The sequence below is a fragment of the Aedes albopictus genome, chromosome 3 (genome assembly GCF_035046485.1).
Source record: "Aedes albopictus strain Foshan chromosome 3, AalbF5, whole genome shotgun sequence".
Classification (NCBI taxonomy): Eukaryota; Metazoa; Arthropoda; class Insecta; order Diptera; family Culicidae; genus Aedes; species Aedes albopictus.
The window spans coordinates 257728402-257967322 of record NC_085138.1 but is presented as its reverse complement, the minus strand read 5'-3'; the positions used below and the strand labels follow the sequence as shown (position 1 = coordinate 257967322).

Here is a 238921-nt window from a genome sequence, read left to right as displayed (position 1 = left end):
CACAGATTCCTCCAGTAGTTTCTCCAGGATTTTTTTCAGGAATTCTTTCAGGGATTCAATAATAAATTTCCTCTGAAATTCCTCCAGATATTCCTTTAGAAATTCCTCGAGGGGTTCCTAAAGAAATTTCTTTAGAAATTCCTCCAATATGCAACCAGTGATTTCCCTCCAAGGATTCCTGCAGAAAATCCTAAAGGAATTTCTTCCAAAACTCTTCCAGGAATACGTCCAAGCAATCCTCTTGGAATTTCTTTAGGATTTTTTTCCAAAAATTTCTTAAGGAATTTCTTCAGGGATTCATTACTGAATTTCTTCAGAAATTCCTCAGAAACTTCTTCTAGAAATTCCTCCAGGAATTCCTTCAGAAATTCCTCGAGGAGTTCTTTCAGACATTTCTCCAGGAAGCCTCATCATATATTTTTCCAGAAATTCTTCAAATAAATCCCTCAGGAATTCCTCCAGTAAATACTCCTAAAATTCCTCCAGAGATCCCTCCTGATATTTTTCTAGGAAAACTCCTGAATGTCTGTCTGTCAGAATTCCCCAATATTTCCTCCACGGATGCCTCAAAGGAATTTCTCACGGAATTCTTCCAGGAATTCCTCAAGAAATTTCTCCAAGGATTTTTCCATGGATTCCTTCAGGGAATTCTCAAACAATTTCATCAAAAATTCCTTCATGGATTTCTTCAGAAATTCCACAAAAAATCCTCCAGAAATTCCACCAGGAATTCTTTCAGAAATTTGTCGAGGAAGAACTCCTGAAATTCCTCCAGCAGTTCCTCCAGGCATTCCTCCATAAAATCCTCTAGGAATTTCTGCCTGAGTTCCCCAAGAATGTCTCCCGGAACCCTTCCAAGAATTCCTCGAGGAATTTCGCAAGGAAGTTGTCCAGGAAATCCTCCACGGATTCCTTCAGGAATTTCTTCAGGATTTTTTCCAGCAATTTATCCAAGAATTCCTACAGGAATTCATTCATAAATTTCTTCAAAAATTCATCAAAAAATTCTCCCCGAAATTCATCCATGGACTCCACCAGAAAATCCTAAAGTAATTTCACCCGAAACTCTTTCAGGAATTCCGGGAGTTCCTCGAATGATTCCGCGAGAAATTCCACCAGGGAATCCTCCACGGAATCCCCTAGGAATTTCTCCAGGATCCCGAGCAGAGGAGAATATCAAATTCATAACAACAGAATCACATAGCCTGTTTTATATCATAATTTGTTATTATGAGCTTATCAAAGTATTACTTTTTTATATCATGTCTTGCCTGGCAATCTTATTTTGTAATGATCAAATTATTGAGATTCATCCACTAAATAACATTTCAAATATATGCTTTGTTGTAAACCAAGTTTTGTTATTATTCTTTTATTGAAAATGTATAAATATGTGATGAACTCTAACACAATAATAACAAGTTCTCAAATTTATTGCAAGATTCAATGTTATTAAAATGTTTTTGATCTAATAAAACTTGTTATTGTATTGGTATTCTAGGAACATTTTTTGTTATGATTTTTGTTATTTTGCCGCTTATGACAGACAAGTTTATAACAAAATAAGATATGGTAATCTATATATATAAAAATGAGTTTGAATTGTCTTTGAGGCAACAAAATTCAGGAACGGGTGAACCGATCAACATCACTCTTGCACGGTTTGATTCGTATTTATGTTGGCTGTGTTTATATGTAGAAAAAGTGACGAAAATTGACTAAATAAGTAAGAAATTTTACAAAATGCTGATTTTTCATGACCTGGGTAGAAAATCAGCACGATCTAAATGAGACCAATCTAGAGTGCCATGCTTCAATGACCTTAACAATTGTCAAACCACCACAAGATTGGCAAGACGAAGTTTGCCGGGTCAGCTAGTAACATATAAATTTCCAATTCCATTATACAGTTGTTATGCCAAAATAACATATTTTATTATGGAGTGTAGAATTAGCATTTAAGTTAAAATACACGTTAGTAAAAATTAAAAAAAAAAAAAATTATTATGCTGTTGATATTTTCTTCTGCTCGAGATTTTTTTCCTGAAATTTCTTCAGGAATTCCTCCAGGGATGCAATAATTAATATCTTCAGAAATTCCTCCAGATATTCCTTCAGGCATTCCTCCATTAATTTTCCAGGAAGCCTCATATATTTCACCAGAAATTCCTCAAATCATTCCTCTGGTAAATACTCCAATAATTCCTCCAGAGATTCCTCCTGAAATTTTCTTTTAGGAATGACTGTCAGAATTCCTACAATATTTCATCAAGGGATTCCTCCAAGAATTGATCCTCGCATTCCTCCAGATAATCCTAAATGAAGCGGAACTCTTCCAGGAATTCCTCCTAGAATTCCTCGAAAAATTCCCCATGGATTCCTCCAGGAAATTCTCAAGGCATTTCGACAGGAATTCCTCCGAGGATTCATTCATGAATTTCTTCAGAAATTCCGCAAAAATTCCTCCGCAAAAATTCCTCCGCAAAAATTCTTTCAGAAATTTCTTAAGGAAGAGCGCCAGAAATTCTACCAGGAACTCCTCCAAGGATTCCTCTAAAAAATCCTCTGGGAATTTTCACCAGAACTACAGGGATTTCTCCTTGCATTCCTCAAAGAATTCCTCAAGAACTTTTTCTAGGAGTTTCTCAAGGAGTTCCTGCAGGGATTCGTTAAAAAATTTCTTCAGAAATTCTTTAAAAAAAACCTGCAGAAATCCCTCCAAAAATTCCTTCAGAAATTTCTCGAGGAGTTCCTTCAGAAATTTCTCCATGGAGCCTCATATATTTCTCCAGAATTTCCCCAAATAATTCCTCCAGTAAATACTCCAGAAATTTCTTCAAAATTATCTCCAGAAATTCCTCCAGAATTACCCCCAGGAGAGATTCCTCATGAAATTTCTTCTAGAAAAAATCCTTTAGGAATGTCTGCCAGAATTTGTTCAATATTTCCTCCCGGGATTCTTCAAGGAATTGCTCTACAAATTCCTCCAGAAAATCCTAAAGGAATTTCTCCCGGAACTCTTCCAGGAATTCCTCCTAAAATTTCTCGAGCAATTCTTCCATGGATTTCTCCAGGACATTCTACAGGAAATTCTCAAGGACTTCTTCAGGGATTTATTCATGAATTTCTTCAGAAATTCATCCAGAAATACCTCCTGGAAATAATCCAGAAAATCCTCTAGGTATTTCTGTCAGAATTTCTCCAGAGAATCTTAAAGGAATGTTTCCCGGAACCCTTCCAAGAATTCCTCCAGGGATATTTCCATGGATTCCTCCAGGATTTTTTTTTTTCAGGAATTCCTTCAGAAATCCCTCCCTCCATGGATTCCACCAGAAATTTCTCAAGGCATTCATCCAGGGAGTTTTCCAGGAAATCCTTCACGGAATCCTCCATATATTCCTAAATCAATTTCTCCTAGAACTCTTCTAGGAATTCTTCCAGGGAAACTTCCATGGAATCCTCATGAAATACCTCCAGGGATTCCTCCAATATTGTCTCCAGGGATTCTTCCAGAAATTCCTCGACTAATTCTTCCGGAAAATCCTAAAATATTTTTCCGGATCTTTTCCGGGAAAATCTCTAGGAATTCCTCCAGAGATTTCTCCATGGATCCCTCCGAAATTTCTTCGGGAATTCATCCATGAGTTTCTTCAAAAATTTCTCAAAAAAATCCTTCATTAATTCCTCGAGGACATTCCTCCAGGAAGCTTTAAATATTTGTCCAGAAATTCCTTAAAGCAGTCATCCAGGAATTTCTCTAGTTATTCCTCTAAGAACTCATAAATGAATGCCTCCAAAAAAATCTGGAGGAATTTATCCAGAAATACCTCCCGGAATGCAAACATGGATTCTCCCAGAAATTTCTCTAGAGATTCCTGAAGAAAATCATCCATGAATTTCTCCAGGAATTCCTCCAGGAATGTCTCGCAAAAAATACCTCAAAGAATTCATTCGGTAATTCTTCCAGAAATTCCTCCATTCATTCCTTCAAAAATTTCTTCAGTAATTCCATCTTGAATTTCTACAAGGATTCCTCCAGGAATTTCTGCAAGGATACCTTAAGGAATTCCTGCTCGGATTTCTCCAGAAAATCCTGAAGAAATTTGTCCCGGAACTCTTCCTGGAATTCCTCGTGAAATTTTTCCAGGGATTTCTACAGAAATTTTTTCAGAATTTTTTTTCTGGAATTTTTCCAGGAATCTCCTGGAACAACTATAAAAATTTCTCTAGTTTTTGCTCCAGAAAATTTTCTAAAAAAAATCTTCATGGATACCCCCAAGAATTCCTCTAGGTATTCCTCCAAGATTCCATCCACGGATTTCTCCAAAAAAAAACTTCTCCCGAAACTGTTCCAGAAATTTTTCAAAGAATTCCTTCAGGAAATCCGCCAGATTTTTTCGAGGAATTACTTCATTTTTTCAGGAATTTCTCTAGAAAAATTTTTAAGGATTGTTCCAGAATTTTTTCTAGGAATTCTCCAGGGATTCATCCTTGAATTCCTCCTAGGATTACTGCAGGGATTTTTTCCGGATCTTTTCTGGGAATTGCTCTAGGAATTCCTTTAAGGATCTCCATGGATTCCTCCAGGAATTTCGTCGGGAATTCATCGAGGAGTCCATCCATGAGTTTCTTCAGAAATTACTCAAAAAAAAACCTTCACAAATTCCTCGAGGAGTTCCTCTAGACATTCCTCAGGGAAGCCTTAAATATTTGTCCAGAAATTTCTTAAAGAATTTATCCAGAAATTTCTCTAGTTATTCCACCAAAAAAATCTTCAGGAATTTATCCTGAAATACCTCCCGGAATTCAATTATGGATTCCTCCAGGAATTTCTCCAGAAACTCCTCAAGAAAATCATCCAGGAATTTCTCCGGGGATGTTTCGCAAAAAATTCCTCAAAAAATTCTTTCGGAAATTCCTCCAGGAACTCCTCCATTATTACTGCAAAAATTCCTCCATTATCCCTGCAAAATATCCATCTTGAATACCTTCGGGAATTTCTACAGAGATTCCTCCAGGAATTTCTACAAGGACTCCTAAATGAATTCCTGCTCGGATTTCTCCAGAAAATCTTGAAGAAATTTTCTCCCGGAACTCTTCCAGGAATTCCTCGAGAAATTTCTCCAGGGATTTCTACAGACATTTTTTCAGGATTTTTTTCTGGAATTTTTCAAGGAATCTCTCCAGAAATATCTCCTGGGACAACTATAAATAAAATCATCTTAAAAATTCGTCATAGATTCCTCCAAGAATTCCTCTAGGTATTCCTACAAGAATTTATCCACGGTTTACTCCAGAAAAAAAAACTTCTTCTGGAACTGTTCCAGGCATTCTTCGAAAAATTACATCAGGTAATCCCCCATAGATTTCGCCAGGAATTTCTCCAGAGATTCATCAATGATTTTTTTAGATATTCCTCAAAAATCCCTCTAGGAATTCTTTTGCTCAAGGAGTTCCTTTAATCATTCCTTCAGGAAGCCGCAAATACTTTTCCAGAAATTTTTCAAAGAACTCTTTCAGGAAATCCTCCAGAAATTCTTTCAGGAATTCCTACATTTTTTTAGGAATTTCTCCAGAAAAACCTCTAGGGATTCTTATAGAAGTTTCTCTAATAATTCTCCGGGGATTCATCCTTGAATTGCTTTACAAATTCCTTCAGGAATTCCTCCTTGGATTACAGTAGGGATTTCTCTAGGAATTTTTCCAAAGCTTTCTCTAGGATTTTCTCTATGAATGTCTCCAGGGATTCCTCCAAGTATTCCTCCTGAAAATCCTCCAGAAATTTTTCCAATGATTCTTGAAAGCATGCCTCCAGAAATTCCTCCAAGAATTTTTTCGCGGATTCTTCCAAAAATTCGTTCAGGAATGACTCCACTGATTCCTCCAGAAATTGCTCCACAATTTCCTCTACAGATTTTTCCAGTTATTTCTGCAAGGATTCGTCATTGAATTCCTCGAGTAATTCTTCCACAAATTCATGCAGGAATTTTTCCAAAAAATCCTTCAGGAATTCCTCTAGCAATTCATCCTGGAATTCCTCCATGAATTATTTCATGGATTCCTTCTGTTACCCCTCCAGTGTTTCATCCTGTTATTCCTTCACGGATTCCTTCAGGAATTCCTCCAGGGATGACATCAGGGATTTCTCCAGGAATTTCTCATAGCTTCCTCCAGGAATTCTTCTAGAAACTCCTCCAAATGTCCCTCCAGAAATTTCCTCAGGGATTCCTTCAGAAATTCCTCCGGACATTCTTCCAGAAGTTCCTCCAGGAATTCTTTCAAGGAAACCTCCAGGCATTCTCCCAAGGATTCCTTCAGGAATGCCTTCAGGAATTTCTCCAGGGTTTCTTCCAGGAATGCCTCCAGAGTTTACTCCAGGGTTTCGTTAATGAGCCGCTGCTGGAACTCTTCCAGAAATTTGTCCAGGGGTTTTTCGAAATATTTCTACACAAATTCCTCAATGAATTCTTTCACGAATTCCTCTATGGATTTCCCCAGGAAATTCTTCAAGGCTTCCTTTAGAAATGCCTCCAGGGAATTCCTTCAATAATTTTTCCAGCAATTCCTTTAGTAGTTCCTCCTGCAAATTATACAGGAATTTCTCTAGACTCCTCTTCCAGTTTTTGAGAGCTACGTTCAAGAATTCTTTCAAGCACTTCTTCAGCATTACTAACCTTCAGGGATTCCTCCAGAAAGTCCTTCAAGGATTCCTCCTAAAATTTCTCCTAGGATTTCTCCTGGAATGCCTTCACGGTTTACTACAGATATACGCCACGATTACGCATTGAAAGCTTTAGTAATGCATAAAATTTAACAATGGTGTATTATTTCGCAATTAGCCACATATTTGATTCAAAGATGGTGCATGAGATGGTGCCTGGATGATTCTGTGAACATTATGGTGGTGCATGGAATGAATGATGTATGTATGGTGCATTAGCTATGATTCTGTTATACTCGTTGTAAATTTCCGCACTACAGTTTCGGCCGATTGCCGCAAAATTGCCTCCAGCCTGTTTTGGATGACACGTGCTTGCTGTCCGGTTGCTGCGATGCGAAAGAGGGTGATCGTCGGCGGCGCGGTCTCTCCTGACCGACCGGCTCGAGTCTTCGTGTCGCTGACGACCGACGACGTGCGCGTCGCGACGTCGCGCGAATATTGTTGTCGCGGTTGGGTCGCGGGATTCGATGATGCGCGAATGCTGACGATTCGCATCTCTGCGCATAGGGTGCTAAACTGGTATGCCACATCTTCCTTCTCCTCTCGACAAAAAACACACAAAAAAAGGTTACCATCTCCCAGCTACATATTGTATACGGCATAAGAAGGCGTCTGGAATATTATTTCGTCAACCTATTGATTTACTAAAACACAGGGTAATTTAATTGATACTAGGCAAACCAACTAAGCCAATATTAATAGAAACATTTCGTTGCCAGAATCTCAGACGATCTCATGATCGTAAGAGTCGTGTGCCAGTTATATTCAAAAATTTTACTTCTTAGCTTTTAAAATATGCTTCTTCGAGGTCCTGTACGTTTTTTGAATAAACCTGCACTTGTTTCTCACTTGCAGAACACCGGAAGGGCCCGTTCGCATGGTTGGAACCACATCTGTCATTTAGAGACGACTATGGTTTGACCAAATGCATTATACTCCTCCATCACTGCATTACCATGTAGATCGAATATAGACCCTTCCTTCACTCTATATTAACATTCAATCATAACGTTACTCAGGATGCTTCTTCCGCCTTCGCTTGTTCTCACGAACCATAGCTTTTGATTTAGCTTTGCGATCTCTCTTGTTGCTGTCATGGCTCTTCTTCTTCTTCTTTTTATTTGTGGCTCTACGTTCTCACTGGAACGACTGCTTCTCTCCAACTTTGTGTTCTTGGAGCACATTTACAGTTTTAAATTGAAAAGGAGTATTTATTAATGCGAACAAAGCATTTATTTGAGAATCCTTAAATATGTCATTATTCCATGCACGGTTTTGTTTGAAACATAATTTTTCTGACGATTGTCCATGTTTCAAAATGCCCGTGTTAAGTGATTCATACCTAACAGGAAATTCGATGACATAATCAGTTGATCGATTTTAATTCGCGAATTTATACAAGTTGTTTTCAACATTGCCTTTTATTAAAAAAATGTTACTGAACATGTTTTTGCAATCTAATTGCGGTGCATGTCTCAAAAGCTCCATATAATGGTACGTATGCCTTTGCGTGGCAGTAGTTTGACAGATTTCTCATTGAAAAACTTTCAAAAATGCAAACTTAGACGTAATAAATGATGTGTTAAAGTCTTTATATGTTGGTTCATATACTAGTTTTATGTCCGGTTGCTACCACATTTGGTATGTTACTTTTTCTTGATTTTTTTCAACGAAATGTACCTTTCATCGTGAAACAAAACTCGCCCTAGAATACTAAATTGACATAAAATCTTTTCTAAGCGAAATCGTTCTCATTCAGACGGTTGTCCAATCGGTCCGCAATAGCACCTCATAATTACAACCCTTAGAAACCACAACATGAAACATCTGGTGGACCAGTTGAGTATTTTTCGTTTAACAGAAATTTTCCTCCATCTGCAGCGCGAATCGAGTCGTCTGGGACACTCACAATTCGCCAAAATTACTAATGTCGCTACCTGCACGACGGTTTTTCAAATCTTTTGTTTTTATGCATGAATTTCAACATTATAGGACACGTTCTACTTGTGAAAGAAGCGTTCAATGCTGTTCAAACAACTCCGTGATTTTCGAATCTATAAAAATTGTACAGTAACTTTTATATTTTCCATGGTTTATCAATCCGAGATACTTCTTATTTCGGTGACTCTCCAAGCACATTCGAGGCTATCAGTACACCACAAAGGCTGACGCATAATCACGTCCACTGGGTTTCTTTCTAAGGCGTCACAACAAGCAGTATTTGCTGTCGTTGTCGCAAGTCGTACGAACATGAATACACGTGAGCATCCTGTAGCTTATCGTTAAAATCAAGAAAAGAATTCCCTCACAATATCGACGGTAGTCCAAACGCGTCTGAAATTGCGCACACAAGTCCATGTATGTGGATTTATGAACATTGAGCTGCCACTTCTCGAGCTTCGAACTGCATCTTCTGACGGTAATCCACATGCATAAGATACTCTTCAATACGAGCACTCAATCAAAAGCACAACCCCGTGCATAACGTCTGGATTTTTTTTTGTTTAATTTACCGACAATACTTTAATCTCGTACGGATCTTCACACTCCGATGTCGCTGTTCGTGTGTGGCTTTTTCCATTTTCCCCCGGCGGAACTCCAATCGCGCCGGATCCTCACACAAGTCCATGTGTGGTTCTTTTCACTTCCCCACGGCGGAAGTTCAATCGCGCCAGATCCTCACACAAGTCCATGTGTGGATTTTTTCATTTTCCTCCGGCGGAACTCCAATCGCGCCAGATCCTCACACAAGTCCATGTGTGGATGTTTCCATTTTCCCCCGGCGGAACTCCAATCGCGCCGGATCCTCACACAAATTCATGTGTGGATTTTTTCACTTCTACCCGGCGGAAGTCCAATCGCGCCGGATCCTCACACAAGTCCATGTGTGGATTTTTCCATTTTCCCTCGGCGGAACTCCATTCGCGCCGGATCCTCACACAAGTCCATGTGTGGTTCTTTTCACTTCCACCCGGCGGAAGTCCAATCGCGCCGGATCCTCACACAAGTCCATGTGTGGATTTTTTCATTTTCCTCCGGCGGAACTCCAATCACGCCAGATCCTCACACAAGCCCATGTGTGGTTCTTTTCACTTCTACCCGGCGGATGTCCAATCGCGCCGGATCCTCATACAAGTCCATGTGTGGATTTTTCCATTTTCCCTCGGCGGAACTCCAATCGCGCCGGATCCTCACACAAGTCCATGTGTGGTTCTTTTCACTTCCACCCGGCGGAAGTCCAATCGCGCCGGATCCTCACACAAGTCCATGTGTGGTTCTTTTCACTTCCCCACGGCGGAAGTTCAATCGCGCCAGATCCTCACACAAGTCCATGTGTGGATTTTTTCATTTTCCTCCGGCGGAACTCCAATTGCGCCAGATCCTCACACAAGTCCATGTGTGGATGTTTCCATTTTCCCCCGGCGGAACTCCAATCGCGCCGGATCCTCACACAAATTCATGTGTGGTTCTTTTCACTTCTACCCGGCGGATGTCCAATCGCGCCGGATCCTCATACAAGTCCATGTGTGGATTTTTCCATTTTCCCTCGGCGGAACTCCATTCGCGCCGGATCCTCACACAAGTCCATGTGTGGTTCTTTTCACTTCCACCCGGCGGAAGTCCAATCGCGCCGGATCCTCACACAAGTCCATGTGTGGTTCTTTTCACTTCCCCACGGCGGAAGTTCAATCGCGCTAGATCCTCACACAAGTCCATGTGTGGATTTTTTCATTTTCCTCCGGCGGAACTCCAATCGCGCCAGATCCTCACACAAGTCCATGTGTGGATGTTTCCATTTTCCCCCGGCGGAACTCCAATCGCGCCGGATCCTCACACAAATTCATGTGTGGATTTTTTCATTTTCCTCCGGCGGAACTCCAATCACGCCAGATCCTCACACAAGTCCATGTGTGGTTCTTTTCACTTCCACCCGGCGGAAGTCCAATCGCGCCGGATCCTCACACAAGTCCATGTGTGGTTCTTTTCCATTTTTTTTTCAATCAGCACTCATAACCTCCCTTGCTCTTCAGCGTCATTGCACAATCAAATAGCATTACTTTGCGAGTATGAAAAAAAATCACTTCCACCAAATATGCTTACCATTTAGCTTATATTGGAATATGTTTTCGGCCTTCACAATTTATTTGCTCTTAAAACATTAAGCAGCAAACCTGGCAGGATCACCAATGTAAATTTCCGCACTACAGTTTCGGCCGATTGCCGCAAAATTGCCTCCAGCCTGTTTTGGATGACACGTGCTTGCTGTCCGGTTGCTGCGATGCGAAAGAGGGTGATCGTCGGCGGCGCGGTCTCTCCTGACCGACCGGCTCGAGTCTTCGTGTCGCTGACGACCGACGACGTGCGCGTCGCGACGTCGCGCGAATATTGTTGTCGCGGTTGGGTCGCGGGATTCGATGATGCGCGAATGCTGACGATTCGCATCTCTGCGCATAGGGTGCTAAACTGGTATGCCACACTCGTCATGTTTCATATTAAGGTACACAACACATGCAATTTGTGCAAAGGTGCAGGAAACTCAATGTGGCACAGAAATCAACATGTTCCAGGTACGTGGAATACTATTTTGTATGCGAAATGCCAAACTGGTGCATCAAATTCAAATGTAAACTGCATCATAATGGTGCATAAGATACCTAGATGGTATAATGAATGCCAAAATGGTACATGAAAAGCTTTGAAGAAGGCGTATGATGCTAGTGTGCTGCATTAGTTGTCGCCGTTATTCAAAGATTATCAACATGTTGCATGGTTAGGTGCACGAATTGCAAAAATGGTGCATAGAATACAAAATAAAAGTATTTTATGTGATACTCACAACATAATGGTGCATCAGATGCCTAGATGATATAATAAACGCTGAAATGGTGATTGGAAAGCTTTGATGGTGCATGAAATTTAACGATGGCGCATATCAGTATGATGCATTTGATTTCTAGTTGATTAAAAGATAGTGCATGAGATCAGCATAATGCGTGGATACCTAGTTCATTCTGTGGACGCTTTGAAGAAGGTACATGATGTTAGTGTGCTGTATTAGTTGTCACCGTTATTCAGCGACACTCGACATTGTGTATGGCTAGGTGTACGAATGGCAAAAATGGTGCTTGGAATTCAATGTGGTGCCGAAGTCACCATGGTTCACGTACATGGATTACAGTTTTGGAATACGAAATGCCGAAATGGTGCATGTTATTCGGTGTGACATCACTGATTAGTTAAAAGATGGTGCGTGAGATTAGCCCAAAAATGTTTCTGAGAACATCATGGGTGTGCATGAGATACTAAGAAATTGTATGTATCAGGGGTGCATTTGTTGCCACCATGATTCAGTGATTCTCAACATTGGGTGATTAGATCCAAAATGCAAGAATTGCAAAAATGATGCACAGAATTTAATGTGGTGCGGAAGTCAACATGGATCAGGTACATGGAATACAATTTGGTGTACGATATGGCAAAATGGAGCTTATGAAATTCAAATGTGAATTAAATGCTTAGATGACGCGTGAGATGGTGCTTAGATATTTATGTGATCATCATGGTGGTGCATGGAATGCAAAGGAGCTACATGATGTTTGTATGGTGCATTAGTTTTACCATGATTCAGTTATACTCAACAAATTCCATATGTAGGTGCACGAATTGCAAAAATGGTGCAGGAAACTCAATACGGCACAGAAATCAACATAGACCAGGAACAAGGAATGCTATTTTGTATGCGAAATGTCAAAATGGTGCATCAAATTCACTTGTGAACCACATCATAATGGTGCATAAGATGCCTAGATGATATAGTGAATGTCAAAATGGTGGTTGGAAAGCTTTGAAGAATTTGCATGATGCTAGATGATGCATTAGTTGTCACCGTTTTTCAAAGCTTATCAATATGGTTAGGTGCACGAATTGCAAAAATGGTGCATATCATACAAAAAAAAAAGTATTTTATGTGATGCTCACGGCATTACGGTGCTTTAGATGCCTAGATGATATGATAAACGCTGAAATGGTGCTTGAAGAGCTGTGATGGTGCATGAAGTTTCATGATGGTGCATATCAGTATGAGGTATTAGATACTTAATTGATAAAAAGACATTTCATGCGATCATCATAATACGTGGATACCTAGATCATTCTGTGGACATCATGATGGTGTATTGAAAGCTTTGAAGAAGGTGCATGATGTTAGTGTGCTGTATTAGTCGTCACTGTTATTCAGTGATACTCGTTATTTTGTATGGCTAGGTGCACGAATTGCAAAAATGGTGCTTAGAATTCAATGTGGCGCCGAAGTCACCATGGTTCACGTACATGGAATACGAAATGCCAAAATGGTGCATGTTATTCGAATATGGTGCTGACATCACTGATTAGTTAGAAGATGGTGCGTGAGTTTAGCCTAGATGATTCTGAGAACATCATGGTTGTGCATGAGATACTAAGAAATGGTATGTTTCAATGGTGCACCATGGCTCAGTGATTCTCAACATTGCGTGGTAAGATGCAAGGTGCAAGAATTGCAAAAATGGTGCATATATTTTTTTATAGAAGGGGGGGCAAGTGCCCCCCCTTGCCCCCCCCTGTGCACGCTAGTGAAAATGTTGCAAAAGTGATCGGACAGCGGCACGCGTGTAAATCAAAGGGGTACCGCTGTCCGATCACTTTTGCAATATTTTCAACGCCTTGCCACGCCCAGACCTGTGAACGAAAACATTTTATACTTTGTATACACAAAATTCAGCATATTCGTAGTTCCGTGTCAAAAATTGAGTTCAATCCACCAAAGCAAACCATAGTTACAGCATCTCAAACTTGGCCATTTTGTATGAAAATCGGCGTTTGTCCGATCAATTGTGCACCACAGTGTATTTCTGCACTACAGCGATCATTGAGTCGAAGTCTTACTCTAAGGGGTACTTGATATAATGTTTTGACGTCCATATGTACAAAATAGAACACGTGCTCAATAAGTAAATTTAAACTACAAAGATTACATAGAATAACCCGACCATTTTTAGGGAATCGCCAAACTGTGGCCACAATTATTTTTTATCATCAATGTACAGTACAGACGGCCGCCACATAACAACCTAGAGTGACAGAAGAAACTGGATGTCACCATCGCATACGCATAGAGCCTCGGATGACGTTAGATACAGGCCTCATCTACGAGAAAGATGCTAGGTTGGAGTGTTTGACCTTCCGAGCGATCACAATTCCGAATGCCGCCTACAAACTGCAATCCCAGATCATCTTCCGTCAGGTTTCACCTAAAGTAAATGCGTTTTTTGGGAAGTTATCAAGCCGGGTTCGTTGATGGCTGCTCGACAATGGACCAGATATTCCGCAAATCCTCCAAAAATGCCGCGAATACCAGGCCCTAACGCATCATGGATTCATTTTTCATTTGTTTAGTTCAACATCAAATTCATACTGAATAAACAATTTGCCGCCATAATACTCGATTTGCAGCTGCAGCTCTCCATCGTCGGTCACGCTCAACGTTCGCTAGATCACGCTCCACTTGGTCCTTCCATCGTGCTCTCTGCACTGCACGCCTTCTTGTACCAACCAGATGAGCATGAGCATGAGATGACCGTACAATTCGTAGTTGCTACTCCGTTACTGACCACAACAGTCAACATTGCACAGGGAACCAAAAGGATGGGGCCTGGGTGAAGCTCGCCTTCTTGTACCAACCAGATGGTTAACAAACACCAATTTTGCTGTCCGGGATTCTTGCAACACACCCTGCCCACCGTCCCGAGTAAAAGTAAAAATCAGAACAATATCATCATTTGATGTTCCTCAGTGAAGTACTCAAGATCATAATTAGCTATTGGTTTGTTTGACATAAGAGATAAAAGATCAAAAATAAGATCAAAAATTAGTATGGGGAAGAGCATAATAATATCTCATTTTGATGTTATAAGATCAGACTAATATCTGGGGAGATCTGGGCTATAGCACATCTAACCAATATCATAAAATGATCTGACAGACGGATAAGAGTAAAAAAAAGAAAAATTGCCGCGACCAGAATCGAACTTATGACCTTGTGATTTATGAGCAGTGACATTACCACTGCACTACGACTCATATCTGAAAATAGGAGGTAACAAGAGCATCCATTTCTACGTTTTCCAAGGTGTTTGCGAGTCATGGTAGTTGTGTTAGTTCGGCCCCGCCATGTTGTAGATGAGTGAGTGAAAGAACTAATTATGATCTTGAATAGGGCACTGCACTGTTTTGATTTTGTATGGGATTTTGACGTTTCTTGGCCTTGTTGTTTACAAAATGTCTGTAAGAGTGAAAGAGAAGGTGAGAATTTCATGCATTGCCCTATAGTAGTTTTCAGATCTTACAATTTTCGGATGTTATAGATGAATGTGTCAAAGAACTGATTTTGATCTTGAGCAGTAATTTTCAGATCTTTCGATTTCTGGATATTGCAGATGGAAATGTGAAGAGCTAATTTTGATCTTGAGCAGTATTTTTCAGATTTCTCAATGATAAATGTTCTATTGCAGAATATTAATACAGTTTCTACCCAAAATTTGCTAACTGACGTGATGATATAGAAAATAAAAATGGATTAAGGCTCAATTAGGAATTGCATATTTTCCTAAACTAAGAGAGCACTTTTCTCTAGATGATTTCACATTTTATGCTTTTTCTCTGAATTTTTAACAAAGCTAGTGATCCAAACTTTAAAAACGACATGCGTAGAAACATGTTTGGTTTATTTTGCGCCTAAAACAGGACGAATTTTCACCAATAGGACGCAATCAGCGAAGTACTAGATTGTAGTAATGAGCTGAATTTTTGTATGGTGCGAAGGTAAATTCTCAATTTCTGCAACGAAATGACGCAAAAAGCCTGGCTATTATGATTCCTTGCCTAACCTAATGGTGTTTGAGCAAAACTTTAGGTAACGGTATTATTGTTTTCTCCATTTATTGCAACAAAGTTTTCCAAAGTTTTATTCCAACAGCACCAAATATGGCAAGGAATCATAATACACCCATGCCTCCTGCATAATTTCGTTGCAGAAACGGAGAATTTACCTTCTAGTCACTGTCGTCTGTTCGTATACCCGAGACAGAATCGCTACGCAATTCGTTGGTTGAAACTCAAAAAGCTTGTCGTCTGCAGCGGTATGTTTTGTTGAATCTAGTATCAAACGGTCAGTTTTTCGAAATAGACGTATTTTGCTTAGCGGGCCGATAAAGTTCCCAAATTGTCCGGTGATTCATTTATTGGATTCGTACCACAAATGTAAGCTCGACATCGAGGTCCAGCTCATGTTGTCATCGGACTCAATTGGCGATTAAAAGTAGAGGTTATGTCTGTAGTATCTGAAAAACATAGTATGTCATAGGTTTGGGGAGTCAGTCTATGAGTGAGTTAGATACGGGCGGACGACAAGTACGTGAATATACGATGTGCTCCAAAGTAATATAATCTTGTTATTCATCAGTATGAATCATCTGAATTATCCGAATATAATATAGAATATTATATTGGCGACGAGGAGAAAATGTAAGTACTTTTGTACTGGTTCTGAAGAGTTTGAAATTGCATTTCGTGAAATCGTCATCGCCACACTTTCTATAGAATTTTCGTTAACCGTTGAATCAGGGTGAAAATTCACCATGGAAACCACTGCGAAAAGTTTCATCGAAGCTTCAATGAATGAGCTTTTGAAATGTTTCATGGTTATCAAAATGGATAAAGCTATGAGAGTGGTAACGCATGTAACACAACTTGGGTAGAAGGAAAAGATGAACTGTCAAAACGGTGAATCAAAGAAAAATGGATCAAAACAAAAATATGATTGTGTTCCTTCTTTCATTGATACCTAAATAATTTTGGTTCGGATCAAATCAAGTGATTTAGTTGATCAATGGATTTGTTTGTTTTTGTTTATCAAGTGTGAAAGAATACTTTTGGTACAATAGATTGAATGGAAAGGAAATCGAGAAAATTGACAAAGCAGAGTGCAGTGATTTCAAATGAAGAACTGCGTGTAAACGAGTTACAAGTCAAGGTAAGCTTTATTATTCCTCCTCTCCTCTCTCCTCTTCTTGGCGTAACGTCCTCACTGGGACAAAGCCTGCTTCTCAGCTTAGTGTTCAATGAGCACTTCCACAGTTTTTAACTGAGAGCTTCCTCTGCCAATGACCATTTTGCATGTGTATATCGTGTGGCAGGCACGAAGATACTCTATGCCCAAGGAAGTCAAGGAAATTTCCTTTACGAAAAGATCCTGGACCGACCGGGAATCGAACCCGTCACCCTCAGCATGGTCATGCTGAATACCCGTGCGTTTACCGCCTCGGCTATATGGGCCCACAAGCTTTATTATTATATATTGTGAATAAAGAAAAATGAATGAAACATTTTTTTGGTGAAAACTCATACGTTAAATGTTTTTTTATTGGTTCGAGCTGAAAAGAACACAACAGTATAAATATGTGAGCATGATATTTTGAATGGAAAATGTTTGTTTTGAATGAGCGGCGGTATCGTCACAAAAATTGCAGTTTTGCGGTGATTGAATACCTGGCGGATTCGCCAAAAGTACACATAGGTATGTAGTTAAACGGATAAGCGGGTTCGCTAAAGATTTAAAGGACGGAATCGTCTAAGCGGGTTCGCTAGCAAATGAATGGCGGAATCGTCTGAGCGGGTTCGCTAAGGATATTGAAAGACGGAATCGTCTAAGCGGGTTCGCTAAACTTTTTGTTAATGACGGAATCGTCAGAGCGGTTTCGCTAAAGGTTTGAACGACAGAATCGTCTAAGCGGGTTCGCTAATTTTTTTTAAAGGCGGAATCGTCAGAGCGGTTTCGCTAAAGGTTTGAACGGCAGAATCGTGTAAGCGGGTTTGCTAGAATATCAATAACTGAATCGTCAGAGCGGGTTCGCTAGAGATTGAATGACGAAATTGTAACAGCAGGTTTGCAGGAGTGGTGGAATAGCTAAAAGTAAAACCGGTAAAACACATAAATGGCATATGTACTAAAAGAGATTTGGATTATATTTGTCATGCTTGTGTTTTTGTTAACAAATTGTTAATGATTAATGATTATGAAACTTACTATTATTATTCACGAAAAAAAAATAAATAAATAATTAGGTATGTATAAACAGATATGTACAGAAAAAATGTACATCTAACATGAAATAACGTGACGCGGTATTTTCATTGCCTGGTTTTTTTTTCTGAAATATGACTAGTGGCGAACTTCGTATCAAACTGTTTCAGACGAGCTTGAACTCGTCTCAGCTGCCGTTTTGGCATGATCAAAATAGATACGAGATTTGGAATGCTGTTTTGAGTCAGAAAAAAAATCTGTTCTCAATATGACAAGTGTTCAAAACTTTTGTACCTTGGTGGTTCAGACCTGCGGGATGTCTATGACAATCTGCCTGAAGTCGAAACCGTTTCACATGTTGTATCGAATCCTACTTCTGAGCGAGGTAGAAGATCTAGGTACTAATTTGGGAGAAAGTACACGTAAGTTGAAGGAATTTGGAAGTTCATTTCGTTAACCCCAGAGTGATCATATCAGTGATGTGACGGAGAAGCTTACCTGAAAGTACGACGCAGTGAAGATAGCTCGCCGAGATTGGCAAGCCAGTTTCAATCTGAGATAAAATGTTTTCAAAGAAGCATTTCGATACCTGCATGTTTTTCTGTGGTAAACGAGGTCACGTCAATGCAATGGTGTGGACATTTGCCCGGTAAAGGATAAATCGTGTTTTAAATGTAGTGGAACCGGTTATTTCACAAAACAGTGCAGGAAGAGAGCGAACAACGAAGATCGGACGTCGGTACCTCCCAAGCGTATTCGAGCCAAGTTTCGAGCGGTATTCGAAGATTTAGGCTGAGATGGAAGAGGACTACATTTGCTATGCCATGGGAAAGAACACGTTCCTGCTCAAAGTTAGATGTAGGAAAATACCGAAGATCATCGATTCCGGCGTGGCAGCAAACATCATATTAGTCAGATGGCTTGAGAGCAAACAAAGCAACTGAAGCTACAAATGTGGCAAATGTCAGCTGATTGACATTTCACTTCACTTATTATGCTTCTAACAAACCAATGGCGTTCACGAGCAGTTTTATTGCAGAAATAGAGGACGGAGGAAGAAAAGCTGATGCGAAATTCTATGTAGCTAATGAGGGGCAACAGTGTTTTGCTGGGTGATCAAACCGGGAAATTGCTCCACGTGCTGAATGGATTCGATATTGCGAATATTTCTCAAACCAGTATAGCAGAGTTTTCCAAATTCAAAGGAGTGACTGTTGGAATTCCTATCGACAATCAGGTACAACCCGTACAGCAGGCTTATCGACGTGTACCGTATGCACTGCAGGAGAAAGTTGGCGAGAAGATACAGTTGTTGTTGGATCAAGGGATCATCAAAAAAAAAAAAAAAGTTAATGAACCATCGCCGTGGGTATCACCGCTTGTACCGCACTGGTCCTAAAGGATTCTGGCGACGTGCGGCTATGTGTGGACATGCGTCAAGCAATTCGGGCAGTGATTCGGAAAACGCACCCGTTACCGTTGGTGGATGAAATTCTGTGTTCACTCGGCGGAGTAAAATATTTTTTTTCCAAAGTAGATGTCAAGGATGGATACCATCAGATGTAAATATCGGAACGATCTTGCTCGATAACAACTTAATTTGGTTCAATATGTCAAGGGAAATCAAATAAATTGATAGAATTTTTATCTTCATTTATTTATACTCATCAGTAATAGATACAAAAGACTAAGGTTTTGAGTAAGCTGTGTCCCAGAGATATTTCAGAAAACTATGGAACTAGTACTAGCAGGTCTTGAAGGTGTTATTGTCTATTTGGATGATGTGGTCGAGAAGAGCATGATAAAAAATTGTTTGGTCGTATGAGGAAGTATAGAATATTGTTCAATGACCGCAAATACGTTTTCGGAGGTGCTCAAGGTGCTCCTAAGGTGCTCGACCCAAGGAGAGTCGCATTGCAGCGGTCAAACACTCCAGAGAAAAAAAACGATTGTAGAGTTGAGGAGTTTCTTCGAGTCGATTCATTCCCAACCTTATAAGAAGGACAGAGCCGTTAAGAAGGTTACTTCAAGCCAGAGTAAGTTTTTAATGGAAGAAGGAAAAACAGGAAGTATTTTAAAACTATAAAGCTAGCCATTTGTGAGACCAAATTTTTATGATTTTTTGGAAGAAAGGACAAGACAAAACTGACGACGCTAGTCCAGAGGATTTGGAAACGTATTAGTTCAGGAGAACAAGGAGGGCCAGAACAAAATTATCTCTTTTGCGAGTAAGTCTCTTACAGACCTAGAGAAGCAGCATTCTCGAACGGAGCGAAAAGCCTTGGCGATAGTTTGGGGAGTACAGAATTTTAAGCAGTATCTTGTTGGGAGCAAATTTGAACTTATCATTGGCTGCAAAGCTTCAAAGTTCTTGTACACAGCACGATCTCGACCTTGCCTCAGAATCGAAAGATGGGTACTCTGGATCCAATGATACAACTATGACATCGTTTGGTAATTCCAGAATCTATCAACACCAGGTCTTTCAGTGTGCTCATGATGGTCATCCAGGGATGAGTTTGATGAAACGCAGAAGGTGTGGTGGCCCAAGATGGATAATACGGTGAAAAGGTTCGTTGTAGTTGTAGAGCGTGTACCTTAGTTTCAGCGGTGGGACCGCCGGAACCAATACTTCGCACAAAAATGCCTGAAAAAAAAAACCTTGGAAAGATGTGGCTATCAATTTCGTAGGACTTTTACCATCAGGACACTATTTGCTGGTGTTGGTCGATTATTTCAATAGGTTCACGGAAGTCAACGGCATGAAACAAATGACAGCAAAATTAACCGTTAATGGTTAATGCACTTTTCAAAACGTTCAGTCGGTTAGGAATTCCGGTAACAATGCGGTCCGATGATGGACCACAGTTCGTCAGTAAACTTTCAAAGTTTTCTTTTGTGAAGAATACGAAATAACTCATCAAAAGATAACTCCATATTGGCCACAGGCTAATGGCGAGGTAGAGCGAATAAACAGTGTAATACTGGAACGCCTTCGGAAACGTTAAGAGAAGTATAAACACCGGAAGTGGGACCTGAGAAGTTTCCTGCTGATGTACAACTCAATGCCTCATTATATCACTGGAACCGCGACATCAGCACTGATGTTCGGAATTGGGTAAAATTCGTTCCAAGGAATCAGGAAAGGTATATCGTCGAAATGTAGGTCACTTGAAGCGATTTGTAGAAGAATGCCAAGCGAAGAGAGACGACAACATCGAAGTAAATGTAAGAGTAAGGGCAACGACTGAAGCAGTTCGACGTAGTCAGCGTGTCATGAAGACTCCACAGTATTTTAAAAACTATATCACTAATGTAAATAAAAATAATTGTCTTGAGGATAAAGTAAAGGGGGAATGTAGTATCTGAAAAACATAGTATGTCATAGGTTTGGGGAGTCAGTCTATGAGTGAGTTAGATACGGGCGGACGACAAGTACGTGAATATACGATGTGCTCCAAAGTAATATAATCTTGTTATTCATCAGTATGAATCATCTGAATTATCCGAATATAATATAGAATATTATAATGTCGTGAAAATTTGGAAGTTTGAAAGGGAAATACCAGTTCCCCATCAGTTTAATCATCAATTTTTTTGGTAAATTAATCGATAAAATGAATTTTTCTACCCTTATCCCACATTAAATTTTATCTGGAACAACTCAATCACTAAAATACGAAATGGGATTTCACTAAACTTAACCGCACTTTAGGAGGCCAATTGGAAAGCCTCTGCTAGCTCTGCTAGTTGACTCACAGTTAAATATAATAATTATAAACTGGGATTAAGAAATATTAAATAATTCAGCATATACTTTTGTGCCTTTTTAAAGAAAAGCAAATATCGATTATATGCATTTTTTGTGCCGATTACTTTGTTTTTTTTTTTAATTCAATTGCCGCATCCATAAACCCGCTTATTGAAAATGAAGGCCACTTCTACTTCCTTTTTGTCCCTGTGCTCGTTTGTAAAATTTGTGGTGTACATAAGGGAACACCTATTTATTATGTAACGCTAAATTCGATATTTTTGAACTCGGTGGTTGGTTCATTAGGATCTGGCGGAATCCATTATGTGCTTTTGTATGATAACTGCAACTTTTTTGCATGTGTCGTAACGCTAAGGACTGTTCATTAAAGAAAGTGGACACCTGTTTTTCAATGGAAAATATTTATTTTCGAACAAATTCATTAGTTTATTTTTTATTTAATACAATCAACATACATGTAGCCGAATTCACGTGAGTTTGAACATTTTCTTCGCATTTCTGAAGAACGCTTGGACTTTCCTCTTGATACATTTCATTAGATTCTGCACAACTTTCTCCGTAACATTTCGTTGTGCCGCAGACCAAATTTTCTTGAAGCAATCAACAGAGCTTGCTTCTCTTCCATCTTTCTTGAGATGCCGCCTTATTATTGTCCAGTATCTTTTCACAGGACGCAGTTCAGGGAAGTTTTGTGGATTTTGCCATTTTTCGACAAAATCGACTTTTTCCGTCTTGAGCATCTCTAGTGTAGAAAAACGTAATGAGCGTATGCCAGATCCGGCCAAAACATTGGAGGATCCGTATGTTTTCGATATATAGGTAGAAGTCGTTTTTAATGCATTCCTTTATGTTATTTTCACCGTTGATTGTTCCTGTTGTGAAATAAGAAGTACTGTTTAAGCCGCATGAACAATTGGCTTGCCACACCTAAAACTTTTTCCAAATTTTTCGGTTCTGATGTACTCTACATCATCCAGCACATCTGTCCCCTGCTCAGCGTTGAAAAAATGCGGTACCGGAAGTGATACTAGTACACAATTCTCAAAACGACAACTTTTTGGAACACCATTTGTGTAGAATTTATCTGCTAGTCGCTAAGCTAATCCAACCCCAACATATCTAAATACCAAGGTAAGATATTCCCGCAAATGTCAATAACGAGACCCACTAACACATCTGCGTTAGTTATGAAAAGTTTGTGATTTTACTCTAGAATGTCATTATTTCTGCAAAATTTGTAGTTTTATTAGTTTGAACGTTTCTAAGTACTGTAAAACTATGTTTAGAACCAATTAAAAAAATGTTGTCATTGATTTTCAAATGGCGATATTTTCTGATTTATTGCATGGAAGTCACTTTTTATCTAGTGAGATGCCTTTTAATAATTGCCTCTATGTTGTGAGAGCCTAATTTCTCATAAAAGTTTGCTAAATAGTGATGCGCCCATACAAATCTGCACAAATTTCATAACTATTTTTTGCTTTTTTCCTTTTCTCACTAATACATGAATAATAGTTGGAGTATATTACCTTGGTATTTAGATACGTTGATCTAACCCATCGCTTAAAATTTCTCACTTTTTTCGTTTTCTTTGAATGTGTTGCCGAAGTGAAAAATGTTTTTACACACTGAGCAAAAATTCACAATTTTTTGTTTAGTTTTAACTCTAAACTATTGGTAAACAGATGTCCACTTTCTTTAATGAACAGTCCTTAGGCTGTATTCCCTATTCCCCTGGAGCGTTACAGAATTTATTAAACCCCTATCTCCTGAAGCGTTACGTTATTTGGGGATGGCGCATAATGAAAGTTGAAAACTTAAAATAGTTTTTATGCGCAATGTTGGGAAATTTCGACATTCATACAGCGGGTTGCACTAGGCTTTCCAAAGATCAAATTAAGTACTAATTTTGAAATCATATTACGATGAGATATTGAGCAGATATTTGGCAACTTTTTGAATATCTCATCAATATCATATTAAGATATGACATCAAAATTTGATCGTTTTAAGATATGATTATGATATTCACGTTTACCCGGGGTATCCGTCCAGCTTTAGCCACTTTCAGGATGTTGGGTTCACCTGCACGCCGCCAAATATCGTCTTTTAGCATGCGGTACATATCTCGTGTCCGTAGAGGACCGATATTATTAGCGTTTTGTACAGGGTGCATTTGGTGCGTGAGTGAATCTTTATAGACCGCAGCTTCTTCTGAAGTCCGTAGTAGGTACAGATACCAGAATGATATGACGTAACCATTTTATGCTATATGTATATTTTTTTGTCTAGATGCATTTTAATATTTTTATACAATCAGTCTAGTCAGCTTTCCAGGAAAGCCGTTTTCGCCCATGATTTTCATACCTCTGTGCGGTCGATACGGTCGTATGCCGCTTTGACGTCGATGAACAAGCGATGCGTTGGGACCTGGTATTCACGTTATTTTTAGAGGATTTTGTCGAACGGTGAACTTTTGGTCCATTATCGACCGGCGTTCAATGGAACCGGCTCGATAACTTCCCACAAACACATTAGTTTTAGGTGACAGACGGCGGAAGATGATCTTGGATAGTCCTTTTTGGGCCAATCGTGATGAGTTTAGCTGCGATACCATCCTTACAGGCTACTTTGTTGGTTTTGAGCTGGTGAATGGCATCCGTAACTTCCCTCAGCGTGGGAGCTGGCTCATTTCCGTCATTTACTCCATTTGAGTAGTTGTTCCCTCCGTTGTGCCGTGGTCTCCCGTGCCTACGATCTCCACGCCATTTAAGTGCTCATCGAGGTGCTGCTTCCACCTTTTGATCACCTCACGTCCCACACTGGAGTAACAGCATAGACTAATTTCAAGACCTCGATGTACCAAAGAAAACGATCAAATTTTCGGTGATCAGTCCGGTACCCAATAAATATTCATAACCGTGTATTTTTTTCCGTGTAAATTGCCTTTTGTGTGAATTTTATTCAGAGTGTTACACTGATCGGCCCACGTTTACAAATCAAAAAGACTCATGTCATACGGATATTTTCGGACCTGGCTGATTGAGTTGATGTAGAAATCCGATATCCTACACAGAAAAAATATGTAATTAAAATTCAGCGAGAAATCATGCACATAAAGGGAATGCTAGAGATAGTGCACTTTTACATGAGATATAATGTAAAATTACATGACCATCGTGTAAATTTCCGCCAACCATCGCGTGAACCATCATGGACACCAACCAGTTACGCAACTATTGGCGGAAATTTACACGAACGTCACGTAATTTTACATGATATCTCATGTAAATATGCACTAACTCTAGCATTCCCTTTATGTGTATGATTTTTCGCTGAATTTTACATGAATACTTTTTTCTGTGTAGGCCATTTTGTAATTAAATATGGCGCTTGGGGTTTGGGGAAAATATAGGGGTACTACTGGGGGTTTCCGAAATCCTCAAAAACGCCTTTGTAACGACTCTGAAATTAAATCCGCTGAAAATGCTCTGAAGCTTCTTGGAATGCCTCCGAAGCCTACCTTAAACCCCCAGAAACCCCATGTAACGCACCTCAGACCCTCAGAAACCCCCGAAAACGCTATGTAACGTCTCCGTAACGTCTCTGAAACCCTCCCCTCAAAATCCCCCTTAAACCTCCGGAAACCCCATGTTACTCACCTAAAACAATCTGAAACCCCCAAAAACGCCATGTAACGCCTCCGTAACGTTTCTGAAATCCGCCGAAAATGCTCTGAAGTTTTTTGGAATGCCTCCGAAATTCCCCTTAAACCCCCAAAGACCCCATGTAACGTACCTTAGACCCTCCGAAACCCCCAAAAAACGCCATGGAACGCCTCCGTAACGTTTCTGAACAGGGTTGACAATCGTCCTTCTCGTTACCACTGCGTGAAGATAACAATAAAACAATCTTTGTCCGAAAGAACAACGGTGACGACAAGCCTTTTCGTCGCCGACTGCGGGCTTCACGACGAAGCTCAATCATAAATAGTCGCCCACCAACTTTTTCGTCATCCTCTTTGTTCCATGGAAACGAGCGACGACGGGCCAAGCGAACGCCAACAGGGAATTTTATTGGAGTATCAGTGCTTACGTTGGCGTGATAGCTCAGTTAGTGGGAGTGCTGGATTGGCAATCTAGAGGTTCGTTGTTTGATTCCAGGTGCAATTATTTTTTCATTAAACACTTTTTTTGTGTGTGTTGCTGGTGGCAACATCAACTTTGTCGGCTAGGCGCACTTGGACGAAGAGCGAAACAAAACGAATAAAGATTTTGTTTTCGTCACGACGCAAGCCCTTCACGACGATTCGTTGGCTAAAATAAGTCATCCGATGTGGAACGAGCAACGATGACGGTCTATAGTTTTCGTTCTCGTCGTCATTTTTCCTGCTCGTACGGCGACGATTTTCAGCCCTGTTTCTGAAATCTACCGAAAATGCTTTGAAGCTTTTTGGAATGCCTCCGAAATCCCCCTTAAACCCCCAGAAACCCCATGTAACGCACCTTAGACTCTCCGAAACCCCCAAAAACGCCATGTAGCGCTTCCGTAACGTTTCTGAAATCCGCCGAAAATGCTCTGAAGCTTCTTGGAATGCCTCCTAAACCCCCTTAAAACTCCAGAAACCTCATATAAGGCACCTCGGACCCTCAGAAACCCCCGAAAACGCCATGTAACGCCTCCGTAACGTTTCTGAAATCCGCCGAAAATGCTCTGAAGCTTCTTGGAATGCCTCCGACATTCCCCTTAAACTCCCAGAAACCTCATGTAACGTACCTCATACCCTCTGAAACCCCCGAAAACGCCATGCAACGCCCCCGTAACGTCTCTGAAACCCGCTGAAAATGCTCTGAAGCTTCTTGGAATGCCTCTGAAATCCACATTAAACCCCGTCGGACCCCAAGAAACGCACATGCGAAACCCTCGGAAACGCCATGGAACGCCTTCGTAATGTCTTTAAAATAGCATAGCATAGCTTGAATACTTGCACACATCTTGGATGGAGTTGCAAAGTTGAATATATCCATTGACATTGCTGATGTCGCTACTATCTACAATGTCCTAGACCAACTCAGCTCCACACACCTGGCCAAGTCCTTGCAAGCATTTATAAATCCCTTCATCAACTTAGAAAGAACCCAGAACTGAAGCAGCTTCCAATAGATGAAAGGATGTTGAAAATAGCGAATTTTCAACTTATATGACAATGTAGAGTACAAAGAGAGTAATCAGAAAGACCTCACCTAGTTTCGCGTAGTCCACTGACTCTGAGCATTGCGTTGCACCTGTATTGATCTGCTTTGCATGAACCATTCTTTCTTGATATGCTGCAAACGGCTCACGGTGTCTATGGTAGAACAATATAATTACAGAAACATCAGTATCCCTAAGTCACCCACCAAACGAAAGCTAAAGGTCTATGCTTTCATTTGATGCTAAGAGCGAAATTACCGAAAATGGTCAAGCTTTCTCCTTCAACTGGCAGCTTCGCAGACATAATAACTCCAAAGGTTGTTCCAGCAGCATAAACTTCCGGCGGTTTGGTTGTCCAAATATTGAGGACGCTTTTTGGATTATAAATAGCCAAAATCACACGTTAACCTTCCGTAACTCGCGCGGTTGACTACTTGCGTCAGCACCACGCTAATGCTGAGTACAAAAAGCGAGATTTTTTCAACGTGTTGTACAAAATACAACAGCGCGATCGTTCGAGGGTTAAGCTCATAAATACACTCATTTTTATATGTCGAATTTTGTGAAAAATGCATGTTTTGGTATAAAAATTCAATCTGATATTTTCCACAAGGCTTCTCTCATCAAGATTTCAACCTGTGATTTTTTTTTATGATTTGATGTGTTTTACCGGGCACTATCAAAGTTACTCCAAAATAAAAATGTGATTCTTGCTCATATGAAAAATTAAAAGCCACCAAAAATGTTTGAAATTATCTATTTTATCAATTGCAATCAATAACTGATAGGCCAGTACTTGTTTTAAAAATATGAAACTAGGGAAATTTCTGTTAATGGAAAAATAGTAAGGAAAATGGCTGAAAAATTATCAAAGTTACCCCGTTTTACAGTACTGAGTGAAAAACAAACTCAATGAGTTTAGTTCTTGGTTTAGTTATTCTATATTATTATCTACAAGATTATCTATGTAAAAATATATTTTTAAAGGTGAATCAACGTATGGTTACATGCTAGGCATAGTGAGTTCCTTATTTGAGTTGTATTTGATTTTTTTTTATAAACAAATTTTGAACACAACAGTTCTAGTTACAATAAATTACTAGGGTATTGCATACATTCAGGCGTTTATCGGTGTATGGATATTTCTGCCCAAATTTACAAAGTTGATTCCAGTTCATAAAAAACACATTCTTTCAAGAGATTCAAGATCAGAGTTGTATTTTACTATGATCTGTCTACCGAGGATAAGTAGCCATTCATTGAAAAAATAGTCGAAATCAAGTTGTGCAACAGATTGTTTGAAAGCGAATGACACAAATCTCAACAATTTTTATGCTTTTCCCCAAAAGTTTCATAAAAACTCGGTTTTTAAAATTAAGTCTAAGATGAACTTTCATATGAATAGTTTGTAAGTTGTTTTTTTAAATAATCAATTTCACCATCAGTTTCTGCTACCAGCTGTATTTGAAGAACTAAATTTCAGAACAGTTTGGAACATCTATAGATATGAACAATTGTTTCATATTCTTAAAGAAGGATTTATGGACAAGTTATTTATAGTGCATAGCTCACATGGTCTAGAGTACCGTTTTTAAGAACTGTTAAACGGATATGGCTGAAAATGCATCATGATGGTTATTTTGTCATTGTCAACAACGGGATGTATTTTCAGCCAAATCCATTGACCGGTTCTTTAAAACGGTGCTCTAGAAAATGTGAGCTGTGCACTCCAAATACCTTGTTCTTATACTGTAACTGCGTTCTTCGATGGACCACGAGTGATCGGTCACAATGACGCTGCGGTGGGGATCCTCATCGTAACATTCCCCCGCGTATGAAACTGAATGAAGTCTTGGATCCTCTTTGGAGCCACCATGTTGAATACCTTCTGGTTCATAAGATCTAGCTTCACCGCAGGTCGACTGAACAATCACTGATGATGTGCGCACCAGAACTTGTCGTTCTAGTTCGTCTCTCTCAGTCGCATCTCCGCTTTCATGGATCCATTGATTACACACCATTTTTTAAGCATCAGTACTAGAACCCCTTCTTTACCTAGGGTATAACTTTTGTCACAGGTGTCAAATTACTTAAGGACAAACGTCGTGACATCCCGTTTCAACAGTGCATCAAAACATCAAACGCACAAATCTCAAGAAGCAAGCTTTACGCAACAAAGTATTTTATTATTCCGTTCTTGCTCACTTGTAATAAGCTTAAAATAAGAAGATCAGGTGCGCTGGTTTTGTTTACGAAGAGATTTGTGCCCTCGAAATCGTGAGTAGGTGCAAAAGTCGACCATTGTGGCGGCCATTTAGGGATTCTAACAAGTCTGTCCTTAACGGGTTTCAATAAAGTTGTTTGGCATTCAGTTGCCTACAAGAATACTGAAAACTGTATCGAATTACCATTTACAGCGCCACCAACAGGGTAAAATCGAAATCTAGCCGTTTCTGCATATATTTTGTCTGGGATCCCAAAATAATAGATTCTGGGGGTAAGACTTGGCATTTTTTGAGTTTTGTTTTTCGTACAAGTGTGTACCTTATTGTACAAATTTTGATGTGGTGTGAAGATTATCATCGCATGGTTACTTACCTTCTAGATTGTGAATGAAAATTAATCATCTCATCTGCTGCGCTATGGATAATGGATATACAAAGGTCGATGGAAAGAAAAGAACAAGGCTTTCATTCAAATCGATGAAAAATGCTGTTTTTTTAATTATTGGTAAATTTATTATTAAATTAATTCTTAATTTGGCTAAATATGCACTCAACGGGGACTTACCGACCGAAAAATCGACGGAAGATGCTGTATCGAAAGAATAAATAATAAAATAAGACAATAATCATAATTGGGCGAAATACTGTTGTGACATGTCTACGACAATATTTTGTTACGACTCAAAATATGCGTGTACATATATGTAAGGTAACTGTTGCAGAAGGTTATAATGCACGAAACTATAAAGGAACTTTGTATGGCGCCGTAGTGAATCTTGACTTGTTTCTTAAACGACGAAACGAGAAACATTCAACGGTTGTTGGATTTGGTAATCACGGATCATGCCTTACACGGAGAAACTGAAAAACTCAAAATTAGGTACTTTTAAACTCAATTTTGAGTTCTTTTTCATCTCCCTTTTCATGCGCTCTTTCTGTTGTTGTCAGAGAGTGAAGAGAGAAACAGCCCAACTTTTGCAGTTCCGTGCGTCAAGCCAAAATTGAGTTTCTAGCACAGTACTCAAATTTGAGTGAATACAACCTAGTCAAAATTTCGGTTGGGTGGAAAAAACTTAAAATTAGGTATTTTTTTTACATGGAAGCAAGCGGGAACAACCCAACAAAAACATCGATTCCATCAACTCAAAATTGGCTTGACGCACGCAACCCCGAAGTTGGGTGGAAAGAACTCACTTTTGGGTAGTTTCGTCTCTCCGTGTAGGTTTACAATATCACGCTTTGCTATCCTAGAATGGAATGATTTTGATGAGATATACGGGCGCAATCGCTTCTAGTGGCACACAAATTCAGGCTTAGTCAACACAAAAATTTTACTAAAATCATCGAGTTGTTTCTGTGGAAGAAAAAGGATAAAGTTTAAAGTAGTATGAAGTTGATTTTCTTGGAAAATTGCGGAAATTACCTGACCCGAATATTCCTACGACGAAAGCGACGATTGTCGCTATAATACCCGTGTTCACCGAATATGACACCAGTGCACCTCCTCCAGCGTTTTTGCTGTCATCTATTATTTGTTCCATGGCGAAGAAGGGAAAATCAGTTCGATCAGTTCATTGAAAAACATTATCAAGGTTGTGTAAGTTTACAGTTGAATTACAAGCTTCCGACACAGACAAAGTCAACGCGATTTGACAGACCACAGAGAACCCAAGCAAAATTTTGTCACGCATGCCTCCGGATGTTTCAAGCTGTAAGAAACTGATAATTTTTGGCACAATTTAGTGAAAACGTTCGAATTTCAAAGCGCAATCAATGAATGGGGAGAATGAGACCCGACACCAATACCATCATGGAATGAAAGAAAGAAAACACACACACAAATTCAATCGATTTTTGCTTTATTCAATGGGTTGCTGTTACCAATCCGCATAGGTTTATTGTTTCATGCATGACTTGATGTACCCCTTTTTCTTGTCTGTAGGTTTAAAACGCTTACAGTAGCTTATGACACTATCCTATCCGAGTCGAAGAAATTGGTTCCTAGAATACTTTTAAAACTCTCGTCTATCACATGCTGCTGGCCGATTCCTTCCGAGTAGGCACAATCGTTTCTATTGTATAGAGCTTTCTAAAGGTCTACTCTAAAACAAGTTTGAAAGACACTAAAATAAAATGCAAAATGCAAGAAAGACTGCCCTAATTCCACTTTGACATCTTGAAGCACTGAATAAAAGAGCCGTTATTAGCTTATTCTACTGCACTTAAAAGTCCTAAATAATAAGATCTCATCTTTGATAAAAGCTTTTTTAAAAACATTTGTCCATCACGTTTGCGCCAAGTTTGTGTGTATGTGTGCAAGATTCTACAGAAAATTGAATGATTTGAGCTCTACCTGAGTGATGTCTTATTTGTAGATTGTATGTTGTCTATTACTTTGAAATGGAATCACAATCTGTTAATGTAAACTGTTTTGGCGCGAAACGGACTGACACTTGGTTTAAAACATTCGATAATAATAAATACAAAGTTTGCTAAAATAGGAGTTTCGAACCCATCTCTTTCAATGAAAACCGACTTTTCAGACACTGAAAATGCACGTGCACCCTTCACTTTGTCATATGATTGTATGATAACTTAGTTGTATTTGTATTTGTGTGCTACTTTAAAACAGATGTATGTGTACCATGCAGTTTCCTTTAGGTAAATTGTACAATTTTTCGTTTATCTTCAAATGAACATCTCACAAACTGTCATGAGAAGGGAGCGCTCCAATGTTGGTAAATAAATAAACAGAATGAGTTGCTTAACATTCAACAGAACAAACACAAACACTTAGGTGGTGGGTGCGATGATTCACTGCAATATGGTTTCGATTTTTGCCGAAGAAATTTCCCAATTGATCGTGGCGATTTCGTCGAGTGTAGTGTGCCGCGTAACCAAAAATAGCCTCCGGTTTTGAAGCCAGATATTGCAGTGCTCAGAGTCGATGCAGAGGAAATACAATTGGAAAAGCCTAAAAGTGCTGAAAACGGTCTCGTTGAGAGCACACCCCCACACGCACACGCATATCCCTGGCCCCCGAATTCCAAATAGAAAAGAGATGATTTATTCGATCGAACCTGTCGTTAGCCGGTCGCCATATTTGTTCATCAGATCCATTACGGCACCGTTGGACCAGCCAAATCCGGTTTGGACCTCGTACTCGCCGCCGCCTCCATGGCCGCCCAACTCGACTGCGCTGTACTGTAATGGGAAATTGGTTGGTTAGTAATTTAGTAGGGCACATTTAGAACAGTGGTTGTCAACAAGCTTTTAGGAGTACCCAACTAACAACCTCTCATTTTACAAGCACCTTTACGACGAATTGATTCAGCCTTTACAGCATTGATTCAGCATTAACATTTGGATAATTTTCAGGCACAACCTTTGATCGGGTTTTGTTCACACAAATTTGGAGAAACTATAAAGCATAGTGTTTGTTGTGTGCCAACTGAACTGTTTGTTGTTAAATCGTTTTACAACTATATAGTAAAGCTGTTATTCAACATTAGCAAGAATGATTTAAAAAAATGGAAAATTTGTCTAATTTCCACGAGAGATTATGATTGGAACTTAATGCTGTGAACAAATATTATGAATAAATAACTACACATAAATTTACCTAAATCCAGACTCGAACTCGAGACCCGTCGATTGCCAGCCGCATGCCTTCCTATCTGCGCCATCCTAGAGATGATGGATTGCAGCACTCAATTCAAAACATAAACTTCCCGTGGTTTAATAATGATCAGACTTCGACTCCTATTCAGCAGTGGTGAATCAGCACAACGTTATGGTTAACGACAGAACAACAGATTAATTCAGCTGTTGTTCAGTAATCATCATGATCATCATGATTCATGATCATCAACCACGTGTTTTTCATCATGTACTCTAAGTCGAAGTATGATGAAACGAAAGCGCGTGTGCTAATTTTTACATGAACTGAACATGAAACAGAAAAAAGTCTTGTCAAACTATGTTGTAAAGGAATTACTGCGAGTCGAATAAAAATCTTATTGAACGTTTGAAAAGTGTTTTAAATTATCATTGTTAATACCAATACAGTTGACCATTGGCTACTTTTTCAATTGAAATAGCATTAATACACAGTAATGTGTACAGCATAATTTTTGTTCAGCTATAGTTACTATTATAAAGCAACAATTCAGCATGCATGCTTGTTTTCGGATGGCGATTGTTAGTTGGGTAATCAACGATTACATCAATATTTTGAGGCCAAAATTTCCCAAGCATTATTTTGTCTTACGTATTTCTATATGTTTAGTGCTCAAAAAGATAAAAATGTCGAATTTTTTTTCGGTTGTGTTAGGGCGTCCAAACTGTTTTTGAGTTTCCATCACAAAGTCTACGGATTAACAGTAACTTTTTACAATATAAAAAACTACAATATGGAATCTATTATGCCCAAAAAATCTTCCGAACTTTCAGTAAACTTTATAAGACTAGTTGAGATGTTCTAGGTCATCCAAACTATTATTAAGTTGAGAATATAGGATTAACAGCGACTAGAGTTACACGCTCAACTAGAATTTCTCACAGAATAACAACATAAAATACTTTCGAGATAGGTATTCAAGATTAGTACAATTGCCCTGAAATTCATAACAAGGGATCTACAGCCGTAACACTATCTGATTTTCTAATATTGCCAACCGTAAGGATTGCATCTCCCGAAAGCTTAAGAGACATCATACAATACTTGCAGATATGTACATATTACTGTAGTTGCTGCTAGATGTTAGGATGTTCACAACCATAATCAGTGTTGAAAATTTCATTTCATCATATCTAAATTCAATCGCCTACAGCTAATTTTAGAAGCTGAACCTGAGAATATGGTATATAAAAAACTTGTGCGGCTAGACCAGTTCTGCTAGAAAGTCACGGAAAAACCGATATTTTTCGAATATTTAAGGTAAATGTCACGGACCACCTTTGAAAAGTGCTAAATGATATTCACCGTGAATATCATTTGGCATTTTTCAAAGCAAGCCCGTGACATTTACGTTAAATATTCGAAAAATAGCGGTTTTTTCGTGACTTTCTAGCAGAACTGGTCTAGCTGCACAAGTCTTTCATATACCATATTCTCAGGTTCAGCCTCCAAAATGAGCTGTAGGTGATTGAATTTAGATATGTCGAAATGATTTTTTCAGCACTGACCATAATCACATTTGAGATGTTGAGGAAAAAGTAAGAGTAGCTGGAGGTTTGGGATGCTTATGCAAGGAGAGGTTGGAGGATAGCTGCCATTCGTGACAAGGGCGAGTCTAAGTACTCAAAGGTCTTTAAGGTGCGATGTCAAGTTCAAGGATCTTGGAGCTGATCAGTAGTGGAGGTGATGTACTCGTACCGGCGAAATGATTCTTTAGCTTAACCCTAGTAGCACACTTTTTCTATTTTGGCTTCTTAGACACTTATGTGACCAAATTTGGTCATATAGGAGTTATATAAGCTTTTGTAGAACATGTGCGCTACTAGGAAAGCATGACTGTCGAGGTGAGGGCTCTCACTGCGGAAGCGACCTGGACCTGGACGATATCATGGACGCGGAGAGCTTGTCACGGCATTGCGATAGTTGGCCTCCGTAGCCGTCTGGTTATGGCTATGGGCAGGGCATGCAGGGACACAGGTGACCTTGATTCAGGTACCTGTGGTGGTCGCTAATAAGTCCGTTAAAACAAGGGCCGGTGGGTATGTCCGCTAGGCATAGAAGAGCCGCCGGAGGCTTGCTTCAAATGTCTTAAACCGATTGCATATGCCCTGGCAGGAGCATGCTCAGTAGGTGATGTAGAGGTTAAGACCATAAGGGGCGAGTCTGCACATATCCTCCCAAGGGCTTGACCTGTTCCTGGAAATTCATGAACAGCAAGCCCACAACAACGGAGGCCCAAGGTGCCCAGCCTTCAAGTGAACCTCAGCTGATAAGGCACAGTGCAGGTTACGCAGCTAAACCTGAGTCGACTGTTCGCCGCTGAAAAAGCCGCGCTAAAGCCCGGCATAAGGGCAAACAAAAAGGCCTGCTCTGGTCTGAGGGTCTCTGTCAGAGTACCAATGCAAATCCGTGGGGTGATTCCAACAGGATCGTGATGGCCAAGACCAGAGGAGTAATGGCTCCTACAAAGCAGTTGCCAGAGATGTTGGAGGGCATCATCGAGGAGCTCTTTCCGCACCATGATCCTAGTCCCTGGTTTCTTTTCGTACGACCGCTGGGGACTGGGACTGATGATGAGGGGAAGGTCACCGATTAAAAAACTCGCGGGGAATGCAAAATCCCTTAGCGTAGGTAATGCCACAGGTCCGGACGGAGCCCCAAACCTGGCCTTTAAAGTGCTAAGTATTGTGGAGACTCCCGGGATGTTCAGGTCTGCTATGTAGAAATGCCTGGACGAGGGAGTTTTCCCGGAGGTTTGGAAGTGGTAGAGCCTGGTACTATTGCAAAAGGCGGGGAAACCACCCGGACACCCGCTGGCATATAGACCAATATGCTTGATCGGCAAGATCGAAGTGCAGTTAACTACTGTGCATTCGATCGAGGTTGTGGAGGTGTGGATGAGATCCAGGAAACTGGAGTTGTCTCACCACAAAACTGAGGTGGTGGTTGTGAACAACTGAAAGTTGGATCATCAGGCCGTGGTCAGTGTAGGCGATTGCACTATCACTTCAAAGCGCTTCGTCAAACACTTGGAGGTGATGATCACCCATAAGGTCACCTTCGGTAGCCGCGTTGATTGCGCCTGTAAAAGAGCCTTCACAGCTATAGTGGCACTGTCCCGGATGACGTCCAACAGCTCTGCGGTGTACGCCAGTAAGCACAAGTTTCTGGCTAGTGTTGCTATGTACGTGTATACTAAGGTATGACGGCTCGGCCTGGGGCACTGCGCTAAGTTCCGAAAGCTACCGTGGTAAGTATTTATAAGCTGATGTGCCTGAGTGTTACGAGAACGTACCGTACCGTGACACACAACGCGCTCTGCGTCATCACTGGCAGCTCGCCGGAGTCGTAGCGGAGAGGTCAAACCGCCCTACGGCTAAAGCTGCATGGTTGAAACCTACTGAGGAAACGTGGCCCAAGAAGCGTGCGACAGAGGTGGACGAAAAGCTAAAGAGGAAGAAAGAAACGACCAGCGCGAATGATTCGGCTGTCAAGTCGGTTGCGAAACGCATAAGGAGCAAGGAAACCAAGCCCCAAGAGGCCAACCCTAAAAGAAATGGTGGCCACTGTGAAGCCACACAACAATTGCTGTGGTTGTCAGCCTCGCAGTCAAGTACAGACATCATTCTACTATTGGCCCATACCGCATCCATGCCGAAACGGGAACTAGCCAACCGGTCGTTTTCCGGTAGCGTAGATCAGCGGGGTGTACTACTGCAGTTGTTATGCCCCCCACACATGGCCGATAGTCCAGTTCTCGCCTATGCTGGATTCGCTATCAAGCGTAATTAGCGGAATTGAGTCCCGTGGTCATCGATGGAGACTTCAACGCTTTGGCGATAGGGTGGGCTACCCGTTCGACTAACGCGAGAGGCTACGCTCTACTAGAAGCAGCGGGCATACTGACCTAGATATCTGTCTACTGGATACCACCGGTCTATACCGAGAAGTATGATGACTCTGGGCTCTCGGATAACCATGTCAGCTTCCGGAAGGGTCGATCGGCGATGGTGTACGGTATTAGGGTTGTAAGCAAAACGGCTTAAATAGCGCTCCAAAAGAAGATGTGAAGAATGCGTTCAGCAGCGTTAGCTAGGGCGTCATAGAGTGTGCCATACGCCACCTTGGAGTCCCAGATAGCCTATGCCAGATCAGTAGGTCGGCTCCAGAGGCACGTTCTCCTCCATTTGGAAAAATTGTGTCATATCATAAGCCTCGGCGGGATAGTGCACAGCTACTGACAGAACAGGGTGTTCCTCTATGACAACGAGGAAGGGGAGAGAAGCTATAACATCACCACGGGTATACCTCAGGAGTCGAACCTGAGCCCGATACTATGTAACGTGGCGTAATGGGGCTCTTACTACCACGGGGTGTCAAGCTAATTCACTTTGCCGATGACATTACCTCGTTGTTGAAAGGATGTGTACGGGGGCGACCATTACCCATAATACAGTGGCAAGCGCAAGGTTGGTTCGACGAGGACAAGCGAGAAGAATGCCGCCAGAAGTCGAATGCTAGTGGCTGGTACGCGGTTTAACAGAGAGCTGTACAGGGTGACCAGAGTTGATGTACACGTGCTGTAGTCCCATGTACGGGAGCCACATTGCAAGCAAGCTCCCAGGAGCACAGTACATTTTGAGACTGAAAGTTGTGCGCCTCATTTTTCTCAAGATGTGTCTCATGAGCTTCGTCTCATGCGCTGACTAAATTAGAAAATTTCACGACAAAAACTTCCTAAACGAAGGAGAATTGAAACCTCAACCTTTGCATTGAGAGTCCCTAGTCGTATCGCATAGACCAACCAGACACTTATGAAGTGTACGGAAAAAAATTGTTGAGATTCTTCGTTACCAAGAAGGTGTTTTTCACCTTAGATACCAACAGCTCACGCGGCGCATGAGACGAGCTCCTCGGGAGCTATGTGCCTAGGTCGCACCCACCAGATTTTCGTGAGCCTCCTAGCAGCGCAGCACACTGCGATTCTGAAGAGCTGAGAGACAATTTGGGGGAGGCTCGCTCTCACATTTTTGTACACATGAGCAATGGGAAACTCTGAGGGTGACAAGAGCAGAAGAAAAACGAATTCACCGCGGCAAGAAACAGCAGCACAAAGAGAGTGTGATTGCTGGGGCGCAGAGAAGCATGGATAGGAGCGATATGATGAGGTTCTACGCAACTGTCAATGGTGAGAGGCAGAAGACCGCACTAGTGTCTACGATGTGCAGTGGCCGGGAAGACAATTTGTTGACAAAATATTATGATGGCAACAACAACAGCTGTTCTGACTATGTTACATAAACAACCCACGACGGTCAGTAAGGCTCATGAACTGAGAAACGTATTTCCCAGTATCAAAAAGGTTGTTAGAAAGGTTGAAAACCACCGTAAAAATCTGTATTCTTAACAATTCTTACCTTCTCGAACATGGCGTGCGTCTCGTTGAACGCCAGGTAGTTTCCGCGCACCCACCGTTGGGCCCACTTGAACGCCAGATCCTTCGCTTCCTGGCTGTTCAGGCCGTCCAGGCCTACGATCAGCATGTGCTGCATCGGTGGCCACACGTTCGGGAAGTCCCACTGCTCGTTGGTGTCGGCCATCGTGTTCGGCACTCCTCCCGGGTATTTGTCCAGCTCGTTCCGCTCGATGTAGGCCAATATCTTCTTCGGTAGGCTAGTGTCATCCTTATTGTAACATCCCATCCAGAGCGGCGACAGATTGGTCGGGACGAAGTAGTGCCGGTGTTTCTTGTTGATCAGATCGTAGTCCAACCAGGCTCCTTCGTCCTCGTTCCACAGTACTGCGTCGATGGCTTTCTTGATCTGTTCGGCCTTCGCTTCGTACAGCTGCGCCTTCTGGGTGTCGTTTTTGAGTGCATAGAATTCCGAAATGATTTTCGCGTTCCAGTAAAGGATCGCGTTAAGTTCTACGGCAATGATCGATCGGCACTTCAGATCTGTTAGATTTCCCTGATTTGTTCCGTCCTTGATGAACCATCGGCTGGAAAAGTCCATTCCACTTTCAGCCGCTGCTTTCAATTCGCAATAGTAATCCTGCTTGTCTTCTTCCTTGTCGAACACTTGAGCACTGATTACATCCTCGCGGTAGGACTCGGGCCGCGGCCCGCTCGATTTGTATCCGTATGCAGCTAGTTGGTGTCCGTTCACCTCCACAACGTAGTTGTTCATGAAGAATTCGAATTCCCGCTCCAGTGTCTCCACGGCGTCCATGGCAAACTGGGTGTCCTTGGTGGTGTCCACGTAGGACTTGACCATTCCGCACAGTAGCGGTGGCTGCGATCGCATGCTGTAGTAGATGCGACCACCGTTCGGAATGAAGCCGTACCGCTGAACAATGGAAAGGAAGTTTTCCAACATTCCACGGGTCGTCTGAAATGGAGAAGGTCGTTATTTGTCCGAAGTCTTATAGATTGGAGACAGTAGACGTTACCTTGTACATCTCCGAGTGTAGCAGTCCCTGCACAATCCAGTACGAGTCCCAGTAATAGAATTCTCTAAATCTACCTCCTGGTACAATCACCGGATGGTCAACGTGAATGATGGAATACTGTTCTGGATTGATCTGTAAAGTGTAACACAAGCTATGTAACCCGTCCTTTAATCATCCCCATCCCAAAAAGTAACTTACGCCAACGTCCGCGATCATCTTGCGGCCCAGCTGGTGCCACACGCCGTTCAGCTTCTTGGCAAAGTCGCGCAGGTCGAGATCCTTGATGTTCTGCAGGAAACGGGGACTCTCGATCCAGTCGTCGGGGATCCATTCCTCGAATTCGGCTCCCGGTTTCTCGAACATCGTCTCGACCCACTCCTTGATTTCGGCCGTGGTCGGCGCTTCTTTCTTCTGCTCCATGAAATCGTTGAACGCGGCCAACGTCTCGTTGGGCGTCTTCTTCATCTTCATGTCGACGAAGGTCTTCGAGTCCGGATAGATGCTCGCCATCTGGACCGTCTCGAGCAGCTTGCCATGGCAGTAGATTTCGCTGTTGATGAAGGTGGAGAGAAAGTGTACGATCGATTATTGGAAATCGTTCAGTAAGAACTTAGAAATAAGGCGGATGATTGTGAAAGTTATGATAAAACATGAAGATTCGATTCAGATCACCTTCTAAGAATTAAAAGGCTTATTAGACACATTTTACACAGCAATTAATGAAAAGAGCTCGAATTGAGCAACTTTCACCCTGCTGCACTGCTTCAACTGAGGCGACACATGCTATTCACTCTGAATGCGATGTGCACATGTGTAATATTCTGACGAAGCGACATCCATGTACATAACGCTGTACTTCATGAATTAAATATCCAAGTTCTACGAACTGCACGCATCAGCTGGTTTGGTTACCTACCTACAGTGACCTGTCCACCACTGAAGGGGATAGTAAAACGGAGTATGTGTGGTTGATAGTTATCTACATTACATAGCTATATTCTTGTGATTCTTGGAGACGTACGTGAACGTGTACAATTAAGCTCGTGGTGATACATAGCTTTTGGTTCATTTTTTGCAAGTCAGCGGAGTAAATGGCGATTTGTCGTTCGTAAAAAGCTCATGTTTTAATTTTTGGAATGAAAAAGGGGTTTGTTGGCGAAGACGGTTTATTTATAGAACTAGAGACACGCGGGGGTGTGATGCATGTCTGATAGGTGAGTACGTATTGATACATCTCCAGAATTTCATGTTGTTATACACTTTAAGTTTCGTCTTTAGCTCATAATTTGTAAAATAAAACAATATATGAATTGATTGAATTATGATTTGCTTTTCTTCCATATTCTGATCAACAGTAATGTGATGACAGTTGGAGAACACCAACATTATTATTACATCTCTGTTCTAAATGCCTACGGTTTCTTTTACCTGATTGACACTACTAACAGTGACGGTACATAATAGCTTCATCAGCTTGTTATTTAAATTATTAGAGCTTAACATGCTTCATTTAGCCTAGTGGTTAAGGCTATGGATCGCCAATCTGGAGACGGCGGGTTCGATTCCCGTTCCGGTCGGGAAAATTTTCTCGACATCCTGGGCATAGTGTATGATTTTATTTGGCTCACAATATACAATTTTATGCTATGGCAGATAAAAAGAAAGCCCTTCAAAAATAACTGTGGAAATGCTCGAAGAACACTACGTTGAAGCGAGGCAGGCCAAGCCCCAGTGCGGACGTAGAGCCATAAGGAAGAAGAAGATGTTGAAAGTGAAAAAAAAGTTACTCACTATACAGTTTTTCCTATTTTTATCATGAAACAAATTGCTTTATGGCAACCACATAATTTCTATAAGTAATCTATATAAAGATAATTTGCACACATCTAAATCAACTAGCTTGATTGATTGCCTAAGAAGTGTTTATTCATTTTCTATTTTCTAACCTAGGGCCTTTCAATGTATCCCCTTCAACTGCAATACAGAATTTGTGTAATTTTGTAGACTTGGGATGTTTCACACTCCTGAAAAAAATATAATCGTAGTACTGCGAAGCATTATGAACAGAGATATTTTATTTTACCTTAAAGAAAAATGGAAACCATTGCGAGTGACCAACTTTATTGAACGAAAACACATTGTTCAAACATTAGTGCTATTGAAACGGCCTACTACACTTGGAACTGTAAATCTGTGGTAGAGTTGATCAACAGACTGGTTCAATGAACAGTCTAATCAAAAATGTTTCCATTGATGAATTGTTCGATTTATCAATATTTTTATCATTAGACTGGCTTGGTGATTTACCGTTTCTTATTCGTATGCAGAAGGTCCTGGTTCAATTCCTGACCCGTCCCTTTCCCCCTACTTTGTATCGTTCTATATTCTTTCTTTCTTTCTCCTCTCCACGTATACTACTCATGTTTTTCATATTTTTTTCATATGTTATTCAAAAGTACATACCCAGACAACCAGGAGTCGCATAAGAAACCACGTTGTACATCGTACAAGTCACTATCGCATATATGTACGTCTGACTGACAATATTCGTCGCATATGATGTTATTTTTTGAACTTATTACGACGTATCAGGTAAAGTCATATAAGAATACAAATCAACTTTAATAAGGTATGAGTACATCGTAATAGATGATATTCTGATGTTTTATTGCGATGAACTTTACTTAGTCGCAATAGCGTGCGAGCGAACTCGCAAAGTGTCAAATTAATTCGCATAATTGCGTACTGCGATGATTATACGACTTCGTTTGGTACTTTTCTTGTTGTGTTAGTTTACCTCGCATTGGTGTATGAATGAAATCGCATAAAAAAACAAATAAACTCGATGAAGTGTGCATACAAACTCGCATCAGCTAGAAGCGTTTATGTTGACATTATGCGATTTGATATGTGATAACAATGAAAGAGTTTCTGTTGCACTGTGGATGCAGTGCCAAAAAGCTACAAGAAAGTGATCAGCCTTAATTATGATTGCAAAGTCTTCATTATTAGTTTTGTTGGCTTGATCGAGGGCTTGATAATCTACATTGGGAGGCGCTAGCCAGAGAGGGGCAGTGAAAACTGTACGGGAAATGGTGCTTCGTCGTTTTTAGCCTGCCAAACACGCACAGCGCAAGAGAAAGCCAAATGCATTTCAACAAACACTGAGGTGAGTAAGAATATCATGATAATTAATAAGTTCGTTTCATAAGTAGCGTTTGGTATTATGTGTGAAGTGTGGCTTGACAATCCAGAGGTCATTAGTTCGATATTGAGCTGACAAGAATTGTTTTTTTTTTAATATTATTAAGTCGCATGCTGAATTACGTCGCAATAGTGCACACGGTGCATCGCATTAGATATCGCTTCAAGTCATATAGCGTTATTATTGTTCTGTCAATGCACGTATAGCGCCACCACTTTTGTACGCATAAGGCACTTTTGCTGCATCTTATGCGGTGTAACTTTAACGCATAAAAGTACGTATAACATGAAAATAAACTTCATTATACGTGCAAATTGGTTGTCTGGGTAGCCATCGCTAGAACAGAAATGGGATGAAAAAGCTGCTTCCCTTCCTTCCAACTTTCACAGCAGTGTCAATATATCATATAACGCCTTCAAGTTATACAATCAGTGTAATCTACACACAATCAATCATGTAAATATATCCTCCCTCTCCATGGATTGCATCACCGACCAAAGGTGATTCCCAGATCTCACATCCAGATACCCCATCCGTGCTTGTTGTGGGGACTCAGAGTGCTCTCGGTCTCTAGTAGCATCAACCATCACACTGTAGCATTCCTTTCCCTTCCGAACTGACTGTAACGACTTGATCGGCGCCGTATTGACCCAAATAATGTATGAGCTACTTAAATTGCACTTTGAGAATAAGTGGAGCGTTCCAGTCTCTTATTCAGTTGAAACTCAGTGCAATTCATAGCAGTTCAGATCAATCACGGAGGAACCGTTCGACTGATGTTTACTCCCATATTTTCTTTTTTTGTAATAGCGTAATAGCGTGTTAGCGTTTCAAGTGCAATCAGAGACACAAGTTATACTTGGAAACAGTGTTCCACTGGAAAGAGTCATTTTGTCTCCAAAATTAGTTGATTTGAAACCAGTCAAACACCTTTCATTTTCCTTCATAATAACGTTCTCGCTCAAAATTTTATCACATTTGTGACCTTTCAAATTTGGACAGGATGGAAGATAATGTACAGACCGCTGAATTAGTAGAACATCCTGCACGTTGCAACAAATAATAACGACCAACGATGCATACAGTTTGCAGCTTCTCGTGATATGGTAAGCTGTTTCCCCCGTAAAGATATCCATAAAGCTACATGGATATCACTGGACCATCAAACAGAAAACCAAATCGATTCACAGTGGTACAATTTTAGGGAAAGCTGGCAGAAACTCAATATTCGAACATGTACTCGCCGGATATACAGTCGACTCTCCATAACTCGATATCCAAGGGATCATCGAGTTATAAAATAAGTTATCGAGTTTAGAACATGTGAGGGAAAACAACACGATCAAAAATCTCGAAATAAAGTTTTATTAATGTTTCCATCGCTGTTTGGAGCTGGAAATGTTGTATTCAACGGTTTAACTTTTCAAATAAAAAAAAAGAAGCCTGCACAGAGCTGTATATTGCTGGACAAAATTTTTTAGGCTATATTCTGTCTTTGAGAAAGTTTCTTCATATTTTTTCGACATTTTTTGCATATTGTAAAATTAGGGTGGTCCAAATAAGTATAAACACACTTAAATTAAATCACCGACCTCAGCAAACGGATTGCCGAGAATCCAACAGCCGAGAATCCGGTAATAACATTTACTGAATCTCGGAAAAGTTTTACCGAGATGTCGTTAAAACTTTTCCGAGATCTCGGTAATCCAACTTTTTACCGAGATCTCGGCAAAGTTCACCGAGACTCGGTAATGGTTTACCGAAATCTCGGTAAAAATTTTACCGAGAATCAGTAAATATTTTACCGAGATATCAGCTGTTGGATTCTCGGTAAACCGTTTACCGAGATCAATTTTTGAATTTAATTGTGATGAACCACAAAATCAACCTTTTAGAGATAGAAAATCCAAGTGCAGTATTCTGAGATATGCAGCAGAATATCTATCCTCAATCAATTTTTGAAATGAAGATATAGAACTTTGGTATCTCTGGTTAAAATGTAAAATATTGACTGCTTTAAAAGTGCTCAACGAAAACCCGGTTTTTTGTCTTTTTCGGCATTTTTAAGGATATTTCGGTTTGGGAAAACTAGTGTCACCCCCCTGCCCCTAGGAATTTCGCCATGGGTTCTTCCAGGAAATCCTTCAGGGATTCCTTCAGAAATTCACTCAGGTATCATTCCAGGTATTGATCAAGAAGTTCTTCTTGAACTTCCTTCAGGAGTTCCTCCAGGCTTTCCTCCACGAATTCAACCAAGAATTCATCCAGGCATTACCCCCGTATTTCCATAGACAATCCTCCAGAAATCTTTCCAGGAATTCCATCGGAAATTGCTACAGGAAATCCAGGATTCCTTAAGCAATTCTTTCAGGGTTTCCTCCGGGAATTTATTTAGGAATATTAGCTCCAGGGATTCCTCCACGAATTCTAACTGGAATTTCTTCAAGGATTCTTCCAGAGTTTCCTCCAGAAATTCCTGCAATGATTCCTCTACAAATTCCTCTGTGAATTCATCTTCAGAAATTTTTCTGGGATTCCTCTAGGGATTTCTCTAGGAATTCCTTCTGAGATTCCGCCAGGAATTTGTCCAGAATTTCCTTCAGGCATTTATCCTGAGGTTCCTCCAAAAATTGCTGCAGAAAATCCTCCATAAATTCTTTCAGAGATTTTTCCAAGAATTCCCGCAGAGATTTTGCCAAGAATTTCTCCAGATTTTTTTTCCATGGATTCTTCCAGGAATTCCTCAACTGGTTTCTTCAGAAATTTCTTCAGGGATTCCTCACAGAATTTCTCCAGAGAATCCTTTAGAAATTCTTTCAAGGATTCCTTCAGGATTTTTTCCAGGGCTTGTTTCAGTAATTCATCCAGGTATTTCTCCAGGGAGTCCTCCAGGAATTGCTCCTGGAGTTCCTCCATGTTTTTTTTGTCAAGTATTCCTGCAGGAATTTCTTAAGGAATTCCTCCACGAATGCATCCGGAATTCCTTCAGGGATTTGTCTAGGAATTTATCTAAGGATTGCTCCGGGAATTCTTTCAGAGGTCCCTCCTAGAATTCCTCTAGAAATTTCACAAGGAATCCATCTAGGAATTCATCCAGGGATTGGTCCAGGAATTTTTCCAGGGATGCCTTAAGGAAATCCTCCAGTTATTTATTTAGAAATTCTTCCAGAGAATCCTCCAACGTTTCCTCTAGCGATTTGTTCAGAAATTCCTCCAGGTATACTTTCAGAAATTCTTCCAGGAATATCTCCAGGGATTCCGCAAGGAATTTGTCCTGAAATTCCTGCAGGATTTCCTCCAAATGTTCCTCTAGGAATTGCTCCAGGATTTTTTCGAGAAAATTCCCCAGAGATTTCTCCAAGAATTCCTCTAGGGATCCCAGCAGGAATCCGTCCAAAAATTTCTTCTAGGATTTCTCCAGAAATTTGTCAATCATCATATAAAAACGCCTTCAGTTATGCAACCAAGTGAACTGTGCCGCTTCACAGTAATCTTCACACAATCTATCACTGTACGCCTGGCACACATGGACCAATGCATGAACCTTGTGCCAAAAATAAAACATGTCCCACCAACACATCAACATCCGCATGACCTTGTGCAGGTGCAGAGAATGCAATGGCCTGTTGGCAACAAGCGATTGCAATCATCATTTCCCTCCCCTTTTCTATTGACCTGCAACCTGACACAGCAGGCGCCATTGTCGTCTAAAAATACAAGATCACCAACGCTCACACACTGAAGATGCCTGTCCCAATCAGCTATCTCATTGGTTCCTTGTGTGACTGTAGCTGCTCTGGCGATACTGGAGTTGCAACTGCGGGCGGTCAATCAAGTTCAAGTTTAAGTAAGGACGTCACCAGCAGTTACTCAACATTAGGTGATCGAAAGTTGGAAGCAGCACTCGAACAAACACCTGAATCATACAGAGAACTCAGGCACTGGGGATCAAGGCATCGCCATAGAAAGAAATGACTACGTTAGCACGGCGGATGATGGGAATTAACCAACTCCCGTGCTGAGTGAAGTTAAGGACGCCATTCAACAACTCAAGAAGAATGAGGCTGTTAGTTATCATGGTATTGCTGCTGAACTCCTCAAGATGGGGTCGGGCACGCTGGCCATTTGTTCGGAAACAGACTGGCCCGGCTGATTGCCATAGGATCTGGTGACCGACCGAACAGCAGCAGAACAGTGGGAGGAAGAGGTAATTTGTCCTATCTACAAGTACAATGACAAGTTAGAGTGTAGGTACTTCCGAGCGATCAGCTATCTGAATGCCACCCACTAAGTGCTATCCCAGATCATCTTCAGTCGTCTAACATCAATAACGAATGAGTTCGAGGGAAGTTATCAAGCCGACTTCATCAATGGCCGGTCGATAATAGACCAGATCATTACCGTATTGTCAATTCTCCCGAAAAATCCCGTGACCAAACCCCCATGTATCACCTTTTCATCGAATTCAAGAATAGGGCAGTATAAATAGACCGAAGCCGGGGCCCGTGGCGCAATTGGTCACACGTTTGCTTCATAAGTAGATGGTCATGGGTTCGATCCCAACCCCGGCTCTTTCGTCAGTTGCTCTTTCCCCCTGAGAGCAGCTGACACTGACCCTCTTCTGAGCCCATGGCTCAAACGGACCCGGATACATGGACCCGGTGAACGGCACCTCATAATGGACCTTCAATCGAACTGGAAAAAGGAACAACCAACAGCCACACATCAACATCCTCGTGCTCATCATTCTACCATGATAGCGTAGACAGCGAATGCAGCGCAACGGCAACCAGTTCGATATAGTAGAATTATAATAGAATGCATTTAGGCGCTGTACAAAGTGTAAGTACAGCTTGCAATTGGAATCACTCACGCAGTGCCCTAGTGGAGAAAAGAGCTGTAAATTAGGTTAAGTGATTGAAGAATAAAAAAAAGTAGACCGAAAATATGGACGAGACCGGCATTTCCAGTAGGCTTACTAGATTGATAAAAGCAACTATGGACAAAGCAAAAACAAAGTATACATGCACCGAGAAAAATTTCTACTCTATGACTGAGTTGACCGTACTCAGAAACCGAAAAATCCTTTGTTTCGGCTTAAAAAACTCAGTTTCGGCTAAAAGTGGAACAAGCCATTGGCAATGGGTTGTCCCACTTTAACGAAAACTGAGTAAGAATAGAAATGATTTTTCGACTTCTGAGTAAGACCAACTCAGCCACTGAGTAGAAATTTTTCTCTGTGTGCTGGAAGAAAGTGGAGCTGATCGAGGCAGGACAAACCTTGGCTACCCAAGTAACATTTTTCAGTAAAAAAAAACTAGAAGAGGTTTTTAGAGCCCTCATAAAACCAAAATAAAAGGTAAGCTGCTACAGAAAACAGGACGCCAATAAGACCGGTGGTGTTCTAAGGACATGAGACTTGGACCATGCTCGAGGAGGCATGGAATGTTTAAGCGACGAGTACTAAGGCCAATTTTTGGAGCATGAAGAAGAACGGTGTATAGCGTAGTAATGTAGATTATGTGTTATCTTAAATGTGATGTAGTGCAATTAAATGTATGTAATGTAAAAGTGCTTAAGGATAAACTAAGAACATTTTATACTTTCAACTTCTAACAACAACAATAACTGCCAAATATTACACTCTCGATCAAAAGTTTGGGGTCACCCCCTAAAAAACATGTCCTTTTTTTAGGCCCATATCTCCGCCAATTTGCGTCCGATTTCAAAACCCTTGGTTTCATTTATAAGATAATAAGTCAAAGAAACTTTGAACATGATTTGAAAGAAACTTTTTCAAAAAAAATTGTATGTAAACTTAACCCAAAGTTGCCACATTTTCTAAAAAATGAATATAAACTTACGGCAGTGTCGCTGGAAATTGGGTCGACCAAATTTTAAGATGAGAGCGGTAATATAACCCATTTGACAAAGATATCAACAAATCACTTTTCCATGTTTTACGATAGAGACCCCAAACTTTTGGCCGATACATCATTTTGAGGGGTGACCCCAAACTTTTGGTCGATGACATCAAGGATTAAATTACTAAATAACTTTTTTTCTAGATTTTTTAGCTAAGTTCTGTAAAAAGCAGTTGAAAGCTAATAGAAAATGGGTAACATTACCGCTTTCATCTTAAAATTTGGTCGACCCAATTTCCAGCGACACTGCCGTAAGTTTGATTCTTATTATTATTATTATTATTACATCAACAGGCATGGTATAGCCCCAATGATGGGTAAAAATTAATATAAAACGATGCAATACAAAAAAAAAAAAACAAATACTTATCGATAACACAAAAAAAGTCACAAATTAAATAGTCAAGAAATAACACTTAAAACTAAATCCGTCTGTTGTCTAGAGCTAATTGGTCCGTCCAGCGAAGAACAGGGAAAATCTCCGGCGAAGCGCCTCTCGTGTTGAGTGGAAGTCAAATAAGGCTGTGACTGTGTTAAACACTCGTTGCATACCGTTGAGTGCGCCGTAGAATGCATAATTGGTGCGAAATAGAGGCAGTCGCAGCATAACACTGTTCCGTAGTGCTCTAGGCCGAACATTCAAATTGATTTGCTCCAGGATGGATGAGCAATCAACTCGTCCCTGCAGCACATCTGCGATAAATAGAGCTCTATTGGTGTCCCTTCTGGTGCGAAGAAGTTCAAGGTCTATCAGTTGACATCGGCTTTCGTAGCTTGGCAGCCGAAATGGATCTCTCCAAGGTAATTTGCGAAGCGCAAAACGAAGAAAACGGCGTTGGACAGATTCTATCCTTTCTGCTCCATTATTGTATGCTGGGCTCCAAACTGCGGAACAATACTCCATCGTAGAACGAACTAAAGAGCAATAGAGCGATTTCAAACAGTGGATATCGGAGAAATTCTTTGCAACTCTGAAGATGAATCCTAAAGCCATGGATGCTTTGTTGATAGTGTACGAAACATGTTGCTTGAAATTTAACTGCGAATCGAGGATGACGCCCAGGTCCTTGATGTGACTAACACGTACAATTTCGGTATCGAGTAGACTGTAGATGAAGACGATCGGTTGTTTTTTCCTTGAAAACGTTATCATGGAACACTTGGCTGGATTAACTACCATCCTGTTTGCAGAACACCAGTTGGCGAAATTATCAAGTTGATGCTGCAGGTACATACAGTCGGCGATTGATTTGATTTAAAAAAAAAAAAAAGACGCGGACACCGTCTTCAGCCAGAGGCTGCACAGACTGAATGAAACCTAAACACTAGACAAGGGACAAACGGAGCATGTACCAGTGGATACGGAGAAGAAACTATTCTTACGAAAAGTTTCATCGCCCGGAGCGGGAATCGAACCCTCACCCCATAGCATGGTGCGATTAGATTTGCAGAAAAATTTTCAGATCGTCCGCAAAGGATAACCGCGGGCCTTCGATTACAAAATGGACATCGTTGAAATAGAGCAGAAAAATCAGCGGACCCAAATGACTCCCTTGAGGTATCCCGGATGTAGCTTGAAAGCTATTAGACCTACAGTCTCCAATCACTACCGTCAGATATCGGTCGGTGAGGTAAGAGCCGAACCAACGCAGGAGGTTACCACATACTCCCAACCTGTCGAGCTTCGCAATGGCGATGTCGTGATTCAATTTGTCAAAGGCTGCTGAAAAGTCAGTATAGATTGCGTCCGTCTGGTCATGAGCAGTCATACTGTCGGTAATGTACGATGTGAAGCACAGCAAATTGGTGTTGGTAGAGCGGCCGCTAGTAAAGCCGTGTTGGTCGTTGCTAATCAGATGCTTACAGTGTGACAGAAGCGGATCCATAACAACGATCTCAAAGAGCTTTGAAATTGCAGATAAAGCAGTTATGCCACGGTAATTGTTCGCGTCACGTTTTCTTCCTTTTTTATGCACAGGAAACATGTTAGCTACTTTCCAACAGGAAGGAAAAACACCAGAGGAAAGAGATAAACGGAACAAGCAATGGAGCGGATCAAGCAGACTGGCAATATGCTTTTTGATGAAGGCTGATGGTACACCGTCAGGTCCGGGATTGTTAGACGATTTAAGTTGCACGGCAGCCCTTGAAATAGCTGTAACATCGATATCGAAAACGTCCAGAGCTTGTCCGTTCTGAGGAACATTGTTGGCTGCACGAGAGATGAGTTCATCGCTGAACACGCTGGCAAATTTTGTGGCGAATAACTGGCAGATCTCTTGAGGGCAAGACGCGGTTTTGCCATTCAATTCCATCGAGGACGGAAGGCCCGATTCTTTACGCTGCTCGTTCACGTATTTCCAGAATGATTTCGGTTGGCGTTTGCATTTAAGCTCGATGCTGCGTTGATACTGCAAAAAACAGTGACGGCTAGCTCGTTGATACTCGTAGTTGATCCTCAAATAAATGCTACGCAGTGAAGGCGTCCGATACTTGGTGAACTTCCTCAAGGCTGCTCTCTTGACAGTTTTCATCTTCTGTAATTCACTGGTTTGCCACGGGGGTCGAGAGTTAGTATTAAGTGTTCTTTTCGGAACGTGCCTGTCAATAACGTATGACAAGACATGTGAGAAAGTCAGCGCAGCACGTTCGATGTCGTTGGAATCAAGAGTGTTGCCCCAATCGATAGTGGCCAGTACATCCGCAATGCTTCGATGATCAGCTTTGGAAAAATCGTGCACGACAGCGGGAAACTTGATGAAGTCACGAGCGAGTTTATTCTCCACGGCGATGACAAGAGGTGGATGATGTGGGACCACTTTGACAAGCTCACAGGGTGCCGTACCTATGAGCGGAAGATGGTCACGGCAGCTTACGAAACAAAGATCCAAACTGCGATTGTTCTCGTTGACTATGTGGTTGATTTGCACTAGAGTGGCAGCGCTGTAATTGTCTAAGAGACGAATTGCGGAAGCACTCAGTGTTGAGCGAGCAGGATCCGGGTAAAGGAAGCCGTTATGGGAAGGTTGCCATGAGATACCTGACAGATTGAAGTCCCCCAGGATGAACAGATCGTCAACAGGAGCAGCAGTCTCCATCACAGTAAAAACGGAGCCATAGTGCGTTTCTATGAGCCCGTTCTCACCAATCCGATCGGGTGGGATGTACAGCGCGCACAATAACAGAGTCCGATCGCCAAGCTCGATGGATACCCAAACTTGTTCAAGACATTTCCACGAATCGTTTTCAACAACTCTCGCCTTCAAGCCGAGACGAACTGCAACAAGCACACCACCTCCTGTAGATTTCTTACTGTTGTCAGGATTTCGATCACAGCGAAACACTTCATAGTGCGATCCGAACACCTGACTAGACAGCGTTCGAGAGTCGAGCCAGGTCTCGGACAAGACGATAATATCGAAGCAGGAGTCCGAAACAGCTAAGCGGTAGTCGTTAACAAATGAATTCATTCCACCAGCGTTCTGATAGTAGATTAAGATGTGCTTCGATGCGGAAACGTCGCGATCCCTGTTAAGTGTACGTATATCAGGCAATAACTGGTGACTTGCAGTTGGAATATACTCGCCGTAGCTGGGATTTTGGAAGACCCTCTCACCACATCCGACGACAGGACCGGAACGACTATGATGAGCGAAGGCAGCAGGAGGCAGGACTGCGTCGGAGGGTTTGAGGGCTTCCACGGGGCTTTCTACAGCGCGTTCCGGGTATCCAGGAATGATAGTTGCAGAAGAATTCGTTTGACTAGCTCCCACGGAGTCCGGCAGGGGGAGTGTGGAGTAATCACGCGACCCTATACGGCAATCGTTGTTAGTATCCACTAGAACACTATGTCGGGACTGAATTGAACTCGTGCGCGAAGGACCGGCAACCGACAACTGCGAGTATCCGTTCGAAGCCCTCCACTGGTCGTACAAGAACGCATCGGTGAGTGCGGCCTTCGGAATGCGTTCAACATTATTACGTTTGGTACACACTGATAGTCGATTTCGATGGATCCCTACTTCCAACTCGCTCGTCGTTGGATGGGTGGGCTCGATTGAGGTAACGGGAATAAAAGCTTCCTCGAGGCTGGCGAGAGGTCTGCATCCTGTTGTCAAGACTGATGTTGTCCAGCATGTTTTGACTGATGAGAGGAAACTAGAGGCAGCGGAGGGTACAACGGACGAAGATCTCATAATAGCAGGGTACTTGCCTGTTGCCGGAGTCTGGAAGACCCCGTTTCCCAGCTCACACGCAGGACCGGGACGACTGCTGGTCGATGGCTGGAGGGGCTCGACTGCGGTGAGAGGGAAAGGGGCTTCCTTGAGGCTGACGGCAAAGCTGCGTCCCGGTGTCCACACTGGCGAACACGTACATGGTCGGGTAGGTGATGTAGAACTGGAAGCAACGAGGAGTACAACGGACGAACTAGATAAAACAGCAGGGTACTTGCCTGTAGTCGGAGTACGAAAGACCCCATCTCCCAGGTCACGCGCAGGACCGGGACGACTGCTGGTCGATGGCTGGAGGCGACTGCGGTGAGAGGGATAGGGGCTTCCTTGAGGCTAGTGGCAAAGCTGCGTCCCGGTGTCCAAACTGGCGAAGACGTACATGGTCGGGATGGTGATGTAGAACTGGAAGCAACGAGGAGTACAACAGACGAACTTGACAAAATAGCGGGGTACTTGCCTGTAGTCGCAGTACGGAAGACCCCATCACCCAGCTCACACGCAGGACCGGGACGACTGCTGGTCGCTGGCTGGAGGGGCTCGACTGCGGTGAGAGGAATAGGGGCTTCCTTAAGGCTCGTGGCAAGTGTGCGTCCCGGGATGAAGGAGAAATTGAGTTTGCTGTAAGTTACTCCATTTCGACTACCTCGGGTGAAATGTTCATCGGATCGTCGGAAGGGGCCGCAGCAGTAGGGCGCCAAAAATTTTCCGCAGATCTGTTGTCACTGAACTCCCGGTAGACCAAACCTTTTGGCCACGTAGAGGTAGACAATGCCTTGGATTTCAACTCCATGTTTATGCCAATCTTAAACGAAATGAAGGACATTGTGCTAATGTCCCTTCCTTTGGCCACAAGTCGTACAACTTGGACATCCTCAGTTCCAAGGCGTTTCTTGGCTAAAGCGCAAACTTGGCCGACAGAAACATCTCTTGCTATACGCGACAGATACAACCAAAATTTCGGTTGACTCGGTGGTACCGTGGCGATTTCTAATGTTGGGGAGGGTGTACTACCTGTCCCAAGCAACAGAGGTTGCTGCTTATTCTGAGATGGATCAGCAGCCGTGCTAAACAACCTTCTACTTCTGGTGAACCTCGGGCCAACATTAACACGTTTGGAAGATTTCGGTGTGCATGTACTAGAATTGATTAGCTTCGCAAAGTTGGTCCTGATTTCGGCTTTCAATTCATCCATTATTTCAGTTTTCAAATTCTGCATAATGTCGCTATGGGAATTGAGGGCATGCTCTTGGCCCACCTCATAAGCGGCGTGTGTTGTATTCCTAAGACGCATGTCTTTTATAAGGGACGTGCACGAAGGACAAAACCAGTGCATTTGATTGTATCTCTTCGCCTCCTCAAGCGTATCGGCAGGCACTCCACAACAACGAGGATGAAAAATTGCCTTGCAAAAGCCTTGACACTCAAACTGAGTATCACCGATGTCACCGGCACAAGAACAACACACAAGAGACATATCGCGCTAAGAAATTTCTATTTTCTCAAGTTTCGAATAATGTGCTTTTGATTGCCAATTGAAGTTGTTCAGTTAGATCGCCAATGAGCCACTTTTCGTTATCGAGATATAGATGGCGCGTCGCGTAACACACACAGTGCAAATGTACACGGAGAGACGAAACTACCCAAAAGTGAGTTCTTTCCACCCAACTTCGGGGTTGCGTGCGTCAAGCCAATTTTGAGTTGATGGAATCGATGTTTTTGTTGGGTTGTTCCCGCTTGCTTCCATGTGAAAAAAATACCTAATTTTAAGTTTTTTCCACCCAACCGAAATTTTGACTAGGTTGTATTCACTCAAATTTGAGTACTGTGCTAGAAACTCAGCGTTGGCTTGACGCACGGAACTGCAAAAGTTGGGGTGTTTCTCTCTTCACTCTCTGACAACAATAGAAAGAGCGCATGAAAAGGGAGATGAAAAATTGAGTTTAAAAGTACCTAATTTTGAGTTTTTCAGTTTCTCCGTGTACGGATGCCACAAAAGTGAAGCAAGGGAACAACGGCTTGCAAAAACAGGCACACAAAAAAAGATCACGGTACGGAAGATTTTTCACAAGTTTTTCGCAATATTCACACCCGATATTCCGAAACGGCGATAACACAGGGAAGCACAGAATGGCAAATGCAAGAAAAATACTGAACACGAGTAAAATTCATCGGTTTTACACGGGTAAAAACGCAAGTAATTGCAGTTCGAGATGTAAACAAACCAACTTGAACACACGAAAGTTTATATTCATTTTTTAGAAAATGTGGTAACTTTGGGTTAAGTTTACATACAATTTTTTTTTTTGAAAATGTTTCTTTTAAATCATGTTTAAAGTTTCTTTGACTTATTATCTTTTGAATGAGACCTAGGGTTTTGAAATCGGACGCAAATTGGCGAAGATATGGGCCTAAAAAATGACATGTTTTTGAGGGGGTGACCCCAAACTTTTGATCGGGAGTGTATGTAAACTATATAAATGACTTAAGAATTCTAAAAAAAAAAATGTGATACAATGATGGTATGTTTGAAATTCAATTTAAATTGAAATAGGGTGACGAAGGGTATTATCGACAGGTTTGTTCTCTTCGTCATGAGGGGTTTTTGTCTGCCAAATTGCCTGAAATTTGAGCATATAACTCAGCTTGGTTGGGAAGGATTCGAGGCCAAATCTGCGATCAATGGGTTTCAAAAAAAACCCCATGACGAAGAGAACAAAACTGCCGAAAATACGTAAGTTTCCCTATATAATCCTGGAAATTACATGATGTTATTAAATGTATACCGTGATTGAAAAAGTGCCAGAATATCCAATATCCCAGCAGCTCTATCTCGACACAGTTATTATAAACCTTGTCATTACTTAACATTTATTTAACTAGAACAGGTAGGTACGGGAGAGTACCGCCATAAATCTAAGTAAATTACAAAGTGCATGACGCTCAATCCGAATCTAAATCGACAACTGCATCTCCCAGCTTTAGCAGTTCTATTTATGGCACAATAATTGACTCTTGCGGTCCCATAAATTTCAGCAAAACCACCACCTTCGAAGGCTTGGCCCCAGGTATTGCATTAGTACCCACGAATAAAAAACTACACCTGTAAATACCCATCGTTTGTCATTTGCAATTCTATCTCGCATTAGGAACTGGATCCATCTTGATCCGGGAACAACCGACTACTTGTGGTTTTACAGTAGGTAGAGTACACGAGAACTGATCTCGTGACAGCGTACCAGGAAATCTATACGAAGACGGTATTCACGAAGTCACGACACAAGTCGTTGAAACCGCTTGGTAACCATGTGAATGCAAAATTGAATGCAAATGATGCTGGTTGAAAGTCGTTCGTTGCCGGCTGTACGAAATTCCCCTACAGAGTAATAAACGTCATAATCCACACCTGATTCATCGCCCACCATCAATACACGCACGTGCAAACCCCACGCGTCTTCATCACCTCACTTCATATCACCAACTGAGAGCAGTTTTGGGGGCCTGTCACTAGCGTTCGATTCGAACTGGCGAATGGTACAACGCCTTCGATGCACTGCACCACACCGTTGGATGATGGCGCGGCGTACCTACAGAAGTGGTGGTGGTGATGGTGGTGCAAAAAACTCGCTTACCTTGGACAGCTCGGTGGAAGTTCAGACTGCAGCCGGTTGTCGGCGATGAGTGGATATTTTTCTATTATGACGGCGCCTTGCCCCACGTGCACCACGTGGAGGGCAAACAGCGCGAGCAGGGCGGTTCGGCAAAGCGCGCCTCCACCGTACCGCCACCGTGGTTCATTGGCATTGGCGGTGGACATCGTTTGATGGCTTCTGAATCTACTGCGCACTTTTTTTTTGGGGTTTCTTCTAGGTTTGAACTTTTCCGACACACTTCCACTTTTTTCTCTTATTCTTTATCAACTATTTTCACTGTAAGCTGTGTTATTCTAACTACTGACGGACTACCTATTACACGGAGCGAATAGCCTCTGTTACACAAACAAAAAAATAAGATCATAAATTTTCACTCACAAGATAAATGACTAGATCGCAATTTTGTACTGCAAAGTTGTAGCTTGACGATGAAATGAGTTAACCGTCTCTTGGCGTGAGAGAGAGTGTTGCTGACGAGGTAGGTATAATACAAGCTCCCACTACCGGACGTTGATTTCAGTCGTGGATTTCATCGGTGACTGTCGTGCCGAGTCGCACGGTAGAAGGTTTATATTTACAATTGCAAGCCCCTTTTCTGATCGCGCGCGGTGGCGGAGCAGCGCGATCTCCGATCTAAACAACTCCAGCACTGACTGGATGCGCGTATAAAATACCTACAGGGAAAATGTTTCCAAACAAAACTGCACTCTCCTCGGCTGTGTTGGGCAAACCATTTCGGGGTTTTCCCTCAAGACTTGATCTGATCTTTTCGAGCAGGGTGATTAGTGTTCGATGCGTTGTATACTAGTATGGGACACGCTTGTATGGAAAAAATAAATCCTCGCTCCAGTCGACTTTTTAGATCCCATTTAGGTCCCATATGAACTGTACAAAATTTCAGCGCAATCGGTGAAACTATAATTTAGCGCAAGCGGTTCAAAGTTTTCATAGGATTTACTATGGGAAAAGTTACACTTTCAATCAAAAAATCCCAGAGGTCGCCCTTTGCCTCCTTAATTCAAATCGATCAATGTTTCTTGTAGAAAAATCATTTGTGAAACTTTCCTTCGAAGACCGCAAAACGATTGGATGCTCGTGGAAAAAGTTATTAATTTATTACCGATTAGTGATCCAACGAACGGCTTTTTGTTTTGTTTTATCAGCAGCACTGCTGCTGCCGTTGTTGCATGGGGTGGCGGGAGGCATCACCACCCCCAGAAACAGCAGCAGCCAAGGCAGCAGCTACAGTGCTGCTAATAAAACAAAACAAAAAGCCGTTCGTTGGATCACTAATCGGTAAAAAATCAATAACTTTTTCCACAAGCATCCAATCGTTTTGTGGTCTTCGAAGGAAAGTTTCACAAATGATTTTTCTACAAGAAACGTTGATCGATTTGAATTAAGGAGACAAAGGGCGACCTCTGGGATTTTTTGATTGAAAGTACAACTTTTCTCATAGTAAATTTTATGAAAACTTTGAACCGCTTGCGCTAAATTATAGTTTCACCAATTGCGCTGAAATTTTGCACAGTTCATATGGGACCTAAATGGAATCAAAAAAGTCGACTGGAGCGAGAATTTGATGTTTGTCCCATACTATTGTATACAGTAGATGACATTTAACCCTAGTAGGATGTTGGGGTCTATATGACCCAGACAGGCTCGCTGAACACGCACTACGCTGTCGTGGTACGCGTAGCGTAACATCTTAGGAAGGTTAACCATGAGTTCCGAAATTCTATTTTGAGTCTCTCGTGGTGGTGCTAATGAAGTGTCGTTAAGTGGTATTTTGCAGGTAGCTACACATATTGGAAAACAAATTGGAGATTAAACGAATCAAAACTAATCAGAATCACATCATAGTCATGAATTGAACTTGGCAGTAGTGTCCGATTTTAAATGATTTGTCAATTAGAGGGAGGGTGTCAATTGCTTGGTTAATATTGTACTTTTGAAAAATATGTTTACACCTGGTTTGGTCAGAAGTATTTTCGGCTGTGACATAAACCCAACGAATTCAAACATTTTTAGAGCATAATCAACAGGGCCATTTAGAGCGAAAAACGCTCGGATATTCAGCAAGACCATGCTGAAAGAGCTGGGTTCGATTCCTGGTCGGTTCAGGATTCTTTCGTAATAGAAATATGTTTGATTTTCTTGGACAATAGAATATCACTCGATACACGAATGCAAAATGATCGTTTGGCAACGGAAATTTCTACTTAAATAATAAAAAAAAATACATATTTCGCCTTACGAGCCGATATATTGCTATTAAGGGACTGATATGCTTTATATTGGCTGTACAAAAGGCGATATATCGTGCTGTGGAAAGTCTCTATAGAACACAAAGCTGAGAAAAGGCTCTGTGCAAGTTGGGATACGTAACGCCAACAAAAAGAAAACCCCAACAATTAAAAACTTTGTAGACCACAATCAAGAAGTACAAAGCCAATCGGAAATACATGCCTCCTATTATGACACATGTTTACAAAGCAAGTATTCCTGCGTTTCCCTGCTGATGGGAAGTTAGTGGAGTGTGTGCTTTCGCGTAGATCACCAATCTGGAGATGCCGGGTTCGATTTCAGAACCAGTACAGGACCTTTTCATTTGAAATGGAAATCATCAGCTGTGAAAACTTACAAACAATAATAACTCATCGGCATGTCATGGTGTGAAGAAAGAAAGAAGACGTTTTTCTTAAGTGATGGGTTTACTTTGTTTTATTTTGATTTTTAGCGTTTACTCTTCTCTTGTCTATGCATTTAAACAAAAATCATATCAGCAAAACTAACAAATATATAAACATAGGGCAATCCACTCGATTACGATTATAAAAGTCAATAGTTAGGTTCCCAGAACTTTTCTGATGCAATGTCTAGTGGAATGGGATTTGCTGCAATAACAATCTTTGTGCGCTGAAAGATCCGTTGCGTTTCCTCAGAGCATTACAACAACTTTTGTTTAACACATTCCATTATGGGACATAAATCTGACAATATTCAGAAAATTGACTTTCACCATTCCATGCTTTGAAATTTTCTACCAATAATAAACATATAAACTAAGAGAAGTTTTAGCCGTCCCTAGTGACAATCCAAAGAAAAAAAAACTAAGAGAATTTCAGAATTTCAAGATCATTGCTGACGTAGTTCCAAAGATATTGAGTACTAAAGTAAAAAAAGCAGGAAAAATAAAGATTTTTGCCAAATTAACATATAATTTCAAATCGATATTATTATCCTATCCAATTATTATCATTATCTATGGGTTTTAATTGAACATTTGTAAGAAAAACGATAAACGAATAATTGAAAAATATTCCGAGGCTCAATATCACTGGATAGTCATATGATAAGTTCAAACTAAGGATTACTGTAGCGAAATGTAGCGATAAATTGCTGCCAAGATCAATTATCTTCGGACACTGAAAAAAATGTAAGTCCATCAGGGTGTTAGCCATTCCATAGAAAAATCAAAGTTTTTCAAAACTAAAAATTAAAAAAAAAACATAACTTTTAAACCAGTTGAACAATTTTAAACTTCTTTTTTTTTGTTTGAAAGACAATGAATTCAAGTTTTCAGGAAAAATACGGCGAAGAAGCAAAATTGAGTTAGAAAGCAAAATATATGCAAATAGAGGGGATGGCCAAAATGTTTGGGATAGGTAACTTTTTTTCACTCACTAAAAAGCTCAACATGCTATAACTTTTCATAGAGTGCATCAAAAAATCTCAAATTTTGACTGTTCGTCAACCTATTATATGTGCATCATTGATACAAATTTGGTCTCGATTGATTAATATTTCGCAAAGTTAGAACCGTTCGGGTAAAACACCTTTTTTAGACAACTCATTTTTGAGCTGTCATATCTCGGAACCCAGTGAACCGAATTGAATGAAATTTTGAACGTACACTAGCAATGTGTAAATGCTTCACAAACCATCAAAACATAGATACTTTTTAAACGTTGAAAAAAGTTATCATGCATTGACACTTTTTGAATTTTTCTCGAAAAAATGTATTTTTTTTTTACATCAATGTCAATAAATTTTAGTGTTGATATTCAAAGATTTTCCACTTCTGTTCTCAAATTATCTCTAATCAGATATATTAGAGCTTATTTAGATTGAAGAAAGAACATATTTAATAATTTTTGTGTGGTATTGTAAATTTTACTTATTTTCATTCAATTCGCTTCACTGGTTTCCGAGATATGACAGTTCAAAAAAAGTTGTCTAAAAATAGTGTTTTACCCGAACGGGTTCTAACTTCGCGAAAAATTAATAAATCGAGCCCAAATTTGTACCAATGATGTACATATAATAGGTTGACAAACAGTCAAAATTTGAGATTTTTTGATGCACTCTATGAAAAGTTACAGCATGTTGAATTTTTTTTGTGGGAGAAAAAAGTTGCCTATCCCAAACATTTTGGCCATCCCCTGTATATTAGTTTTTTTTCACGTTTTTATAGCCTCGGGACCATAGAGGTACCGTCAAATGGAGTAGCTTGCAACACATTTCGACTTTGAAGCAATATCATTGGAAATCTAAACATTTCAAACATACTGTAAAGTATCGTGTACACTAATTACCACGAGTAGAATACTATGCAGAACTTCATTTACCAAAATACGTTGCTACCTAAACTGGAGGTGTGAAATACATGCTTGCTGCAAGTTACCCCATCTGTGGGGTAACTTGCAACACATGACATGAATGACATGACACAAGTAATCTACCAGTAAAATGCACTAACATTCTAGTTCCTGGTCATGTTTTTGATGTAACGCATGAAAAATGCTTTGAAAAGATTTACACTAAAACTGAAATATTATTTTTCATTAAAGGGTTGGTAGTTATTATGAGCGAGAGTATATCTGTGAGCTCCTATGTCCCTCAAATATGAAACATTTATAGATCTCATGATTCAGTACTAGCCACAAAGTGTCAATAATGCTTAATGTAATTGAGTTGGAAAGGTAAAGGGAGTCATCTTTAGGTAATTTTCAGTATAAAGTGGTTTTTGGCTACTTCAGCCAAAATAACATGATTCAAACACCCATTCAACTATTGACAAAGTTAGTCATCAATTTGGGCATTCTTTTCAAATAATTTACTCCATCTAGGTGCAGAATAGATGTTGGTGATTGTTTTAGAACGTTCATAAACTGAATTAAACTGTCATTAAGGTGAAACATGAATGAAGTTTCAAAATATGTAAGTTTTTAACAATGTTTCAAAGTCACGTGCAAAAAATGGTAATATTGAGTAGACATTTGAAAATAAACACGTCACATAATTAATAAATGATTAATTCCGATTATTTATATCTGAAGTATCGTGAAATGAAAATAAATTATGGAAAGTTTTATTAATTTCAACTGCTGCAAGTTACCCCATTGTGGATGTCGAATATGATTATGATTTTTTACATTACTTAGTCGATAAGTTTATCAAACTTTAATAGTTTAGCTAAGCTTACTATTACACTCCCGTTCAAAAGTTTGGGGTCACCCCCTCAAAAACATGTCATTTTCTTAGGCCCATATCTCCGCCAATTTGCGTCCGATTTCAAAACCCTAGGTTTCATTCAAAAGACAATAAGTCAAAGAAACTTTGAACATGATTTAAAAGAAACTTTTACAAAAAATTTGTATGTAAACTTAACTCAAAGTTGCCAAATTTTCTAAAAAATAAATATAAACTTACGGCACTGTCGCTGGAAATTGGGTCGACTAAATTTTAAGATGAGAGAGGTAATATCACCCATTTTCTATTAGCTTTCAAATACTTTTTACAGAACTTAGCTAAAAAATCTAGAAAAAAAGTTATGGAGTAAATTATTCCTTGATGTCATCGACCCAAAAGTTTGGGGTCACCCCTCAAAATGCTGTATCGGCCAAAAGTTTGGGGTCACTTTCGTAAAATATGGAAAAGTGATTTGTTGATATCTCTGTCATCTTTCATTCAATTTTAATTCTTCTTGGCTTATTTGAAACAAAATGAATGATACTTACTGCATAGACATTGAACCACACATATTTGTTGAAATTTACATACTAAAACTTAACGTAAAGTTGCCTCATTTTTTGAATCGTGGTAAAACGTGCTAACTTTACATAACATTTTTATATACAAAAATCGTTAAATACGTTAAGTTGAAGACATCAAACGTAAATTTAGTTAACTATCTTTGAAATGAGCCAAAAATAATTAAAATTGAACTATAGATGACGAAGATATCACCAAATCACTTTTCCATGCTTTACGAAAGTGACCCCAAACTTTTGGCCGTTGACATCAAGGATTAATTTACTTAATAACTTTTTTTTCTAGATTTTTTAGCTAAGTTCTGTAAAAAGCAGTTGAAAGCTAATAGAAAATGGGTCATATTACCGCTCTCATCTTAAAATTTGGTCGACCCAACTTCCAGCGACACTGCCGTAAGTTTATATTCGTTTTTTTAGAAAATTTGGCAACTTTGGGTTAAGTTTACATACTAATTTTTTTGAAAAAGTTTCTTTTAAATCATGTTCAAAGTTTCTTTGACTTATTGTCTTTTGAATGAAACCTAGGGTTTTGAAATCGGACGCAAATTGGCGGAGATATGGGCCTAAAAAAATTACATGTTTTTGAGGGGGTGATCCCAAACTTTTGAACGGGAGTGTACATATACACTGAAACAAAAACGAGGGAAAACCCCTTCAAATGTCATTTTTTGCCTAGACATTCGTTTAGCCGAGGTAAATAAAAAATTGGTTTTCAATAGATTTTTTTGCAATTTCGTGAGTATATTTCGAGGATATACCCCAAGGCATTTGACGTGTTAGCAAGATAATTGACCTTAAAAGTTTATCTATTTGTGAAATTTAGAGAAATATTTTGAAAAAATGTCCCGATAAGGAAAAGCGATGATAAACAAATTTATTTAGGAAAAACGATTTCTGTAAAAACTCAAACGTAAGCTAGATTAGCAGTTAAGAAAATATGGCACAGAATTATTGCTAGAAATGTTCAAATTATTGCATAAAATGTCATGAAAAAATTTAGTATATTGGTTTTTGGTTGGTTAAACCGTAAAATGGGATTGATAAAAGCTAAAACAAATAGTTCTGCGTTGAAATAAAGACGTGCCGTAATGCCTGTGGAGTATACAGGGGTTACTCAAAATAACTGGGACAGGTAAAATTTTCACTTTTCAAAAAATGTTCAACTCGCTGTAACTTTTCTAAAAGTGCATCAAATATTCTCAATTTTTTACTGTAAGTTCATCAACTAGTTGTGTATCAGTAGTCCAATTTTGGAGAAGATCGGACCATTGTCCACGGAGTTATAAAGATTCTAGAAAAAGGTAAAATTATCCGATAGCCAACTTTGAGCTGTTATATCTCCGGATTCAATGAACCGAATGCAATGAAATTTTGACCATTCATGACTTGTATAATGAGCTATGAAAAACCTTTGACTTAACTTAAAATTCTTTACACGGAAGAAAATTATAACGATTGGATTATTTTTCTAATAAAACACCAAATTATCCAAAACTTCAACATCGTTTCAAAATTCAAGATGCAAATTATAGTTCAATTAATTTTCCTCTAAATGACTAATATATAAATGTGTTTTGAAGGAAAGTTACAACATAGCCGCTAATAAATTGAGAAAGTAATGGGATGCATATTAGAAATTGATTAATTTACTAAAAAATCGTGAAATGAATGAAATCGTTATAACTTTTTCTCTTGTTAAAAATTTAAAGTTAAGTTAAACGTTTTTAAGAGTTCATCATATAAGTCATGAATGGTCAAAATTTCATTGCAATCAGTTCATTGAATCCGGAGATATAAAAGCTCAAAGTTGGTTATCGAATAATTATACCTTTTTCAAGAATCTTTATATCTTCGTGAAGAATAGCCCGATCTTTTCCAAATTTGAACCACTGATACACAACTAGTTGATGAACTTACAGTAAAAAATTGAGAGTATTTGATGCCCTTTTCAAAAAGTTACAGCGAGTTGAACATTTTTTGAAAAGTGAAAATTTTACCTGTCCCAGTTATTTTGAGTATCCCCTGTACCTGTTTGATTCTAGCATTACTAAATGAGTTAGAAGACTGCTAAGTGAAAGAACTGCGGTACGTTTCATCTGTAAAAAAAATAAATATTTCGGAGCAGAACTTATCAAAATATCGCAAAACTCCTTTTTGAAGAAAATAAGCTAAATTTTGATTTTTTAATTATTTTGTAAACGTATTGTTTTAAGTAAACGGTTTGTTCAGAAAAGTTTCGTGTTTCGTTAGACTTATCACCTTGTCAGAAGAATATTTTTTTTTAAGTCGCCCTCAATCGATCATAAATTGGTGAATGTTTATTACACTCGAGTGGCCATATAATATCCGGAACCATTCCGGAGATATTCCGGATTGTACTAAAGGTGATTATTTCGTGCGGTATTGTGTTTGACAGGCCCCCGCGGAATCTGTTCTGGAACACCTGGAGCGGCCATTTCAGTTATTAAAAGCTTCAGTCATTTTTTCTGCCCCATTCTCTCTAAATCATGAAGATTGATACGTCGCACGGCATGTTTTGGTTGCACACCAGAAATGTCCCCGATGACACCCCCATGGAACATGTGCTAAATGTTTCGGGGTGGCCATATTAGTTGATACAGACTTCAGTCTATCGTATTTGCCTCAAAAAAAAAAAAATAAAATAAAAAAAATAAAAAAAATGAATGATGAAGATTGATATGTCGCATGACATGTTAAGGTTGAAAACTAGAAGTGTCCTAAATGCGGCCCGTGGAGCCTGTCACAGGGATCTGGTTGGGTCAAGTTATTCAAATCTGGTTATCGCAGCTGTGTTTCACTGTTCGCAACAAATTTCGCTGGAAATCTATGGTTCAAACATAATAACAAACGAAATATTCACTTTTAGCCAACCTCCTCACCCCAACACAATCCAGAATATCCCCTGAATGGTTCCAGATATTACATGACAACTTGTGTATATTAAACTAGCACCAATTTATGATCGATTGAGGGCGACTTCAACAAAATCGGATGAAAATTGACGAAAATGAGTTGTCGGGGGTCGGGTAAGTGAAGGGCAATAATTTTAACGTTTTTAAAAGCTCATTATATTAGTGATAAACGGTTAAAATTTTTTGCATTTGGTTCATTGAATCCGGAGATATAACAGCTCAATTTAGCTATAGGATGATTACACTTTTCTTTTGTTTTTATTTTTTTTTCTATAGTTTTTACTTTTTTTTAGAATCTTTCTAACTTTGTGAAAAATTCCAAAATTTCCAAATTTGGATTATTTATACACAACTAGTTGATCAACTTACAGTGAAAATTTGAGAAAATTTTATGCACTTTTCGCAATGCCATTCCATGTATTACATTTTTGAGTGATCTCCAGTGTTTTTAGTATCCATAGTTTCATAAGGATTCAAAATATAATCAAATCTAATAAAGTGTCTAATATGGGCGAATGACTTTTTAAACAAATCATATATCAAAAGCTAAAAAATTCTGAGTCATCGCCTCACCGCACGACATAATTACCGGTAGAAAAAAAAATCCATGAGGCTCATGACTTGCACAATAAATGGATACAAAGTAGGAGAGTGAATGTCACCCAGTTATCGGTTTTTGCCAAAACCTGTTGGGAATCCCCTTTCCCAGAAGGCCTAATATATTGAACAGAGTGAACACTTTGCATTTGGTTGGTTGCACAACGTCGACGACAATAAATTATGCAGACTTGGTCGTATATTTTTTTTACTTTTATTACCCTCATTATTGTGCACTTCTTTCCATGGAGAATTTTCGACAACGAAAATTCAGATTTTTTTTTTGGAATAACCTATGATATACGGGTAATCGCCGTAAGCGGGTAATTTTGACGAATAATGGTCTTACCGATTGGTGACTTGCCGTGGAGCATCGCTAGCTGAGCTGGGACAACTTTATGAATTATGAAGAGAGATAAAGATAATTTGGAATCAATTTGACGTTCATATAATTGTAAGAGTTAGTTTAATACCTACAAGCAAATTAGAGCGATAGTTGCCAGGCGTTCAAAATTACCTAAGTAGTTATGACTGATTGATGAAACATAGGTGCACGCGCAAATGAATTATCGATGAGATTATGAAGCAGGTTATCAATTTCTTGGCTAGACTTGGCTATTTTGCGGCCAACGGTCCAAAAACAATGATGAAGAGATATTCCAAAGAATATATTAAGCTCGGTTGTCAGCAATCAATTAGATAGTGTCAAGAGTATAACGTCATCGAGCAATTTAGATTAACTGCAAAGAGGTTCGTTTGCCCTATCGATGATGATAACTTCTCCTTCGTATGTATGTGATACTATTAGAAACTGGCGTACCGACGAGAATTTGGACTCACTCGCGAAGGAAAACTTTTCACAGAAAAGAGATTCTCGTCTGAACAGGAGTGAACCACCTGTTACGAATTAGCAGTTCGGAGTCGATTCTTCATAAGGCTAACAAGGGACTCACGACAGTGGCGAAGTAGCTTTGTGTTGCCAATTTAGCGGAAACTTTCCACACTTCACGGATCATTGGAGAGTACCGCAGCTGTCAAGACCAAGATATATTTAGTGCGACTCGTCGTGATCACCAATGTGAACCACCTGCTTCGAATTGGCAGTCCCAAGTCATTGCTAACCAGTCTAACTGGATATTCACGACCCACAATGACGCTTTACGATTCGCAATATTCTATCGGTCTAACGAATGACTGTCAAGGCTCGCTATCATTTAATATATTACACAAAGGGTATTGTATAGCTTGTCTCTTCAAGTGGGTCTTTCGATAGACATTTCCCTAGTTGAGCTTGAATTTAAGGAAAAACGTCTTGGAGTCCCAGTTTAACATTGCACCAGAATCCGAAATGCACAAATCTCCAGAGGTAAAAGTGTAAGTTTTATTTTGATCTTACTCACTTGCTATAAGCTCAAAATAAAAAGATCGGGCGCGCTGATTGATGTTTGTTCATTTATGTGAATAAAACCGTGAGTAGGTTCAAAAGTTGGCCATTTGTGACAACCATTTTGGGATTCTAACGACTATGCTTGATTGATTGCCGGCAGTTTTTACTCCAGTACCGCTAGATCAATTGCACAGATGTCTTCTGGTGATATACTTGTTCAGACAGCAATGAATCTGGTCAATATGGAGCAGAAAAGGAGTTGATGATGCATTCGCTCGCCCAAAACTGGCATACTATGAAATCCAATGACATCAACGAAGATTCTGGATACTTGGGGTATGGTTTCCCCGTAGCTAGAGATGCTTGATTATTTTTCCAAAATTCAATGATTTGAGTGACAATACAGATTTTATGTACACTGATAGGCAAAATAAAGTGCCCACCCCATCATTTTTTGAATTTCTCTTATTTTTTAGGTTGAAATTAAAGTAAGCACACTGCATTTTTTTTCTAGAACTTCTTTTTAATATTCTTTTCAAATTTTACTTACAGAACAATATTAAAAAAAGAGTACGACTCAAAGAATAAAATATCAATTGGTATTGAAGAAAAAAAACAGTGACAAAATAAAGTGCCCACTTCGAAAATCAATATGTTTTCGATAAGCTTTCATCGTTAAAAAAATGGAGAACATAGTGTTTTCGAAAGCATTTCCCTTATGTATCCGAAAATTGGTGGTTCGTGATGTGCAAAACTGGTAAAGAAAAACCGGAAAGTTACTGTCCGTGAGATCCACAAAGCCTCCACAAAGCCCGGACATCAACCTCATGGAGAATTTGTGGACGATTCTAGATGCCAGGGTTGACAAAACTGGCGTTACCAACAAGCTTTATTTTGCAACTATTTTGAAGCCCTCAAGCACGCCTGGGAAGAGCTTGATCCACAGCACTGAAGAAACCTGGTGGAGAGCATGCCAAAGCGCCTGCGACTGGTCCTGAAGGCCAAAGGAGGACATAAACTATTAAAACGCTTTTCTTTTACTTAAATTTATTTTCCCGAGAGCCACAATGAAGTGGGCACTTTTTTTGTCACTACTTTTTTTCTATAATACTGATTGATTTTTTTTCTTTGAGTCGAACTCTTTTTTTATCATTGTTCTGTAAGTAAAACTTAAAAAGAATATTAGAAAGAAGTTCTAGAAAAAAAAAACTGCAGTGTGTTTACTTTAATTTCAACCAAACAAATGGGAGAAATTCAAAAAATGATGGGATGGGCACTTTATTTTGCCTATCAGTGTATTGCTGTATAATCCAATCGGCGGTTGATCACAGGCAGTTCTCAAACAATTCAAGGTGAAACTGCATGCATTATCTATTTTTTTGTTTTTTTTTATTATTTTTTTTTCATTAAATAACGAAGTAGTATTTTCAAAATCGGTTTTCGTACGCATTCAAAAGAATGATCAGCTTATCTCCTGATTTTTTTTCCTAGTGGAAAATGTTTTTCGCTTTTACAAAAACTATTTTTGAATAAAATTTCTAAACAAAGAGGGTTTGGGAAAACGAAAAACATTTTCTATTCGAAAAAAATTCAGGAGATATTCTGATCCTTCCTTTCAAAATCTTTAAATCAATAAAAAAATTTATCTACATTTCCGACGTTTCGGGCAGGAAAATTTGCGTTTTTCAAGGGTCATAGTGTCTACCTCTATCGTTTTTGGGATTTTTGCGTATATAATGATCTCCTGGGTGGCCTTTTTTGTATGTATTATAGGCATTTTATTAGAAAATTTCCGAAAAAAAACCGTGGAAAATTCAACCTTTTGACCAGAATCATTTAACAAAGTTTAATAAACAAAGTTATAGCAACTGCAGTTATACCTTAATATAATTTGAATTTGACTGCAGTTAGATCTTAATATAATTTGATTCTAAGGATTCTTCTACAGCATAACAACAACCAAAGTAAAATCAAATCTATACTCTAGCAATAAAATACACAAAATTGGTTTATTTATTCAAGTAGATGTATTACAACATTCATTGGATATGACAGAGCAGGATTTTTAAATGCGGGAGCCCGGGCCACCACAGTATTGTGAGGGCATCCTTTCTAGAGCAGGGGTTCTCAAACTTTTCCAGCTTGCGACCCACTTTTGATTGTAATAGAATTTGGCGACCCACCAGCAGGAATTTCCATAATATGAGTCATTTTAGTATTTTTTTTATTGATTTAAACAAAAAAAACTGAATTTTATCGCTTTCATTGTAATATAAATTTATTTGTATTCAAAAAAAAAATAATTGAACGTGAACAAAATAAAATCAAATGTCCACTCCTCGAATGTTTGTTTTATACGACTTAAATCATTGTGGGTCCTATTTCTTTCCACAGAATTCCACTGATTGGGAAATTAGTTTTTTTTTTGGTAGCAAGTTTATGCTTCTGTAGAAATTTAGGACTTTCTTTTCAAATAGAGGCACACAGTTTTGTCCATGCATATAACTTTGTTTTAGTTTTTTTTCGTGGATATATTTTAGAATCCATTAAAACCAATCAATAACAAAATTTTCAGAATAAAGGCATTGTTGTATGATCAGATAAACTCTCATGAATATTTTAATCTGCATACTCATATGTTTTACCTATATATTGTTTAAAGCACATTCAGCCTGTCCTGATTATAAAGATAGAGATTCCAGAAATTCAGCATAATTTCACTGAATTTAATCTTTACCAAAATTGGGTTAAAAGTACAAATAATCCGGTGAAGATTACTGGACGTTCGATAATTTCTTACATTCAGCTTTTTCACTGGTTTAGGTATACTGGCATGAATTAGAACTTTTAACTACCGAGCATGTCACTAAAGATTGTTTCATGTGAATTTAATAAAAATGCAAACTCTCAGCAAAAACTTATACTCGGTTTTATTAGAACATGTAAAAATCCAATTTTTTAACAAAACCAGTTTTTTACATTTTTTATGAGTTTGGACATGATTGTTCAACATACTGTATATTAAATTTCCTGATAGATATCGTATCGATTTGAGAATACAAATAATATTCGACATACAAAGACACATTTTACACAAGTTTGTATAGAGTTATGAAGAAACATCACTTCTTGAAAATATTAAACAAAACCTTCACGACCCACCAAAAACTAGCCTGCGACCCACCAGTGGGTTTGAGAAACGCTGTTCTAGAGTATATATTATTGCTTATAAGAAAGAATTGAAACAAAAAAAGTATAAATGTCATTGGGGAAATATTTAAATCTTGGCCAGTTAGCGTAGCTAGAACATATTTTAGAATTCACACACGCGCGTGTGCTCCTGGCCTCAGATTCTATAAATTTAATCGGAATTCATAACAGAATCATGATATAACTTTTATGAAAAAAAAAAATAATTAAGGAGCCGATATCATAGTAATCATGGCTTTTATGAAACTTAAACATAAAAAAATTATCCCCCATAACATTTTTTTTGAACAAGAGCGTATTGGAGATATAGTGCTTAATTTAAAAGAAAGTCTAACAGAAATTTTAGAAGACATTAAAGCAAAATCCATGGTGAGCTCGTGATGTTTTTTTTTTACTAATTAACTAACAGAATTTCCTATGGAATTCATAAAAAATGTTCAAGGAAAGTCTCGGGCAAATTTTAACCGATTTTCATTCAAAGAATATTTGCAATACTTTTCAAATTATTTTAATACATAGGAGATAGACAAAATTATGGAGACAGAAAAAATTCTCACTTTTCAAAAATGTTCAACTAGCTGATACTTCTCGTTAGTCCATGAAAAGCATCAAATTTTCACTGATTGTTGATCAACTAGTTGTCTCTTGATAATCCAAATTTGGCCAAGATTGGGCCGGACTACATAAAGTTATAACGATTCTAGTAAATAACATTTTTATCTGGTGGCCATTTTTAAGCTGTTGTAACTCTGGATTTAATTAATCGAACAAAATGAAACTTTGAACAGATAGGGGAATTAGGGCAATAATGGACACCTTAAAAAAATGTGTACGTTTGACCTGTATAACAGAGAAAAATTTAACATATTATCAGTTGGCTTATACAGGGGGTGGCCAAAATGTTTAGGATAGGCAAAAATTTTTTTCTCTCAAAAAAATTCAACATGTTGTGACTTTTCATAGAGTGCATCAAAAATTCTCAAATTTTGACTGTTTGTCAACCTATTATATGTGCATAATTGGTACAAATTTGAGCCCGATTGGTTGATTTTTCGCAAAGCTAGGGCCGTTTATGTTAAACACTATTTTTCAGACAGCTTATTTTTGAATTGCTATATCTCAGAAACCAATGAACCGAATTGAATGAAATTTTGAACGTTTATCTACAATATATTAGTGTTTCACAAGCTATTTAATAATAGGTTCTTTTTAAACATTTAAAAAAGTTATCAAAGATTGACACTTTTTGGATTTTTATCGAAAACATGTAATTTTTTTTACAACAATGTCATTAAATTTTAGTGTTGATATCGAAAGAATATTTACTTCTGTTCTCAAGGTATCTCTAATTAGATATATTAGAGTCTATTTGGATTAAAGGAAGAACGCATTTAGTAATTTTTGTGTGATACTGTAAATTTGACATGTTTTCCTCTGTATGGTTGAAAATGTCAAACCGGTATAACTGTATTCGTCATGAGAAAATATTATATTTTAGAAAAGCGTATGAAGTATCAATATTTTGATGATAAACGTCATAGGTTGACAAACAGTCAAAATTTGAGAATTTTCGAAACACTATACGAAACGTTACAGCATGTTGATTTTTTTTGTTCACTACGTATTCTAATCATTTACAGCAGGTAGAATGTCTTTATTGTGAAGAAATAACGAATTGTAAACCGTATGTTTTTTAGGGCTGGCAGGAAAGGTACGGGGCGAAATGGAAACCCCTACATATTTTATGCTAATTCTTTGATTACATCGACCAGTTAAGTTATTTGCCTACGAAAATCAATACCACAGCTCCAGATTAGACGAGTTTACATAACATCAAAATTAATTAATTAAACTTTAGGCTAAAATAATTGGGGCCCATATAGCCGAAGCGGTAAACGTACGGGTACTCAGCATGACCATGCTGAGGGTGCGGGTTCGATTCCCGGTCGGTCCAGGATCTTTTCGTAAAGGAAATTTCCTTGACTTCCTTGGGCATAGAGTATCTTCGTGCCTGCCTCACGATATACGCATGCTAAATGGTCATTGGCAGAGGAAGCTCTCAGTTAATAACTGTGGAAGTGCTCATAGAACACTAAGCTGAGAAGCAGGCTTTGTCCCAATGAGGACGTTACGCCAAGAAGAGAGAGAGAGAGTGTGCACTGGTAACGACTGTTTTGAAAGAATGATGGGGATGGGTGGGTTCTTGTAGCTTTGATAGGAATCATTCTAGGATTTTTATAAGAAAATTTACGAAAAAAATCGTGGGAAATTAAACTTTTCGACCAGAACCACATAAAAAGGTTATTACAAAGTTACAACAACTAAAGTTAGAACAAAATCAGTAGTTAATATAATTTGGTTCAAAGGATTCTTCTATGGAATATTAATAATCATTTTATTGTCAAATCTATATTCTAGTAATAACATACACAAAATTGTTTTCTTTTTATTTAAATATTTGTTGAATCTTGGAGACGAACCTGCCTTGGGCTGAAAGTCTCGATAATAAAGACATAAAAAAAACAATTTGTTAAATCAGCTATATGACTAGGGAAGGATTTTTAATCGTGGGGGCCAGTCTTGCGAGGGCATCCTTTCTAAAGTAAATATTTTTGCAAATATAGTTTGGAAAAAAATATAAAAAAAGTATAAATTTCGTTCAATCTTGAACAATGAGCGTAAAGCAAACTTTGGAATCCACTATTATCATTCATAGCTGATCCAGATTTGAAATTCTAGTGAGAAAATTAAGATGAAAGACATTATACAAAGTAATTTGTAACAGATCGCACAAATAAATTTTAAATGTAAAAAATTCAAAAAATAATCAACAATAACCACAAAACATTAGATAATATGATGCCGTTTTAAAATATCCAACTTATTACGTATATTAGGGCACGCTATGTCTGAACCAGCAGATTATAAAAATTGAATGTACATCGGGTTTCTTTCCATAAAACATCAGTATTCAAGCTATATTTTCATTTGCAGAAGGTTTCAAAATATTCTATCGGGGAAATTTTGATTTTTCCATCTTTTTGACCGTTTTTCATACAAATTTGCTTGAAATCCTCATTTTCGGTCCTTTTCTCTCCCATACAAAATGTATGGAAAATTTTTCACCGATAGAATATGTTAAAACCTTCTGCAAATGAAAATATAGCTTGAATACTGATGTTTTATGGAAAGAAACCCAATGTACATTCAATTTTAATAATCTGCTGGTTCAGACATAGCGTGTAGGGTGTTCTATAATAAAATCTATAAAAAATAAGGGTTTTTTTTATTACAAATATGATAATAACATATGTTTACTTTTATTTTGTTGGCATACGTTATTGTTCGGAGAACTTGTAGCAAACAAGTATATCTTTCAATTGCTGAATCAATTAATTTTTGACAAGTTTTCGTATAGTTATGATTTTTTGAAGTTCGAAAATAGTTGAAAACACAAAATTGATTTGATGCACGCACCTGTTAATTTCAATGGGTTTAGCTGAAATTTTGACCAGTGCCTTCTTTTTTGATGCCAATCAAAATATGGGAGTGGACTTGAGTACCACAGAACCTTTAAAAAAAAGAACAGGCCTAATACAAATGTTCTGAACAGCAGTAACAAATCAGTCGGCTGTTAATTGAAGCAGTAATGGGGTGTATATGAAAAATAGACCAGTTTTCTGTTTTTTTTCCTTAAAATAATATCAGTCACTAAAACTTTCTTAAGAGTTTGCCATATTTACATGTTTAACTCAGGAAAAAAAATCATATTCTTCTAAGGTTTTTTTCAAAGAACTTTGGACCGATGCTCTTTAAAATAATACATCATTCACGTTGCAGTTCCTCCAAAAAAAAAATGTTTCAAATGTTCTGGAATTCGATTTTAATAGGTTATAAGTTTTTTAGGTGGAATCAACCCATAAGATTCAATTTTTTTTTGTCAATTTTCACAGAAATTCTCAAAGCACCTCTAAGAGCTCTGTGGAAAATTCATCAAAATATCTTCATAAATTTCCGGTATAAAAACAAAACAATTCCTGCAATGCTCTTAAGGACAAACGTCTTTGAATACCAGTTCAACAATGCACCAGAATTTCATCTGCACAAATCCCAAGATGTAAACAACAAACGATAGTGTAATTTATATTTTGTTCTTGTTTTTTTTTGTCATATGATTAAAATAAGTAGACCCGGTGCGCTGATAAACGTTTAAATGAGATTTGTGCGTTCCAAATCGCGAGTAGATTGAAAAGGCGGCCATTGTGGCGACCATTTTAAGATTATAATGAGCTTGTCCGTAACAATTCCGTGGGAACATCTTCAACATATCTTCAAGAGTTTACAGCAGAACCGTTTTGACTCTTCATTCTGCATTGTTTTGGGATGGCAGAGTATATGAAATCATATATTGGGAGGCGAATGTGCCACTGGAGAGCCGACCTACTGAAAACTGATACTTGCACTAACTTTCTTAAAAATGTTTTCAAACATTGTACAGAATTAAAACGCGCTTTCTATATTTTTAAGCACGTCTCTGGGAGAGTTTCATCATTGTCAAGATTCTTTTAAAAAAATTGTCTAGTAGCTTTGCCAAGCACTTCTTCGTGAAATCTGAAGGAATTTCCAGAACATTCTTTTATTTATTTCACTGGGTTTCTGTTTTGAGATTTGTATGGAGATTTCTCCGTAAAGGATTTATTTGAAAATTTCCTGCTAGAATCTTGTATTACAACATTAACTAAGACAGCATCATTTTAAAGTGGCGTAATCGCTTTTAAAACCAACGATTTTTTACTCTTACTCTTACCTCCTATGTAATCTATCCCCACTATCCAAAATAAGTGAATTAATTTTTTTTTCAAGGCCAAAGAATTGCCTCCGAAGGATGGAATATGGTTCATAGGTGTATAAAGAAAGTGGTATTTCCAAATCTAGCTACGTTTTCTTTTTTTAATGTTGACGCTGAATATTTTTCAAAAATTTCTCATAAAATAAAAAATAAATCGATTTTTTTTCGACAGTTTCTACATGAGTTGCTGTTTTTTTTTACTTTCCAAAAAACATCTCTTAAAATATTGTCTTCAGGAAACATGCTTCATTGAATTCATATTTACGCGAGAATCTGTTTCCCAGAAAGATAGTTTCCTGGAAACGAAGTTAGGTACTTGCACATATGAAAAGTAGCATATACACAAAATATTGGGTGACAGTAACTAATCAAATTTATCAGGCACTAAAGGGGAAACATTTTCAAAACTATGCGTTTTTCATAGAAGTTGACTTGAAAACGCATTTGGTAAGTATAGGCATAAATAACCAAGCGTCTCCATTTGTTTCTCAATACCTATACCTAATTAGAAATACATGATTGATACATGAATGACCTTAGTTGGGCAAACGCTTAAAAAAAGAGGGTTGTAGCATGCATTTTTTTTTAATTTATAAAATTAAAAATTATTTGGTGTTCTAATCCCTTAATTTGTAGGCTGCCCTATGATTCGATAATTGGGTTCAATGTGTTCAAATTCTTCAGCTGTAAACGTTGTCGGATTTCTTCAAAGTGATCCATCCAATATCTTTGAAAACAATCTCTCAATTCGATACCTCAAATTTCATCGCTGAAATCCACAACTCTATTAATATCCATCTCGTCACGCCACAACACAAAAACACTGTCATCCAGTAACTGGCACTTATCGCGAAATTCACCACCTCGCCGACAATTGCCTCAATTTAGTTCACAATGGTCCGCGGCAATTCGCTCACTCACGTAATGACACACAGAGTCCCTATAGAGCCAAGCTACATATTCATAACACCTCTGTACATGTACTTCACTTCATCACAAAAAAAAAACTTGAAAAATCCCCAATCACCAAACAGTAGCTTGTAGTCTGGATAACTACGCAGAACAAGAGGAAAAAAACACAATTCTAGCAGGATTGCGTAAACACACCAACAACTGTTGAAATAATTGCAGAACCGGAACGTCACGGCGATTGCTACCGGTAGGTACCTACGATAACAATTTGGGAACTCTCGCGAGGGGGAGGCGGGCGGAACAAAAAAGACCTTAGACCGACGCGGACGACAACGCGATCCTTCCTGCCATACGTTCGGCAGGTGAATGATTTGGGCAAAATTTATACTATCATCTTTTATAAAGAGCTATACTACTGGTGGCTGATTGACTGACTGACTGACTGAATGCCCCACAGCCACCGCCCTCATCCAAATGACCGCCAGAGATGCCTATAAATGGGTGATACCCTGATAAGAAAGGGCAATGGGTGTGCAATACGTTGTATGGTAATGGAACAATACAGTTTATTGGTGGTGCAACAGTAAAAACGATATAATTACTATGCACAGTATGGTGGTACTACAGGAGTCAGTTCATCTTATTTTATTTCTGGTATGAAATTACAACTGTGACAGAACTCAGCCGTGTGTGTAACAAGTACGGTTGTCAGGATGGTCTAATTGGGTAACTGCATGTTTACCGGCTAAGTATTATTGGCCCCTAAGTTGTCTCATATAAGGTTAATTTCCATTCTGTACAAATATTAAAGTATACCACTTTATAGTTTTGTATGGTATAGATTATAGTTTAATCAATGTACATTGTTGTAGAAATACGTCATGAAAATTCTGAAATTTATGGTAAATTCTGAGATGTACTGTAATTTTCTTAAACTTTACAATATTTTTTTAGTTTCTTTTTATTCGGGTAAGCGATCCGTACTTGTCTGATAGCGCATCGCGCGTTTGAATGATAACAGTGTAACTGTTTGAATAGCTCCCGCTCTCTGTCTCTCTCTACAATTGCGAATTAGAGATGTGGCGACAGATGGAACGTTTGTGTTTGTGGGAGATAAAATATTTCTACTTGTTGCCTATAGTTGATTTATAGCGCACCCCTATCATTTTCGTGTAAGGTTAATCACCTAAGGAGCAATGCGAATTTGTAAGGTCATAGGGACGACCCTTACGTAGTATGCAGAAGTTGTTGTGGAGAGTGAATTGAAAAACTTCGTAACCAGATCGGCTGTGTGCCTTCAACAGAGTAGGATAAGTTGAGTCGTAATTTACGAGCACACAGCTACCATTTTTGCTGAGTAAAAGTTTCGTGCACGAGTAGGCCTTCTTTTGCTCCACAAACTTCACGAACAATAAAAAGGCACCTGTTTTTAATCCAAATCCATCAAATATTCTCAAATTTCTACACGAATTAGGATACACAAGAAGGTGGTCTAAAATCAAAAATAGTGACCCAAAATCCAGGTTGTCGGCCCGAAATTCAATATGGCGATTGCTTATTGGTTACTTGGGTAATATTTCATAAAGTTGGAGAATTTTGGAGCGTAATTCTGAATTTTTCGATTACCATTATTGGATTTCGGAAATCTTCATCATATAAACCAAATTATGCAAGATCAAAAATCTTTAAAAGAAGGCTGGCAATTTAAATTTAAGACTGCGATATTTTATTTTTTTCACACTCAGTATTTTTGAACGACAGACAACATTCACATGTTATCCATATTGCTTGTTCGGGATCAAAAACTATATTATTTTCTGGTCACCATTCTCGGACTCCGGACATCTTCCCTATATCAAATATACCCATTAGACCTGTTCACTTTTTTGACCTACCCGTGTCACATCAAATTATCAATCCACATGCAAAAACAAGGCTTCAGTCCAAAAATGAGCCAAATTGATAAAGGTTTAGAGGTGTATCAAATCGATTTTGTGTTTTTTCGAGCATTTTCACGAAAATGTACTCAAATATCCAGAAAATTGCACCGAAAAGGTACCAAAAATAACGTTAAAATATAGTTAGAACAATACTCTACAACTTTGCCGAAGACACTACGGTGTTTGAATTGCGTATTTCAAAGTTATTCAACCATTTTCGTTAAAAATCACGAAAAAATACAATATTTTTACGATTTTTCATGTAAAAGTCATGTAATTTTACATTGTTTTACGTGGCTAATTTAATAAGCTATTGCTCCTATGTGTTACGAACATTTCGTCCATACATCATTTTAGTGTAGGAATTCGTTTTCATTGACTAATTATCAAAAGTTTGCCACGTTGATACTAAAAATTGTACAGAGTTGCCAGCACAAAATAAAACAAAGTTACTAATGATTAAAACGTCATTACACTTCTTTGTCTCATCTGCATTAGTTTCAAATTGGTGCAGATGGTTGAGCATGAGATTGTCGATTTCGAAGATTCAAGGTTCGAGTCCTGGAATAGGATTTTTTTTTGCGTCTCGATCCAGCTATAAGTTACTGAAACTACGCCCTGCATCTCATTGCAATTTGGCATCATAGCCTTGTTTCGAAACCGTAGAGTGCATAGTAAGAATGAAGTTTCCCTTCATCGTGTAGTTGTGTTGATTTGTGGGTAGATACAAATAAGCTCCACCCACAGCTGTATGAAAAATGTTGCATCCAGAGGCAGTTCCATCATCGTATTGAATTGTTTTAGCTAAATTGATCGTTACCAAACAGATGCTCAATATTTCGTCCAGCTGATCTCGTCGACACGATTAATTGTCAACAAGTACACTAAATATCTAGCTAGTCCTGGAATGGGCTTAATTGGCAGGTCCCGATCATTATTATTTGGGAGATTGCGTGTAAGTCATGGCAGATTCATCATCCTAACTGCTACAAAGAAAGAAAAACAAAGTTTATCATATATTTGAGCTTAAACCTGGGACCTCCTCATCCGCAGGCTCGAGCCTTATCATCTGCACCATTTCTGATACTTAAATCGAAAGACATTAGAATACGATGACATGACGTCTTAATCATGGGTAACTTTGTTTTAATTCGTGCTGGTCATTTTTAGTGTCAACGTGACATACTTTTGATAATTAGTCAATGAAAACGACTTCCTACACAAAAACGATGATGGACGAAATATTCGTTACACAAAGGAGTAATAGCTTGTTAAGTTAGTCACGTAAAATAATGTAAAATTACATGACTTTTATATGTAAAATCGTAAAAACATCGTGTTTTTTTTTCGTGATTTTTTAACTAAAATTGTTGAATAACTTCGAAATACGCAATTAAAACATCGTAGTGTCTTTGGCAAAGTTGTAGAGTTTTGTTTTAACTATATCCTAACGGTATTTCCGGCACCTTTTTCGGAGCAATTTTGTGAATTTCTAAGTAAATTTCTGTGAAAACGGCTAAAAAGCACAAAATTCGATTTGATACACCTTTAAATCTTTATCAATTTGGCTCAATTTTTGGACTGTGGATTGCATGTGGATTGATAATTTGATGTGTCACGGAGAATCGGAGAAAAAAAGATACAAAGTGAACAGGTCTAATACCCATATTGCATAAAGTAATAGTCTAAAACTTCATGAAACAGTCTTTGAGCTCCGGATATCTTCGCTATTCCAAATATAATAATATACCGGTTTTATCCTCCCCCGTTTCAAAAATATTATTAAAAATTTTACAAAATCTTCACGCATGTTACTGCGCTTTAAACATTCGTCTTGAAGAAGAGTATGGAGATTTATTCTCAAATTAATGTCTTCCACGCGAAGATAGTGAATAAATCGAAACATTAGCGAATACTCGTATAGCATGGTTTCAGCGTCAATATTACATGAAACTTCCACCATTTTGATTTTTCGGCCGCCAGCTTGGATATTCTGGTTGTCATGGTTTTTAGAGCCTGAAACTCCTTACAACAGTCGCCATATTGAATTTTGGGCCACCAACCTTAATTTCGGATCACTATTATGGATTTTAGGCGGCCATTTAGGTCATAAATGAGCCTATACTTCTTAAAACAGCCGCCTTATTGAATTGAAAGCATTTGAATTTCGCCCGCCATCTTCTTCTCCATACCAAAAATATCCATATTACATGGTTTTTAGAGCAGAAACCCATTTTAAACAGTAGCCATCTTGAGTTGTGGGCCACCATTTTGGATATTATGGTTGCTAATTTTGGACTCCAGTCATCTTCCCCATACTAATAAACCCGCATTGAATTCCGGACCGACATCGTGGATTTTCCGACCTTCATTGAGGAACTCCACCCAAAATTTGTGACCCATGTTAAATACTACAAAAATCGGCGCAATTTGATGTGTCGGTTGATGGGGTTTGGTTCAGTTTTATATATGACCAGTTGCACCGATGTTGGTCCTGATCAATAAAATGGTCATAGCTCCGGAATGCCTTGACCAAATTGGACCATTTTTAATAGCAAACAAAACGGTACTAATCCGGTTAGATGCGTGCAAAAAATCCGTAAAAATCGGTCAATGGGAAGTGTCTTATAAGTGAACGAACTTTTTTTTGTACACAGACATACATATATGTATACACACATACGGACATCATCACAATTCGTCCAACTAATTTTATTGTATGTAGACTTAATCCTCCGAGCTTTCTATCGAAAACTCTTTTTTTTGCCTTTCTCGAGCACTATGGTGTACCAGGGTCAAATTGATCTCTGGGTCGAAATTGATCAGACGTTTTTTCAGTTATATCAAGCACTCTTTACATAGTTTACTTCCAAGTATCGTGATGTAGGAGTAATATGCTTAATGAAAACTGTAGGGAAACTATTTAAAACATACTTTATTTAACGGAAAAAAGACTGATCGATTTCAACCCGGAGATCAATTTGATCCCGGTTTACGGTACCGAAAGGCTATATGTTCACTCCAAGAATGAAAATTTGATAGAGCCTCCTTGACCCCTCCGTCTCACCAATTGACTGAGCTCGACGAATTGAGATGATGTCTTTGTGTATGTATGAGTGTGTATGTGTACAAAATGGTCACCTTATTTGTAGATAGAAAATATAAACCGGTTTCAACGATCGATGGTTCATTCGACGGGGTATCTTGTCCCATTGTTTTCTATTGAAAATGGTTCAGATCGGTCCACCCGTTCCGAAGTTATGGCCATTTAGGTGGCCCGGACCGGCACCCCATGAAGGGGCTAGATATGAAAATGCATGCGACCCATCAAACCACGGCATTTTCGATTATCTGATGAACGGTAAGCAGGAAAATAATCTCAGGCCATATCTGAACCTGTAGTGATCCGTTATCGGTTCCGGGTGTCCCACTGGAAGCGGCCAAATATAAAAGTGAACCAAACTCATGCATGCGACACATCAAATCGCGGCTTTTTCTATAACCTGATGAACGGTTAGCAAGAAAATAGTATTAGCCAATATCTGAACCAGTATTATTTCGGAATTGGTTCCGGGTGTCCCGCTTAAACTGGCCAAAAATAAAAGCGAACATGACCCACACATGCGACACATAAAACCGCCTCTTTTTCGACCTGATGAAGTAAGCAAGAAGCACGTAAATAGTCTCAGACCATTTCTGAACCGGTAGTGTTCCGGAACTGGTTCCGGGTGTCCAACCGGAAGCGATTAAAAAAATTAACCAAACTCATGCATGCGACACGTCAAATCGTCGTCTTTCGGATAACTCAATGAACAATTAGCAAGAAAATAGGCTCAGACCCCATTAGAAACTACCAGTGGTGTGCCAGATTCGACGTCTCGCTGAAAGTGTCCGAATCAGCGCTGCTATTGGTCGTGAGCTTCCCATGACGATGAACAAGTAGGCCCTTTCATCGTCACAAGACAAAACGAGCATTCACGCACTTCGTCATGTCATTTTGCAATGATCAACCGTCATGACGGAAACTTTCATAATGTTTTGAAATTAAAATTTTCACCAAGTCCAAGCAAATTTAGGCTAGCCGTTGTATTTAACAGATAAAGAGGATATACATTCATGCTGTGAAGGATTTAAACAATGACAAAATCCATGAATGTTGTAGTATATGCCTTGTTTACAACCATGTCACGCTCCGTCATGACCGAAAAATGAGCGAATATTGTTAGCCTCTCTTGGGTATTGCCTCCCGATTCGATGACATTGAGAGAGGCACTTCTGTAAAATTCACGTGACGACCCGTGTTGACGCTGACGCTTTCCAAGCCTGGTCCGAATATAAAAGTAAACCAAAAATGCATGGGCGACACATCAAATCGCGGTTCTTTAGATGACCTGATAACGGTTGGTAATGAATAGATTCAGACCATATTTGGGACAACCGGTAGTGTTCTGGAACCGGTCCGGGTGTCTCGTTGAAAGTGGTACAAAGAGAACCAAACCAATATTCGCGACACATCAAATAGTTTGTTTTAGGTAATCTGAAGCACGGTTAAGAATAATAAGAAAAATAGTCTCTTTATATTTGGAAAAACTAGTAGTGTCCCGAAATTGGTTCCGGGTGTCCCTCCGAATGGTCAAATGTAGAAGAGAACCAAACCCATGCATGCGACACCTCAAATCGAGGCTTTCCAATAACCTGATGAATTCAAGAAAATAGCCTCAGATTACGTTAGAGACTACGGATTGTGTTTCAAAACCGGTTCCGGTCCCACCAGAGTTTGTCAAATGTAAAAGTGAACCATACCCATACATGCGATACATCAAATCACAGCTTTATAGGTAACCTGATGAATAGTTAGCATGGACTTAGGCTCAGACCACCCACTTTGAAATTTGAATGGGATTTAGTATATGCAATTTGAATTACTTGCATTTTGTTTTGGCAAATTTTACATGAATCTTGTAACCAATGATAATAAAATATATATAGCCTAAAGTATGCAGAAAAAACTTTGTAAAAATCCGAACTTGTAATGATTGTCGTCTTGATATTGATCGGCCTCCAGTGATAGTGAAGGTGGTCAAGCAGTCAAGTGAGAGGTTTGATATTTTCAGCCCTGCCTATACGTTGATCATAACGTCAGAATAAGTGCCATCAATAAGTTCCCCAATTCGATGGTAACTTTGATGAAATTTTTGCTTTCCAAATAAGGCTGGAACAAATCACATTTTCTTCTTTTGTCACTTTACTCGTTGATTCTTCAAAGGGGGGGACGATAAATAATAAACCTATTTGATTCAAAATTACCCAAACAATTAGGCAAAATCATCAAACTCATCGGATTTGTTAAGAAATTTTTTCGACGACTCCAATTCCACTATAAAAAGTTTGAATTTTTCGAATAATTTATTTGTGTTCCCTTTCAAAATGTTGGATTCCGACCAAAATTTTCCGAGGGGGTGGTGACATAAGAGAAAATCGAAATTTGTGTCAGCCTAAAGTATTCTCAGGATTCGGAAACTTTTCGACTTGTGTCGATGGAAAGATCATGAGTACATTCGACGAGAAAGGCACTTCCATCACTAGCTGGATTAATCTGTTTTTTAAACCGTTTTGCAGTTTTTATCATGAAAAGATCAATTATTTCTCAGATATGAAAATTTTTAGACCGTCTCGGATAACATTTTACATGGTTCAAATTCATTATTTTTTTTTTCAATGGATCATTGAAGTTCACTTTTCTATCAGTTACCGCATCAAAGCTGAGGATTGCGGACTGAAATTTGACAGCAGCCAGGCTGCTGCCAAACCTCCAAAATGATCAGAGTGTGCCTAGTTACAAGTTCGGTTTGCTCAGTCACGCTAAAACAAGTGAAACGATTAATGACACACAAACTTTTCCTGCGGATACAAAAATGCTTTTCTGAGTGAAAATCATGTGTAAAACTTGCCCAAAATTGGTTCAATATTCTTTCAAGCCCGTATAAGACTAAATGAGCGGAATGAATGTGTTTAAATTTTACTTTTCTTGTAATCGATCTATTTAAAATTTGTGTGAAGTAGTTTATGCGTGCGCTTTGAAATTGATCTCCATAGAGATAAGAAACTCAACCACGGGGAGCACTGGAGGAAACAATTCGCGCTCAAATTGAATGACCAAAAATGTTGACTCCGCACACCTCAGCATCAAAGCAATCGTATATGAGCTCTAGCATTGTGACAGTAGTCGAGTTATGCCAAACACACAAGGCTACGATGGCGCTATCTGTTTATATCATAGCGGCCGTCTTAGTTATTTTAGTGATCAATTCGCTGTAACTCAAGTATGGTTCAGTAAAGGGAAATAATCATGTAGGTATATGCCATTTGACCATCCTGGGCTACTGGCAAATTTTGAGGCTGAAAGTCAGCTTCATATGAAAAAAAAAAATAACAGATCCAAGGGTAAGGTTTATGAACAATTGACATGACACAACATCTGACATAGATCTGCGATGAATATTACTCTCAGTGTGTTTTTTTTTCGTAAATTCCTTCAAATTTATTCAAACCTGTTCGAAGACATCATTTCAATCCAACAAACCGTTTTGGAGTTATAATTTTTGAAAAAGAGAAAAAATAGGTTTTTTCACACGCCCTTTTCAAAAGTTATTGTGTATTAGAAATTCATACATGAGCAAAGTTTCACCAAGAAAGTTCATGTATTTAGAAAAGTTGAAAAGAAAGCTGATGACTATTATATTCAGCATTTTAGACGCTCCAAAATCATGGAGTACTTTCAGGGATTGCTTTTGGAGTTTTCAAAGTATTTATACTGTAGTTTTACTAAGGCTATTTCTCCAAGATTCCTAAAAGATATTTCTCACTGTTTTGATTATGAATTTCCCAGAGATTCCTTCAGTGATTTCTTCAGAAATTTTTGATGGGGCTTCAGGAAATTTCTGTAGGGGCTTGAAAAAGTCTTTTTATGGAATTTTTCAGCAAATCCCACAAGTATTTCTCCAGGAACGCCTTCAAGGATAAATATAGTTTTTTTTTCAGAAATTATTTCTTCAGGAATTTCTACAAGGATACGTCACGAATTACTGAATAAAAAATCTTTCAAGGATTTCTTCAAAAAATCCTTCTAAAATTCATTCAAAGATTCCTAAAGATTCCCGTAGAAACTTATTCTGTAACTCCTTCAAGAGTTCTTTCAATGATAATTTCAGGAATTCTTCAACGATTCCCTTAGGGCCATCCTCATTGACTCTTAAAAAAATCCAAAGTTCATTTTTAGGAATTTCTTCAAAGATTACTTCAGTAGTTCATCCAATAATTTCTTCAGGAACTCTCTTTAAAGAGCCGTCTAGTATTTTTTCTGAAATTATATATGCATTTTTCTGGAAATTCTTTCATATGTTTCTTTAAAATTCCTTAAACTTTTATTTTTTTCAAGGAATTTCTTCTTTTTTAAAAATATCACCAAGAATTTCAGAATTTCTGCCATGAATTTCTTCATGCATTACTCCATGTATTATGTCAGGAATTTCTTGGGGTTTGTATTCCAAGCATTATTTTTAAAATTCCATCAAGGATTGATTAACTAATTCATACAAGGATTTCTTAAGGACATACAATGGCCGTCACAATGGCTGCCTTGCAAATACCGAAAGCACAGAACTCGTCATCTGAATAAAACACAGATCTGAAAAAGCAATGAGTAGCCTTGCTCACATGTGGTAAAAATTGAGTAGCATTTTCGTTCTAGGCAATTTGTGGATGACGAGATCGGTGGTCTTGAAAATGCGAGTCAAAAATGCACCTGGTCACGCTCCTATTTCACCTTAAAAAACACTCCTTATGATTTATTAAAGAACTCCCTCAAGTATTCCATTGAAAATACCTTTAAGGATTGTAGCAGTAATTTCATCAAGTATGTCTTCAGAAATTCTTTCAGGGATTTCTGCAGAAACTCCTCTAATGATATTATCAGGAATGTCTACAAACGTTCCCGGACTAGATGATTCTTACAAAAATGTAAGCTATTTCGATTTCATCTGAGTTCTAGATTACGAGATAATTGAAAAATAAAACATGACAAAATCCTCTCCTAGTAATCTAGGATAGTCTCACAATGGTTGAAGTTGTTTCGAAGCCTTGGCGATTTGTAGAAGTTCGATTCTGTATTTTTCAAATGTCATTTTCTCAATGTCAAATTTTTATATATGTTTAGGACTGATTTGCGATTCACGGCAACTGTAAGGACCAGAATAGAAGCTCATCTACAATTATTATCACCTATCACTCAAGATAGGCAGTTATCAAAGTGAAAAAAAAAAAACAGCCCGTAATTGATTTAGAGGTTACACGCATGCAGTTGCTCGGACCATAAATCAATCTCCTAGAGGCAGGTGCGTATCACCCAATCAACACTGATCTAGTAGTGCTAGTACACATGTAGATTTTTATCATTTTTCTTCAGACTAGGCATGTGATAATACCGGCCTATAAAACTCTTCCACAAACACTTGAAGCTAACCTTCCAAAAGGGCACGTTTCCATATCTGAAAGCAAACTGCATCCGAGCAGTACCTAGTGCCACAATTCGCCACGAGTGGTGCAGGAGTTTGAACACTGATAAGACATCAATTTCGATGTCACAGTCAAAGTCAGCGTGGGGATGGGGAGAGTCGTAAAAAACAGTTACACGATGACAGTAAGTACATCTCAAGTCCAAGGTTACACACTAATTTCAGTGTCAGCTGTGTCATTTTATTGTAGGAAGCTTCTTTCGGGTACTGATATCTGAGTAACATTACGTACCCATCATATAATTAAGGAAGATTTGAAGAATAATTGCTAGTAGGTACCCACATAAAAAGACCTAATGATTCCAACACAATACAGTGGCGACTGAGGTAACGATACAATAGTACTTCTTGCTCCACGTTTGGGATATTTTCTCACGATTAGTGTCAGTATATTTTGGATCTACTCTAAGCGATAATGTCGAAGACGCTTCTGCTATATTGATTACCGAATTATCACATTCTCACTGATCGAATTGCTACTTAGGTATCGTAAATAACTTTCGTGTGATAAGGCCACCAAAACAGCCATTGTCGTCTAACGAAAAGCAATTAATCAATCAAAGCAGAGCTGGTAGAGGCCCGGGGGCCACAATGCTGTAGGGACCTTCACTTAGCCAGAAATAATACATAATAGGTAATAAAGATAAATTCGCCATTCTTACGAAAATGCAATAATAACGTTGTAAAAGAATGCGATCCTATGGAGTCTATCGAACAGTATTTTATGCAATGCAGTATCATAATTTCAATTTTATACAACTCATTTGAGTATCATAATGGCCAACTTTTTCGACCTGGTTCATTATGCAACTAAAATGAGTTGCATAATGCAAAATCATTGTATAATATTCATTATGCAACTCAAATGAGTTGTATTATGAAAAAATCATTGCATAAATTTTTTTTTGTAATTACGTTTTGAAAAGTAGAACATTTCAGTTGGCTGAAGTATGCTGAAATGGCCTACTTTTCACCCCTAATGCAAGTGTGCCGAAAAGTACTACTTTTCGGCACTCTTAAGAGTGCTGAAAAGTAACACTTTTCGGCACTTTTCCTCATACGCACTTTTTACTTACCACCATGCCTTCCGTAGATTCAACCTCTGCCTCTACATCTACTGAGCAGCTCGAATCCGAATCAGGACAATTTCGAGCTACAAATCAATTAGAGGCAGCTGCTGAATCTGCTTTTGCTTTTGCCTGCACACAACTGTTTGACAATGGGAGTTCGATCATTGGTGACGCCTACTACACCAGAGCCTACCTGATCAAACAGAAACTACGCCGACAAGCATGAGTGCGCGCACGTGGTTCGTACTGATAGGTACATATTTGTGTAGCTAGAAAAGATCGCTCTAAATGGGTATTTTTCGTAATTACAAAAAACTTTGTATGCAACTCGTTGCAAAATGATGATTTTTTCAGCACGAGTCGTACATTTATCCAACGAGGCTTGCCGAGTTGTTGCATAAATAACTATTATGCAATTCAGTATCAAAATTTCTATTTTATACCCATTTCAGTATCATAATGACCTATTTTTCCGTACCGGTTCATTGTGCAACTGAAATGAGTTGCATAATGAAAAATGGTTGCATAATGCATTATGAACATTATGCAACTCAAATGAGTTGCATTATGAAAAAAATCATTGCATAAGATTTTGTATGGAACTGGTTGCCAAACTTGATTTTTCAGCACTCTTCATATTTATCCAACTCGGCAAACCTCGTCGGATAAATGTACGACTCGTGCTGAAAAAATCAACTTTTTGCAACTCCTTACATAAATAACTATAGTGATGTTCACAACAGTTTTGATTATAAAAAAAATTATAGAATTTTTTTTTCTTGGATAAAAAAACCTATCAAGAAGCAAACGGCGTACTTAATTTTCTTAAAATTTTAATTATTTTCAATATTTGAAAACATGTTTTAAAAATTCGGCAAATCTCATAAAAAAATATGAGAATATGACAACAATGGTTGAACAGTATCATTTGTTTGCGAAAATATTTTCTTCACGAATATGCTCAAGATACACTTTTTTCCAAGAAAAATTCCCACTGCGTTGAAAACGTGCCTTGAAAAACAAATACGAGCAAAGTATAGAACTTTCCTGAAACATACCATTTTTTAAATGTTGATAAACTACGGAAAATGAAATTTGTTTAATTCGGTGTTGAGTTATACAGTTATGTGCACGGAACTGCTAGCAAGAATGCATATTATTTGTTTCCATTAAAGTTTTATTTCCTACAGACTATTTGCATTTTGTGCAGATTGTTTTTGCCACGGTTTTCAACAAAAAATTCAAGAACATTAAGCATTTTACAAATATTTTCAGGCTGCTCATAGAAATACATAGCGGCACTGAAAAGCTTCTGGTGTCCTACAAACTTTGAAAAAAAAAACTTTTGTGATGGTTTACCGGAATCTCAACCGAAAAAAAGGTAAACTTGCTAAAATTCACCAAACTTCAATAAAATGTTATCATTTATCTGTCACAAAGATTGGTAAAAAATTCCACCTCTACTGTTTTTTCCGCCTCTACTGTTTCTGCCGACCCGCCCAACGTGGACCAATAATTGTTCTACACGCCATAAAACGAACAAACAGTGATGAAACCCTATAAATGCTCTACTTTACTTATCATTGCTTTTCTGAGTGAAAATCATGTGTAAAACTTGCCCAAAATTGGTTCAATATTCTTTCAAGCCCGTATAAGACTAAATGAGCGGAATGAATGTGTTTAAATTTTACTTTTCTTGTAATCGATCTATTTAAAATTTGTGTGAAGTAGTTTATGCGTGCGCTTTGAAATTGATCTCCATAGAGATAAGAAACTCAACCACGGGGAGCACTGGAGGAAACAATTCGCGCTCAAATTGAATGACCAAAAATGTTGACTCCGCACACCTCAGCATCAAAGCAATCGTATATGAGCTCTAGCATTGTGACAGTAGTCGAGTTATGCCAAACACACAAGGCTACGATGGCGCTATCTGTTTATATCATAGCGGCCGTCTTAGTTATTTTAGTGATCAATTCGCTGTAACTCAAGTATGGTTCAGTAAAGGGAAATAATCATGTAGGTATATGCCATTTGACCATCCTGGGCTACTGGCAAATTTTGAGGCTGAAAGTCAGCTTCATATGAAAAAAAAAATAACAGATCCAAGGGTAAGGTTTATGAACAATTGACATGACACAACATCTGACATAGATCTGCGATGAATATTACTCTCAGTGTGTTTTTTTTTCGTAAATTCCTTCAAATTTATTCAAACCTGTTCGAAGACATCATTTCAATCCAACAAACCGTTTTGGAGTTATAATTTTTGAAAAAGAGAAAAAATAGGTTTTTTCACACGCCCTTTTCAAAAGTTATTGTGTATTAGAAATTCATACATGAGCAAAGTTTCACCAAGAAAGTTCATGTATTTAGAAAAGTTGAAAAGAAAGCTGATGACTATTATATTCAGCATTTTAGACGCTCCAAAATCATGGAGTACTTTCAGGGATTGCTTTTGGAGTTTTCAAAGTATTTATACTGTAGTTTTACTAAGGCTATTTCTCCAAGATTCCTAAAAGATATTTCTCACTGTTTTGATTATGAATTTCCCAGAGATTCCTTCAGTGATTTCTTCAGAAATTTTTGATGGGGCTTCAGGAAATTTCTGTAGGGGCTTGAAAAAGTCTTTTTATGGAATTTTTCAGCAAATCCCACAAGTATTTCTCCAGGAACGCCTTCAAGGATAAATATAGTTTTTTTTTCAGAAATTATTTCTTCAGGAATTTCTACAAGGATACGTCACGAATTACTGAATAAAAAATCTTTCAAGGATTTCTTCAAAAAATCCTTCTAAAATTCATTCAAAGATTCCTAAAGATTCCCGTAGAAACTTATTCTGTAACTCCTTCAAGAGTTCTTTCAATGATAATTTCAGGAATTCTTCAACGATTCCCTTAGGGCCATCCTCATTGACTCTTAAAAAAATCCAAAGTTCATTTTTAGGAATTTCTTCAAAGATTACTTCAGTAGTTCATCCAATAATTTCTTCAGGAACTCTCTTTAAAGAGCCGTCTAGTATTTTTTCTGAAATTATATATGCATTTTTCTGGAAATTCTTTCATATGTTTCTTTAAAATTCCTTAAACTTTTATTTTTTTCAAGGAATTTCTTCTTTTTTAAAAATATCACCAAGAATTTCAGAATTTCTGCCATGAATTTCTTCATGCATTACTCCATGTATTATGTCAGGAATTTCTTGGGGTTTGTATTCCAAGCATTATTTTTAAAATTCCATCAAGGATTGATTAACTAATTCATACAAGGATTTCTTAAGGACATACAATGGCCGTCACAATGGCTGCCTTGCAAATACCGAAAGCACAGAACTCGTCATCTGAATAAAACACAGATCTGAAAAAGCAATGAGTAGCCTTGCTCACATGTGGTAAAAATTGAGTAGCATTTTCGTTCTAGGCAATTTGTGGATGACGAGATCGGTGGTCTTGAAAATGCGAGTCAAAAATGCACCTGGTCACGCTCCTATTTCACCTTAAAAAACACTCCTTATGATTTATTAAAGAACTCCCTCAAGTATTCCATTGAAAATACCTTTAAGGATTGTAGCAGTAATTTCATCAAGTATGTCTTCAGAAATTCTTTCAGGGATTTCTGCAGAAACTCCTCTAATGATATTATCAGGAATGTCTACAAACGTTCCCGGACTAGATGATTCTTACAAAAATGTAAGCTATTTCGATTTCATCTGAGTTCTAGATTACGAGATAATTGAAAAATAAAACATGACAAAATCCTCTCCTAGTAATCTAGGATAGTCTCACAATGGTTGAAGTTGTTTCGAAGCCTTGGCGATTTGTAGAAGTTCGATTCTGTATTTTTCAAATGTCATTTTCTCAATGTCAAATTTTTATATATGTTTAGGACTGATTTGCGATTCACGGCAACTGTAAGGACCAGAATAGAAGCTCATCTACAATTATTATCACCTATCACTCAAGATAGGCAGTTATCAAAGTGAAAAAAAAAAAACAGCCCGTAATTGATTTAGAGGTTACACGCATGCAGTTGCTCGGACCATAAATCAATCTCCTAGAGGCAGGTGCGTATCACCCAATCAACACTGATCTAGTAGTGCTAGTACACATGTAGATTTTTATCATTTTTCTTCAGACTAGGCATGTGATAATACCGGCCTATAAAACTCTTCCACAAACACTTGAAGCTAACCTTCCAAAAGGGCACGTTTCCATATCTGAAAGCAAACTGCATCCGAGCAGTACCTAGTGCCACAATTCGCCACGAGTGGTGCAGGAGTTTGAACACTGATAAGACATCAATTTCGATGTCACAGTCAAAGTCAGCGTGGGGATGGGGAGAGTCGTAAAAAACAGTTACACGATGACAGTAAGTACATCTCAAGTCCAAGGTTACACACTAATTTCAGTGTCAGCTGTGTCATTTTATTGTAGGAAGCTTCTTTCGGGTACTGATATCTGAGTAACATTACGTACCCATCATATAATTAAGGAAGATTTGAAGAATAATTGCTAGTAGGTACCCACATAAAAAGACCTAATGATTCCAACACAATACAGTGGCGACTGAGGTAACGATACAATAGTACTTCTTGCTCCACGTTTGGGATATTTTCTCACGATTAGTGTCAGTATATTTTGGATCTACTCTAAGCGATAATGTCGAAGACGCTTCTGCTATATTGATTACCGAATTATCACATTCTCACTGATCGAATTGCTACTTAGGTATCGTAAATAACTTTCGTGTGATAAGGCCACCAAAACAGCCATTGTCGTCTAACGAAAAGCAATTAATCAATCAAAGCAGAGCTGGTAGAGGCCCGGGGGCCACAATGCTGTAGGGACCTTCACTTAGCCAGAAATAATACATAATAGGTAATAAAGATAAATTCGCCATTCTTACGAAAATGCAATAATAACGTTGTAAAAGAATGCGATCCTATGGAGTCTATCGAACAGTATTTTATGCAATGCAGTATCATAATTTCAATTTTATACAACTCATTTGAGTATCATAATGGCCAACTTTTTCGACCTGGTTCATTATGCAACTAAAATGAGTTGCATAATGCAAAATCATTGTATAATATTCATTATGCAACTCAAATGAGTTGTATTATGAAAAAATCATTGCATAAATTTTTTTTTGTAATTACGTTTTGAAAAGTAGAACATTTCAGTTGGCTGAAGTATGCTGAAATGGCCTACTTTTCACCCCTAATGCAAGTGTGCCGAAAAGTACTACTTTTCGGCACTCTTAAGAGTGCTGAAAAGTAACACTTTTCGGCACTTTTCCTCATACGCACTTTTTACTTACCACCATGCCTTCCGTAGATTCAACCTCTGCCTCTACATCTACTGAGCAGCTCGAATCCGAATCAGGACAATTTCGAGCTACAAATCAATTAGAGGCAGCTGCTGAATCTGCTTTTGCTTTTGCCTGCACACAACTGTTTGACAATGGGAGTTCGATCATTGGTGACGCCTACTACACCAGAGCCTACCTGATCAAACAGAAACTACGCCGACAAGCATGAGTGCGCGCACGTGGTTCGTACTGATAGGTACATATTTGTGTAGCTAGAAAAGATCGCTCTAAATGGGTATTTTTCGTAATTACAAAAAACTTTGTATGCAACTCGTTGCAAAATGATGATTTTTTCAGCACGAGTCGTACATTTATCCAACGAGGCTTGCCGAGTTGTTGCATAAATAACTATTATGCAATTCAGTATCAAAATTTCTATTTTATACCCATTTCAGTATCATAATGACCTATTTTTCCGTACCGGTTCATTGTGCAACTGAAATGAGTTGCATAATGAAAAATGGTTGCATAATGCATTATGAACATTATGCAACTCAAATGAGTTGCATTATGAAAAAAATCATTGCATAAGATTTTGTATGGAACTGGTTGCCAAACTTGATTTTTCAGCACTCTTCATATTTATCCAACTCGGCAAACCTCGTCGGATAAATGTACGACTCGTGCTGAAAAAATCAACTTTTTGCAACTCCTTACATAAATAACTATAGTGATGTTCACAACAGTTTTGATTATAAAAAAAATTATAGAATTTTTTTTTCTTGGATAAAAAAACCTATCAAGAAGCAAACGGCGTACTTAATTTTCTTAAAATTTTAATTATTTTCAATATTTGAAAACATGTTTTAAAAATTCGGCAAATCTCATAAAAAAATATGAGAATATGACAACAATGGTTGAACAGTATCATTTGTTTGCGAAAATATTTTCTTCACGAATATGCTCAAGATACACTTTTTTCCAAGAAAAATTCCCACTGCGTTGAAAACGTGCCTTGAAAAACAAATACGAGCAAAGTATAGAACTTTCCTGAAACATACCATTTTTTAAATGTTGATAAACTACGGAAAATGAAATTTGTTTAATTCGGTGTTGAGTTATACAGTTATGTGCACGGAACTGCTAGCAAGAATGCATATTATTTGTTTCCATTAAAGTTTTATTTCCTACAGACTATTTGCATTTTGTGCAGATTGTTTTTGCCACGGTTTTCAACAAAAAATTCAAGAACATTAAGCATTTTACAAATATTTTCAGGCTGCTCATAGAAATACATAGCGGCACTGAAAAGCTTCTGGTGTCCTACAAACTTTGAAAAAAAAAACTTTTGTGATGGTTTACCGGAATCTCAACCGAAAAAAAGGTAAACTTGCTAAAATTCACCAAACTTCAATAAAATGTTATCATTTATCTGTCACAAAGATTGGTAAAAAATTCCACCTCTACTGTTTTTTCCGCCTCTACTGTTTCTGCCGACCCGCCCAACGTGGACCAATAATTGTTCTACACGCCATAAAACGAACAAACAGTGATGAAACCCTATAAATGCTCTACTTTACTTATCATTACGAAAAGTAAATAGAACATTACAAATGTACGAAAAATATAACATCACGAAATCACACAACACAAAACAGAAAAGTGGCCAGTTATCCTCAAAGGAATAACAATTTACGACCACAGGATGACGAGGTTTTATTTTTGGTTTTGGTCCATCAGTCAATCCTCTCTCTCTCTCTTCTTGGCGTAACGTCCTCATTGGGACAAAGCCTGCATCTCAGCTTAGTGTTCTATGAGCACTTCCACAGTTATTAACTGAGAGCTTCCTCTGCCAATGACCATTTTGCATGCGTATATCGTGTGGCAGGCACGAAGATACTCTATGCCCAAGGATGTCAAGGAAATTTCCTTTACGAAAAGATCCTGGACCGACCGGGAATCGAACCCGTCACCCTCAGCATGGTCATGCTGAATACCCGTGCGTTTACCGCCTCGGCTATATGGGCCCTACAATAAATGACTATTTCATCATAAAATTAACCTTTTTTAAACTATTTCAAGTTCAGAATAGCTACATAACTTTCCAACCAAGGCTCCACAAAAATGTTAAAGCAGAGAATTTACGGGAAGTCCTATTGGCAATCGATTGTTTAGTAGCAATGATTTCAGCTAAATGAGAAGTACATTGCAAAATCCTAAAAAATAAGGCAAAACTAACTTTTTCTAAAAAAAAATAAAAGTCTACACTCATCTCTAGACATCTACGAATCAGATGACGTAAATAGTTCAAGATAATTACGACGCTTAAGAGTTCCTAGTATGGAATTACAATGTAGTAAGGTACACCGGTACAAGTTGAAACAGGTGGGGCAAGATGAAACACGAAGTTTTGAAATAGTTTTCAATACAATTTGGAAATTTTTCTTTCGCCGAACGATTGTTTGAATCACAAACTATGTGTCTTGGCATTCAAGCTGTTTACCATCATTGGATAACATCATGTTAACCCGCTGTTTCATCTTGCCCCACCCGTTTCAACTTGCCCCGGTGTACCTTACCCGAATGATCAATTTCACCCCGTTGATCAATTTGACCCCGGTTTACGGTACCTACAATTTCTAGAAAAAATAAAATAACGGAAATTCATTCGAGATCTTTAGGCACACATTTCGCAGTATTCTCAAATAACCCATGGATTTTGCCAGGATTCATGACATGAGTTACATCCTTAATTAAGGATGAAATTCTATCAAGAGCTCAACCATAAATTACGGGAGAAACCTTACAAAAGTATTAAAAACATGCACCTAAAATATTTGCAACAGCTCTTCTAAAAGATAATTCGAAAATTCTGGATTCCATTTTAATAAATCGTACATTTGCCAAGTCAAAGCGAATCCGAAAATTTCTAAATTACGTCCTCCAACTACTCCACAATGTCTATGAATAGTTTTTTTTCAGAAGGTTCTCAAAAACTTCCGAGAGAAATAAATATGACTATCCAGCAGTTCCTTTTGCTGTTATGATTATGGTGTTTATCTAGGCTTCTTAATTTTGCGCCCTTATACTCTTATTTTTTTGTTTTCGATTTAACGGAACAATATTTTCAAAATCATTTGAATTTGTGTGATTACTATTTTAATTGTTATTTAATCTCGAGACTGTTTCCATTTGTTTTTCAAATACGCATTTTATAGGAATTTCTAAAAAAAATCCTGTTTTATATTCTTGAAGAAATCCTTGGAATACTGAAGGAGTCCTGAAGATATTTCTGAAAAAAAAAAAATCAAATAAATTTCTGAAGGAAACTTTGAATGATTTCCTGTATAAAATTACGATGAAATCCATAGTCGTAATTCTGTAGTAATCTCTAGAAGAATTCTTGAAAAAGTCGTGGAGGAATATCTGAAGGATTCTAACAATAATATCTGAGAAAAAATGAGGATTTTCTGAAGCAATTGATTGAGGAGGTACTGAAGAATCTCCTTGGGAAATCCTAATGGTGAAATTCATAACTTAATCTCTTGAGATATTTTTTAAAGAATTTATGGAGTAACCCTCAATGTAATTACTGGCCAATTTTCTGATTTTTTAGAAAAATCCCTGGACGTAGAGAAAGTGAAGGGCGTGAAGGAATCCCTCGAGAAATAACTGGATTAACATCTGTAAATCTCATGACAATTTTCAAAAGGAATTCATATGAAAATTCCTAGAAAATATTTAAAAGACACGGACAACGTCTTCAGCTTTCGGCTGTACAGACTGTTTTAAACTAAACATTAGACAACGGGCAACGGAGTATGCACCTCCTCCAGGCTCCACCTTGAGGCTCCAATACATCTTGAGAATTTTGGGAATGAATTCCTTATTGAGTCTGAGAAAAAAATCCTAAAGATATCCTTGGAGGAAATCCCCGAAGGAATTTCTGAGAAAATACATAGAGGATTATCCGGAGGAATTTCTACGGATATTTCTGGAGGAATCATGCAATCTCTGGAGGAATCCCTGAGGAAATTCCTAGAGGTATTCCTTCGGGAATATCCAATGGACTCCCAAGAGCAATTCCTGAAGAAATACCAAGAGGAGTTTATGAAGGAATACCTGTACAAGTTCCTGACGGAATCCCAGGAACAACTCCTGACAAAATCGCTAAAGGAATTTCCGAAAAGATCCTTGGAAGAATTTCGGACGAATCCCGGGAGAATTTTCTTTATCTTTTTCAAAAGACTCCTTGGAAGATTTTATAAGTTCATGGAAAAATTTCTCAAGAAATTCACAAGATAATTTTGGAAGAGCTTTTCATTCCTAAGTTTTCGAATTAAATCCCTGAAGAATTTCCTGGAGGAATTTCAGAAGCAACTCTTGAAGATTTCATAAAGGAATCCCTGGAAGAATTAATAAAGAAAACTTAGGGGAAACTTCTGGTAAAATTTTGAATTTCTGACTTGCTTAAGGAATCGCTGGAAAAATTTCTGAAGAAATCATTGGAATGAGGAATACTCGGAGAAACGTCGAGAGAACTCCCAGGAGAAATTTCCGAATATTTCGAGGGTTTTCTTCAACTTGACATTAACTTCAGGATATCCACAAACCCCTCTAGGTATTCATCTCGGCAATCACCCTCCGGGAAATCCTCCCAAGATACCTCAAAAGTTTCCCCAGGAATTCCTCCAGAAATTTCTTCTGGAATTGTGGCGGGGACATTATGTTTATAAACAAAAATATCTCATATTTTCTCCAGGAATGTTACATGGATTTTTCGCAGAAATTCATCCACAGATTTTCAGAACTTATCCAGGAATTCCTCCAGGAATTGTCTAAAAAATCCACCAGGTATTCAGTGTTGGTAAACTCACACTCAAAGCACACTCATGAACCGCTCCTGCGTGAGCAAACTCGCGCGCGATTCTGAATCGTTTTCTCACGCGCGAGTATTTAATGCAAAATCTCGCTCTCACGAGTCAAGTGCCGAAATCTCGTTCACTTGTAGAACGAATCCAAAACAATTTGAACGGAATTCAATGTTGTTGTACGCTAGATTTGCTTTTGTTCCATCATACAATCCTAAAAACTTCGATTTAAATATTAAGAACACCAAGAAATAAAGCAATGAGTGAAATTATGAGTCAACTCATGCATGATTTATTCGGCGGTGATTTTGGTAAGTCAAGAATCGCGAGTGAAACAACTCAACCATGAGATTTGAAAATTTGAGTTTTTACCAACACTGCAGGTATATCTCAAGGAGGAATCCCCGAAGGAATCTCTGGAGGAACTCTTGAAGGAATCCCTGGATGAATCTCTGAAGAAATCCCTGGAGGAATCTCTGAATGAATCCCTGGAGAAATCCCTGAAGGAATCCCTGAGGGAAACCCTGGAGCAATCGCTGGAGGAATCCCTGGAGGAAACCCTGAATAAATCCCTGAAGGAATCCCTGGACAAATCCCTAAAGAAATCCCTCGAGGAATCCCTGAAAAAATCCCCGGAGGAATCCCTGAAGAAATCCCTGGAGGAATCCCTGGAGGAATCCCTGGAGGAATCCCTGGAGTATTATTTTGAAGAATCCCTGGAGGAATCCCTGGAGTTATCCTTGGAGGAATCCCTGGAGGAACTCTTGGAGGAATCTCTGGAGGAATCCCTGGAGTATTATTTTGAAGAATCCCTGGAGGAATCCCTGGAGTTATCCTTGGAGGAATCCCTGGAGGAACTCTTGGAGGAATCTCTGGAGGAATCCCCGGAGGAATCCCTGGATGAATCTCTGAAGGAATCCCTGGAGGAATCCCTGGAGGAATCCCTGAAGAAATCCCTGGAGAAATCCCCGGATGAATCCCTAAGAAATCCCCGGAGGAATCCCTGGAGAAATCCCTGAAGAAATCCCTGGAGAAATCCCTGGAGAAATCTCTGGAGGAATCCCTGGAGGAATCCCCGGAGGATTCCTATAGCACTATTGTGATATTTCAAAAGAGCCCTCTAGGTAATGTATTTTGGATGATTTCATGCTAGAATAAATGAATGAATCTGGGAGACTATTTGGTGGAACCTTTGGAGAAATTTCGAAAAAAAAAAATCGTAGAAAATTTGAAAAAAAATGGTAGTTACTTTGGAAAACTCCGGAGGAATTTTTCAAGAAATCTGGAGAATTTTCTAAAGATAACATTGGAAAATTTTTGAAATAAATATATAGAGGGTTTTTTGAATAAATTAATGGAAGTTCTGCTAAGGCAATCAATGCAAAGTGTTCCAAAAATCTTTATGAAATGTCAAGAGGAAGAACTTTTGTGAAGGTATTTTTGAAAGACTTTCTAAGCTTGTAACTGAACTTCTGAAAGAATCCATGAAGATATTTCTAAAACTATCCGTGAAGAAACTTTTTGAATAAATCCTTGGTGATTATTCAAATAATAAAGGCAAGGATAGACAATTTCTTGATAATCAAACAACTGAAAAAAAAAATCGAATTTCATGAAGTTACTATTCTGTCCATTTAATATGACAGGGAATTTTCTAGACAAACAACCTCCCACCCTTGCGAGATATTTTGAATGACAACTCAACTATTTTTATATTATTGAGTTTTTTTTTTAATCCAAAAAGGATTTGTTGGAAAAAAATCCAAAACAAAATCTTGAACCTTGATGATTGATACTAACGTTTTCTTTACTAATTTACCCTCTTGGTCACACAGGATATGAAAAAAAAACTAATATACTCACATATTTATTACACTTCAACATTTGGTTTTTTTATCTGTATTAACGAGATTTTTAGCCCTAGGCTAGTTCATCTCGGGACCAACGCTTTACTTCCCTTTCGAAGGAAGAACTCACATTTTGCGAGTTTGTTGGGAGTGGGATTCGATCCCAGGTCCTCGGCGTGATAGTCAAGTGTTCTAACCATCACACCAGGTCCGCTCCACACATTTGGTTTTAATAACACCTTTTTCGAAGTATCAAATGTTCAGAATCAATTCTCGCCATTCCACAAACGATCAACTTTATGCAGAGATTGCACAGTTTTTTGATAGATAAGTAGACAAACATGCACAAATACACTAATATTCAGTCAAATTTGAGCAGTAACTTTGAAAGTGGTTAGGCTATTGGTTTCCTTATTAAGCACGTGGCTTCCATTTTCATCCTACGAAAAACAGCGTTGTTTATTTTAATTAATATTGAGATTACTGTGGCACACATACCCTAGTTGCTTTTAGAATCCTAGCTTTTAGATACAGTCTCCAGTTAGCCTAGTGGTTAAGGCTATGGATCACCAATCCGGAGACGCCGGGTTTGATTCCCATTCCGATCGGGACAATTTTCTGGACTCCCTGGGTATCAGTGTACTTGCCTCACTATATACAAATTCATGAAATGGCAGGCAAAGAAGGCCCTTCAATTAATGACTATGGAAATGCTCAAAGAACACTAAGTACTAAGGGGACGTAGAGCCATAAAGAAGAAGAATAAGATACAGTCTCCAACCGTCGTAAACGCTGTGTGATCCAAATATGAGGTTGTATCAGCTCTATAGAAGTTTCGTCTGGCAAATACATATTCCTGAAAGAACGACAGACAGACTAATGTGCAATATTGTCGCATTCTGACTCGAGCACGTGGTATGCCTAATAAACAAACCATATGATGAAAGCCTACCCCAAGACAGACTTGGTAAACAACCGTAATAAGTAATCAAAATCATCATGCACGAGTTCAAAGTCTGCGCACCTACTACGCTTACCCCAGCGATCCCCCCCCCCCATCAACGTCGAACAAACAGAGACACGGTCTGTCTCACTTCGATCGATCCCATATGGTACCTGAGCAAATTCAGCTTGAGCGACTGCCCGTAAAGTGTCCTTCGCTGCGGTTGCTGCGATGAACGACCGTCGTCGGTGACATTTCCCCGCAGAACGAAGCCATTGCCCGCCGCAGTTGCTGCTCCAGCGAAGGCACTGGCGGAAGTACGTGAGCTGCTACTGCAGGTTCTGGTGCTCACGACGATGGTGCCACCTCCACCACCACCACCAGTAGTAGTAGTGCAGTAACGGGGTCTACTAAGCAGCTGCTCACGGATGCCGCTTTTTATCGCTGAAACACTGTTGTTGCTGCCGATGCCGCCGCCGCCTACTACGTTCAGCGCAGTTCCACCACCGGTTCCATTGAACTTGACCGCGAACTGGCGAAACGTGCTCACTGCGACGACCACCATCATGGAGAGTTGTTGTTGTTGCTCGCCGTAACCGTAGTAACGAATCGTAGAGCATCACAATTCGTGTGAATTGGTGTGGTGGCCACGCGACCCGAAACAGTAGAACAGAAGAATAGGCGGTCAACCGCGAACAAACGGAAAAGCGTCAAATCTACGGATCACGCGAATTCGGACGAACCGACGGACGGAACATAGACTGCCGATCGATATTAACCGGTTTTTGGTTCGATAAAGCCCGCAAAAATGTGCCGCGAACCGAAACGGAAGCAAGTGCTTCCCTGCTGTCTCGATCCTTGCTACCGTTTTGGGGGCTCCAAACAAACTGAGAGAAGATGGTAAAAAATCAATCCAGAGAAGGGCACGAGGCTTCGCTCCTAAGCTCTGTTGATTCAATCAGTTTGCAATGTTTTGATTAGAGAGGTTCCCAACCAGGGGATTATGGAGACACGGAAGGGGATGTTGACCTTAGCGTAGGTATTGAGCTTTGCAAGGATTTCGCGACGATCGTGCAAATGTTCAATCTTTGACAGCACAATGTTCACACATCCAACAACAAAGGAAACAGTGCATAAACAAACCGATTAGTCAAAACATCACCCCAAAATAACGCTCCGTTACTGGAAAACTGTAGCGGCGACATCAACCAATCCAGGGGTTCCCAAACTTTTTGCTATCGCGGCGCCCTTTCACATTTCCAAAAATGTCGCGGCGCACCAAAGTTTTTTTAAGTTTTTTTTTTAAATTTTAGGCAACTTTCACTTTACAATGTGCAAGACAAAATCGTGAAATACTTCTCTAATACATATCATGTTTTCAGAATTCAATACTTGGAAAAACAACCTATTTTTTAATTAATTTTTCAAAGATAGTTTGAATATTTGTAAGATTTCAAAAATTATGTTGATTTCATCATAGAAGTTTTAAAAATAAGAAGAATCTCAGATGTACAGGTAAAACAAGCTGCTGACTTACAACAATTCAACCGAAATTCTAAATGCGTTTGCAATTATTAGAGAATTCTTATTGAATGAAAATAACTACACAGAACTTGACCAAACCTTCAATTTTTGCGGAAATTGCAAAGCAACACTATTATTTATTTTGGAAAATTACGGCAAACTGAGACACACGAAGAGATTGTAATGACCTGCCATGTGGGCTTTGATTGAACCTATTTTCATAAATTTCAACTTAACCCCTCTGGGCCTGTATTGGCCATATATAACCCCATTTATGAAACCAAGCATAACAAAATTATTCGAGTTCAGCGAGGTTGCGCCAGTACTGATGAAACAGTCCCGTTCAAAAGATGAAAGCTAGCTCTTCACACTACCAGATCGGCAAAACTGCACGCCGCTAAGCTGTTCCGAAGACCTTGTCATTATTCTGAAAAGAACGTAAATGATGTTCTTGAAATTAAAACTGTGGACAAGTTATAGTAAAATCAAAAGCTAAGCTGAAGCTTAAGAGTTCCATAAACAATTTCAAAAACTTGAAATTCTAAAATGTGTTTCAATTGATATGTTTAAACAGGATACCAAAAATCCTATGGAACAATTGAAGTCAGGATTTTTTTTTTCATTTTTATTTATGTGTATTTTAACTTGAATGCTAATTCTACACTCATTAAAAAATGTGAGCAACACTAGTTTTATTATTAAAGAGTTTGTATTTTTAGTTTCGTCACAAAAGCCAAAATCCTGCGGCGCACCTGGGAAAGGTTCGCGGCGCACCAGGGCGCCGCGGCGCACAGTTTGGGAAGCACTGAACCAATCTATGCTGAAACCAGTGTGCATATTTTGTGGTGGGACAATTATGTTTCCCTGTGCGTCGTATTTGGCGCAAGATCGTCAATAAATACTAACATACATAGTTGGCGTAAATAAAATAGATGGGAATAACAAAATTATAACAAGTTTTGTTATTTTGTAACAATGATTTACACGATTGTTGTTAAACATATACTGTTAACAATTAAAACAATAAAAATATCCACTTTTTTTTTCAATTTAAACGACTGTGTACCAAATTATGATACAATACAGCAAGATTATAGCAAGTTCTCAAATACACTTTAGAATAAAATATTTATTCCAAGCTCTGTTAGGCCATAACTTATATTTATTTCGCTTTTTGTCCCACCACTCTTTAGTTGGTCGAGGGGTGATAAAAAACATAACGCATTTAATCTGAAAAAGATTTTATCTATGTAGAAGAAAATTGTGTTGAGTTTGGTTATAACATTATTGGCCCAAGCGATCCAAATTACAAAGATCATTGAGTTTTTACACAGCAACAAAATGGAACAAATTTTTATGTATAATGCTGTTATCTCAACTGCAATATCTTTACTAAAGGTTATGCTATAAGTATTCCCACAGAAGAGTTCCTAGAATAAAATCGAGATTATATCATCTTCTCATCATGGGTTTGGATGTGAAAAGTACTACATTATTTTACATAAACAAACGACAAAGCATGCCACAATGAATAATCCACACGTACCTACATCTCTGTAAACTCATCTGATTTTATAAGAGATTTTAGATTAAGGGCCTGAAATAGGCTAAATCTGGGACCAAACCTTACCTCCTGGAATGAAAGTTATTGTACTTATTATAATTCTCTGAAAATATTGATTTTGGGTACACAACGCTTAGTTGAAAACATTTATAGGTGTTTTACAGATGAACACATAAATGGAAAAGTTAAGAGTAAGGTAGAGTAAAAGTTCGACCATCTTCTCTTTTGTCATTTACAAAAAAATCAATACGAAAAATCAAAACAAGAAAAAGTTGGAAAAAATATAGCAAGTATAAGCATTATTAGTAATAGAATTTTACTTTCATGATTGCTACTAAGACTTTCATTTTTCCCAAACTCAAAATCGGCATGGGTCCGTGCATTGACGGCCGTTGGGGACCCATGGTCTCGGCTAGAGTATAGTGGTGAGAAGACAACGTGACGATGCGACAAACTACTGATAGCAATAACTGGCTGGCGTCATCACCGTAGGCAATGTGACGTTAGCATGTTTCAGCGCTCTAATCAGTAGAAGGATGATTCCTATAAAACCGGAATCACGTTCTTTTCACACACCAATCCAAGAACATGTGGAAGGCTCGTCATGAGATTGGAAATTGATAGCAAGCAACACATGCCTTTCTGCTTTTGGAGTGGTTTCTACTCTTAGAACAAATGACTCATCGGTGAGAAAGATCATTATTTTGCTTTAAAAAACTCATTATTGAATATTCAAAAGTAGATCAATAGCCACAAACGACTGCTATGTATATAGGAGAATATTTGTACAAAAATTCAAGTTACGCTCAATACGGGGGGAGCGTAAGTTGGTAGGAGCGCTATTTGGGAATTAGAGCGTAAATCGGGGGAGCGTGGAGGACAGTAGCAGATCACTCGATCATAGGTCGAGGAAATATCCGCCATTGCTCCGTTGCTACTAAGATGGTAATCTCAGATTGTACTTCATATTTTGCAACAAAAATCTATCATGCTCACTTGCAGTGCATATGCGGATTGGTTTTCAGCATCTTCAGTGCGATAAAACTCGAGATTACCATCTTCAAAATCGCGAGATAAGTTGTTAGAAAGAGAGGCAAGATAGGAAAAATAACACGGCGTCCCGTTTCACCTTAAGTTCATCATTCCTTTTTCGGTCAAACGTTATTCGGTCAAAGGCGTTCGGCCAGATGAGCCTTTCGTCCAAACGGCGTTTGGCCTAACGGTATTCGGCCGAACGGCATTCGGCCAAATGACGCGGAACCAAAGGTTATAATCTTGGTTATAATTCATTAAGTTACAATTAATCATTTAGCAGTTTTGCTATGCTCAGTGGCTCCCAACCTATGGTCATCCCAGGTAACCGCTAAGCATTTGAATAAACCGTACAGCAGACCGTATTAAGCATTTGAACTGCTTGCTGCCCTACATATACAGTTAATCGCGTTCGGTAATTTTTACCGAAATCTCAACCGCTGAGCGTTCGGTAATGGATTTTTAACGAAATTCTGTGAAAAAATAATAAATTTCGGTAAAATGTTATCGTTTATCTGTCAAACTCCAACGAACTTCTGTAAAAGTTGTTACCTTTACCGATTTTTTCCTGTAAAACAAACTTAACGGTTGAGATTTCGGTAAAACATTACCGAACTCGGTGATTTTTTCTAACTGTGTAAGCAGTTTGAATGCATAACTGCCTTGAATTTGCATAACATGTGCTACTCAAATGCTATTGGTTGTTAGTTAGCATTTCAACTGCTTCAGGCGTTTATGCTTTCGGAGCATTCAGAATGCTTTTTAACTGCTCTTCAAATGCTACGAGCAAAGAGTATGGGTGACGTTATGTGTTTGAGAGCACATGCTGTCTCTCTGTCTTACAGGGTTTATGCCTCTGTTGTCAAATTTTTATTTGCTTTTTCATTTTTCCCTTACTCATCCAAGTTAGCACGAAAGACGCTGCTGCTGGTTTGGATTGGAAAATGGGAACATGACCATTAATAGTTAGTTATGTAACGAGTTGTAAAAAGCAGAATTTTTCAGCACGAGTCGTACATTTATCCAACGAGGCTTGCCGAGTTGGATAAATACGAAGAGTGCTGAAAAAATCGAGTTTTGCAACGAGTTCCATACAAAATTTTATGCAATGATTTTTTCATTATACAACTCATTTGAGTTGCATAATGTTCATAATGCAACTCAAATGAGTTGCATAATGTTCATAATGCAACTCAAATGAGTTGCATAATGAACATTATGCAACTATTTTTCATTATGCAACTCATTTCAGTTGCAAAATGAACTGGTACGGAAAAGTAAGTCATTATGATACTGAAATGAGTAGTATAAAATAGAAATTATAATGCTGAATTGCATAAAAAAATTTCAAAACCAGTCAATGCTTTAGTGGATCATAATATTATTCGGAAGAGGGAATTATATGCTGCAGATCGAAAAGGGAACGATAATGATTTACACACAATGAACACAATTGAAAGCAAGTTTAGGTGTTGGAACTAAAGCTGCCTTCCAACCATTTTTTATATTTGGAACAAAATCAGCGCACGCCATCGGAGCAGCTGTAGCACATCCTCTCTCTTCTTGGCGTAACGTCCTCACTGGGACAAAGCCTGCTTCTCAGCTTAGTGTTCTATGAGCACTTCCACAGTTATTAACTGAGAGCTTCCTCTGCCAATGACCATTTTGCATGTGTATATCGTGTGGCAGGCACGAAGATACTCTATGCCCAAGGAAGTCAAGGAAATTTCCTTTACGAAAAGATCCTGGACCGACCGGGAATCGAACCCGTCACCCTCAGCATGGTCATGCTGAATACCCGTGCGTTTACCGCCTCGGCTATATGGGCACATCCTGGAGTGTGAAGATTTCCAGCAGCAAACATAATTGAGTAATCTTTGGATCGTAAGTTCAAATCCCAAAAACTACTAAAACTTGCAAAAAATACCACCTTACATCAGCTGGAGTGTGCAAAGACAAGGAAGCGGGAACGTTGAGTGAGCGAAAAGCAAACGTAAAGCTATTTTTGTTTTGTTTTGTTCGACGAGGCATTACGCTTCTTTGACATTTTGGTACGACGTTCCTGAAGGTGCAGCACTGAGCCAGCCCGTTATTTTGCCAAACCTACTGTGGGGTAGCACTATAGGCGCACATACGGTCAAATAGCATTAACCGCCTTGTCGTAAAGACTACTATGTATAATGCTGAATAAATGCTATTTCAAATGCTTATTGGTTACTTGGGATGTGCTGAGCGAATTTCTCAAGATCAAAGGTGTGAGGATGAAACGAAAAAGTTTTTCAGATTCTGCTCTTCAGAGATTACTTCACGCTATGTCTTAACCAGCAGATTATAAAAATTTAATGTACATCGGGTTTCTTTCCACAAAACATCAGTATTCAAGCTATATTTTCATTTGCAGAAGATTTCAAAATATTCTATCGGGGAAATTTTGATTTTTCCATCTTTTTGACCGTTTTTCATACAAATTTGCTTGAAATCCTCATTTTCGACCAATTTCTCTCCCATACAAAATGTATGGAAAAATTTTCACCGATAGAATATTTTGAAACCTTCTGCAAATGAAAATATAGCTTGAATACTGATGTTTTATGGAAAGAAACCCGATGTACATTCAATTTTTATAATCTGCTGGTTCAGACATAGCGTGTACTTATAATGTACATAGTTGTATTGCAAAGATCAGTAGTTCCCAATTTGGGGTCATGGACCAGAAGGATTTCTTAGCCCTTCGTGCGTTCTGGAAAAGTTCGTGCGTCTGTTGTAAAAAGTACAACACTACCAAAAAACCTCGCTCGTCCTGAATGGTTAAGAACCGAAAGTGCTAGGAAGAAGTGCAAATGTTTTTCGGATTGATCATCTCAAGGATCAGTATTGCTAATAGGGGCCGTACACAAATTATGTCACGCTTTTAGGGGGGAGGGGGGGTTTTGCAAAACGTGACGACCCTTAAAAAATATTGAGGTCCCATACAAAAATTGCGACATAGGGGGGAGGGGGGGTTGAAAAAGGTCGATTTTTGCGTGACATAATTTGTGTATCACCCCATATAGATATTAGGGTGAGTTAACTGATTAGATTGAATCAGATCAAAGTTTTTTAGGAGTCATTTGAGGTCCCAAACAACTGTGCAGAATTCGGGCATGGTTGGTTTAGGCTACATTTTGCACATCGCGATTGAAGTTTGAATGGAATTTTACTAGGAAAAACATATTTTTCTGTATTTTTCTTGAAAATTTCTAAAAATTGTCCTATAACATATAACCGATTATGTAAAAGTAAAACCCAGGATAGTTCGAAAAACTTTTTCGAAGACAGCAAAAAAATCCGAGGTTTGGGGAAAAAGTTATACCCTTGGCAATTTTTGCCAAAAAATAAGATTTGTATGTTAATTGTTAGGCATCTTTAGACGACCAGCAAGTAATAACTTTTGTCAGAAGACTCGGATCGCTTTGAGGTCTTCGAGGCTATGTTTTAATATTTCCGGATATTCAGCATAACCGATCGCGCTAAAATTTTGCACAGTTGTTCAGGACCCGAAATGGAAGGGTTTTATCTTGATCTGAAAAAAAATGACCTCTACGACCCATGCTAATAGATATGTTGAAAAAAAATCAGTGGATTCCAATCTATGGTAATGGGCTACGTGATTATCTCAAGTGTGATCACAACTGTGACGACGAAATGAAAATGTTTTTCGAATTCTGCGCCTCTGGATTGTTCATCTCAAGGAGAAATATCTTGAATACAGATGCATTTCCAAGATCAGTGATTTCCAATTGGTCACAAGCCACGCAAAGTTCTCAAAAACCATAAATTTGAGGAAGAAATGAAAATGTTTTTTTTTTTTTGATGTACGACGTACTGTACAATGTAGTTGGGTTGCAAAATTGAGTGGTTTCCAATTTGGGTTAACGTGCCACCAAAATTTCACAAGAAGCAAAAATGTAAGGAAGAAGTGAACATCATTATCGGATTGGTCATCTCAAGCAGGAGTACCTTCAATATAGATGTGCTGCAAATATCAGTGGTTTTTAATTTTTGGCCTCACGCCACGCGAATTTCCCAAGAACCAAGAAAGTGTGAGAACGAAATGAAATTACTTTTCTAGACTTTCAGGGGTTTTCATGGGGTCCCAAGAAGCCTTAGTGGCGTTTCATGTTTCAGTGTTATATTTGAGTTTCTCAGGGGGTTCCAATCGAGGCTCCAGGGGGTCTCAGGAGTATTTCAGGGAGCTAAGTGCCATTTCAGGGGTTCTCAGAGATTTCCAGAAGCCTCTCGGGAGTTTCTGGGGTTCTCAGGGAATTCCGGAGGGATTATAAGAGGGGACCAGGGGGAGTTTCAGGAGGTCCCATGGGGATCCCAGAATGGCTCAGGGACGTTACAGAGATTTTCAGGAGGTTCCAGGGGGAGTTCCATGGGGTTCCAGAGTCATTTCAGGAAATCTCAGGCAATCCCAGGCGCGTTTCAGAGGTTCTCAGGGGGTTTGAGGGAGATCTTAAGAAGCCTTATGTGCGCTTCGGAGGGACGAAGGGCATCTGAATAGCCAAAATTTGGTCTATGTAGTTTATGAACAGACCCATACTAGATTACATAAAATAGACCGTTACTTCAGCTTGGTAAACACTAAGCTTTGTAACACCCCTTTATTGTAAGAAGTCATCCTTGAGGACTCGTAGGACTTTCAGCTTTTGAGAAATTAGCATGGCACGCGACCACAGATTGGGAAACTATGCACTTTACAACGCCACTTCATTGAAATAGTTCTCTTTGATATCCAGAATCCTAAAAGCAATCAAACATTCTACTTGGAGTTTCGGTTCTTGCAAAATTAGCATGGCCCGTAGTTCAAGCTTGAGAACCACTGAGCTTTGCAACACCAATTTATTATAGTACACTGAAATAAATGTTGTTGTAGTTTCTACCGAATCCATGGTAAAATTAAGAACAACTGCAACAACAATTTTCAACCGAATGCAAAAATCAGTTAATTGTACTGATATATTGTCAATATTATCATGAGTGTAGTAACGTTAACTTAAAAAAAAAATGTTGATGCTACTATTTTGACATTGTGTTTTTGACCATGTTTATCCAAGACGCGCAACAATTAAGTTGACATGGTCGAAATTACAATACCGAAATAGTAGCATCAAGAATGTTTTCAGTCAACGGTACTGCACGCATGGTAATATTGACAATGTTTCAGTACAATTAACAGATATTTGCATTCGGTTGAAAATTGTTGGTGCAGTTCAACAGCAGTTCTTAACCGTTATGTGACCGGCAAATTTTTTGCTTTTTTCTACACCGTGTATTTCAAATGGATGCTGGGTACCCGGGTACCCTGTCGGCCACATAAGGGTTAATTTTACCATGGATTCGGTAAAAACAACAACACAATTTATTTCAGTGTAAAAGCTTCTTGAGATGCAGGTTAGGGTAATTCGCCAATTGTTGAACGGTTAGTACCAGCATTTAGGTTTTCGTTTGTTTTTCCATGCATTAATCCACTGTAGTTGAAAAATATCCAGTTAACGTCTAGATCCACTCATTACTTATACTTTCCATTGAATTTGTATTCCCTTAAATTGCATTTTCTAAGAGTGGGAAGTATGTAACCCAAATTTTGAACGCTTCCTTAAGCTAGCTACCCAAGCAATACACATGTTATATAAAAGTTACGACAGCGCAAGTTTTGGTTGTATAGAAGTTTATTTGACGTTATGCCAACACAATATTAGAATTACGTCAAATTAACTCCTATACAACCAAAACATGCGCTGTCGTAACTCTTATATAACATGTGTGTTGCTTGGGTAATCCTAATGTTGGACGATTCTCGTTAATTGTTGAACAGTTCAAGCTTTGTTCATAATTGGTGACGAAAAACCCGACATAAACCTATCATTGACCTGTTTTATGAGTTGTTGAGTTATCCGATGTGGGTCCAACAGTGGTCCAACATTTGATACAATTTGATCCGACTTTGACCCGACATCCCATAATTTTGTGTGTTTTATGCCCAGTTAGTCATTTTAGTGGCAATTCATTCAAATGGCAAGGAATCGCTTCTTCGCTGAAATCGTTTAAAACATTGCTTGATGCAAACAATGATTGGAATGATTTAACTAGAAGCGAAAACGACTGATGAAAATAACGCCTTTGAAATCTCCTGGAACACTCCTGGAAATCCATGGGACACGCTCAAATCTTTTGAAAACCCGTGGATCGCTCCTGAACCCCCCTGAAACACCCTGAAATACTTCTGGAACTCCCTTAACATCCTGAATCTCTCTGCAACATCTCTGGAACGCGCTTGAAACCCATTGAAACGCCATGGAATCTTTCTGAAGTCCTCTGGAACACCCCTGAAACATCCCGAGAATGCCCTTGAAACCCCACGAAATGCATGACTAGGAAAGTGAAAAAAAAAAACTGGCAGTCATGGTAACATCGTAGGTTATGCCAGTGTGCAACAATTGGATCCTAGATGCATAATGATAGTGTGATAAGAAAAAAAAAATTTGTTTTCAAATGAAATTGCAATGAAAATGTGATTTTAAACAATGTTAAATTGTTAAGGACATTCTTCCAGTTCTTGTAACTATGGTGCGACTTTGATATTTGAGGTCGATTTGCCAACAAAGCTTATTTCGTAACAGCAATTTCTTAAAATTAATCTTAAGAATTGTGCAATTTTCGTGTCATCAGGTCCCGAGACCTTAAAAACGTGATAAAACTAATACATTTGCATATTTTTTGCACAAAAACACAATTTGGCCCATTCACCGATTTTTTTTTTCTAAAAACTAGAATTCAATAGCTATCAAACAAAAAAAGAAGTTTAAAATCGGTTAACTGATTCAAAAGTTGTGATTTTTTGAAAAAATTTAGTTTTTAAAAACCTTGATTTTTAGAACCACCCTATCTGAAAATTGGTCACCCCAATGACAAAATAAAATTCTAATTATTTTCGAAGAACTAAGAACCCAACAAGTTTTACGACAATCGGAGTTGCACTATATCGTTTTTCTATGGAATAGCTGCATATGTTGTTTAATTACTCATTGTAGTACCATAAAACCTCGCTAATTGGACAATGATTGTTGTCCAATTACCGGGGTTATCATTTAATTCGATAAGCTGATCACCCTACTCTACCTTGTCAATTACAATTTGGCAACTCTATTTTTGTTTTTTTTTTTGTTTTGATTGTTGGATTTGTTTTGCAACAGATATTATAGTGGTGGTTCGAGTTGAAAGCTCGTGTTCTTTTTGCGATTGTTGGCTCCCAGAGTTCATTCCGGCTGGTCTTCAAGCGGTTCAGGAAGAGGAACTGCTGCGGATGGGAGTTTCAGGACCATATCGGATTGATTCTCATTTACAGTGTGACGTTTGATCATATTTGTGAGTCGACAGATGTCGAATGAGCGGGGTTCGAATTGAAAAGTGTAGTAATCAAGTGTGCCAAATAAGCAGGGTAAGACGGTATAATTCAATTTGATTCTCTTATGTTCATAAATTATGATTACTAATAAATATCCATGGAGAATGAGTAGAGTGTAAAGTATTTTCTTCTGTGGGACATCGACCCAGTTATAGTTAAACTTATTGATGAGTATTTAGAGAATTTTTCAGGCGAAATACCTAAAGATTCCAACGATTATACTCCTAAGAACGATCCACGAAATTTTATGGGGTTTACTGAGATTCTACTATGAATTCACTTACAAACAGTTTCACAATTATCTTCCAACTTGTTTTCTATTTTCAAGGTAGTTAGATGTTTTTCTTACTAGTGAACTGATAAGAAAACCTGAAATTAAATAATTGAATAACATTTTTTTATCCTCACCTGACTCGCATTAGGCAAACCATTTTGTCCGCTCTTGGTGATAGACTGAGGTGCGTTGTCGTCGCAAATTCGATAGTCAAGTCGTTGATTGCAGCTCCCCAGTCAGTCAGCACTCGAATGAATCCCCAGCACACAAAATTGATTTGACCGTTTTATTCCGCGATACGATCACTTTAAAAATTGCGTTTTTGTGCAAAAATTATACACCAAATTTAATGTACAATATGTAACGGAACTAATTACGGTTATTGCGAGTCAGTCATTGCAAAATCACTACTGCATGAATGTTTGTCTTGTTTTTTATATGTCTGGCAAATACCAATACATTCGATTAGCAAAAACATATCTATTGTACAAGTTCATATACAGAACAAGAACTATGAATCCACGAAGAGCTAGAGAGTTCTTCTTTTTGCCAACTTTTTCCCAGTCGACGGGCGAGGAGCTCACCCCTTTATATCATTTTGCAACCCCGAGCAAAAAGTGACGGTAAAAAAGACAGAAATCATTCAAGTGCGAAATAATTCGCAAATTCGCGGGTGATCACGTTTTTGTACCATCTGTTGATTCGATGGGCGCCTTATTGCCTGTCTAATTTGGATGGTCAACCCGGGGCTGGCGATATCTTTATTTGCCCATCGAACGGCAGTGGCACAGTGATAAATAGGAGCAATTATTAGCACATTTGAAGATGCGAATTTCTGGGCAAATATCGGTTTCGATAAGGTGGGAATGATTGGTGATATCAAGTGCAGTAGGACAAGCATGTTGTGGAAGTCACGTGAAATAATGAGTGGAAAAATTTCTATGTAATGCAGCGCCACTTGATTATCTCTAAATATTATTTTAGACTTACTCTGCCTACGAATAAGTTGCAAATCTTTACGAGTAAACTACCAGCATTGAAACAACACGCGAATCACCTATAAAAATCAAACAATAGTATCATTTCCTGCCTATCTCGTTGAATAGTTTTTACATCACCCTACCGCACGCGAGAAATAATTAGTGGTTTCCTTTACCGGATCAATCAAATCTCAATTTTGCACAATGTAGTGCTAGCGCGTAACAACCCTCACGGATCCAAAGGTTTCCATATAGCCTTTCGTCATCATTAACTGCGGTAGCAGAGTTGTCACCCGCGTTCGGTTGCTATTTGGTTCCCAGCGTGACAATACCTTTTTTTTCTTGCAACAAGGCTTATAATATCCGCAATAGATAAGCTCGATCAAATATGGGCAGCTACATGTAAATGCAGTCACGTTCGACACCACGACGACTTCCTTTTGCCCTTGACTTTGACTGACTAACCAACCAACCAACCAACCATACTTGATAAAAGCTGTTCCCAGTCCGTGCAAAGTGATTTCTTATCGTACGATCGGTGACGATAATAGTCAGCCAATTATTATTGCACCCGCAGTCACTACCGTGCCAAAGTGAGCCGCAATCTGCATAAATGGAAAATTTGCGGTTATCCATACAAAAGCGAATGGTCTGGTTTGGTGACACTATGTTGCTTTATGCAGTCATGTCGAGAGACTCTTGTGGAACTTGAGAGGGTAATCAACACCAGGAGAAATTTTGGTCGAAGGCTGACAGAGAAGAGGGTGGGATGGTTTACTTCAACAAGTCTAGGCGTCTGTTTTCCAGGTTAGGGGCGGCTGATAAATGTACCAGTACCAAAAACGAAGAATCGAAATAAATGGTAATAACCTCAGCGAACAAAAAATACTTGCGATTGATAACTCGGTTGGTTGAATTGCCGAGATCTCAACTTCATCGGGAGCACTCGCATACTCGCCGATCTACTGAAGAATCGCTGGTTCGGCATTGTAGCGCTGCAGGAGGTGTGTATGACAGGACCCATGGTGTGAACGTTTATAGGTAATCATATCCCTCCATGGTTGGCTTTTCGGTCCGGTTTAATTATGAGTGGGTTCATACTATTTCATCCGACGTTTCGACCCTTGGTTTGGGTCTTCTTCAGTGAGGTTATAGGAATACCTCCCTGAAGAAATCCCACACCAAGGGTCGAAACGTCGGATGAAATAGTATCAACCCGCTTATAATTTAACAGGTCCGAAAAGACAACCATAGAGGCATAACTCTGCCAATCCGTCGGTCGTTTCCACAATTAGGTACCGTAAAACGGGGTATCTTTTATAATGCGGGTAACTTTGATATTGTGGCAGGTATTGTATAGTTTATCTTTTAACTATGATTCCTTTAACCAGTGAGGAAAAAGGTAAACGTAGATCAATTTTATACATATGAAAGTTCATCTTAGACGTTTTTTCATTAAAACCTAGTTTATATTAAACTTTTTGGGCAAAAAATAGAAATTGTTGATATTTTCGTCATTTGTCAACCCCTTCAAACAATCTGCTGTATGACTTCGATACAACTATTTTTTCGATGAATAAACTCTTATTCTCGATAGATTCATCATAGTAGCTTCCAAATCTGGCCTTGAATCTCTTAACGAAGCGTGTTTTTACGAAATGGAAGCAATTTTGTAAATTGGGACATAAATCTCCATACATCGATAAACGCCTGAAAGTATGCAATGCCCTTGTAATTTCATGTAGATAAATCTGTGTTGTTCAAAATTTGTTAATGAAACATTTAAAAAACTACCCAAAAAAAGAATACTCGCCACAAATAGCATGTTATCATATAATGATGTACCGTTAAACATATATTTTTACAAAGATTTTTGATAGCTAAATTCACTGTGTTTTAAACTCAGTACTCCACAAACTGTTTTTTATATGTAGAAATTAGTGAAAAATCAATGTTTTGATATGAAAATTCTATCTGATGTATTGCACAAAGCATCTCTCATCAGGTTCATGCTCCTAAGATTTCAATCTGTGATTTTTTTTTAGGATTTGATGTGTTTTTCAGGGCATTATCAAAGTTACCCCAAAATGAAAATCTGATTTTTGCTCATATGGGAAACTTAAAGTCACCCAAAATATTTTAGATTATCGAATCTTTCAATTGCAATTGATAACTGATACCCCAGTACTTGTTTTAAATATATCAAACTTGGGGAAATACTGTGACAAGGAAAAATATTAAGAAAATTCGCTGAAAAACTATCAAAGTTACCCCGTTATACGGTAATCATAACATCTACCAGAACTGAGGCAACATACACGAGCGGGGAAAAGCTTTCATAGCGGTTCAAGAACCAATTTTCCAACTTTAATATAATCAACGTGCACAGCCCAGAGCACTCAGGAAATAGTGATGATGACAAGCGTATTCTTTGGGCTCCACAGAACTCTACGATCGAACAAAGTTCACCGTTTAGGGAAAGTTAACTATCTATTAAACGCTAATTAGACCTGTAGTCGAAGCATGACCTCTACGTGCAGAGTACCAACGCGCCCTTGTAGTTTTCGAACGGAAGGTGTTGCGTACCATCTACGGCGGAGTACAGATGGAAGACGGGACTTGGAGAAGGCGTCAAATGCTGAGGTAACCAGCGCGAAAATCGGGAGGCTACGGTAGGTGGGTCACGTCATCAGGATGTCCGATAGCAACCCGTCTAAAATGGTTCTCAATCAAGTGGATGACGATTTGCGGTTCCTTCGTAGAGTGCGGAACAGGACACGCACAGCCATGAACAGGAACACAAATCAAAACAAACCTACTCGTGAACAAAAGGGGCCCGAGAATACTCGCACTTCTTTATTCGTGAGTAAACGTTGGAAAAAGTTGATTTTTGCGTGACATAATTTGTGTCATCCCTAGTTTATGATGGATAATTACTGGATTTGATATTTTAACCACACCAAAATACACTTCACGAATCTACACTAGCTCTTCGCGAATAAAAACTCATGAGTGTTTTTGTTTTCGTTCTGCTTCTTACTCACGAAGCATGCGGGTGTGAATAAACTCACACACTGTTTACTCTCGGAATCGTAAGTGAGCCTTGTGTTGGCTTTTCACTCGCGAATTGCTTCATGATGAGAAGAATTCCATCACTAGCCATGGACCGAGTAGAATGGAGACGACTCCTTTATACATCACAGGGCACACAGGCCTTAGTCTGACCGGTAAGGTAAGACAAGCATATTATACGCGCAGCTCGAACGCGAGTACGGCCGCTACTAAAGTTACACATCATAGAATTCCTAAGCGCTCAAATAGGCTAAGAAGAGGAATTGAGACCAAGATTGAGACCGACGACCGACGAACGAAAATGGCACGACTCATCGATTTCGCCGTTTCCCAAAACATGGCCATAAGTAACTTTTTCCAACACACCTTTACACCTGGAGATCACCACCGTAGATGGAATCTAGACCACGTTATGATTGACGGATGACACTTCCTGGAGATAGTCAAGCTGCGCCCAAAGCTTCCCATCATCAACAATGTACGGTACCGGCGACTACCAAAGTAGAATCTTGAGCGACTTAGGCAACCGGATTTCGCCTAAGCATACATGCATCATCTTGAGTCACTGGTAGCAGGGGTGAGCTCGATGTGGCCTTCTTGAGTGGACTTTTGAAGTGACAGCTGCATCGTTTCCGAAGAACGGATACGACGGAAGAAATAACTCTACGATGAGTGCAAAGTGATTTTGGATAGTAAAACGCAGCACGGACGGTAATGCTGCCGCAAGGATCTCGGCAGAACGTGTAACAATACAAAAAGAGGAAGAATCTGCAGATCACATCTCTTGCAAGAGAAAAAAAAACGTCGCCTGTAAGAAGCGGAGTTCTATCAGAAGTTCAAAGCGTTCCTCAATCAATGGCTTCGTGTAGAGACCAGAAATCTGCGGGAATAAGGATAGAAACCTCTTGATGGTCGAACGTATGGTGATCGAAAAATGGATGTAGTACTTGGATGAGCACTTGAACGACGCGGAAAATGCAGATGAGTGACTAAGGGATGGAGAAAACGACTACATAAATGCGGCAAACGACGGAAATGATCCAACTCCCACGCTGAGGAAAGTTAAGGTTGCAACTGTAAGCAAGATGGGTTGACTAACTGTTTTTATCGGGTGATAAAACGGTGATGAACCTAACCTAATTGATAATGAAAAGTTATCAAGCCGACTTCATCGAAGGCCGGTAGACAACGAATAAGATCTTCACCGTACGGCAAATCTTCCAGAAATACCGTGATGACTAGGTTCCAACGGATCATCAGTTCATATAAATTAAGGCAGCATGCGGCAGTAGTATCGACTGCACTGAGCTATGGAAATTGACCTTAACTTTCCATCCTCGAAGTTGAACGTCAGCAAGCACCTCAAGCAGGTTTTGTTAAGACTTCTTACGTCGACGATGGCGGCCAAGCAGGACCATGGTAAATTTATGGCAACTGCGACAGCACCAGAGCCCGTGAAATTCAAACTGCTGAAGTCTGCCCAGATTGAGGCCTATGCATTAGCGAGTAGCACAAATAGTTCGCTAGACAAGCAATCTCAGAAGCGTACAAGGTAGCTGTCAAGGGTTGAACTACCAGGCCGTGTCAGTACGTCGGACCCCTGCCAGACGTCCTGGAAAACTGGGAGAGTTGGGCCTGAACAGGTCGGTCCATCCTGGGTTTAGGGCGGTGCAGGAGGAGGACGCCCCCTGGACACTAGCGAACAAGCAGAAGAAGAAAAAAAAACAAGAAGAACTACACAAGCAGGTGCCTTGCGATACCATAGTGACGCCTTCGTCATTTGCGATATGCTATAGTGTCGATTACCACTACAGCCGGCAAGGGTGGAGGAAGGGTGATCAGCAGGTCATACTTTCGCAGGTGGAAGGCATTATACTTCAGTGGCACAAATTTCACAAATGAAGGAGAACGAGCCTCTGGATGGTGCAGGGGCAGCAGTAGTCCAGGGGCTTGACGCCCCATTTCGTCTTCGAGTCAGCCGTGTAGTTGCCGGCTAATCATAGGACTATCACAGAATTTTGTTCCTTACCGTCTTACCGTGTTATTGCAGGGCTTTGGCGTGATCCATCACGAAGTCGTCAGGTGAGGAGATGCCAGGCGGCACCCGCAAGGCTAGGTGGTTACCAACCCCGAAGGCCGCCAGTAATTCCGGTAAGTCGGAACCCAGCCAGGCGTCCTGGAAAGCGAGGAAGGATGGGCCCAAAAGGCATGCCCGTCCCGGATTGAAGAGAGCGGGGGTTGCGACCACTGATTGGTCCTCAGCAACCACGAAATAGGGCTGGTCAGGTTGAAGACGCTTCTTGGAGCAAAGTAGAGCGAAAGAAAAAGAAGAAAAAAAGCAAGCGGTGCAGGAGCGTAAGGACACCAGACCTAGAAAACGTAGAAGGACAGGCGTCAAGCGCGAGAAGGGCGACTTGCTCGCCATCAAGACTGAACAGTCCAAGTACCGTAATCCGGGGTAACATTGATCAGAATTTTCGATTTTTCTTGAATAATTCTCTTGTTAAAGCAAATGTTACATGATTTATATTTTTAAAACAAGTACTGGCCCACTGAATATGTGTTAAGCTATCCGAAAAAGTATTGTGAAACTTTAAATCAAGTTAAAATAAGTTTTTTAATCTAATTTTTGATGTTGTAGATTTGGGGTAACATTGATCATGCCAGCCATCAATGTTCATTTGTGTTAAAAATACCCTTACTTACTAAATTCGGGGTCGCTGATTTCGAATACGTTGTCCAAATTTTTACAAGTTATGTACTTTTTTAGTTATTTTAAGAATAAAATCCTCCAAACCGCGAATAAAGCCTAAAGGTAGGCAATTGTTGAAGGAATTGATAGCCTACTTTTAATAAATCGTATATTTTATTACAAAAAAACATTTTCATAAAAGTTTGGTTCATTAAATCCAACTCTAGGATATCATATTAAAGTAATACAGTGATTTCTATCCTCATATTGTATCTAGTATACATGCCAAGCATGAATGTTTGACAATGTATCTCATTGCGTTACGAAACACAGTTATGGAAAAATCGATTTATTTCAATGTTTATGAAATTCAATTTTGAAGAATTACATGTCATTTAATAGCTAAATTACAGCAGATTACGATATACCATTCGATAGCAGAAACTGATTCAATGTAAAATGCTTGTTGGAACATTTCATGAGGTCGGACAAGCCGATCAATATTACCCCGCTGATCAATATTACCCCGGATTACGGTACTCGGAAGACTTGAAGGCGTTGAGGAGCGACACCAAGCTCTTGGATCTGGGAGCCGACATTTTTTCCCTTCTAAACCATAGGGGGATAATCTGCTCAACAGACACCCTAACAGAAGGTTAGGGTAGTGTAGGTCTGACAGGCCGTCTTCTACAACAAAAGTAAAATCCAGGACTACTCTCTCCTCGTACCCACTAAACCATTCCTATGGTCGCCAAACCCTACGTCTCTCCGGAACCACCAAGAAGGTATTGCTTCAGAGAGGGGCTAGTGCACATCGCACCCACAAGGTTAGCTGCGTAGCCTGCAGCAACGAACATCGATGACTCGCTTTGGAGAGTCCATCACGGTAGCATGCTGGCGCTTAGCCAGTTTCCCGAGTGGTCCTTGCCACTCCCTTTGTCCTCGGAAGGCGGGCAGGGTCAACCCCGCCCGCGCCCTACTGCTGAGCGGACATCAAGAACTGATGCCCACGTGCAACCCGATCTGACCTGCCCGTAAGGAAGGGTATCACTACCCTTCAGGCCCTATCAGATGCACCCGTAGGTTGCAGACAGCAGGATCTCACCTACCCCGACCCTTGCCGGGGACCCCTTTCCAACCGCGGGCTCGGATCCAACCCAGTAGACCGACGCCACGACAGCACCGCTACCGGGACTTCCTCTCCGCGGCCACTTAATCGTTGTAAGGGTCGATCTCGACCGCAGGGCACCGGTATGACCTACGAAGCCGACTCCGAACCCCTGGACCACCTCTTGTACTGCATCTGGACTAGCCATTCTCCGAGTCCACGCGCCACCTCCTCTGCAGCTCCCAGACGATGTGGGTAATAGCCGTTGAAACGGCGTTCCAGCCAAACTCATCCCTACACATCCTCTGGACCAAGTTGTCCGGAGTTGTGTCCTCCCCGCATGTGGCAAGCATGCGGTCACGCATTGTGCGAAAACGCGGGCACACGAACAAAACGTGTTCCGCCGTTTCCTCTAAACCATTGCTCGCTGGGCATTCGGGAAAATCCGCATGCCCGAAACGGTGTAGATACTGTCGGAAGCAACCATGATCTGTAAGGACCTGTGTCAGGTAAAATGTAACTTCCCCATGGCGCCTATTAATCCAACTATCTACCCTCGGTATCAACCTATGGGTCCACCTTCCTTTGGTGGAACTGTCCCACGCGCGCTGCCATTTGACCATAGAGGCCATCCTGGCAGTCCTGCGTATGCCTCTTGTGCCGCGCATTTCGAAGCACTCCATTTCCTCACTGATAAGAATGCTGATAGGCACCATACCAGTAATGACGCAGAGAGCGTCGTGTGACACGGTACGGTATGCGCTCGCAACCCTCAGGCACATAAGCCTGTAAGTACTTTCCAGCTTCCGTCGGTAGCATTTAGTACTTAGCGCGGTGCCCCACGCCGGGCCGCCATACCTAAGTATGGACGTAGCAACACTAGCCAGAAGCTTACGCTTACTGGCGTACACCGCAGAGCTATTGGACATCATCCGGGACAGTGCCGCAATAGCTGTGGAGGCTCTTTTACAGGCATAATCGACGTGGCTACCGAAGGTAAGCTTATCGTCGATCATCACGCCCAAGTGTTTGACGGAGCGCTTTGACAGGATAGTACACTCTAATACACTGATCTCCGTCTGCTGCTCCGACTTCAGGTTGTTAACAACCGTCACCTCTGTGTCTTGTGGTGAGCCAGCTCCAGTTTCCTGGACCGCATCCACGCCTCCACAACCTTGATCGAGTGGTTGGTAGTCTACTTTTCCTCCTCGATCGTTTCACCGTAGACTTCAAGCGTAATATCGTCGGCAAATCCGACAATCACCACTCCCACTGGATACTCTAACCTCAACACCTCGTCGTACATGACATTCCATAACACCGGACCCAGGATGGAACCTTGCGGGACTCCTGAGGTTATGTGAAAGCACTTCCGACCCACCTCCGTGTCGTAGACTAGTACACGATTCTGAAAGTAACTTCCGAGAATCTTGTACAGGTACTCCGGTATGCCCAGACGCAAGAGCGCATCGGCAATAGCAGACCAGCTGGCGCTATTAAACGCATTCCTTACATCCAGAGTCACTACCGCGCAAAAACGAATTCCCCTCCTCTTAGGCTCGAGTGCTTTCTCGGCGGTTTTAGTAACCGACAAGATAGCGTCTACGGTGGACCTCCCCTTCCGGAAGCCGTACTGGTTACTCGAAAGACCATTTTCGCCCTCGGTGAACCGCAACATTCTATTGAGGATGATCTTTTCGAGCACCTTCCCCGCCGTGTCAATCAAGCATATTGGTCTATATGCCGACGGGTCTCCGGGTGGTCTCCGCCTTTGGCAATAGTACCAGGCTCTGCCTCTTCCAAGCTTCTGGGAAAACTCCTTCGTCCAGGCATTTCTGCATAGCAGACCTGAACATCTCGGGAGCCTCTGTAATGGCTACTTTTAAGGCCAGGTTCGGAACTCCGTCCGGACCTGGGGCCTTACTTACGCTAAGGGACTTAGCTGACATGCGAAGTATTAAACGTACTCAATATGGTGAAATGATCCTAGAGCTCAAGTGCGGCAAAGGGACGCATGGGCGCCGTCTACAAGTATCTGGTGTAAGAGATTCTTGGCGAGGGCGTTGAGATGAGGGCTCTTACAGCGGAGGCGACTCTATAGATTAAAAAGCTAGACGAGATCACTAAAGCTGAAGAGCTCGTCAGGGTACTGCGGCAACAGTGCGAGGTGCATGTGGCCACCGCAGAAGTTCGGCTCCAGAAGGGGCCGGCAGGGACACGGGTGCGGGTAGCCTTGGTACAGCTAGCTGTGGCGGACGTAAATAAGTCCATTAAAGTAGGAAAGTTGAAAGTCAGTATGCTTACTAACCTTTCATGCTTCAGGTGTCTGGAACCAGGCCCGCAAGGCCCTGAAAGGAGCAAGCTGTGCAGGCGATGCGGTGGCGAAGGCCATAAAGGCTGCACGAGTTCACCCACGTGCTTAGTTTGCTCCGGGCAATTCGCAAACAGCATACACCCAATGGGAGCCCAGTCAACACACGATCGCATATGATGTTGGGGAAGATGCAAAAGTGGAGGCGATATACGCACACTTTACACGCAGTTAAATGGAAGCAGGTACGCATATGGCCATATGGCCTCCACTTTAGCATCCTATTCAACATCATATAAGACTTTGTGTTAGCTGGGAGGTCCATGGTGCCCGGCCTTCAGAAAAGCCGTAGTTTACATATCAAAATGCAGATAACGCATCTGAACCTATGCCAATGTGTCGCAGCCCAGCATCTGCTTTGTCAGGCAGTTTCTGAATGGGAGACAATTATCGCCATCATAGCAGACCCATACCGAGTACCTGCCGGCAACGGCAATTGGGTCACGGATGGGTCCAGAAAAATGACGGCGATATGGACGACGGGTCCAGGAGTCGGTGTCGGTGTCTACTACCTATAAGGGCTGCGTGGTCGCCTCCGTGGTGGTCGTTCGAGCAGTTTACGCAGATGCTGGACTGTGTAACGACCGTGTGGAGTCGATTATCGAAATTACCATTTGCAGTCCTGGCTTAACAAACAGCTCGAACTGGAAAGTAGGCGATGGGTACACTGACAGTGATCACCTAGCGGTTCGCTATAATATCGACTACAATAACAGCAGGCAGCAGGTAGACTCTACTGCCGTGTGCAGCACAGTTTTCCCATGTTCTATGGGAGTTCCTATTAAAATGGGACAACTATGCTTCACACTGCAGCCTAGAGGAAGAGGCGGCTAGGCCAAGCCCTCACAAGGTGGATGCAGCGAGCACGAGCTGAGGATTAGCGAAACGAACGGCGAGTGGTCGGGCTAAAGACTGAGATAAGGGCAAGCAAAACAAAACCTGCCTTGATGGTTTCTGTCAGAGTGTCAATGCAAATCCGTGGGATGATACCTACAGGTTCGTGAAGGCCAAGGCGAGAGATATCATGGCTCCTACCGAACACTCTCCAGAGATCATCGAGGGGCTTTCCCGCCTCATGATCCTCGTCTTGACTTGCTTTTGTAGGACAGCTGGAGCCTGGGACTGACGATGAGGAGAGGGTCACCGACGAAGAACTTGCATCATTGCAAATCCATTAGCGCAGGTTGCTCCAGGTCCAAACTGAGTTCCGAATCTGGCCTTAAAAGTAGTTATCGCAGAGGCTTATGGGATGTACAGGTCTGATATGCAGAAATGCCAGGACGAGGGAGTTTTCCCAGAGGTTTGGAAGCGGCACAGCCTGGTTTTATTGGCAAATGTGGGGAAATCACCTGGAGATCCGTCGGCATGTAGACCAATATGCTTGATCGATACGGCGGGGAAGATACTCGAAAAGATTATAGAATGTTGAGGTACATCGATGGTGTAAATATTCTCTCAAGCAACCAGTTCGGCTTCCCGAAGGAGAGATCGACCGTAGACGCTACCCTGTCGTTTAAAAAAAATCACCGAGATAGCGCTCCAGCGTAAGAGATGGGGGACTCGCTAATGCGTGGTAGCGCCAGTTGGTCGGCTATTTCCGATGCGCTTCTGCGTCTGCGGATACCCGAATACCTGTACTAGATTCTCGGATGTTACTTCCAGAATCGAGTACTAGTTTCTCTCTGTCTCTCTTCTTGGCGTAACGTCCTCACTGGGTCAAAGCCTGTTTCTCAGCTTAGTGTTCTATGAGCACTTCCACAGTTATTAACTGAGAGCTTCCTCTGCCAATGACCATTTTGCATGCGTATATCGTGTGGCAGGCACGAAGATACTCTATGCCCAAGGAAGTCAAGGAAATTTCCTTTACGAAAAGATCCTGGACCGACCGGGAATCGAACCCGTCACCCTCAGCATGGTCATGCTGAATACCCGTGCGTTTACCGCCTCGGCTATTTGGGCCCGTACTAGTACTAGTTTACGACACGGAAATGATTCGGAAGTGTTTTCACATAACCTCAGGAGTCCCACAACGTTCCATCCTGGGTTAAGTGTTATGAAATGTAATGTACGACGAAGTGTTGAGGTTAAAGTTCCCGGTGAGCGTGGAAATAGTCGGCTTCACTGACAACATTATGCTGGAGGTCTACGGCTAATCGATCTAAGAAGTGGAATTCACTGCATCACACTCGATCCTGCAACTTCCACGGTCAAATGGCAGCGCGCGTGGGGCAGTTCCACCAAAGGAAGGTGGACCCTTAGGTTTATTCCGAGGGTAGATAGTTGGATTAATAGGTGCCATGGGAAAGTAACATTCCATCTTACTCAGCTCCTTTCGGGCCACGGTTGCTTTCGACAGTATCTATATCGTTTCGGTCATGCGGGTTCTCCCGAATGTCCGGTTTGTGCTGGTTTTGAGGAAACGGCGGAACACGTTTTGTTCGGGTGCCTGCGTTTTGGTACAATGCGTGACCGCATGCTTGTCACATGTCAGAAACTCCTGAAAATCTTGTTCAGAGGATGTGTAGAGATGAGTTTGGTTGGAATACCGTTTCAACGGTTATCACCCACATTGTCTTGGAGCTACAGCGGAGGTAAGCCCATGGATTCAGAGAATGGCGAGATGCGATACAAGAGGAGTCAAGGGGTTCGGAGTCGGCTTCGTAGGTTATACCGGTGCCCTTGTGGTAGCGTAAAAATTGAAATGATTAGAAAGCATGAACCAGTCTAATGCTCACATAACTTGCAAGAATGTGAATGTGTAGTCAGGTTGGCTAGACCCATTTTTGTCCTATTGCCTATAGATACTGTCCCAACCCTGAAGGTCGGGCATAAAGCAATCATGGTAGCTTTTATATCATCTACATCCTTCTCTGGTACTTGAGCTAATTGCAATAAAACTTGCGCGATATTGCGGGTGACAAAGTTGTTAAACCCTTTCAAGTCGCTGTGCTGTTTGGAACAGTTAACGTAAAAGTATCGAAAATGTATGCCATGTACAACTCTGCTATACTGAACTTCATTCGCCGTTCCACCAAGAACGACAGAACGCATGAAATAGGCAACTCGCCAAACTCGGTTGAGGTTCATGGTTTCATTTTTATTACCTTTATAATTATTTAACCACGGTCATTTAGACGCCGCGCCGCCTGTTTTCGCTGGGTGTCATGACGTCGTCAACTGGTGGTTTATGTATTGTAGAAACAGAGAAAACGGAGTGAAATGCGTCGTTTAATTAGTAAAAGAATTTTCTTAGTAAACAATTATGAATATGCACTAAAACACTAAACTGATAATCACACTTTTTCTCAGTTGAAGCGATGGGCAGTTATCCCCGATCTCCCTTATATAGTACCCTCATTAGGTGCGACCTGCCACTGCTGAACGTATAATATAGGCATCGTACACAAATTACGTAACGCTATAGGGGGAGGAGAGGGAAACCAGCGTAGCGTTACGACCCATACAAAATTTTTCGGGCTTCCATACAAAAAGCGTTACGAAGGGGGGGGGGGGGCGGAGGTGGTCTGAAAAGGCCAACTTCAGCGTTACGTAATTTGTGTACCATGCCATACCGGCGGCAGTCAGCGTGTTGAGTTGCGTGTGACAACCGTCGGAGAACAGCGCAAATCCCCGGTACTTTGCCGAACTTTCAACAGAAGCAGTTTTATACAGCAAAGTGCTGCGCAGGAGGCTGAACTGAACAATTGAAGCCGGTTCTTGGACTATTTTTGGCGTAACAACGCAACGGGGAGAATGGCTACCTACTTGACTTACTTTGGAAGCAGTTTATCGTTTGGCGGGAGAAACTGGATGAAAGTGGAATTTGTATGATGATGCGCGTAGGAAATGGCACTGATTGCCGGCTTTAAGTGGCTGATGAATGCAAATATTTATGAGGACTGAATTGTTGTGGATGATCATTTATGCTGTTTATGGCAATTTACGATGACGTCAAATATTATGAGTTCTTCAATGAGAAAAAGTGATATTACCAGAGTCAATGTAATCAAAGAACATAAGCTTTTTAACAAAAAAAATGGTAATAATAGAGCTTCGTAAACTTTGAAAACACAAAACAAAATGAAACGAGCTCACCAGTTTTGTTCACTTAAATGACGTTATAAAGAAAAAGTAGAGCCATGGTATCGTAACCATTCTCTTAGGCTACTCATTACTAAATTAAAAGGTACTTTTAATAATTCATCTCCGTTTAACTCATGATTTTCTATTAACTCCTTATACGGACTTTCCAGCATGTTCAAACTGTTACTGAAAACTAACCATCAAACACTTACTAATTGATTATTATAATAAATACCAAAGAATCAGAAAAACAATCGGCATTTCCGGAACGATAGAAAGCATCTTACAAAGTATTAAAGAAAAAGAAAACAAAGTTCTAAAGTTTGTAAAAGAAATATACTTATTCAAAACATAGTGAGACTATGTAAAACATGTAAATATTATAAATATGATTAAATAAAGTCAGACGTGAACTTAGTTTTAACCTCTGTGGTTAAAGCGTCTATAATAGACAAAAAAAACTTCTCAGACTCGAGAAAACTAACAGACAACATTTGCTTGCAAAAACAGCCTGAAGCTTCAAAATGACACCCATTGCGTTCCATACACCAACTCTATCTCGTTTGTGAATGAATCTGTTTTTTTCTTCCTTTAACCACCCGGCATTGGCTTGCTTACACTTATGACCATAAATACATTCCTCAAATTAGTTTGCGCCACACGAGCCATCATAGCAGCCGCCGCCGTGGCGATAATCACGTGGGAAAGCTTCAATTAGTGTGACGGTAATCAGTGACTAATTAAGATGAAATCTTGCACGGTTGACTGACTGCCTGACTGGCTGCCTTAGTTCAATCTTCTGGTTTGGTCGGCTGCTGGTAATTGAAAACTTTACAGAACTCCATTATGTAAGGAAATTCTGAGCAAAATGAATGGGCGATTGGATTCCCACTCTTAGTCTCATACAATTTGTACCGAACAATAATTACTATGTTGAACACACGTAGACCTCTCGTCGGTTCAAAGAATCTGTTTATCGACACATTAGCCTGTCTGTCTGGGTTTAGCATATGTAAGTAGCTAGCTAACAGTGAGATTTCGTAGACTCGTGCTCATTTTCCCTCCCGTTGCTGATGTGCCAGGCAAATGCGCAAATGAAATGCATATGTAACAACAGCTCTGCTGCATTCTTCCGGCGATTCATCATGAACAACAATAAGGGCCGCATGCATGCTGCGCCGTTGGAGGCGTTTGTCGGACTAAGTGCGGACAGATCTAAGCTGCGCAGAAGCGATAGTTGGTATGCGGTACAAAATTAGGGGGCTGAATGGTAAAGTGGGTAAGAATGAAAAATCACTAACGTTTACGCATTGACGTTTCAAAAAACTTAGATCAGAAATTTTCTAAAAATTGGCATCGAAGCATTTGCAGTTTCCTACGAAACTTATTGCTGGCTTGTAGTTCGACGATTGACATGATTGCAATTGGGCAACCAGCAATAACAATAACTGACTTATGCTAGAAACAGCTCTTTCAGCAATCTCCGAAGGAACTTCTGATAAAATAAAAGAAATTTTTTTTGGGACATCCCAGAAAGAATTTCTGGGGGTATTGCAGAAAGATCCTTTGGAAGATTATCAGAAGGAGTTTCTTGAGCGATTTAGAACAATAAAATTGGAAGAACTTCCGTATAAAACTGTAAGGAAAAATTTCAGAAGGAACATGTTTGAGAATTTCAAAAGCAAATCTTTAGGAAATTTCAAGAGGATATCGTGATTAAAACTCAGATGATGATCCTCAATGAATTCCGATTCCTAGTGAAGCCGCTGAAGGAATTTAAAATGTAACATCTGGGCTAATCCTAGAAGGAACATGTTAAAAAAATTGTGATAAAACTCCTGAAGAAATCTCAGAGGTCAGAAAAACTTTCATTGAAAACTTATCATCGGATTCCAAGAGATAAACAAATAGAAAACTTTTAGTAGGAATCCCAGAAGGTATTTTTTTGGAAACACCTGAACATACTTTTGAAGGAGTTCCAAGAGATTTCATAAAAAATCCTAAAGGTATCTTAGGAGAAACTAATGGAATCTGTAAATGAATACCTAGGAGAAATTCAGGGAGAAATTATTTCCGGAAAGAACGGAAACATAGCCATCCTTGTTAAGATATCGATATGTGTTCCTGTAGAATTTTGTTGACGAAATTTTTTTTATCTGCTTTGAATCCCGAGATAGAGCAGTTTTACTAGAGAATTAGTTCCATCTGGCGGCGAAATTGAGCTGACTTGAGTTTGAGCTTGATTGATCGCCTATGGATGCTACTCCAGTATCGCCAGACCAGCTACATTCACACAAGGAAGCAATGAGATATTTGCCGGGGACTAAGCAGGCATCTTCAGTGTGTTCGGCTGGAGTGTTGGTGACCTTATATTTTTACAGGTTACAGGTTACAGGTAAATGTTGGGTATAGGAGGGATGTGATGAATGCAATCGTTTGTAACCACAGCAGACTAAATATACCTCAGCGCCTGCACAAATTCATGCGGATGTCGGAGTGCTGGTGGGATGTTCGCAGAGGGTTCACACATTGGTGCGTGGATGTCAGGCGTAATGTGATAGAATTGTGTGTTTTATTATTCTGAGCATGTACGGCACAGTTTGCCTGGTTGCATAACTCGTTGGCGTAATCTGATCGATTGACACTATGCTGTGAAAGTTGGAAGGAAGGGAAACGGCTTTTTCAACCCGTTTCTGTTCTAGCGATGGCTATGAACATGTGAATTTACATAAGTAGTTTATGCAGGTCCCGACCAGAAGAAAATAACAAGTGAATAACATATCAAGGTATTTATCTTAAATACTACCATACCTTGAAAATGCCCTCCATTAGGTGGTAATAAGAGGCAAAATAACAAAAATGAATACCAAAATTTTGTATAAATAACACCTACAAAATAACAATTCTTGTTATTTCAATAATGAATGCATACCTAAAATTACAAGTGCTGTATTTGTTATTCCAAAGTTATTGAAGAACAAACTAATAACATTTCTTGTTATTAAATGTTTCATTTGTTCGATGATTTCATGATGTAAGAGCAAATCTTGTTCTTCGGTTATTTTTACTGCTAAACCAACAAATACTACATCAATAACAAACTCTGCTCAAATACCTCCAACTGTTATTGCAATGTTTTCATAACGTTTCGTAGAATAACGCAGTAATAACAATTTTTGGTATTAGAGCACATGTTGCTCTTCGCATTGTATTTGTAAGGTATGCCCTTCTGCTCGGGATAGGAGGTAGAAAGTATATAGAAAGATACACGAAGTAGGAGAAAAAGGACGGGCGAGGGATTGAACCCAGGACCTTCTGCATACCAATCAGAAGCGGTAGCAAACAAAGTAGCTCATAAGTTTACTTGACAACTAACGCCACCTATCGACGAAACCATCAACTTATGGTAGGATCTAATGGACAAGGTATTTGGAGAACATAGCTCAAATTTTCTTGAGCACCGTTTTTCAGAACCGTTCAATGGATATGGCTGAAAATGCATCACGCTGATCATTCAATGATTGTGAACATCAGGATGCATTTTCATTCAAATCCGTTATACGGTCCTAGAAAACGGTGCTCCAGAAAATTTTAGCTATGTGCTCCAAATACCTTGTCCTTGAATTCTCGAAGAACATTATCGTAGATGACACATTCCTATCTGCATTAGATTCCGGGATAGAAAAGTTCCAAATATTACTTGACAACCAGCGCCAGTGAAGAATCACTAAGTTGTTCTTGATCTTCTGAATAACTTTGCCGAAAACACCATTGTTTCAAATAAATTAGAATTTGAGATATCGCATGGGGTTAAAAGTACTTATATTCTACTGACGAGTATACATAGCAACTAAAGTCGAAATTCCTATAACACGGTGCCACCTACTTTACACTCACCACAATTCCTCGGGTGTCTTTCAACCAATTATCGGATCGGATATAAGACCGCCGTGACATTACGGTGGGCGTAAAGTGGGTGGTACCGTGTTATAGGAATTCCAACTGCAGGTTTTTCTGTATAGCGCCTCTATAGGTCAAATACCAAATAATTGGATGTTGGCTGACATGGCATGCTAAATCTAATCTAGTACTACAACTTTCCCAAAGATAGTAGAGTAAGGTGGGACAAAAGTTCGAATCCTGGGGCAAGAGTATATATTCTTGTCTGTTGTTGCTTTGCAATTTAAAAACAAAGCCGTAAGAACACAAACTGAAGATGATAACGTACTCATGATCTTTCAGTCGAAAAAGCCGAAGTGTTCCTGAATCCTGAGAGTACTTTATTTGGAAAAGCAAGAATTTCATCGCAGTCATCATCTAATTGGGAAATTTATTGATGGCACAAATTTTGACATTATGTTCAACGTATTGGCAGAGCTGCAAAATATCAGACTACTCAATCGACTGCTTGACCACCTTAACTATCACTAGAGCCCGAACAATATCAGGACGATACTGATAAGCTAGGATATAACATTTTCACAATCGCAGATCACTTTGTGGTATTTGACAAAGTTTTTTCTGTACGCTTTGGGCTATATTTTATTACCATAGGTTACAAGATTCCGGTTCCGGAACACTTCCGATAGTTTTAAATGTTATCTACGCCAATTTTCATGCTAACCGTTCATCAGATTATAGAAAAAGTCACGATTTAATGTGTAGCATGCATGGGCTACATTTGGCCACTTCAGGTGGGACACCCGAAATCGGTTCCGGGATACTACCGGTTGTCCCAAATATGGTCTGAAACAATGTTTTTATAAATCGTTCATTAGGTTATCGAAAAAGCAGTCATTTGATGTACCGCATGCATGGACTCGGTTCAATTTTTAATTTTGCCACTTCCGGCGGGACACTCGGGATCGGCTCCGGAACACTAGTGGTAGTTTCCAATGTGGTCTGAGCCTATTTTCATTCTAACCGTTTATCCGGTTATTGAAAATGCCGTGATTTGATGTGTCGCATACATGAGTTTGGTTCACTTTTAAATTTGACAACTTTCGGTGGGACACCCGGAACCGGCTCCGGATTACTACCGGTTCAGATATGGTTTGTGAGTATTTGCCTGCTTACTGTTCATCAGGTATTCAAAACTGCCAAGTTCAAAAAAGTGATGTGACACGTACACACATACAAACACAAACATCACCTCTTTTCGTCAAACTGAGTTGATTATTATATGTAACTCGACCCTCCGAGCCTTCTTTCAAAAAGTCATATACACTTAGTGTACGTGAAAGGTAAAAATGGCCAAAGATGAAATTCTGAAGCTGTTAGAACATTTACAAGAATAAACTTCAATAGTTTTTGAAGTTTTTAAAGATATTATATTAATTACAGAAACAATTGTTAGAGTTTTCAGAATTGCAGATGATGAATTCAGAAATTGAATAATCAAACCAATGCTTCAGCATATGTTCACCAAGAAACAAGAAACTTAAATTCAACTAGAAACTGTTCCACAAAATTCCGTCTGTTTCGATCTTTAAAACATAGTTAATTTTCTAAGTTTTTACTAAATATTTTCATGCATTATGTCAGATGTGTCAGAAATCAATCCTAGAATTGTTCGATAAACCAGATATTTTTTTGAGCTTTAAAAAATCTTCAAAAATTGTTTTCATAAAATATTTTTAAGCTTTACATAACTGATTGTTTTTTTAATAAGAATGTCGTCAAATTGAAGCCATGTCTTCATATTTGACTCCCCTGCGGTACATTACAATACTGTAATGTGTTCAAAATAGTAGTTTACGCAACAAGGTGCAGAATGAAGAATTTTACAGCACGAGTTGTACATTTATCCAACAAGGCTTGCCGAGTTGGATATTTACGACGAGTGCTGTAAAAATCGAGTTCTGCACCGAGTTGCGTGCAACGTTTTTTGCAATTTCATAAATTACCGCCTGAGGATAGTTTTTAACAAAACTTTCATCAAACTGCACACTGATGTGTATAGGGTAATTCTCGCTGAGACCGGCCCACTATTTACACCTTGTCTTCAAAAATGTTTAAGATGCCGATTTCCTGAAAGCCCTCGCCAAAAAAGTAAGAAAAATGCATTTGGTTACTCAAATTGATGGACCCCCCGTTAGTTAGAGCCACAACAATTTTTGCAGACCCCTCGATTTTGGTCAAATGGGGGCTCACTAAATCCGTTATAACTCGAAAGTTTCACCGAAAACCACCTCAAAACGATATGTTGTTGAAAAGAGGAGAGATAGAGCTACTATTTACAATAATAAAAAGTTGGGTCGGCCATATTGATTTTGGCCGCCATCTTGGATTTTTATACAAAAACATTTTTTTCACCATGAGGGCAACCACCGATTTTCGAAATTTTTGCATCAATTGAAAGCTGGGACATTTATACATGACATATCAAAAAATTAGAGATGTCTTTTTCTTCTTTCAAAAGTTATCTGCCGTTTCGTAAATCATGCCACTTTTGCGCACTGGGCCCGGTGCCGACCGTTTACATAAATGCAGCGCTTTTTCGCAGTGTTAACGAACAAGAATTAAAATTCTGAACCCACTAATGGAAAGTTGAAGGTTTAAGCTTTTCAAAACACTAAAAAAGTTATAAAAACAATGCCCGCATCATTGAGAAACAGTCAAAAACGGAAACGAACCTCCGATTTGGCCAAATTTTGCGGCACGCGCCTTTGTGTATACATGCAGGCGTAAACTCGGATGCTGTTGCATGTCTTTGCCGGTGCGCATGGAAATGTATGGAGAAAACGTGGCTCAATTTACAAAACTGTAGATAACTTTTAAAAGAAGAAAAAGACATCTCTAATTTTTTGATATGTTATGTATAAATGTCCCAGCTTTCAATTGATGCAAAAATTTCGAAAATCGGTGGTTGCCCTCATGGTGAAAAAAATGTTTTTGTATAAAAATCCAAGATGGCGGCCAAAATCAATATGGCCGAACCAACTTTTTATTATTGTAAATAATAGCTCTATCTCTCCTCTTTTCAACAACATTTCGTTTTGAGATGGTTTTCGGTGAAACTTTCGAGTTATAACGGTTTTAGTGAGCCACTATTTGACCAAAATCGAGGGGTCTGCAAAAATTGTTGTGGCTCTAACTAACGGGGGGTCCATCAATTTGAGTAACCAAATGCATTTTTCTTACTTTTGAGGCGAGGGCTTTCAGAAAATCGGCACCTTAAACATTTTTGAAGACAAGGTGTAAATAGTGGGCCGGTCTCAGCGAGAATTACCCATAGCTATGTTAAAGTTAGAGTTTTTCGAAACTGCGTCCAGAAAGCACCAAGAAGTTAATCAAAACTGGAAACAGTGCTGTAATGGTTCATTACGCAACGCAAATCAGTGTTGTAATGAACCGCACTGCTTATTTGGTGTGGGAAAATAGGCCTTTTCCTGTCAAATTTGCGTGAGGTAAAGCAGCCTATTACGATGAGAAATTGCAAAAAGGACTTTTCATCTAGGGAATCGCGCCACTTGGGCGGTGGCTTCTATTTTCGTCTGTTTTCCGCTATAACTCAGTTAAATTTGAACCAATTAACACAATTTTTGGAATGCGGTGAGATAGGTATAGTATCTACCCGTGTACAACATTGCAAGGCAAAATTGACTGAGTTATAGTCGAAAACAGACGAATATAGAAGCCACCGCCCAAGTGGCGCGATACCCTATTATTTCACACTGCTAACACTGAAGATGGTAGTGTGCCGCGACGGAAGACGGACGCAAAGTTTTCACGTGCCGTGTTTTTAGCTTGCTCCCTGTCAGCGCTTTGGATCAATCCGGCTAATAGAGCTTGCTGAAGTTTATTCACCTTTCTCTTTCAAACATGTGGGCGGAATAGGATTTGTTGTCATCAGGAAAGGTTTCCCGATGAAAACAAATCCTATAACGCCTGCATGATTGAAAGAGAGAGGTGAATAAACGTCAGCAAGCTCTATAGAACTCTAACTCTGTTTGTCTCAAAAAAAAAATGTGAGTTATTCAAATGAAATGATATTGTAGAAAATAAAGTGTATGCTGAAGAGGATGAATACAAGTGGATACGACGCTGCCTTCAAAACGGATGTTTTCCAGCTGTTGCAGTTTGGGTTTCGGAGCTGTGTCAACCGGTGGACGAGATGGATGCATGGGCCCCACTCAAATCCTTGTATTCGGTGAGATCGAACGATTTTGTTCATTGTTCATTTCATTATATCTGGTATAATCAGGTAAAGGTGTATGATACATACTTTTCATATCATGAAATGCATTACATAAATGCTTTCTCGCCAAGGAAAGCACCCCATTAAACCCTATCCAATTTCCAATTCCAGATATCTTTGAAGTGGGCCAAGTTCTTGGACATATTCTGAGTAGATATCTAATCAACATTTCATCCCCATCCCCGCTGATCGTAAGGATCTGGCCAGGTGTCGAGAGTTTGTTAAATGAAATGTTTAAACTGAATGGTCTCCCGTTCAGTATAGGCACATGGCGACTGGTAATTAGTGTTACACTCGGGAGAAGGTAAAAGACATCACTTGCCGTTAAATAATACATGTATGGCAAGATCGGGCAAAAAGTTATTCCTTACTGAGTTTTTCAAGAATTTATTTTGATAAATTGTCGTTGAAGCTTCCTCCCTAATTCAAATTAAAAAGAAGGCAATTAAATTAACGACATTTATTTCAGTTATACTACTCATATCCTATTTAGAGGGTCTTGCCCGGGACAAAAATCCCGGGATATCCCGGGATCTGAAAAATCCCGAATCCCGGGATACTCTTCTGAAATTCCCGGGATTTCCCGGAAACTAAAAAAATGGCAATAATGTGTTCTAGTAAAACATAACTTTACACTTGAGATCTTCTTTATCAATGTTGTCATTTTTTTATCTAATTCTACGCTAATTGGTAGGTCTAGTGTATACATCTTATGATTTATTTCAAGCTATTAATAGATTGTTTGGCAGTATTCCTGCAATTGATAGCCGTATTCTACACCCTAAAACGAAAGTACACAGCGAATGAGTAACTTCCGAAAAGACAAAGGATTTTTCACTCATATTTGCGTACGACTGGATCAGCACAAAAAATGTGCTGATCCGGTGTTACACAAATTTGCGTGAATTTTCACACAAGTTTGCATGAAATCTTTTGTCTTTTCGATCGCTGCGTGAAAGTTACTCCTTGCTCCGTGTACATCGATCTTTCCGTGTACTTTTACAGTGGCAGATTTTGTATTTTTTTTACAAAACATGTGAAATATATAAAGATGTACCTTCTTCAAAGTTTTCTTTTTCAAAACATAGTGCACATCTTTTTAGACGCTTCTGGAGTAATCCAATAAGAATACTGTATTGATATATTATATTCAACTGAATATATACACGAAAAAAAAATCGAATTTATATCATGAATTTATTTCCAAATATGATTAAATAGCTTCACAAATTTTCTTAAAAACAATGGACATGCTGACAAAAAATCTTCAGAAATTGTTGTTTAAAATTTTAAAAGCACTCTTCTAATCTTATTCCACTTAAACTCTGTCATAAAAGTTTTTGAATTTGTTCCCAAAAATAACATAAGAAGAGACCCCATGGGTTAATTTAATAATTAATGCAGCAATTTTTTTATCCTCCATTTATTATTTCCTGCGGGAATATATATATAGACAAAACTAGAAATGAATCCAATGGAAACTTTTCTTGTAATTCCACTTAGAACTTATTTATGTCTCAGGGTAACTTATAATGCATTTCTCTAGAAATATCATCTTTTACCAAGTTTTGTCGAAAACTTATATGTTTTTTATATGGCAGAATAGCCCAAGTTAACATATTCCTGAATAGGATGAGTACTTCATTTGGATTTTCAAATATCTTTTTGTTTCCAAATGTCCTAAATAAGTCGATTGAATTTGATTGAAAGTGTTTTAGAAATCATTCCATTATTATTTTGTATCGATTTAGGGGAATTTTAATTTTCCCGGGATCCCGGGAATTTGGAAAATATAAATCCCGAATCCCGGGATTTTTTTCAGTCCGGGAAACAAGACCCTCTAATCCTGATGTCTTTGAGCTCTGCTTCACATTACATGGCGACCGTGACAGGACATCATATAAAAAATCACGGGAGTTTTTTTTGTTTTGTTGTATGTACATGCGAATAAAATTGAGCAGCCTTGGCACAATATTCAAAAATGTTCATTAAATTTCGGTTAACTAGCGTAAAAGTTGTTAATTGGAAGCCTTCTCAATTTAGAGTCCTATTCTTTATGCGGTTGATAAAGGTTACCCCAAAGCAATATGTAGTTTTTTTATCCTAAGAATATTAAATTTTGTTTTAATTAAATCTTGAGGGTAACATGTCACGGGTGGCAAAATTTTATAAAAATCTATTAATAATTTGTTCACCTATTTAAACATAATAAATATTTATAAAGAAAAGATTGTATTTCCCCAGTTTTGATCTTGAACCAGTCTAATGCCAATCTTTGTTAACTCTAACCTCACTAAATTACCCAGTTTCGCAACGAAATATCGAGAGCAAGTTGAACACACTGAGCTGCTGATACAATACCACCACACGGTATGTAAGCTGTTGACAAACAGCTGTTCACGACTGCAGCTTCGGTGCAACAGCTTTCACGCCAATTATCCACGACTGAAATCATTACGTCTCTGCATACCACGCCTTCTCAATGAGACAGAAAATGTTTCTTCTGGTTTCGATCACGTTTCCTCATACCTCTTTTGATCTTATAAACCACCCAAGAGCACTTAATCTTCAATTAGAATTACTCGGTAGGTACTTCGATCCCAACGTAGTTTACATCACTGGTACAACTGTAATCGCTTCTAGTTGCATAATTTCACCTCACTTTTGTAAACTCACAGGCTCCGAATACGTATCAATCAGTCGAAGCGCGGTTGAGTCACTACTGAATCGCCTAGCAGCACTAACATGATCGTATAAACCGATCTACTCAATCCATTGACGAACTACACTCTTTATTCCGTTCTTATCATTAGTATGTAACGATTAGTAACAATAAAAATTGTCCTCTGATAACAACAAATTACAGCTTGTGGAAAGGACGCCCCAGCGTATCGAACGCCCTTCCCAAAACAAAGTCATAAGAACACAAACAGAAGATGATAACAGAAAAAAACGCCCTTATCCGCAAAAACACACATAGAATAAGAGCGAGGCACCGAATGCACGCGGCGCGGCGGCGGTCCGTTTGGACAAAATATGACGAAGGAAGTTTGACGCGACGACGCGAAAATTGCGACTGCAACGAACTGCTGCTGATGTAGTGGCAACCGCGACAACGTCCGTCCAGCCAGTCAGTAGTCTAGTAGCCGCTCGAGAGAATGAATGAACCAACAACGGCCCCCCTTCTTTCACGAGCCGACTGGCGACTGGACCTCCACAAATACCGCCCCATATCTTCACCGCACGCCGCTAGGGGCGTATAGATATACTAACCCCAGTTTGGGGCTACTGAGACGGGGATCATACAAATACCGTGGGTTGGGGTAAAGTTGGTCGACATGTCCCTTTTTTTGGAAACCTTGCGCTCCAGATGGTTTAGATGTTTGATCATTCTGTGATGATTTATCATATATATTATTCATCGGTGACACTTAATTTCACCCTGTGCTACGGTAAGTAGTACACCCAAACCTTATTTTACGTCCACTATTGGCTTAGCGAAAAAAATTTCTACCGACAAAATAATGATCAAAATACACATTTTTATATTTTTGTATACTTCTTCCAATCACGAAGATGTTTTAAAAAAACATAAAACTGTTGAGTTTGCTCATTGTCTTACCAGTAGAATTTTTTGTCGCTTATCCAAGCATGGACGTAAAAAGAGGACGAGGTGTACTACTGTTGATACCATACGCTGCCTTGCATTTCTCAGCTTAACACGAGCTCAGTGGATTGAATCCGCGGAGATCATGCACGAGCCAAATTTTGCATTGTCTAGCCGAGCGTTGATGCAAGCAACGACGCAGAGACTGTAGGTACACACCTTGCAAGTGAGGTGAGTGAGTATTCGTTATCAAACAAGACAATCACCATAGCAATGAGCGAGAACAGAGAGCTGAAGTTGAGTTCTCTGTGTGATCTAAGGTAGTGATGCCCGAGTAAAAAAGTACATTCATTTTACAAAACGCAGTTTGTTGAAAAATTACCAAATATTGCTGATCGATGTGCTCAGATTACCCAAGGTGTCTCACAATTTAAATCTTCAAATAATTGTTCCAAGTTCCAATGAAATAAATAAACATACATATATCACGAAAAAAAAAATGGAAGTCTATAGGCTATTTAATGCAAAGCTTAAAAGTACAGGTGCCGCTTTTCTAAAACAGCTATTTATGCACCCCAGGACTTGTTAGTTGCGAATGCAGTACATATTGCGATGCAAGACTTTAGCAATTTTTGCAGAAATTAGTGACTTTCAGGAAAACACAGAAGAGTAAGCTGTGCGCACGATTGGGTGTTTTGATCCGCTGTCACGTTTTTCCTCGTCCTCGCGTGAAAGTCGATTCGGCCGATGGAAAGATTCCGTGTATGATACCGAAGAGGATCAGTAAGGTACTTTTTTTCTGTGTTAATGCACAGCGACTTAATGGAGTATTGTGGTGTTCTTTGTTATGAACCCGTAACGCGAGTAGATCACCTTGGAATGGTGCGTTACGGCCTAAGATCTACCATATCAAATTTTAATCTTGCTATTTTTCAGCCTAATTAATTCAAATGGAGGATTTTTATTGAATTAGTTTATTCTATTTCTAAATACAAGGTGTTAGTTTCATGAGTGCAAACTTTTTAAAGGGTGATAGAGGACCATAAATGGTGAAAAAATTGTTCTACGCATATGGTCAAATCTCAACCGTTACGTAGTCCCCATGTTTTTGACTCTAATTGCCTTAACTGGCTATAACTTTAAAATGGTCAAACTTATCGCAGTTTGTTTACCCTTATTCGAAAGATTATTGAATTTTCTATCAAATGACCTGACACGAATGCACTTTTCAGTGCAAAGTGTCATTAATAAATTTAAATAAAAATATCAAATGACATCTTTGAATCGATTGGTTTAGTTAAATAACTAAGTTTTCTAGAGCAAAACAGCTAAAAATAGCGCGTTATGATTTGTTTATGTCAATTATCTTTGAAAAATGCATAATAAATTAAAGTTCTTTCTTTGGCAAAGTTGTGGCTCCTGTTTCGCTCTACAATTCGTTCTTTGACGCCAAATTTCTAACTCTTATCGTTTTCTGGCAGTTTTGTTTTAAATGTGCGGCACAGTGCGCAAAAAAATGCTTACCATGGCGATTGCAAATTTATGATCTGAAATGCGACGTTTAAATCGAAATTGCAAGAAAACGATAAGAGATAGAAGTTTGATGTCAAAGAACGAATTGAAGAGTGTAACAGGGGTCACAACTTTTCAAAAGAAAGAATTTTAAATTATTACGCATTTTTCAAAGATAATTGACAAAAACAAATCAAAACACACAACTTTTAGGCTATTTGCTCTAGAAAACATAGTTGTTTTACTACACCAATCGGTTCAAAGATGCCATTTGATAGATAATTCAATAATCTTTCGAATAAGGGTAATTAAACTGCGATAAGTTTGTCCAAGGGCCCACATAGCCGAGGCGGTAAACGCACGGGTATTCAGCATGACCGTGCTGAGGGTGACGGGTTCGATTCCCGGTCGGTCCAGGATCTTTTCGTAAAGGAAATTTCCTTGACTTCCTTGGGCATAGAGTATCTTCGTGCCTGCCACACGATATACACATGCAAAATGGTCATTGGCAGAGGAAGCTCTCAGTTAATAACTGTGGAAGTGCTCATAGAACACTAAGCTGAGAAGCAGGCTTTGTCCCAATGAGGACGTCACGCCAAGAAGAGAGAGAGAGAGAGAAGTTTGTCCATTTCAAAGTTATAGCCAGTTAAGGCAATAAGAGTCAAAATCATGGGGAGTTCAATAACTAGTAACGGTTGAGATTTGGTCATATGCGTAGAACAATATTTTCACCATTTATGGTCCTCTATCACCCTTTAAAAAGTTTGCACTCAGGAACCTAAAACCCTGTATTTTCTCATTGTTAATAAAGCGTTTGTTTCAGAGGGATGGAGGTAAATTTATATACATAAATAACACGATTTACAAGAAATGTAACTGTTGAGAACGTATCACCATTGAATGCTATTTTCTATTTCAGATTTACAAGCAGCAGACAATCAGCGATCAAATCGGCGAAAGGTCAAGATTACCTGACGATTCAGTGACAAGTAGACCACGTTGTCAGCGTCGATTTATTCGTGCCAAGTTCCACAATTTCCCGTTTTTTCGAACACATATACGATAATTTTAATTTTTGGTAAATTCGATTTTTTCAAATGATTTTTTGTTCAAATTTTCGACTTATATTGCGAGTTGCGAGCATTCGCGGATAATAAATATGTACAATGGTTTAATTATCCGCAGTCTTATTAACACGGGAATGCGAGAAAAGAGTAAGTAATACAAGAACATCGGGGAAACTCAAAAACAACGATCGTTAAGCGATATATATTGGCATCATATTAGCTTCAGTTGTCTCGTAAAGCTACAGCGCGTGTTTCGGGTTTTCAGCATTGGCACTGAACGGAATTACATAGAGTTTATTTTTTAACTGAGAAACGATAAGTTTAGAACGTGTGTTATTACGAGTTGATCCGACATAAGCGTGGTTTGAAAATTATCCATACCCGGTATACAATTAAATTTAATACACAAACATACAATAAAAGTATTGTATTCTTCCGACAGCCGGCTGCCGGAAGACTAACTCATATCAAGGGTTGCATACACGGAAAAAAATCCATTCCCAAGACCATGAATATGACTCATAGTTTCCCGATATTTTTATGATTTTATGTTATAAATATACACCATGATTAAATTTTATGATCTTATGATTGATTTCACCATAACGCTATGCACCCGTTATTGCTTTGGCTTTCGACGACCAAAAATAAAAAATATAATCATGAAGCTATGATTAAATAAGCTGGGATCATGAGTAGCATTCATGAAGCCAAGAATAATTTTCATAAACCTGGATGCAGATCCTGATGCTTTACCACCAGATTCATAAAATTATGGTTTGGTGAGGTAGAACCATGCATAGAATTCATGGAATCAAAAAATACTTTTATGATTCCGTCGTCGTCGGACCTATATGCTTCTCAGTCAAATTCCTAAAATCATGGTTGAGGGAGATGGAACCATGCATAGAATTCATGGAATTAAGAATTACTTTTATGATTCCGTCGTCGTCGGTCCCAAATGCTTTTAATTTAATTGTGTGGCTTCGTAGTCGTGCGGCTAAGGTCACCAAGCCTTTAGTCGCATCGTGCAAAGGAGCGCGGGTTCGATTCCCGCCGCAGCTGTCAGGAAGAGTTTTTCGGCTGTGCCACTGGGCGTTGTATGCTAGTTCGTTGTCTAGTGTCGTGCTTCCTTCAAAGAGCAAATAGCTCACTGGAAGCATCAAACGTGTCCGTGTCTTTTTTAATTAGATTAATAAAACGATGCAAGCTAAAATCATAAGAAAATAAAATACGTGATATCAGAGCCCATGTCTATGATTTTGGGACCTATCCATCATCCTTTTTTCTATGAGCAAGCAGCACTTTTTAGTTGGCCTCTTGTTAGTGAAGATATGTAATGTTCAAATATAAAAGAGAACAACAATGATCGAACTCACCGGATAATCATATTTAGCTGGTTTATTATTTTTGTCTTTGGCACCTACATCCAACAGGCTAAGGATGCCCTCCAAACCACATCAATTGTTCACTAGTTCACATCACTTGCTGAGTCTCCGAACTCGGATAAACCGGAAAAATAGAGAGAATTACCAAAAATTAACGCGCGATTCTCACTTTGCCTAACCCTCCGTACATAAACTCGGAACTACGACGGATGGCACAACGAAAACGCGAACTGGGCACTGTTTACTTTTTGCTCGTTTACTTTTTAGTCAATCAACTCCCAACAACCTGCCGAATCTTACGGGCACACTGTTTCGATGTTCCATTTCCTCATATATGCACATTTATTAATCTAACCAAATAAAAACTTTGCAAAAATAGCAGGTTCAACTTTTTCCACATGTCTGTGCTGGACGACCGCGCGATTTATATAATTGCATATGGCAGATAAGTGTAACGCTAGGAAGCGACCATGAATATAATTTATGAAAATGCTTGTTTCTATTCATATTTCTGGTCAACTCATTCATGATATTATGAATTTTAATTATGATATTATGAGTTGGCAGACATCATAAGAACATGATTTTTTATTCATGATTAGGGGAATGGATTTTTTCCGTGTAGCTCACATCACTTACTAATGTGAATCCAGATCTATGTAACTATCTATCCCCTCCCTCTAACAAACTTCCTTCCTGTGACATCCATGGGGATGTGGAGGTACACACGGTCTCTAGTAGCAACCAACGGATGTCACACTAACATTCCTTCCCTTCCCCGATGACCGTAAGGACGTGGCCGGCACCGGTACTGACAATATAATGTTTTGAATCTTCAAAATTGCACATTGAGGATGGAAAGCTACACCAAGGCCCCTTCCTTTTGGTTCCCTTGCAATGTTGACTGTTCTGGTCAGTAACGGTGTAGCAACTACGAATTGTACGGTCATCTCATGCTCAATCCATGTTATTGTGGTGTTTTTTGCTGTGAATTCACTGTGAGAATGGTTGATCACTACCAGTCAATTAAGTTATTGAATTATGAAAAACATATTGATTTTTTTTAATTTTATACGAAAGAGCACCTTTTTCTGAGCCACAATGATTTTTTTCAGGTTTTTAGAACTTAATTTTGTTCTTCTCTGGACTTGACCGTGCTTAGGGACCGGACTCGATCAATGAAATTGTTGACTACTGACAATTTTTGTTCAGAGGAATGGAAAGAGAAGTAATTGGGAATCCGTCCTGAGGCAATCGGTTTGGCATACCAGTCCGTTTTTATATTTTCGTCCTCCTGTCTGATGACGAAAAGGTCTAGAAATGGAAGCTTACGGTTTAACAAACTCCATTAATTAATTTTCCCATTAATTTAGCAAGAGTACAAAATTGTTAAGCAGGTTCACAAATTGGTTAATTAACCTCGGGTATAGAAACGTTGAAATGTATAATTATCGAGAATGAAACCGTCAATAAACCACAGGCCCTGAAGAAGATCCAAACCCGAGGATCGAAACGTCGGCGATGAAATAAAAGAACCAACGCTTGTTTCTGTGATTGCAAGCCGAAACCATTGGAAATCCCACCAAAATTCAGTCATCCAGAAAACTAATTTAATACTATCGTTACATTCTGATCCGTGTATAGGTTCAAGACAACTCTAAACGAGTGAAAAAAATGACATCTACTAAAAAGAACAGAAAAGAACTGATGGATTACATAACAACTTACCACCGAAATGTCTCTCTATCTCAAACAAATTCTTCTACAAATACTTCTACTTTTTTTTACACTCCCACTTATTTGATCTACTTCGAACTTTTTTATTCGGTTAGACCATGCTGTGAGTGTCTGCGTCTGAGTCCCGGTTGGTTCAAGATTTTTTTTTTGTAAGGAAGAATCCCTAAAAGACGTTTCAGTTCTATATCAATGTTTGACATTCTCCTGTTCCTTGCAGCACATTTTCCCACTCTTGATCCTTGGCTCGTTACACTATCGAAGAGTCACCTTCCACCCCCAGATATATTCTAAGAAGCTCGGAAAAGTTATCCGAAAGAAATCGCTAAAGAAATACATTAAAAATCTAGCAGTAGTTCCGCCGGAAATCTCAGAGGCTATCCAGGGAAAATCCATTAAATGATTATTATAATTATTATTAATTATTATAATTATTATAATCCTGAAATAATCGAGAGAAGTTCATGAGAAATCCCAGGAGAAATCTAGAAAAGAATCCCGAGATCAATCCATGAAGGAAATCTGAAATGACCATTAAAAGAATCCCAGAAGGGTTTCCTGGAAGAATTTCGAGAGATATCCCTGATAAAATTGTTAAGTTAATCTTCAAAGGATTACCTAAAATAAGACCGGAAGTAATCCTTAACCCTTATGTGGCCGACAGGGTACCCGGGTACCCAGCTCCCATTTAAAAAGCACGGTGTAGAAAAAAGCAAAAAAATTGTCGGACACATAACGGTTAAAGAAATCCCTAATGGAAACTCGAGAGGTTGCAATGAAGGAATCCTGGCAGGAATCCCTAAAGGAATGCATGAACGAACCTTCGAAAAAATAACTGAAAAAATCCCGATTCAGGAAAAATTCTGAAAAAAAAACCCGAAGGATTCCCTAAAAGTTTCTCAAAGTAATCTCTGAAATAATCTCAAATGGAGTATCAGAAGGCCGGCTCCAGAGGCACGTTATCCTCCATTTGGGACATTTGTGCCATCGCCATACATATGAGCCTATTTCATCATTTACCTGAGGGAGAATGGGACAAGGGATGGGAATTGGGAAAGGGAAAGGTGATGAAATAGGAAGGGGTGCCCTAGAAGAGGGAATGAACGCATAAGCGCAACGAGAGCTCATAGCTCATACCACAACGGGGTTAATCAGTGCCCTGAAAAGGACACTGTAAAACGCATAAGCGTAAAAAGAGCCTATAGCTCATTGGAGGTAGCTTGCGACGTCATGCGACATTCAATATGACATAGAAAGGCACGTCATCAAAAGCATCCTCAATATTCAAGGAATCACCCAAGCAAAAACTACGTTTGAGCGAGTGCTTTCTTGAAAACGTATACAACTTTATGTAAAAGAGTCACTGTGGACATCCCAAATTGGGAGACATGTGAGTTCACATGAACAGGCATGTTAGCCAGACGAACATCACAGATGTGATAATCGACAATGCGTTTCGAGCATTTCAGAAAGAACGACGTAACCAGATAAATCTGGAACTTATTCCTTCTTTTTACAACGCACGCATCCTTTCGGGATAAAACTACAGAGTAATTTCATGCCATGAAAATACCCAATAGAAAACTACAAGAGATCAAAACATGTTTGAAAAACTCAAATCCCTCTGGAGAAAAATAGGAAAAAGCCCCATTTGCTCCAGGAGATTTGAAGTAAGCAGAGCTTTTTAGTGCTCAATAAATCGATTCTATAGCTACAATCCTCGGGGTAGAAGCTAAAGATTCGTAGCTATACAAAAGACTGGTTTATCCGAAGATATTTAGAACTTGAACAGGTCCGAGTTCCATTCAGGAGTACCTCTTGCGGTCCGCACAGACCGCAGAGGACAAGCTTCTTTCAAAGCAGTAGCTATGGTATACCACAATGAAGGGCGTTGTAATAACAAAACTATAATGAAACTCTCTTGGAGTAGCAATGGAAGCGAGTTATCCATAAAATGTGATCGCAACCAATTATTACAGGTTGCCTAGCTTGTTGAGCAGGGACGCCTGAATACGCAAAGTTTGCGAAGGAACACTCCAAAGTGCAAAAAGGTCAAATGGAGAGTCCTCATCTGACACATGCCAATCAGTCAACTCATGACAAATTCTGCTCATGCAGAGTTGGGTTAGGTGCAATTCTATGTTAAGTTAACCATGAACTGTACTACCTAAGTATTCCATCAAACTGAAGCATCTCAAATCAATGTTTGAGCTACTTCAGATGCCAAATATCAGCGAAAAGATGCTGAAAACAAGAACTTGCTTGAAGGCATCCATAAAGAAAGGTTGAAACATACTGTTAACGTTATTCTAAAATAGAGCATGCTCGAGGCACGACAGTTCATCTATAATGAAAAAAGCAAAGCTGGGTTCACAAGGTAACCTAGACAGAAGTTACCCTACAAAAATGAACTTTTTGAAGTAGATCCACCTGGGCTACATACGCTTTTTACGCTGAAAATTGATCTGAGGTTTCCTTGCCGTAGCCACTACCCAAACTAGGCAGGATAACGCACTTCACAATCACAGCACAAACAGGAAACATCAACGATGAACCAAATCGTGGTCAATTGAAAAACGCCAATGGTGAAAACGCATTAAGCGAACCCATAAAGGCAGTAATGTAAGCTAATTAACAACATTTAGCCTCAAATTTGAGACTTAAGAAGGGCAACTGATTATCTCGGAGAAACGCAAGGTCCACTGCACCATTGCTCCGGTTAGCGCAGTAAGGGCGTAATACTGTGGAGGACGCCCTAATTCTCCACAGGCTCCGTTTGTGGTTAGGTTTTTATTAGACCCCCCTAACCATTCATTCTTTGGCACGGTAAGCATAAAGCCGCATAACACCATGAATTAGGGGTCACCTGTTTAGCGGACTCTTACCACTGGATCAGGCGGTCCGTAGTGTAATTCTTAACCAATTGAGACAACCGCTACCGATACTACACAGCTATCTAGGCTGATCGGGAAAAGAAGTTAACATTGATGGTCAACTTCCAAACGAACCCGAACAGCCGGCAATAATCTCAAATGGAGTACCTTTGAATATCCTACACGAATCTCTCAAAGAATCCCGGAAGAGATCTCTATCTCTAAATCATGGAGAGAACTCCCGAAGGAGTCTCTGAAGATATTCAACGAGAAATCCCTTAACATATCTCGAGATAAATTTCTAAAGAAAATCTAAGAAGAATCTCCGAAGGAATCCCTGAATTAATCTCAGAAGGAATGCGTGAAAGAAAGCCCGAAAAAATCCGAAATTAATCAATGAAGTGATTCAAATGAATCACGTGTAGAATATCTGAAGAAAAATTGGGAATCTTGGAAATAATCCGTAAAGAATCTTGGAAGGAATTCTGGGAGAAAACATAAAGGTATCACGGGAAAAATTGAAAGAATCCCTAATGGAAAGCTGAAAAGTATTCCTGATGAACGAAAAATCCCTGAGAGGTTCCTGGGAAGAAATCTTACAGGAATCTTAGTAGAAATTTTTAACGGAATTCCAAAATAATTTCTAGAGAAATCCTTGCCTGAAGGAATTCCAGTAGAAATCGCTAGTGAAATTCCGCAAAACATCAATGAAGGAATCCCGGAAAGAATCTCGAAAGGCATTCCGGGGGAATTTGCTGGAGGCTTTCCTCGAAAATATGCCGTAAGAAATAATTGAAGAAATCTCTGGAGGAATCTCAGAAGAAATCGTAGTAGGAGTCTTTACGGAGACACAGGAGAAGTTACTCGGGAGAAATTTCTAAAGGAATCCGATGACAAATCAACGAAAAAAGAATCCTGAATTAATCTTGGAAGGAATCCCTAAAGGAAACCCGGGAAAATCAATGAATAAATCCCAGAAAGTGTCAATGAAGAAATTTTGGGACTCCTGAACGACTCCCAGAAGGAAAAACCTAGAAAACTCTTGAGAAATTCCTGATGGAATATAGGAAATTGTGTCAGGCCATTCGGCCTGAAAATATATTTCCAAGTAGCCATCACCAATCAACCACATCTCGGCTTTATTAGTTGCAAAAGGTCAGTCGTTTAAAATAATCCTATATTTTATGTTGAAACTACCAAATCTCTGTTTGGTCCATAGCAGCAAAAGTGAAATTCACGAACTCAAGCAAATTAGTAGTTGTTGATCTAGATTTAAAGAAGCCATGCTGACTATTTGTAATACCATTTTTGGCCTCATTAAATATTTTCTTTATTTACAATGGCTTCGAATAGCTATTGAATACATGAGATAATTCCAAATACACCACTAGAAAGAGAGTTATTGAGGAGCCAAAACAAGGGCTTAACGAAAAAGGTAGCGAGCTTCTTCAAAAGAAAAGGAGGTATTCCATCCAGTCCTGGTCCTTTTGAAGAATCTAACCCTTCTAATGCAGTTAAGATTTCTTGCACTGTGATAGAGCTGACTGAGATATTACAGTCGAGTCTCTTATTAAACGAATTCCTATTAAACGGACTCCTACTAAACGGACTCCTACTAGACAGGAGTGAGCGTTATAGGAGGCTAAGGGGCGATTTCTTCACCCTGGTTTAAGCGTTAAACCAGGTTTAACTATATGGGTAAGCCTGGCTTACCAGTTAAGCCGAGGTGAAGAAATCGGCCCTAAGAGCTTATGGGATTTCAGCTTTTTGGGGGTGTGGCCTATTATCTCGGGTGTGTTAAGAGGCAGTGCAATACTTTCTTCGGCAAAGTTTAAGGACTTTGCCGAAGAAAGTATTGCTTAGTTTAAGGACTTGAAAAGATCTACCATTTAAAATATTGGTTCATATGATAAGTTGGCAACTTGGCCGCTAGAGGCACCATTAACAGTTTGATGCTAAATTGTACTACAGGAACCATATTTGGTTGTCAAGCAAACGTTACGATATGCGACAGCTCAAGACCTTGATAATTTGGAAGGATAGTGTCTTCGGGAAAGTGGTTGGGTACGCCAATAACTTACTGATGATGAGTTGCGAAGTTCGAAATTCATCCACTGGGCGGCGCTAGTGAGCATGTAAATTTTCAAAACCTTACATCTCAGAATTCCGATAACTTAGAAAGTTGGTGTCCTCGGCAAAGTTGATCAGTATGACAAAGACTCACATAAAGTGGGACCCTTGTTTCGGAATTCTCAAATCCCATAAGCTCTTAGTCTCCTATTAAGGCTTTTTACGGCATCATCAGCATCGGCAGCCATGTTGGATATGTGGCTCAAAATTTCGAAGTGATAATTCTCTGTCACCAAAGCGAATATCCGTATGAAAAAGTATCATCCTATATGCTCACTCGCAGTGATTGCGATGATACTTTTTTTGCTACATTGCTGCAGAATTCCGGATTCCTATTGCGCCCCCCGACCAGTGATCTTATAGGAGTCTCGACTGCACGCAAAAACGGCCACGCTCAAAAATGTGTTCGGCCTGCACATTTTTAGTAAACATCCATGCCGCACATGACTGTGTTGGATACACACATTTTTTTTTTAATTGCTCGTACGCTCACATGAGCATGTATTTTGCAATAATTTCGACATGGCAACCTCACTGGGTTTATAAACCACCTTCAAATACCGAAAAATATTGATATTTTGCAAAAATGTGAGCGTACGAGCAGTTTAAAAAAATGTGTGTTCCCAACACAGTCCCTGTGCGGCATGGGCGCTACTAAAAAATGAGAGTTTTTATTTTAGAGAGTGTACTTGTATGTTCTGGCAAATAGTCGAAGTATTCTCGATCAAAATAATCATTAAATTCATTATATTTACCTTAAGAAACTTGGCATAATTATTGCAGATTTCTTGACTATCATTACTAACAACCTCTTCAAACACCATACACGATGAAAAGTTATGTGTTTTCATTTTACTATTGGCAAAACTAAAGAAAGCTTTTGGATCATTCTTCACGTCATTTTCGATTTTCGCATTGTAACTCTCGTATGCGTTTTAATTTCGATATGTATCAAGCAACTCACAGATGTTAATATATTGCTCTAGATTCTCCGCGGATCCATTTCTTTTATAAACTTTGTGCATTATCTGTTTCTTATTTTTTATGTCACTCGTGAACCAAACGGGGTTTTTAGAGTTGAACGTCATCTTTTTACGTTTCTTTAGTATTATACGAATCAAAATAAAATCTACTTTCGCGACTACTTTTACCCGCAGCCAGAGATAAGCGTGAGACAGTCGCCTAAGAAAACATATATGTGTACACACTCAGATTTGATTACCGAAGTCGGTAAAATTTTACTGGGTTTTTGAACAGCAGAGTTAAGTCGGTAAATGGTTGTGAGTACCGAAAAGTCGGTAACACACAACATTTCGATCTGTCAAACAAATACTGATTTAATCAGTAATAGCTGATATACACGTTACTGAATTTTCGGTAATCTAAAATTTGATTGTATTGGTCTTGCTGAGTATTTCAGTTCCGGAAAATATTCTGTTCCCTCCCAGCCTGTCCCATTTTCGATGCATTTTGAATCCGTCCATATTACATAGGTGCTTCCGATTCATGTGCACCTGCCGGCTGCCGACCGCTTTTGGAAGTATTTAAAATCTACGACAACTCAAGCAGAACCGGAATGACCTCAGGGCAAAGCTCGATGCGCGGGAGTATCCAGTCGATGATCGAGTCCGAGTGTTGCTCCATCTGGAGATGCGGTCAAATGTATCCAATCTGATGGAGCACTTGCACAAACGAAGTCACTGAAGGATTGTCTGCACGTGAGGCCATTCTAGTTCCCTGGTGCCGAGGATTTTCGAATACTTACCAAACATGCGGCAACGGCACAGGAATCGATGTTATTTAAAAATGTAACATTATTTATGATGAGAGCAGTTTCATGGCGACAGCGAGGGCGACAGCTCTGATGATCAAAGCTTTTTTCTCTTTTTGACAGCTGGAAGCGCGCGCGGATTAATGTTTACATTTTACTTTAACGAAAGCTCAGTAAAAACGAAACCAATGCTGAAAAGTCAGTACTGCTTTTTACTGACATTTGACTGAACTCAGTAAATCTTCAACTTTGCTGAACACTCGGCACAAACTATAACCGTGTTCAGTAAAATGTCAAAAAATATTACTGAACGTCAGCTACGTTATACAAAAATGCTGAAAACTCAGTAACTTTTGTATTTTACGGTTCAAAGCCCGTAATAGTAGTTTACGCAACAAGGTGCAGAATGAGGATTTTTACAGCACGAGTGGTACATTTATCCAACGAGGCTTGCCGAGTTGGATAATTACGACGAGTGCTGTAAAAATCGAGTTCTGCACCGAGTTGCGTACAACGTTTTTTGCAAGTTCATAAATTACCGCTTGAGGATAGTTTTTAACAAAACTTTTGCATCAAACTGCACACTGATGATCATAGTTATGTTTAAGAAAATCTGATCATAGCAGGTTATACTGTGCAGTTGTCACAATTTTTCAAAACTGCGTCCAGAAAGCATCAAGAAGTTGATCAAAACTAAAAACAGTGCTGTAATGGTTCATTACGCAACGCAAATCAGTGCTGTAATGAACCATTACAGCACTGTTAGTTTGGTGTGGGAAAGTAGGCCTTTTCCTGTCAGATTTGCGTGAGGTAAAACAGCCTATTACGATGAGAAATTGCAAAAAATAAATTACCGAACAGAGAAATCGAAATTGAGTGTGTACCTGTTTTTAAATTTCCCACCACAGCGCTCTTTGATAATTCTTGAAAAAAGGTCGTCACATGGCCGGGTGATATGATGACTGCTGCGACTGCACGTGGCATTTTTATGGCGGTAAAATTTTGTCCATCATTGAAGACCTTGAAGAATAGTCGTCATAATTGTGTTTTTCTTGCAACGCACAATACTATTTCATCCAATATGGCGAATAGATCTATCAACTGGTCGCAGTGACTTAGGGCCGATTTCTTCACCTCGGCTTAACTCGTAAGCCAGGCTTACCCATATAGTTAAACCTGGCTTTACGCCTAAGCCAGGGTGAAGAAATCGGCCCTTAGATACCCAACAAGGAATAATATGGCGAATAAGTTTTCGTTAAATATGTTCACACTACAACTCATATTCATAGTGTTTTTTTTTAGTTTGACAATCCGTTTCATTGAGTTTGTTTTGAATGCTATTGAAGTCACAATTTTTAAAAGTATGACCATGGATTCAGTTAACGATATTGAAACTTTCAAAGCAATTCATTTGAATGTAATAAATAGCCTTAAGAATAAAAAAAAACAATAACGTTGCGTTTCGTTGAAATTAATCAGTCAGTGAAATGGATTCGTCAGAGTCCAACATACTTTCTAATTGAATTTAGTACTCTAGCCAGGACCCCCTATTTTCTTTCCTCAATCCATAATTTAGTCAAGCCTATGTTTTCGCTCTCAATTCATGCCATCGAAATATATCGTAAAATGAAAACATAATCAATGTGGCGCAATAACTCAAAGAGAAAAACGATAAGGTAAATCGATCACTGCACTAAAATAAATTTTGTTGTCGAAATTAGTAAAATTAGTAAAATTACTAACCGTACTAACCGTAAAATTACTAACCGTACCTATGATTCTCAACCGACAACAAAATCTGTTAAGGTAACTGAAATATGCTTGAAATTACTATGCATTGTAGTAAATTCAACTATAAGCATTGTCGTCTCAACAACAAAACATTGTTATTTTTTCCATGACACGGATTTTACAACACAGTATGGTTAAAAATACAATGCCAATTTGTTAAATTAAGATTATTTTTGGTAATGTTAACTGCACTGCTAGTTAAGTTGACAGTGTTTTAGTGAAATTAACTGGAAAGTGTTGTCGGTTGAGAATCATAGGTACGGTTAGTAATTTTACTATGGAATCGGTAGTTTCCACAACAAAATTTATTTCAGTGTGCTGTTACGTTTTTTTATGCTGAACGAGCAATTTGAACATTTACATTATACACAGGGAAAAATTTCTACTCAGTGGCTGAGTTGGTCTTACTCAGAAATCGAAAAATCCTTTGTTTTCTTACTCAGTTTCCGTTAAAAGTGGGACAACCCATTGCCAATGGGTTGTCCCACTTTTAGCCGAAACTGAGTAAGAAAACAAAGGATTTCTCGATTTCTGAGTAAGGCCAACTCAGTCATTGAGTAGAAATTTTTCTCGGTGTATGGTTCATTATCACATGTGGTGCACACCAATACACTGGTTCAACTCCAGCGGTACGGAATGTTTCTCGCAAAACACGCTTCATCCCATGCCGCTGCAACACGAAGCCGCGCAACATTTCAATAATAAATGTGCGCCGAATAGTATGCAGTACGCACCACATGAAGTGAACACATGTAAAACAATCTACTCAGAATGGGCCTACTGCCTACTAACTACCATGCAATAACTTTACGTAACGAAAATCCATATTGCTCATGGAAACAATGGATCACTAAAAAAACTAAAACGGCCGCTATGAAATGAACAGATAGCCCCACCGTAGACTTGTGTGAACGCTAGAAAAGTTGGCTTCATTGATCCATTTGAATTGAATAGAGTTCAAGTTAAAAACTGCTAAAGGGAAAGTTGTACAAGTTTAACTAGTTAGAAATGACAAAAACTTAAATTTTAATTTTTATTTAATTAAAAATACTTTTTGAGAATGATAGATTTCGTTATATTATTAAAACGGTTGACTACTAATCACATGTATCATGTCACAAATATTCAGCTTAATGAGGGCAGTACAGTGGCTTTTAAGATTCAATAATTGGCTTCTTTAGCGGTGTTGAGATAATTCCATATTCCGAATCTGCATGCAAAACTGAGCCGAAATCCAAATTTTCATGAATTTTTGTGCCCGGGAACCTATTTAAATATCAATTTGAAGCTTGTATGGGAGCGATTTGTCGAATCACCCCTCGTCGCATTTTGTACTGGGTGGAGCTGTCAAACAGTTACCCAGCTGTCAAAAGGTGATTTCAAAAAATCTCTTTGAAATTGATTTTGAGTACCAAAATAAAGTTCTAAAAATCTGAAAAAAATCATAGTGGCTCAGAAAATGGTGCTCTTTCGTATAGAATCAAAAAATCTATACATTTTTCTAAATTTAAAAACCCAATTCACATTCATGTATTCTCAAACTCTCTCGCAATATGGAGTTTCATATGTTGTCGTACTGAATACCTCAGTTACCAGTTTATATTTTTAGCGTGATAATTCATCTCAATTGTCATGCGACAACTCCAAAAGTGTTGGTGTTGCCTCCTCCAGGTAACGCGACTGCTTCATGCTACATGCTACAAACATAACACAACCCAGTCAGCTGAAAAGCTACGTGATACCATGCGTCTCCTTTGATCTCAAGTGGTTGAGCACGACCTATACGAATTCCTGAGGCTACTCGTGCAAATAATTACGCCAGAAGAATGCAGTTCCCTGCACAATTGTTTTGGTACTAGATTAAAACACATTTACTTTCAAGTCAGGGAAAGACGACACTGTTGAAGCAAAATGACTTTCGTCGGTGTCTTTTATACCATACACAGGGGGCAAATTGATCTCTTTTATTTACTGTAAGATTGGTTACTAGTGCGCTCTAGTAAAGGATTAAACCCGTTAATGTATTTAAACAATCAGTTCTACGAAAATAATATCAAACTTTAAAAATGCTCCAAAAAGTCGTAAATTTCTGGTCTTTTGTGTAGAAGAAGAAACATTCTGCGCACGCTAGTTTCATTGGATACGTTTCGACGGTGCGAGCTAAGGTACTTCTCTAATACCAGGTTTGGATTTCGCGCAATTTTGATCTCCATCGTAAAAGTGACTAAGCGAAAAAAAAAAACATTCAAGCAAGGTCAAGGCCGGTCGAAGACGAGCCTCTCGATTCTGGATTGACTTGGAAGCGGTAAATATGATCAGAAGGTGTTTGAACTACTCTATAAGAATCCAATTATCGAATGAATAGCTCGCGCGTCATACATCTCATGTCCGTCATGGTTCGTAATTGATCACATTGCTCAATCGCAATAAAAACCTGTGCCAAAAAAGCAAAACAAGAATGGAGGAGGCTGGTTAGTTTTCCGCCTCTGCTATTGGCGTTGCTTGTTGTTGATTGGTAGCTATCTACGCTACTCATTCGGTTTGAATTAAGATACATACACCACGCCATACATATAGGCAACGATCGTGTACGATCGTCGCCACGCTAGTTTGGCTACGCTGTGGAGTATCGTATCATAGTAGGTAATAACAAAGTGACGACACCGAATTGCTAATAAATAGTCACTACGATACGAAAGTGCTTGAAAACGAGTGAACTCGTTGAACTTGTTTTGAAAAAAAAAAATGGCGAAAACAAAACACTGTTATTATACTTATAGAATGATAGGGAGTAGTTGTATGACGGTTATAGTTTACTTATTCGTAGCAGTATGTTGGAAGGAAGACGATAGCAGATAATCTCTGTAAATTTCTCTAGATACCTACCGGTACTAATTGGACTATCATGAATAATGTGTTGTTGTTGTAAGAATATCTTGCAATTGTCCAATTGAGGCTAAATTGAATAATTTGTAAATCTTCATTAGATCTCTCTATATCATGAAGATGACATGAAGATCAAAAATAGTCCGTAACGTGGGTAGATCACCTTGGAATGGTGCGTTACGGTGTAAGCTCTATCACATTAAATTTTGATCTTGGTATTTTACTTACAAATGTAGCCAGGCTACTGTAGGAATTTTCCGGCATCATGATTTGAAGTATTTTTTTTCTGTGTATCTGTTTGTGTGTTTTGTGATAACTGATATTGAACTTTTTGTTTCGGGTGGATTCAGGTAGGTTTGACATATGATGTAGGAATTATCGTAAGATATATAACCGTTGCAAGCGTATCACGAATAGCTAATTCAATAAAATATGTTAACTCCGTTTTCTATTCCAGATTCTTAGACACCCAGTCCTGCAGCGAGTTAGATGAAAAAAACAAACCAGCTGAATTTTACAGACAGCTGTCTCAACGTAACCAAACGTGCCTGAACGTTTACCAAACCTATCCTTTGGAGTTTACCTTTCCACTAACAACACCCAAATTCCCGGGATACTTAGGCCAGAGAGGACGTAGAGAACCTTAGGTGTCCAACTAATCTTCCTTTCTCATCCTTCAGCTGTCGCAAGGACGTGTTAAGGACAGTTCTCAACCATTGGAGGATTGCGTCAGTCTTGTCTAAGAGTCAGAGATTAGTCCCAAATCTTTGTACTATGCTTCGGACGGGAGGGATGCAACCCTCATAACAGCGGTCTTGGACTGTAACACCTACGAATGTGTGCGACTTGCTTAATGCTAATGCTAATCATATGAAGGTCAAAAACATGCCATGTAAGCAAGTTAAGTAATGATACATTTCAAAAGGATGACAAACAGCTCATAAACAAACAAATTTCGATAGAATTACAACTTGTTTTCCCCAGAGACAAATGGTTCACTCTGTTTCACTAAATGTTGCAATATGCTTCAACATGATGATCAGTAAAATACGATAGTTAACAGAATAAAATGGATTTTCATGTGTTAACTTGATCCCAATTTACTAAAACATGCTTCGTTAGAGGTCAGCCCGTTGAATTCGCAAGATGACTGCTACAATGACCAATCTACCCATGATGTTAAGCGCAAAATCTCATTAAAACCTAAACTAACACACTGCATCTACTTATTTTAAGCATAAGTTAAGTGAGCAAAAACAATATGAAAATTATACAATCGGTAGTTGTTTACATCTTGAAAATTGTGAATTTAAGGTTCTGGTGTAATGTTGAACTGGGATTCTGAGACGCTTGTCCTTAGGAAACTTAAAACTAGATCTAGATTCTACTATGATTGACCTAACGAGAATAACTTGCCGTTCATTGAAAAACAGTCAAAACGTTGTTGCCTAGCAGATTTTAAAAAAATATCAACAAATCTTATTTTTCCAATAAGATTTACTTAAACTCTGTTTTAATGAAAATTTCTGTAAAATGATCCTGTGGGGGGGAAAAAGTTCGATACTAGTTGAAAGTTCAATCTTTACCAGAAAATCGAAGCGGATCCCGACCAGAAGCACATAACAAGATCATAACAAAATTATAACAACTGTTGTTAGAAATAACAAAAGATTATATAATTCCGTTATAAGGATTTTTCAATGAGAATATGCAGAAAAAAATTGTATTAACATTTGTTATAATTTTAGTAACTAAATAATAACAACACTTGTTTTATTGATTCAAACAGATATGTAACAACATTCGTTATATTGTGCATTATAATATAATTGCCTCTAACATAATTTCGTAACACGTTTATTGCAATATTTGTTATATTTATAGTAACAAAACTATTTCAAAATTTATAAGATCGCGAAATAGATTGACAATTTTTGTCACTTCAGTCAACCGAGCATAAAGATTTATAACAAAACTTGTAACAAATTTGTTTTTAAATACATAACAGAACTTGTTATAATTTTGTTATGATTTTGCAAGTTTAGTCTAACAAAATTTGATATAATCCTGTTATGATTAAATCTCAACTTGATATATTTTTGTTTTTTTTTCAGAACAAGTTTTGTTAGATTTTTTGTTATTTTAACTACTAACGGTACATGTTTTAAAACAACCGTTGTTATAAAAATCAATGTTACAAAATAACACAACCTGTAATAATTTTGTTTTTTTTATCTAGTCGGGATGAAAACGAATAAATACCGTGTGGTAATTCTACCATAAATGAGCTAAAACTTTGCTGAACAAAGTTACGCCAAATTTTTTTTCAATGTTGAGTTACAACACTTTTTGTAAGTGTGCGTCCAATTCGAATTCTTGTCCCACCTCTGATTAATTGACTAAGTTATTAACGACATTTTAACTCAATTAAAAGTCATACGAGTCGATCATGTATGCAATTAAACAAAATTTACAATTCATTTACACTTTTTTCTTCACACTTGTAGGTTTTCTGCTTACTAGAAAACCACTTATCGGCATCTTCGTCGAAGTCTGGTTCTATTTCTTCCACTTCGACGGTCGTCTCCATTTCATCGTCACCGGATGAATATTTTGCAACTTGATCGAAATACCTTACTAGTTTTTTTTTTTCATTATTAGAGATAATTTGAAGATTTTGAAGAATTTTAGGTTTTTACCTGACGATACATGACTCGGACTTTTGACCCACTATGAGTAAAATATGATTTCCAAATATATTTTGCAAAAACTTATACACGCCAAAGCATCTTCAACTAGGTATATAGTTACGCCCCAACATAAAAGACCGAATTTAAATTCATTACAATATCAACCCATGCGTTGGAAGTAGCATTGCAAATAACAATTTTTCGATCAAAAATCAACATTTAGATCAACAATAGTCATAAAATCGAAAGAGTTCGCTGTTCCCATAGCAACTCATATATGTATAATTGAGCATTTCAGAAACGTGAAAATTACGGGTATTTCTAAACAATTCATCCCCAAAGGTGAGTGATACAAGTAGTCCTCAAAATATATTTGACACTTCTAGTACCGCTAGTAGGGCGTGGCAAACTAGAACTAGAACCGAAACACGAAAAATCCCGACATTGGACTTCTGTAGCTAGTTATTCTAATTCTTGCATCCTAAGCTGATCTAGTCTAGTCTACACAGACATAACCATACATTGAGAGAATCCTGGAAAATGATACGATCGACTACTCTTATCACTTCTCTTGTCATTATTAATGGTTGCAGTGCACCAGAGATGCATTACAAACATTAAAGCGACCAGGCCTTCTGTGCAGCCGTTGTTATTGTTGTTGATATCAGTAAACGGGGACATTTCGTACCAACCGTTTCATTTACCTTCCAGGAGGCGCATCATCAAGCAACCGAAACTGTACCGCGTTCACGCTATATACGACGAGCGAGGCTTTTTGGTAGGTAGTGTTGTACATTATGCAACACCGCACGTCCTGAAGGGTTAAAAGTTAGAGTATGTATCGCTTCGTTGGGAGTGATTTTAATAATGATGATAATGCCAATCCATGTCCCCTGGAATCCTGGGATGGGACAAAGGTTTTTACCTCGCAATACATGGCTCTCAAACTAAGACATAAGCGCCTTAACCCACACTCTGAAATGAGTTCAAAATTCATGGTAACCAACCCTTCCCAAAAAAAAAATATTTTCCCGTGATACTATTTAGATGTTATTGATACGGGTATAAATAGAAAAAAATCAGAGGGATCTCACCATATTGATTCCAAATACAACCTGGAGCTTTATCGTTTTATCACCGGCAGTTGGTGGTGCTATGCTCGGTTATGCAGCACCCCACTAGATGAAAAATTATCACAAATTGTATTATTTTGTTACAATTTTTGTAACAACGGTTGTCATAAGGCACATACCGTTAGTAGTTAAAATAACAAAAATGGCAACAAAACTTGTTCCATTTAAAACAACAATATAACAAGTTGAGATATAATCATAACAAGATAACATCAAATTTTGCGGAATGATAACAAAATTATAACAAGTTCTGAAATGTATCAGAACAAGTTTGTTACAATTTGTTAGTTTTGTTATAAATCTCTTGGCTCGAGTGACCAAAATAACAAAAATTATCAATCTTCTTCGTGACAACACAAAATTCTTATTAATTTTGAAATATTTTTGTTGCAATAAATATAACAAAGATTGCAGTAAATGTGTAACGTAAATATGTGTGAGGCAATTGTATTATAATACATAATATAACAAATGTTGTTAAACATCTGTTTGAATAAATAGAAATAAGTTTTGTTAAAATTTGGATACTGAAATTAAAACAAATGTTAATGTAATTTTGTTATGGATATTCACATGGCAAAATCCTTATAGCAGAATTATATCAACTATTGTTATTTCTAACAACAGTTGTCATAATTTTGTTATGATCTTGTTATGTGCTTCTGATCGGACAATAATAAGATTACAGTTTTCCAGCTGGCCTAGTTACAAGGATCAACTTTGTAGAAGACCATTTCTCGGAAATCTGGACCCTAGACCATTATGCAATGTTCAACAATTGGTTCATGGATGCAGCATGAAAGTGAACTCTGAACTCTGTTCAGAAGCTTGTTACTACAATGTGATGTTCACGTTCTTGTAGGGTAGTGTTCTTCCTACAATTATTATCAAGGACGCCGTATAACTTTTCAGTGCAAACCATCATTTGGTTCTTCACATTTGTGCTGAAAGAATTGAAATATAATTCTGGATAGGCGAAAATCAAGCCCATTACATCAAAATTGATAGATTGTTGGCAATTTTCTACAGTGTTGCGAAATGAGCGAGTACTCACACAACTAGTCAAACTCACGAGTGAGTATGAGCAGTACACCTTAAACTCACCGTGAGTATTACTCACATTTGAGTAAGCGCTGTACAACTCACACTCACTCGTGAGTATTGACGTGCAGATACTCACTCACGAGTATGCTTTACTCATAGTCATACGGTAATCTAAAATTTATCTAAAGGCTTGGAATCCTATCAAACATTAAAATGGTATGTTTTATTGGGGCGAATGTTTTGAATCAGTAGACAAAATTTCTTGTCAATAATTCTATTGTTTTTTTTTTATTCTAGTGAATTGTATCTAACTGGTAGTTCTAAGCGCTCAGTTAAGGGCGGTCCTGAAGAGGTCCCTTTTGAGCCCAACAGCTCAACGTGAGGGCTTTTGTTTGAACTCAAACCTCTTGTAGACAGAGATCAATCCCCTGAAATGGCTGTCATCCACATATAACTGGCGTGAAGCCAAAAATTTGGTGCAGGACGTGGTGCTGATTTGAATGGGCGGTTGCATTAAGCTGAAAATAGTGATTTTTTTCTGTTAGTGCAGGCGTGACATTCACATATAATTGAGTTCAGCGTTGTTTTAAATGGACGAAATGTATTTGCATGCTTGTGCGTCTTGTAAATTTAATAAAGAACACTAAACGCATTGAACAAATGTGTATTCGATCGTTTCTCAAATGCACGATAATTCGTACGACAAAGTTCGCTTCCGCACGTAGCAGATTAAAAGGCAGGCTGAAATTTCGTAAACGAGCCCGTTAGAACCGCCTTCAAGAACTAACGTTTTCTTCAGGGGGTTGGCTGAGATAGCAATTAAGAAAAAAGTAGGGTCTGGGACCATTTGGGCAGGAGCACCTATTTTGGGCACTTGCTGTTATAACTTAGTCGATTTCAAACCGATTGACTTGAAATTTTGCACATGGCTAGATACTGTGCGAATCTGATCGTGTCTCAAAAATCAAGTCAATCGGATCAAAATTGACTAAGTTATAGCAGCAAGTGCCCAAAATAGGTGCTCCTGCCCAAATGGTCCCAACCCCTAATTTTACGGAATCGTGTGGTGTGCTCGATTGGTAGCCGATTTGACCTTCGATAGCAGCAGACCTGCTGCAAAGGCGCATATAGTGCTGAATTAATGCCATTTTAGCTGCTTATTGGTTACCTGGGTATGATTACTGACTATTAGGCCGTCCCTTATTTTGCAAAAATTGGAAATGTTATAAGTTCGTTAGTGGAAAATGACCGTTTTAGCTAAAAAATGATCGTGTCAAAATTTGAAGTCCGTATCTCAAGGCTAAGTGGTCCCTCAAGGGGCCTAAAGTTGTCAAAAATTGTATGGGACCAAAAAAACATGAAAATTTTTTCGACAAAAAATACGCTAATCTACTAAAACCGGTGATTTTAGGACCCTAAAGGGCCAAAAATGTACTTAGAATTGCGATATCTTTCTTCGTTTTCGAGTTATTGAACAAAATAGGGAAGGTTTTCTTTCAAAATCTAAAAAAATGGTCAAAAATGCTGATTTTTCGGACGTTTTTTGTCAATATCTTGGAAAAGAGTAGAGATATCGCAAATCTAAGCACATTTTTGGCCCTTTAGGGTCCTAAAATCACCGGTTTTAGTGGAATAGCGTATTTGTTTCGTCGAAAAAAATTTGATGTTTTTTGATCCCATACAATTTTTGACAACTTTAGGCCCCTTGAGGGACCACTTAGCCTTGAGATACGGACTTCAAATTTTTACACGATCATTTTTTAGCTAAAACGATCATTTTCCACTAACAAACTTAAAACATTTCTAATTGTTGCAAAATAAGGGACGGCCTACTGACCATGTTACTGGTAGTAATTTGCTCGGCAGTTTTTTTTTTCTTTTTAGGTCCGAGGCTCATATAATTAGGGTGGTCCAACTTTATATGAAAAAAAAAACTAAGACTTGAAAAAGCTCATAGGATTCCTTCAGAATTTGTTCCCTTTTTTTCATTCTTCAATCACTTAACCTAATTTACAGCTCGTTTGTCCACCAGGACACTGCGTGAGCGATTCCAATTGGAAGCTGTACTTACACTTTGTACTGCTGCTCCTAAATGTATTCTATTATAATTCTACTAGATCGAGCTGGATTCCGTTGCTCTGATTTCACTTTCTACACTATTATGGTGGAATGATGAGCACGAGGATGTTGATGTGTGGCTCTTGTTCCTTTTCCAGTCCGATTGGGGGTCCATTATGAGTTGCCGTTAGCCGATATCCAGGTGTCCGGGTCCGTTGGAGCATATGCTCTGAAGAGAGTCAGGTGCTAGGGGCGGTACAGCTTCGAATAGGGCACTGCACTGTTTTGATTTTGTATGGGATTTTGACATTTCCTGGCCTTGTTGTTTACTAAATCTCAATGAGAGTGAAAGAGAGGGTGGGAATTTCGTGCAGAGCCCTATACCGACTCTAATACTGCCTAATAAATATTAATGTCCTAATCTTTACCGTCCATCGAAATATATTTGGGGAGTATGTCATGACTTTTCATGCAACAACTAACTGTCACGAAGACGAGAGGTGCAAATGGATTAGTGCACGAATTTATTCTGGCCTGCTTACTCTCACACGAAATTTGACGTTTAAGAGGTGTCGGCACCGCTCAAACGTCAAATTTTCTGTGGGAGTGAGCAGGCCAGCGTAAATTCGTGCAGTGGACCATACGGTTTCAGGCTTTTTTCCTACAATTTGTACGACGCAGAAAAAACTACAGCTCTTTTAGATTTACAAGGGAGGCGTAACCAGTGTAAAACTTTTTTTCCTTACTTGCCAACTCAAGTAACTTTGAAGCGAAACCACTATTTGTCCATTATATCTTTTTGCACAGTAATAGTAACTAGCCATATGGGGAAAAACGATCAAATGTATGCAGAAAAGAAAAGTTTTAAATGTTTGGACCTAGGAGATGCTGTACTAATTTGAAGGTAGGTAAATATATGCCAAACATCTAAAGTGACCCGACGTATGCGAAAAAGGTTATACCATTGACAAAATGTGGTGAAATATAGAGATTTCCTAATTGATGATATTACATTGCATGCGTAGGTAAACAAAAAGAGTTTTTAGCCTATGGTGCCAAAGCTCTCGAGCAGATCCACCTTTCCTCGAAAACTGTCCCTTGTATATAAATAATCACCAATGCAGTACAGAGCAAATGAAAACATCATTTCAAACCAACAAAAATAACTTACTAAACTCACCATGAGTAAAATGAGTAACTCACGCGTGAGTAATGACGTCATACTCTCGCGTGAGTATTACTCACTTGTGAGTAATACTCACGCGAGAGTATGACGTCATACGCGAGTAACTCACAGCGTGAGCATTACTCGCAAATGAGTAAGGTGAGTGAGTATTTTTTACTCGTGAGCATGAGTTTCGCAACTCTGATTTTCTATACTCAACTTCGATATAGATTTCACATCTACATAGATTTCGCGCTCCTCATACATTATTACATTACATTTAGCTTCTACATATACAACAAACTGCAAAGCTACAAGCGAATCATTGCATAAGTTCTGTAAATGTATTTGCGACTGTATTGGCACTGTTGGCGCGACTGAGTTCACCAAAGTGCAAAACTCTGTTAGATGTGCACTTAAATCAAAATGTAGGGGAGACTGGGGAGACTTGATCCCTTTTTCTTAATTTGCCTGTAATTTCAAGAAAAACACAAAACTTGATCCGTTTTTCGTACAGAATGGAAGGTAAACATCTATTGCAAGTTTATACACAACAGAAGGACTTTAAATTATTGTTAAAGTTCTCAAAACTGTGTTTTTATGGAGGCATGTCTTATGATGTATTTTTTTAAAAATGGGCCACAATTGATCCCTTTTTGAGCACATGGTTAGTTTTAAGGGAAAATAACCCCAGAAGCTTCCTATTCATTTTCATTTCAAGTTTTCTTGTATTTCTGATGAATATGGTGAATTTGAAATTATAATATTTCCTTAAATTGTTAAGGTTATGCTGTATTTTGAAAATGGGGAGACTTGATCCCTCTTTTTATGGTGTGTAATCAAATAGTAATTATCTGACATGTTTTATCAATGAATATACTAGAATTCCGAGTAAATAGAGGCTTCCAAATAGAATTTTATTTTTCACATGTACAATGTGTGTGTAATCCTCGAGGGATCAAGTCTCCCCATGTTACTGTTGTATATACCAAGCTGCATTAATTAAAATATTTATATAGCAGCCTTATTTGATTAAATACGTTTGATAGTACTTTGTTTACACTATGTGCTGTAAAATTTTGACACGATTTGGTTCAATTTTTACAAAGTTATTGAAATTTTTCGGAATCGCCTAAAAGATTTCTGAAGGACTGAAAACAAACCATCAGTCATTAAATAATAATGCAATGCACAATCAAAATCAATTGTAACCAAAACATTGTCGTCTATCAAGATGTAGTTTTGGAAAAAATATGCTAGAGGAAACCTGTTTTTGATTCCGAGAAAATATCAGGCCAAACATGTCTAAAGGTCCAATCTGCAGAAGAGAGGCTCTCTTTGGTTTCCCTCTCTTTCGTTAATATATTAGCTGTTTATTTGTATTATGATTGTCTCCTTGCACTAAACGATGGTCAAAACAATCGTCTTTTGATTTGTACTGCAAAAATAGTTGAAAAGTGTACCATTACATTGCAATAATTTAAAAAGAAATTGAACAAAGAGAGCCTCTCAATTGCAGATAGGACCTATTGAAATGTTTGGCCCGATATGGGGGGAACAAGTCTCCCCAGGGATCAAGTCTCCTCAGTCTCCCCTACACTGTTGTAGGTATCCGATATATAAGCGTGATATAGTCACCATCGTGTGATAAGCGAAAACAAGCAAAGTGATATGGGTAAAATGTTCTTTTCTCAGGAAAAGTTTGTAACCCACACATTACGATGACATGATGCATCGCTGAGTGGTCAAAGGAATCATTGACTATTTGCTTTTAAATGGTTGTTTGCCTCGCGTTTTTGAAGTGATAGGAAGCGAGTAATTCTGCCGGCACGAAGCTGAAAAAGTATCATCACATTCATAGCGAGTGAGTACTGAGTATTTAGGATGATACTTTTTCATCCGAATGTTCGCTTTGATGGCTGGAATTTATCACTTTGAAATTCCGACATATCCAACATGGGTGCTGATGATTTGCTATGTACACCTAATTCTGATCAATTTGATACTTGTTTGATAATATTGGAATAACACAAAAACATCATATTTATGATATGTAAACGATTTCGGTGCTTTGTTGTTCTGAGCCAGAACATTTTCCACTTATGATACTGCTATGATTGATTTTACCTTAGATGGCGCATTTTATACCAAATCTTCCCTTCCTTTTCAACGAACGATGAAAAAGCGAAAAACGTTCCGTCAAGTGAATGGGAAAGTTCCTATCGTGACGTTACCAGCCGGCTCCAAGTATCCAGCTCCGCCATAACCCACCATACAACACCGCCCTTTGTACAAACGCACGTGTTGCGTTCACCCACCGTACGTCAGCTCAATACGGTACAGCGAGTGGGTCAATTTCTCCGGCTGATAGACGGTTTATTCTCTCATCATACCGCTATAGATGTGCTGAATCATTCATTCTGTACATGTGTGGCTTTCTTCTAAATAGCGTTAGGATAAGATGAAATTGCGTCAGCATGCCGAATGACGCCGGCCGGGTCGTCTGCATCGTCGGTTTGACGACAAAGCTAAACGAAACTATAATCCATCTTTTTAATGGTGAGGTTGTATCACGAAGTGTACATATCTATTGAATTAATTTGTATCAGTTATATTTTAGGACCGCTGTGGCTTTTTTAGTCCAAGAGCATTGAAACGGCCAGTTTGGCATAGCCCGACGTTTCGGTCCCGTGTATTGGACCTTTTTCAAGGGATAAGCAGTCGTCAACTGCCCAGCGGGCCGTTTCAATGCTCTTAGACTGAGAAAGCCACAACATTTCAACATTTTCTCCCAGTCGTATACCTCCTCCCTATATTTTTAGGCCTACGTAACGAAATATTATCCAGTCTTCTGTTGGAGGCTCGACTGCATCGTTTCAACTATCATTAAAAACGTCTACGCAGTCTTGAATGAACAAACGATGTTTATTACTCGGCTAACGTTTCAACACGGGCTAAGTGTATTCTTCAGGGTGAAACCAAAACCGGTCGTTTTTGGACGAAACATAAAACCAAAAACGAACAAACTTATTTCCCCCTGTAGAGGACACTAGGTCGAATTTTTTGAACAAAACTTTTTTGATTCCTTTAAGCGTCCAAAACAACTGTGCAAAATTTAGGTACAATTGTTTGCGTTCCCGTATTCCGCATTGCGTTTGAAAATATGGGATTTAGTATGGGATAGCGTTCTTTTTTTGCATGTTTCTCATAAATTGAAAATATTTGTCTAAACTCATGTAACTAATGATGTTAAAGTTAGCATAGGATGTGCCGGAAACTTGATCAAAACCCGGAAATTGATCCGACGCTTGCGGGAAAATTTACGCTTGGTAATTTTAGTTATAACTTTTGTCACTTGTATCGGATCGCTATACGTCCTCTGACAAAGTTTTTCGGCACATTTGAAGGTATATATGAAGGAAAAAAATGTTCCAACTTGATTTCATATAATTTAAATTTTCTCAAACAACGTTCACCTAGTCTAGTAAAGTTTTTTAATGTTCTCATAGTCACGAGACTAAAGGAGAAGCTACGACCTCGCTCAGAGATGGAGTTTCGCATATAGTTTTCAACACGTACGATAAAACAAACGTTATGATTATAATTTGGCAATGCAATAATAAGCATTATCAAAGTGACCTGCTTTTACGGTAATGAAATTCATATGATTGATACTGGTTTTTTGTTAATATATAAAGTAAATTATTTCGAAGTGACTATCTAGCCTTTCAATACCTACGTCTACGTATGCAAGAAAAGCAATAAATAGATAGTTCAATCTATACTTCTGCGTTTTCCAAGAGAAACCATGAACGCAGCAGAATGCTAGCGTAAACTCTGTTTTCTCAATTGGTTCGTGGGCGTGTCTGTCGCTCTCTATGAAGGACGTGCTATTCTATACCTATGCGTTTGACCTTTGAAATTCGGGGAAATGTCGCCCATAGATGAAGGTTATTTTTATTAGACCAACTATAGAGGGAGAGACGCGAAATGGCGTGTGGCGTCGTCGTCGGTATGGTTTATCAAATTGTTGACGTCAATTTCATCGGAACGTAGCTGTATATATATTATAGTGTATTGTACTTGTTTAGATTCAGAATGGTTTTGATTGTCCAATTTAATGAAGCTGGCATAAGGTTGCAAATTAGAATACGATAAAAAATAAGTTCTCGATTAATTTTACTTTTTGGGCTCCATATTGATCTCATATCAAGTTCCGTTCTCTGACATTATTTAGCTACGGAATAACATAAAATTAAAACGTCATGGACATCGTCTTCGAAACGCCAAAGCCACGCAAAGCAAGCGAAAACACGAGGAGCCAATGTTGTAGCCCGTTAGCGCTACTCAAGAAGGAAGTAAAACGCTCATGAAGACGGGACAAATGAACTTGGACGGACTTCCTAGCTGACGAAGGCGAGAAAGCTGCAAACACCGGCGACATCCGTCTCCTCTACGATGATTTACGTCGCCTTAGTGGGACTAAAATGAGTACTACGATGCCCGTGAGAGACACATCTGGAGAGTTATTGACCGACCCGGCTGATTCAACCGTCGGCCTTGCCAACACCTCAGCATAATCCACCAAGAGTTCGACGCATTACCTTTGTCAACACATTTCCGACCGAATGAATACTCAAAGTCCTCTGCAAAGTGATCCTTAACCTTCCTTTTGCATCACATTGGAAACAGATCGCTGGTGTAGTGAACGGTTTGGGTCAAAAATGCCCTAATGCCAAAGGAGGGTTAACCGGATACAGGAGAAGTTGCTGGAGTGAGGCAAGTATATATACTATCAACGCTATTGTTTATCGTCGAAATCGACGAGATCCTGGTAGCGTAGGTGCGATTGATCGTGAACCAAATCGTGGGTTGCTGTGGTAGTAGGGTGGGATTAATTTTTAAAAATCTCTCCGGGATATGATTTCCCAAGTGGAAAGTGATCTACTGGTCGCTAGGTCAAAGGATTTAAGTGGAGTTTATGCTAGAGGAAACATTGTACACTATAAATGCAAAACAGTTATACTCGTACCCGCAGCAGCTCCTCTTACAGCCTCTAATTCTGGTAGTTCTGAGTTGGTGCTATTCGACACCCAAACCGCCTGGGAACTAACAGGAATGAACTGAGGAAAGCAAAAATCGTAGAAAAAATGAGCCTTTCATTCGCACCACCATAATATACCGCATTTAGTTCACCACTGGACTGCGCACTGAGTCTTCATAAGTGCGAAAACGTAAATAAAACTGCGCGATTGCATCAAATCAAATTAATGTCTTCGGCGCACTACTTCTTCGATGTATGCTGAATAAGTGCTCTGAAGACACCGAATTGATTGGATGCAATCCCGCACTTTTATTTGCGTTTTCGCACTCTTGAAAACTAGTGCGATAGTCCAGTGGTGAACTAAATGCGCTATATCTGTTGAAATTATGTTGCATAACAAATCCGGAAATCAAAACAAAAATAGAGTTACCAAACTTCACCCAAGTAACACACATGTTATAATAGAGTTACGACAGCGCAAGTTTTGGTTGTATAGAAGTTTATTTTACGTTATTTCAACATAATGTTAGAATTACGTAAAATAAACTTCTATACAACCAAAACTTGCGCTGTCGTAACTCTATTATAACATGTGTGTTGCTTGGGCAATGAGCAAGATGGTATGGGGTGAACAGTTTATCGAATTAAAGGTTTACCCCGGTAATTGGACAACAGTCGTTGTCGAATTAGGGGGGTATTACGGTACCATAATGTGGGCGTTATTGTGTTAGGGACAGACGCCTTGGAATTCCAGTTCATTATTACACCGGAACTTCAAATGCAGAAATCTCAAGCAGTAAGTATTGAATAATGATGAGCTTCTAAAATGTGCTGTAGGTGATTGAATTTAGATATGACGAAATGATTTTTTCAGCGCTGTACATATGGACAGAAGCTTCTATGTAAGCTGGCGAACTTAATCCATATGCATATGTTGTGCGAGTAGCCTTTATACCATAAAGTCATAGCTTTTTTCTCGGCTCCTATGTCACAACTAAGGCCTGAAGTACACAGGGTCAAATATTTTACAAATTTTCAATATGTTACAATATTTGAAAGAACTTAGAAGCAACATCAGTTAAACACTAATGAAAATTCGATCGAGTCAAACAATATGTTTCAGCATTGGTTTCTTTTTGGGCAAATGTTTGACCCTGTGTACTAACAGCTTGAATGAAGAACATCTTGAGAAGGTGCCTTTTCAGCCTTTTCACAGTTGTTAAATTATAGTTACACGGCATCCCCAAATCAATCGATTGAATATAATTTGGTTATGAATACCTTCCGTCACGTAATACATGTGAAACTGAAAGTATTACTTTTAAAATTTAGTAATTAAAGTATTTGCTGCTACTTGGAGTCGAAATCCCGATCTCCGTATCCACTGGTCCTGTTGATGTCCTCGCTGCCACACTGCTGTATATAAATAGCATAGAAAACAGCCCGTTTTGTTTTACTTCAGACAAGGCTTTACAATTGTGCCACAAGAAACCTTACTCAATCTTGCTGACAAATCTTATGAAACGTCAAACGCAATTATGTTTACATTGAACAAGCTGTGTGGTTGCGCCGACAGGATCTTTGTTAAAGCTTCCATCTGAAAGGACTTTCTTTAAAAAGCTAAGAAGCGCTGCGGTTTTGTGTATTTAACAACATTACAACACGTACTGCATAAAAGTCGCTGTTATATTGGTTGGGACCAGGGTTGTTACTTTTATTCGATTTGCACATCTTCCGGCAACTCTTCCGGAGTTGGATTAGAGTGCAATAAAAGGAACCAAAATGTTTTCACAACACTCAGATGGAAAGCTGTGAAGTGAGAAAAGTTTCTCTCCGTATCCACTGGTGCATGATCCGTATGTCCGTTGTCTAATGTTAAGTTTTGTTCAGTCTGTACAGCCTCTGGCTGAAGACGGTTTTCGTGTATTTAAATTGTACTGTATAGTAGTAGCTCTTTTATTAGTGGTGACTTCGATTAGTTCTAAATTTAACATCTTTCGGGAAATCTCCCGGAGTTGGAATATAGTGCAGTAAAGGCAGCTCTAGCAACAAGTGATTGGTTTCAGAAAACCGAGTCAGGTAGTTGAATGGTTTTTGTTTTGTAGCTACGTATTAGCTTATGGTTTATTTTTGACTAGCTTCCCTTTGATTTCAGTGTTCACTGCTTCATTTCGCCTGTTACACAGCTTTTGAAGCTTATGGCGCTGCAAAAGTTAGTTGCGTATGCTCTTCATTATAGTTAGTAGAGTAAGCATGGCACAAAACTCTAGCTTATTGGAAACAGTGGCTTAATTATCCCAACGACGGGAAGGAAAAAAATAATAGGTACATGCACATCGCTGAGTTCAATGTTTCAAGCGTGTGAATAGTATTTTCAAGAGTGAGACGGTTGAATATGACGTCATGCGCTCCATTGGTATAGTAGTTGGAATCGTGGCGCCTTGCTCGTTTGGATACAGATTTTGACAGTTCGTTTGGATACAACGGATTCATCTCCGCAGATCTATGTTTACTCTAATATCAATACTCTCCATGAGCTCTGCTCATGAAATAACTCCCAACATATCTCCAGAAGTTAAGGCTGAATTTCATTCTGGCATTCTTGCGGGAATCCCACTGGTAATTTCTTCGAAGTTCTTTTCCTATAAGGATAACTCTTGAAATATCAGGAAAACATATTTCTGGGCCTCTATTAAACACGCCCGAACTTCAAAGAAATTTACTACAATAAATATCATCGAAGGGATTCGATAGGAAAATTTAAGAATGTCATCAAAAAATTTACCAGGAACTACAACAAATGTCATCTCAAATTTCACCAACCATTGCACAATGGGTCCAGAGCCGCATCTACGAAGACAAAAATGTTTGTGTCTAAACCTTAAGTTTAAGGTACATGGTGTCTTTGAGAAAGTTTCTCCATATTTTTCGGCCTTTTTTCTTATCATTGTGAAATTAGGGTGGTCCCTCCAGTTTGGCTGATCCAAACATCTGCTTTTGAATAGTTTTATGTACGCTTACAAAATGTTCTACAAAGTTGTAAAAGAACTTATTTGGAGCAAGTTTGCCGAAGGAACCATTATTCTATCTCTTATGGTTCTTAACTTATTTTTTTTTTTCTTAATAATTTTGTTGGGGTGATCCATGAAATTCAGTTTTCTTGCAATAACTTTAAATTCATTAATTTCTCGTAAAAACAATGTTCTCAGCACATTTAGAACTGTCAATGACACATATTTTTTCCAAAGAGCTCAATGTTTTATCTCTCATAGTTAAAAAGATATTGGCTTTTTTTTTTAAAAAATCATCTCTCAAAAAGGAGCAAATGGATTTTCAATCACCGAATTGCATTGAAAAGATCGTACTTTATTCTATTGAGGGTGAAAAAATTGTGAGTACCTCTTTTGTTTGAAGCTTTTTATTGAATTTTTAAAATACGTTTTTTACATAGAAAATCAGTTGTAACTCTTAAAATCGATAAGATACAAACTTGACGTCTTCGACAATATTGTGAGTTTTTGAATGCTCTGAAAGTGCTCAGAACAAAGTATAGCGAAAAAATCAACGCATAAAATTATATTGAATAAAAACGGATTTTCATTTGGAAAACGAAACATTTCAAGAAAATTCAAATCGTTTTTGATAGATAGATCGAAGTAACCATGTCGAAAAAGTTTAAACTTGTTTGTATTCTACATTCCGGCAATAAACTCAACTTAAAAAGTGATTTTGAGCTAATTTTTATCAATTAAATTTAAATTTTATCTCTTTTATTCATGGATAGCGAAAATGTAAATCATTGGTAAATATAGTGTAACGGATATCATACTGCTAGTTCAGCCGATCGTGTGGATATCCCCAATATGGATGAGCACGGTTACGAAGAGCTGGGTGACCACGTGGATGATCGGCATTATCCAGACCCGACAACAAATCCAGAGTTGCAGCGGAAGAGTATGCGATTCAAACGAGTGGTTAGTTCGTGCTAGACCCTCGATAGGGAATGCTATACGCAGGTTTTCATTTATATTTTTGATAAATTAATCAATAAAGAATTAAATATGGATTTTGTTCGCTACAACGTGAGGGCTCGCTCAATCGGGATGCTACCCAAACCATATGGGTCGCAACAGATCGTGGAACATCAACAACCGAAGCAGCTATATGTGGAATCATATGAATAACTACAGTTCAAACTGGAATAATCAGCTAAACAGGAACCCATCATCCCGCAAGCTATACAGTCCGGTTCATCATGCGCAGAAGTTCAACGGTAATATCCTACAATATCCGGCTCCGCTATTCCTGAAAGATTTCGAGGTCTACATCAACAATCTCAAACGTTCGTATATTGTGCCATACCGACAGTGGAACGAAATTTTCTACTCGTGTCTCGAGTAGACAATGGGGTATCATTTTCCTTTCCACATTCAACAGCGAATGCTACATCTACACTCGACAGAGAACGCATATTTGTTTCTGTTGGACGAAGATAGAACACTCAACCATTGTGCACGAATGTACCAGGAGAGATGTCGGCATATGCATCAAATTAAAGCAATGGAACAGAGCAGAAAGGTTGTCACTAATAACAGAGAGGATAAAAACGAAGAGATTGTTGAGAGTGAGAATCTAACAAATAAACTCTGTACAACTGCTGTGATAGTCAAACCTCGCAGTTGTAGTGGGGGGAGATGTAACAGATATCGTACTGCTAGTTCAGCCGATCGTGTGGATATCCCCAATATGGATGAGCACGGTTACGAAGAGCTGAGTGACCAATAGAGGTAATAAACTATAGAGGGAGAATGTCGCTGGCGTCGCTGCCGAAACATCTCTTGCTGGCGGAGATAGGCCGGGCTATAAGTGTCAAAGCGTAAAAGTATGCAGTTTGACAGATAGATACCCGACATGTTTGCGAGCGAGAACAAAGGGAACAGCAGCGACATTCGTGCTCTATAGTTTATTAACTCTATTGAGTGACCACGTGGATGATCGGCATTCTCCAGACCCGAGAACAAATCCAGAGTTGCAGCGGAAGAGTGTGCGATTCAAACGAGTGGTTAGTTCGTGCTAGACCCTCGATAGGGAATGCTATACGCAGGTTTTGATTTATATTTTTGATAAATTAATCAATAAAGAATTAAATATGGATTTTGTTCGCTACAATAGATGTTAACATAAAAGCCTATCAAAGGTAAATAATTCACGATATCTTACCAACATTGTGCCTTAATGGTGATGGCAATATAAATAAACATTGGTTCTAAAATGAAATGGATGAGCTAAATGCTCAAGCTACTTTGATCTATCTAGCAAAGAAGAGATAAATTTGCTTGAATTGTTTCGTTTTCCATATGAAAATCCGTTTTTATTCAATATAATTTTATGCGTTGATTTTTTCGCTATACTTTATTCTGAGCACTTCCAGAGCATCCACAAACTCACAATATTGTCGAAGACACCAAGTTTGTATCCCATCGATTTCAAGAGTTACAACTGATTTTCTATGTAAAAACCTGAATTAATCCACCTATGGTGAACAGAACCCATCTTACACTCATTAAAATTATTGTTGTATTATTCGTATGTATGATTGTGATTTTTGGGTGTAAGAAGGTTAAAAAGGAATTTATTGAGATTACTCCCAAATACTCTTCAAAAGAAATCTCGGTAACTAAATGTCCAATCAAAATAAACACTCAATGTACAATTGTACGAGGATGTACAGAGAACCCGAATCGGTTGACAGACGGCTGTGAAATTTATTATGATACATTTTATCAAAAATCTCAATAGCGTAAATTTTATTACTCCTAAGTACTCCTCGAAAGATATCTCGGAAACAAAATGCCCAAACGGAATGAAATTCAATAGCATACTACTAGGATGCTGCACCTTTCATTTGCTGATGAGAGAACTCAAATCGATTGACACACGGCTGATTCATTTATTATGAAGCATTTTGTCAAATACCTCTTAAAAAGTTAAGTTGTATTACTCCAAAGTACTCCCCGAAAGATATCTCGGTTACAAAATGTTCAATCGGAATGAAATTCAAAAGCGTTCTTCTAGGATGCAGTAGCTTTCGTTTGGGGCCTTAAGAACCCAAATCGGTTGATAGACGGCTGAGAAATTTATGGTGATACACTTTGTCACAAATATCTAAAATAATTAAGTTGTACTACTCCCTAGAACTCTTTGAAAGATATCTCGGTAACCGAACGTCCAATCAAAATAAAATTCAAAAGTGTTCTACTAGGATGTAGTAGCTTTCAATTGCTTCCAAGAGAACTCAAATCGGTCAACAGACGGCTGAGAACCGTGAGTGACATTTTTTTTTGTAACATACATACACACACACACACACACATACACCCTGCGGGCCTCGGATCGAAAGTCGGTTTTCCAAGCGGTATTTATACCCTTATGGGTGTAAGAAGGGTAAAAACCCCGTATTTTGAAAATTCAATAAAAAGCTTCAAACAAAATAGGTACTCACATTTTTTCACCATCGATAGAACAGAATACGATCTTTTCATTGCAATTCGGCGATTGAAAATTCATTTACTCTTTTATGATATATGGCTTTTTGAAAATAAGTAATTTTTTGAAGAAAAAAGCCAATATCTTTTTGACTATGAGAGATAGAACATAGAGCTCTTTGGAAAAAATGCGTCATTGATAGTTCTAAAAGTGCTCGCAGCAAAGTTTTGACGTGAAACGAATGGATTAAAAGTTATTGGAAGAAAACTGAATTTCATGGATCATTCTAACATGATTCTTTAAAAAATTATAGGTCAGGAACCATAAAAGATAGAATAATGGTTTCTTCGGCAAACATGCTCCAAATAAGTTCTTTTACAACTTTGTAGAACATTTTGTAAGCGTACATAAAACTATTCAAAAGCAGATGTTTGGATCAGCTGAACTAGAGGGACCACCCTAATTTCACAATGATGAGAAAAAAGGTAAAAAAATATGAAGAAACTTTCCCAGGGACATCATGTATCTAAAACTTATGGTTTAGGCACAAACATTTTTGTCATCGTAAATACGGCTCTGGACCCATTGTGCATTGTTCTATAGAGATAAGTGACATTTCAACACACGAACACTAGCGCAAATTTTTCCTCACACAAAAGTGCACGCCGATTGAAAGGCTATTCAGATTGCATATGCAAATATTACCCAATCGAATTGGGTAAAACGGGTAAATAATGATAAAACTAACGTCCGGGGCAAGAGTGCAAATATTTTCCTCGCAGTTTCACAACTACATCTACTAAAAAGGCACGCATTCATTTGAACGTGATTACCTCTATACCAGTTATGACCATAGTGGTTCCCTATTTGGCAATAGTGGAAATGTAGATTTTTTTTAAGCTATGACCTAGGGAATCGCGCCACTTGGGCGGTGGCTTCTGTATTCGTCTGTTTTCCGCTATAACTCAGTCAAATTTGAACCAATTGACACTATTTTTGGAATGCGGTGAGATAGGTATAGTATCTACCCGTGTACAACATTTCAAGTCAACTGGTTCAAAATTGACTGAGTTATAGTGGAAAACAGACGAATATAGAAGCTACCGCCCAAGTGGCGCGATACCCTACTATGAAAATTTTAGTAGCAATAATTAAAATGCATCTTGCCATTAAAACTCTTGAATTGATGCAAAATTTTGAATTATCTCGAATAACCACTATGATAATAGCTGGTACACTCAGCCTATATGAATTTTCCATAGTTTACATAATTTTTGAACTGTGAGCTGATGCGCATTTTTAGTGCAAAATCGTGCCCTGAGTCCAAAACGCGATGAAAAAAAGACTGTAGAGCAACACAACTTTCGACTTCTCATGTATTACGTTAGCGATTTGAAATCGTTGTTTGTTCTATTGCAAAGATACTCACTTCATAGATATCATTTTCGGTAAGCGATGTAGCTAAATTATTTACTGTATCTCGAAAAAGAAATTGTAACAATTTTTCTTGTTTAAAAATCATATCGCCAAGTTTTTTTTTTTTTGAAAATTAACCTACAAACTTGCCAATAACTTAAGAGTATGTTCCAATTGGAGAAATAAAATTAATTTTCAAATAAACTTGACAGTTCGATAATTATTCCCTTAGAAGAACTGTGAAGTTTAAGTATCGAGCTGTCAAATCTATGTAAAAATTAATTTTAATTCGTCAATAGGACCAGACCCTAACTCTCATCAATCTGATCGCAAGAAATTTCTTGGCCTATCTCGATGCGTTGACATTTAAGCAAGGAATCACTCAAAAAATGCGTAAGCATTGAATTTATCTTGAGCCCAGTATGATACTGAGAAGAAACGTCAAATAAAATGGAGCTTGCTGTACATTCCGGTCATGGAAAAATGCATATCTAGCGTAATGCAAAAACTGCTTTAAAATGATCGAAAAATATTATATTCGGTTTTTATTCATGCTAAAAGAAATAATTTGATTGAAAATGATAAATGCTATTCGAATTTTAGTGAATTCCGTAAATTTCATAAACAGTGTAAAGCTTAAGTTTCAGCTGCTACAAAACAAACTGGCCTATTAAAAAAATGGAGCACGATTTATAAATCAAAACGTGATAGTGCCCCAGTTAACTACCTAGTGACTGTAGTTTTGCATTCTATAATTTTAAAGATAAAGCGTAGAAAATATGTCTATAACAGAAAGGTCAAACGTAGCCCTACGAATTACTCGAGCCCATTCCCTCTAGATCATGGCCAAATAACACTTCCGTCGCAATCTCTAGAAATCATCTTCTGCTGCGTCAGAACAAATTTTTATTTCTCGATTTCGCAACACAGGATAGCTTCAATTTGCCGTTCGTTGTTTGTTTTATCGCGCAATGGAAAACAACAGCAAAACATCGCTTGTTTTAGCTAGGTAAATCTCTCCGACGGGGATCGAGCGTATACGAAAAAGCGCCAACAACACATGCCGCTTATATATTTAGAAGTAAACCAATTTGACATTCATCGCAACATTGGAGGTCAACGGCGAGTGCGGGACCACCTCTTCCATCGACCACGAGATGACAGATCTCTCTGATGGTTACCCTGCTGGCCTACTGAGATTATACTGCAAATGATTGCAATATAAAATTGCGAGCCCCCTTTTTTATTTGTATCGAAGCACCTGCGCTGCATCGACGGCTGACACTGCAATTTTCTGTCATGCGACTGGCAAACGTGATCCGGTAGACTACCTTTCGCGGTTGTTTGATTTCTATTTGCCACTGTGTGGCTGAGCATTTTTTTTTTTTGCAAAATTGAAGGTCTTTTTTCGGTGGTTATGATGTAATGCTTGATGAATGTTAGTACTATTGAAATGGAATTTTTATTCATGAATATGCAGATGATGAATTAAAAAGTCCAAACGCTCTTACCTGGCGGAAGACATCTTAAAGAAGCGGATAAGTCCGGTTGCTTGTTTGATTTGCCGGAACAACTTTGCGCTTTTCACGATTATGACACTTGTTGCAAATGTTTCAAACTTAACCACTCACTTGTCGCACCTCACACGTTTGAATGAGAAAACGATAAACACTTGACAGCTGGTTTCTTCGAAGCTCTCTGCTTGAGCTGGTTGGTACTTGTACTGGAAATAAAAGCTTTCCAGTAATCACGCTCTTGACGAAAGGAAATTCCTCAATTCCTGAGACTAACGTCCGAATGCTGTAAGATTAAAGGCACGACTATCCTCCTTCGTAGGATTCCTTTTGTTTGAAGCTGCTCCGTGAACGGACTATCTCAACGATATAAAGTTGTGGTGGACTGAATGACGTATCACGTCTGGGGGTTCACGACTCCTCCTCCGCCACTGTCCTTCTACTCGCAGGAAAATCTAGCGACCCGATATTTAATTCGTGTTGTGTTGAAGATTGTAATCAACACCGCACGCTGTTTGTGGTAGTTTAAAGCTGAGGTGCCGTCGTCTTCAGCTGAGTTGAATCACGTTTTTTACCGATGGTGGCCTTCGCCGTTGCCGTTCTTCCCTTATCGTACGTACGTTACGCTGCTGCGTAAAATGGCTCCTTCGCACTGGTCGTGTGGAAATTTCGCACTGGCTGGTCCGGTTGAATAGCCCAATGACAGCTATCAAACCTGGCGAAACTTGCTCCGGTTGCTTGGATACGACGATCCAAACCAGTGCTCACTACGATCGCGGGCCACACGTACGATCAGCACGATATGACGTTGAAATTAACGCCAACAATTGCCGAACGACAACCACCGTAGACGTGAAGATTGATGCAACTGAAGGTGGACAGGAGGGAGTTCATCCACCAGACAATTTTCAGCTGAACAAAATTATCACACCCGACCACACGAACACACCGATATCCGGATAAAATTCACCGCGTGGCGCGGGTTCATTCCAAGCCTGCTCGGTGGTGTTAGTTTGGAGGCCAAACCTAAACACATGGCTGGTAGCACGTTTGTTGCTGTTGTGACGTACGTTACCCCGTCGTCGTCGTCATCGTCGTCGCCGCTGAACTCGTTTTCGACCAATCAGGGCCCCGCAACTAGAAGGCCCGTCTCGGTTCGTATCCATATGCAGCGCAGAGGTGAATGGGATTCTTGTTTTGAAGTATACCATACAAAGCGCTTGTGTGTGGATTCATTCGGTTTTTTCCGCGCTTCTGAACTTCAATTTCACAACATGCAGCGTCGATTGAATCAACCAATCGTAATTACTGCGAACGAAGGTGTGTCTGGTTGATTCTGGTTGCAGATAAGATACCAAGTTAAATGTGTTTGTCACTGCAAATGTTTGTTAAGACATGCGAATGTGTTCAGTATTATCTACATACAGCCGTTTAATTCCAGCTTAATCTTGATGAAACAACGTTTAATATGTGTATAATTAAAACACAGACAGTCTCTGATTAAAACGAACAATAAATTAATTCTATTCCCTTATAACTGTGAAACGTTAGTGTCTCCAGCTCCATTTCCAAGTTATTGTTTTATCTCAATATTTTGATGATATGTTACCATAATTGCGTCATATTAAAAAGCATTAGAACAACATGCCAAACACGATATAATGAATGTAGGAACAAATTGAAGCGGACATGACATAACCCGGGTAGACGTGAATATCATAATCATATCTTAAAACGATCAAATTTTGATGTCATATCTTAATATGATATTGATGAGATATTCAAAAAGTTGCCAAGCATGTAAGAATGTCGCTGGCGTCACTTGCTGCTTACTCTCTTGCTGGCGGAGATTGGGAGGGATATAAGTGTCAAAGCGAAAAAGTATGCAATTTGACAGATAGATACCCGGCATGTTTGCGAACGAGAACAATGGGAACACCAGCAACTTTCGTCCTCTATAGTTTCTTAACTCTATTGATTTCACGGATGCGGCTGACCCGTCGCGCTAGTTCCCAATACACTTTTAGTTGATAATAAATATTTTCTTTCATTTTTTGCTTTTACACAAAAGAGTGAAAAGTGTTAGTTCGGAAAAAATCCGAGCGCCGACAAGTGAGTCGCGATCAGTGTATTTCTGTGTGGAAGACTAAAGGTTTCTGCTCCCTAGTGGAGTGGAGACGCGCGATAGAATTTTCATTTTGGCTAGTTTTTGCGTCGAAAAGTGGTCGGTTGTTAACGGCGGTTTATGTATATTGATCCATTGTCAAATCATATCACCAACCATAGGTGACTCCCGGACTGACAATGTACCTTACCCTACTAACAAAAAATCCTTCCTGAGACAAACGTGGAGATGCAGCGAATCGCGGTCTTCATAACAACGTTTGTCTTACTAACATTCCCTCCCATCCTCGATGACCGTAAGGACGTGGCCGGCGCCGTTATTGACCCTATTAAAGTTGAGAGCTCTCGACCTGTGTACATTGAGAATAGTAAGCTAGTCCTAAGCCCTATTCATTGGTTCCTTGTGCAATTTCGATTGTTCTGGTCAATCACGGAGTAGCAACTATGAATTGTGCGGTCATCTATGCTCATGCTCTATTGATTTCACGGATGCGGCTGGAAGTCACGGTTTATAAACAGGCCCACACGCTGATCATGTGGAGCTCTACAGTCGTAACATACACGCTGAGCTCATTCAACATTTATTGCTGGATATTTAATGATAAGCGGTTCTTAGTGTGGCGATCCTCCATAATCCATCTCCTTCAGAGAGGAGGGGGAATCAGTGCTATGATTGATGAATACGTATTAAAGGAAGAGGTATTGAGGACGATATTGTATTACTTTATTTTCACTAGACATTGCGCACTTTGATGCCGCTTTTTGACGAAACCTTACAGAATCACAGAAAAAAAACTGTTTCAGTAGCAATTTAACGAAAAAATCATTTTTGAAGGCACAGCTGATTTTTGGACCATAAAGTTTATACCATAAAGTTTTCATCAAAATCGGTTTAGTATTTGCGGAGATATTGTGAATCCTCAAAACTGCAATTTTAAAATTTTGTACAAAGAGGATTAAAGAATAAGAACACATTTTTACTCTTTTATTTATAGAGCCAGAAATACTGAACCAATTTCAATGAAAATGTTTCTGTATGTAAAGTATACATATCAAAATGTTGAGTAAAAATTTCATTCAGTTTGATCCAGCCGTTACAATGTTATATTTGCTTAGGTGTTCAAATTTTGTCAAGTCACACAATTTTTTTCATAACTTTAGACTGCGTACACCAAAACAGCTGATTTTTGGACCAGTATATGTATTATATGTAGCTTGTACCACGAAATTTTCATCAAAATCGGTCTAGTATTTGCGGAGATATTGATGAACCCTAAGATCTGCAATTTTAAAATTTTGTACAAAGGGAATTCACAAAAAAGAACACATTTTTACTGTTTTATTTATAGAGCCAGAGATACTAAACGATTTTAATGAATTTTTTCTGTATGTGAAGTATGCATATCAAAATGTTGTGTAAAAGTTACATTCAATTTGATCCAGCCGTTACAAAGTTATATTTGCTTAAGTGGCACCCGGTCAGTTTTTTTCATATTCAAACTGCTACAACTTTGAAAGTATTCATACAAAATGGCTCGAAATTTTACTTAGAACATATTTTCATAATAGTATTATACTGTAAAATTTTGATAAAAATCGGAGCAGTAGTGGTAGTTCTATAATCAAAATTGTGCTATTTATACTGACCTTAAATTTCCGAAAATTTACTATGGAGCGCCTTTGTACAAAATTTTAAAATGATAGGTCGATGGTTTTATCTATATATCTATCAATACTTAATCGATTTTGATGAAAATTTTATGGTATAATATATTTCTGGAGAAACCCGATCCGCTTCCACCCCTACCCGAGTGGTATGCCAGTGCTTCAGTATTTGTAGAACACATAGTATTTCGATGAAGATATTTAGGGAATGACAACTCGATTCATTTCCCACAATTACTTCAAGGGTTTCTTAATTGCGTACTGTAGAGTTCCTCTAGGAATTTCTCCAGTAATTTCTATAAAAATGCATCTCCTTAGGGAAAATTCATAATGAAGAAAGTATTGGGAATTTATTATTAGTGTTAAAGAAACAACAAAGGAGTTCTTAGAGGGTACATTTCCGCTTTTTCAACGAATCATTTAATTTTCATTTTCCAATAGGTTCAACAAGCCTGGGTAATAATCATAAACACTAAACTGAGAAGACGGCACTATCTCCAAAGGGATCTATCTTGTTTAAAGAAACAAGTAAAACGATCCAAATATTAGAATAACTAACCACAGAAGTCCAATGTCGCGACTGTTCGTGTGACTAACATCTAGTTTGCCACGCCCTTACAGCGTCATTAGCGGTACTAGAAGTGTCAAATAAATTTTGTTTACCAAAACAAAAGATGCTCTTCAAGCTGGACACTTAAAAACAATCAATTGTCACAAAAAATGTTATTAATTTATTTAAATATGAAAACTGACTACAGCGCCATTGGAGTTCTAGTGTATTTCTATTATCCAAATGCACGAAAACTTCATTGCTGCTACGTGGACAGTTTTTTTCCCGCAGAAAGATCGATTCTCCATTATAAGGTCAGCTTTTCTGTTACGTAGGTTTCCGGAGTCGTTCCTCGTGTTTACCATGGTGTCGTTTCTTCATCGATCCCGTCCGAGCTTCGTTCCCAACGACTTGTCCTGAGGTCAACCGCCAAGCCTTGTTCATGTTCTCAGCCACCTACTCGAATCCGTAGGTTTGGACACGTCTCCGTTGGTTTCGGTCTGGGTCGGCCTTAGAAGTTGTTTTTTTTTTCGATTTTTCAGCATTAAAATAAACAAATAACAGATCTAGTTATCTTGGTAACGATATTCCTGATGCTTTGTTTGCTTCGATGAAGTGGCGAAAAAAGCTAGCTGAAGCACCGCTTCAGGCGAAATATGGAGCGAGCGAATATTCGGGAGGAGCGAATGAATGGCGTCATGAATTTGAACTGATTTGTTCCCCACATTTACATTTTGAAGTTAAGGACAGACTTGTTAGAATCCCAAAATGACCACCAAAATGGCTGACTTTGGCACCTACTCACGATTTCGAGGGCACAAATCTCTTCGTAAACAAAACCACCGCACCTGATCTTCTTATTTTAGGCTTGTTACGAGTGAGCAAGAACAGAATAATAAAATTCACTGTTGTGTGAAGCTTGCTTCTTGAAATTTGTGCGTTTGAAGTTCTGATGCACTGTTAATGCGGGATTTCAAGACGTTTGTCCTTAAATCTATGGTAGAAGTGGCATTCATTTTCAATAAGCGGGTTTATGGATGCGGCAATTGAACCAAAAAAAGTATACGTGGAGAAAAATGGTTAATCTTTTTAGTTAGCATTAGCATTAGCATTAGCATTAAGCGAGTCGCACAATTTCGTAGGTGGTACAGTCCTAGACCGCTGTTATGAGGGTTGCCTCCTTCCCGTCCGAACCAAAGCACAAAGATGTGGGACTAATCTCTGACTCTTAGACAAGACTGACGCAATCCTCCAATGGTCGAGCACTGTCCTGGCCACGTCCTTGCGACTGCTGAGGAATGGAAAAGGATGGTCAGTTTTGGACACCTATGAAAAATGTAGACAACTCTACGATCTCTCAGGCCTAGGTGTCACGGGAATTTGGGTGTTGTTAGTGGAAGGGTAAACTCCAAAGGATACGCTTGGTCAACGTTCAGGCACACCATTGTTAGTATTCTTCGAATCCGTTGTCTGCCCGATTCATCCTGGATTCCTCGTCGTCTTGATGGCATTTGGTTGAATTACCAGATTCTTCGGTTGATAGTCTGAAATATAAAATAATATTAACATCGTACGTCAAATAAGCTACATATTAGTGATACGCTCGCCACAGTTGCATATTTTTACAACATTATTTATATCATACGATAAATTTACCTCAAACCTGCTGAGATTAAATGTTGATTAGCAGTACATTGAAACAAAATTAACTACAAAACACAAAAAAGGCATCAAACTTTGATCTTGGACTATTTATTAATACGGTAAATATCAAGATCAAAATTTGATTTGGTAGATCTTACACCGCAACGCACCATTCTAAGGTGATCTACCCACGTTACGGGTTCGGATCGGACCCAACATTGTTCAATTACAAAACTCAAAATATAATTTCAATAGAATAGGCCCTGAAAAAGGTCCGATCCAAGGACCGAAACGTCGGCGAAGATTGTGCAGAACCATCGCTTTCATTTAAGACTGCACAGCCGAAAACCAACAATCTCAAGACGAATTTCTGAAGGAATTCCTTTGCAGGTGCTGCAGGGGGAATTCTTGTAGGAATTCATGGATGGATTCCTGAACAAATTCGTGGATGAGCTCCTCCTTCTTATGAAAGAATTGCTGGATGACTTCTTGTAGAAGTTCCTGGTTCCTGTATGCATCCCTCCAAAGTTATCTGGAAGATGGTCAATACAAAACGCAGATACTGGAGGAACTCCACTAGAAATCCATGAAGCAATTGAAAAAAAAATCTTCATGTAATCCTAGAGAAATTCTTGGACTACCCCTGGAGGAATTCATGCAGGAGCTCCTGGAAGAAATTCTGCAATAATTTACACCGGGAAGAATTCCTGGAGGAATCTTTGGAGAAAAATGGTTAATCTTTTTAGTTTATTATTTAATAACAATTTTTCATTTCCCTGTTTTAAACATTGCCATGCATGAAAAATATGCATTGCTTCATTTATAATATGCAATCCGCGGAATTTGCGGTATTTATTGGTTACCGTGAATATCAAGACCCTTACTCTTAGAACTTAAGGCGAAACTGGAAGCATTTTCTCATTTTTTTGGATTTTTATTTTTTATTAAATAACGAAGCAATATTTTCAAAATCGGTTTTCGTACACATGTAGAGTATGGATCAAGGTATCTTCTGAATTTTTTTGTGGTGGAAAATGTTTTCCATTTTTGCAGAAACCATTTTTTGTGAAATTTTGTTCAAAAATGGTTTTCGAAAAAACGAAAAACATTTTCCACCACGAAACAAATTCAGGAGATATGTACCTTGATCCATACTCTACATGTGTACGAAACCGATTTTGAAAATATTGCTTCGTTAATTAATAAAAAATCAAAAACCAAAAAGTGAGGAAATGCTTCCAGTTTCACTTTAATAAAATATTCAACTTGACCACCGTCATTATTGATAGGAAGTTATAAAGTTATCCACGCTCATGTTTTTAGTTTGTCCGCGAGTTCCTCTAGTATCCTTAGGGAAAGCCATGGCGTATCACAAACCGCGATCGCGATTACTCCATTGCACAGTGGCTGATTTCGTCATTTTAGCGCGCTTAATTAATAACTTTTTTACTATGAAGTTTAGCGTCATGGTGTCTTCGGGAAAGTTTTCCACTATAATAAGGAGCTTCTTTTGAGCTTCTGTGAAAAATGATCAATCCCCCTAAAAGTGAGATAGAAAATTTATTTTTTGAATTTTTCAAGATACGAGGTTGGTGTCTTCACAAAAGTTGTAGAAAACGTAGTTTGGAGCAACTTTGCCGAAGACACCAAGTTTGTAACTCCGTTACTTTTCAAGATACGTTACGTTTTCTTTCATCAGCCCCTTGAAAAAGGTTTTTGCGCAATAACTTTCTAAAAATTGATTCTACAATTTTCTCATGTTCTACAAAGTTATAGATAATGGAAAAACACACAACTTTGCCGAACATGACATCCCGCTAATTCCAAAATTAAAATAGTTATAACGGTTTTCATAGTTTTTTGGGCCATATTCCAAGCATATATAACTTAGCTATAGGCAATTATATGCAAATTTCCTTTTACGCATGTGAAAGTACATGCAATACAAGCCAAAATCATCAAACTGTAAGAAACTGTCAGATGGTTTTTGTATAGAAACTTACATCCATTTATGTTACTCTTATATGGGATTTATATATATTTTCAACATATTTAGTTAACATTTCATGTCAGCTTGCATTTTTATTGTTATTGTAAGTGTGTGTTAATATAAAGAAAGGTTTGTGGTGCATTTTGGATCATTCGTGAAGTACGTTACATAAAAACTTACCATCTAATTCTTTTGTCTTACTAACTCAAGTGCTCCACGTAGTCCACGAAAAAAGCGAAGGAAGCGCCATTTCTTAAAAAAATCCAAACATGCGCGTGACATATTCTGTCAACGCTCTCACTAGTACATATCTATGTCTACATTGGTTATAGTAAATTATAAATCTTATTGCACTTCATAGTAAGGCTGCTGTTAAATCGTGATCCGACGAAAGAAGTTTCACTTTATGCGTTTTTTCGTGGACTACGTGGAGCATTGCGAGTTAGTAAGAAAATAGAAGTAGTTGGTGAGTTTTTGTGTAACGTATTTCATGAATGATCCAGAATACACAACAAACCTTTCTTTATATTAACACACACTTACAATAACAATAAAAATGCAAGCTGACATGAAATGTTAACTAAATATGTTGAAAATATATATAAATCCCATATAAGAGTAACATAAATGGATGTAAGTTTCTATACAAAAACCATCTTACAGTTTCTTACAGTTTGATGATTTTGGCTTTCTAAGAGAGGCAATTACATGTACTTTCACATGCGTAAAAGGAAATTTGCATATATTTGCCTATAGCTAAGTTATATATGCTTGGAATATGGCCCAAAAAACTATGAAAACCGTTATAACTATTTTAATTTTGGAATTAGCGGGATGTCACGTTCGGCAAAGTTGTGTGTTTTTCCATTATCTATAACTTTGTAGAACATGAGAAAATTGTAGAATCAATTTTTAGAAAGTTATTGCGCAAAAACCTTTTTCAAGGGGCTGATGAAAGAAAACGTAACGTATCTTGAAAAGTAACGGAGTTACAAACTTGGTGTCTTCGGCAAAGTTGCTCCAAACTACATTTTCTACAACTTTTGTGGAGACACCAACCTCGTATCTTGAGAAAATCAAAAAATAAATTTTCTATCTCACTTTTAGGGGGATTGATCATTTTTCACAGAAGCTCAAAAGAAGCTCCTTATTATAGTGGAAAACTTTCCCGAAGACACCATGACGCTAAACTTCATAGTAAAAAAGTTATTAATTAAGCGCGCTAAAATGGCGAAATCAGCCACTGTGCATTGTCGGTAAGTATATCTAGAATATGTTTCTTACAGAGGCTAAATTGTATGTATTTCTTATCTACAACAGCTTTCGACACTACCGGAAAGATCTGGAATTAACAGATACTGGCATCAACGGGAAGATACATCGAACCAGTTCCTGCTGCAGAAGTGGTCCGATCAAGGATCGGACTCCGGCTCCGGTGTAGCATCATGCAACGATGAACGAACCGTAGGAGTCTCCGTGCAATATGTCTGGTGCTGATTATCTCCGACTAATATAGTTCAGTGTAAGATTTACATGTATTTTAGATAAGGATAAAGTTGAAAAATTTATTATGTGAACTGTTTTACTCTACCAAACTTATAACATTTTTCTTATTCATCGAAATTGAACAAAAAAAAACAAAAACAATTTCAAATATGCATTGACAAACATATTTGATATATGCATTCCAATGCAAATCTCCAATGTATGCATTGAATGAATAACCACCAAAATATGCATTCGAAAGGGTGGGCAGATCGAATATGCTTTTAGTAAAGATTTTATGCATTTTATCATTTTCCAATCTCTCCGTATGCCCAAACGTCAAATTTTCTGTGAGAGTAAGCAGGCCAGCATAAATTCGTGCAGTGGACCTTACTTACCTTACCTTACCGGTCAGGCTAAGGCCGGGGTGGCCTCTGCTGTACATAGTAGCCGCCTCCATTCCACTCGGTCCATGGCTGTTTGCCTCCAGTTCCGCACTCTGCGTAGGGTCCGCAAATCGTCCTCCACTTGGTCGATCCACCTAGCTCGCTGCGCTCCACGTCTTCTTGTACCGGTCTGATGACTCTCGAGAACCATTTTAGTCAGGTTGCTATCCGACATCCTGATGACGTGACCCGCCCACCGTAGCCAAAAGATTTTCGCGGTATGGACGATGGTTGGTTCTCTTAGCAGCTGATGCAGCTCATGGTTCATTCGCCTTCTCCAAGTCCCGTCTTCCATCTGCACTCCGCCGTAGATGGTACGCAACACCTTCCGTTCGAAAACTCCAAGGGCGCGTTGGTCCTCTGCACGTAGGGTCCATGTTTCGTGCCCATAGAGGACGACCGGTCTAATCAGCGTTTTGTAGATGGTTAACTTCGTGTTACGGCGAAGTTTATTCGACCGTAGAGTTCTGCAGAGTCCGAAGAAAGCACGATTTCCTGCCACAATGCGCCTCTAAATTTCTCAGCTGGTGTCGTTGTCGGCGGTCACCAGTGAGCCCAAGTACACGAATTCTTCAACCGCCTCGATTTCATCACCGTCGATAGAAATTAGGGATGGCGGGCGCGGTGATTCCTCCCTGGAGCCCTTTGCCATCATGTACTTTGTCTTCGACACATTAATGACTAATCCGATTCGCCTGGCTTCACTCTTTAGTCGGATGTACGTTTCCGCCATCGTCTCAAATTTACGAGCAATAATATCAATATGATCGGCGAAACCAAGCAGCTGAACGGACTTCGTGAAAATCGTCCCACTCGTATTTATCCCCGCTCTTCTTATTACACCCTCCAAAGCAATGTTGAACAGCAAGCACGAAAGACCATCACCTTGCCGTAACTCTCTGCGAGATTCGAAGGGACTCGAGAGTGTCCCTGATACTCGAACTACGCACATCACTCGATCCATCGTCGCCTTGATCAACCGTATCAGTTTATCCGGGAATCCGTATTCGTGCATAATCTGCCATAGCTGTTCTCGATCGATTGTATCATACGCCGATTTGAAATCGATGAACAAGTGATGTGTGGGCACGTTGTATTCGCGGCATTTCTGCAACATCTGGCGGATGGCGAACATCTGGTCCGTTGTAGCGCGTTCACCCATAAATCCAGCCTGATATTGCCCCACAAACTCTCTTGCAATCGGTGATAGACGGCGGCATAAAATTTGAGAGAGTATCTTGTAGGCAGCGCTCAGTAGTGTGATCGCGCGGTAGTTTCCGCAATCCAACTTGTCGCCCTTTTTGTAGATGGGACACACGATACCTTCCATCCATTCCTCCGGTAATACTTCCTCCTCCCAAATCTTGGTAATGACCCAGTGTAGTGCTCTCACTAGTGAGAATATTCCCGTGATTATCTCGGCACATGTCGGCTTGTGGCACAAAGCCTCTGCGCGAGCGGTTCAGCTTCTCGTAGAACTTTCGTGTGTCCTTAGCGCGGTACAGCTCTTCCATCGCTTCGCGATCTCGTTCTTCCTGCTGGCGCTTCTTCATCCGGAAGACTGAGTTCTGCCTGTTCCGCGCCTGTTTGTAACGTGCCTCATTTGCTCTCGTACGGTGTTGCAGCATTCTCGCCCATGCTGCATTCTTCTCGTTTTTCAACTGTTCACATTCGCCGTCGTACCAGTCGTTTCTGTGATTCGGAGTCGCGAAGCCTAGTGCTGTAGCCGAGGTACTACCTATGGCGGATCGGATGTCCCTCTAGCCATCTTCAAGTGTAGCTGCGCCAAGCTGCTCTTCCGTTGGTAGGGCCACTGCTAACTGCTGCGCGTAGTCTTGAGCCACTTCTACGTTACGAAGTTGCTCGATGTTGAGCCGCGGCGTTCGACTTCGACGCGTGGTGATAACTGTCGAAAATTTTGAGCGCATGCATACAGCGACTAAGTAGTGATCCGAATCTATATTCGCACTGCGGTATGTGCGGACGTTGGTTATATCTGAGAAGAATTTACCGTCGATTAGAACGTGGTCGATTTGGTTTTCTGTTTGTTGGTCAGGTGATCTCCAGGTGGCTTTGTGGATATCTTTGCGGGGGAAGAAGGTGCTTCGGACTACCATACCACGGGAGGCTGCAAAGTTTACGCATCGCTGGCCGTTATCATTCGATACGGCGTGCAGGCTGTTTCGCCCGATTACCGGTCTGTACATTTCCTCCCTTCCTACCTGCGCGTTCATGTCGCCGACAACGATTTTCACGTCACGCGGCGAGCAACCATCGTATGTTTGCTCTAACTGCGCGTAGAACGCTTCTTTCTCGTCATCGGGTCTCCCTTCGTGTGGGCAGTGGACGTTGATGATGCTGTAGTTGAAGAAACGGCCCTTAACTCTCAACATGCACATCCTTGCGTTGATCGGCTGCCACCCGATCACACGTTGTCGCATCTTGCCCAACACTATAAATCCTGTTCCCAGTTCATTGGTGGTGCCACAGCTTTGGTAGAAGGTAGCCGCTCGATGCCCGCTTTTCCACACTCTCTGTCCAGTCCAACAAAGTTCCTGCAACGCCGCGATGTCGAAGTTGCGGGGATGTAGTTCGTCGTAGATTATCCTGTCACATCCTGCGAAACCTAGTGACTTGCAATTCCATGTTCCAAGTTTCCAATCGTAGTCCTTATTTCGTCGCGTGGGTCTTTGTCGATTGTATCGAGTCGTATTTTCTCCTATGTTATTCGCAATGGGGATTTTTACGGGTGGCTTATTGGGCCTACGCCAGCACTCCTGTCTCGCCGGAGGGCCATCGTGCCAGTTCTGTTTAACGTCCCAACCAACACTGGGACGACCACGCTGATGGGGCTACCACTGTAGAACTTGTATATTTCCGGATATTTATAATACGATAACTAAACAACCTTTAGTATTTCACAATTCCCGTTTATTAACGCAACACTATACAACCTTTCGTTGTCGCTCACCCAGACTGACTGTCCCTCCTGTCCAGTGCCTACTATGATCGATTAATGCCATGTGCTCGACTCTACAATCCCCCTTAGCTTTCATTATGTTAGTGAGGGATATCCAGCTTTTTACGCTATGATGAGGGGTGATTCAATTTTGACAATTCTTGCCGACAGCCCTTGCAGCATCAGAGCTCATCAGAGTAGCCAAAAATTTCAGTTCAACTCCGGCAAAACGTCAAAAATTTTCACCGTTGTTGTTTGCAAGTGTTAGCTTGAGTTTTTCTGTTTGAATGAAATTAAAGCTTTTTCTTTAATTTTAGGTTCGTTATTGCCGCCACCTTGAGTATAATACCAAATTAAATGGAACAGTACATGTAGATGAAGGAATAAGGAAATGACTTCGGAAAACCAAATGATTTTGTGTTAATCATGATCCCACTCGGCAGTTCCGTTCTTTACATTAAACGAATAAAAAATGTTGCAATTGTTCAGAAGTCTTGCAATGCGAAACTCTTTTTTTTTATTTCAATGTCAGATTCCCAGTGAAAGTGGAGTTCCAGAATCGATCAATTGAATTTGCCTATTTCATTCCGGAACAGCGAAGTTGTGGGAAAGGTTGATAGGGGAAACGTTAAATACAGTATGTTGGATCTGGTCCAACGTGAGGGATTTTCCGGAATTATGATTCTCCACCGGAAGTGAAATAAGAACACGCGATCCGGTTTGTGGTAATAACGTAGAGAATATAATTTTCCTAAAGGGAAATACGGATCATCTTAGAATTACAATCATTCGATTTTAGGAATAACTAACAATATTGAACAAATGCTACGTGAAGATTGATTTGTGAACCCCTGTCTAGCAACATACAGGCAGTCCAATATATGGTAACAGTGAATTAAATTGATTATCATTTTTACTTACGTTTAGTTCCCTTATGTGTCGTGATCTAGACGAGTTTTGTTACAGATCTATTAATTGTAAGATAATTCAGTTACATGTTTTGGAAGATGTTCTATAGTTTATCTTACCGGGATCGATAGTGATTTGGTTGCTCTGGGCGAAATTCAATGGGAGGGAGATGTTGTGTGATTTAGGTTACCTAATACAAGTCAATATTAGAACTGATGTAAAGCACTTTTAACGGAACTAATCTTACCAATTCAGCGTTGAAATTATGGATGGGGAAAATAGTATTTAAAATTCACTTATTTTAGGTTCTAATTCAAGGGGCATAATAGAAATAAGCTAATTTTAGGGAGAGATTTATCACTACACATCTGCATAACACAGTTCGTTTTTGTCATCTCCTCGTAGACTCACCCGGTGACAGGTCGTATACCTGTCACTCCCATGTCATCCATCGCAGCGCTCGTGTGGTAACGAACAGTGTAGATACCGTGTCTATAGATGTGCGCGCTGGCCTAATGGGGTAGGCCAACACTCCCCCACGGTACGCAAACTTCCGGTTGGCTTACTTATCGACGCGTTGGACATCTAGGACTGCCAATTTTGTCGCTGGGCGCTCGTAGATACCTCTTGTTGTCCTCACAGTAGCTGATCGAACCTGGCCATCTACACTGACTCTGGTACCGATTATTTTCCCCTTCGGCCAACAGTTGCGGGGCATATTTGGGTCGGCAATGACCACTACATCTCCAATGGATATGGGCTTGGGTCGTTCAAACCACTTGGTTCTGCGGGTGATTTCCGGTAGGTAGTCTGACACCCACCGCCGCCAGTAAAGGTTTGCCAGAACCTGGGACGTCAGCCAGTTCTGACGAAGTGCTGCTCCGCTGTAGTCCAAGTTGGTAAGCGGTTTGCATCCGTTCGACGATCCGAGAAGGAAGTGGTTTGGTGTCAGCGCTGGGGCCGAGTCCTCGTCTATCGGTACGTGGGATAGTGGCCTCGAATTTACGATATTTTCTACTTCTGTGAGTAAGTTTCTCAATACCTCGTCGGACTGCCTTGCCGACGAACACACTGCTGTGAGGTTGTTCTTTACGGTGCGGATTAGCCTTTCCCAGCTACCGCCCATGTGCGGTGAGAGAGGTGGATTGAAGACCCATTCAACTCCTGAATCGGCAAACTCCGTCATGAGCGCGTGCTGGTTAACTGCTTCGTATAGCTGCAGTAGCTCTCGATTTGCTCCCACGAAGTTCGTTCCACGATCGCTGTAGATCTTCCGAGGTGTGCCACGACGTGCCATGAAGTTTCGGAGCGCCATGATGCACGAGCTCGCGCTAAGGGAATGTACGACCTCTAGATGGATCGCTCGGACGGTCAGACATGTGGCTAACATCCCCCAGCGCTTCTCGACTCTTCTTCCGATGGTGACTTCGATTGGACCGAAGTAATCGACCCCGGTGTGGGTGAATGGCCGTGAAAAAGCTTCAAGGCGGGCGGGTGGAAGGTCGGCCATGTACGGTGGAGTTGGTGCTGCGTGGTTGTTCTTACACGTCTGGCAGGCTTTACGAACTTGTTGGTAACAGACGCGCAAGCGCGGAATTTGATATTTCTGCCTGATCTCATTGATCACCGTTTCGTGGTTAAGGTGATGGTATTTGCAGTGATAATGTCTGACGATCAGGCTGGTGGTGTGGTGCTTTTGGGCGAGTATTATGGGCTGTTTGGCATCCTCGGTGGCGTAGTGACATGCCGCGATGCGGCTTCGCATTCGCATGATCCCATTGCTGTCCAGCCATGGTGTCAGTTGAAACAAATTACTGGTCTTGGGGACGGTTCTCGTGGGTGCGTCTTCGCTTGGGGATGGCATTTTAAGAACCGAGACTTCGTCGGGAAAGCATTCGAACTGAGCGAGACGAATAAGCGTACACTCGGCGGTTATGAGTTCGTGCGCAGAAAACGGCCCGGTGGTCGTCGAGTTTCCAGAGCGGGTCTGACGACAGTTAGTGACGAAGCGATGAACATATGCGACTACCCTGCGTAATCTCTCCCAACTCGAGAACTCATTGACGCAGATGAAAGGGTCTAGTGGGGTGTGATGCGCCAGTAGGGAAGGGCGGAGTTCGGTCTCCGTGGCGTAATTTTTAATCGATGATGCCGGCCATTCTTCTTCAGTACGCCAAAGGAAATCGGCGCCTTTAAACCACCTGTCTTCAGATGATAACTCCGGAATGCTACTCCACTTTGTGGCATCGTCGGCAGGATTTTGCTTACCAGGCACCCACCGCCATTCGTGTGGCTCGGAGGTTTCGAGGATTTCGCTGACTCTGTGACCGACGAACTGACTATATCGACGATGGTCCGAGTGTATCCAGCAGAGGACATCCCTAGAATCAGACCAGTACAGCTTCTTGTGGATCCGGAACGTTAGCGATTCCTCGACTGATCGTGCTAAGCGAGCGCCGATGACTGCGGCAATTAATTCCAGTCTAGTTATCGAGGTGAACTTTATCGGTGCGACTCGGCTTTTCGCTGCAACAATAGAGCAACGGATAGAATCGTCCCTGGTGAAACGTAGATAACAAACAGCGGCTGCGCTGTTTTCGCTGGCATCAACCATCGTATGGAGCTGGAGGTTATCGGTTTCGAGATAGTCCGAGTTATAACACCTAGAAATCCGCACGTTTTCGACGCGAGGAAGAACTTTCAACCATGTGAGCCACTTTTCGTATTCTTCATTAGCTATCTCCTCGTCCCACTGTACGCCAGATCGCCAGATATCTTGGAGCAGGATCTTCAGATATGAGAGGAAATGGCAAATCAATCCTAGTGGATCGAAGATGGTCATCAAGACACGCAGAACTTCTCGCTTCGTTGGTCGTCGTTGGCCTGCTAGGAGTGGGGAGTCATATCGGCTCCATCCGACTTTGTAAATGAAGACATCATCATTCGTATTCCACCACATGCCTAATACCTTTTCAGTGGCTAGCTCAGTGGACATATCGAGGCATTTCTCGTCGGTATTCTCCCCTTGCAAAGCAGAGAGAACGGTTTTGGAGTTGCTAACCCAGTTTCGTATTTCAAAACCGCCCTGCTGGTGAACGTATCTCACGTCTTTGGCTAACTGAATAGCTTGCTCCTCGGTATCAACACTAGAAAGCATGTCGTCGACGTAGTGTGACTTCGTAATGACTTGATGCGCTATTGGGTATTCGTTGACAAATCTATCGGCGTTGGTATTCTTCACGAACTGCGCTGTAGTCGGTGAGCAGCAAGCTCCGAACGTCATTACCTGCATGGCGTATACCTCCGTATCACCACGTTCGCTCATCCAGAAGAAACGCTGACAGAGTTGGTCTTCTTCTCTAATCAGCACCTGGTGAAACATTTCACGAATGTCACCAGTTAGCCCGATGCGACGCTCTCGAAACTGTAGAAGGATCGCGAGGAGAGAGCACAACATATCCGGCCCTTTTAAGAGAACTGAGTTTAGTGATGTTCCGTGGGCGCTGGCCGCTGCGTCCCATACTATGCGTACCTTCCCAGGTTTGTTGGGGTTGGTTACGGGAAAAACGGGTAGGTACCACCGCCGAGGGACCTTTCGGTTGATTTCCTCCTCACTAAGCTTTCGAATATATCCTTTTGCCGTATATTCAGCGATCTTGGCTTGCAAAATCACCTGCAGCTCCGGTTCTTTTACCATCCGTTTTTTCAAACATTCGAATCTGCGCATAGCCATAGATTGACTGTCCGGCAGACGGACATCGTCGTACCGCCAGAGCAGCCCGGATTCGAAGCGCTCTTCTTTTCGCCGGGTGAGTAACTGCAGCAAAGAGAGCGCACGCTGATCTTCGATGGGCATATGCGGATGGTTTGTTTTGGTTAGCCCAAGGCTGTCAAAGGAGAAGTAGTTCTTCATCGCCTGGTGCAGATCGTCGTCCTCTGTATTGTTACAAGGACAAATGTGGAAACTGTAATGGTGTAGGTTTGTTCCACGAGTTGGTCCCGATCCACCGCAAATCGTCCATCCCAGTCGTGACTTGACTGCAATGGGCTGTCCAAATTCTCCTTCACGGTTTTTCAGCGCGAGGCCAAGATGTGCATGCTTCGTTCCTATCAAGATTCGAGGACGTATATCACGGTACGAATCGATCGGCAGTCCTCGGAGATGTTGGAACTGCTCGGATAGTTTGCACATATCCAGCGTTTGCTGCGGCAGCATCAAGTCTTTTACCGTTCGTACATCGTTCAGGTCGAAGCGTTTGTTACCTTCCTTTGCGCCAGCAATTTGAAGGTTGTAGATACGGGAGTTCGTTTCCCATCGTTCGGTCCCGCCGGTCCATCGCAAGCATAGCGGACGTTCGGCACCTTCCAACTGCAGCTTGTCGGCGATCTCTTGGTCGAGTAGAGTAAGCTCAGAGCCCTCATCGATAAAGGCATATGTATGCACTGTTCCTGTTTTTCCGTACAACACAACTGGTAAGTATCGGAACAGGACTGAGCTAACAACTGTCCGATGAGTATTGCAGTCGGACGAATTCAGACTAGGTGGAGCTGACGCAGTGTTCGCACTTTCGGTTGTGGAAATCTGTGGCTTCTCCTTAGAATCATTGTGTAATAACTCGTGATGTCGGAAGGCGCACCCGTTTCTGCCACATGGTTTGGCAAAGCAGCTTCCCTTATGCACTCGGAGACAGGTACGGCAAAATCCGAATTCTCTTACAGCGGCCCATCGTGAGTCTCTGGAGAGCTCCAAGAATCGTTTGCACTTATCAGCGGATTTGCAATTCTCTTTACGGATTGGACAAACTGGTCTCGTTGAAGGAATCTCGTTGCAATCTTCGGACGGAGTCTCGGAATGGGCGTTGAGATACCCATTTCCTTTCTTGGTGCCTCGAGTTTCAGTTCGGGCAGATTTTTCGAGATGAGCTGGTGACGGAAAAGTAACGACGCTTGCGGCCTCCGCTAGTGCGTAGATCCACCCACTGAAGGTCGCCAGGTTGACCGTTTGCACCGTTAGTCGATGCTGCGCCCAATTGAGTTTAAGCGAGGGAGGTAGCTTGCCAACCAACTGATGAAGGAGCGAGATGTTGTACATGTACTCCTGCAGTCCACAGGCGTCTACTGTAGCGCAAAAGTTTTGCACGTGTACAGCGAAATCGACCAGAGTGTCTAGCCTTTCTTCGCGAATTGCTGGTAGAGAGCTAACTTTTTCAATTAGCGATTGGACGATGACTTCGGGTTGTCCGAACAGCATCTTTAAGGTAGACAGTATGCCCGGAACATTTTCTGGATGTATCAGACGGCTCTTGACTGCCTCGTAGGCTTTGCCTTTCAGGCTCTTCTGCAGTCGGACTATGTTTTCCTCGTCGGTAAATCCACACATCGCGGTCGTACGGTTGTACATCGACAGGAACACTGGCCACTCCTCCGGATTCCCATTAAACGGCGGTAGATCTCGTGGAACTGCTTGTCTGGCTGCCACTTGCGAGCGTGAGAGCTGGAACTCGTCGTCGTACATTCCGTGGTTTGATGCACAGACACTATCCCGAGGATTCCGAGGGTGAAAACCAGTAGAACACGCCGGTGGAGCCAATACTTGTCCGTCGAAGGAAGTAGAGTTGAAGGGGGGCCTGAGAATCGCAGATTGTTGCGATATGACTCTCCTGTTGGTATTGAACGTAGCTGGCGCTGGTATAAAACTTGACTGAGGGTATCTCGAGGATATTCCGACTTGCTGGCCGGAAGGATGCATCGGCATCGTTTGTCCTGTCTGTCTGTAGTGACTGGCAAATTCAGGATCTGACTGCTGAATCTGAGGGCAATGACTGGATCGCTGACCAGCCTGCGCATTGAAATGTCCCGTGTTGGCACTGGCCTCAAATCGAACACGAGGTTCCCCGAACTGCTCAATAGCTTGGGCTGGTTCTACGCCACTTTGAGGAGCTTGACGACGCCCCACGTTGGAACTATCCACCTCTGGCATGATTGTCCGTTGTACTTGGCTAGCCTCTTTAACCCAATCGTTGATCCGACTCGAAGCCTCGCTGCGACTCCGACTTCCCTTCTCGCTCACGACTTCTTCCAGCAGGCGATACTTCCTCTCCAAATACTGTTGATGCTCCTGCGCTGCTCGCTCTTCCACAGCTCGTCGACGTTCTTCTTGCTGCTGCTGAAACTGTCGCTCTTCCTCCAGTCGCATTAACTGTAACTTTGCGCGCTGCACTGCAGACTTCTGCGACGAAGAGACGGAAATCTCTGACAGTGCTTTTTCTGTTTCTCGTAATGGAACTACTTTTCTTGCATCGATACCACCAGCTGACAGTGCTGATTGCTGCTGCTGTCGGTCAGGCTTGGCTTGTTCGGCTGCTGCACCCGGCACAGCTATTTGACCACCACCGCTGTAGGCTGGAACTGGCTCAGATGAAGTTGGCTTCTGGAATACCGTTGGAGAAATCACTGGGTTGACGCGGGTGCTTGTCGCGATGTTTCCAACTGGCTGGCTTCTAGTTGACCTTCGATCGTGGTTCTCGTTTCCTTGTCTGGCACTTTCTTCCAAAGCTGTCTTAGTTCGCTGGACCCAATTCGCGGTAACGCAGTTAGTGCAACTCCAACTCTTGTCAGCAACTTCTTCCGATACGCCCACACAGGAGAAATGGTACCATCCATCGCATCTGTCACATTGAACCATATGCTCAGAATCCGGTCCTCGACACGTCTTGCACGTATGTCCTTCCACAGTATCCTCCATAATCACCACTTCCGGTATGTCATCGTTTCCACCACCACCACCATCAGCACTATGACCACTCACTGATATTTCCTTCGGCCGCGCACCCTTATCACCCTTCGCACCCGATTTGATAACACCGCGACTAGGCATCACGCTCGACTCGCCAATAAACGAAAATTATATGTTGTTGGATCTGGTCCAACGTGAGGGATTTTCCGGAATTATGATTCTCCACCGGAAGTGAAATAAGAACACGCGATCCGGTTTGTGGTAATAACGTAGAGAATATAATTTTCCTAAAGGGAAATACGGATCATCTTAGAATTACAATCATTCGATTTTAGGAATAACTAACAATATTGAACAAATGCTACGTGAAGATTGATTTGTGAACCCCTGTCTAGCAACATACAGGCAGTCCAATATATGGTAACAGTGAATTAAATTGATTATCATTTTTACTTACGTTTAGTTCCCTTATGTGTCGTGATCTAGACGAGTTTTGTTACAGATCTATTAATTGTAAGATAATTCAGTTACATGTTTTGGAAGATGTTCTATAGTTTATCTTACCGGGATCGATAGTGATTTGGTTGCTCTGGGCGAAATTCAATGGGAGGGAGATGTTGTGTGATTTAGGTTACCTAATACAAGTCAATATTAGAACTGATGTAAAGCACTTTTAACGGAACTAATCTTACCAATTCAGCGTTGAAATTATGGATGGGGAAAATAGTATTTAAAATTCACTTATTTTAGGTTCTAATTCAAGGGGCATAATAGAAATAAGCTAATTTTAGGGAGAGATTTATCACTACACATCTGCATAACACAGTTCGTTTTTGTCATCTCCTCGTAGACTCACCCGGTGACAGGTCGTATACCTGTCACTCCCATGTCATCCATCGCAGCGCTCGTGTGGTAACGAACAGTGTAGATACCGTGTCTATAGATGTGCGCGCTGGCCTAATGGGGTAGGCCAACAAGTATTACTTTGGAAACCTGTGCACGGAGTGGTTTTGATAGAGAATTTTAATTTTTAATAATCTAAATCCAATTTTTGCAATTACTTAGAACTAGAAAAACGTTCCAATTTTGTAGGACTTCACTAATAATAGTGATTATACTAATTATACTGTGCTAGGATCTCATGAAATGCGGACTCGGAAGGATAGAAATAACGACTCCATAAACTAAAAAAATAGACCGAGGATTTCGAATATTCACCCTGCCAGAGCTCTACGGGTGTACACAATTTGTTTGTTCCCGCGCAAGTTGGGTTTGCTGTGGGTTTATAAAGTTGCGATCATTGGATCAAAATCATTCGGATTCTCGACGTCCTCTACATGTTCTACTTCGGTTTCGGTACTTAAAATAATGGCGGCTATCACGTACCTAAAATGAAAGAAAAAGCTTTTAAATATTCAATTTATACAGAAAAACTCAAGGAAAAACTTCAAAACATCAACAGTGAAAAATTTTGACATTTTGCTGGACTGTTGTTTGTTGAACTGAAATTCTTGGCTACTCTGATAAGTTCTGATGCTGCAAGGGCTGTCGGCAAGAATTGTCAAAATTGAATCACCCCTCATCATAGCGTAAAAAGCTGGATAATCCTGAAATCTCACTGGTTCTGATGTTACGCGTTTTGTTCGACGATCCCCTTTTTCTGAATCCCGCACTACAACCATTGGTTCTGGTGATATAACCTTTTTCAAATGTGTAACAATTCTTCGATATTCTTTTCCTGACTGACAAGATCGTACCGTTGTATCCCCTCCTACTTTTCGGATTACTTCGAACTCTTCTGGTGAAAAATCCGCATCTAGCTTGTTGCTCTTCTTCATTCTCTTCACTAAAACGCGATCTCCGACCTCAATGCCACTATCCTTGGCCTTCCTTTTATGGTCTCCATATATCTTGCCCTTTTCCTTTGCCGTTTTGTCTCGATCTCGAATGTCTTCATCATCCAGTGCCACTGGGGGAATTACCGGTAACTTGCTGCGGATTTTTCTTCCAAACATGAGTTCCGCTGGTGACTTTCCTGTTGTGCTATGACTTGTTGAGTGGTATGTTAGCAAATAATTTCGAAGCTCCATCCTCCAGTCCTTTCCAAGTTCTTGTGCAATCCTGAGCCTTTTGAGAAGCGATCTGTTCTGCCTTTCTACTTCTCCATTCATGGCTGGCCAAAATGGTATAGTATTGATGAGTGCAATTCCGCTGACATCACAGAATTCACGAAATTCATCGCATCTCTCACTGAATTGCGGTCCATTATCAACCCGCAAAGACGTTGGAAGTCCATATCGACTAAAAATTGTTGCCAGCTCCTTAATAGTCTGTGACGCAGTGATATCTGTCATTTCGCAAACTTCAATGAACCGGCTGTAATAATCAACAACCACTAGCAAATACTGTCCTTCTGGTAGTGGTCCAAGAAAATCGGCAGCTATGTCCATCCACGGTTGAGTCGGCAGTTCTCGTCTGATCATGGGCTCCGGCGGATTTGGTGCTGACACTAACGTACATCCCCTACATTGTTTGACATATTTCTCAATATCGGAATCCATCTTTGGCCACCAAACATTTGTCCTCAAATGACTTTTCATCATCCTCATTCCCGGATGACCTTCATGTCCGATCCGTAAAACTCGATCACGTAAACTAGTTGGAATAACGATTCTATCCATTCTTAACAAAACAGTGTCAATTGTGGAGAGCTCATTAACTATTACCTTGAAAGCTAAAGGCAAATTTTCTTCATTTTCATGTTTCAAAATTCGCCGGACCTCTGAAATTTCCTTGTCTTTTTCGCTCTCTTCCTTGATTTCTTTCCATTTCAACGCTACTGCTGAACCTGACATTACCGCTATCTCTCTAATCACCAACTCTTCATTTAGATCGAAAGCTTTGGCTGAGACGGTAGACAAACGAGAAAGACAGTCTGCGATATTCTGTGGTCCTGGAATATGCATTACTTGGTAATCAAAAGATTGCAGCCGTAATACCCATCTTTCAATTCGTGCACATGGTCGCGAGCGTGGTGTAAACAAGTATTGAAGAGCTTTGCAATCCGTCATCAAATCAAAAGGTCTACCATATAGATACGTACTGAACCGTTCAACGCTCCACACCAATGCTAGAGCTTCCCTTTCCGTTTGACAATATCGACGTTCAGTATCTGTAAGCGATTTCGATGCAAAGCTTATAATCCGCATGTTTCCTTCACTACTGGACTGAAGTAACACTGCACCAAGTCCGGTAGGACTGGCATCCGCCATTACCATTGTTTTATCCGTCACGTCAAAGAATCCAAGCTTTACAGCGGCCGCCAGATTGGTTTTGATTTTTTCAAAAACATCGTTGTGTTTGCTGCTCCATTCAAACTTAACATCCTTCTTCGTAAGTTCTCGCAGAGGCTCAGCTAAAGTGGCGAGATCCGGAATGAATTTATTCATGTAATTCGCCAGACCGAGAAAACTTCTTACTTCTGACTCAGAAGAAGGCGAACGGAATGATAGTACAGCATTCACCTTTGCAGTAGATGGACTTATACCTTCCTCAGTAATACGATGTCCCAAAAAATCCAGTTCAGTAACCCTAAACTCACATTTTTCCCAATTTAATTCTACTCCTCTCTCCTTGAGTCTACTCAGCACCTAAAATGATTTTTTTTTTCGTTTATTTTATTTATGTATTCTACAGTATATTATTGAGCTTTCAAACTACCTTTTCCAAATTTTGGTCATGTATCTCCTTAGTTTCTCCCTCAATGATTATATCGTCAAGGTACCAATAAGTGCCCTCACAACCTGACAGCATTTCTTCCATGATGCGTTGAAATATTTCTGGCGCAGTAACCAATCCAAAAGGAAGCCTTTTAAATCTAAATAAACTACGATTTGTGATGAACGTTGTGATGTCCCTCGATTCTTCATCCAATTCAACTTGATGAAATGCTTCTCGAATGTCAAGTTTACTCCACATCCTGCCTTTCCCCAACCGCGCCAAATATTCATCCACAACTGGCATAGGGAAATGCTCTCGGACAACGGCTTCATTTACGCGACGTAAGTCCAAGCAAATTCGTGGCTCGCCGGAAGCTTTTCCCACGATCACCAACGGGGACACCCATGTCGCAGGTCCTTGTTTTGCCTCGATAATATCGCGCTGTAGTAGTTGATCCAGCTTTCTGTTTACAGCTTCTTCCATAGGAATCGGCACTCTGCGTAGCGGTTGGAAGACTGGCCGAACATCTGGTAGCATTCTGATGTGAGCTTTAACGTCGCTTATTTTACTGAACGGTTCGATTTTCGCCTCGACATGATTCACGTCAATTCCAACCTTGAGTACTCCCAACATCTTTGCTGTTGTGTCTCCTAGAATATCCTTTTGGCCTCCGTTAACAACGAAAAATTCTGCAACTGTGGTCCTACGGCCAATGACAATCTCTGCTTCGAATGTTCCAGTAACTGATAGCGGTTTATCACTGCCATAACCTTTCAGTACTCTCGAGCATCCTTTTGTTGACTTCACTACGCAGATCTTCTTCTTCTTCAATTCTTCCCAGGTCTCCATTCGAATCAAATTGGCGTCGGCGCCCGAATCAATCAGTATTCTCAAAGATATTCCTCCTATGGTACAATCCAGCATGTTACTTTCATTCCCGCCATAGAAAGCATAATACACTTTCGCGGCGCAGTCCTGGTTTCCGTCCTGCTCTTCGTCATCATCTCTAGCATCCGGCATCTGTTTAACATTGAACACCTTTTGAGATTTCACTCTTCCATTATCAATCTGTTTACGTTTTCGACACATGGCTTCAAAGTGATCCAAACCCCTGCAGCGTCTACAGGTGCGTCCTTTAGCTGGACAATCAGAAGATTTCGAAAGATGTCCCTGATTACCGCATGAGTAGCAGATACTGATCATATTTCTATGGCCCCGTGCTCCTCGTGAGGATCCTTGAAATATCGGCGGGCGAGCCGGCGGGTTTGCTGAGCTATTGAATCTCTGTAACCGACTGTTGCCTAAAATGTAAAATAACTGTTCATTAGCTAAAAATTCATAAAGTTGATAACATTATCATATATGTCTTTTTAATGGTTCATTCCTACCTTCTTCCGAATAGTACTTGGATGTTCTCGTATTCTTGCGTGAACTGCCAATCCCGTAAATTGGAGTTTCACGTACAGCACTTCCATTTTCCTTTAAGTCCTTCAGTTGTTGGTCCGTGTCCTCAATTGTTGCCGCAATTTCTTCTATCTCCCTCAGCGTGCGATCTCGCTTTAATATTGCCTTCCGAAGTTCATCAGACCGGCAATTCTCCACGACTACATCAATCAAATAGATTTCTTTCAAAATTTCCCCAACTTCGGCCGAATATTTTTCAAAACCACAGTTAAGTGCTTGTTGGCGAAGGCGAATCACATAGTGAGAAAACTTCTCATTCTGCTCTTGCTTAATCTTACGTAATTTACGTCTCTCGATAACATCTTGACGACCGGTTTGGAAATACGAATCAAGAAGTTCAATAGCCAAATCGTAAACTTTTGGTTCCAAAGTCACCAAAGGTGTTCTATCATGGTCGGGTAAACTGCGGAAAATTCGTTGGAGTTCAACTCCGCCCAAATGAAGCAGCTTAGCACGCTTCATCTTTTGATCAATAATACCATATGCATCAAAATAGCATTCCAACGACCACTTCCAAGATTCCCATTCTCGTGAAATCTTGCCTTTTTCGATGGTTTCGCAGCGGAATGGTGTAATTTGGCGCATTTCATCCATCTGTAATAATATTTTAGTTCAAACTACAACTTAATGTTTTGTCTTATGCATTTTTTTTTAATGTTTGCTGGTAGCATCGGATGACGGCATTAGTTTTTTTTTTAATTTTAAATATTTACCTCAAATTGGATCATTAGAATCAATTACTTTTATATATATATATATATATATATATATATATATATATATATATATATATATATATATATATATATATATATATATATATATATATATATATATATAGGCTATATAGGCTCACAGTTATCCTGTGAACGCTACTGGTTCATTCATCCTATAAACGCTACTGGTACATTCATGTTATGAACGCTGCTGATTCATTTAACCTATGAACGCTACTGGTTCAATTGTCCAATGAACGCTACTGGTTCATTAATCCTATGAACGCTACTGGTTCAATTATCCCTTGAATCCTACTGGTTTAATTATCCCATGAACGCTACTGGTTCATTCATCCTATAAACGCTACTGGTTCATTCATCCTATGAACGCTACTGGTTCATTCATCCTATGAACGCTACTGGTACATTTATCCTATGAACGCTACTGGCTCATTTATCCTATGAACGCTACTGGTTCATTTATCCCTTGAACGCTACTGGTTCAATATTCCCATGAACGTACCTAGTTCAGTAATCCTATGAACGCTACTGGTTCATTCATCCTATGAACGCTACTGGTTCATTCATCCTATAAACGCTACTGGTTAATTTGTCTCATGAACGCTACTGGCTCATTTATCCTATGAACGCTACTGGTTCATTTATCCTATGAACGCTACTGGTTCATTCGTGTTATGAACGCTACCTGGTCAACCAATGAGAGATTTTCGATGTGGATCGATATCGATTTGTTTTGAAACGATGGCGATCGCTATCGACAGGTAAAGAACTATGAAGAAAATCAGAATGTGGTTGATAGGGTACTGGTTTATTTATCGAAAAATCAAAAAAATAATAAAACGAACCATTTATACCATCTCGTTTTAATTTTAAATATATATACATATACATACGTATTTAGTAAACAAATAGGTTTCAAATAAACATATTATAATGTTTAATATATTTCTGGCGTAACACTTTTTTATCCAAATATAATTCCACAAAGTACCACTGTGCTGTACCACTGTCAATTTCAAATGTGCCATAAAATTTCATTGATCGTCATCGTTCCACGCACATATACATCGACGGCGTCGGTCTACTACTGATTTGACATTGGTCTCCCACCAGCACCAGCGAACCACCCGTATGTAAACAAACAAGTCTTTCCTGAAGCAAACCGAAAATAGAAAAAAATCAGTGCTCGTCTCCTTTTTATTTAATATATTTTGAACTCCTCTTCGTGTTTGTGATCATAATGTTGAATTAATTTGTGCGCAGTTGATAAAAGTGACTCAGTAATAATTAATTGGCAAATTCATGAAACAAATTCGAAAATTGCACCATCACCCGACGGTGGTTCTGCCGTCGGCGTCAACCTACGCATCAGCCGAGCAAATTGCACGCACACATTCATCATGTCACGTCCAATCAAATTAGTGAGCAGGTAAGGGGTGGTGTGGTACCGTTACTATGGAAACAGTTGGTTTTGCTTCAACAGAAAATCGACTTACCTCTAACGGTGTACGGAGGGGTGTTTCCATAGTAACAGTCACGTTTTTTTTTCGGCGAAATTAAACGTCTAATTTGAAGCACTTTTCTGCGATTCATTCAAATAAAAATTTGGTTTTACCTTTATTCTTATCGATACAATTGAAACTTGATACAAAAAAATACACTTGTGCACATCATCCGATACTACGCATTGCAGACTTAACACTTTCTGTGGCCTTAGAGCAACCACATGTTATGGAAAAAAAAATCACTTCCTCGTAGATACAATTTTCAACATTTTCTGAATTTATTTTCTGCTCCTACCTTTAATTCTCGTCGCCACTTGTAGAACTTGTATATTTCCGGATATTTATAATACGATAACTAAACAACCTTTAGTATTTCACAATTCCCGTTTATTAACGCAACACTATACAACCTTTCGTTGTCGCTCACCCAGACTGACTGTCCCTCCTGTCCAGTGCCTACTATGATCGATTAATGCCATGTGCTCGACTCTACAACCACCTTGGATCTAGCTGGGCGTGGTGCAGCGTTTCTTACTCAGCCGCTGGATGCCAGAACAGACGCTGTTTGAGCCGCACCTCCTTGGTGAACAGACGCTCGGATCGTACCTCCTCAATCTAGCTGAAGTCAGAAAGACAACAGTGCCCAGGCTGCACTACCAGCTAAGCACACAACACTTAGCTGGCGGTCTTTGTCATCGCTTGACCCGTGGAAGCATGAGGTAGGAACTTGTGAGGACCAGAGCTATATTGGACGCTCTCCTTATCGACTCACCGTTTTGCAGCGTGCAGTGGACCATAATCGATATTTGCTTTTCTTTAAAAAAAGGCACAAAAGTATATACTGAATTGTCTGATAGATTTCTTAATCCCAGTTTATAATTATTTTATTTCACTGTGAGTAAACTAGCAGAGGCTTTCCAATTGAGTCCGATGACAACATGAGCTGGACATCGATGTCGAGCTTGCATTTGTGGTACGAATCCAATAAATGAATCACCGGACATTTTGGGAACTTTATCGGCCCGCTAAGCAAAATAGTCCATTTCCAAAAACGGACCGTTGATTGTAGATTCAACAAAACATACCGCTGCAGACGACCAGCTTTTTGAGTTTCAACCAACAAATTGCGTAGCCAAGCTTTTTGCGTCATTTCATTGCAGAAATTGAGAATTTACCTTCTCACCATATAAAAATTCAGCTCATTACTACAATCTAGTACTTCACTGATTGCGTCCTATTGGTGGAAATTCGTCCTGTTTTAGGCGCAAAATAAATCAAACATGTTTCTACACATGTCGTTTTTAAAGTTTGGATCTCTAGCTTTGTTAACAATTCAGAGAATAGGAATAAAATGTGAAATCATCTAGAGAAAAGTGCTCTCTTAGTTTAGGAAAATATGCAATTCCTAATTGAGCTTAAATTCAATTTTATTTCCCATACTATCGCTTCAGTTTGCAAATTTTGGGTGGAAACTGTATTAATATTCTGCAATATCTAGAACATTTATCATTAGGAAATCTGAAAAATACTGCTTAAGATCAAAATTAGCTCTTCACATTTCCATCTGCAACATCCAGAAATCGAAAGATCTGAAAATTACTGCTCAAGATCAAAACCAGTTCTTGTACACATTCATCTATAAGGGCTGTTTGCAGATCAGAAGGAATTTCTCGGCCTATCTTGATGCATGGGATATTCCTTGCCTGAATCGCTCAAAAAACCGTCTTTTCTCCGATCGCAGTACGCAGTTCCGAAGAAATGACAATTCAAATGGCAGTCACTGTATAAAGTTTCTGCCAGGAATCGGTCAAGAAATTTCTTGAGCGATTCCTTTGAAACACGAAACTGGGTTATAACATCCGAAAATTGTAAGATCTGAAAACTACTATTCAAGATCATAATTAGTTCTTTCACACACTCATCAACATGGCGGGACCAAACCAACACAACTACCATGGCTCGCAAACACCTTGGAAAACGTAGAACTTGATGCTCTTGTTACCTGCTATTTTCAAATATGAGTCGTAGTGCATTGGTAAGAGTTCATTCAAATATTACGTAACACAAAATTTAACACTTTTCGACCCCCTCCCTCCCCCACGTAACAACGTTTGTATGGGAAATTTTGAAATTTTGTGTGAAGCGTAACACAACGCTAGACTTCCTCCCTCCCCCCTCAGCGTTACGTAATATTTGAACGAACCCTAATGTCACTGCTCATAAATCACAAGGTCATAAGTTCGATTCTGATCGCGGCCATTTTTCTTTTTTTTTACTCTAATCCATCTGTCAGATCATTTTATGATATTCGTTTGATGTGCTCCAGTCTAAATCTCCCCAGATATTAGTCTGATCTTGTTATATCAAAATGAGATATTATTATGTTCTTCCCCCATGAGACCCCCATGAGAACTACCCCAGTGACCACGCTGCTCAAGCCATAATGCATGCACCATATGAAGCAAGCATTACAGGATTACAGTGTATGTACAATTGATGTTGGAAAGGGCTCCAATATAGTTGCATTACAGCTAACTTCAGTTTAGCTTTATTGGGGCCGTTTTCCACTTTAATTCAACTTCAATTGTGCATACAGAATAATGATTGCTTTATATACACCATATTTATGCATGCATTATTGCTTGAGCAGCGTGGTTACTTGAGTAAGGTAAATATCTCAGCACGTTTCACCTAGGGTGGAGAATATTTTACAAAATACATCCGGGATATGATTTGCCATCCGTGCCAACACATGGGCTGCAAAACGATGAGTCGATAAGGAGAACGTCCAACATAGCTCTTGTCCTCACCTCATGCTTCCACGGGTCAATAAGCGATGACAAAGACCGCCAGCTAAGAGTTGTGTGCTTAGCTGGTAGTGCAGCCTGGGCACTGTTGTCCTTCTGACTTCAGCTAGATTGAAGAGGTGCGACCCGAGCGTCTGTTTACCAAGGAGGTGCGGCTCAAACAGCGTCTGTTCTGGCATCTTCTTCTGGCTGAAAACACTACATCACGAATCAAGAAACACTACATCACGCCCAGCTAGATCCAAGGTGGTGTAGCCCCATCAGCGTGGTCGTCCCAGTGTTGGTTGGGAAGTTAAACCGAACTGGCACGATGGCCCTCCGGCGAGACAAGAGTGTTGGCGTAGGCCCAATAAGCAACCCTTAAAAATCCTCATTGCGAATAACATAGGAGAAAAAACGACTCGATACAATCAGCAAAGACCCACGCGGCGAAATAAGGTCTACGATTGGAAACTTGAAACATGGATTTGCAAGTCACTTGGTTTCGCAGGATATGACAGGATAATCTAGGACGAACTACATCCCCGCAACTTCGACATCGTTCCTCCTGCGGGGACATCGTTCGACATCAACATCGTTCCCGCAACACCGCATCCACTGCCCACACGAAAGGAGACCTGATGACGAGAAAGGAGCGTTCTACGCGCAGTTAGAGCAAACATACGATGGTTGCTCGCCGCGTGACGTGAAAATCGTTGTCGGCGCAGGTAGGAAGGGAGGAAATATACAGACCGGTAATCGGGCAAAACAGCCTGCACGCTGTATCGAATAATAATGGCCAGCGATGCGTAAACTTTGCAGCCTCCCGTGGTATGGTAGTCCGAAGAACCTTCTTCCCCCGCAAAGATATCCACAAAGCCACCTGGAGATCACCCGACCATCAAACAGAAAACCAAATCGACCACGTTCTAATCGACGGTAAATTCATCTCGGATATAACCAATTTCCGCACATACCGCTGTGCGAATATAGATTCGGATCACTAAGTCGCTGTATGCTCGGCTGTATGCATGCGCTCAAAACTTTCGACAGTTATCACAACGCGTCGAAGTCGAACGCCGCGGCTCAACATCGAGCAGCTGCATAACGTAGAAGTGGCTCAAGACTACACGCAGCAGTTAGCAGTGCACTATGAGGCGGCTCCATACAAACAGGTGGCCAAAAATATTTTCGCGTCAATTTTATAATGTCTTGCTCCTATTCGTACGGTTTATGCCTGAAAAATATGAAAAACATGTTGAACAGGTTGTTTCAACACGACAGTTTCAAACAGAATGAAATTACAAGGGCATTGCATACTTTTAGGCGTTTAAGGATTTCTGTTCCTATTTACAAAAAGGATTCCAATGCGTAAAAACACGCTTCGCTAAGAGATCCTAGATCAGATTCAGACTACACCATGATTGATCTACCGATAAAAGTGGCCATGACGGCCAAATGTTTCCTCATAGGTATTTAATGGCCAATAGGGTGATTTTATGTAGCAATATCTCAATCATCACCGACAACTTGATTGGAATTGTAGAATAGCAGCTAGTAGCAGCCAAATTTGATTTCAATGCCTCCCAGGGATCCTAAACAAAGACATAGAAGTAGTCCCGAAGCGAAACTCAGCGAAACTTTTTTTGTATAGAACGGTTTGTATGGGAAAATTTTTAATTTTTTGATGTGGCATCATTTAATAGTTTTACAATCAACATTTCTACGTCTGATACGTCATTCGAAAAGTTTATAAGCAAGCTTTCAGAAACTACTTTAAAAGTTTGACATTTTTTATTTAAGCCGAAGATATGCTAAGTTGAACATTTCATTAATTTTACCAAAAATTGGCAAAGGTCTCATTCTGCTGCCAATATCTCGATAAGTATAGGGATTAGCAAACTTATTGAATAAAGTCAATTTTCGATTTTTGGCCACCTGATACCCCTTAGTGCAGTGGCCCTAACAACGGAAGAGCAGCTTGGCGCAGCTAGACTTGAAGATGGCTGGAGGGACATCCGATCCACCATAGGTAGTACCGCGGCTACAGCACTAGGCTTCGCGACTCCGAATCACAGAAACGACGGCGAATGTGAACAGTTAAAATACGAGAAGAATGCATCATGGGCGAGAATGCTGCAACACCGTACGAGAGCGAATGAGGCACGTTATAGACAGGTGCGGAACAGGCAGAACTCAGTCTTCCGGATGAAGAATCGCCAGCAGGAAGAACGAAATCGCGAAGCGACTGAAGAGCTGTACCGCGCTAAGGACACACGAAAGTTCTACGAGAAGCTGAACCGCTTGCGCAAAGCCTTTGTGCCACAAGCTGACATGTGCCGAGATAATTACGAGAATATTTTCACGAGCGAGCGTGAGGTGGTCGACAGGTGGCGGCAGCATTACGATGAGCACCTCAATGGCGACGTTACAAGTACCGTAGGTGGCGTGGTAACAGATCTTGGAATATGTGCACAGGACGAAAGACTTCCGGCCCCTGACCTCCAAGAGATTGAGGAGGAGGAGAGCACTACACTGGGTCATTACCAAGATTTGGGAGGAGGAAGTATTACCGGAGGAATGGATGGAAGGTATAGTGTGTCCCATCTACAAAAAGGACAACAAGTTGGATTGCGGGAACTACCGCGCGATCACACTACTGAACGCTGCCTACAAGAAACTCTCTCAAATTTTATTCCGCCGTCTATCACCGATTGCAAGAGAGTTCGTTGGGCAATATCAAGCTGGATTCATGGGTGAATGAGCTACAACGGACCAGATGTCCGCCATCCACCAGGTGTTGCAGAAATGCCGCGAATACAACGTGCCCACACATCACTTGTTCATCGATTTCAAATCGGCGTATGATACAATCGATCGAGAACAGCTATGGGAGATTAGATTACCCGACTAGAAAATTATACCCCGACTATATCATATTGTGTTATGATGTTATAATATTTTTCTTTAACTTATTATGTTATAAACTAGATGCAGGATGATGTTTAAATAACTAAAATTGTAACAAAAAGTACACTGGCCCAATCAAGATAATTACCTATTTGGTATGATCAGATCAAAATTATAACAAAATATGTTATAAATAAAGCCCGTATCCGCAATAATCGGGACACAGAATTACAGCCGTAAATCTGTAATAGATACATTAAAATTACTAAAATGTGGCCTAATAAAATCTTAAATAAGATGTGTTCATTTCACCTACAAAATTTTATGTGAATCAGTGCTTTACTTTTTGTTGTAGAATGTGCGCCATTGAATTTTGAACAGTCCCTAGTTTTGATTGTCAGCGCTGCAACTTTTGAATTTGGCAAAGGAAATGGAAATTTTGAACACAAACCTCTCAATCTACTTTCAATGCATAGGCAAAATTTCAAAAAAAAAATCGTTGCATTATCATCAATTTTAAGTAGAAACATATATTGGGACTGAACGTGATGTTAGCCCCTCAGACAGCAATTAGTCAGCATCCTCTATTGTTTCGATTGTACTATTGAAAGTACTATACCAATATTCATCAAATTTAGCAAACATAATATACACATAATCAACTACCTTTTGTGAAAATTTCATGCTAATTGGCAGAGAAATTCATAGCTGCTAACGAACTTTCATAATTATCATCACAGAACTTTGAACTGTAGCGTAAAAGAACCATCAACTATGCGAATGAAAATTGATTTTGATTGTACAAAATGCTTGAAACCACGTCTGTTTGTTTTTCCTCCGCAGTTAAAAGTTATGCATCATTTTTTATGAAATTTGGCACAAATAATAAACATACACCAAAGAGTTCTTAGTCAATTATTTGGCCAATTTTACCGATTCATTACAGGGCCACTGTCGTACTTCTGTGTCCCGATTATTACGGATACAGGCTTTATAAGCTTCAAGATTATGGTCCAAGTTTTAAAAAATCAAAACTAAATTATATTACAATGAGTTATCAAGCAGCATTTCTAACATATTGTGATATAGTTAAGTTATGGTGTTTCAAAAACACCAAGGATGTTGAACATAATTATATCACTATGAGTTATAAATATCATGGTTTGTTTTAATTATGTTATAATTTTGGTAGGATTTTCTAGTCGGGTAGGAACTTGTGGAGACTATCATATTAACCTTGTTAGATGCATCACGTTGGGAATAGCTCGCTGAAATAGTGTACGGTTTCTATAAAAAAAATGATCCCAATGCAAATGAAGGGTGAGTACACAGGTTATATAACCCATCGATATTACTATTTCTTCGATTGTTGCAGACATTTAATTAGCACAGTAATTTATGCCACCATATTGAACAGCTTACCTCTAGTTTACGCTATTTTTTATTGTACCAATCTTACGTCATTCCGTGTGTTTTTGAGTATATATCCAATAAACAAAACCAACTGTTGAAGTAGTGAATCATTTCACGCATATGTATCTGATATAGCTATGTAGGGTCCAATAATTCATCGCACTTCATTTCGGACGCGTGCGCATATTAGTGCTATCACTAGGATACAAACACTCGCAACTCCTGTTTGGCTAGTCCACCCTAACTCACAAGCACGCCCATCATTAGCTCACCCGGCGGCTCCATCGTTTTTGTCATTTAACAGCTGAAGCCGCTCACTTTTGTCGGCAATGGTAGGTATGTAGTTCACATCGCAATAACACCATAATCGTTTGCAAATTTTCTCACATCTTGGCACAACCCGATACCATTTTAGCCAGCTTGTGCTATTTCCAGTTATCACCCGGCGGGGTAAAATCACGTCGCTTTGATGGTCCCGTTCTCGGGCATGTAACATTGTTTTTGCCATAATAAGTTTGGCTTCATGATGTTGTTTACTTACAACAGTAGTCAGTAGGTATAATTAAATAGCCCTTGCCTGTGACGTCAATGAGCAGTGTTAATTGATGAGGGAAGCCTCAAAACAGGATCATTTTCCATCCCGAATTGCGCCCCAGTAAACAACTTCGTATGAGCAACATTCAACGTTCCACATGCTATGTTTTGAGGAATAAGCACGAATGGAATCGGTGGACTTCAGTTATCGTTTCAAAACATTATGAGACCAAGCCTTTAACGTTCACAACACCAAGCTTCTTTTTGGCATCAAATTTTCATATCGAAAAATTAAAAAAATCTGTTGAACTTTTGAAAAAATTGGTAATTTTTTTTCGGCAAGATCTACCCGCATAATCGTAAACCATACATAGAACATTTCCCTTATCGTTTTCGAAGATTTTTTTTACTTATTCGTTTATTTGGAAGGCTCGGGCGCCACATGGGCATAACTGAGCCGAAATCTTTTGTTTTTACATTGATTTTACATTTTACAATTTATGACTGCCTTAAAACTATGTTAGTTTGGGAAGCCGAAGTACTCGCGGCTGTTTCGAGGTTAAGGATTGAAAAAAAAAAGAAAAATAAAATAAAATTGGGAAGGACGGGTTTATGGGTTTAAAACTAAATTATTTGCTAGCTTTTACTAAAAAAACATTCATATCTGTAACGAAACCAAAAAGAAAAGAATTTTATTGGTAGACAACGACAAGAAGAGGACAAACGGAAGGGGGCGACGACAGACAGGGTCGAACAACAAAACCAAAAGCACAGAGAACAGACATCCAGGCTAGAACAAATTTCATTCGGAAAGTTGTGTAAGGATTTGAATCTTCACTTGAGTAAGGTTGCAAACCAATACACGATGACAACACTAACGCCACCAAACCCCATATTGCCACAGTCAGTGGTGAATTGAAACACTTCAAATGGTGAATTAAATTAGTATGGGAAATTAACCGATTGCAGCGCCACGCTATTGCCACTTGTGTTGCCGATTTCAAATGGCCGTTAAATTCCTTACACAGTTTCGAAACTTGACTTGGATGTCTGTTCTCTGTGCCAAAAGGCAGACAACGAAAACAAGGAACGTACTACATCAAACTCTGACATCAACACGTTTCAAAAACTGGTAAATCAGGTTCATGTATTCCAAATCAAGTCCTGCCTGTAGTATTATAGAGTAAATTAAATAAAATTAAATTTCATTATTTTCCACATTGAATAAAATACTTGATTCGTGTTAATATTTAAATTAAATTTGTTTCAATAATTTGAGAAAATACGACATGGCGCAGGCGGTAGACTGTCGCGAGTTGGTCGCGTCGCGACTTGATTGTGCGACGTCCGGTTTGGTGGCGGCCCGACAATATCTAAAACAAAAACAATATGGGTGGACTGGCAGCCACGGTAAACGCAGATAAAGGGATTCCTGCATAAGGATAATAAATGAATAAATAAATAGATTCCTGCATTACCTTAAAACTAAAAAAAAAATAAATAAAGCAGAGCGAGTGGGCTACTGCTGATTAATGTAGATGAGCGGATTCCTGCATTACCTTTAAAACTAAAAAAAAATAAAGCAGAGCGAGTGGGCTACTGCTGGTTAATGTTGATTAGCGGATTCCTGCATTACCTTTAAAACTAAAAAAAAATAAAGCAGAGCGAGTGGGCTACTGCTGATTAATGTAGATGAGCGGATTCCTGCATTACCTTTAAAACTAAAAAAAATAAAGCAGAGCTAGTGGGCTACTGCTGGTTAATGTTGATAAGCGGATTCCAGCATTGACCATTGAAACTAGAAATTTAAAACAGAGCGAGTGGGCTACTGCTGAAAAATGCAGATGAGCGGATTCCTGCAACAAATAAATGAGTAAAAGCAGAGCGTATGGGCTACTGCTGACAATGAGAATAATTAATGTAGCCGATTCTGAATGTCAAATAAAGTGATTGATGCATATTGAAAGGTATAACAGGTAAATTCTGATGACAGCGGAAGTTGTTCAGAAATTTTCTGGTTTTGATGCTTGATGGATTTTTCAGGAGCCTGGTAAGGTCCATCTAAGAAAAGCAATTGGAATCAGCGAACGAGACATATTGAAAGGTAGAACATGTAAATTCTGACGGCAAAGCAAATTGTTTAGAAATTGTCTGAAAATTTCTGGTTTCGATGCTTGATGGATTGTTCAGGAGCCTGGTAAGCTCCATCTAAGAATAGCAATTGGAATCAGCATACGAGGCCTATTAGAAGGTACAACATGTACATTATGATGTCAGAGGAAATTGTTTAGAAATTTTCTGGTTTTGATGCTTGATGGATTTTTTAGGAGCCTGGTAAGCTCCATCCAAGAAAAGCAATTGGAATCAGCGTATGAGGCATATTGAAAGGTAGAACATGTAAATTCTGAGGAAGTTGTTAAGATTTTTTTTTTTTTTGGTTTTGATGCTTGATGGAATTTAGGAGCCTGGTAAGCTCCATCCAAGGAAAGCAATTGGAATCAGCGAACGAGACATCTTGAAAGGTAGAACATGTCAATTATGATGCCAGAGGAAATTGTTTAGAAATTTTCTGGTTTTGATGCTTGATGGATATTTAGGAGCCTGGTAAGCTCCATCCAAGAAAAGCAATTGGAATCAGCGAACGAGACATCTTGGAAGGTAGAACATGTAAATTCTGATGGCAGAGGAAGTTGTTTGAAAGTTTTCTGGTTTTGATGCTTGATGGGGTTTTAGGAGCTTGGTAAACTCCATCCAAGAAAAGCAATTGGAATCAGCGAACGAGACATCTTGGAAGGTAGAACATGTAAATTCTGATGGCAGAGGAAGTTGTTTGAAAATTTTCTGGTTTTGATGCTTGATGGGTTTTAGGAGCCTGGTAAACTCCATCCAAGAAAAGCAATTGGAATCAGCGTATGAGGCATATTGGAAGGTAGAACATGTAAATTATGATGCCAGAGGAAATTGTTTAGAAATTTTCTGGTTTTGATGCTTGATGGATATTTAGGAGCCTGGTAAGCTCCATCCAAGAAAAGCAATTGGAATCAGCGAACGAGACATCTTGGAAGGTAGAACATGTAAATTCTGATGGCAGAGGAAGTTGTTTGAAAATTTTCTGGTTTTGATGCTTGATGGGTTTTAGGAGCCTGGTAAACTCCATCCAAGAAAAGCAATTGGAATCAGCGTATGAGGCATATTGGAAGTTAGAACATGTAAATTATGATGCCAGAGGAAATTGTTTAGAAATTTTCTGGTTTTGATGCTTGATGGATATTTAGGAGCCTGGTAAGCTCCATCCAAAAAAAGCAATTGGAATCAGTGTATGAGGCATATTGAGAGGTAGAACATGTAAATTCTGATGGCAGAGGAAATTGTTTAGAATTTTTCTGGTTTTGATGCTTGATAATTTTGATTCTGATGGCAGAGGAAATTGTTTAGAAATTTTCTGGTTTTGATGCTTGATGGATTTTTTAGGTGCCTGGTAAGCTCTATCCAAGAAAAGCAATTGGAATCAGCGAACGAGACATCTTGTAAGGTAGAACATGTAAATTCTGATGGCAGAGGAAGTTGTTTGAAAATTTTCTGGTTTTGATGCTTGATGGGTTTTAGGAGCCTGGTAAACTCCATCCAAGAAAAGCAATTGGAATCAGCGTATGAGGCATATTGGAAGTTAGAACATGTAAATTCTGATGGCAGAGGAAGTTGTTTGAAAATTTTCTGGTTTTGATGCTTGATGGGTTTTAGGAGCCTGGTAAACTCCATCCAAAAAAAGCAATTGGAATCAGTGTATGAGGCATATTGAGAGGTAGAACATGTAAATTCTGATGGCAGAGGAAATTGTTTAGAATTTTTCTGGTTTTGATGCTTGATAATTTTGATTCTGATGGCAGAGGAAATTGTTTAGAAATTTTCTGGTTTTGATGCTTGATGGATTTTTTAGGTGCCTGGTAAGCTCTATCCAAGAAAAGCAATTGGAATCAGCGAACGAGACATCTTGTAAGGTAGAACATGTAAATGCTGATGGCAGAAGAAGTTGTTTAGAAATTTTCTGGTTTTGATGCTTGATGGATTTTTAGGAGCCTGGTAAGCTCCATCCAAGAAAAGCAATTGGAATCAGTATATGAGGCATATTGAGAGGTAGATCATGTAAATTCCGATGGCAGAGGAAATTGTCTAGAATTTTTCTGGTTTTGATGCTTGATGGATTGTTCAGGAGCCTGGTAAGCTCCATCCAAGAAAAGCAATTGGAATCAGCGTATGAGGTATATTGGAAGGTAGAATATGTAAATTATTATGCCAGAGGAAATTGTTTAGAAATTTTCTGGTTTTGATGCTTGATGGATTGTTCAGGAGCCTGACAAGCTCCATCCAAGAAAAGCAATTGGAATCAGCGTATGAGGCATATTGGAAGGTAGAACATGTACATTCTAATGGCAGAGGAAATTAATCAGATTTTTTTTTTAGGATTTTTAGGAGCCTGGTAAGCTCCATCCAAGAAATTTGATTTGCCATTATTTCAGGGACTTTCAGCCCTTGGCTGGTTCGTCTCTTATCCAAGAAAAGCAATTGGAATCAACGAACGCGACATCTTGAAAGGTCGAACATGTAAATTCTGATAGCTGAAGAAGTTGTTTAGAATTTTTCTGGTTTGGATGCTTAATGGATTTCAGGAGCCTGGTAAGTTCCGTCCAAGAAAAACAATTAGAATCAAGGAACGCGACATCTTGAAAGGTAGAACATGTAAATTCTGATGACAGAGGAAGTTGTTAAGAAATTTTCTAGTTTTGATGCTTGATGGATTGTTCAGGAGCTTGGTGAGCTCCATTCAAAAAAAGCAATTTGGTTTTTAAATTAAGAAAAAAATCAATGATTTTTTATATTTAAACAAAAGAGTATTTTCTGAGCCGCTATGATTTTTTTTTCAGATTTTTAGAACTTTATTTTAATACCTAAAATCAATTTCAAACATTTTTTTTAAAATCACCTTTCGACAGCTGGGCAACTTCTTGACAGCTCCGCTCAGTACAAAATGTGACGAAGGGTGATTCGACAAACCGCTCCCATACAAATTTCAAATTGATTTTTAAATAGGTTCTCGGGCACCAAAATTGATGAAAATTTGGATTTCGGCTCAGTTTGGCATGCAGATTCAGAATATGGAACTATCGCAACACCACTAAAGAAGCCAATTGGAATCAGCAAACGCGACATCTTGAAAGGTAGAACAAGTAAATTCTGATAGGGGAACGTCCATAAATTACGTCACGCTTTTAGGGGGGAGGGGGGGTTCAGTGAAGTGTGACAACCCATACAAAAAATTCAGAGGTCTCATACAAAAAGTGTGACATAGGGGGGAGGGGGGGTTGAAAATGGGCAAATTTTGCGTGACGTAATTTATGGACGCTCCCTAGCAGAAGAAGTTGTTAAGAAATCGTGAAAGGTAGAGCATGTAAACTATGATAAAAAGGAGTTGTTTGGAAAGTTTCACCAAACAAACAATGTCAGCTTTTAATATCTACATACACTACGTTCATTCATAATGACTGTTCTACGTCCATTAAAAATAGTTTGGATTTTGTTTCGATACTCGTTCAAGAGCTTCATGAGAAAAGTAATAGGAATCGTTTTAGCATGTATTAAATTCTGATAGATGATAAAGTGAGTTTGGTGAGTTCAATAAAAAAAAACAATTGGAATCAGCTTTGTATATTAATTGTATGATAGAATATATAAGTTCTAAATGATAAGCTACTTATATGGAAATCTTTAGGTTTTATTGCTTAATGAATAGATAAGAGTCTGGTAAGCTCCAATCAGCCATAGCAAATGCAATCAGCTTTTGATAGATGTTGACAGGTAGAACATGTAAGTTTTGGAAGATAAGAAAGCTTTAGAAAACATTTTGGTTCATGTTTCAAGGATTGTATATGAGCCGACATTAATGTAAACCAATGAGAAGCAGCAAATGATGTTAGTGCTAGGAAAAACTTGTATATTATGATAGATAAAAATGTTTGTTTAATCGGTTCAACTAGTAATTGTTGTTAAGTAATTTAAGAGCATGATGAAGTTGAACGATAGAAAACTAAATCAATTGTAGTTGGAAATCATAAAACATGTTGGAAACTAGAAGCGATGTACGATATTATGTTCTCAAATCCTCACTACATATTATCGAACTTCCTACACGTAACACACAACCTTAATATTGTTAATATTGTTTAGATTCATAAAGAGTAGAGAAGGAAGCGAATGTAGTATTATAGAGTAAATTAAATAAAATTAAATTTAATTATTTTCCACATTGAATAAAATTATATATAATAATTGATTGTGTATTTTCTTCGGTGCAACCTGCATTTTTATCGTCGTTCAGGCGTGTGCTCCGTCGACCGGTAGAGGGCAAACACGAAGATGCGGAGCGGCTGGGTTAGAGGATGCAGAATTCTTCTACTACTGAATGACGCTTGGGGTGAATGGACGAACGGGAGAAAGAGAGAAGAAGGCTGGAGCATGAGCTTGGTGGTCGGACCGGTCGCTTGCCTGCGGCAGTCTTGTAACGATTTTGGACGCGAACGGTTTGTTTTCTGAATGGTGTGGTTTAGATTGGAAAAAAATGAAAAAAAAATCTTGAACAGAAACAGTGAATAAAATACTTGATTCGTGTTAATATTTAAATTAAATTTGTTTCAATTATTTGAGAAAATACGACACTGCCAACACTTCTCTAACGGGTTTCTGTTGTTTTCCTCGGACCCGGAGAATTTCATGCAGCTCAGATCTGACCTCACGATACTCATTACATCCCCACACGACATGTTCGATATCCTGGTAAGCCACGCCACAGACACAGAGATTGCTTTCTGAGAGCCCAATACGGAAGGTATGTGCGTTCAACAAATAGTAGTTGGACATCAGCCGACTCATTACACGAATGAAATCGCGGCCTAAATCCAACCCTTTGAACCATGGCTTCTTCGACACCTTTGGAATGATGGAGTGCAACCATCTACCTATCTATCCATTTCTCCATTTGTGTTGCCAGCTGATCAAGGTCTCTTGACGAGCCAATGCAAAAAAATCGTCGAAGGCGATTTGACGCTCGTAAATATCGCCTTCGCTAGCGCCCACCTTAGCCAGTGAGTCCGCTTTCTCATTGCCCGAAATTGAGCAATGTGAAGGGACCCCAGCTATGGTGATGGTGTATGAGCGTTTGGACAAAGCACTCAAGACTTGGCGTATTCCTGTTAGGAAGTACGCTGAGTGTTTCATCGGTTTCATTGACCGAACAGCCTCCAGAAAGCTTGGACTGTCGGTAAAATGAAGTAGTGCTCAGGTGGACGAGTGCGAATGTACTCTAAGGTGTAGTATATAGCCATACAGCAATGTATATCGAACATGGCTTTTTAAGCATGTAGGTGGCGCTATGAAATTCGTTGTAGACACCGAAACCAGTCGAATCATCGGTTTTCGAACCATCTGTGAAGAACTGTCTGTCCCCGCTAACATGCCCGAACTTACTTGCAGAAACTTGTGGAATACACACGGAACGAAAAGATTCTGGTATTCCGGTGATCTCATCCTTCATGGACAGATCAAGATCTACAGAGCAACTGTCGAAGTGTGAGAAGTTGTCACGGTTGGTGTTAACCGGAGATGGGCTTACCTCCAGCGTCATGTACCAGTAGTACACAGTCATAAAACGAGTTTGAGGGTTCTGTTTGAGCAGCTTTTCGAAATTTTCTATGACCAATGGATGGATGGTTTACGGTACGCCAAAATCCGATTTAGAAAAATGAGTATTGATGATGCAGGGCCCGTAGATTGTGTCACATTCATCGTGTTTATTGACCACGAAAAATATCAGTTCTTGTTGGCACCACGAGTGTGCATCTTTCTCTGTTGAATAAAGATACATTGAAGCCCCGAGACCTGACGTCAGCAAACGGAAAATTCTCCACTTGACCACTGGGTGTTTCGTGTGTTGTCCGTTGTCTCATGTATGTTATCGTTCAGTCTGTGCAAGCATTGGTTGAAGACGGTGCAGTGTCTTTTTTAACACTTACCTTATCCTATCCTACAATTTCATCAGCAACGACCAACAAATAGAAAAACAGACTGCAGATCTTTACTAATCTCTTTGCTTTATTCCAGTTTGTCATCATGCTTGGGTCATCATAATATGTAGGCAAACCTCGACATCGCTCAGCAGTCATCAATCGATCAAACACCATGCGTCTCCACTGTCATAGATCTCATCTCACATGCGGACGAAAAAGGCTTAACCGTGGGCTTAACAGAATGTCATCCGAAAGAAATCATCCAAAGGGGGCCATGTAAAAAGCAGAACCTATCCACCTGAACGCCGATGATCCTGCCGCTAGTGCAATTCGTGTAGTTGTTGATAAGACTATGTTTGTGGTGGTGATGGTGGTGATGGTTGTTGCTGTTTTAGAGTTTCGCCGTGTTGTAGGTAGAGTAGAGTAGCAGAGCGTGTTGATGTTGAATTGAAATGTAGTAAACATGGGTAACGAGGAAAATTCGGTTGTTAAATAATTCGAAAACGGTTGGTTAATGGTTAATGGGACTGATTCGATGGAGGTTAGCAAAATCGCTCATAGATCGCGGTAGGAAAAACGACGTATTCCCGCAGTGACTTCGGAGGCGACAGGTGGTTTTGAAGGAGGGAATGTTTCGTGTTGACGTGTTGAAGAGACATGGAGGCGATGTTTACTTTTTTTTTGGCTGCCAAGTGCGTTATCGTGAAGGTAGATTTTGCAGTAGAGAGAGTTGTAGTTATGAGAGGCGTTTTTTGAGGGTGATGAAAACAAGTTTTTGTGTTTTTCTTGTGTCTAAATGTATATATGTGTATTAATGTATTGTTTACATGTAGTAATTAATCCATATCTAGAATAGGTTGTATTTCTTCATTTGTTTCATTGATGTAGTAGTTATATAGGTTTGAATTTATTCTGCATTTCGCTACGTTTCGCGCCATTTAAAGAGAGATGTGTTTTTCTTTTGCTTTTGTTCTTTCTTTCTTGCGTTCTGTTGTGGTTACTGCTGCTGTTGTTGTTGTTGTTTGCTAAATGTTGTTTTTTTGTTATTTTCATGCTGTTCATATTGATTTGCTGCTAATTGGAGGAGAAGATCTGTTTTTTACGGGTTACTACGGTTCGCTTCGCCAGAGCATACTCGATTTACTCGTTTGATTGAGTTTGTGTTTTGCTGTATTAGTGTTTGTGTTATGTAAAAGTGTATTGATTTTCATATGTTTTGTTTGTGTAAATGTTTGTGGAAACAGTTTACAAGTGTAATCATTCATGTATTTAGTATTCATTTTTTTAGTATATAGTGTATTGTGACATTTAATCTTACAATTGGTAAGCAGTTTGCTTTGCTTTTTCTCACATAACCGTTTTACAAGTACATTTTCTAGTTGTGTAGCAGTTGCTTATTACTGGGTAAGTATTGGATTCGCTCTAGTAGCAATGTTCCATAGCTTCGTTCACAGAAAATTTTCTACGCTTACGTTTCTCACACAAAGTAGTAATGCATTTTATTTGTATGCGTGTGACTCGCACAGTTCCTTTTTACTTTTGTCTAATTATCAACTTTTTGTTTCATCTTTTATGTGTCAAACGATATGTTCTTGTTCTAATTTATCTTACCTCTGATTGCGCGTTCTCACATTGTATGCAATTCAATGTCACAGTAAGTGTTGTGGTATGAGTGTGTTGTTCTGTAATCTGTTTGCTTGTGTGAGTGTCCAGTGTCAATGTGTTTACGTTTAATATGTGTCTCCCAACTCGAATGTGGCCCCGTTTTCCTATTTCCTTCTTTCTTTTGATTTGCTTTCGCTTCAAGCTGGGCTTCTGATGTTGTAGTAGTGTAATCGTGTGTGGTTCCTCCATTAGTGGTAGTGTTCGTGTCAGATCTTTGGACATATCACTATCGATAACAAAGAGCTTACGTTCCGAAACTAAACCGAAAACAACAACTTTGGTATCATTATCTCGCAACAGAAAATAGCATCCATTCGCAAATGTTCAATTCGCCTAATAAAACAAGCAACTAATTCGTTGTCGAATGCGTTTTGTTCCTCCTCTTTTGATTTGCTTTTGTATGCGTGTAGTCTGAATTTGTTGAGTTTTTGTTTGCGTTGCATGTGTACGTGTTGTATGCCGTGGGAAGTGTCGTGGAAGCGATTTTAAAAAAGTTTTCCGTTTTCTTTTGTAAATATTATCGCTTTGGAAACGAACGCAAAGCCGTCAGAACCCTTCAGGAGATTCGACCCCAAACAATGAACTTGTGTGTCTGTGTTTGTGCTTGGTTTTTCGTTTCACCGGCGGCGAGGAAAATAGCAACTAACAAGCACGGTTTGGTTTTGAATTTTAAAAAAGCTTTTATTCAATACTTTGGTCGCTAGTACTTTGTTAAAATGTTCGTGTTCCTTTGTCACTAATTTTCATCATTCTGTTTTATTCTTCTTTTTTGTTAATTTATTCGTTTGGTTTTCCTTTGTATTTGTTTTTGGCACATAACCTTGAAAAAGGAACAACGGAAACTTCGTTTGGGGAATGAACCAGCTTCCCTCACCGTTTTTTTTTTTCTTTTTTAAATGGAGAAGGACGACGGTGGTATGCAGTAGTACGAACAGATTTCAAGCAAAATGAGAAGGTGGGGAAACAAACAATAGATCTCCACTCTCTGTCAAACGAGAACAATAAGAACTTCGTGGAGAGAGTAGGTTCGGTGGAAAGCGTTGGACAAATCAGCAGACGGGAGTTTTTTCGTCTCTTCCTCTGTTTGTAATGTTTTTGCATGGTCTCTGAACTGACGTCTATGCTTTTGGCTGGGCTTTTCCATTTCGCTAACGTTTTTTTGTCTGTTTCTTAAAATTTCACGGTTATCGTAAGTTGTGTTTGTGTTCTTCTCTATAGGCACATATTTATATAAATAATTGACACTTGCCTCTCATTCTCTATACCATTATGTTTCGTAAACTTTTACACTTTTTAGTTTCGTTTCTCATTTCCGCTTGTAACGGCGAATTCTGGTGGTTGTTCCGTCAATGAAGTTGGTTGCATACGTTTGTTTTGTTCTGGTTTTAATTTCGTCTAATGTCGTCAGAATACTCTCCATTTCTATGCTGTGGGTCAGATAATCTGAGGAAAAGTTTGGTGGTCAACTACGATGAATAGATTTTGTTGTGGTTGCTGCTGTTGATGTCGTAATTTGCCTCTCTAATACATTAAATATACTTTTGAAACATTTAGAATGAATACTTTTTTCATTATTTTCATGTTACTCTTTCTTCATATTTTCTTAATGGGGGGATAAGGATATAATTTGACTTTGCTCTAAAAAGACGCTTGCTTTGCTTCGTGGAGATCGATTTGCAATGTCATCCCTAGTAGGCTGGCTTAGATTACGTCAATCTTCTCTCTTTTGTGGCTGTCTTCTTCCTCACCAACCGCTCAACCGCGGTTCAATTTAGCTAAAATATCAACTACACACTACTCATTTATTTAAAGTACGATTTTGTTTACCTTTCATCTATGATTACGATACTTCTAAATTTACTCTAGGGGTTTTCTTCTCATCATCATTTCAGTAAATATTCATTTTTTGTATTCACAATTCAAAGACTCCAAGAAAGATACTCTCGCTCTCCTGGTCCGCTCTGGATCAGGCTACAACGCGCTGCTAAACTCAGGACTAATCTGATTATCTTATCTGCTGTGAGAACTGATTATTGTTGATTTACAATTGATAGAGCACCTTCCCCCACCTAGTGGGTGGATGGGGACTTAAAAGTGTCATGTGCCATCTGTCACACACACACTCGAATTACACCCGAAAGACGTCCGAAAACAGATATGTTCGCGTAATAATATTTTCAATATATTGTCGTTTATTCCACTCGCCGAATTCGATTCACAACGCAACCGAACCGAATTCTCGATTTGCTTTTCTTTTAGGTTTTCTTGCATAAATTCAGGGGAAAATTTGGAAACATGAAAATTCAAGCACTAAAATCTAAATAGCCTTCTTTGATCGGATAAAATTTCGATTCCATTGTTCACACTTTCGTTTCCCTATTTCCTAGTCTATGTTTATGCTTCTCTCGCTTAAAAGTAGTGTGATCATGTACTGATTTTTGTCGTCTATTTCTTCTTTTATACACATTGGTTTTACTATTTTTTATTATTTCAAATATGGTTCTCTCCTTTAAGTAGAGTGTATAGTAAGGTGGGAAGTACAGTAGATTTTTCTTGTTCATTTGTTCTTTTTCGTTTTTTAAGGTGTTTGCTCTTCGGAAAACTTAAAGAGTTCAGTAGGATGGGTTTACGATGTTTTTTTTCTGTTTCTGTCTAAGAAGAGGCTGCGTCTACATATAGTAACAATCATCACATTTCACAACTGCCTTAAATCATCTAGCAATGAAAACCAAATCGGAACGGAAATTAATCGTCCTTGAGCAAATGGGGATTGTTTTATTGCACTGATTACTTTTTTTGTCCTAGCCTTTGCCTAGGAGCCGATTGTTTTAGGTGGGCGAACTTTTAGGTCTAACTCGAGGTCGACGAAATAGAAAACGATTGTAAGCGTTACTGATGGCGATTGGATCGAGTCTGTCTATCAAAATGTGCTGTAAGCAGTGATAGAGGGTGAAAAGGATGAAAACGGGCAGCTTTTCTCTAGCAGGATTCTAGAGGCAAGAGATGATGCTGCAAAAAGAGATGCGGGAATTTTGCAGCGAATCCCAAGAGTATTCTGCAACGTATCCCGAGAGGATTCTGCAGAGAATCTCTTGAGACAGAGAATTTTGAGAGGATTCAGTAGAGAATCCTGAAGGGATTCTACAGAGAATCCTAAGGGGATTCTGCAGTGAATCCTGAAGGGATTCAGCAGAGAATCTTGAGATGATTCTGAAAAAAAATCCTGAAAAGATTCTGCAGAAAATCCCGAAAGGATTCTGCAGAGAATCCCGAAAGGATTCTGCAGAGAATCCCGAAAGGATTCTGCAGAGAATCCCGAAAGGATTCTGCAGAGAATCCCGAAAGGATTCTGCAGAGAATCCCGAAAGGATTCGGCAGAGAATCCCGAAAGGATTCTGCAGAGAATCCCGAAAGGATTCTGCAGAGAATCCCGAAAGGATTCTGCAGAGAATCCCGAAAGGATTCTGCAGAGAATCCCGAAAGGATTCTGCAGAGAATCCCGAAAGGATTCTGCAGAGAATCCCGAAAGGATTCTGCAGAGAATCCCGAAAGGATTCTGCAGAGAATCCTGAAAGGATTCTGCAGAGAATCCCGAAAGGATTCTGCAGAGAATCCCGAGAGGATTCTGCAGAGAATCCCGAGAGGATTCTGCAGAGAATCCCGAGAGGATTCTGCAGAGAATCCCGAAAGGATTCTGCAGAGAATCCCGAAAGGATTCTGCAGAGAATCCCGAAAGGATTCTGCAGAGAATCCCGAAAGGATTCTGCAGAGAATCCCGAAAGGATTCTGCAGAGAATCCCGAAAGGATTCTGCAGAGAATCCCGAAAGGATTCTGCAGAGAATCCCGAAAGGATTCTGCAGAGAATCCCGAAAGGATTCTGCAGAGAATCCCGAAAGGATTCTGCAGAGAATCCCGAAAGGATTCTGCAGAGAATCCCGAAAGGATTCTGCAGAGAATCCTGAGAGGATTCTGCAGAGAATCCTAAGAGGATTCTGCAGAGAATCCTGAGAGGATTCTGCAGAGAATCCTGAGAGGATTCTGCAGAGAATCCTGAGAGGATTCTGCAGAGAATCCTGAGAGGATTCTGCAGAGAATCCTGAGAGGATTCTGCAAAGAATCCTGAGAGGATTCTGCAGAGAATCCTGAGAGGATTCTGCAGAGAATCCTGAGAGGATTCTGCAGAGAATCCTGAGAGGATTCTGCAGAGAATCCTGAGAGGATTCTGCAGAGAATCCTGAGAGGATTCTGCAGAGAATCCTGAGAGGATTCTGCAGAGAATCCTGAGAGGATTCTGCAGATAATCCTGAGAGGATTCTGCAGAGAATCCTGAGAGGATTCTGCAGAGAATCCTGAGAGGATTCTGCAGAGAATCCTGAGAGGATTCTGCAGAGAATCCTGAGAGGATTCTGCAGAGAATCCTGAGAGGATTCTGCAGAGAATCCTGAGAGGATTCTGCAGAGAATCCTGAGAGGATTCTGCAGAGAATCCTGAGAGGATTCTGCAGAGAATCCTGAGAGGATTCTGCAGAGAATCCTGAGAGGATTCTGCAGAGAATCCTGAGAGGATTCTGCAGAGAATCCTGGGAGGATTCTGCAGAGAATCCTGAGAGGATTATGCAGAGAATCCTGAGAGGATTGTGCAGAGAATCCTGAGAGGATTCTGCAGAGAATCCCGAGGGAATTTCACGGAGACTCCTGAGGGAAATTTAAAAATTCCTGAAAGGATTCTGCATAGAATCCTGAAGGGATTCTGCAGAGAATCCTGAGAGGGTTTTGCAGAGAATCCTGAAAAGTTTCTGAAAAGACAAAGAATCCCCAGATTATTCTGCAGATATTCACCAGAGGATTCTGCAAAGATTCTACATGAGATTCTGTAGAGAATACAGAGGGGATTCTGCAGAAAATCATGAGCAGATTCTGCAGTGAATCCTGAGGAGGTTCTGCAGAGAATCATAAGGAGACCCAGCAAAGAATCCTGAGGGGATTCTGCAGAAAATCCTGAGGGGATTCCACAGAGACTCCTGATGCAAATTTGCAGAGCAGGTTCTGCAGAGAATCATGAGGAGATCCAGCAAAGAATCCTGAGGGGATTCCACAAAGGCTCCTAAAGGAAATTTGCAAATATTTCTGAAGTGATTCTGCAGGGAATCCTGAGTGGATTCTAAAGAGTATCCTGGAAGGTTTCTGCAGAGAATCCCGAGAGAATCTCTGCAGATAATCCTAGAAAGATTCTGCAGGGAATCCCGAAAGGATTCTGCAGAGAATCCGGAGGGGATTTGGCAGGGAGTTTTGAGAGGATTTTGCAGATAATCCTGAAGGGATTCTGCAGGTAATTCTGAGGGACTTCTGCAGAGAGTCCTGAGTAGATCCTGCAGAGAACACTGAGAAGAATAAACAGATCATCCAGAGGGGATTCTGCAGAGAATCCTGAGAGGATTCTGCAGAGAATCCTGAGAGGATTCTACAGAGAATCCTGAGAGGATTTTGCAGAGAATCCTGAGAGGATTCTGCAGAGAATCCTGAGGGGATTCTGCAGAGAATCCTGAGAGGATTCTGCAGAGAATCCTGAGGGGATTCTGCAGAGAATCCTGAGGGCATTCTGCAGAGAATCCTGAGGGGATTCTGCAGAGAATCCTGAGGGGATTCTGCAGAGAATCCTGAGGGGATTCTGCAGAGAATCCTGAGGGGATTCTGCAGAGAATTCTGAGGGTATTCTGCAGAGAATCCTGAGAGGATTCTGCAGAGAATCCTGAGAGGATTCTGCAGAGAATCCTGAGAGGATTCTGCAGAGAGTCCTGAGAGAATAATTAAGAGAATTCTGAAAGGATTCTGCCGAGACTTCTAAGAGGATTCAGCAGATAATCCTGAGCGGATTCTACAGAGAATCCTGAGAGGATTCTGCAGCAAATGGTTGAAAGCAAATTGGTCATTAAATTGCTATTTGGAATCCCTCTCATCACTGCTGAGTTCACATTTTAGTAGACAAAAGTATTTGCTGTCAACAAAAAAAAAACGAAACAAAAAATACATCCACGCATACATCAATATTATACGACTTCTTTGATTGAGCAACATGTTTCTCTAAGATATTCGTTTCTGTGTTAGTGTTGTTCTACGACTCCTTCAGTCGTACTTTCGCCTCATAATACTAGAACGTTGATACATCTTTGCGTAGAATTTCTTGTCTGACTCTGATTGCTTCTTCGGTTGTTCCTTGTTTTTTTGATATTGTATAAGCAGCTAGTAAGTGGTAGTAGTAGTAGTCTCAACTCTACTAGTGTTTGATGGTTGCGTACCAAACCTAGTTCTCTAAAACACCTACTAGTTTTAGTTTTTTTTTTAAGGTTTTACGTTGCTCTTCCGTTTCGTCTCTCTCTATCGTCTAATTAGCGCCCTTATGTTCATGTGTTTATTGATTTGCTTAATCTCAAATCTAATTGTTTTTCTTTTCTCTAACGGTTCACAACACAACACCTGCGAATAAAACTAACAAAGAGAGAGTGGCTTTCTTGGACTTAACTTCCTTCGATAAATATAGCAGCGCATAAAGTGGGACTTTGATCGCCCCGAATAACAAAGTTTTCGTTTTCGTATAATCTAAAACAAATTCGAAAAACAAAATCGATTAGGACTGATTTGCTTCGTTTCTTTTGTAGCTTTTTGTTTTGCTTTCTTCACTAGTATAATTAATTGTGTTTGCTCGTTTTAATCTTACGCACATACATAACAAAACATTTACACATCCACAGCCTTTCGGGTAATTGGTTATAGACAATAGACAATAGATAACGGACAAAAAATTAATTGCCTATTTGTTACGGAGATTGAGATATGGTAGATAGGTATGTGTGTCTCTGATGTTGTCCTGCGCTCGATCGCGGATTGTATAACATGTGTCGCATTACGGTGTTCATTGGTTGGACAGAAACAAATCAGGCTTCGGATGGTTAGATATACGCAGGGCATCCCATGAGGATTCTGCAAAGAATCCCATGACGGTTCTGGAGAGAATTCCATGAAGTTTCTGTAGAGAATCACATGAGGATTCTACAGACAATCCCGTGAGATTTCTACAGAGAATCTCACGAAGATTCTGAAAAAATCATTTGAAGATTCTGTAGAGAATCTGGTGAGGCTTCTGCAGAGAATTCCTCGAGAATTCTACAGAGCATCCATAAAGGATTCTACAGAGAATCCTGTTGCCATTCTGCAGTGAATCCTGGGGATGTTCTGCACAGAATCCCGTGGAGATTCTGCAGAAAATTCCGTAAGCATTCTATCGAGAATGTTGTGAGAATTTTGAAAAGAACCCCGCGAGGATTCTGCAAACAATCTTGTGGAGATTTTGTGGAAAGTTTTGCCATTCTAGACTATCTTTAACTGCATCCCTAACCACCAAAAGCTACATTTTCCACCCAAACCAGTACCAATTTTCTCTAGACGGAAACGTTACTGTCAAAATTCTGATTTCTCCTCTTCGGAATGAATGTGGCCATCTAGGTGGAAGGTTGAGATCTAAGTATGTATTCTACTGGAGAAGGACGTCTTCGTTTGGATCTCTTAGTAACAACACCGACGTGTTTTTTTTTCCTTTCCCCTGGAGGGGGATAGGTCATTAGAGAGATGATTGCCGTATTTAAACTAATAATTGATTCGTCGTTGGCTCTTCCCTTGTCCGGAAAGAGTCGCTTATCAGTTACACGTGAATAAAATGATATTATGTTTATCCCTTTTTTGTTTTTGCTTCTACGATGTTTTGTTGTCTCACTTTGGCCCTTTTGATCGGGAAGTTGTATAGAACTTCTCGCGCGAGCTGAATGGAGTTTGTTTTATGTTTGCAATGCATTTCACTAGATTTTTTGTTTTGTTTTAATTGTTATTGGTTATGTTTTGTTTATCGCAATATCTGTTTTTAGTAATAATAATAATAAAATGATATTATTTCAACATTGGACCACCATACATTATTGATTATTTTTCTTCTCTTCTTCTATACAATATGTTTAAGACTTGTTTCAATCTGACAAATTTCTTGTAAATATAAATATGCATCATCTTTTCCTCTCTGGTAATATGCTTATTAAGAATTAGAGCTTCTGCATCCTTACTCTGTGGTTCGCATTTTTAAGATATTCCTCGAAATATGTGTGGGTGTGTTCTTTTCTGTGTTGCCAGTTTCGGTAAAATTTGAAATGTGTAGTCATAATTCGTTTCAGTGTGGGATATGTTGCTTCTTAACTGAGAACAAAAAGAAATCGTCAACGAAAACGGAACCAAGGGAAGAATCGAACCAAACACGGAAACTGAACCAGGAAGGGAACGGAACGTAAGGGACCGCAACTTTCACAATCAATATTCGATGACAACATTCGAGACGACGGACGTTGTTTCACTGCTCGGTGTGGCTTCTTTATTTTTGTTTTCTTATTTCCTCTCAACAACAAAGTAGTAATAAAGTCTCTTCTTGTTCCATTTGCACTTGCACACATTTTTTTTTTCGCACTGCCCCCGCAGATGGCAGTCACAGTATTGGCTTCTTTTTGGCTTTGGCGTTTGAGAAAAATTGATTGTGAAATTAGAATCTCGCTTTGTAGTCTTCCTAAAAGAACGTAACTGAAGTGTACAGACAGTAGAAGGTAAATGTAGAAACTTAATCGCTAGTAAATGAACAAATCGAACCTGCAAGAGAAAACAAACTAACGGTCTAGGAAGGATGGAAGATTTGATGTAACGTAGAAACTAAAAAACAACTTCAAAATAATAATAAAAAAAACATCCTAAAAGTAAAACTCAACAACGGGTTTAATCTTCTTTGTGTCATACGCTCATCTTGTCTAGCTTCTCTGCAGCGTCTCGCGGTTTCTCTCACTCTCGGTATTCCTCCTCTACACTAAAATCTAGGCTTAAAAACGAAAGGTTTTCACATAGATTTAATTTGTATAAAAATGTACAAAAATGAGCTAACTTTCCTAACAACTAACATATCCGCTCCGAAAAAGAGAAGTAGCTTCGGGGTTTTTCGCTTGGAAATTTTCCTTTCGCGTGGCTTTTGAATTGTCATTTTGTTTCCACGGTGTTCTGTTTACTGTTTTTTGGGGAATGTGCATCACTAAAACTTAAAACAGCAGTTAACATTAGGCCAGTTTGACAAGTGAGACCAATTTGATGAATGTATTGTATTGCCGCTATGCATGCTTGGGCCTTTTATTATTTTGACCACTCTGATGTCCGAGCACGTTGCTTCAGGATTTGTAACATTCGTCGAGTGTAGCACAAGCTGAGTATAGACCATTGAGTGACTCGCGATAAAAATCTAAACTTTGATACAATGCATTTATTTTTCTCATAAAATTTTGACAGGAGAGTAAATCAATCAAAAATTTAATCCGGATTTTGTAGGAAAACTTTACTCAAAATTTTCAAAAATTTTTTTGGTACAGCGCCCAGATGATGATTTAAAATTGTGTTCTGAGAATTCCTTCTGAAACTACAGGAAAATCTTCATTGATCTCATGATGAATTCCTTCATAAATTTGCTCAACAGGTATTACATTGTTTGTCAAAAAGTAAAAACAATCGGCTCCGTAAAGCAATATACACGATTGAGCCTCAACAAAATCAAGCATTTTGACCAGCAGTTCTTTAAATTATCTCGGAAACGCAACAAAACTAACACCAGTTCTTTTTGATAGGAACTTTAAAGAACCACCGTAAAACCTAAACAATTTTATTTTGGTTTTATCGTGGTTCTAAAAACCTCATCGGCTCCTATTTGACTTTAAAATGTTACTTAGAAAATGTTTACCGAAGTTCAAACTGATCAAGTCTATATGATGTACATTCCCCCAACAATAACAGTAAACAAAACACCGCCTTTTTATTTCACCCTTACAAACAAAACAGTAGGTAGTTAGTGTCAGTAAATGAGAATTACCGATGGGACTAAATCAAAAACCATATGGTTCGCAGTCGTTCCCCTCGCGTCTTAATTCAATGTTTCGCATTTTCGAACACATCCCCCTATCCGGAGGGAACGGAGGGGAACCATCGCCTGTTTTTTGGATGCTTATCTGTTTCGGTGTGTAGTAGTAATAGTAGAAGTAGTATTCACAATAGAGTATAGGTATATGAAGTGGTGGTGACTGGTGGTGGTAGAGTCAGAGAGATATAAGTGATGTCGTCACGCAATCCCATGCCCCCCATCATTTTGTTTCTCCACTAATACACGTGTGGGTAGTGTTGCATATGTATATATGTTTTGTATATGTATGTGTGTAAAGAGTGTTTGCCGTGTTTTACGCAATATTGTGATGATTGTTGTTGTTTCTGTTGTAGTTTGGGATGAAAAACAAATGGAAATTAAAACGATTCTATACAAAATTGTTTGTTTTTGTTTTCCTTATTATTGCTAACTTAACCGCTAGAACTGAATCTTCCAATTCACTTTTTGACAATCTTTTTTTTCTTCTTGTTTTCTTCTTTTTCATTATACACATTACAATGTACAATTTGGAACTAATTTCACTACGCAGATTTCTTCAATTTTTATGTTTTCTAAAACAGTTCAACAAATATGTATTTTTTTAATCTGCTGCCTCTCTTTTTTCTCTATTCTACATTGCTAATCCAATTAAAATGAAAACAAAAGTGGATGAAATATTGCATTACCTACAAAGAAAAGGGACAATCTTTTCCCAATCCTTAAAAAAGAAACAAAATGAAAAAAGCTTATGTAAAAAAAAACTGCAGATGAAAACAAAGAAGAATGATTCCTAACCGCTAAAGAGTGCCTTACAAAACTATGCAATAAATAATGTCTTTTTCATTCAGTGTTCCTCACTGCTGCTTCTCCTTCGTTCCTTTTTTCTCTTTGTTCTAAATGATGCTGATCATCGTGAATGTGACCAAAATTAGCTAAACAAATATTTCAGTACAATCTCAAAAACAATTTTTTTTTCGAAGGAATTCCGGAGGATGGAAAATTGTTTCCTTTTTGGTTTAAAAAATCGATGACCTTGCTTCCCAAACTTGACTTTTCTGTACAATTCGACGGTGTCGGCGGAGCAAATGCTTTTCCGTAAAGTTTTTCTTTTTTTAGTGTTTGTTTCAGCAATATATATTACTTTTAGGTTGTCGGACGTTGGACTGTGCCTTAAATTTAGCTTTGATATTGTTTCACCTTTCTCTCCTCCCTTTTTACCGTCCGGTGAGTGGATGTCTTCCGGGCCGTCGTTCCTCCATATCGACTTGGCTAGTGCTTGGAAACGCGACCTGACGAAAAACACGGGGAAGAAGGTATCCTTGGTTGGCTAGAGTGCTATAAGATGTAGATGATATTTTTTTTTGTTTGTTTTGTTTTGTTTATGGTGTAGTGGTGGGTGAATGTCGTTTGCTTCCGGACGGCGGCCGAAAAACCTTTTTACATCGGTTCATCGTCGCCGACTTTGTGGCCCGTCACCTGGATGTTCACCACACCGGTGGAGGACGCCGCCACGGAGGACACCGTCGCCGTCGCTACCATCGGATTGCCCTGGCCTTGCGGCATGCCCATGTTCATGTTCTCGATGTTCTCGTTGTTCCACGCGCCGTTCATCGTTTTGGACGAGGAGAAGCACAGCTTCATGATGAAGGGGAATTTCGTGCCTGGAAAGAGAGAGATGAAACGGATGCTTGCTATATATTTTGAAATTCATGGTAGTTTTGTGGTGAGCCCATTCCAAGTTATTGGAGTTCATCCACTCCACAACTACAATCAAGTTGGCTGCAGTCAATTCCACTTCTTTCATCGATTCACCATAGACCTCCAGCATAATATCATCAGCAAAGCCGACGATGGCCACGCCCACCTGGAACATTAACCTTAACACGTACAACGTACATGACATTCCATAGCCCCGGTCCCGGAAGGGAGCCTTGCGGGACTTCTGAGGTTATGTAAAAGCACTTCCGACCCACCTCTGTGTCGTAAACTAGTGCCCGATTCTGGAAGTTACTTCCGAGAATTTGTACAAGTATCCCGAGACGCCTAGACGCAGGATAGCTTCGGCAATAACAGGTTAACTGGCGCTATTGAACGCGTTCCTTACATCCAGAGTCTACTGCACAGTAGCGAGTCCCCCATTCTTCTTACGCTGGAGCGCTATCTCAGCTGTCTTTGTCATTGACAGGATAGCGTCGACGGTTGACCTCCCCTTCCGGAAGCCGAACTGGTTGCTCGAGAGACCATTTACACCCTCGGTGTGTATCAACAGTCTGTTGACGATGATCTTCTCGAGCACCTTCCCTGCTGTGCAAGTTGGTCTATATGCCAACGTGTCTCTCCGCCTTTGACAATAGAACCAGGCTCTTCCGCTTCTAAACCTCTGGGATAATTACCTCGTCCAGGCATTTCTGCAAAGCAGATCTAATCATCCTAGGAGCTCCTTCAACAGCTACTTTTAAGGCTATCTTTGGAACTCCGTCCAAACCAGAGGACTTAGCTATGCTAAGAGACTTTACTATCGCTACAAGTTCCTCACCGGTGACCCTCTCCTCATCACCAGCCGCCGTCCCCAGCGGTTTTACGAAAGGAGGCCAAGGACTAGGATCATGACGCGGAACGAGCAACTCGATAATCCCCTCTAACTTCTCTGGAGACTGCAATGTAGTAGCCATTACACCTTGGCCATTATGAGCATGTAGGCTTCACCCCACGGATTCGCATTGGCACTCTGACAGAGACCTTTGAAGCAGGTCTTTCTGCTTGCCCTTATCTCGGTCTTCAGCACGATTTTAGCAGCGGCGAACATCAGCCGTCATTCATTTCGCTCTTCCTCAGTTCCTGCTCGCTTCATCCACTACCTAGCCCGTAGGCAGGTGCGGCGCAGGTCTGCCATCGCCTAAGTTCCCATTTCTAGGATGGACTTGCCTAGGTATGATCGTATCGCACGAACGCGAGAGCACCACTACCAGCTCGTCACTGCTTAAACCGGGTAGGGTTTGCTTCACCTCGTCGTTAAAGTAGGATGTCTTCCACGTACGAGGACTTGGCCTTGGCCTAGCCGCTCCTTCCTCTACCCGCTGCCTACTGCTGTTGTAGCCGAAACTGTAGCGAATCACCAGATGATCGTTGTGAGTGTAGCCATCGTCTACCCTTCACTTCGAAGTGCTTGTTAAGCAGACAAAAGGAACTTTTGGTACCGACATTATCCAAATCGACAGCAATCATCGTCAACATCTCCAGCAGACTCGTGAAACGGCTTCCCCATTCCACGGTCACAGCATTGAAGTCATCTGCTATTACAACCGACTTTTGCCCAATCAGCACGGTCGTCATACAGTCCAGCATCTGCGTGAACTGCTCGATCGACTGCGCCTCCACGATCGCATAGTAGCTACAGAAGAAGACCTCGTTTACTTTGGCGACCACGAAGCCCTCATAGGTAGTAGACACCAACTCCTGGATGGGATATTTACTCATCATTCACCTTGTACCCCCCGTTGGGTGCTTGTTGTTCACGGATTTCCCGGTGCAAATCAGACAAATCGGTAGACTCATGCAGCCTTGTGCCTTATGGCCTTCACCTCCGCATCTCCTACACAGTTCACTTCTGTCAGGGCCATTGCGGTCCCATACACAAGTCATGACAAGTTCCAGACACCAGAAAAAAAAACCTCCGGTGGCTCATGGAACGTCAGATGACATACGCACGGACTTTTTTTACGACCGCCACAGGTAGGTGAACCAAAGCTTAAGCTACCTGTATTCCTGCTGACCCTTTTCGTAACCTAACGGCTGCGGCGGCCACCTGTACTTCTCATTGTTGCCGCAGTGCCGTGACGAGCTCTTCCACATCGGTGACCTCGTTTAGGTCTTTAACCTTCAGAGTCGCCTCTTGTGTGAGAGCCCTCACCTCTACCCCCTTCGCCAAGGACCTCTTCCACCAAACTTTTGTAGGCGGCGCCCTTGCGCTCCTTATCGCGCTTCAGCTCCAGGATCATCTCTTCCGTACTATACGATACGCCTGATACTGCGCCTGTCGGCTCGCAGATTCCCGAGCTTGGCGTCGTTTCGCATCGCCTACAAGACGTCCGAGTACTTTGCCTGTTCGGTATTGATGACGAGCGCGTCGCCTTTCTCGTGTGTGGTACCTTCTTTTTTACGCCTTGGTTTGATGTCCCTGACTTCCTCGACCTGCAGCTTTATCTTCTTCTTCTTCCGCTTGACCTTCGTCCAATGGAGGTCCTCCCCTTGATTCGTCCTACTCGCATAGCCTCTTGTTCCCATCCTTTCGAAACGGGCTAGCATATTCACGCCTTTTCACCTTTCGCAGTTTTCCAGTAAAATTAGCTGGGTCCGACTTGCCGGTATTACTGACGACCTTCGAAGTTAGTATCCTTCTGGCCTTGCGGGCACCGCCAGACACCTTCTCACCTGGCGGCTGCCACACCCGCTTCTGCGAGTGCTTTTTATGAGCAGTCACATCCACCACACCTTTTGAACTATCTGCGTCTGGGTAGATTTCGTAACCTTTAGTTTCACCGGTACCGTTGCTGCTGCAGTCTTCACGAGTCTCACGTGATCCTGCTTACAATCGGCCATCGATTTACGAAGTCGCAACAGGGTCATTTTCAGGCCCTTACTAATGTTGGACTTCGTGAACGCAAAGTCGATGGTGTTTCCAAGCTGCTGTTCAGCCACCTCGATTGCCCTTCTCTTTTTTTGATTGATGGCCCTCAACAACCACGCTCTGTCCAGTACTGCGGTAAAATAGAAAAAATCCAACGGGGTTGCGGTGGTTTCGACCGCCGCAGTCGTTCCGCAAACGTCAAAAGTGCTCGGTTCACGCTAAAAAGCTCTCACTCACTTGGTTGCCATAAAATTCAAAAATAATGAAAATTGTTTCATTTATGGTTTATGTAATCGCAATTGCTGCCACAACATGTAACTTATTCCTAAACTATATTAGGTGTAGTTTTAGCACTTAAGTATGCAGCTTTACGCCATTAAACATAATTTAGATTCTCAACTATTTATTTTTGTTTCAAGGTTGTGTGCATACTTTTTGAAGTGTGCAGCAGTTTGACGTTTGTGGAACAGGTCTTCTTTGTCTTCTTTACTCCGCCAGGTTGGAAGATTTCTCTGGATAAGCAATATCTCCACCGGCTGGCTTGCCGGGGTGTGAATCGGAGCTCCCACGCTGGAGCTGTGTACGCAGCTGCCCGCTCATACTTCCTCGCTTCTCCTTAACGGAGACCTTGCCAACTCACTTCTTGTGAAGGGGTTAGCCTCGCCACTACCACCACCTTCTACTTGATG

General features: G+C 39.6%; 3 protein-coding genes across 23 annotated transcripts in view; all 3 read right to left on the bottom strand.

The window, feature by feature from the left end:
* Positions 1 to 29520: 29520 nt before the first annotated feature.
* Positions 29521 to 179208, bottom strand: LOC109422358 (trehalase). Of its 9 annotated transcripts, none has more exons than XR_009999346.1 (9): positions 178322 to 179208; positions 66106 to 66150; positions 39358 to 39709; positions 39160 to 39291; positions 38127 to 39098; positions 32111 to 32234; positions 30454 to 30555; positions 30252 to 30384; positions 29521 to 29881 (listed from the first exon to the last, which is right to left on the bottom strand). XR_009999346.1 is itself a non-coding variant. In XM_062860353.1 (7 exons), exons 1-7 carry the CDS (start codon positions 101231 to 101233, stop codon positions 30371 to 30373), a joined length of 2091 nt encoding a protein of 696 aa, XP_062716337.1. In that variant the 5' UTR covers positions 101234 to 101541; the 3' UTR covers positions 29521 to 30370. The 9 variants fall into 9 exon arrangements, 2 of the variants coding, with proteins under 2 accessions (XP_062716337.1, XP_062716338.1); XR_009999344.1 differs by lacking the exons at positions 66106 to 66150; positions 178322 to 179208 and adding exons at positions 56150 to 56505; positions 137545 to 137907; XR_009999342.1 differs by lacking the exons at positions 66106 to 66150; positions 178322 to 179208 and adding exons at positions 56150 to 56505; positions 76374 to 76536.
* Positions 179209 to 191822: 12614 nt separating this feature from the next.
* Positions 191823 to 198841, bottom strand: LOC134290718 (uncharacterized). Its single transcript, XM_062857900.1, has 2 exons — positions 192216 to 198841; positions 191823 to 192155 (listed from the first exon to the last, which is right to left on the bottom strand). The coding sequence occupies exon 1, from the start codon at positions 198839 to 198841 to the stop codon at positions 192659 to 192661; it is 6183 nt and encodes a 2060-aa protein (XP_062713884.1). The 3' UTR covers positions 191823 to 192155; positions 192216 to 192658.
* A 33166-nt stretch (positions 198842 to 232007) lies between these two features.
* Positions 232008 to 238921, bottom strand: part of LOC109422356 (heterogeneous nuclear ribonucleoprotein L) — a 946335-nt gene continuing 939421 nt past the window's right edge. For all 13 annotated transcript variants that reach the window (XM_062860356.1, XM_062860355.1, XM_062860359.1 and 10 more), the window contains 2 exons: positions 235082 to 235266; positions 232008 to 234894 (listed from right to left, as the gene is read on the bottom strand). In XM_062860356.1, coding sequence (XP_062716340.1) covers positions 234820 to 234894; positions 235082 to 235266 — 260 coding nt within the window. In that variant the 3' untranslated portion in view covers positions 232008 to 234819. The remainder of the gene's footprint in view (positions 234895 to 235081; positions 235267 to 238921) is intronic.

What these genes read in the sequence shown, in the direction of transcription:
- LOC134290718 (XM_062857900.1), bottom strand. Translation starts at nt 198,841, where the DNA reads ATGGAGGATACTGTGGAAGGACATACGTGCAAGACGTGTCGAGGACCG.
- LOC109422358 (XM_062860353.1), bottom strand. Translation starts at nt 101,233, where the DNA reads ATGATGGTGGTCGTCGCAGTGAGCACGTTTCGCCAGTTCGCGGTCAAG. An exon ending in AGATGATCGCGGACGTTGGC is followed by an intron (nt 39,292 to 39,357) that starts GTAAGTTACTTT and finishes TACACTTTACAG; the next exon opens with ATCAATCCAGAACAGTATTC. An exon ending in TACACTCGGAGATGTACAAG is followed by an intron (nt 39,099 to 39,159) that starts GTAACGTCTACT and finishes TCTCCATTTCAG; the next exon opens with ACGACCCGTGGAATGTTGGA.